Below are 288358 nucleotides of genomic sequence, written 5' to 3'. Positions count from 1 at the left end.
AGCCGAAGAAAACAAATGAACATTCGCCGAAGTTTCTGTTTCGGAAAGGATAACTATGTACTTATTTCCATGATCCAAATTCTCTAATAACTATAAAAAATTTTGAAATAGTATAGGTATTTTTGCTAACAAAAATATGTTAAAATAAATGATAAAAACGTAACTACAAAATATTTGAGACAATCAACATATGAACGCTGTAACACTTTTTGATCATATATACAAAGTAGTGTTTGTACCACCAAGTCTACATGTCGTAAACCATAAACACTTGCATCTTTAGATATGTTCGTTCCTTTTGTCCTCACCAACCATTTTGTTTAGCAAACTGGTAAACAAAATGATGATAAACTATGGAGATAAAAGTAAATAAAAATGAACTTTATTTTATCAAGATTCTATAAGGTTATTTCAAGTCATTCTTTGAATAATTGATTAGACAGGCTTTCGGATTTTCCTAAGGCGTTAACAATGTATATTTTTCATACTGATTTGCTTAGCATGGCAAGTCTACAGGTTGGTAAAATTGATGTCGTTCAAGGTCACTGATGTTTTAATTATTTGTAATTATATTATATGCCAAGCAATATCTAATACTTCAGTTAAGAAGTAAACATCTATTGTGAATTTTTGTCGTGGTGTAATACATATTCTGTTCTACTGAATGTGTGCTCTTTTTTCATTAACTGAGGATATTTTGTGATTTCAGTAAATAAAGTTAAATCTCTGTGGTCGACTGTGACCCGAAAACAAAGTGCTATGTAATAGTAGGCTTTAACTTAAAATAGTGTTTTCTAAACTTTTCTATGCTCTGCTGACAGAACTAAATTTGAATCTTACAAGACACAATAAACAGTTCCTTCATAGAAAAAGAATCATGACTTCAATGGAACCAGTATAATATAATGTATATCAGGGAGTAACTTATAATCAAATGAACTTAAATAAATGAAATTCCTTAAGATGCAAATGATTTAAGATTACTGGTTGCTGAAGTCTTTATTTTGAAATAATCCTTTGTACGGATTATTTGTGATTTCTGATGAAACATGGTTCACTACTTAATTGATTTGAGTGTTAATACACTGTATTTATTAGGTTTTCTTTAGAATTCCTATATTAAAATTAAACTAAAAACAGTTCAGTTGAAAATTTGTTTTTCTCATTCATTCCATTCAAATCTGAGTCTTTAAAAAAGTTTTTTACAGGCTAACAAACGTTTGTAATCACATCAGGTAACACTTTTTATTCAGTGATTTATGCAAATTATGGTGCATAGGATTCTTGATGTGAAACGACTTCTGTAGTTTAAGAAACTATTTATACACATCCTGATGAGTTACTTGAGTCGAATTATTAAAAAGCCAATTCAATAACCGTATAAAGTAGGTAGCTTTTATAAAGATAATAGGTTACAAGTTTTAAGTAAACAAATTGCGATTAATACTTTTGCAATAGCGAATCAGTAAAAGGAAAGTTTGTACAATAAAGTTTGATATGATCCGTATAATCTCAACTGTAAGTCTATTTATTTGGCTTAGTTGCAAGCGCTTGAAATTAGAATTCCCATCTTAAATATTGTGTTTTGAATACATACTATAAATTTATGTGATCAAGTTACTTGCTAGGAGACATCAAATATAATTAAAAGATCAAAAGCAACATAATTACATTACACTTTGAAGTCTTAAATGAAAACAACCAGTACTCAATTCATTCATAATAAATATGAACAAAGTGAACACCATGATGAAATAATCCTATTGATGTAATTTCACTTATTACGCATTTCATTTTGACAATCCTCCAATTTTTACTAAGTTCTTTATTTTCATCTCGATTATATGACTTGATTTTATAATCGCTCATTTACTTTTTTATTGTCTCTTAGTCGGTATTGATCGTAACACTCTCTCCTCCAAATGACTTCATTTTCAATATGTCGAGACTAATCAATCCTAACTGCTCCGTTTATTATAGTATTATGATTCTTCCTTTTTTTCACCTTAACTTTATAATCATATTATCAACTTTGATTTCGGACTATCCAAAGAGAGGCGTTAAAATGAAATGAATTCATTTTATGATAAGCATCTTGTTGTCCTTTCTTAGTTTAGATTTAAGAAGCGAAGCAACTGTATGAAAATCGCATCTACATTTACCTATTTGTATCTTTGTAAACTTTCGGAATATGAATTGAATACAACACCATCTAACAATTGATATTTAATTGCAGACCATCATCTCCGAATCAACCACGAAACAGTCAATCAGCTGAAGACCAAACACATAACCCGTTGCAAATTCATAATTTTATCTGTGGAAATCGAGAGTACAAATGCATGTTAAAAATAACGGGATCAAATGGAAGTCAAGTTACTAACTAATGCACGAATGAGGCATTGGAAATCCGTTAACTGAAAATTATAAAATAACCTTTTCACTTTGGTTGATTCTTGTCTGTTAAATTTTATTCTTTATAACGTCTTACCTTCATTCAGTAAAATATCAGTACAGTTCAGTTAATGAGTTTTGCTTAATTAGTAAAAGACAGTAAACTAAATACAACAGTAACTACCATAAATTGTGCTATTACAGGTGTATATGTGCTGAAAAAAAAGAAAATTATTACTACTCAAAACCTTTGTAATATGACTGAAAATATCTGGACATTATTCCTAAATTAAGGTGGGACTTTAAAACAATTTAATTTAACAAACAGTAATACAATGCAAATTTCCATTCAAACCTTTTGTAAAAAGATAAAGCGGAAAAATGTTTCTTCTCAATTAGCTTCTCATTACAACTCTACAATAATATATAACATATCAGACAATGGGTGATGTGTTAGATGTTAATAGAAAATCAAGTATTTATGAAAATACTTGTGAATGCTAAACAAATCCATTAGAATACGGGTTAGATAGGGAGATAACTGGTCATAAATTTTAATTAAAAACGGAAAAATTTGGAGCATGTAATTTCCTAACAAGAATAGATATCTAATGAAACTCATCAATAAATACATAAAAGAAACAAAAATATGTTCAGTGATAGTAACGGTTCTAATGAAGATGCTTTTCTAGAATCGCAAATCAAAAATGATTTGATTTCAACACGAAGATCAAGAAAAGCTATTCAAAAACATTTACCGCAACCAAATTGAATACCTTTTTTAACTGACGTCCCATGATGATTACCATCAACAGAAGCAGACTTCTCAAACCCGTCACGTTGATGTGCGTTTGTCATTTCAAATGCCCTAGCGGAGCCAGTTATGTAGGACGTACAACTCTACAGGTCCGTCAGCATATCGCAGGACATCATCCAGCCGGGCTAGGCAATAGAAAACCTAGGAGTGATAATGAATTATATTCTGGCTCGATTGATGAGCGCAAAGCATCAGGTACACTAACAAAAGCTCATAAGATTATCAGCTGCATTCCACCAAAGATACCACATGGTTCATCTCAGTCATCGCAAACCATATTCAGAAGTCTAACCTATGTAAAATAAAGTTCTTACACCTTCCTTATCCATTGACATAACCCTACATTCCCAAATCTAAGATTTTTGTCCACTTAAGATTTCTATATAGTTTAATATTTATATCTTGATTGTTACTTCATTGTCATCAATTAGTTGACTACTTATTCCAACTGTTATTATTAATACTGAAATTCTTACTAAATATTTTACCAATCCTACTATTAATGCTGTAGCTACGCATTCAAAATTCCTACTACGTAACTTATTTGTATTGAACTTTCTATCAAACTTTTTTTCAGTTCTACCGTTATTAATACTTAAACCATATATTACAATTGGTTCATTTGACAATTGACATATGCGCCATCTAATGGTTTTGCTTGGGATTCATAATTGTTTCACAAATATTTGAATTTGTGTCATTATCTAACACATCAATACTTGTCTGATGTTTTATTATCATTGTTATATATATAAAGAGAGAGGGAGAGAGTCGTGATGAAAAGTTACCTGAAAAGAAATATATTTCTGCTGTTTTCCCAATTTTACTAGTTGCCTGTACAGGTTTGCGCGTATTAAATAACATGTATTCGGTTACGACCACACAGTGGATTATTCTGATCAATTATCATCATTGCTTGGCCATCCCTCCTTTTATGCATACTTTTTGCCAGACAACTATGTTTTATGTAAGTTTCTACAATAAAAATATATAAATAGGACACAGTGGACTTCGGTTTAAAAACATATGTGAATTTCGTAACATGTGTTTTACAGGATTTTTTATTTCCTTAACCAGCAATGTTATGAATGACCCTAACATTCATTACTTGACAATGAACAGATAAGGTGAAATCTAATTTACAATTATTCGACAGATTCTTTTAGTTTTCATTGCCTACTACTTGCAGTGTGTGACTAGTGAGTAGTAGAACAGTAATATATTGATTTAATTTGAGTCCCCAGTAGAGGTGAAGAAGTTTAAATTCAAAAAAAATTTATAAATAAATAATCCATTCAACAAATGAATAAATTACCAACATAAAATCTACTTTTTTAAAGTTCTGTTTTTACAGTTTTTACTTCACATATCAAAAGTAATAAAAAAAGTCTTCCTGATAAAGCAACACTGACTGAACTAGACTGTAGAAAAATAGGTATTAAATCACACCTAGTGAGTTTAGAGAAACATTTATGTCATTTTATAGCAAACACTTGATACGTCATACATTACTCCTAGTTAATTTGTGAAGTGGCCATTTTTTTAAGGACTCAGAAATTAATGTAATAAATGGAACATCTTATGGTGATCATCAATTAGACACTATGAAAAACTCCTATTGTAAAATAAAATATTTTCGAGAGTTTAGGATGTTTTTCCAGTGCAGTTTTACTGTAATTATACTAACTTATATTCTGAACAAATTCTGCTGGTAAATTTGTACGGAACACAACGGAAGACATTTTTAAAAATACCACTTTAAATGAAACCTCTTATTTTTTGGACTGGTTACTTAAATTTTCAGTTCATGCTTTAGAGCACTAATTGTACACAAAAAGACTGAATTTGATGAAAACACAAGCAAGAAAAATTTTAGTTCAATAACATTCTTTTGGAAATTAATGTATTTCGTATATATCCCTATGACGTAAGATTGTCGATTACTTCACGGCGTCAGTTTTAGCTAAATAACCAGTGAAAACTAGAAAGCCTTGAACAGCTGTTTTACCTCATTATGGAGTTCCTCAACAGTGCATATCTACAATTAAGAATAGAACTCAGTCTAACGTTTAAACTACCGCTTTGTAACTGGTTAGTTTATCCAGTTTTTTCGAAGTTTAAACTTAAATAAACAGCCAACACTGTACGTGTTATTGATATCAGAACCGTGTTCCGTACCATAAAAAGACCATGAACATACGATTACATTTCTATGGATAGAAATTCACTACATGTTAAACTAAAATCACTTCTAATAAAATCGAATTATTTTTAAAACATATTTCATGGGGTTTTTGACCTGTAACATTTCCATTGAAGTATAAATCAAGTAAATCTCTGATTTGTATTCTGATTTTATAATAAGATCTGCTTATGTAGGCAGTATAGTAGTCAAGCTGGCTAAAATGCTATTTCATTGACACTGTTCGCTGACAAAGTTGGCACTAAATAGGGTTATGTTTAAGTATTTTATGAGATTCAAAGACTTGATAATAACAATGATGAATTATTAATATATAGTCCTTCATTATTTAAAATATATCAAATTAGCAAATATTCTTGTTTGTTTAGATATGCGATATCTAAGGACATTTAGCTACAGTTAATAACGTTCAAGGTCCCATGGTTTGTGGAAAAAACAGAAGTATATTGACATTTTCTAACATTTAAGCATAAATATTCAAGTTACATTTGATAGATCAAGTGAACTACTTATTTTTATTTACGAAATGCAATGCTATTAACAAAGGTATTGTGTATTCTTAGGATGTTAAGTTTTTAACTATCGTTAATAAGTTTACTTTAATGTTTCAGTAGAATTGGTAACTTATGAAATGTTCCGTCTATTATTTATCACTCTGTTCTTAAATAGATAACATTGCTATTCCTTATCAACAATAACATCTTGTTTTTCTATTATTTATTACAACTGTTTTTATGATAATTATAAAATAAAGACTAATTTTTATCTAAATTGCAGGCTAAAACTATTTCTGTTAGTTAAAATGTATGAACGAAAGCAAGAAATGTACTGAGGAAAAAGGTTGTGATGACATCTGGATAGTTATTATCTTATATGAAACATAAGTCTTTTCTAATATGTGTCATTAGATTATTATTACAATTTAATGGAGGTGAGCAAATTTAAACGTTGTGTCAACGTGTATAAACACAGGAGAAATATTCTGACAGCCGTAGGATATATTATGTTACATTCTTATTTATAGATTTAATTTATTCAAAACAATCTAAAAATGTCATTATTTTACATATCTATGCTAGTGGCTACTAGTGGGTTCTAAGATACCAGTTTTGTTCCATATGAAATTGGCAAACTGGATGTTTCTGAATCCCTACTCTAAATTTCAGATTACTTAACATATGATCAGCCTTTATATGAAGACAATGCCGGTGCATCTGTCTAAGGAAATGATTCGCTATGGGTGACCGATTGAGTTCGATATATCAACAAAGGTTAAATATACTCTTATGATGAAAAGCAAACATGTTTTCTTAAATTTTGACGCTTATAAGACATTTTATCAAAATTTATAACGAAATTTGGAAAATGGAATCATTTTTTGATGAATCTGACAAGTCCAGTTTTTAGTAAAACACTCCTCGGTAATATTAAGCGTCGAATGGGCTTTATATTACAGCGAAATTCTGCATCGATAAGCATTCGTTTTCGAAAACCATTGAAGACAGTAAAGAGAATGTGAGAACGTTCTAGATACATATTATTTTCTCGTGTTTGGCTCAAAAAGAAAATTGTACCTTTTGATGTTAAACTGTGTAATATAACCAAGTCAACACGCTAACCAATATTGTTGAATTTATCTCTTTACAAAACATTCAATAGTACGGATCAGATAATATTTGAATATTATTTGGGGGAAAGAAAAAGCGGTGGTTTCGGATTCGGATTCAAGTAAAAAGGTGAGGTTTGAACGGGATGGAATTGTATGTGCTGCGAAATATTATGTCCGTTAATAAATTCCTAGGTAAATTATTCACACGTCCATGGGGGGCACTAAAGTAATAGCCAATATAAAACATTTCAGGAAGAACAGCTATGGAAAAGTGTCATTGACGACTCACTTTTTATTCGAAACGTTCTACAGGCTTTCGGAGACTTTGACGATAACTTGCATTCTCTAGTCTTCATACTTCTTACTCAAACAGCTCATAAGATCCTAGACATCGTCATTAGGCATGGTAGATAAGACTTACTGGCTCATGTCTCTCAGCTATGCACATAGAATATGTCTGATTTATTTTCTAATTGGAGGGTATACAGAGGTTTAGATTATTAACAATGGTATTTGAGAAATCTATTATTAACTCTCTGACAAAACTACTCTGCTAAGATAGTTAACTACTAATAAAGCTAGAGAGTTCACAGGTGAATAAAATTAGTACAAAAGAAAGCCAAGCATAAGTATTTGAGCGACTGTTCTTTTAAGCAATCATTATCTTCATCAAAAATCAGTAAGATATATAGTAATATTTAAATGAAGCTCCGCTTAACTTATTTATTAATGAGCATTATTATCTTAATAACATGGTTTCTAAAATTATCATTGAATTTGACGAGCTTTCATGGAGGTTAAAATTTAGGAGTACAGTAGGGATAAATGTTAACCAGGGTCTAAATAAATATCAAACACAAACTATTAATCCATTCAAAAAATAAAATTACTATTACTAATCAGTTTTAAAGAATGGCATCACAAGATTTTCACAACTAGGGCCAGGCAACTTTAAGAAAAGATGATGGAAACGTTTATAGATATGATCCTCAGAATATGAAAACACTATTAGTCTTTCCTATTCAATAGTTCAAAATGCTTGACAAAATGTGATTACTATATCCTAAATTTAAATGCAGCTATATAAATTCAGTTAAAATAAACAAACGATATACAACTTATAGATTTCAGTAAACTGTTAACCAATGTAATTAGCCAATTTCAGTAGAAAAGAGTTTCGTTTCTTCGCAAATTATTATTCCAAACCAATGAATTTGTTAATAACGAGTGTATGATTGATAGGTCTAAAAATATACAATAGTATAGTCCATCCTAGAGATAATTTAATCTAGATAGATAAGGTGTTTTTTATGGATAGTGCACAATCCAATAAACTAAAAACAAGAATTATTGACTTATTTTGATTATCTAAGTTCACCTACCAAATCAGTGACATTTGGAATTATCAGTTTAGGGGTTGTGCAGATTGTTAAGTTTTTGATTTAGATCATGAACTGATTAATGTTGGACCACCATTGAAAACCTGAAAGCACTGGACGGCCGTTTCGCCCTAGTGTGGGGATCCTCAGCAGTGCGCATCCAGGATCCCGCTCGTGGGATTCGAACCCTGGGCCTTCAGTCTCGCGCGCGAACGCTTAACCTACTGAACCACTGGGCCGGCATCCAATGGTGTTAATGTCTAACCTCATCCAATCTACGAAACTACGCGACCATCTTACATTGTACTGAGGTAGACACCTGTTTCTACCCGACACGAATTAGCTCCACTGGTCACGGCTTCTCACCAGAACTCCGAGAATTTTCTCACGAAGCTATTCACTAGTGAGCAAATGGTAATTATCAGTTTAGGGGTTGTGGTGGTCTAACATCAATCGGTTCATGATCTCAATCAAAAACATTTGGAATTGTTAATTTTGTGAAATTTGATTTATTATATTATAGAAAAAACTTAAAGGAATAGTCAGCTTTAAAACTTAACTGAATAAGAAATTGCCTTCTTTTAATTTGGACATTAATGGTCCATTCAAAAATTTTAAAATTTACGAAAACAATAAAACTTTCTATGTTTATGAGGTTACTTTCTTTGATCTAGATGGATCAATTGTTATGGTTCCATTGTTCTTCTAGACAACAACATCAGCACAAACGTTGGATGAAAGTGAGCTATTAAAATTTCTCCATAAATGAGCAATAGCTTATTTTGTAAGTGTAGAATTTTGTGGAGATGATAAAATTTCCATGTTTTTCAGATCGCAAACCGAGCTTAGAATATCATTCAAATGTTATAGTTGATTTGTCGACTTTAAAAATTATCTATGAATTAGGAAGAAACAATCTTAAGCTATGATATTGTCTCTTTACACACTAGTATTTCACCTGATCCCGACTAGTACTAAAGAACACTTAAGTTAAACAGAAATAACTCCCAATAATCCTGTAGAGCTAAAAAATTTACGAATTAAATCGGTAATAGTAGTGCATACTATTTTCGATAACTACCAGATCGATATTGAAAATATCAAAATAACTGAAAAAAGTTATTCCAATTACAATGAAGCGCTGGTAGCCGAAGCTTTTCATATAGTACTAAATTCATTTGTCCTCAACAGGAGACAAGGCGTGATTATTCATCCAACTTGGGCTATTCTTCTAAACAACCACGTCTAACTGTATTCATTTTTCAAACAATCTACACACATAAACCCAGATTTTAGCTCCGTTACTTCATATTACAAATTACTCATTTTTCATACCACCCATAATACACACAAATCAACACCGTAATGTCTCATACAGAAACACTCATCAAAAATAACATAACATTGAACTTTTCAGAACTATTATGATTTTGATTATACTAGAAATATTCTTTATAGTTTCCTCTATACTATTTAAATTTGTGTTGATTTATTTCTGTTATTTATCTATTTACTTTGACGAAGTGACTTACGTTGAGTCGCGAAACGTTAGAAATACAAATTTCTACTCACTGGGATATCATAAAAAGTATTATTATTTTACTGTTAATTAAAAAAATGTTTAAGTATCAACTTCAGGTTGTTGAATTATAATCTGATATCATGAAGATCTAAATAAATCTATTTTCCATTCTTTTATTCATGATGATATGATATATTACTCAATGAAGCAAACTTATTATTCCGTTAAATAATCGGTATTAGCAGTAATATGGATTATAATATTGACTGTATGACTTTCTGAAGTATCCATCTTTATTCGAAGTATGAAACAGTGTTACATTAAAGCTGTAAGATTCAATTTGCAGTTGCTAAAAAATAAATCAACACATAAGGTCCAAGAATTCCTTGATTTTCGTTTATCTCTACTGATTTTTCTCTGAAATATAACTCATCTTCACATAAAAGATGACATTGTTGTCATTGATTATACATCTTTTAACGATTTGGTTTTGTGAGTGAATATCACTTGTTTTTATTGAATAACTGCTAATAACGAGTGCACGGCATTTTGTTCAATACCCTGTAACTCATTATGTGTTTTCTGTTGGGTTTTTTTTGTATTTTCATGTGATACTAAGTAGCTCAAAGAAAGAGACATGAAACATTTATAATTTGTGTTAGTTACAAAGAAATAATTGAGTCACGTTATTTTAAATAATACGTGATATTGTTCAAAGTGTAGTGTAGCTGTGTTCCATGTAAACTAATTTAGCTGAAACGTTATTAATAATTTTTATTTGAAATTTAAACTCAAGCACACTATTTACAAAACTCGGGGATATTTAAAATAAACATTTGATTTTTATTGTTGAGCAGAAATACTCTGTTAATATATATTGACTGATCTTCATTCCACATGCTGCATTAAGTAGCCTTATCACAACATCAGTAACAGAATTTTCTAAAGTATTTTAAAAAAGAAAGCGATGATAATTACAAATACCCTTACTTGAAATCAGATATTTTTAGTGGTATCACTTAAAAAGGTTTTTAGTGAGGATTTGAGTATCATCAGTATAAATTCTTGATAATGACACTGCTTATCAAAACACTGTACTTGATAGTTACATGGTCAGTTCCTCAGTAAAATAATGCTTCATCAACACTTTTTAAACGCAAAGATTTTTATAGATAGTTACTGTATAATTTTCAAAATCGTGAGGATATTGAAAACGTCCTTCATACTATAAAAATTCCCACTTTACTTCATCCATATTGGTTGTTACGACAATGAATACTAAGACAATGTAGAATAAACGATTTCTTAAAAAGATGAAACACGTAGGTTTAATTTACAGTTTAATCTTAGAAGAGAAAATGGGTGCCAAGAAAGTGAGAGGAAAGTTACCATGAATTTAGTGAGTAGAAAAATACCCGTCCAAATAAGTGTCACGGTTAAAAACGAAAATGAACTAAATTATGGGGCGTTTCATAATATTCAATGACTTAATTTATTTAAAATGGTGGAATGTGAAACAGTCTCATCAGACTACGCGACCACTAATTTAGGATCAGTTTGACCATAGAAGAACTGAAGTGTTACATTAACTTTTATTTTACACATATTTCCGACTCCATTGTAAACTAAAAAATTTCTGTAGAGGCGCCATATCTATTTAATGTATATTAATGGATGTTTTGAAGATTATGTAAACAATGGAGACTGATATATAAATAATGAAATTGCTGACATAAGTGACGTCACTCTTTTAAAAACACTTTTACAAGTTGGTAGATGAAATGGATAGTAACTACCCAAGTCTATAAAAAAGCTTTTCATATCTCTTTGTTTGGAAACACAGGGAACAATTTCCAACACAACTTTGTCACATGTTTACGCAAAAATAATATTTATTTAGGAAAGAATTATACGGTTTTATCATAATGTTTTGTTATATTAAACCAACTCATGTCAATGGAAAACTATATTTCATAATTTACATTACAATCTCTATCATGATTATATACCACAATAATTCAACAATTATCTAATTTACAAAAAAATCAAATAGTTGTTTATAAAACAAATACACCAATGTGAAAACGAAGGATAAAAATCATGATTAAATTTTGAAATGGTTACATTTAATGTATAAGAAAAGGTTGCTTAAATCAGACGAGCTAAATATGCCTTATACTATTTAGGCTATTGTCTACTAACTTGGGTACTTTTATATAATGATTTAAGTCCGAATATATGCTCATTATTTGACTAGATAAAATCCGTTAGAAAGATTTTATATTAATATCAATGAAAACATAACTTTATTAGGTATCGTCTGCAATGTGATTATTATTAGCGGTAGGAAGTCCATAGTTTCGAATAAGAAAGCCACGAACTATTCCTAATTTTTCATAATCGTCTATTTTGGAGACTGGAACATTTAAACCAAATATTCTGATGAGTGTAACACTGATTAGTATCAAGAATGCTTAACCTACTTTTTACTTACTTAGGACTGTTACCAGTCATGGAGGAGCATAGGCCGATCGCCAGCATTGTCAATCCAATTCTGTAATGGGCATTCATTTCTAGTTCTTTCCACTTTCTATCCACCCTTTTCATATATACTTTCGATTCCCGACGCAGTGTGTTCTTTGGCCTTCCACTTTAACGTTCCCCTTCAGGATTCCAAGTTAAGGCTGGCCTCGTGGTGCATTTTGGTGATTTCCAGAATGCATGTACTATTCAATTACATCATCCTTTCCTAATTTTCTCCTCAGCTGGGACCTGCTTTGTTCTCTCCCAAAGTAGGCTGTTGTTAATCATATCCGACCAACGGATATTGAGTATCTTGCGTAAACAGCTGTCTATAAATACTTGTACTTTTTGATTATGATTATGGTAGTTCTCCAAGTTTCAGTTCCGTACAATAGAACTGTCTTGGCGTCCGTATTGCAGATTGTGACTTTGATATTGGTTGACAGTTGTTTTGTGTCCCATATATTGTCCAACTATACGAAAGCTGTCCTTTCTTTAGCATTCCTTGCCTTTAAGTCTGCATCAGATCCTCCTTGTTCATCGATGATGCTTCTCAGGTACGTGAATGTTTTCACCTCTTCCGGAGTTTCTCCATCAAGTCTAATTCGATGGGTTTTCGCCGTGTTGTATTTGGAGATCTTACTTTTTACCTTGTGTATGTTGAGGACTACTGATGCAGTGGCTACTGCTACACTGGTTCTCTTGGTATGCATTCGCTCGTGTGTGTGTGGGATAGAAGAGCTAGGTCATCTGAAAAGACCATATCGTCTAGTTGCATGCAAGCTGTCCATTGTATTCCGTGCTTCCCTTCAGATGTAGAGGTCTTCATAATCCAGTCAACCACCAGAAGAAAGAGAAAGGGGGAGAGTAAGCAGCCTTGACTGACTCCGATCCTCACTTGGAATGCATCTGTCAGCTGTCCTTCAAGCACGATTTTTCAGTGTAACCCATCGTATGAATTCCGACTGATGGTAACGATTTTCTCTGGTACACCAGAATGTCGAAGAATGTTCTATAAGGTTCTCCTGTCCACACTGTCAAAATCCTATTCATAATTAGTGACCTTGGTGTATAGTGAAGAGTTCTATCCAGTCGATTGTTCAACGATGATCTGTAGTGTCGTGATTTGGTCTGTGGACAATTGATCCTTACAAAAACCGGTCTGTTGATCTCGAGGTTGAGCGTCTACCGAGTCTTGCATCCGGTTCAATAACGCTCCGTTGAACACCTCTTCCGGTAATGACAGTAGCGTGATGCCTTTGCAGCTTTCAAACTTTCCCAGATCTTTCTCTGGTATCGTGTTGAGGTGTCTTCCTTTGCAGTCTGTCGGTGGCACTTGATCTTCCTCCCAAATCTTCGTGAATAGAGTGTGGAGCATGTTTGCAGTTGCTTCTTTGTCTGACCTCAGTATTTCAGCTGGTATATTGTGAGGTTCTATTGCTTTTCCACTTTTGATTTGTCAGATGGTCATCCACTGCTAGGGCTAACACAGTCCACCGTGGCTCCCATCCTTACCATACAGGATCTAAGACTGAAGTAGCATACGTAAGTTAAACAAATTTCGTAATAACTTTTTATTGAGCAAAAGTGGAACATGGTTTTAGTTCTGAAATAATTCTTTTCTCCTCACTAAATAGAAGAATCCTGACACGTTAAAAACAAACTTTAAAATGACTTCCAGTAGATTTGTTCGGTTCCCAAATTTCTATATTCAATGTTTTATGATCATATTAATAAGTTGATCACTTATTTAGAAAATCAAAATATACTTATTTCTTTTCTCCTTTTCTTTTCCTGAATATAATCTTTATAAACTATAAAATCGCTTTATAAAATTATGTTCACTAACTGGCTAAGAATGTGAAGCGTGATTCACGGAGTTTGCAGGATAAGTTGTGAAATCCATGGGTCTTTAGGCTAGAAAGCTATGTTCGGTTTCCCAACTATCATCAACTGTGTAGAATTTAGCAACAAAACTATTTCTTGTCTATGAACATCACTGTATGCTAATGATATGTAAGTTACATTTAACAAAAAGACTATTACAGTAAAAAATTAACTTATTTTCTCAGCTCTCACATGGTCACTAACTTGATTTAGAACAAAATAACTTGGAAACAACATATCATCTCTGGATATCTTATTCTTCTTTCGGTTTAATAGGTACATAAAAGATTGTTCATGATTAATTTGTGGACAGAAAAACACTATCGTTTTTCAGAACTTTTACGCATGTATTTATAACAACAGTCATATTTATATATTCTAATGTGAGTATAAATGAATAAATAAAAAGCTCAAATATATTGATATAAAATTGAAAAACAACCAATTTTAGTATTAAGTTAAGGCAAAACTATGAAGATATCACATAAAAGATAACGTCAAAGGTAAAGTATAATTTCATAGTATGAAAGCTATAAGTATTATAACACGGTATTCGAGTAAATCCATTAAAAATGTGATTTCACGCATTCAGTTTCCTCAACGATAAGTACCCAGGCAGCCGATTCTGAAACACTGATAGCCACTATCCATCTTTGCGTGTAAAAGCTTATAAATTAAGGCAATATCGAGGCATACGCACAGTACGCACATATGCGAAAAACAGACTGATCAATTGCAGTTTTAAACCTCAATAGGAAGATACGAGCAAAACAATACCGAGTAACCATTATGGTGTAATCAGATGCCCTCAGAAAGCTGAAACAAAAACCGATTTTATCCATAGGTCTCCGTAAGTGTCTACTTACTTCAAATCTATAAACAGACCATAACAACCAATTGATATTAGTCACCACTTTATAACCAATAAACCATTTCATTTATGTATCATGTTTGTAATAACCTGTAAAATAATGCACGATATTGTCTACTATGTAAACTACTCCGTCAGCATCTATAAAGTAGTATTAGAAAAATAATTTTCACCTACATAAAAAACATGATGTTTTCTTTGCATAATCCTGTGCACAGCCAATGTTGATTTGAATAAATAAAATAAAATGTTATTGTATCTGATTTTGCCCATAAAAGTTCCTCTTTAATATTATTTATTCTACTACAAACGTATAACACCATTCAAGTTTTTTATAGCCAATAAATAAGCGTAAATTAATAGATGAATATAAATTTTCAAAATTTTCAGTGCAGCTCTATTTCCACAGATTACATCAAAAGAAGTTTCATTTTATGAAAGTGCATTTTACTGAGTCTCATATATATCATTTTGTGAAACTTGTGCGGTAAGAGGATAATATACTGACGGCCATTATTTAACCAATCAGAATCACGATAACGCCTTGTGTATTTTGTGCGAAATCTAAAGTGTAGTGATAGATAACGTTTATGTTATTATAAACCAAGTAAATATTGACAACCTTTAGTCTTTAAAATGCTCGAAATCAATAAAAATATGTATTACGCAACCAAAGAGTGAACTTAAGATGGTGCTTCAGCCAAAATGTAAAACATAACGCCTCTTAAGTTAGAATGTGTGTTAAAGTACTTGATGTAATTCAATACGTAGTCAAGAGCGCTTCGTGAGGTTAGCTTTTATTTTTCCTTTCTTTTAATTCCATTCTCAAACTTAATAAGTTTATAAGCAGAAGGGTCACAAAGAATGGCATTATAGCTTATGTCGGTTCGTGATGAAAGCCTTAACTTTAATTTTTAAACCTATCTCAGAATTCCAGCTTAACTCTTAATAATTAAACCTGATCTTTTAGCATTATCTCTGGTGTTAGTTGGCAATGAAAATTCTGCGGATGATAATCCTAATTCACAACACTAGCCCGACTTCTAATCCGCAAATGTTACCATTTTTCTTGTACTACAAAGAATAATTCGACTTGTGGGGGTTGATTGTTAAGATCAAGGTTATTATTTCGCTTCTTCAATATTACTTTCCGCTGTTAATTCTTCTGTAACTAGGCAGCGTTCCCTGATTGACCGTGTGGTCACTGAAGGTCGTCAGTATATCATACTTCCTTTTGTTCTTCACTTTTACATAAGTTTTCTTCTGATCAAACAAATGAGTTTTAATGAGTCAATCCGTAGATCTTCTAAATGTAAATCTGTGAATGTATTCTTCTACTGCCCATATTATTGCATTTTCATAGTAAATTTATTGTTTTCAATGGAACTACGGTTCCTTGAGTTTTGTTTCTGAAGCTTTTTTTATTGAACGTGAAAAATGAAATCTGATTATAAGGGATTCTGTGAATATAACGAAATTTAACTGTTTAGTTAAATCTCATGGAACTGAATTTCTTCTGATCAATGTACTCTAGGGATGTAAACTGTTGAACCAGTAACCAAATATATAATAAGAAAATAATTATTCATTTCAAATCACTCTTATTATCTGATACTTCAGTCTGAGATACATCATGGAAAAGGATTCGAAATTTTGTTTATGATGTTTATGCCAAATCTTTTGATATCCAACAATTAACAAGTGTTAGATACAATTTTAAGGACAAGTGAGACAAGAGTGGACTAACCAAATACTCTTGAAGCGACACAAATAAATAGCAACTATAGTTTTATTAGGAATGGTCATTAATTTAATTTAAAGCAAAGTGTAATAAGTTCATAAAAATCATCTTAGTCCATGGAAATGTTTTTCTGTCAGTAATCAATCTAATAAAGCTAATCTAGTTTTAAAAACATAGAGTAGGTAATACAACAACTTGAGATTAATGCTTATATATCTAGAATCCAATCTTATTTTGAACATGGTATATGTAATATCATCAACCTACAAATCAGTTGCTGTAAAATGTATTGCAAAATGAGTGAACTGCAAACCATTTTCATTACCATAATTGCAAGTTTATACCTTGATTGAAAATAACAACATCATAATTAGACAATATTTTAATGAGACTGGAAACATAACATCCACGTTCTTTAAATATTAAGTGAAGACTGAAGTTTTCTTTATTCCTTAAGTCATCTTTTGGAAAATATATATAATCTATGGATCTGAGTTTTATTAAAACAATATACGTTCATTATTAGAGAAGCTTGTAGGACTACCTACTATTTACAAAACAAATAAATGGTCTTATTTTCACTTTCTTGAAAAAATTACCTATAGAATCCATGTTGTATTCTTCCTCTTTAGCTGTAGTCAATGTAAAGAGAGCGTTTAGCTTATACATGAATTTCATTGATTCTGTTATAGATAATTTTTGGTATTTCTTATTTTTCAGTGACGTTTTATTAGTTTTTCAACATTTTACAAAGCTCAGGGTTTAATTCATTAAGATGGTCCTAATAAACTGAAAACAATGGAGCTGATACCCTGTAGTGCTAAATAAATCCCCAAAATAAATAGCTCTGTAAGTTTTCGACATTGGATGCTGACCACATTAGTTTTAGTGGACTCACCTAGCTGAAGGCGCTCGGTCATGCATCCGCTCCAGATCACGAGTGGGAACGCCGTGCTCAGCAACCCCTGCAATCGCTAGCCAGATTAGATCAGACGATCATCGATATATTGATAGCCTATCAAATATATATTCGAACGTCCTCGCTTTTGTCTTTTGATTTCGCTTGGTGGGTACGCTTCATATTAGAAGGTGTTACTGGTTAAAGCGTTGTCAAACTCCGAATACCTGTGGCATCTTCAACCCACATGTTTCCCAACCAAGTACTAAATTTTAACAACTTTGAGAAGCAAATGAACATTTCCACCTCGGGCTTGGTAGATATCTTTACTTTGTTATTTCTATTTAGACTATACACCTTAGATTGTTACATTTTTGATATAATTACAAAATAGATGTTTGATTCTCACAAGCAACCTGTTATTGTTTTACACCAGAGATGTGTTTTTCGCCAAAGCCTTCACTCATTTATTCTCCGATGCATCGAGACGAAGTACTAAAACTTCAGCTGTGTTTTATTAGACACAAATTCTATACGAACAGATGTTGCAGCCCCGTTTCTACTAAGTAATAATTACAATACATGACTATATGTAATAATACGTGGTGTAAGGAATTAATGATACAGTAATCCATGTTGAAGAATCCTCTCACAGATTTCATATATGACTGATTCTATTCCTAGTTCCATGGACTTGATGTTTATTATCTTTCTGGTGATATCGAGCTCTAATTTCCGAATATTTCTAATACAATTAGGATTCCAATGTGCTTGGACAAATGTATTCCAAAATATAATTAAATTTTCAAATAATTATTTAAAAATCAAAGTTCAATAATAAATCTTACGACTCCTTCCTCATGGGGATTGGTCCATATTATTTAGCATTCCAAACAACTATGTGTTTGTGACTTGGCTACCATGAGCAAAAAAGGAATCCCGGAAAAATAAACGACTGCATGTTTGTTATGTGTCAAACTAGAAGTTGTACAGTATAAAATAAACTGGCATAAAAAGCGAATCGCTTAAAAGCTCTTGTCTACTACATTTTAAATTGCCCCAACTGAACATCAGCATATCAAAATGCATAGATTTGGTAAAACTTAAGATTAAAAGACTATTATTCAAATGTAAAGATCATTTCAACAGTGTTTTATGATGCTACACACATATTTACATCAATGTTTTTATCAGCTACCGCATATTCAGATTTATAGGTAACTTCTTATCATTCAGGATGCAGCAAATATAAAATTGGCAATATCTTCAGATAAATACATGATAGTAAACTTCAATTGGATAGATTTCATTTTGTTTTTCTACTAATTACCAGACTATTATGAAAAGTAATGGTATTGAAAATCTAAGTAATGAAACTGAACAAATTGATATCATTGTTAAATCCTTACAATCGGCCTATTACCTAACATGCTACTTATTTCTCAGATGAAAATTTAAGCATTTCACTTAGATATTACCTAAGAACTAAGAACATAAATACATCCGATTATTTCCACCCGTGTTCTGTTCACTACATAGTAATTAAAAAAAATAATTTTGGCTTCTGAGCAGCCGCTCTAAACCTCAATTGTGTTTTATTTTATCATTTTAATATAGTCTATTAAAATATGAAACAATTGTTCTTGGATTTGATTCTCACTTGTCACCATAATTTCGCCCATAGATTTTGCTTACGAATAATGCACTAATCTCTGTGTTATTATGTCACCTCTTGAAAAATTTTCATAAGCTTCTATGGTCGGTAACCAAACGGGCTGGTTACATAAATCACGGTTCTGTTAGAATCTTTCAAGATGCATTTATGATACCTTGGTAAGCTCTTCACGTGGTTGATGCTATTATTACTGTGTTTTTTTATCCAAATATGTTTTCCGTATAAATTTCCTACTTCAATTGAATTATATTAGCAGCATATATGTAAAAACGTCAATCATATTTTGTTAGTTTACCATGACAACAGTAACTGCGAATAAAAACATGCAGAAAGCATACTTCATGCATTATTTACACAGTTGAATAAATAGGGAATACGTTTATTCGTGATTAACAAAAAAATGTTTATTCACAACAGGGATCGAATTTAATTTTAAATTAGTAGTCATTAAATTTAAATTGCTTAAGTCGTGTACAAATTAAACAAACATTAAACATTGAAAATCATAAGGACAGTTCGATAAATTCAAGTAGTTGTTATCTACTTTTCCATTATTGGCAAATTTCGTATTACATTCGTAACAAGAAAACCCGCTTTCTGGAAGCAATTAATCCGTTGAATAAAAGTTTGTGTTGATTTCATAAGTGCTTGTTTGACTTTTAAAAATAATAAATTAGTGGAAACAATTTAATAATTGCAGGAATAGATTGTTTTATTTTATTCCGTTATATTTGGTTCCAAAAAGTGGTGAAAATCATTTTCCCACTTAATATCAATCGATTGGAAGTTGACAATTTTGGCTTTAGAACAGTTGTCACATGTATCAAAACTTCCAAATTAGATCAATCATGCTCAGACTAATGATTCCAAAGTGAATAGATATTCGCAAAAGAAAACATTTTTGTTGCACTATCACCTATCTGTTATAACTGGTTTAGATCTATGCCAAGTGCCTTCAATTCACATCTAAGTGACTGTTTCTCTTCAGAAATATTAATTTTCGTGGGACAACATTTAAACTTAAGCTAATGACCGAAATCACACAGTTAATTAATTAGGTGAAGTATATTAATCTTAGAATGTGTTACTTGTGGACAGAGTACACAGTACCACAACTATTTATAAATCTGCAAGAAATTCGAGTAATAATACCATGGGTTTATTTTATAACCTATCAAAATAAAAATATTACAATCTAAACGAAACTGAAGTTTCGTTAATTGGTTAAACGTCAGTTTATAAATTAAACTTTTCAACGACAAACCAAATTCAGTAAAACAAAACGAAAAGATTGGAGAAATGTCTTTTCAATTCGTTTTCCATCATGGCTCTACACCAATATATATTTGATTTGTATCAATGAAATAATACTCATTGAGTACTTACGTTACGTAATAATTGCATGTCAATTTGATTATAAAGTAATATTGAGTAATTGAAAGAAAGAGGATCATAACAATCAAAACGGTTATTTGACAAACTAAATAGTTGCTAATTGCACAATTTATAGGAAGAACTAATAAAATATTTTGATGAAAAGTTAGTATTATAGTAGTTATGTAAAAATTAAGAGACGAATGTTGAGAACATACAGAAATACAAGAGTGGAAGAAACTAGAAAGTTGTCTAAATATTTTGAAGGAAAGAGCCTAATCAAAGTCCAAATAAAAACTTATTCCTATACCGATCGTCAAGGTAGCAAGAACGGTTGTACAAAATTTTTTTGCATGCAAAGGTTTGCTTTGTGAACATGGATTTCGATGGCTTCAGCAATGTGCAGAAGAAGAACTCGTAAACCATGTGGGAAATTTGATGAAATATGATGGATATCCTTAGGAGCTTTATTCAAGTCAACTTGATGACTTATGTTCACCACGGGGGCGGGGATGGAACTCTTAATCACTCTTACCTGTCCTTTACGCAACCAAAACGAATGTTGCGTTATGCGATGACGGACTTGTCGAATTGTGCGCCCTATATAATTGGCTCCTCAGGAACAGTTGGATTGGTAAATATACATGAATGTGGCAAATTCTGCCAGTCTGTCTTTATTTATGGTTTTTGTTATCGGGCAATTGTAGAAAACTACAATCTAATTGGTTGCACTAAATGTTTTCTGACCTCATTTCTTAACCGTTGGGTCATAATTTCCTCGGTGGCATCATTTAGAAGTTGTAATTTTAAAAACAATATTTTCTTCGGAACTGTAGATAGATTTGGTCTTCTTTTCATCTCATTCATGAGTTTCGTTAGATATCCATTCCTACTAACCAGGTTATGAATATTACTCGAACAATTTACAATGGTTTCATTAGAGTAAATCATTCTAGCATGATGAGTCAGGATCTTTACTAAGTTTGTTTGATATCTGATTGATACAGCACTATAGAAACAAGTGTATTGTCCAACTGCAAACTCCCTATTTATCCCTCCTTTTAATGTTCCATCTACTCTTGTTGTCAGTTGGATACCCAGAAAAGGTATGCTATTACTCTGTTCTTCCTTATGTGTAAAAGTAACAGATGGATGGATGTTATAAGGTATATTACGTAAACCATTCTTCACAAGCTTTTTTCTAATACTATGAACGTATCATCTATGTAACGACAGTAAGGTGTTAGATGATTGACTATGCCTTCAAGTGGTCCATTTTCTAATCCTGCAAGTAAAATGTCTGCCAGGAGAGAGCCCAATGGTAACCCCATGGCTATACCATCTAAGTTTCCATAGTATTCATTGTCGAATCGGCAGTGGACATTCATCGTGCATCTAAGAACTAACTGTTTTATTGTTGATACGGGGATTAAGGTTTCTATGTTAGTTAATTGCAAATAAAATCCACAGTTTCCAGTAGTGAAATGTTAGTGAGTATAGACGATACATTTAATGATGATGATGACATAATTTAGTAATATTTTTACAAACCGTTGTATATCGGTTTAGTTCCAACGGCTTTTGAGTTTCTCAAGTCTCAACCTTTTAAATATTGTGAAGAAAGAACATGTTTATTGCCAGACATTATCCAAGTCTCTTGACATGGTCGCTTTTTAGCAAGCTTTTTATCTACATTGAGCCAAGTTTTATTCCAACGGTTAAGAAATCTTATAACAAGTATATTTACCTATGCAAAAGACAGTTGACTTTTCAATTCATCCGAAATGCTAATTCGATTTCGCCAAATTACTTTTGCATGAAATCTTATTATTTTCTATTACTATTTATATGATCACAATATCAATCTTTCTGTTGCCTAGAAAAGCGACTACAGTGTGTTGTATCAAATCTCTATGTTAATGCTCTTTTAGACCTTTAATTGACTGTGAATACTATTTCCCATTGAACAAAATCGTTTCAAGTTTTTCAGTTTTTCAACCCACTTGGTCATCTTTTTTTAATACTTTAGTAAATAAAATCCCACGTTGGTAATCTTATGAAGTCAAAAACATTTTCCAATCCGTTTCGAGATAAATATTATATTCGTGTAAAAGTAAGTAATATTCAAGCAAAAAGCACGAAAAAAATCAACTTCTTAACATTTCCTCATTAATCCAAACAACTTAAGGATCCAATTATTATTGTTTTGTATCTCTTCAATTCAATAATAAGCACTCAGATACAATAGATAAGTCTAGTTCGTCATTAAACACGAATGTTTTTAACTCCTCTTAGCATAATGATGAATTAACTTTATAATTAATGGAACTTTGCTGGATCTTTGAAGTGAACTGAGAGAGTTTCAGTAATTTAACAAAAGAAAATTGAAAGTGTTAATATGTATAATCGAATGAAAAATTCTTTATTTATTTATGGTGACATTTTGGGGAGTACTTTTCTTCTTTATTTTATAGGAAGTCTATTAAATAACAAGTAATTTTAGTTCATCATACGCAACTGTATTAAAACTGGCTCATAGTCATTCTGTTTAAATGTTTGTTCTAATTGAGTATCGCATTCAATTCCAGGGGTGTTGACGAAGATCATGGTTATTTATTGCAAATATTTTATTATTGCTTTACTGACACACAGAAAGTATTACTCCGTAGTTTTTTAAGAGGAGATTACAGTTTACAAGCTTGATAAAAATTGCAATTGTAATACATTATATGCATTTCAAATGAAGCTGTGAGAGTCATTACAACTGGTGAATCTATTAATTATCTGGTTGTTGGCATTCAATGAGAATGGTTCAGTGTCATTTCCATCGTAAGTTTGGGGGGGTTGATTTTGACCAGCAAACTGTAAACTAGTTCAAACCTTATTATAAAATACCTGTTATGATGCACAAAGATAACTGAATAGTTCTATCTGACCACATAATGTGATTTTCTCGAAACTCTAATATGGCTCTAAATTTACTGAACATTAACCCAACGCTTTAGGAATGTTAAACAGTACGTTTCGCCATTTCTTAATACAATGTTAAAAATCATGAAGAGGATAAACGTTCAAAATAATTCGAACATATCTATTTACGAAAATCAACTGAAATGATTTCAGCACAAGATATGTAAGATGGAAGTCTTTGTTCAAGTTTATTTTATCCCTATCCCAAAGAAAGTGATTTTAATTGAACGCGGTTATCCTTTTAAAGTGCTTATAATCCTAAAATGTAATATATTTTATCACCAAGTGACTAGTTTCAATTTTCATAGATCAAAAGCCACTCATGCTGTCCCTAATCACTTTCAGGTGCTCAAATAAAACACAATTTTCAGATATACCAATTTATCGCCTTATATTAATGTAAATTATATGGTAATAACTTGAAAGTTTTAATAGAAAAAATGGTAATAAGCATACTTAATAGTCAGCAATATCATCAGTAAAATGGTTTACAGAAACACATCATGTTTTCATCCTCATTTGAAATGAAATTTTGGCAAATGCATTGGGATTCATTGTTTGGACCAACCTGTCTTAAATTAAATTGCATATATCAAGAAAGTTAAGGCGATGCTTAATTCCTTCGATTCCACTGAAACAAATGATACATTTTTCCCAAATAACGAGCTCATTGAGAATATGTTCAAGAATTTAGATTATGCGATTTCCAACAGGGGAATATGCACTTCAGTATTTGTTTGAAATCAGTCTGAAATTAAAAGGTTACATTTAAAACATGTAAATACCCTTTAATACGTTAGTTTGAAAGAACTCTAGAAGTCTTTTTAAAAAAATAGAATTACCAGTAAAAACTGTGTCTAGATTTTAAAAACGGTATACGAATAATCCTGTAAACCATACAAACCATTGATTGTATTCAAAACTCTTCAAACCAAATGAGTTCACATTGATCTTTGAAGTCATGTTTTCTGGAGGAAATCAAGTGTCATACATGTACTTACAGTTACCATTATTTCAGTAGTCTATTAAATAACTCTTGGATATTACAGCTCATGAAAAGTAGAAAAGCAGAACAAAACATCAGCTAATAAAATGCAAATTAGACTATTATTTATGAGCTATATAGATTCAAATCTCTAGTTCTATAAAGAAGCTCTAAGAAAGTCAATAAATTGAAAATAAAAGTATTTTACACTGACATATCTAAATTTAAACTACGTTTAGTCTATTTTATTCTTTCCATATACCTACAATAATGAAACAACATACCATTTTTAACTCCCTTTTGACGTATAATCTCTTAAACGTCGAATTCTTTTGGTTGACCACTTGTCAGGCAAAAGAATATTCAAATAAATCCATAGTAGTTATTTAATTTCTTGCGAATGTAATTAAACGTATATTTTACAAAAGTTCGTTTTTCTCATTGATCATTAAATATTAATGAGCTCTCTGAGTTCTGAATCAAATAAATAGTGATGACTCAATAGAGCGAAGGTGTGTAACATCGTATTATTAAGTAATAGCCATTTCTATCAGTACTTCATAGGTTTATTGATTTATTGTCAAACGAACAATGAAGTTCATCAAACGATTCTGAATGCTTATGCGCTGTATAAATAAAAGCGATAAATTTCATCTTTATCCTTTCAGTGAGGAACTGCAACAATTTTTCTTATGAAATTCGATCTTCAATGATACATAACGTAACTGCGTGGACATGTAGAGAGCAGTTACAATGGAATAAAAATGACGTTTAGATACGTCATCAAGGGAAATAGCACCTGACTAGGAAATACAAACAAGAACTTAATTTACGGAAACTAAATGTAAGCACAACTTGTTCTCTTTAACATAAGCATTTAGCCATAATTTATAAGTGAAAAACGATTGAGAACTGTGTAAGCCTACTAAAGTTCTTTCTAAACACTAATTCGTTAACTGAAATAACAGAACTTGTCATAGTAGCTAGTAACAGGTCAACTATATGCGAAACAAAAAACATCAATTTCGGTAGATCATCTCTGGTTTGAATCTGGGGAATTGTTTTTCTGTTTAAACACTAAGCACTTTATAAAGCATAAAACATTGGTATCAAACTTCAAATATCATAGGACACATACATTTTATCTTACCCGAAACGATTTACTCATGATTAGATAAATAATTGGATTGACAAAGCTGTTCGACATTGCTATCCAGTGGCACATACCATACACAAGTCTGGTTGTATTTTCAGGCATATTGCGAAATAATGGACTAAAATCTTGTAGAAGGAAGAATAAATGTGATGGAAGCCAACAAATACCAAACATCGCGACAATGAAAGCCAACATTTTAATGATCTGTATGAAGAAAATCCAAAAAGAGAATATTCATTCAAAAATTTTGTACAATGGTGTTTAGGGTATAAAACTCCCTTAAATATAATGCATGAATGTTTTTTACTAGAGAGCAAATATTACCATTTAAAAACATAGTTGATTGACTGCTGCGACATGATGTTTTGAACAAAGCGCCTACAACCGAATCCTGATAAAATACTTAATAAATGTAGTAAATCGAATGTTAAATACATTAAACTGATGTTCGATTAACGCCCATTTTCCGTTAAAAGAAAACAATTCCAAACTTTGACCATTTAATGTACACAATAAATTTAAACATCAAAATAACAAATGTCACTTGAATTCCAACACAGTGTTGTAAATTTATAATGCTTACTGTAAACATTTTAATCCCTAGATTCACTTCACATGACGTCAAATCATATTTTGACAAAAGATACCTAAACAGGCAAAAACTGTTGTATTCATGAAAATAACATAATTATGTAACAAAAATCATCTCAGTCAATAAATATATCAACAACAACAAACTATTGAAACAAGAACTTCGGAAAAGTATTTAGATGATACCACTGCACGTCAAGGATGATTAGCACTTTATGAAACCAATTTTAATACAATTCAAATTAACTCAGAAATCTAAACTTCTTATGATTGTTAAGTAATTTAGTGAGTGTTTAAAATGTTAACGTAATCACTCAATATTTCATACCTTATAATATCTGAGAAGTAATGTTAACAAGATCTCACTTATTTTCATCCGATCCTGAAGCCACAAAAATAAACAGTAATCAATTTTCTCGATTAAATAATAGTGTGCTGTTTGAAGATGCTAGTAATCCTGTAAACATAACGGAAGCTAAGGATAAATAAAACAAATTGTCACATCTCTCTGTAGATCCATTCTCCATGCTATATTTTTGGCCCTGTATCTGACTCCAGTAATATCACATGATTGATTGTTGAAAAATATATATAAGTGGATAGTGTTATGTCCCGATAAGCATAATGAATGGTAGCTTTTGGGATCCATTTATGCACCAATACTATACGTATATTTTTATCGTATAATTGTTAAATAACTAGACTATACATATTCGTGTCCCTCTTATTATGAGCTTTAATTTGACCTATGAACTATTATTCTACGATCTACTATACTCTGAATTATGCCCTGTCTATTAATTACTACCTCCCACACTCATAACCACTTTTGGTTAAATCTTGTACAAATGTTGTTCCCTATTTTATGGTACGATGTGGTCTTTCCAGTTGGTATATAAACCTAGTATGCTTGAAATAAATGATTGATATCACAGAGGTTGAGATTGGTGTTCTGAACTTAACTGGCTGGGCTAGACAGGAAGCAGGACCGATAGGTACTCTAGACTGCTTGTATGTGTTTTATGTGTCATTGGTCCGATCGATAATTCACTGCTCTCTATTTGGCGGTATCATTACGTTATACATTAACAGGGCACTCAGGCAACAAGTTATAACAGATAGTCAACAAGGTCAAAATGTAGCTTGAGAGGAATGGATAAATTAGACTGTCCAGAAGCTAGGATAAGTTGTGTGGGCTTGACATAGTAACCGACACTACACTCTGAATGTCGAAAATATAATTTATAAGCATCGCTATAGATTCTGAGGGTCCATTTGTTAAACGTCATCTCCTCTATAAATTTTATCAGAAAATTAACCCATATGTCTTGACAAAATCAAGAGCTACTTTTTTCAAAGTGATCTTGAAACAGGAGCCATAAGAAATATACTGTTTACAATAAAGCCAGTACCTTTCAAAATAACAAATGTCTAAAATAAATTCTTGAAGGAGTACTACTTCATATAGTTTGAAGCCACTTAAAATCAGAAGTGATGAAATCCAGTTCTGATGAGGGATGAAATCAGGTTTAAGTAATCAGTTTCCACAGAAAAAATGAGTAAAATATTAACCCATTTGTTTTAAATATAATAATGCATTATGTAGAAACAAAATCAAACCGTTCACTGTATTAACTTCAGAGAAATTACTATTGATTTTCAATTAAATTAATTAACAAAAAACTGGTTAAGTATAGTGTTATTTCGTTTGATTAGTTACCTGAGAATGGAAACTTTCGCCAATTAAGATGACAAAATATTTAGGGTATTAAAGATTCCCAATGTGAAAATTAGAACAATAGATGTAAGCGAACAATTGTTTTAAATTAGATCGTCATCAGGCTTCACTCTAATATATATGAATATTTATATGAAAATGTTAAACCAATCAAGGTAATTTAGGTCAATAATCACAATGAAATAGAATATGTTAATTCAATAGTAGGAAGACAGGTGTACTGATAGTAGTGAGAAAAATAAAATCTGATAACAAAAGATCACTCGAGTGATCTATCGTATGCCTCCATCATTTCCCAACGGAGTTCGTCTTCGTCTCCTACATATAAATGAAGCCATAGAAATTCGTACATTTAACCCGAATTTATGTGTACAGAAGAAATTCGTGACCCGCCTATCCCTTCCATGGCCAGTTATAAATTAACAAACGACTTTTTATTTTATTTTATTTTTGTTATCATTAACATCATTTTTACATCCGGTATTTGTTTGTAATTTTCCGCTCTTGCCGTTTGTATTCTTCACTATCTAATTATTTACACACTTCTTGTTAAGTAATGGTTTTAATGTTTTGCGATGATTATTTAAATCTATTTATCCACGTTCGACCTTCTATTTCCAATATTGAACTATTGATAAGACTTTTCTTATCGTATTTTATTATTCTGAATACTATAAGTACACCTGTCTTCCTACTATTGACTTGTACTTTTACTCAATATGTATGGTGACTTATTCCGTTTCATTGTGATTATTAACCTAAATGACCTTTATTGGTTTAAAATATTTTCGTATAAATATTCATGTATATTAGAGTAAAAGCACAATAAAAGCGCATGAATGGATACATTTTAACAAGAGCCAAAACACCATGGTTTGCACAATAAGATAAATTCATTTTATTTAACGCCTTCTCATCAATTGCATACAACTGAGAATTATAATGATTAATATAATTACTGACAAATGTTTAACACAGATTTTATTCCAGGCATTTGATTTTAGGCTGTTTGTTAGTGATGAAAAATTGTAAAATCGAATAAATCAGTTTTATTCTGTAAACCTTGTTATTCTCGCTCTTTTAACACTTATCATGAAACTAACTTGTACAAATTTTACATTGTGTTTGTTTTAGTTTAATTTGTTATCTTAGTGATTATTTCTTCTTCAGAATTAAATTCACCCAATACTATGCTTTTTACAGTTATCTACTAAAAACTGGTTCTTATTCATAAATGTATTAAAGAATTGTACATATTTTCAATCCCCCAGTTCATTCTTTCAAATCTAGTTATCGAATAAAATTGGTCTTTTTAATATTGTAAATCATGAATACAGATTTAACTTATTATAAATTTTGATTGTAGTTTGGTTTTTTGTGAGATTAATATTTAATGTATAGTCTTCGATCTAAACAATGATTGTTCAGGATTATGACGAAAGAATAAAAGATGATCGGAGTTTCAGTAAACACTAAGTAAGATTTAATGGATTTAAGAAAAGGATTACCTGTTTGCTAAGACTGTAAAATCTCGTAAATTAAATAGAATAAATAGTAAAAATGTCTCTTGTCAAGCACAGTAATATTCAGTATTCAGTATTCAGTATTTCTAAAACCTTTTAAAATGATCATCTGTGGTATCGAAATGAACATTTCAGTACACCTGATTTTGCGAATAGTTCCAGATGATCTTTGAAAATATTTGGTTGAATCATTCTGTTTTTTAGAGAATTTTCAACCTTAATCAATAAAGGTATTTGTATGAATCATATTGTGCCAACTAGCGGAATGCCTGTGAATACTTTTCAGTGTCCGAAATCACTATCTGATAAGAAATTTTATATAAATGCTGAGAACCATGTTTGATACAAAGAGCTGATTTACTGGGAAATTAATTTTCAGTGTTGGACTAATACAAATTAAGGAAGTTACTGATCTTGTTATGTAGTTACATTTAAAGATTTTACATTTAAATAAACATACATTTTAAACTTTCTTGAATTTCTTTATTTGATTCTTTCGTAGTAACAAGTTCACGTGTACCTTTAGGTATCTTAAGTGAGACAAAGAACGTCGACGAGATCTAGTACCACATTTTTCAACAATATTTATACTTTTTGGTTATATTATAATTATAACTTCAACTTGGTTCAATTGAATTTATTTTTATAATGCGTTCGTAATATTTTTGTTTGATTTTCGAATTGTTTACCACATTTATGGTGTAGTCTTTGTACTTAATACGTACACCAAGATTAACAAATTAATCAGCGGTTAGTACTGGATACAAAGAAAATAAACGAATTGAGAAATTTTTCACATCATTTGTAGATGGGTAAATTTGAAGGGCAATGATAAGAAGTAATGTTTCATGTTAAATTTCAATACAATGTGGATTTAATCAAACGTACCGTAACCGACGTGTATATTCTTTGGGTACTATCCAAGTGTCTCGTAGTTTACTCTCAAATATTTTAGAAATATAAGAGACGGTCCTGATAAGAATTTGTTACTATATTAGTTATTAGAAAATCGAACATGAGTCAGCTGAGTGAATTTTTGATGGCATAAAATATGAACACCAAATCATACGGAAAACTAATGCTCGATGAGAAATAATGGAGTCTGAATTAATAATATACAAAATTAATGTTACTTTTTATCCGATTGCTCACGTTTGTAAACCTCACTTATAATGAGAAATTTCGGTTTATTTCTTTAATTTATATCCACAACTATCTGTTGAAAAATATAAATATTTATTTTTATAAGATTTAGGACACTATTTCGACTGAGTCATTTACGCTTTACTAAACGATTTATGTTAACTTCGATGTTTTATTTTGGAGTTATGAGAAATTCACCATATTCTTTAATTAAATCATTTTGTTATTACTTTATCAACCCTCTTATCTGAGTTTCTATCTTGCTCTAGATATATGGAGATCTCAGCTCACTGTATCCAGTTATATAATAATACTCCCCCCGATCTTCACCTGAGTGTCTGATAACAAATCATATGAGTGTCAACTGAAATATCTAACTGTTAAACAGTACTAAATATATGCTTTAGATCTTTTATAATATATTTAAGCCTCCTGTTTCGATTTACCAAACTAAGGAAGTGAAGTACATACATGAGCTCAAATACGTACATCAATGATAGTTATTAAGATAATTCGTTCATCTTAACCTTAACATAGACCTTAATAAAAATAAGTGGTAACAGATTTCAAATCTGAAAGTAATCAAAAATCTCTAAAATATACCTTTCTGGTAATGAGAATTTAAGTATTTTTTTAATATTAATAGTTATGCTCCAGGGATTTATTGTAATTTACTGATTCTATCAATAGCTTCCTCGAGTAAAAGAAATTTTTCACGAATGACTATAGAACGTCAGGATTAAACTAATTAGTGAATCCAAACTATATTTTGCTAATCAGCTGATTGATATTAACTTTTTTCATTTACAAATAATGTTAACTGAAATTGATAATAAAATGTCTATCAATAGACACAGGTAAGCCCAAAAGACAAGTTACTTCTATGAAGTGTTAACACATGTTTTTAGGTGAATATTTTCACTATATGAATTGTAGAAAATGAGACAGATGGCATGTCAAACTATGTGTTTTGAAATGGCTCCTGTTCTTGGTAAACTTATGACTTTATTAAATTTTAACAAACCGATAATAAAATACACCATACAAGTAAGATTATTATGTTAAAATTAATTTCCAACAAATAAAATTGAACTTCATTTTTGCATTTCGCACAATCGTCCAAAGTCTATTTACTATTGCAATGAATAAATAGATAAATCAGTGCAAAACAAATAGATTATCAACACTTCATTTCAGATTACTGTCCATCAAACAGCGTTTTTGATTAATCGGGTCAAATACCTGTTTAAAAAACATAGTTTAAAATATGTGAATAGTTCATTCTTAATGTTTATTCATAAAATATTATTTTAAATGTCAGTTGAAAAACAGGAAAATTCAAAGCAAAGGATTGAATTGTAACAGGATGGTCTCATCGCATCCCTTTATGAACTGCTTTTTTTTCTGTAACTTACCTAATGTAGCTGTATTTAATCGATTATCAACTGAACAGTATGTAAAATGTCAATAGTATGATGGTTAGAACTTAGAAGGGATGACTATGAATGTCAATGAAATTGACACTGAGATTTCTGCTTCAAATAAATGCTAGAATATTTCAACAGTTCTTTTTATGACTTTCATTATAATAATGGTAAAGTTAAATTTTTGTAATCATATATAATGTAACACTGTCTAATGCAATCAAACAAGTGATGACCGATTTAAAAATGAAAATTTATGATCAACAAATAATCATTATCTACGAGCCCTATTTGACCAAATGTGGTATGGAGATTATAGTTTGAAACAAAGAAGTTTTTTAAAGCAGTCTAGCACAATAGAAAAAAGACAACGAATTCAAGTATACAGATATACCATATACAAAGTATACGGATCGTAGTAATATATTCACTTTAAAACAAAGAATTATAGGTCAATTTCTTCAAACAAACAAAAACTCATCTTTACTTTGTATAAATAAAATTTTAATGTTTTAGTCTTATTATGACAAGTACTACCTTAATCTTTTTATTGTTGTAACTAAGGTTCATGTATGGTCTAAATATTTGATTTTCTGATTGCAATCAACTTCTTTTTAAGTTTCTTGTCTATCTACTTAATGCCAACTTACCAAAATATAAAAATATGACTATCTGTATAAAAATATTTTGGTTGCGCACAATAAATAATTTAAATGTTAAATAATGAGAATTGACTTACTCGTTTCTTTTCTTTAATCCGCATATCTTCTACACCTTTAATTGACTCCCCAGGTGTTTTGCGGTTCCATAACCTAAAACTAATATATCCATAGGTTGATGTTTGTATTCCCAGTGGGATAATGTAGATTACTAAGAAAAGTACAACTGTATAAATTGATCGCTTATAGTCATCTCCATCCCATGATTCCTGACATAGTTTACGATCAGCTAAATATCCTTCTTGTTGCTCTAATGAATTTTTATCTTGTTCTTGTATTTGTGTTCTGGTTGCAAACAGTTGTACTGTACTACCGCTAAGTGAAATAGCCCAAATACTTATTATTATGCAGATAGTCAATGATTTTTGATGTCTACTAGGCCAATGATCAAATCTAAATGGACTTATTATACCAAATAATCGGTTTAGACTAATAACTGTATTTGTTAATGACGAGGCTGTAACCATAACCATTTGTACATAAACAACAATTGGGCACATTAAATCAGGAAATGGCCAGTGATGTAAATAAATTTGTGTAAATGTAAACGGAATACAAAAAAGGCCCATGAATAAATCAGATATTCCTAAACTGGCTAAATAATAATTAAATGCTCCATTCATATAAAATGTTTGCTTTTGGTATGTGTTTCTCATAACATGGTGTAAGTGATTCGGTGCTTTTTCTATTGAATTATCCAGGTTCTTTTTCAAAAAATTATTGCGATCATAATTACTCGCTGAAGTGTCATAATTTCCATCAACTTGACGATTCTTTAATGACTGTAGATAATTTTCTGAATTTGAATCTACCAGTTTTTTAGTCCTGGCAAATGGTTTTATTGTAGTATGATATTTTATGCCAAATTTTTTACGTTTTCGTAAAAATATACATATTGCTATTGTATTGCCAATGAAAGAAGATAACATAGTGATAATATACACAGAAAATACTAATATACTAAGGAAAATTGATGTTTCGTTTTTATGAATGATAATATAATTTCTATATTTATCACTATTCATGAAACTATCAGAAACATTATCAATATGATGAACAGAACTTGTGCCCCAGTTGTTAAGTTGACCACTTTCATAAACTGAAGTGAAATTATTCATGTTTTTCTTAAAAAGAAACCGTAATATATGAAATATGCTGAAACGCCCAAACTGTAAACTAACCTGTTAAACATTCATTTTTCAAGTGGTATAAATAAATAATCCGGTGAATTATTTTTACTGGTTAGTTTCTATGTTATTCACGATTGGCTGATCCTCATTATCTATAAATAAAGACTACAAAATTTTTACCAAACAGTATACTTTAAATAAAACATAAAGTGCATGTCTACAATAATAGTAATAAGAGCTGTAGGAACCATGAAATGACATTTCCATCAATTAATGACAATATCATACAAATTCTTTATCCAGTAACCTACTGTTCACTCTCATAACTGGTTAGTGAAACAAAAGATATCATAAAGACCAATATGAAAGCTTTCAAAATGTTAACTTAGTAATTATCTGCAAAAATAAGGGATATATTCTTTCTTTAACTTTTCACAATGTTTTAAAAAAAAGCAGAGACGTGATTGGTAAGATTACAAAATACTTAAATCTACTTCTCAATAGATTTTCTATTTCAACTGCCAAAATGCTGGGATCGGAGTGTTAAATGCCAAGATGGTAAACCAAAAGCATCTGTTCAAAGTTGCGCTTTCAAGTGTTCTGTGCTTTTAATTTACTTATCGTCTTCTTAAACATAAAAATGTTTATAAAAAAAAGATGGAAATAATTCCGATAATAGTAATCATTCTGAAATCAATGTCTTCGGTTTAAAATCTAAGGCGAAATTCCTCAACCTTTGTACCAACTAAGAACGCAAGATTTTTTCAAAGAAAGACTTCATATTGAATGGAAACTGTCTATGACTTAGTAAAATAGTTTACATAAGAAAATTTTCTAGAACTAAGTCTTAAAAATAAACCAGAACCAGGTAGTTTTCATTCTAAGTTAAAGATTGAATGTGGCTCTATTATTATCAAATCGAACTGAAAACATTTCCATATCAGCAAGTACTATACATGAACAAGATTTATCCATTGTTAAGCAATAGGAAATGTGAATATGGAAAACTTTTGTCTAATCCTAGTATTCATTTTTTCACTTATTATTTCCGAAACCTGCAAAATAAGGAATGAAAGCGGTATTCAATCATTCTAACCTTACTCGAAATTCTTTTCTTGTCTATGTGACTTGTGCTCACTAATTTTCTTTTATTTCTTGTTTCCATATGATTTTTTCTATCAATAATAACGTTTATAATTCATCGATATGAGGAAATGTGGATAATTATTGTAATTCTTTCTTGGTACTGTAGTGTTATAGTATTTATACCCTGCAATCTGCTTTGAAGCAGTTAGGTAATATGGAGGTAATTTACCGATAACTTCAATATACAGACGTACATTCTTTAGAATATACTTCCTAAATCATATTAGTAGTCTGTTTTAGTCATCTAATATACTTTCTTTAGGAAATTTTACAAACCAGAAAAGTACACTTCGAAAACACAATGTAATATGTTCAATTCAATTTACATGTGAATTATTAAATATAAAAATATCCAAGTAAGCAACATCAATTATTATGCATATTCAAACTGGAACTCTCACTGCTAATCCTTTAGTTAGTTGTTGAAAGTACTCAAACACATATTCATCTTCGATGCTGACCATATTTTTAGTGAGATTAAACACAGTAACGCACATTGACAAACGATGATTTCGTTTCCCTGTTGTTTTGAAAATACCTGGTTTGTTGCATGAAGTAATGTGCAGTTCTGTGGTAATTCATGGAATTTTTGAAACTGGGAAACTAATCTTTTGTCACTAGACGAAAATAATTAGAGGATCATAGATAACTTAAAAGTAGTAGAATGCTTAGCTGCTGCGATTTTGATTTTTCAAGAAGTACTCAAATAATACACTATACGGAATATATTTCCAGAATATTACATAGGTATTGCTTATCTACCGATTTACAACTTAGTTGTTTACATCCTCTCATCATTTAACATAATCACATGGGACCAAATCATTCAAGAAATGTATAATTTCTATTAAATTTAAGTGATTTTTATGTCTGTTATAGTCACCATTAAAAGTCAGTCTTGGGGTAAAATAGAAAACAGTTTACTAAAAACAGTTTAATGGATAAGAAAATACAAAGTGGTTTCACTGTAATAAATAATTAATCGGTTAGAAACGAAAAACAGTATTAGGTTAAGTAAACACTCAATAAATCTATTTATGAATGGAGAATTCTTTCAGAAAATGATAAACATCCTATTTCTAAAGTTAGTTAAGTTAATTTCTAAAACTGTTTTCAATAATTTTAAAAAAATGAACACATTTCTTTCTAAATAATTCCCCTAGTAGTTCAACCTTATCAGTAGTTAATCTTTAAAATACATAAAAATTAACTGAATAAATTAACCATATATAAATAATTGATAACAACATAAATGGGCCATGTTTTCAAAACATAAACTCATGTATAAAACATAGTTCACCACATATAGAGGAAATAAGTAAATACCACATCAGAGTTTTAAATGTCAAACAATGAATGACTGATGAAAGAAACTTAGGTTGAAATGGAAAAAGTACAGTTAGGAAATAACTTCAAATATAAAGGAAGAAAAATGTGTAAAAAATGAAGACAAATGAAGAGCAACAGTCAGTGTTCCAAACAAATTTCATTTGAATGTAGAAATGATTCTTCGTGTAGAACTTTTTTTTAAATTTTCGTTTATTTTACATTCAAACACAAGCATTTTAAAACTCAATACATTAATAGACCAAGATTGTATAGCCAAGCAAAATTTAGAAAACGTAAAACATACTGATGGCTAACTATAAAACCGAAAGTATAACTCACCATACATAGATTGATATAAAGAAGTGATTTACAGATGATGACAAACCGAGCCTTAATTTCTTAGTGGACTATCCTAATTTAAGGCCATCAAAATTACCAGTGTCACTTTGAAAATAAGCATAGAACCATTTCACAATCCTAAATAATTTTCCATTTTCCCTTAGTTTGTAAAATATACCGTAGTCCTACTATTCACTTATAACATTACGAAAAACAACAATTCGTTTCCCTTAAACAAAACAATTGAAATAACAGTACGCCTTTCTGTTGTAAAAAAAATATTCAGCTTGAAGCATGTGCATATCGACTAATTTAGAAATTCAGAGTTAATGGAAGTAATCAAGCTTTTTTTCATATTCAACTTGATTTTTGTTCCATTGAGACTATTTTCTGCTTATCTTTTTTTCATCATTCTTTATTAAATATGTAATGCTACATATTTTTTTTTAAATTATGTTGCTTTTCTTTCAGTATCATAATATGATTTATCTGTTTTCCATTTTCTCATGAATCACTAATTATTTAATACGTTGATTTATTAATAAGTTAACCTAATTTTTTTTTAGTTTTCAGATGTCACTAGCAAATTAGGCAGTACCATTTGGACTATGTTAGATGAAATCGTTATAATTCAAATACCACTAATGTATAGAATCCTATTAGACTTTAATTATATTTATTGGCATTTCTTGCTTCAAAACGAGAGATGGCAATTAAGGACAACTAATTACTGAATAGTCACTGAAGTAGTTTTTCTTCCAATTTAAGTCTTTATTCCTTGTATCACTCCAGCAATCGTTTTCCTTGATAGATGATGCATTTCATTTTGCAAGTATAACATTCCTTTGAACAACGTTATTAAAATGTATCTCGAAGAAGTAATATTTTATTTAAGCCTGAGAAAATAGCTGTAAAACGTTTGATAGTCACAAGTATACAGTTTACACCTACATTTAAAAACATTACTGGTTGATATGAAAGACTTTTCTAGACACTTAATCATGACTGTATAGGAATGAATTCACAGTCACATTTCGTAACAGCGTTTTGTTACTAACTCGACATCCGAGGGAAAACGCGGAATACAATGGACAGCTCAGAATCAATTAGACGATTTAGACTTCGCAGATGACCTAGCCCTCCTATCGCATACACACGAACAGATGCAGATAAAGACAGCCAGTGTAGCAGCAGTCTCTACATCAGTAGGCCTCAGCATATACAAGGGGAAAACCAAGGTCCTCAAATTCAACACGGAGAACAGCAATCCAATCACTCTCGATGGCGAAACTCTGGAAGATGTAGAATCCCTCACATACCTGGGGCATCATCGATGAACAAGGAGGCTCAGATGCAGATGTAAAGGCAAGGATTGGCAAAGCAAGGGTCGCATTCCTGCAATTGAAGAACACATGGAACTCAAAACAACTGTCGACCAATATCAAAATGAGAATCTTCAATACGAACATCAAGACAGTTCTACTGTATGGAGCTGAAACTTGGAGAACTACAACAACCATCGTCAAGAAGGTGCAAGTATTTATAAATAGCTGTCTACGCAAGATACTCAACATCCATTGGCCGGATACCATCAGCAATAGCCTTCTGTGGGAGAGAATACACCAGCTTCCAGCTGAAGAGGAAATTAAGAAAAGACGATGGAAATGGATAGGACATACACTACGCAAATCGTCAAACTGCATCACGAGACAAGCCCTAACTTGGAATCCTGAAGAGAAGCGGAAAAGAGGAAGGTCAAAGAACACATTACGTCGGATAATAGAAGCAGATATGAAAAGGATGAATAACAACTGGGAGGAGCTCGAAAGGATTGCCCAGGACAGGGTTGGATGGCGAATGCTGGTGAGCGGCCTATGTTCCTCCACGAGGAGTAACAGACGTAAGTAAGTAAGTAAGCTTTGTCACTAAACTATGATTTCGAAACAACCACATATATATATATATATATATATATATATATATATATATATATATAAAATCTATTATTGATTCCATATCTTGAAGTTAATCGCAATAAAACGTAGGAAAACTATTAAGATTCAAAGTCCATTACTTATTCCATCTACCATACTAGAAATATGTATCTCTAACGTTGTATTGTCGATCACGGTGTTAAAAGTTTTTTTTTAATGTTATCATGCAATTTCGTTTAGCTTGTAATCAGATTTCTGTTAAATAACAAATATCAAATATCTGTCATGAAATTTATTGGTAAAAGGCATTAAGATCTACATCAACAGAAATAAAAAGGTTTGTTTGAACTGTGTGACTTACATTCAAACATAGGAATAGCCATTGTCAAAATCAGCAAGAATCACCAGAAGATTAAAGCAAGGGCACACAAACAACATAAAATCTTAGATTAAATATCTATCGAAATTGGAATTATGAAACCTGATATTTTGTGCAAAAAAACCAACCATAATTAATTTTTTTTTTATCGTGTATAAACGTGAGTATTATCAGGCTAATAAACGATAAGCCTTTCAAATATTGGATCTCATACCAGGATAGAAAGAATCTTTACCGTTTTATGTAACAGCATATGCACACATGCAATTAAATGATGCATGACATAGGGGAGAAAAAGCGGGAAATAAAATTTCAGACATCGATGTACAACTGATAATTTCCTTACTTACTTACTTACTTACTTACTTGCTTACTTACTTACTTACTTACTTACTTACTTACTTACTTACTACTCACTTCACTCACTCACTCACTCACCACTCACTCACTCACTCACTCACTCACTCACTCACTCACTCACTCACTCACTCACTCACTCACTCACTCACTCACTCCTACTCACTCACTCACTCACTCACTCACTCACTCACTCACTCACTCACTCACTCACTCACTCACTCACTCACTCACTCACCACTCACTCACTCACTCACTCACTCACTCACTCACTCACTCACTCACTCACTCACCACTCACTCACTCACTCACTCACTCACTCACTCACTCACTCACTCACTCACTCACTCACTCACTCACTCACCTCACTCACTCACTCACTCACCACTCACTCACTCACCTCACTCACTCACCCACTCACTCACTCACTCACTCACTCACTCACTCACTCACTCACTCACCTCACTTACTCCACTTCACTCACTCACTCTCACTTACTCACTTCACCCACTCACTCACTCACTCACTCACTCACTTACCTACTCACTCACTTCACTTACTTACTTACTTACTTACTTACTTACTTACTTACTTACTTACTTACTTACTTACTTACTTACTTACTTACTTACTTACGCCTGTTATCCCTCATGGTAGAGTATAGGCTGCTCACCACTATTCTCCACCCAACTCTAAACTGGGCAATGGTTTTCAGTTCTTTCCAGTTTCTATTCACATCTGTTACCTTTTCTCGACTCTGTTTGGTGATTTCCAGAATGTGTGTCTTATCTACTTCCTTCATCCTTTCTTAATTTTCTCCTCAGCTGGGACCTGCTTTGTTCTCTCCCAAAGTAGGCTGTTGTTAATCATATCCGACCAACGGATATTGAGTATCTTGCGTAAACAGCTGTCTATAAATACTTGTACTTTTTGATTATGATTATGGTAGTTCTCCAAGTTTCAGTTCCGTACAATAGAACTGTCTTGGCGTCCGTATTGCAGATTGTGACTTTGATATTGGTTGACAGTTGTTTTGTGTCCCATATATTGTACAACTATACGAAAGCTGTCCTTTCTTTAGCATTCCTTGCCTTTAAGTCTGCATCAGATCCTCCTTGCTCATCGATGATGCTTCTCAGGTACGTGAATGTTTTCACCTCTTCCAGAGTTTCTCCATCAAGTCTAATTCGATGGGTTTTCGCCGTGTTGTATTTGGAGATCTTACTTTTTACCTTGTGTATGTTGAGGACTACTGATGCAGTGGCTACTGCTACACTGGTTCTCTTGGTATGCATTCGCTCGTGTGTGTGTGGGATAGAAGAGCTAGGTCATCTGAAAAGACCATATCGTCTAGTTGCATGCAAGCTGTCCATTGTATTCCGTGCTTCCCTTCAGATGTAGAGGTCTTCATAATCCAGTCAACCACCAGAAGAAAGAGAAAGGGGGAGAGTAAGCAGCCTTGACTGACTCCGATCCTCACTTGGAATGCATCTGTCAGCTGTCCTTCAAGCACGAGTTTTCAGTGTAGTCCATCGTATAAATCCTAGAGGTACAACCGATAGCCAGTAACTTATGGGTTACTGTCTCCGTACGGATATTCAGATGGTGGAAAAATAGGATGATATAGCAACAAAATAAGATGTATAGAATTCTTAAAAATGGAATTCATTGTTACAGAAAATAGACTTGCTTTTCAAAACCAACGAAAATTATACCTGTACAAAACGATACTGCCAAAATAATTACGGGAAGACTGTATTGGTTAAGTAATTCAGTGAATTGATTACTGTCTGGAAGAGTACTTTGTGACACGGCCTACAGCCGAAAGATGGATAACGGGATGTTAGAAAAGTTACACACGTGTTTATCGGATGTTTTGGGAAGTACGTTGTTCGATTCTGTTGCCCTTGGATTCTTCCTAAACTTCAAAGTTTTGTTTTCACAGAGTCTCGTCACAACGGTACCGATATATTTTTCGGACTTTCCCCATTCATCGTCATATATTTAATCCGCAGGTATTTTCGCCTAGTTGAAAATTTTGCTGCAGTAACAAACATTGGTAAAATTCACACAAAACACAGTTCTACGAATTTATCGAGCAAATATCTTATTTTAGAAATTCTTGAAAGAAATTTCAAATAACGCAAATCGACCGTTGCTGACTGCTACCACTGATGCATCCCATAAAATATACTAAGAAATGATTTTGATCAAAATAACACAAATTTCGATCAAACGACCTTTTAACAGATAACAATTCAGTGTTGATTAGTTTAGATAAGTGTACTGAGACCACCTTCATGGATAGAAAATTTTATATTAACAACTTATCCTCTTTCATAACAGAAACAAGCAAGTTTTCTGAATTAACTGCGAAGGATTATGCAGTTGATCGGATGGAACAGAAATTGACAAAAATCTAGGGAATGACAAGACAATTATCAGTAGTGACTTGTTTGGATACTTGAGACCGTCTGGTTCTACTTTATGAACTCGTAACAGTATAAAGAAAAACTTCTCTCATCACTCTATAATGGGCATAAACAACTTTCCAGACCATCTACTTTCCAAATGGTTGGTGGGAATTATTTAGCCATTTAAAAACAAGGTCAGTAAATATACTGTATTTGACTCCTTTACTTTTGTCTGAAGGATGAATAATTTCACTGAACTTTGACTCTCTTTTTACAAATGTGCCCCTAATAGTGACAGTTATTTTACAACCTGAAACTAGAACCCTAACTGAAATACCTCCTACTGTACCGAAAAAGATTTTGCTCATGAAAATTACGTTCGTATGAAAAATAAATGCAGAGACCTTCAGAAGCCGACCATCCAAAACCCCAGAGAAATCTTTTCATTTAACTCAGCTTCGAATCGTATTTTCCTGCAGATGCTTAATACAAGGATTTGTCAAGGATACACATTCCCTTGGGGGGCACCTCAACGTGTATCTACCAGTTTCCTTGCTCCTATAAATCGTATTATGCTTATACTTTGAAACACAATCCACTGCAATTCTCTCTATGCAAAGTAAGAACGCAAAATACTGGCGCAACGAAGATTTAACGGATCTTCAAAAATATGTCCACAAGAAGTCTCAAAATCATATCGTCATTAGACTAAAATACAATCATTTATATACTTATCTTTATACACACAATAATATCGCATATAGCGGGGAAATACATAGGGTTACTAAAAAGCACACAATGAATATAGTTCACCTGAATTGATACAGGGAATGTAATTATCAGACGGAACGAAGTTCACACACGTCACCCTGGCTGAAATTCATAATGAATTGATACAAAAAATATTGACCGAAATTATATCATCTTATCCTGTCATATCAGTTATTGAAAGGAGAATTCCAACCAGCCACCAGGTAGATTGTTGACTGCCTTATCAATTCTGGTTATCTACACCAGATTCTTCATTAGAAATTATTTGTAAAGTAAGACGAACTGGGTCTAACAGAGGCCATGTTTGAAAGCTGTCAATAGCAGAGGCTTGAGAAATTCATCAATTCAAGCCTAATATTCGTGTTCAGAAATAGTATATCTAGGCCCTCTTCTTATTTTTTGGATATTTTATTGTTATATGTTTGCTCATACGATTTCACAATCGTCAACTGCACAATTGTTTTTCATATTTTTACGTATTGTATTTCCATTCTTATTACGCTTTGAGTATCAGGTAACTTTAAATTCTGATTAACTTTTTGTACCTCTTTTAATGACTCATCAGGCCGCGATTTCATTCTAAGTCACTATGTAAATAATAACTACAAATACGACTATACAGCTTCAGTATATGGCATCGTCGTAAAGAAAATTTTGTTCATTGATACGTCTTCACTTTGTTTAGTGGCTTTATGGGTTTATTTCAATATTGTGAGTTTTAAAATGGTGTCCGATAATAAAATTAAAATAAAAGGAAGTAGCAAACAAAACGTATTTCTGTCAGCATGAAGATTCAAGGTGAACTCTAATAAATTTTGAAATAGACATTCCTATGTCAATCACACTAGAAAAGATTAACTCAAATAAAATTTTCGGGAAAATATAACTGTCTACTTATGTTTTGTGGTATGAAAACCATATTACAATCCTTATCTTGTCACCATTTAGAATCCAAATTAAATCTTAGAACACACAACGACATTCCCCATAGTATGATTTAAACACAAAAATGAATAAAGAAAATATGTTATTGAAAATAGAATTGATCACGGATAAAAACAGATAAGAAAGTAAAAGGTACATCATTTAAATTAACCAAAATAAGATTTGAGAAACCAAACTGTGGTGTTTGAATGAACTAATGATTCCTTTGTACTTGTTGAATGCTTGATTTTGAATTCCAAATACAGTACATTCGTTCCTGCTTATCTAGTACTTCTTGACCCAACTGCGTTATTTCTGGGATTCATAGTTCGTACTATAATTCAAATACTCCTAATTATCACACAAACATTTACTAACAAAATATAAATAAATAAGGGTTTATTATAAAATATTGAAGAAAACTAATATTCATGATATCTATAGCGGCATGGCAGAGACTCAAATAAATTTGCTTCACTCAGACAAATGTTTAACTCGTATCGAAATTTCCGCCGAAATATTTGTTCTATTGTTGACATCCAAAAACATTAAGTTTGACAAAGAATACATCATTAAAACTAGTGGATAGTATCAGCATACTGAAAACTTGAATTTGTAAATCTCTTGTAATCACAAGTTTAGATAAGCTGTACAGTGAGAACCGAAGAAGATAAATGTTTGCCATGGAAACTTGTTCAAAGATTATTCATCAGTTGTGGCGTGTAGTAATGAGATCATCGGTATATCGTAGGGCTTTGAGCACAATCCATTAGTTTTGACATTTTGTTTTCTTTTGCTTTATGAATGTTAGGATCTCTTTAGTTGTCAAAAGTAAGTACTGTATTAGAATCCAACATACAAGAGTTGTATTAGTGATTCATCCTTTCAACTATATAATTTAAGTTCATTAATTCCTACGTTTGATTGCTAAATTGATCTCATGACTCCTAACACACTTTCGTTACAGTATAATGTTGTAGAAGTTAATAATTTCTTTTAAGCTTTGTAGTTAAATTATTGATAGGTTAACGTTCTTATAGCTTAACGTCTGGATACATCTCAAAGCAAAAAGAGAATTTTCATAAACATATAATTCACCAAGTTTCCGACCTATAATTAGTTTGGAAATTCACATAAATTAAATGAATCATCATGCATGTCCAAAATAGGAATAAAGATGTTTAGATATATTAAAACTAATTACTAAGGTTTAATTTTCATAAGATTTAAATACATTTTTCATCTGATTCCAGCAGCTTAATTTCTCACCTTACTATTAAAGAATTCACAGTCCATCTACTTATGCTAATAATTTTGAACAAATAATACGCAACACGTTTCGCCAATTCTCGGTTAGCTAAATAATTATGAATAAGTTTTCGTACAATTGACAACTACTTCATTTGAGCGTGAATATAAGATGTACTTAAGTGTGATGGGTAACAAAGTTCAGGAAACATCCAACCACTTTAAAAATCCCATTGGAAGCAGCCATTTGAGAATAAAACAATCAGTTAATCAGTTTATGATTATTTGTTAATTATGTTCATCGGATTCAACGCAAATAAAATATTGCTTATTTATAGCGACAAATAAGAATATTCGATCCCATAGATTTTATTCCCAGTAAAAGAAGTTATATTTTAATAATTCAGCTAAACTGAATTGATCCTCAGGAACATTATTTAACATAACAGTGTAAATTTCTTGAAAGATTATCTAGAAATATATTTCTAGTTAACCCCAATAGTTGATAGTGTTAGACCGAAATAACAAATGCCACGAAGTACGCATCAGATACTTGGTATTCATTTAACTATGGCAATGGCGATGGTATACGTGAAATATGTATGTACAGGTTTATAAACTCTTCTTTGATTGCCACTTTTAATTCGTCACAATTAATGCTTCACAAATACATATTGCCTATTTGACACTCACTACCTTCTCGTGGTGGGGGTGTTGTCTACGAAAATGAGAGGATGAAAAGTGAATGTCCGGCGCTTTAACCGGATCCCAAACCACTGGTGCACATGGGCTCCAGTATCCTGCGGGAACAAATGACGTATGAACCAATCGTTGGTCACTGGCTACCATGGGACTGCATCTCCTCACGATGCTCCAGTGCCTTGTGGGTCAGACCCTTAGGTCAAAGGTTCCGGGTGTGGCCCCTTAAGAAAACCACCTGCTTCTGTCTGGGCACCCGGGCAGTATCACAGCCCACACACAAATATAATGAAAATGGTGATATTTACTGAAAACTCTATTCTCGCTTCGATTTACAGTCAAACAATTCACACTATTATTATTATTATTATTATTATTATTATTATTATTATTATTATTATTATTATTATTATTATTTACCACATCATTTATTCACTCTCTTTTATTCCCACTTTATGTATCCTTATTTTTCGACTTATACAGCAGCTCGCCTACGGTGGGAACTCGGTTCTATCTAAACGTTCTCGAGTCACTGCCTGGTTGAAAATTATATGCTACCACCAAATACGAATACTGAAGCAGTTTTTCTGAAACCGCGTGCACCATTCAAACTGGCTGCCTTCAATGTTCGCACACTTATGCAGGTCAGACAAAAGATAGAGTTGGCTATGTCTTTGGGAAGTCCTAATGCAGTGAAGGTGAACACAGATGAGTACAACCGAATTATATTTAACACACAATTACAGAGTTACTTGGTAAAATAGAAAAACCATACTATAATATATAATTTGCAAAATGTTCAATAATTGTCTCGAACTTCGTTGTTCTTGCATTTCCATACTGATTGTTTTATATTCCTGCTCTTCCTTTCTTGATCTTCCCCATCTTCTGCTGCCAGACATTACATTCCTGACACGCGGCATAGACTACTTATATCAATATATGTAGCACGCACCACACTAATATCGATATTTTTTGTCTATCCTAGACCCGTATTCAAGACTCTAGTGAAGATCTACAAATTCGCTCTCCATCTGTCGCTTCGAAAAGCTTGTTTTACGTGCGCTTATCCGGGGACCCTGTGGCATCTTCGTCTGGTGTTGCTGGCGTCGGTGTCGCACTAAGCGCTAGAGCTGAGGCAGCACTAATCGATTGGATCCCTATTAACAGCCGGTCATGTGCTGTTAGATTAGAAAGTTCCATCAAAGTGAGAAGAAATCAGCGTGAGAAACGATGTCTTTTCGTCATCTCATCCTATGCCCCGACAGATTGCAGCCTGGATGCAATCAAGGATGAATTCAACCGCCAGTTAACTGTTCTTCTCCAGAAAGTGCGTTCGACAGATATTGTAGTACTAGCCAGAGACTTGAATGCTCAGGTCGGGCGAATAGACACAGAAGAGAGTCGTTTAGGTGGCTGATGAGAACTTGTTGGTCACAGGTCAGATAACGGGGACCGTCTACTGCCACATAGTGCAGACTACAACCTGTTTGTGGCTGGCAGTAACTATCGGCACAGTCATCGCCGATGTGCCATCTGGCGTCCTCCCTCTGCATCTCAAGCCTGGACTCAGACTGATCACATCGCGATCAGCTATCGTTGGCGTGGTTGTGTACAAGACTGCCGCTTCTTTTGGAGTGCCTATCTGGACTCTGGTCTGCGCCAATCTTACCTTACTTTTCAGTTGCCAACGAAATGACCGCCACCAAAGGACTGATGTCAGTAAATTGGTTGCAGCCTCCGTTGCAACTAAGTATCGAACCGAGCTAGTTTCTAGGCTAGCTACCATTCCACCGAAAAGCATGGATGAGCATTGGTTGCAATTGCATGAAGCCACGAAAATTGCGAGCAAAGTCCGCTTGCGGCTTCGCGAAACGTCCCGCTCATAAGCACTGGGTTTCTTCAGGCTCCTTACAACTCATCGAAGTCCGTCGGTCTACTCCGGGTGACCGTGAGTTTGACCACAAACGAAGGATGTTACGTAATGAAACTGAGAAACGCTTGCGTAAGGACCGAGAAGCCTGGTGGTCGGAGCGTGACAATTAGTTGGGAGCAGCAGCTGCATCTGGTAACTACCGAAAGCTCTTCCAACTCATCCGAGCCACTGGCAGCAAAAAGTCTGGTGTGAGCGAAACAATCTGTGAAGATGACGGAATGCCAATCACTAGCATCCACCGACGTCCTGGACGATGGGCAGAGTTTTTCGAGAGACAGTTCAGCTGATCTGTTGCTGCGACAAAATCGATCAAACTGCCCTGCTCTCCATACCCTGTGACGACTGATCCACCTAACAAGGCGGGAGTCCTCAAAGAACCCCAAATCTTGAAGCGCTACAAACCACCAGGTTCAGATGACTAACCTCCTGCCCTATTTTACAGATGATAGTGACTTTCTGGTTAAGGAACTGCAACGTTGTTTAGAAAGGTCTGAGAGCTAGAGAGTGTACCAACATCATGGAACGAGTCGATAGTTATTTCTATCTTTAAGCAGGGTTCTGCAACAACTATCGGGGGATAATTCTACCTCCGATCGCATCCGAACTGTTGGCTTCTACCATACTTCGTAGGTTGTTCAAAAACCGAGAACGATTAGCTCGCAGGGAGCAGGCTGGTTTTCGTTCCGGTCGAGGATGTATTGATCATATCTTCACCCTCCGCCAAATGTTAGAACACCGTCATACTTATCACAGGCCAACAATCATAATGTTTCTTGACATTAGGGCTGCCTTCTATTCGTTGGACAGGACTGTTCTCTGGGATTGTCTATTGAAGAAGGGTGTGCTTAAGAAGTTTATCAACATCCTAAAGGCTCTATATGCAAACACCTCAGGCAGATTAAGGGCATACAACCACTTTTCTCCATTGTTCCACTCAAGCAGTGGGGTTAGGCAGAGTTGCTTAATCTCACCATCCCTCCTCAACATTGCTATGGATCACGTTCTAGAAACAGCCCTGATGGATGTAAGTAATGGCGGTGTGGATCTGTTATCTGGAGAAAGAATTTTAGATTATATTGTCTTACTGTGCGACGATACCCAAGTAATACAATCCGCACTTAATCAGTTGACAATCACTATCCGTACGTATATCGTGTGCTTTGCATCTTCTAAGCGCAAAGTACCCTCATATGACTTACAGCACGCTAAACCTGCACTCTCCCTTGGTAGTGGGCGGATAGAAGTAGTCGAGAAGTTCGTGTATCTAGGTAGCTGCATAAGGGCTGGTGGTGGCGTGAGTGATGAGATAAATGCACGTATAGTGAAAGCCAGAGCGGCTTATGCCAATCTGAGCCATCTTTGGCGCCTTCGTGATGTTAGTCTGGCTGTAAAAGGTCGGACCTACAACGCGTCGGTGAGAGCAGTTCTGCTCGATGCCTATGAAGCCTAGCGTCTCCGAGTTGAAGATGTTAGACAACTCTGTGTTCGATCATCGTTGTCTCCGAAGTATTGCTGATATCCAGTGGCAACACCATGTTAGAAATACAGAGGTTCGGCATCGTGTGTTCGGGCACAGAGATGATAATGCAATTGGTGTCACCATCTTGAAACACCGACTTCGGTGGCTTGGACATGTTCTACGAATGTCGTCCAGGAGAATTTCACGTCGCGCATTATTTGCCGACGCTGAGACTGGTTGGAAAAAGCGGAGAGGTTGTCAGTGTATGACATGGTGTCGTGGGATGAAAGAAAGCTGCAAAGGACTGGCTTCTGTTGGTCCTTCACGACTCCCTGGTTTTTGGGGTCCTAGAGATGGTGCTACACAGTGGTTAGAGACGTTATCAGATATGGCTCAGAATAGAAGCCAGTGGCGATCCTGCTGTAACCTTCTTTTACTTTCTTCATTAAAAGAAAGTGGTTGTGTCTTCCTTAACTGAAAGATTTCTTCTGATTGTACCTTTCCATTTCCCCCATTATTACTATTATTATTATTACACTACCTTACACTAATCTGTTCTTTATTGTTCTTTTTTTCTCTCCGAACTCTCATTGTTTTGTGTGGCACATATATATTTGGTGCCCTCTTGTACCAATATTTATGTGTTCAAATAAATAAATAAATAATCCATAGTTGTAAATAATGAATTAAGTACCATTCTTATTGCTCATGGGGAAATAAATAACACTATTTCGAGGCGGTTATTGCAGATGAGAATCTATGAAACGAAGTGTGAAAACTACCTTCTCGTGCTTATATAAGTATAGTCAGGTAATGAAATGATCAAGGATGATGTTCCTAAATTTAATGTTTTTCAATAAGTTTTTGTAATTCTAAAAACAATCTAAGTACTCTTAGTTATATAAGTGAGTGTTAATAAAGACAATTGAAACACAACATTACTAACACATTCTTTCAGCCAACAATCTACTTATTTAAAATGTTCTGCAAACATTCGCCATGTTTAATATTCGAAAACTGAGACTTTTCGTATAGCGATGGTATTTTTTAGGCTGATACCATACTATTAACATGCAGTTCACTTTCTCAGTAGAATTACACAACTAGGTCACTTGTTTCTTGATACTCGAATAAATTTCAGATTCAAAGATATGCAACAAAAAATCGGGAATTTGATCGATTTTAGTGGTCTACAGAAATTTGACTAGAAAACATTTTACCAGTAAATTGGATGAAGCATATGGCAAGGTCAATATTTCTTTAATCTGACTCTGCAAAATAGTCATCGGATATTAATGAATGGTCCCAAACTAAGATGAACAGTGCTCACTAACTACTAGTTCTCAAAAACTCTTTAGCCGGAGCATTCTTGAGATGGGATGTTAATTACAAAATAATACATCCCCTTATGTAGTCGAAAATTAAAATATGACGTCACCCAGTCTGCAAAACATTATTCCTTAATCAGATGTTTTATAATACACTATTCAAAAACATGGAAATCAGTAATACTGAGCGTACTCGATTGCTCAAAAATATGTACAAGGTTCACAAGCAAGCATTTTGGTGGCGGTAACATAACCGTCAACTACATCTTAGTTATGCTTTACTGAATAACAGAATTTCTTTATCGTCACAACTGTGATAGTAAATTAAAACTATGGATGTGTTATCCTGTAGTTAAGCATACAAATTTTAATTAGGTTCGACCATGCAGGTTGAATAAAGCAAATTAACTAACCTCTTGTATAACTCTATAGGCTGCTACTTCCAATCCCAGAGATTAAGTAACCACGAACTTAGAAATATTGTTGATTTATTCGAAATTTTCTTTTTACCTCAAAATGTAACTTCGCGTAAACTTTCTGTGGTTCGCAGGATTTCACTTACCATTAAAGTATGTATATTTGTTTTATTAATCCCTTCTAAACTTACAAACTAATATGTTCTTCATAAATGTTCTACTATTCGTTGATAAAGATAGCCTAACTCCTACATCTTTTAAGCAAACATTGAGATTACTATCTATTTATTCTACTATAGTCATTCTGCTACCCCAACGGTTAGACGCAATTCGTTTATGCTGTCTTCTATAACTCTGTAATGAATCATCGTAACACTTTCAATGTAAGCTTTATAAAATATCTGATCCAACCTTAAATCACACGACGGACTATGTGGGTGATGATAAACTACTTTCAAAAGCTCCGTATTTATTCTCTATAAACACATTTGTACAAAATAAGTTATAGTTGTCATCAATAACATATGTTCTACTTTGAAAAATCCCTCCTTATCTGTAAAAAATGAAGGCGATATCAGGACAATTTAGACTAAAACATCATTTCACTGAGCATCACATGTTATACTGATTTTCTTTCCTTTCCGTTTGTAGGCAATTTCCTTCCATTAATTTTTCGCGTTACTGATGTCACTATCCCCAAGTTGCATATAATTCGATGACAGACTAAGTTTATCAAAGACAGGGACTAAATCCACTGAGGAATCCAAGCCAAAGTAGATTAGCATGTTATGTTATTATCTCCCATAACAGTTTATACATGTGTTATTACTGTGGAAATTTTTCGACGAAAACATCCTTTCTAAACAGTTAAGAAACGCTTGTTATCAATAATTAGTCCCGTTTTGTTCGATTCACAGAGGTTCACTAATGAAAAAAAGCCAGCGCCACAAAATCCCATAATCATCAAATACAAGCTAATCACACTTTATTTTGTAATGTCTTCCAGTACAATGCTAACAAACTGTCCAGTGGCCTTCAATAATCCCAGTATACACATAAAGCTTTGCCATATGAAAATTATGAAACATGCTTGCTCCTATATAATAAATGATTGAGAAAGCAGAGTTCATCACCCTTGACGTTTACTCTTTTGATCTGATTTAAAAGGAGACAACACGTAAATGTAGAAAAAAATTGTATTAGATTTTTGGGGAGATGCTTCAAAACATACCATGATGAAGTAGAGTAAGACATAACACCTGAATACACGTGAGCGACTATTCTAGAAAATTAGGTATATCAGTACGTCTGACCTCGAATGATTTTAGGGGACCAATAGTTCATTAAGTGTAACTCGTTGTCTGATTGAGACGAACAAGTTGGTAGTAATGATCCTCTAGGGTTTAGATGAGTTCGGTGATAAATTCAATATGAGAATAATCTAGAAAGTAACACTAACGTATGTTACTTCAGATGCGCAACAAATGTGGCTGTCTCAAGCTATTTACTTTTGCTGTTATCATCTTCACTAGTTTTGTACCTGACATTCAAACCCAACTGAAACAAGTCTAATAATTCGACTTGTGAGTCTTTCGTGAAACTGAAATATTCTATTCACATCACCTGTTTCGATACCTTAAAATCTTGCTGTTGTTAATCAAGTGGAATATCGAAGTGTAAGTGACCTTGAAGAAAAATTCATACTAGGATTCCTTACTATTTCTGAGCTAGGCTGATGATGATAGTTTACTTCTTGCAAATAAATGGATTCCTCAAATTACTTAAATACCCATGAAAATAAACAAAATTGTTATCATCGATATGATTCCATAAGATTATGAATCGCATAACATTTGAAGACGAAATCATGACGTTACTTTTATTATAATGATATAACTATCTTAAATCTTATTCTTAAATCATAACGACTACGACAAAATCTAGATCGGTAGAATTCCCTAGTTTTTTTCGTGCAAATGTACGAAATAAAGGTATCGAGCCTTAACACGATGAGGATAATAATCTTTTATACATGGACTCATATATAGAGAGAAATAGACACTAGATACGAGAAACTTTTGGATTGATGTCCAGTTAATTGTATCTAAAATTAACGCCAAGCTTCTAACATGTAGTATATTCGGTTCCATATAAATCACAGTAATTCCATTATCAGACAGCAGAAGTTTCCTCACGAATATATTAATGGTAATACTCCTGACTTCGACATTGATGGGTTCAAAACTCATGGAGTATCAGTTCCCTCAAAACTGCCTATAGGCGCAGGGGATGGGTCCCAACTTGCACGAAAACTATATTCAGAGTTTCCTATCAATCGCTTATAAACACCGAACGTGACTTATCGGTGTCTTTTTAAGCTCCCAAACGATGAAACCCGTAAAAAACTTCTTGGATATGATAGAACAAATGATGCCAAGTAAAATCGTTTAAAATATGGCTAGTAAAGAATTTTATATTGGATTTTTTATGTACAAACAATATTTAATCAGAGACAGATCTGATTTATAATTCATTATTACACAAATATACCAAAACCACTGAGTAAAAACAAATTAACAATTTATAACACATGAACTCATACCTGATGATCGGTAGAAGTGATACGATACATGATTACTTTTCCTCAAATTCTTCTTACTTTTTTTAACCTCATATTTTTCACGAAAAGAAAGAGACATCAAACTCAGTAAGGAAGGCAGTATATAATGATAAGTTTATCAGCAGATAGCTGGAAGAGATAACGAATAATAAATATACAAGTCAAGAATACAATGTATATGGGTCTCTCTTGTTCAAAAATATCAAACATGGACGAATCAAAAGTACAGGAAGGTAAGGTATGATAAGACTGGATAGAAAATAATTGGATACATTTGAAAACAAAAAATTAATGTAAAAACACATACATGAGCTAAAACATATCTGATTATACATTATTAATAATAACAGTAGAAACAACAACCCATTTGCACTTTTTATGTTCACATTTTAACGGATTGAATAAAATTGTTAAACTAACGAGACCTGGTTGATGACAGTAGCATACTAATCAGTAGGATGATAATCACAGTAGTTTTTTAACAGTAATTCTTTCCCCAATTATACCAAGTTCCACAATCACATTTGTGATCTCATGATGAACGAACTTGAGATATACAAGCATCAAATAAAATTTTTAAAAATGAAAAGTAAACTAAGGTAACTAAGTATTGAAATGTGATTTAACTGAGTTTGAACAATTATAAACAACAATAATTATAATGATAAACATTCTATCGGAGATACATAGGAAATTTCAGTAGAAAAGTATAGTTAGGGTTACAAAGCGAAAGTTTACTATAAGAAAGTGACTAAAAGCAAAATAATCGTAATAACTTAGATTAATTAATAATGTAATACAATATATATAAAAGGATTTAAATGCAGTTTCAATATACATCGAGTTTTAATAAGTGGTCAGCTAACTAATCGGTGATAGCTAATACTATTTTAGATTACAAGAGCTACCACATAAAAAAAATTATTTAATAAAGCCAGAGGATAAAGAAACTAGGAAAGTATTTATCACATTGCTGAATAACACCAGAAACTAGTCAACATACAGATTTTTAGCCTGTGTGAAATAATTCATTTCTGTGCACATGATACCCAAGATATTTAGGAGAGTAAACAAGAGTATAGGCAGATGAGAACTAGAGTTGAAATAGAAACAACTAATCTGAATTACACATAAGTAATAATTAATCATTACGAAGAATCGCAGAAAGCAGTAGGTAAGTAAACAACTATAACAGTAATATCATCCCGATAATATCTAGCTAAAGAAGCTGGCATTGAAAAGTGTAAGGCTATTTGTTCGGAATTCATTTCTGTACCACCAAGTGCAGTTCGAATTAAACGACTAGCAGCAGTATCCCCAGAACCACAAGATGGATTCTGAAATAAAACAGATACGGTATAAATTAACATATGCTTAATTGAAGAGTAACAAAATAATAAAAAATCTAAAGCAAACAACAATTATGAAGTACTGGAACTTGTAGCCCGATTTATAGGAATAATGTCAGACATTAAAATCCAACTTTTGATACTGATCGTCAGGGAGTAACCTCGATTTTCAGAAAATTCGCGCTTCTTATGCTAACAAAAGCGTTGTAGTGACTTGAATTACTAATCGCCAGCAACTTTGGCTAAACGATGAGGTTGTTATTGATTTTAATGTTGTTTGTTGATGACTACACACACTGCCCAATTATCTAAATAGAAGAAAAATCTCCAACAGTAAAGGGATTGAATGTTGAACCCGTTAATCACTGGACCACAGCACTTTAACAAGTGTTTTAAATTCAAAAACAGTATGAACTTCTGATCCTTTATAAAACAACTTAATGTTATACCCCCCCTCACAGATGAACTCACAAATCTGTGAAACGCATGAGGGCAAATACTTTCTCTATATGAACGCAATATTGTTGTACAAAACACAAAATTATATACAAAAACTTACACCTTTATAATCATACCAATGACGAGCAACCACATGCACAGCCTCTGCTGGTGAAATCATATCCCACAAGCCATCTGTCCCCAAGATTAAGAAGTGATCACAAAGTGGAGAAAGAGGTTTCCACAAAACTTGAGGTGTAGCGACTAAATAGGGTGGACTGGCATAAAAACGTGGAGAAATAGGATAATTAGGGGGGAGATCCAATAAGCGTGCGATGTTCTTTAAATCATCTGTTGACCATTTGAAACGAATATCTCCAAATGCACGTAAAGGCATTAATTCACCTAAAAATGAAACAAAATGAAAGTTGTTAGAAACTACTTATACTACTTTAAGTAGGGTGGTACGTTTCTTTCAATTTTACGTCAACTAGATAAAATTGAAATTCATAGTGCGAAATTATTAGTGGCATCCGATCAACGGATATTGAGTATCTTGAGTAGATAGTTGCCTATAAATAACTTAATCTAACAATAGCTAAGTTGTTTTTGATTATTTATGCAACAACCAGGAATCATCCACAGTTTTGAGTTGCCAAATTATTGCCAACAGCTTTATAGAAGGTCCGCCAATTTATTCACATTTATTTTTGCCAACATTTACTTATTAGACTTTTCTCTCTCGTTACAAAATTTTCTTACTTCTTGAGGCGTACCGGCCAAAATTCTTATCTTGTCACAATATGTCCTGTTCAATTACCCATAATTACTTGATGTTGTTTAGTTAACGCGCCTCTCATTAAACTGCTACTATATGAGAATAAATGTTTGTACTGTCATACCACAGACATCTTTAATCCGTAATTTGTATACCCTTTGGTGTTTTCTATTTTGGAGTTTTATCATTCCACAATTCTGAAACTCTACTAAGATAATAGTCGTTTTGTTAACCTATTATGATAATGATAATTTATTCTCGAACAACAGTAATTTGTCCGAGGTATGCCAGATTACAACCAAAATCAAAATGTCGCACATGACACAATATTTTTTTACTACAACGAGTTCCTCACTTGTGTCAATGTGTTGAAAAATATGTCCATAAAACGAACAATTAAGTACGTTTCAATGCATTAGAAAGTGGTTATTAATAGCAAAACCATAGTGAACAATATGAGAGTTGGCGAGTTGTACGTTATACCATGTTAATCATATATTTACTGCGTAAGTGATCAGTCAGTCGAAATAGATTATCATATGAAAGAATGAGCTGCAGCAAAATATATGAGAATTGAGGCAGGTGTCATTTTTGTAGGTACTATCAAGGCTTTACGTAAGGTCTCTTGCCAATAATTTAGAATACAACCAGAAAGTCTTAAAATCCGTTAAATTGCTACAAATTAGATCATTTAATTTCTCGGTGTAGGGGAAAGCGGATGAGGGTGGGGGTTGATTTTTAGAAATCAAAATCTTTGACGAGTCGAGTTTAACAAACGGATGCACCATACCTACTTATGTACTCCAGTCACTCCTCGTGGAGCAGCATAGGCCACCCATCAGCATTCTCCACCCAACTTCAACTGAGCAAACATTTCCCAGTCTTCTCCTCAGTTGGGACCTGCTTTGTTCTCTCCCAAAGTAGGCTGTTGTTAATCATATCCGACCAACGGATATTGAGTATCTTGCGTAAACAGCTGTCTATAAATACTTGTACTTTTTGATTATGATTATGGTAGTTCTCCAAGTTTCAGTTCCGTACAATAGAACTGTCTTGGCGTCCGTATTGCAGATTGTGACTTTGATATTGGTTGACAGTTGTTTTGTGTCCCATATATTGTACAACTATACGAAAGCTGTCCTTTCTTTAGCATTCCTTGCCTTTAAGTCTGCATCAGATCCTCCTTGCTCATCGATGATGCTTCTCAGGTACGTGAATGTTTTCACCTCTTCCAGAGTTTCTCCATCAAGTCTAATTCGATGGGTTTTCGCCGTGTTGTATTTGGAGATCTTACTTTTTACCTTGTGTATGTTGAGGACTACTGATGCAGTGGCTACTGCTACACTGGTTCTCTTGGTATGCATTCGCTCGTGTGTGTGTGGGATAGAAGAGCTAGGTCATCTGAAAAGACCATATCGTCTAGTTGCATGCAAGCTGTCCATTGTATTCCGTGCTTCACTTCAGATGTAGAGGTCTTCATAATCCAGTCAACCACCAGAAGAAAGAGAAAGGGGAGAGTAAGCAGCCTTGACTGACTCCGATCCTCACTTGGAATGCATCTGTCAGCTGTCCTTCAAGCACGATTTTTCAGTGTAACCCATCGTATGAATTCCGACTGATGGTAACGATTTTCTCTGGTACACCAGAATGTCGAAGAATGTTCTATAAGGTTCTCCTATCCACACTTTCAAAAGCCTCCTCATAGTCAAGGGAGTTGATGTGTATTGATGAGTTCCACTCAATCGATTGTTCAACGATGATCCGTAGTGTTACGATTTGTTCTGTGAACAATCGGTCCCTAAGGAATCCAGTCTGTTGATCTCGAAGTTGGGTACCTACAGAATCTTTGATCCAGTTCAACAACATTCTGTAGAAATTTTTCCTGGTTCTGATAGCAGTGTGATTCTTCTGCTCAGTTCTCTTTTCTTTGGTATTTTGAGGTCTCCTTCTTTTCACTTTATCAGTGTCACTTGTTTCTTCGTGAATAGAGCGTGAAGCATGTTTACGGTTTGTGGAATGACATCTATGGGGAGGTCCTTGGGTGCTGCCTCGTTATCCGGTGGAGCTGATCTATTCAACAGTTACTCAAAGTACTCTACACATTTTCCCATCTGTTCTTGAATCTCAGTGATTGTCTTGCCTTCTTTGTTCTTGACTGGCTTCCCTGGCTTACTAGATTTCCTCACCAGTTTCATCGTCGTGTCATATAGCTGCCTCATATTTCCTTCTCTTTCAGCTTTTTCCGCTGTCGTTGCTAGCTCTTCCACATGTTTCTGCTTGTCAGCACTAATGCTCTTCTTCACTTGATTGCTTGCTTCTGTGTATTCAGCCTTTACTTTAATTTTTATCTTCTTACTCGGCAGTCGTTAATTGCCGTCTTCTTGTTCTTACTTTTGAATTTTTTACTAATGCAAATACGATCGATCTGGTTCTGTGTACTGTGATCCGGTGAGACCCATATAACTTAGTGAATGCGTTTGTGTTGTAAAATGAGGCCGCCTATAACGATTGTAAATCACCAGCGTAGATGATCTATATCGAATGAATGGAGGCCTAATCGAGTTAGACGGGAATGGTGTGACGAACCAGCTAACGTCGAAGTCACATCTCGCGGTCAGCACCTAACGTGGATTACCCCATTGACGTATCAAAGTACTATAGCTGCTTTGAAGACTGTACAACACAAAGGACGTTATTACAGAAATATATTAGTCAAAGTAGATACAAGCGAAAGTAAGTCTACCGCCGCATGAGCCAGTCCATGGAGTACGATTAACTAAGGCGCGCTGGACGTCCTTGACCTTGACAAGGATCGATGATCGGTTCGATATTCAAAGACCCTACTGCTGGATGATTTGGCTAGGGCTTAGTGACATTTCACTGGCTCTACACCATCTTGTTGAATGCATATGAATTTGCGAATCTCTCACCATTCTCGTTCCTTTCTCAAAGACAGTCAACGTCGTCCCATGATATCTTCATATCCGCTGTTGTCCATCGTGAATTTGGCGATTAGGTCTCGCATCAGGAAAATCCACGTTTATTGAATTTCCAAGTAGTCAGGTCTTGATAGCGAATGCTCGTAGTTTTTGAAGTAAATTCCATGAACTGAGAGTACTAGTGAGCGCATTAAAGTTACCCATCGTAGCGGAGACCTAAACTTGGTTAGTCCATGACTTTCGTGTTACTTCAGAATTATCGAGACACAAATCAGTCAGTCAGTCAATCAGCTACAACTTAGGACCAGGCTCTTTCACGTTTCAAATCAGCTATGGCTTTTAGAACTTCAATTAGAGTCGGGGGCCTGCTTCAGTATTCCATCAAAACTGTTTGGGAATAGTGGGTAGTTGTAGAGTAGCTGAAGGGTCCCGCCCATCGTTCCAGACGTCTGGGCTAAAAGCAGATAAGTGTCATCTTTTCCTGAGATCGTCTCACTTACACTTGACTTGTTAGCATCAGTTTCTTTTACTAGTCTGAAAAGCATGTCTAGTGTTACCTACAGCAGCTGCCTTTTCTATCGCTTTCGCTTTCGTCGCCCATCTCTGCTCACTGTCGTTCTTGTTCTGCCCTCGTACATAGTGCTATGCCTACACCAGCCAGTCCACGAGAACTAGTCATCAGGTCGCCAGATAAACGGAGGGTGTGTTTTGTCGGCTCCCCGCCTTGGTGAGGTGCGGTCGAGTGAATGATCACACTAGGATCTTGTATGCGTATTTCGGAGACACAGCAAACATCAACGGTACGAGATTCCAGGGTTTTAGCCAAGGAGGCCTGCTGGTCGATTTGGCATAGGGTGTGTATGTTGAAGGCTCCAATGTGTAGTGTTTCGCTCACTAGAATCGTTGGCCATGGTGACACTTGGGGAAGAAGCCAAAAAAGGAAGTTTATAGTTGAAAGTTGGGATGGGAAGAATAATAGGAATTGAAGAGGGAAATTCATTATGAATACAGTGGTCTTGAGTGCTGTTAGAGGTATGAGAGCGGCTTTCACTTGCCGGTTGCCCACACCGAGGAAGTGTTCTTATAGTGGTACCTGAAAAGGAAATTGGGTTAGAGTTGGTCTTATTGACCTGACAGCATGAACACAGTGCCCAAGGGGCAACTGCTTGAGGCAAGTCACACACGACCTTTTGGGTAATTTTCGTATTAGCTCAGTTGATACACTGGATAAGATTCAAGAAAGGAGAAACAAGAAGGCAGGATTCCGTAAGGATAGATCGTGTACAGACCAAATCTCAACTCTACGGATCATTGTGGAACAATCAACTGAATGGAATTCATCACTTTAAATCAACTTCATTGACTACGAAAAAGCATTTGATAGCGTGGACAGAACAACACTATGGAAGCTTCTTCGACACTACGGCGTGCCTCAGAACATAGTCAATATCATACAGAATTCCTACGATGGATTACACTGCAAAATGGTGCATGGAGGACAATTGACAAAGTCGTTCGAAGTGAAGACCGGTGTCAGGCAAGGTTTCTTACTCTCACTCTTTCTCCTGGTGATCGACTGGATCATGAAGACATCAACATCTGAAGGGAAACACGGGATACAGTGGACTTCTAGGATGCAGCTGGACGATCTAGACTTCGCAGATGATCTGGGCCTTCTACCCCAAACGCAACAACAAATGCAAGAGAAGACGACCTGTGCAGCAGCAGTAGGTCTCAATATACACAAAGGGAAGAGCAAGGTTCTCCGATACAACACAGCATGCACCAACCCAATCACAATTGACGGAGAAGATTTGGAAGATGTAAAAACCTTTACATATTTGGGCAGCATCATTAATGAACAAGGTGGATTTGATGCAGATGTGAAGGCGCGGATCGGCAAAGCAAGAGCAGCATATTTACAACTGGAGAACATCTGGAACTCAAAACAACTGTCAATCAACACCAAGGTCAGGATTTTCAATACAAATGTCAAGACAGTTCTAATGTATCGGGCGGAAACCTGGAGAACTACGAAAGCCATCATCCAGAAGATACAGGTTTTTATGAACAGTTGTCTACGCAAAATACTTCGGATCCGTTGGCCGGACACTATTAGCAATGACCAACTGTGGAAAAGAACGAACCAGATCCCAGTGGAGGAAGAAGCGCTGGAAGTGGATAGGACACACATTGAGGAAAGAACCCAACTGCGTCACAAGACAAGCCGTCACATGGAATCCTCAAGGCCAAAGGAAAAGAGGAAGACCAAAGAACACATTACGCCGGGAAATGGAGATAGACATGAGAAAAATGAACAAGAATTGGATGGAACTAGGAGAGAAGGCCCGGGACAGAGTGGGTTGCAGAATGCTGGTCGGCGGACTATGCTCCATTAGGAGTAACAGGTGTAAGTTAGTAAGTAAGTCTGTACTTGTTGGAACCTTACCACAGGAGACGGAAATCCGTGGGATAAAGCGAGGTGTGTATTTTTAGAATCGACCTTTTCTAACTCCACCTCTCCTTGTGGGAAGGCAGCATCGCTGTTATGCTGGCCGTCTGAAGCAAGCACCTTGCTGCCGTCACACCCCAGTACAGCCAGCAGTACGACTTCATCCTCAGACCTTGGGTTTACTGATTTTAGTCTTGCCACCCTTCAACCTACCCGTCTGGCATGGTGGGACCTTGAGGAACGATGGTTCTGGCCAGTATAGCGCGACTAGCTCATCACGATAGGCAAGCGCGACCACCACGTCAAGGTAGCAGCAGCGGTCAGGCTTTGTTCATTCAAGTTAATAAAATTATCAATAACCATACCATTAGTAGTTAAACATTATTTAACATACAATTGTTCATATTTTGATAATGGGTAGGAAACGTCTTGTTCAGCAGATCGATGTACTGTGTGGGAAACGTTCACTATTATGAAATCATGTATAATTATTAAGAAACAGAAATATAAATAGAATAATATCCTTACCAAGAAGTCGATCATCTCGGATTATAAATTCAGCTTCATGGACAGGATGACTAGATTTAATTCTCCGAACATCTGCTTCATTTTCAGATATATGAGGAGGAATCAATAGCTTGGCTTCCCAATGCTCTCTAGTATATTCCCCAGAGGTTTGAGTGTAGATGTCTATCGAAGATGGAATTGTAACTGGAACTTCACAAGGAGGTGAATAACTTCCAATTACAGCCCCACAGTCACCTACCTACATCAAAATGAATAAATGTTAATTCTTAATACTTGTTATAATTACCTGGTATGTCAAATTTAATTATTTAAAATAGCATATATAGTAGGTTTATTGAATATTTCTTTACTTAAAAATACCACGAATATTGAACATCCAATTATGAAAATAGCAATGTTGATAAAGTAGTGCAGTACCACCTAAATGATTTAACCACTTGGCTCCTAAATAACGGGTCTCAATTTTGAACATATAACGTAATTTTGCTTGGACAGTCCTGTAATATCAGTAACCCTAAGTAAACAGTATGACCTAGTATATAAGCCTGTACTTGGTAAGCTAGTTACATTTATTCACCAAGTAACCTAACAAAGATCGCTCAAAAGTTATTAAGTCGACATTTCAGTACTTATCTGCAATGAAGAAGTTTGTTAACAGTTTAGACAGAAACAGAAAAATTACTCGCAACATAAAATCATAAAACAAGTGATTTGGCTCAGAACCAAGCTCTTCTTTATTCCACACATCAGATTCTATGCAGATAAAAAAACGTAAGGGGGGTTCGATAAAGTTGGAGCCCCACACTATAAGGTAGGGAAGAGACTCTCAAAATCAAACTTCCACAAACCGCCTAAGTGTTTTTTACGATTAAATCCTTTTCTCGCTTCTCAAGAATTATCTTACACCTACTATCAACCCTTCTCCTATGGCATCATCTTTATTCCCCCATACACCACTATTATCAGCAGTTTGACTTTACGGGATGTTATCTCATATCTCCTGAGACCGTACTCTAAACTACATCTCGGAGCTTTTGATGTTTATACTTTGTGTCAAATAAGCTAACAAACATCCTTAGGTAGGACTACTCTAAAATCACGTGTTATCAATGTGTGCTGTGTCTCCGAAACTCCAAGTGCGGTCATTCACTTAACCTCACCTAGTCAATATAGAGAACGGGCGCGACTTACCTGTTTTTGTATCTGATGGTTTAATTTATTTTTGTGGCCTTTCTGGTGTGTGTATAATATTAGGTTTAAACGCAGAACAAGCTCTTGCAGACCGGGTTCAAATAGACAGTCACTTGTGAGCTATCAATAAGAACTCACAAATAAACAGGGACACAAGATGTATCCTCTTCGTTATCTCTGCTTACGGTCACACTGACTGCAGTTTCGATGAAGAAAAGTATGTTTTACAGAGTATTTCCCGCTCTCCTACGAAAGATGGGGCAAGGTTTCACTCCCAGCCCAGAATACTCGAATGATGGGTGGAACACTGAAGAAACATTTGATTGCACCTCAGATACCCTTCAGTTGCCTACCTTTACCAAGTAACCTGAATGAGTTGTCAAAATCAGCCCCCCAGCTGAGTCAAGTACAGAAAACCATAGTTAACCTAAGGAGAGGGATAGCAGTGAGGGCCCTTATTGATTAACTTCTGAGATCTTTAAGGATGTTGGTCCAGTTTTAACTATTGAATGCGATATTAGCCAGAGTTTAGGAACTGAACGTAATCCCAATCTCAATTGTTGATTGCATCAGTATATAAGAAAGAACAAAAATTCTCTCGTGATAACTAGAGGAGTCAGTTCAACTTGTTTACTGTTTAGCTTCAATAATCATCCAATATTTAAATAGTGTTCATGAGACTAGGTGCCGTTCTACTTTATGAATGTAAAACAGCCATTAAGAGTAGAGGATACTGATATGTTACTAGTATTCAATCATATCTTTTGCCTTAGCGGTGCGAGGTGATAAAGAGACGTGAGGAGAGTTAGTCATGGAGATGGTTAAGGGTGCCCAAACTAAGACATGGGATTGGTCTGTTAGGACGCCGAGTGTTGAACTGAGTCATGTAGGGAGGTGTATACTACCTGGTTGTTGTTCTCATGATGATTGTCTTAACTAATGGTTAAAGACTTAAGTGACATGGCTCAGCAACGTACACAATGGAACAGAAACATTTACTGTTTGTCTTATTTAGATCCTGATTTTCTAAATTATCTCATAATTTTTTTCTAGTCCACTAATTCACACTTTCTTCATGAATCTTATCTTTGATACCTAATCTTTCCTAAAACCATTAATGCTGTTACTGCCTCTAATACTTTAATGTTTGCACTGACAAACTCATCTCACCCTGCTAATGGGATATGATAACTTGAACAGACTTAAGCATACGCCGTGGAGTATCAGTGACTGACGAAATGCCATTAAGCACCTGACGACCAAAGAAATAAACACCACAAGCTACATTTTCAAAGTGGCTCAGTATTACCCGTATATGTAAACCGAATATTTCACCATACAACTAGTAGGTTGTAATGAACTATAAAAGATAGAAAATTCATGTTTCACAAACCTAAGGTTAGAGAGGTACATACCAACCACACAAATACTCTATGACATTGTAGTAGCATCTGTTCAATTTTGAAAGGATGGATGAGTAATAGGTGTCGTTCAGTTTAACGCCTATGATAAATGACTTCTGATAACAGAACACTAAACAAGTTTCTTTCAGAGCACCATAATTTACGTAGTGTAGATTACATTCTTAAGTAAAGTTCATTCAAAGATTACATTTATCTAATGGCATTCCCTTCAACAAACTGGAAGTACCATCATTTGAACAACTAGTATATCTAATACAGTTAGTTGGCGCTACAGTTGATTTAAAGGCAGTCACCAAATTAATCTTTTCCCAGGTTCCGTCGACTCAAAAGTAGCTAGCCTGATCTAGCGTTTATAGCTGAGCTGGAAATAAGTGGATGAAAACGAGATGTTAAGTCCATTTACTATAATCATGGACATATCAGAACGACTGGAAATTTCCCCAAATGTATCTCTATGTGACTTTGATAACATTTTTATTATTTGGTAACTACATTAAGGGCTCCAAAATGCACCGAATGAGCTATACATGACTAAAAATAAAAATAAAAACCAACGCTTTACTAAACCAGTAGGTAAACTAAATCAAAAATGGTACAATGAATATGCATAAACACACAAAACAATATGATTTTTATTGAAAAGGAAAGTGAGAAAAATTAATTAATCTTTTCTACTTCAAGGTGATTACTGCGCATGGATATACCCACTATTTTAATACTAATTAACAATATGTGACTAAAATTTGCTTCGCTAAAAAAACCTACCTCTATTTCTATGCTTAGCTATATGATAAAACAAAAACTTTTAACTACTTTTAAAATATGTGAAAGCTGATAAGCTATATTAACTCGCATATTACACCGTTCTCCCTACAGTAGAACATCAATCACTTAAGCTATGAGAAAAAAGAAGACAGTCATCATACCAATAGAATTGTTAAATAAAGATTTTAAAACTATATATATATATATATATATATATATATATATATATATATATATATATATATATATATCATCAAAGTTCATATTTTGAACATTTATTTTTTTTGACATGTTCAAGGTCATACATTTGAGATGACTAACAGCAAAGTAATAACGCTTCACAGGATAACAAACGGTTGTAGAAATAACACTAAAAATTATTAAGTGGTGTTTTCTGAGAATTACGTTATGTTCTGTGGAGAATTTGACAGAACCGCTAGACATTCTCTTCAAATTTGCATCAGACGCTAGATTTGGGCAATATGTTCATTACAATAACCAAAAATGATTAATCACATCAAATTAGGAATTTATAAATTGAACTGTAGATGTGAAACTTTTTGTATTGGGAGAGTAATGAAATCACCTGATCAGCACATCAAGTACCATTAGTTAGCGTGATGGTGTAAAAGTCCAAAATAAATTGGAGAACGAGGATTCAAGCAAACTTACGATAGTGAACAGATTACAGACATAGGATCCCACTTACGGTGAATACAAAGAAACCTATGGGAAAGTTGGTATAGGTCACTTGAATATCGTAAAAGTGGTTGAATGCAAAAATAAAACTAGAGTGGTTCGAATGGACCACTTTTGACTCATTTTTGAGTCATACCGCTCTCGTGAAGACTAGTGATATTACACAACTCTCAACCCTGAGTACCTTAACCACTAATCCACTGTGACGTATAGAAAAATTCAAGTTTTTAAACCCTTTTCTTATCTTAATTCGGCCTTATTTTTAATGGTCTGCTGACAATATTTTAGTAGATTAGTATTAAATTCTCTTGCGATGTTTATGTTTATTTCTACATTATCAACTGTCCGACTGTTACCTAATTCAACTTAATAAGAAAGCTTATTGGACCACTTTTGATCTTTATTATATTTTGGTTATTGTTCCATTTATTTGGTTTTCTAAACAGCTTGATAAATGCAGTAGATTTTCTCATTTCTGAATAATAAAAATGAGAAAAGAGGTAGAGAAATCTATCATAAGTTAACTTATAGGAAGCTTTTTGAAGTTGAGTTAGCAACCAAATGCAAATAGAATGTATAGATAACCAAACTCAATAGGACAGAAAAACGCAACAACTAGAAAAAGCTATGGTCAGGAGTGTCGCGCTGGTTTGGTAATAAACCCGTCCCCCTTTCAAATATTATATAGAAACTTTGGACCCCGATCCACGTCGGTTTGGGCAGCCGAGTAGTATCGCTAACCTTCAAAGCATACTTCATAGCCGAGTACACGAAACTACTTTGGTCAGAAAGACAAACCCTGGAAAATGTTGAACTAAATGGTCTAATTATAATCCGAGAATACACGACTTAACAATAAACTTCAGTCCATAATGATTGATAACGAATCGTAAATTGCTAACTATATTTGGCTAACATATTTCCATTAACCATAGAACCAATACATAAATGCATTCAGCAAAAAAACAGCAGACAATTATAACCGGTTCGCTGTAGATAAGTAGATATGACACAAACTTACAATGGCCTATTAGTGCAGTGAATGAAAGTTAGACGTATATTTTTGTCAGAAGAGTAAAAACTAAATATTTCTACATGAATCCCTGAGAGTATAATTTTACAATATTGTTTTTCTTCTAATTCTAAAATAAACACATCTAATAGTAAGCTGTCTTGATAGCAGGACTGCACAAAAATATCGGTGATCGATATTGTAACGTTTTGAAAAACAAGGTTCTTTTTTAGTGAGCAACGTTACTACCACGTCTCACAATGGGTAAATGCTGCAAAACAAATTTTAGTGTGGAATGTTATGTAGAACTAAACTTTCTGTAATCATATTTTTTAAGTCAGATCATAGAGGGATGTAGCAGATTTTGCATCCACTGTAAAAGAGGAACATATCATACAACTTTCTTGACTAAAGTTGTCTCTCTACTTACAAAATAAGATACTGAGTGCTACAAGATAACCTCTGTGCATCTAGTACGAATAAATATTCTATCCATAAATACGCTCTAATAAGGACCATTACTAATGATTTTAGCCAGAGTTATTTCCCGTACTGGAGTTTTCCATTAAAGCAAAAGAACAAAACATGCATATCCGGCACATAAATCAGATCAGTTGTTGAGGGGGCTTCATCCATGGAAATCGGAATTTCCTAAGTGTAATGCCTTCTCATGGAGGGAGTGTTTTTACGAAATTGAGAGGACGAAAAGCGAATGTCCGGCGCTTTAACCGGGTGGTGGATATGTAGGATCCACCTAGGGGAGTTGAAAAACCCTGATTCCAAACCAATGGTACACATGTGCTCCAGTATCCTGAAGGAATAAATGGCGTATGAACCAGTCGTTGGTCACCGGCTACCATGGAACTGCATCTCCTGACGTTGCTCCACTGCCTTGTGGATCAGACCTTTAGGTTAAAGGCTCCGGGTGTGGCCCCCTAAGAAAACCACCTGCTTCGGTCTGAACATCCTAGCAGTATCTCAGCCCTCACAAAAATCGAATGATCTATGTGGTGCATATCTATTTGGTGCCTCCTTGTACCAATGCTAATGTGTTTAAATAAATAAAGTGTAAATCAATGATGCAAACAGATTACTAAAAGACGAAAAACGATTGATATATTAATTTTTTCTGATTATCCACACATGTAAACTTGACGCCTACTATCATACTCATATTACCACAACAAAATGGAAAGGACTCATACATCCTACAAATTACATTTCTATGTTTATGTTATTAAAAAATAACTGTCTTCTATGTACATTTTTTTAAGAATAATAACTGAAATATTAACCGCCACAAAATGGTTAACTAGAAAAAGTTAGTAAAGCTTACTGTCATTAACACGTTTGTGGCGGTCAGAAGGCTAAATAATTTGTCATGTATTCATAGAGAATAAGACGTTAGTTTTTGTCTTCTAACCCAGCGATGAACAACTTCTAATCATCTGTCTCGATTTGATAGGTATATTATTTCTTTATGAAAAATTCGACAAAATAATTTAAAAATTTAGATGCTTTATTTGTTACCGTGAAGATTTCAGAAAATTTAATGAAGTCTGGCTATAGTACAGTTTGTAGTATAATTTTTCCAGACTCTTTCTGAATGGGTTACTACGTTCAGTTTTCAGTAGTTGGCAAACGGATATTATAGTGCGTGATATCACCGTAAAACTTATTAAAAAAAACAGACTACATTTTGTCTTATATATGCATAAAACCAGAGATTAATTACAGAACAATTAATGTACTGAGGGAAAAACCCGATCACTTATTTTGGTAAGACAAAGTCAAGATCTCTTTTGTTACCAAATGGATATACCCAAAATTCCTAACACCAGATTTGTCAAAATATATCTTCGGCAGCAAAAGTATGTCCTTAAATATAATTACAATGATTAAGACCCCCCTCCCAGTACCAAGGAAACGACTTTTATGGGTCAGAAAACTCTGCATACTTAAAAATTTAGTATAGCAACTTTTAACTCACCTGAGCAGCAAAAATTTCTTTTCGATGTCGAGGTATATAGACCGAGGTTGCTACACAACCAGCAAACACAACACGTAATAAAGCTTTATCTAACACAGGACCATGGAAAGTAGGGCATGCTGCCAAGGACATATCCAGATCCATTCGAAGAAGACCGTTCCTCAGGGCCCAAGCAGTAGCCGCTACATAGTTGCGCAAATCATCAACAGACTGATCGAAGTCTGAATCAAAAGAATGAAGATTAAACTTAGCTAACAAACCTGAGGACAAAGTGGGATCTTCTGATCGCCTTAACGAAGACGAAGGCTCGGAGTATTTCATGACAGTTTCCTTAATCGTATTTAATGGAGCAGTAATGAACCCATCTGGATCAATCATATCACCCTCACTATTATCACTGAAGAAAAACTCTGAAGTGAAAATTTTTAAAATATTACGAAAACCATAACGCTTCAAATATATAAAATTCCGCGAAGCTAATTATTCATTAATAAAATGTATCACGATTTGCTTTGAAAAACAGCTTATGAAAATAAACGCATAAAATACTGAATATGCCGCCTAAACGACGATGATAATTTGACTTGTCTACAGTCTAAGCTCAATTATATTTTAAACCCCTGATTACCGTCTGACTCTGAAGGTATTATCGACTTTGATAACTTATTCAACTCCCAGTTAACACAGTTGAGGAAGAAGGTTCGAATTGGCAATCTATAACTGACTAAACTACTTCACCCCTCATGTAAGAAAAAACTTTGATTTAGTCAACCATTCTGCTAATCGACTGCGAATCAATCAGTAAATCACTAAGCAAAAAGAGCTGTTAGAAAAAACAATCAACAAGAAGCTACTTAGAGGAACATGATGAGGATGGAACTAATTAACGCATTCGTTTCAAGGTCCTTAGACGGCCATGCACCTCTAAGCATACGGTCTAAAAGGCAATACATTCTCATGATACGTCTTTTGTACTACATCAGTGTACACAGAATATGACGATGAAGAGATGCAAATATACATACTCACTTTGGAATTAAAAAAGATCCAGTAATTGTACTAGTTAAATGGCCCAATGATTTCTTTCGTATTAACAAATGGATAATAGTATGTAGTATTAAAAAATAATTAGTCAAGCAAATGCATGCTACGATGAAAAGTTTACAAACATATGGATATGAATAAATGGATGGTCCGAGAATGAAAAATACAAGATGAAACTAAAGTTGAATCCTATGTTTTGATAGGAACTTCAGTGAACTAATGTAATTAATGCAAATAATTCAGATTTTATATACCCCTATGACCTAATGTTCGGCAATACAAAAACAAAACAATTACCCTCAAAGCCTAAGAAAAGCGGGAAGGGATGTTGATATATACCCCGTTTTCCGTAGTGTGAACACTGCTGCACTAATTCGACACCTTGTAAACGTTTTTAATCAGAGATTTAAACAGTGACAAAGCATAAACATAAAAATATACATGAAGCCTGGACTGTTAGAAATACTGTTAAGTTTTGTTAACAAACCTACTTTTGTGACCCTCAAACCTTACAACTATCATTTTGTTGAAAGGTCTATCCCGAAAATCTTCAGACAAATTAACATAAACAGCATAAAACCTGACACAAATGTTTTTTTTTGTTTTAAGATGCTACACAACTAACACCAACATATCGATAGGAAATTACCAATGTAAAACAACAGTACAAATGGATTGGATATTGAACCAGACTGAAAGGCTATCGGATATGATTAATAAAATTACATAAAAATATCAAAAACAATCACGGACTGCTTCTCTACCACCAAAAAGAGAATTGAAGGTGATGGAACTAATCAATTATATAAATTATTATTCAAATAATCCGCATGAAATCTAAATAAATCCAAAAAAATATAAAAGCTGAAAAAACTTAAATTGTGTAAGTTAAGCATCCAAACTGTGCGACCTACCCCTTTCATCACAGGTTGACAGTAATTCTTCAAGAAATTTACTGATATGTCCAGTATGTGCATCACGAACAGATAACGGTAGAGGGCCCCAGGGACCCCAAGGCCCCCAGCTAACACTAGGCTGACTATGCATAGAAGTCAGATTAGGATTGGGAAATCTGGAATTTATATCCGCTTTCAAACCGAACTCGATACGTTCAGATTCCCCGGTAACCACTGCACCAGAAGTCATCCACAATGTGACCGCCAACTCACAAATTGAACGCGGAGTACGTAACTCCTTAATTTGGTGGAGATTTCGTAAAGCAACTTCAGAAACTTTTGGAGGTAGAAGACCAGAAATTATGTAATCACTGTGTAGCAAATTGACTGCATGAGCACAAGCATGTCCACCATGCCCATCAACAACTGTAAATATTGTACCACCATAAACCGATTTCTCATCGTTCGATTGTTTGTGATCGCTGAGAGTAAGAGAACTAAAATCCCCTTCACCAAAATGAGAAGCCATCCACCTATCTTCGACCGGGCGATTGACACTAACCTAATTTCATTAACAAAAGCTGGTGATACAGCAAACACAAGTATGACACAAATAAATATGAAATCGAAAGCAATAAGAACATAAAAATCTTGCAGTTTATTTACTAGTACTGGGAATAAATGACAATATGGATTTGGCATTATGAATGAACACTGGCAAGATAAACTAGTAAACCTACGAATTTGAACATGATTAGGATTTTGATTTACTAAATAGATAAACACTGTAAAAAAATTGATGACGACAGCATACCATGAAAACACAACAATATTCCATAATGATTAAGTATGAGGTAGAACGTAGCTTATTATTAAGTGCCAACTAAACTTAAAAGTCAAATGCAGTTTTAGATCACCTGGTAATTGGACGGATTTATGACCACTACATTTTCAGCTGAGAAAAATGAACTCAACAACGCATACAACTGTTTGATAGCACATAACTTTGTATAAGCATATGCAATCATAAAAATGTTTTAAGAGCGACTATAGATATGAAGGCAAATGGTTTAGAAAACTAGCTATTCAAGTGATCTCATAACGACTAATAATAGTTTAAACCAACGTGAACATCCCAAAATCACTAATACTTAAAAACAATTAAGAAATAGATAATTATTTGAGCACTGTTGGAGGATAAATGATAAAATACAACCGTGTAAAGTAAGAATTACTTGATTGGCTGAAAATATGACACGCTCATTTTTCCCTTTGTACGTCAACTCTTGACCAGATATGCGTTTACTAACATCAGTTTCAGAAACTTTTGTTTCGATAATATTTTCAAGCCCATCAGTGAATCCATGAATCCGCCGTTTACAAGCAACTCGAAGTAGTTTTCCGTAAGTTGGTTGGTAAAAAGGCTTTTTCAAGAATAAATTCAAAGAAATGACAACCTGGGAGGAAACACGAATAAAATATACTCTGATAAATATGAAATCACAACCACCACAGTAGTCCAGAAGCAGTAACGCAACATAAATTATTATAAGCTTACACCGAATGAATAAAGCATTAAATTTTATTTCGCAATTTGTTTGAAAACAGTTTGTTGATTTTCAACACCAAAGATGGTAAGTAAATTAATGAAGCTAACGACATTGTATATACGCTTACAACTATACGTAAAAGTACCACACTTCCCAGAGTTTGGTTTACAACTAATTGGCCATCAGTTTAAATCTAATCTACCCAGTATTCTCCAGAACTGTAAGATATTGATTGCTATTAACTTATATGAACGTCATTTCCCCATAAATGATTACGAAATTATTCTAATGAATAAAAGTAAATCGGGTTGGGATTTTAACGTTATACCAGCGAACTCGGGTAGCTTATTTCCATCAGTATGTTACTAATAAATCCCAACTCCTTTACGGTATACATCAGTCGTAGGAAGAGTCAAGGATGTTTTGGATTTCATCTACAGCCTGGTAGACATGAATGTAAGTATAAAGTACATCATCTTACTAGATTTTGTATCTTTACTCACCAATGTACAGTTAGTCGAGACAATCGAGTTTATATGTACATAAATATAAAAAATAAGTCGACATTGGCTTTTGTGAGGATAGACTCAAGGAATTACTCTTAAGGTATACGATGAGCGTCCATTCTATCTTCAACGATAATTATTATGGACAAATTGACGGAATAGCTATTGGCTCATTTCTAAACCCGAACGAGCTTGACAATAGACTAAATTTCTTTGACATTTCACTAAGTAGACGGGTTGAGGGGCTCGTTAAGCAAAATCGTGCATACGAAGGGCTCCTTTCTTTGCCACTACACACACTTCTATAGTTTCACGCCGGTGCGCTACAAAAGGAATCTGGTCAGATATCTTACAAACAAAACAAAAACGATCTACCCAGAAAATACCATGAAGGAGTTGGAATTTATCAATAACATACTGATGGAAATAAGTTAACCAAGGCCTTTAAAGCACACGTATGCGGGGGAAAGTAATTTGGAGATGGTGACCGCTAGTAATAAATCTTTATCTTTAATAGTATATCGTACTTTTTATTTTACCACTCTATACTGTCTTATTTTTACCATTCTTGATATTCTTATCCCAAATGTTTTGTCAGTCACGTTAGTTTCCCTTCCCCATACTATGAAGGATGAAATCTTACGCTGTTTAAGACTGATATGGTCGAATAAGATAACCAAGACGCGTTATGCAGACAATGAATCTTAACCCCAAAAGCATAAAACCGCAATCTGAGGAGCGCCAGTTAATTAGCTAAAGCACCTGCCTTTCAATCATGTCTCATGTTTTACAAAACGGGCTTGGAAACAGAATGGTATCACTAGTCCTTACTATGTGGCCCAGCGCCGAGCACATAAACTTGTGCTCGGTAAGTTATATTATACTTACTAAATCTCGGTCGCTAATGGTTATTTTGAATCTCCCATTAATTCTACCCGTCAGTAAATTAAAGTTTTGGCTGAGAACGTACCCTATAAGTGAAGAGAATGAGATATACAGTAATTTGGTTTTGGGTAAGATTGATGAAAGCAGCTGCAATTTGGATCTGAGGTTTTTACATTAGCATAACGCTTAGTGTTAGACCATTATAGACTAACATATTCAGCCCTTACAATATTCGCCAAATCATTGAAAATAAACTGATTTTCAAACCTGTCGTAAGTGATAGTTAATCATCATCAACGTAGAGTCTAGCAAATATGTGCGCCGGCTCAAGTTTACATACTATGTTGCCAGGATGAGGTAAAATTAACAAGATGAATTGCAAAACATATTGAGATAGTGTAGCAGCTATGATATAGAGGACTCCTAAACATTTGAGATATAGTTCGAAATGATGGTAGGAAGGTATGTATAAAGGAATATTAGAATTCGAAATCGAAGTGAAGGTTGATTGTGAATGGATGAACCCACACCATTGGGACTGATCTCGAGCCATGGTACATAAAGTCCCTAACAACCGATCAAGGTTATCGGGCGAACAACCAAGTAATCTGCATCCGCCGATGGCCTAGGACATCAAACACTGACTTTAAGGACTAATACTATGTCTTGGTTTGGCCTTCCGTAGCTTTTATAACCAAACTCTACGCAAGTAGACTGCGACTACAGTACACACATTGACTGATAGATGGACATCTGTCTACGCCATAAGTGACAAAAGCCAACCAGTCTTTTTAAATATGTAACGAGATTTAGTAAATAAGTGACAACGTAGAACTCGGTACGTATTTACATTGGTATGAGTTGCCACCTCTAGACTTTTGGTGTTTGATGTGAACACATGATTAATTATCGACAAACTTCATTGTACCTCAACGGCATGGTTTCAAGAAGTCACTCCTGTATCACCAATCTGTTAACAGCAAGATATAACTGGATCAGTACTCATGTTGTAAGAGTTAGCCAAATGAAATATTTTCGTTTCTAAAAATCCTTTGAACGTGTCCACCACACCACAAAACTCAAAATTTTGGAACTTTCTATCATCTGAAGTGGTCCAAGCAACCTGTCCCCAACCACTTTAGGAATAAATTCCGACAACACAGCATAACACCATAAGTTGATTTTAGAAAGCCCTTCACATTTTTGGTTTTTACATATCAAGGTTCCTATCCGGAGGCATAGGTGGTTGATTGATACAAAGGAACAAGACACAACCCATGAAACGAAAAACTGCTTTATTCCATTCGCACCCATTTGAAGCATACTGGCACATACTTTATGTATAAGCCGGCTCAACAGAAACCTAGACTAAGCATACTAAACCCCTGATAATTAACCTTAACGAATTATCTAAATATGACGAACATCTAACTACCACACTTAGTATGTCTCAATATAGCTTAATGACCGCTTTTAAAATCTTTTAAACGAAAGTGTAAAAAAGAGTAAACCTAACCACTTACGTTTCTCATTAAATTACTTTCGGCTCCACGAGGACTAGATGCTGTCCAATGCACCTTACAAGTACACAAAATATGAGAATTGTACTGTGACCCTTAAGTGCTAGAATATTTACGCTTAACCTGTGAATACTTTGTGATTAGAAACAGTTAAGCACTGTGTATGTAGGTTTAAAGAAGCAAGGGTTAATTCAGCAAGATGATCTATAAAAACAGAAAGTGAGTAGAGAGCAGATAGGACACACTTACGTCAAGACCTAACAGTTTAAATGCGTAGACAGAAAACTCTGGAAATCAAGTTGGTAAATGCAATAAGCTTTCCAGCAAAGAAAAACGGGACGAAAAGTCAATTCCTTTACTAATTGGAGCGGTTTGCGTCTCACCAAAAGGTACTTTGTGTACTAGGGGAGAGCAGGCAGTGTGAGGACTGTAAAAGAGAACAAAAGAAAAAGTTGAGTCAACGACTCAGCATACGCAATGTACTTACATTTAATACGAAGAACAAAAGACAAAAATCAGCAATAGCACAAGCCTTATATTACGACAATCTGAGGACCGAAACTAGAAACAGATAGTTTAACCCGTTACAACTGTAGATTTAAAGCTCGCCCTTTTGACAAAGCACTGTCCCAATACTCGTGGTAGCCTAATTAGAACCACGTCTAAGTCCACATTACTTCATATTCTTGTCATCTTGGCAAGCTCGCCAAGTACGTAGCGATATGCATCCAGCCAAAAGGTACTTTGTGTACTAGGGGAGGAGGCACAGTAGCGTGAGTACTGTAAACGAAGAAATAGGCGAGTCGAATACCCAGCAACCACACACAACGTACTTACATCTACTACAAAAAGCAGTAGACAGCAACCAGAAATAAAACGTCTCAGATCAAGATAATCTTAGAACCGAAGCCAGAAGCAAGCAATTTGACCCGATATGAGAGTCATAAGTGGCTGACCCGCGTCAATCCCCCAAGGTCACGGTACAAACAAACGGATGTGTTAGATAAAAGCAGCTTATTCGTTGTTCCTCTAGACTTATGCGAAGTATCTCCCTCATCGTTTACTATATAAGGACATGCGAAAACACTAGCACGAAACGGGACTTGGTAGCACTTTGATTTCTAAAATTAATATCTTTTATTGGATTGTTAAGATTCAAGTGGTATTTTCCTGTTCAAGTTTCGACGTCAGTGAGCTGTTCTAGACCCATTCATAGAGGTTCAGCCATTTTTTGTCATAACCCTAATGATCTTGACGATTGTTTGAACGTTAGTAGATTCTGGAAGTCCGTTAAGCGAAAGCTTCTTCCATTCCGTCCACAACCATTTGACCCATTTGAATAACCTTACTAAAACAGGCAACAAATAAGTCACGTGGTAGTCATTTGTTTAATTGGAGTGAATATTGTATGACTAAAACTAGATGAATGAGGAAAAGTAGAAAGTAGCTGGCAGATCCACTAGTATTAAATAAACTAATGGATATAGCGCTAGGTAAAACAACATGGATGTCATGTGACAAGAGGAAAGTAAATCTAGTGTACTTAACGACTCCTGTTGGTGCGTAAAACCCTAATAACGTTGAAACCTGGATAACCATAAAATCGTCTAGTTTTATCTGTTATTCCTTTGAAGCCATTACCGAGGTCTTAGAAATTTTAAAGGTGAAAGCATACCAGACAAAGCGAGACCTGATATGAGTGGCCGAAATCTTTTTAGAGTCTAGTCCAGATTAGCGCGGTAGATTTAGGATAAAAGTAAAAAATATCAATAAAATTTTGCATCGCCAACCTGAAATCGTGTAAACGAAGCCTGTTAAGCTTAGGGTTGACAAGCATAACTAAAATACAAAAACAATGCAACTAGATTGACAGCCAAAGAAATATAAGTGAAATTGCTGAAACCTTCCATAGCAGAGGGAATTTAAAGTACAGCTAATGTGATACCTGTAAATGGGAGAAAAGAATCTTCAAACGTCACGAGGTCGACTCTCCTTCTGACAACCGGCGAAACAATTATTACAGATACAATTACTGAACGTACATGAAATGTTCGGACATTATAGAAGACCGGGAAGACCATTCGAATACCCAAAGAAACCATAAGATACAAGTCCACTTGTCTCACAACAAGTGGAACTCACTGGACACTTTCTGGACAGATAACATAAACTTCACGAGACCCATTTTATTCTGGTCATCAGGAGAAAAATACGCTTACTTACTTACGCCTGTTGCTCCCGACAGAACATAGGCCGCCGACCAGCATTCTGCAACCCACTCTGTCCCGGGCCTTCTCTCCTAGTTCCATCCAATTCTTGTTCATTTTTCTCATGTCTATCTCCATTTCCCGGCGTAATGTGTTCTTTGGTCTTCCTCTTTTCCTTTGGCCTTGAGGATTCCATGTGACGGCTTGTCTTGTGGCGCAGATGATTGCTTTCTCCAATGTATGGCCCATCCACTTTTAGCGCTTCTTCCTAAATCCTTCCGCCTGAAGCCCCTCTGGATCTAATGCCGGTCCCAAGCCCGGATAAAGGAGGAGGGTTGGTCATGGGGTTAGAGACCCTACCCCGTAGAAAATTAACTCGCTTTAAAGACGCCAACCAGAAAAAATGATTCAAACCATTTAAACTCTACCACGAAACTTAGGTCTCTATTTAGAAGAGTTATGACGCCTCGTGGTGAAAGACAAGTTTGTTCGGAAGTCACGATGTTGATGCCTCTTTTGACAACCAGGGCAACCATTAATTTAGGTACATGGAACGCAAGTACAATGTGAGAGGGGTGAAATACCCTACATGCACAAAAAACTCCACTGACCCTTCCCCCCCTCAATGACGCAATAAAGTGGTCTGAAGACGGGAAAACAACGTCTCCGCAACCATCACAGCTTATTTCAAGACAAACAAACAAAGGTGACATTACCAATGTTAGACTCGATAACTTCAAATAAACTGAGCACTAAGTGTATCGGTGCTAATAAAAATAATACACTTGTGATATCTTAATGAGTAGAACTGTTAACTTCTTTCCCCACAAGCCCATACACAGAAATAATTGGGATCTGACTGACAGCACTACAGAAAACAAAATTTATCAAACATACATCAGTAAAGAGTTCAGAAGCTCCTTCGAAGACGTAAGAACGAGAAGAGAAACCTATAGACCTACAGATCATAACTTGATGACGGCCAAACCAAATCTGAAACTGGAAAACTTACCTAATTACGCCTGTTACTCCTCGTGAAGGAGCATAGGCCGCCCACCAGCACACTGCATCCAATCCTGTCCACGACAATCCTTTCCAGCTCAATCCAGTTGTTATTCATCCTTTTTATAACTGCTTCGATATCCCGACGTAATGAGTTCTTTGACCTTCATCTTTTCCGCTTCTCTTCAGGATTCCAAGTTAGGGCTTGCCTCATGATGCAGTTTGAAAACTTGCGCAATCTATATGCTATCCATTTCCATCGTCTTTTCCTAATTTCCTCTTTATCTGGAAGCTGGTTTGTTCTCTCCCACAGAAGGGTGTTGCTGATGGTATCCGGTCAATGGATGTTGAGTATCTTGCGTAGACAACTGTTTATAAATACTTATAAAAACTTACAACACCATTGTCAGTAATCGACCGACTATTATCAAACAGAATTAAAGATTCGATAGATGCCAATCTTAGAGACAGACGATCTAACTTTCGTAAAAATTGATCATGTACCCAAATAATTTCTACAATGAAAACCACTTAAATTCGATCGCTTGCAACTCAACACCTTTTGACAAAGTGAATATTTAAATGATTTTGGGATATTTGATATCAAGAGATACCTGAAATCATTTTGATGTAGAATTTGTTGGAGTGACTGCACCGCAAAGATATGAATGGTGAGCAGCTCACAGATGGATTTCAGTTGGGGACCGGTGTCAACTAATGCTGCATGCTATCATTCCGCTTTTTTTGCTGTCGACTGCATGGTTAAGACCTCTACATTTTGGGGGACGTACGGGTTGAAGTAAACGCCATGGACAGTTGGATAGTTTGGACTTTTCTCATGACAGCCCAGCTGCTCATATACAGTATAAAATGCAGATGAAAATACACGGTACAACGGCAGCTTTCGCGGCAACAGACCTCCGCGTTTATGGAAGAATAACTGAAACCCTCAAACACGAATGAGTGAGTATGAACAAAATCACACTCCACGGTTAAGCTCTCGAAACGGTGGAAGCCTTTACGTACCTAGTTAGCAATACTGATAAACATGGAAGAAGTAATGCAAATCCAAAGCACAAATTGGTGAAGCAAGAACATCGTTCCTACAATTAAATAACGTCTGAAGCTCGAGACAACTTTCCAGAAGATTCGAAGTCTATGCATTTAAAATAATTCTAATTTAGAGGGATAAAACCTGCAGAGTTGCTACAGTTACCATCTTGAAGTTTGTGCCATCGGATTTTCTCCAGGTGCTTCCGAGATTATAAAGATTATAATTCTGAGAAGTGCAAGATTGTAACCTTTAATTTCTCTGGCTGTTTAAGCAACCCTCTCAGAATCTCATTGTGTCCGAATATGTCAATTGTTATTGCTCGGGTTGTTAATAAGGTGTTAACCCCGTGACTTTCAATCACGGATTTAGTTACGAAGCCTTTTCGCTATTCTTTTTGGATGTTCGATCTATTTGTAGTGAAGATGCCACAGATAATCGGAGTTTGACAACGCTTCAACCAGTGACACCTTCTAATATGAGGCGTACTTACCAAGTGAAATCAAAAGAGGAGGTTCAAAGATATATTTGATCTAACCTGGGTAGCGATTGCAAGGGTTGTTGAGCATGGCGTTCCCACTCGTGATCTGGTGCGGATGCATGACCGAGCGCCTTCAGCTACGTTAGTCCATTAAAACTAATGTGGTCAGCATCCAATGTCGGAAACTTACAGAGCTATTTATTTTGTTGATTTATTTACCGCTACAGTAGTATAGGGTCCATTGGTTTTGATTATTTCTTCCGGGCCTTATTCTGTTCTTCTATCTCTCACTTATTGAATCCTCATTGTTATCTTGAAATGATCGAGAACAACAAATTTTCATACACCGAGTTCCCTCTATTATCTTATAGTTCAGAAGTACAAAGATTGGTGCAGAATAATATGAATTCATTTTATTTCGTTGGGTTCTTATCAGCTGCTTACAACCTGAAATATTTGAAAATCAACCTTATTACATATATTGGCATACTTATACATGAGAGGGTGATTAAAGACGAATATATGTATCATGATATAGCAAAGATTCCGATAGAGGTAATGAGGTCATAAAACTTCGTTTCGAATAAAGCTTTATAGGGAAAGTTTTAGAACATTGGATTAGTGATTAGAACACATGTAGTTAACAAACATTAGGTGATTGTGTTGTAGCGGTAAATAAATCCCCAAAATAAATAGCTCTGTAAGTTTTCGACATTGGATGCTAACCATGTTTTAGTGGACTCATCTAGCTGAAGGCGCTCGGTCAGGCATCCGCACCAGATCACGTGTGGTAACGCCGTGCTCAACATCTACCGCAATCGCTAGCCAGATTAGATCAGAGAATTCCGATATATTGGTAATCGCCAAATACACTCTTCCGATCTCCTCGACTCTGTCTTTTGATTTCTCTGGGTGTTGACGAATTATATTAGGTGTTACTGGTAAAAGCGTTGTCAAACACTGAATACCTGTGACATCATCATTGGTGAGCCTGACGAAGGTCTATTCAAACAACTCTTCTTGTCAAAACTTCCCCAACAGGTGCAAGCAGTTCTGGTCTCGCTCTAGAACAACGCCTTAGACGAGCCAGCTGCATCTGCCGACCGCATTTTAGAAATTACGAAACCTACTACCGAGGTATTTTCAAAGAAAAACCTAAAACGACTCAAAATGATATAACCGAGTTATGTCATGCACTCACGCGTTATCTTAGTCTTCGTACCGACCGTAAGAGATCGCGCACTCCACGTAGAAGCATTTCACGTAAGCGATCTGTCTCTAGACCACGAGAGACAGATAACCCCGACTGGTGCTGGTATCATAACCAGTATGGAAAGCTTTCCAGAAATTGCAGAAAACCCTGCAATTTCCCCAACACGAAACCGACTGCCTCGAAAAACAACTCGGGAAACTTCCAAGCCGGCACGCGTTAACGGCAACCGTAGCCGGCGAACATTGCCGTCTGTTATTCGTCACAGATGTGACAACGAGAGTTCGCTACCTCGTCGACACTGGCGCGGAAGTTAGCGTTCTCCCAGCGAGTCCTAACGACCGGCTTCACGAATCGGTTTTAAACTTACAGGCGGCAGACGGAAAGCCTATAGCCACATATGGTAAAAGGTACGTTTATCTTAACATGGGTTTACGCAAACCCATACACTGGATCTTCGTTGTTGCAGATGTTTCTATGCCAATCATTGGTATAGACCTTCTACAACACCATAGCCTACTCATCGATACGCGCAAACGGAAGCTATTAGACAGGAACACTAATTTATCCGTTTGTGTAACTTCCTTTTCTGGTTGCAGATTATCCCCAGTCACAGTTAAGCATACGATAGACTCACTTTATCAACCACCACTCGATAAGTATTCTGGGATATACCAACTGCAACCGAACTTACCCTGTGTAACCAGCAATGTCACACATCACATCACGACTACAGGACCACCTGTATTCTCTAAAGCACGACGACTAGCCCCCGAAAACCTAAGGTTGGCGAAAAGCGAGTTCGACCACATGATGGACTTGGGAATCATACGACCGTCAAGTAGCCCATATTCATCTCCGCTGCACATGGTCCCTAAAAAGGGTAGCAACGATTGGCGTCCAACTGGTGACTATTGGCGATTGAACGCGAAAACCATTCTTGATCGTTACCCGTAGCCTCACATTCACGATTCGACAGCTACCTTGAAAGGTACAACTGTCCTTTCGAAAATCGACTTGGTTAAAGTGTATAACCAAATCCCTATGGCTACTGACGACATACCGAAAACAGCTATCATGACTCCCTTCGGACTATTTGAATTTTTGCGAATGCCTTTCGGTCTAAGAAATGCTGCTCAAACATTCCAAAGATTCATAGACGACGTTTTTTGAGGTCTCAACTTCGTACATGCGTATGTTGATGACTGTCTAATCGCAAGTCCGGACAGAGAAACACATCTCAAGCATCTGGATCTTGTTTTGCGAAGGACTACAAAAACATGACATTACTGTAAACGTTCAGAAATGCCAATTTGGAACCGACTCATTAGACTTTCTGGGACACACTATCGATGCTCAATGTATCCGACCCCTTAGAACCAAAGTGGCGGCCATTCTGGATTACCCAGAACCGACCACCGTTAAGCAATTACGCACGTTTAACAGCCTCGTAAGTTTCTATAGACGTTTCATACCAAAATGCGCATTACTTATGAAACCTCTTACCGACCAACTTCGTGGAAATGCGAAATCCATCAATTTGGACGACACCGCACGAAAAGCATTCTCCACAGTTAAGGAACTGGTCGCTAAAGCAACAATGCTCGCACATCAGGACACCAAAGCACCCATTAGTATCGCAGTAGACGCATCGGACTCGGCAATCGGAGGCGTCTTACAACAATGGGTTAACAACTCCTGGTAACCCTTGGCATTTTTCTCTAGAAGGTTGCTAGACACCGAATCGAGGTACAGCACATTCGGTAGGGAACTCCTAGCTATGTATTGTGCTGTACGGCATTTTCGACACTACATCGAAGGCCGTGAATTCACTCTTTTCACTGACCATAAACCACTCACCTTCTCTCTAAGCTTTACTTCAGACAAGTACTCTCTCCATGAGTCTCGACAACTGGACTACATTTCGCAGTTTACTTCAGATATTCAACACATCTCTGGAGCAAACAATGTAGTTGCAGACGCCTTATCTCGCATAACTTCCTTGAACAGTTTCCAAGGAATCGATCTTCTTAAACTCGCCGAGCTTCAAAAAGAAGACAGTGATCTTCAGCACGAGTTATCGTCCACAACACTTAAACTACGCATCAAACAGATGAGGACAGGTAAAGAAACCTTACTGTGTGACACATCTACAGGTAGGGATCGCCCAATCGTGCCGAAACATTTTCGACGCAATGTCTTCAATACATTGCACAAACTTTCTCATCCAGGTGTCCGTGCAACCATCAAGCTTATAGCAGAACGGTTTTGCTGGCCTGGTGTGAATAAAGACGTGAGGGAGTGGGCACGCTCCTGTGTAAGCTGCCAAAAATCTAAGGTTATCAGACACAATAAATGTCCTTTAGGCTCATTTAAAACTCCCGATGCTCGTTTCGACCATGTTCATTTGGATTTGGTAGGACCTTTACCGGATTCATATGGATACTCTTACCTCTTAACCTGCGTAGACCGTTTCACTCGATGGCCAGAAGCAGTACCTATCAAGGACATCACTGCTGAAACAGTAGCTCGCGCCTTCGTCGAACGATGGGTAGCAAACTTCGGTTGCCCTTCAACCATCACTACAGATCGCGGACGTCAGTTTGAATCTGATCTTTTCCGTCGTCTGACCACACTTTTAGGAATCACTCGCTTCCGAACGACCGCCTACCACCCACAAGCAAACGGGATGGTAGAACGTTTTCACCGACAACTAAAAGCTTCACTATCAGCTGCAAACGTTTCACAGTGGACCGATGCGCTTCCACTCGTCTTACTAGGTATCCGCAATGCAGTGAAAGCTGACATTGGATACACTGCGGCTCAACTCGTTTATGGAACGACACTTCGACTTGCAGGAGAATTCGTGGATCCTTCATCCTCTTCAATGAACATGAATCTAACCTCCTACACGAACAGGCTTACAAACGCAATGCGTTCAGTTAAACCTGCTTCCACTCGACCACAATCAACCGATGTTTTCGTTCAACCTGACTTACGATATAGTACACACGTTTTCGTTCGTCGAGACTCGCATCGACGACCGTTCGAATCAGCATACGAAGGACCCTTCAAAGTTCTTCAACGTGAATCTAAGTGCTATATAGTCGATAAGAACGGAACAAACGATAGCATCAGCATCGATCGCTTAAAAGCAGCGTATTTAGAAGGAAATCCTATTCGACTTTCCTTCGGTACAATCGCACAACACGACTCCTACACTCATAATTCCTCAACCGACAACCAACACTAGCGATGATACTCCGAATGTATCTGAAAATATACCTAAAACGACGCGTTCTGGAAGAAGAGTAAGATTTCCAGAACATTTAAGTGACTACTGCACGTAAGGCACTACTCGACATTTCATATTATCTCGATCTTTCTCTTTACGATATATAATTTTTTTTAAAAAAAGATAATTTTAATATGCTTATATATTTATTTTTATTTTTAAAAAAAAACATAAAAAACATTTTTTTAACGCTATTACGTGTGCTTGAGTATATTTTCCATTTTTTCGCCGACATTGTGTTTTTACGCACATACGAGTGTATTTCGATATGCACTTACACTTTCGTTTTTCTTTTCCAGGACGGCTGGAAAAGAACGATGCAGTTTACGAGGAGTCGAAATTTCCGTTGTAACTATGTTGTACCTCGGTCCCATATAGTAAGGAAAGACGACCAGACGCTGCTACACTTAGTTAGCTATCATAAGAGTGTTTACCAACGACAAACTCGTTGGGTTTACACTTCTGGCTGGCCAAGTCTTAGGGTCGTCACTGCCCTACAAGGGGGGAGCGATCTGTAGCGGTAAATAAATCCCCAAAATAAATAGCTCTGTAAGTTTTCGACATTGGATGCTAACCATGTTTTAGTGGACTCATCTAGCTGAAGGCGCTCGGTCAGGCATCCGCACCAGATCACGTGTGGTAACGCCGTGCTCAACATCTACCGCAATTGCTAGCCAGATTAGATCAGAGAATTCCGATATATTGGTAATCGCCAAATACACTCTTCCGATCTCCTCGACTCTGTCTTTTGATTTCTCTGGGTGTTGACGAATTATATTAGGTGTTACTGGTAAAAGCGTTGTCAAACACTGAATACCTGTGACATCATCAGTGTAATCAAGGAACTGGAAATAATTTAATGGTAATAAAGAAAGATATGAATTGCAATCAGTCAGTTACGAATGACGTGATTTGAACTCCAGAAAGAGTTGAAACAATGAATGATGTAATAAATAAATAAAAAGGGGGAGCTAACGTTTCCAGGGCTAAGAAAGGTTTGGTACTGTCTCTTTTTGTGGACATAGATCTGGTTTTAGACGTTTGATTGCTATGGTATAGAGTGATTTTCACCCGTTAGAATCTCATTACCTTTTTACATTCCATAATTTTTGAGAACAAAATCTGTTTTGAATTATGGCTTTGTCAATTATTACGAGATAAAATCGCCAATCAGCTTATAAAAATTTATGACCTTGCACCTGTGCTAAACGAATGGCACGTCAGGCAGCACTAATAGTCCTGAGTCAACTCTGAATCCTTATTGATATAGTAGCCTCTCTTCCGGCCCTGCCAGTTGATTCCAAGAGACAAAACCCTCCTTTACTATATGAATAATATATCTCAGGCTTATGTAGCTTATATAAAAGCAGGACAGACCAAACCTTACCATACAACAATAAATAACGTTTACTCAAGATCAGGCCAAAAGTGGCTGTATGAGAGGCAGCAACTCATAGATTGGGAATAGATTAAGAATGATAAAAAGTATTATAGTGGTTAACAGGTCAAATATAAGCTCATGATGCAAGGAATATAAACACGTGTAATCTAGATACTCAACAATTATACGATAAGAATATATATAATATTAGTCCATAAATAATTTCTGGAAGTTCTCATTCACTTAATATTTTTCGAGTACAACAAACTGGATCGTTAATTTGCATACCCATAGCGGTAAAACTGTATATGTACTACCATATAGGAATAGCGATGACCAATAACATACATAGAAACTAGGGTAATACGCGAGTGGCTAATATCAAACCTTGGATATGACTCTTCAGCTTAATATTTAATTTAAAAAACATCAAACAAACAAATGACCTAACAAAGGTTCAAACATTTTTAACAATAATAATTAACCACAACTGCCCATCAAATAAGTTGCGGGTCCAGAAACCATCGTTATTCATAAACAACATAGCTGCAAAAATACTAATTTTGACATGACCAACTAAAGATAGAGGGTTCCAAAGCTCCAGCTTCCACAGTAAATCAGGTATATTACTACCATTCTAATTGGCTGCACAAGTCAACATTTGTTTTTTTTATGACAAAAATGAGAGGATTCCTGCTTTATAGCTCATATATAGCAATAAACACACGCCAGACCATTTTGCAGCCTGTTTAATAACTTAATGTCGATGAAATGCACAGCTGGATCGCATCATTTTTGACAGACCAAATCCAGGTAGTACTAACAAAGCAAACTTATTCGAACCCTAGGAAAGTTGTTGGTGATGTGTCGCAAGGTTAGCTCCACAGGCTGCTACTCTTCACTATGTACGCTAATGATATCTCATTGCTTGCTATTTGAGTTAGCTTTCCTGTATTTGCTGTGTGTATCTCACCTCAATCCCAGTCGAAATATCAGCAATATAGTACAATAAGATCTTGGCAAACTTCGAGAAGCGCGGTACACAGTTCTGTAATCTAAGCAAGCATCTAAGCACGTGTATATTGGTTAACGTGATATACATATAGTTTAGTGGTCGGTACTATGTCATACCCACATAGGCTATGCTAGCCTCTGGACAGACCAATCTATTGGTTCTTCTCAAGTCACATTTTTATCCTGTCACTTATTCGTCTATTAATCCTGGATGTTTTTTGTATGATCGTATGTGTGTGAATTACTTACCTTACTCATCACATGTCTGTAACTTATCTTTAGTCTGATTATAAACATCGATTCACGCATGGCTTAATCGTGTTGTCCTACTCGCCTTATCAACTGCACGTCATTTCGTTTCTCTTCGCTTCGTCCCTCTGATAGCCTGTCTGGACCTACGATTGCATAAAATATGTGTGTTCGAAATCCATCCTTGTATTTGACTTATTTAACTCCGCTATTCACTAACGCGATTTGAGTCTATGAAAATATACAAGGGTAGTCGTGATGTATTTTTCAATGACAATCAGGATACGGTCTGACTGGAATCAAATACTGGGCCACAAAAAAGAACTCACATCTCAATAGATTAGAATTTAGGTAGCCATGTAGCATCCTCGATTTGGAGGTGAGATATTCAAGAAACCTTCCATTCTCTTGACGAGCTTTATCTCAAATCTCTAAGATTCACGGACTAACTTTACTTTTTCGTAATGACTTCTAACTAAAGGAATCTTAAACTCTTATCTATAAAATATGCACTTGAATTTTGCCAGAAAACTCCTCTGCTTTATTTGACTTCGTGGGTTTCCTATGTCAACAGAACACTAAGTAGGTAAGGTATATTAGTTTTTCACTCCTGAACTATCACATAAAATAGACTTTTCCAAGTTACTTGGTATTTCGAGATCTTTTGGGTGGATTTCCAGAACTTCGTGGTTTTACTCCACAAGGGACGTCTGTAACCTAAGCCAGCTGTGAGTACTTCCGATCTTTACCTTGTCTTCCAAACGAACTATATATTTTATTGGTCCGTAACTGTTTTATTTTGTTAATTGCCACCTCTCTTATGGGCGATTTATTCTTATCTTTGAAAACTGCTTGTCTCTACTTACGCTCTCCAAACAACTCAAAACACTTATTTTGAATTTTATAATTTATCCCACTGGTTCTTTCATACAAACGCACCGTAATACATAGTTGTCTAACTCTCAGTACAGTAACTTGTGGCCGTATAACCCGCTCGTAATGTGGTACTTGTAGAAAGCTTGTTTTCTAACAGAGCGTGCAACACAGAGTTGGGAATAAAGTACAACGTTTAATTTAACCAACTAAGATCATAAGATCAAAAAGAGAGGGGGAATGACGTTGCTAATCAGCAAAATATGAAGGATAGGACATAACTTAAAACTATCAATCTATGTGGAGAGGGAAACATTTTGTCTGTTTCAGGCTCTATATTATTACGTTCATAGTGAGGGAACGAATCAGTGATCGATACATGGTCCTCCAATGCTTCATGATTATTTGAATCATGTTTATTACCTCTGGTTGGTTTCACATTTCTAAAAGAGTATATTGTCGCATGAAAAATTGAAAGAAAACGCTAAAGTTAATGTATCGGGCACTAATACATGGTTAAGACTAAAAACGTTCTCATACAATAATATTTATTCTTCACATCACACCTCAAATTTTAAACGCAGTAATTCTGTCCATTTCTTTTGGCTTTCTCTCCATAAGTTAGGGCTGCTCACTACCTGTTACTTAATTTATCTGAATATTTTTAAATGATATCATCACAACCACCGTTTGATGGCTCTCAAAGTAAAATACAGCGCAATAAGTATATCTTTCCGCTGACAGTTCTATGTATAAATTATGCGCTTTTAGTCTTAACTCAATCTAACTATAGCTATGTATATTACTCGTACCGTTTTAAGTTGAGTTGCCAGATTATTGCTAACAGCTTTATAGAAGGTCCGCCAATTTATTCACATTTATTTTTGCCAACATTTACTTATTAGACTTTTCTCTCTCGTTACAAAATTTTCTTACTTCTTGAGGCGTACCGGCCAAAATTCTTATCTTGTCACAATATGTCCTGTTCAATTACCCATAATTACTTGATGTTGTTTAGTTAACGCGCCTCTCATTAAACTGCTACTATATGAGAATAAATGTTTGTACTGTCATACCACAGACATCTTTAATCCGTAATTTGTATACCCTTTGGTGTTTTCTATTTTGGAGTTTTATCATTCCACAATTCTGAAACTCTACTAAGATAATAGTCGTTTTGTTAACCTATTATGATAATGATAATTTATTCTCGAACAACAGTAATTTGTCCGAGGTATGCCAGATTACAACCAAAATCAAAATGTCGCACATGACACAATATTTTTTTACTACAACGAGTTCCTCACTTGTGTCAATGTGTTGAAAAATATGTCCATAAAACGAACAATTAAGTACGTTTCAATGCATTAGAAAGTGGTTATTAATAGCAAAACCATAGTGAACAATATGAGAGTTGGCGAGTTGTACGTTATACCATGTTAATCATATATTTACTGCGTAAGTGATCAGTCAGTCGAAATAGATTATCATATGAAAGAATGAGCTGCAGCAAAATATATGAGAATTGAGGCAGGTGTCATTTTTGTAGGTACTATCAAGGCTTTACGTAAGGTCTCTTGCCAATAATTTAGAATACAACCAGAAAGTCTTAAAATCCGTTAAATTGCTACAAATTAGATCATTTAATTTCTCGGTGTAGGGGAAAGCGGATGAGGGTGGGGGTTGATTTTTAGAAATCAAAATCTTTGACGAGTCGAGTTTAACAAACGGATGCACCATACCTACTTATGTACTCCAGTCACTCCTCGTGGAGCAGCATAGGCCACCCATCAGCATTCTCCACCCAACTTCAACTGAGCAAACATTTCCCAGTCTTCTCCTCAGTTGGGACCTGCTTTGTTCTCTCCCAAAGTAGGCTGTTGTTAATCATATCCGACCAACGGATATTGAGTATCTTGCGTAAACAGCTGTCTATAAATACTTGTACTTTTTGATTATGATTATGGTAGTTCTCCAAGTTTCAGTTCCGTACAATAGAACTGTCTTGGCGTCCGTATTGCAGATTGTGACTTTGATATTGGTTGACAGTTGTTTTGTGTCCCATATATTGTACAACTATACGAAAGCTGTCCTTTCTTTAGCATTCCTTGCCTTTAAGTCTGCATCAGATCCTCCTTGCTCATCGATGATGCTTCTCAGGTACGTGAATGTTTTCACCTCTTCCAGAGTTTCTCCATCAAGTCTAATTCGATGGGTTTTCGCCGTGTTGTATTTGGAGATCTTACTTTTTACCTTGTGTATGTTGAGGACTACTGATGCAGTGGCTACTGCTACACTGGTTCTCTTGGTATGCATTCGCTCGTGTGTGTGTGGGATAGAAGAGCTAGGTCATCTGAAAAGACCATATCGTCTAGTTGCATGCAAGCTGTCCATTGTATTCCGTGCTTCACTTCAGATGTAGAGGTCTTCATAATCCAGTCAACCACCAGAAGAAAGAGAAAGGGGGAGAGTAAGCAGCCTTGACTGACTCCGATCCTCACTTGGAATGCATCTGTCAGCTGTCCTTCAAGCACGATTTTTCAGTGTAACCCATCGTATGAATTCCGACTGATGGTAACGATTTTCTCTGGTACACCAGAATGTCGAAGAATGTTCTATAAGGTTCTCCTATCCACACTTTCAAAAGCCTCCTCATAGTCAAGGGAGTTGATGTGTATTGATGAGTTCCACTCAATCGATTGTTCAACGATGATCCGTAGTGTTACGATTTGTTCTGTGAACAATCGGTCCCTAAGGAATCCAGTCTGTTGATCTCGAAGTTGGGTACCTACAGAATCTTTGATCCAGTTCAACAACATTCTGTAGAAATTTTTCCTGGTTCTGATAGCAGTGTGATTCTTCTGCTCAGTTCTCTTTTCTTTGGTATTTTGAGGTCTCCTTCTTTTCACTTTATCAGTGTCACTTGTTTCTTCGTGAATAGAGCGTGGAGCATGTTTACGGTTTGTGGAATGACATCTATGGGGAGGTCCTTGGGTGCTGCCTCGTTATCCGGTGGAGCTGATCTATTCAACAGTTACTCAAAGTACTCTACACATTTTCCCATCTGTTCTTGAATCTCAGTGATTGTCTTGCCTTCTTTGTTCTTGACTGGCTTCCCTGGCTTACTAGATTTCCTCACCAGTTTCATCGTCGTGTCATATAGCTGCCTCATATTTCCTTCTCTTTCAGCTTTTTCCGCTGTCGTTGCTAGCTCTTCCACGTGTTTCTGCTTGTCAGCACTAATGCTCTTCTTCACTTGATTGCTTGCTTCTGTGTATTCAGCCTTTACTTTAATTTTTATCTTCTTACTCGGCAGTCGTTAATTGCCGTCTTCTTGTTCTTACTTTTGAATTTTTTACTAATGCAAATACGATCGATCTGGTTCTGTGTACTGTGATCCGGTGAGACCCATATAACTTAGTGAATGCGTTTGTGTTGTAAAATGAGGCCGCCTATAACGATTGTAAATCACCAGCGTAGATGATCTATATCGAATGAATGGAGGCCTAATCGAGTTAGACGGGAATGGTGTGACGAACCAGCTAACGTCGAAGTCACATCTCGCGGTCAGCACCTAACGTGGATTACCCCATTGACGTATCAAAGTACTATAGCTGCTTTGAAGACTGTACAACACAAAGGACGTTATTACAGAAATATATTAGTCAAAGTAGATACAAGCGAAAGTAAGTCTACCGCCGCATGAGCCAGTCCATGGAGTACGATTAACTAAGGCGCGCTGGACGTCCTTGACCTTGACAAGGATCGATGATCGGTTCGATATTCAAAGACCCTACTGCTGGATGATTTGGCTAGGGCTTAGTGACATTTCACTGGCTCTACACCATCTTGTTGAATGCATATGAATTTGCGAATCTCTCACCATTCTCGTTCCTTTCTCAAAGACAGTCAACGTCGTCCCATGATATCTTCATATCCGCTGTTGTCCATCGTGAATTTGGCGATTAGGTCTCGCATCAGGAAAATCCACGTTTATTGAATTTCCAAGTAGTCAGGTCTTGATAGCGAATGCTCGTAGTTTTTGAAGTAAATTCCATGAACTGAGAGTACTAGTGAGCGCATTAAAGTTACCCATCGTAGCGGAGACCTAAACTTGGTTAGTCCATGACTTTCGTGTTACTTCAGAATTATCGAGACACAAATCAGTCAGTCAGTCAATCAGCTACAACTTAGGACCAGGCTCTTTCACGTTTCAAATCAGCTATGGCTTTTAGAACTTCAATTAGAGTCGGGGGCCTGCTTCAGTATTCCATCAAAACTGTTTGGGAATAGTGGGTAGTTGTAGAGTAGCTGAAGGGTCCCGCCCATCGTTCCAGACGTCTGGGCTAAAAGCAGATAAGTGTCATCTTTTCCTGAGATCGTCTCACTTACACTTGACTTGTTAGCATCAGTTTCTTTTACTAGTCTGAAAAGCATGTCTAGTGTTACCTACAGCAGCTGCCTTTTCTATCGCTTTCGCTTTCGTCGCCCATCTCTGCTCACTGTCGTTCTTGTTCTGCCCTCGTACATAGTGCTATGCCTACACCAGCCAGTCCACGAGAACTAGTCATCAGGTCGCCAGATAAACGGAGGGTGTGTTTTGTCGGCTCCCCGCCTTGGTGAGGTGCGGTCGAGTGAATGATCACACTAGGATCTTGTATGCGTATTTCGGAGACACAGCAAACATCAACGGTACGAGATTCCAGGGTTTTAGCCAAGGAGGCCTGCTGGTCGATTTGGCATAGGGTGTGTATGTTGAAGGCTCCAATGTGTAGTGTTTCGCTCACTAGAATCGTTGGCCATGGTGACACTTGGGGAAGAAGCCAAAAAGGAAGTTTATAGTTGAAAGTTGGGATGGGAAGAATAATAGGAATTGAAGAGGGAAATTCATTATGAATACAGTGGTCTTGAGTGCTGTTAGAGGTATGAGAGCGGCTTTCACTTGCCGGTTGCCCACACCGAGGAAGTGTTCTTATAGTGGTACCTGAAAAGGAAATTGGGTTAGAGTTGGTCTTATTGACCTGACAGCATGAACACAGTGCCCAAGGGGCAACTGCTTGAGGCAAGTCACACACGACCTTTTGGGTAATTTTCGTATTAGCTCAGTTGATACACTGGATAAGATTCAAGAAAGGAGAAACAAGAAGGCAGGATTCCGTAAGGATAGATCGTGTACAGACCAAATCTCAACTCTACGGATCATTGTGGAACAATCAACTGAATGGAATTCATCACTCTAAATCAACTTCATTGACTACGAAAAAGCATTTGATAGCGTGGACAGAACAACACTATGGAAGCTTCTTCGACACTACGGCGTGCCTCAGAACATAGTCAATATCATACAGAATTCCTACGATGGATTACACTGCAAAATGGTGCATGGAGGACAATTGACAAAGTCGTTCGAAGTGAAGACCGGTGTCAGGCAAGGTTTCTTACTCTCACTCTTTCTCCTGGTGATCGACTGGATCATGAAGACATCAACATCTGAAGGGAAACACGGGATACAGTGGACTTCTAGGATGCAGCTGGACGATCTAGACTTCGCAGATGATCTGGGCCTTCTACCCCAAACGCAACAACAAATGCAAGAGAAGACGACCTGTGCAGCAGCAGTAGGTCTCAATATACACAAAGGGAAGAGCAAGGTTCTCCGATACAACACAGCATGCACCAACCCAATCACAATTGACGGAGAAGATTTGGAAGATGTAAAAACCTTTACATATTTGGGCAGCATCATTAATGAACAAGGTGGATTTGATGCAGATGTGAAGGCGCGGATCGGCAAAGCAAGAGCAGCATATTTACAACTGGAGAACATCTGGAACTCAAAACAACTGTCAATCAACACCAAGGTCAGGATTTTCAATACAAATGTCAAGACAGTTCTAATGTATCGGGCGGAAACCTGGAGAACTACGAAAGCCATCATCCAGAAGATACAGGTTTTTATGAACAGTTGTCTACGCAAAATACTTCGGATCCGTTGGCCGGACACTATTAGCAATGACCAACTGTGGAAAAGAACGAACCAGATCCCAGTGGAGGAAGAAGCGCTGGAAGTGGATAGGACACACATTGAGGAAAGAACCCAACTGCGTCACAAGACAAGCCGTCACATGGAATCCTCAAGGCCAAAGGAAAAGAGGAAGACCAAAGAACACATTACGCCGGGAAATGGAGATAGACATGAGAAAAATGAACAAGAATTGGATGGAACTAGGAGAGAAGGCCCGGGACAGAGTGGGTTGCAGAATGCTGGTCGGCGGACTATGCTCCATTAGGAGTAACAGGTGTAAGTTAGTAAGTAAGTCTGTACTTGTTGGAACCTTACCACAGGAGACGGAAATCCGTGGGATAAAGCGAGGTGTGTATTTTTAGAATCGACCTTTTCTAACTCCACCTCTCCTTGTGGGAAGGCAGCATCGCTGTTATGCTGGCCGTCTGAAGCAAGCACCTTGCTGCCGTCACACCCCAGTACAGCCAGCAGTACGACTTCATCCTCAGACCTTGGGTTTACTGATTTTAGTCTTGCCACCCTTCAACCTACCCGTCTGGCATGGTGGGACCTTGAGGAACGATGGTTCTGGCCAGTATAGCGCGACTAGCTCATCACGATAGGCAAGCGCGACCACCACGTCAAGGTAGCAGCAGCGGTCAGGCTTTGTTCATTCAAGTTAATAAAATTATCAATAACCATACCATTAGTAGTTAAACATTATTTAACATACAATTGTTCATATTTTGATAATGGGTAGGAAACGTCTTGTTCAGCAGATCGATGTACTGTGTGGGAAACGTTCACTATTATGAAATCATGTATAATTATTAAGAAACAGAAATATAAATAGAATAATATCCTTACCAAGAAGTCGATCATCTCGGATTATAAATTCAGCTTCATGGACAGGATGACTAGATTTAATTCTCCGAACATCTGCTTCATTTTCAGATATATGAGGAGGAATCAATAGCTTGGCTTCCCAATGCTCTCTAGTATATTCCCCAGAGGTTTGAGTGTAGATGTCTATCGAAGATGGAAATGTAACGAACTTCGGAAACATTTGCTGCGATTTATTTAATGCCACAAATATTTGGAGTTTAAGAACGCCTTTGTATGTAACACTCTTGTGAACAATGTATTGACATATCGACATATTCATAGCTTTCCAAATATATCTTCTAACACCTTCATTTCCAACTTTTGATTTGACTAGTTTGGTATACTTTATAAGAATGTTACATATAAAGGCGTTGTCGAACTTCGAATACCTGTGGCATCTTTAAACAAATCCTAACGAAGCTTTATGACGATGAAAAACAATACACTTGAAACAGATAAATACGGGTGGTATAAGAAGTTAGGCTACACTAAAACTAGCCTCGATGTGAAAAACAGTAAAACCGAATAGTAAACCTCGGCAACACATAGTTAACTATCAACTGGGATAAAACTCCAAACGAAAATTGATTTACTGGCCGTTAATCACGGGACAAATTCTTTGGATTGAAAATGACACTGTTGTTGCTTCAGGACGCAGTAGAAGTTTATAAATACAAATCACGTTAGGTCTAAACCTCCCGTTCGTAAAACACGCGCAGTTGGATTCGTTTGACAGTTTCCTGCCAACGTAAATAGGTAGTCTCTAGAATCCCATTTCGCTGTGTCTACTAATATCAAGTTATTTTTTAAACCGAACACAATCTTCAACGGAGCGGATACAACGGCGGCCGTCCAAGAGAAAATTACTCAACAACAACTACAATATTTGGACTAAATAAAGAAGATAATACACCTGAAATAACTTTAAACGGCTAGTTCTGGGTTTTTAGACGTCATCATACTACACAATTATACGGAAACCAAGATCTTATGCAAGCTAACCCATTCTCGACTACCCTTGAGCACTTCAAATATGAGATGCCTCCTTTGAATAGTGTCACTCAAGGTCGTGGTGAACTATTTGACCCGAACCACCCATCCCAGATAGACACAATCCATTTTCGATTGTGAAGCAGCGGTAACGTATTTGATAGGAAGGGACTTATTAGGAAAGACGTTCTATGCAATTTTTGTAAGGAATTAATACCATTGTAACGGTATAATATGTTAAGGTTAACGAGATTAAATTAATTTAGACACAATTGTGTCTATACCAACTCTAGTGTTTATTACTAAGGATAGGTCAATCGACCTGTGTTAATCCTTCCGATTTGTAGCACTGTGAAGACCCAATCTTGTCTACAATGTACCAGCCGGAGGTGCTGATATTACATTTCCTGGTTGAGAATTCCAGTAATTCACTACTTTGAGCAAGAAACGAAACTCCAGATGCTAACCATCTGAAACAATTGTAAGAAAAACCGTATCTCAATAACCAGAGGATCCATCGACAAGCCGCCATCTTAATTAGTTGTTAGTATTTCACTATCATCGATAGAAAACACTATTAAAATATTCTGATAAAGCTTCAGCGTTTCTTTCTAATCTAAGCGGATTTTTCACCAAAATTGGTGGAATTTCATCACTTCTCTAAGTTCGCATCTCCATGCTAGAGAAACATTGACTAACTGTTTTCACAGTTCTTAACAAATTGTGTATCATATGAATGTCGAGCCTTATCAACGCCTTGCAACCGTTCCTAGTCTTACAATAAGTGAATATGTACTGTTCAGAGTCTGTATAGATAAGCATACGTTAACGCCTTTTCCTACGTCTAAGCAGTTTCCTGACTTGTTTAGTTATGCATGGTGGTGAGTTAAAAGGTCCACGTGTAAGTAAACCAAGTGTACCCCTAAGTATAGACCATATCTCTCTAATTGATGAGCTGATATTTACTGATTAGTCCATTTTCCCAGCACTTTTCTGTTTGGCTGTTGTGTTTGCTCTCCACACATTTGAGGGGGGGGGACAACCTGACCGTGTATTATGTCGCAAGCTCTAAACACGAGTGACAAAACACCATGATCGGTGGGAGGATATTTAGACAGGCAATATCCTTAGTTATATGAGTGACTACTAAGTTCGAGTTTTGTTTGAACCAAAATGTGTGGGTCCGAATACGTGTTGTATAAAGCATGCTCCACTACAGTCATCAGGAGCCTACTATCAAGAGTCTACAGTAACTACGGTGGTCATCTCTATCCAGTTGATATCAGGTTCATTAAAACCTAATGTCAGTTATCTGTTATTTCTACTTCATAGCTGAATGTGTTGTAAAATTCATCAGCAGAGCGGATTGGCCTAAGATAGATGACATAGAGCATAGATCAACAACCTTCAAAAGGGAGTTCATAGCTAGTTACTTCACAAACACATCTTCGTGAGATCTGCAAACAAATAAACGGATATTTATATTGTTATTAATGTACATAAGGTCCCAGTCCAATTTCTTGCTTCTATTCCTATCAATTCGTGTTTATGTCTCGATAATTCTGAAGTAACTCCATAGTCATAGACTAACCAAGTTTAGGTCTCAGCTACGATGAGTAACTTTAATGCGCTCACTAGTACTCCCAGTTCATAGAATTTACTTCAAAAACTACGAGCATTCGCTATCAAGACCTGACTACTTAGAAATTCAATAAGCGTGGATTTTCCTCACTGTATCATCAACAAGTTTCTAGTTCAGCCAGTTCAACCTTCTTATTCTGTATCTTACAGAAATTTTAGATCCTTCTCGAATTTCGGTGTTATCTTGACTTCGAGCACTATTTAACACGGGATTTTGCCGTTCCTTCATCCTTAAGTTTATCATAGAGAATCTATGCATTTAGAGTTCAGAATTTCCGGTACTCTTATTTCTTCTTACCAATTATTTTAAGTTCTGTAGAGTTATCTGCTCAGATGCTACGAATATATACTTCGACCTTTTCCAAATCATGGGCGTGTTCAATTTTTGGATCAGAATCGTTTGATTCTGGCAAATTATTCACAATAATATTCGATGAGACCAAACCTTTTCAAGTCACGCTTGGGTTAATCCTGGTTTCACTCTGGAAATTTGGCGTAGTATTCTGTGAGTCAAAATGGAAGTATGCCGAAGATTTATCAATCAGACGGACGTTGTTTTTGTCTTTCTCCTGGTTTTTGTTTCAGCACTGTCGTCCATTTCCCATCACTCGGAACGGCCATATCGTGACTACTTGGAATGGTTATGGTTTTATCCGAGTCTTCATTTACCACTTTAGAATCGAGACCGCCAATACCCAGTGGTACTTCATTCCTTGTTTGTTTCAAGGGAGAACATTTAAAAGAAGTTTGCAACTAGATGAATGAGACATTTCTATAGATGGATGTGTTTCGATTTCAAACTCTGTCAGGACAACACGGAACTGCATTTCTACACTCCTAATTGTAAATTGGTCCACATGCTACACATAAAACTCAACTTATTGTTCATTACAGTTGTCATCACTCGAAAAAAGACACGTTTTTAATCCCTATGAGCAAAACTTGTACTGACAACTTAGAATTTAAAGTAATTAGTCCCTTTTATAAATTTCAATATAACAATGAGAAGACGGAGTTTGATATAAAATACCCTGACAAGTATATGTGTGGCCAGATTGTTCAAAATGTCTAGCGAAAATACATCACATTTTTCAGATCAACTCCTTCTTCTCATTGTTCTATCGAAACTTTGAATTCCATTCATATCCAGTTTGTCAGTAAGAACCATCACCCAACTTTTGCTTTTGTCATTGATGAGAGTTGTTAGCCAACGTATATTTGAAAGATTCGGGTGGAAGTTTCAATTTCCGTTGAGTTTATACGTCAAGTGTATGTAGTAGTTCGATGACATGCAGTTCATTCATAATCACACTATTCAGTTTGTGGTTACACTAATTTAACTCTGTATAGAAGCGTCTCTTCCGCATAAATGTTAAAGTAGTCACAGTCGTCTTCCATCAGCAACATTGTAAGATTTCCCCAATGCACTACTGGAATATGGCACTCCCTCTTTATCTTCTGGTTTATTTACGAAAACGCATTCCAAATATTTATTCTAGTCCTTAATAAGCTCTGCTTCACACTTGTACAAATATAGGGATGATGCCTATTAGCATGGAGGGTTTCAGTCGTTAACCATTCAGTGATATTCTAACTGTTGATTTGATTTCTTGTGATGGCCTGAGTTTATTAGTCCAAGAGATCAGAAAACGCTACCTTACTGCACCCAGGTCAATATTCAGAATATAGATCACATCTGAGTCTTCAAATAAAGAAACGTACCTGTTGTAACCGCTTCTCAACATAGGATTCAAAATCAATTTCAACAAGTTAGCACCTGGTATTTTGAAACATTGGAAGAAGTCGGCATCTCTAATGCATTATATATATTTGTGAATAGGATAAAATTATACTTTATGAGGATTGATAAATCTACTCAAACTTGAATCAGTAAGGCAGGTTGCATATTTACCACATATTTTTTGAAGGCCGAGTGTTTTAGCTGGTGAACCATTGTTCCTAATTCCCAGTGCACTCTTTCAATCTTGTTTTAAAAAACCTCTAAAGTTTTTATTGAATGTGGTTGGATACTATATAACTAGACAATTATCGGACAATTTCGACTGTCACAATACTTTATAATTGTCATATATCACTGGGCATTCTCATAAGGTCTATACAGCTCTGTACTGCCTCTGCTCAAACTCAACTCTCAGGATTTTCTACTACCCAAAGGTCGGATGAGCGCCGGAAATCCTACGAAATACTATTCTTGTACTGAAAATTTCTATCTTATCATCTATTTCAGATATTTTGTGTTCTACGCATCCTTAATTCCGGTAATATTCCATGAAGAAAAATTTCGGGTGTGAAACTTGTTGATGTAGTCCTCACGGAAAACTTCTACGTGAATTGATAGACATATTAAAAGATATAATTTTTTAGTGTACTGATCGATAATCTCTGTTAAATTCCGATTTCTTATTCCCAGATTTAGATAACTGTGCTTTTCACTGGAGATACTTGATTAAAATAAGCTTCCTGGTATATTCACCGATCAATCATATTAACAGTTACATCAGGCTTCTGTTTGTCATGAAAATATCCGTCTATCTTTGACTAATTAACCAGCTAAGTGGCATGTTAAGTACCTTGTACTAAATGTAAAATTTAACACTCTGAAATTGATGGATACGATTGTTGAAGTTTGTTCATAATTATCATCTGTAAATATTGATAAAATACTAATGAAATATAACTGCAGTGAGAAATTCATGCGCTATCTGCCTTCAGTAAACTCTTATGGTCAAAATCAAGATATCCTGTGTTTCAGTACAGCGAGTTTTCCCTTTTACAAAACTCATAATAGGTATGACTCAGTCGAGCAAGTAAGAATCCAGTCGGTTTTTGAGTTGCCTTAACTTTCCAATTAATTTTATACCTAGCGCGTATTCATCATACTACTACTAAACGTTTGTTAATCTTTTTGTCATTTACTATTTAATGTACTAGTTGATTTTTTTTCTACAGACACATTTAAAAGGACAATCTGGATTAATTTGTGCCTCATTTGAATGGGGGAGCTGGTGGCAAACAATTCAAGAAGTTTTTATCGAAATTCCATTCCGACAAATCGTAGACGTGAAGCAAATCGTATGTAAAATTACCAATAGTACAATCACTTGTGGTTTTGTTGGTCAGCAGCCATTGTTATCAGGTAACTTATTTAGCCTTATAAAGGCAAGTGAATCCACCTGGAGCCTTCATGAAAAAAAGCACGTAAGTTTCTGTAACACCAAACGAAATTTCAAACTCAATAAAGTAAACCCTAACTTATTAACCGTAATTATTTAGTACCGTTATTATTCTAAATCACTCTATTTGAACTATACACTGCAATACATAATCTTACGGTGTGGGGAAAATCGCCCGAACTACCCTCATAACACATGTTATCGTAAAAGTTGAACAAGTCTTGGAACAAGAGGTTGCGTAATATGGATTTATATTTAAGGAAAATGAAAAAGATTTCGGACCTACAAACTAACAGAAATCTATAAGGTTGACTGTCGTCCCACATCGTAAGTTAAATAAAATTTATTGATTTAGCATGAAGATCTCTTTTCGGCAATTTCATTCTTAGAGCTGTAAATTCTCAAATCTATATTTTTCTACAACGATAATTGGTTACATGCTACTCAATTATAGCAGTAATTTCTTGAGGGCATTCACATATTAAACAAAAGCACAGAGATGTTATCTTTACTAAGAGATTGAGAATGTAGTTGTTAAGAGCTTGAACAGGCATTAAGAATGGTGTAGAAATTAGACGAAGCCTCTTAATTACGTAAATCGGTTCTGAAACGTAGTTAATTAGTTCATGAGGATATTTGTTTTCTCCTTGTTGATATATGCATTAATATTCACCAATTTTCGTTAACACCGAAACTGGAATATTGTATGTCGAGTTATTTTGCAAAGTTTCCCTAAAGACATAGAAATATGGTAGTTCGAGTGTGCTAGTGAGCTGAAAGCTGCAGCTGTATTTACCAACTACTGAAAGCTGTTTTACCTTATCCTAGCCACCCACAGCGGGCAGTCAGGTTTCAGCGAAGCAAATTGTGTAGCTAATGATACACAATTTAGTAACATTTAAATGCGTCTTAAAAGATGGATTGAGTTTTTTGTCGAACAGTTCAGCATTTATGCTGTCCCATCAGTGTCGATCGAATTGTTTTGTCCTCCCTGACCGTCGATGACTGAGGCACTTAACGAGGGACTCCGAATTACGAAGTATCGTAAGTCATCAGGTTCAGATGGTCTTCCAGGATCTTTTAAAAATGGTAATTAAGTTCTGGTCAGAGAACTGACTGCGTTGTTTGGAAGAATTCAAGAAACAGAATGTCCTGACACTAAAATGAAACGAGCATCGTCTCCATCTTTGAAAAGAGGCTAGATAATCTGTGCGACAACTATCGGGGTATTAGTCTACTTTCATCGGCGTCCAAACTATTGGTTTCTGTCATACTTCACAAATAATACAAAACCCACAAACGGCTAACTCGTCAGGAGCTGGCTTGTTTTCGTTCTTGTCTTGGATGAACTAATCATAAAATAGCACTCCCCCAAATGTTAGAGCAGCACAATATTTATTTCAAACGAACAATCATTGTGTTGCTTAATGCTAGGGGCGCCTTCAATTCGTTGAACGAGACTGTGTTCTGTGATTATCCGTTGAAGTAGGCTGTGCCCGAGTTTATGCGTGTCTTAAATTCTTTGTATACAAATGCCTCAGCGAGGTGATATAATCATCTCTCTTCATTGTTCCATTCAACCAGTGGGGTTAGGCAGGGTTTCACAGTTTCACTACTCTTCAACTTCGCCATCGATTGCAGTACCGATGGAAGTAAGTAGTGATGATACTGATCTGTCTCCTGGAGAAAGACTTTATCCTGAATATACGGATTGTACCACATTGCTGTGGGATTATAATGAAGCTATGCCGACCGCAGTTACTCATTTGACAATGGTAGCGTACAGTAAAATGTAGAACGGCTTATATAAGTCTAAGCCATTTTCGTACCGTCATGATGTTATTCTGGGTGTTAGAGGATAAGTTTACAATGTGTTAGTGAGAGTACTTTTGGTTTATGTTTGTAAAACCTGGCATCTCAGTGGTAGAGATGTTAGACGACTCTCTGTTTTCAATCCTCATTGTATCCGAAGGACTGCTAACATTGAGTGGGAACATCATGTTAGTAAATTTGAGGTTCGGCAATGTGTCCAGGTACAGTGACAATAATTCGATTGGTATTACCACTTCGAAACACCGGTCTCAGTGTTTTTGTATGTGTGCTACGAACTTGATCCCAGTGGCTTCCACACTGGTTTATTTAATAACAACAAAAATGGATGGCGAGGTAGTGATTTTGATTTTATGTTTGGCGCCTTGGTATAGAATTCGTTATGTTTAGCATCTGCCTGTTTATCATGACTTTGGTTGGTGTCCTAGAAATGATGCGAATTAGTGGCTTGAAGCGTCCTTCTTGAGTGTCTTGTTATCTAAAATATATATTTTAGTCTACATTAATCTCGATCACTCATCTTTTTTTATTGTACTTCCCTTCCCTTTATTTCTTCACAATACTATTTCCTTATTTGTATGGGACATGCCTTTTTTGTTGCCTATTTGTACCAGAATTAACGCATATTAGATAAAGTAGGATTCTACGTATAAAACCGACAACTTGTAGAGAAATGTTGGATTACTGGTTGTGATCTGATTTTTCACCGCTTTATTTGAAGTATGATAAAGTAAATTAGTGTATTTTTCTAGTACTGTTGTATATTATTCACTATAGAACTGCATCAATTTTTCAGTACTTTTTTATATCATTGGAAGATTTATCAACTGAAAACAAAAGCCTATTAGAAATATCATGTATAAATTTTGATAAACAATGCAGACTTTAGTACTGAATGACCGTATTTGTATTTTACTTCCTTATGTTCCAAATTTTCTGGTTTCATTATCAATCGAACAGATGATAGAGATACGTAGAAGTAAACCTTGTTGAAGTTGACACATGATAGTTTTCACTTTGAAATACACTATTTGATGAAAGTTTTAAGTCTTATTCTTGTTGTGTTGGTATATGAAGTACATTTATTTTTTCGAGAGAAATATTTCACAACGGTTCATTGTAGTAGAATAAACTTATTTTAAACGCCCATTTTATCATTGTTTATTCTATCTTGTAGATGGTTATGTGTCTGATCAAAGCTAGTCCAGGTACCTGTTGGCATTCTTTAATGACCGATAACTGGAAGGCGGATCCACTAGTTCTTGATGAAATGGAACGAAACCTTACCATTCAGCGACTACAAATAGAAAACCCTGGTATGGACTTTAGCTCAGCCGACATATCTGGAAACTATCGTAACGGTGGACCAAAATTTCCTGCATGATTTCAACTCAACCTACTGTCATCTTTTAAATAAAGATAATTTCTGTCAATATCTCCACTTTTATTCAATGTATATGTGCACTAATTCATAGTAATTAACGTACATTGTCTTATATTTCAGAATGTGGATAAAACCTTGCTTAACCGGACTTTTGTTCGAAGTTCTGTGTCGGGAACACTGAGGTGCCCTGAAACTAGAACCGATGCGTCTCCAAAAGTTAAAGACCTTAATCTCTCTGGCCAAGAAGTAAAAAATTTCTATGAATCACTTACACAGTGCGTAACTCAAAAGTTGGAATACTCGTCACCCGATTCAAATTTATGTAAATGTTCCGTATGTGGTGGCTCTTTTAGTGATTTTAAGAAACACGTTTCATCTATTGGTCATCAAATGGCTGAGATATCAGAAAAAAGTTCGAAACCATCGCCGCTGTTAATTCCTCCTTCAAATAAAGGTTATCAACTTTTAACTAGAATAGGTTGGCGTGATGCTGCCCTCGATCCAGGATATGAAGAACTGAAGACTTCGAAAGTACAGTCTGGCATTTCAACTAACGAGTATAAATCACATTTCTGCATTAAAAACGGTGGTTTGGGTGCTTCCAGACCAGGTCGACGCTTTCCTGTAGCAACCGTTTTAAAACGCGATCGTCTCGGTTTTGGATGGCCAAATAAAACAAATACTGCAAGAATTACACATTTCAGCGCAGGTGATTCAAAAGCAGTTGAATATCCCAAAGACGTGAGACGACTTCGTCACTCATCCATTAAAATGGACTCGAAATATATGATAAGAAAAATGAATTTAGAAAAGAAGAAAGAACGTATTATAAGACAAGGGTTTAATTTGACTGATGAACAGTTAGCTTTGCTCTATGACAAATGAACTTTTGAATCATTTCATATTAAGTATAGTTATTTTCTTCAGTATATACTGTACATAATTATCGAATTTATTTAAATCTATGTTCCAATTTTTGTCAATTCTATGTTAAGTTGGTTACATTATTTGCTGTCATTTTGTTGAAATCTAAGTAAAGTGAGACAATAATCCTACGTGCTGATGTTTGTGGAAATAAAATCACAGCATGCCTCAATTTAAAAAAATATCTTAGTTAATAAAGTAGTCATTTATTTAAAACTTATGGGAAACATATACACGCAACAAGATTCGGGATATGCGTTCACGCCTATTGATGTTCTATACCTTGTGATGTGTTACAAATAGTTACCCTAAGGTGCTTTTTCGAATAAGACCAACAGTGTCTAAATGTGATGAACATAGGCCTTCATTTAGTCTACCCTATCACTTTATTCCGATTTTTGACTTTTCCAAGGTGTGTGAATGAATTTCATCCTTGTCGAGGGAGTTTTCCTGTGGCTGGTGCTGATTTCGTACTATATATCCATGTCGTCGAACCTCGTAACCTAAAATTTCAAGGGTCTTGAAGTATATATTATGCAGTTCTCGCAGCTCAGTTTTTTAGAGTATTAAACTAGAAACTATTATGACGAAGTTCATTTGATCATATTTTGTCTAACATTTTTTGTTATAAATCAAACAGCTTGAGATGTTATTAGAAATAGTTCACAGTCTAATTAATCAAAGGCTGTGTTGAAGTTCCCCATGATCTCCATACTAGGCAGTTAAGCGTACTTTTAGGCCATTGGTCAATATTTTGACTTGCAATCGTAAAATTCATACAGAAATCATTTGAAAAATATTCTCATGTTCTTTAGTCAAAACATTCGTCTGAGAAACCAAACGGTGACGTGTGTGTTAGAAATTAAGCCGTTTATTGCTAGTGTCTTTTTTTGAGGTCCAAACATGACTCAGATGTTATAGGCTAAATTCAAAACAATTATTGATAATTTCTGAATATACGGTTTAATCACCCATATAAATGCTGAATGAGTCATTCTCGTTTCGTAAAGTTAATTCCTAATCATTACCTCAAGTGGATTTCTAAAGTTGATAGAAATGATCCAACTGGCCGGTCCATCTACTGGCATAGTTAGCAATTTTTTCTCCTCTGTTAAAAGAGCATTCAAAGTTACCATATTTGATTTACCGAAAATGTGTCCTCTATGAGGTTCTACTTTTTGTTACATTACTATTAAGCAACCTCTTACATGTCCTGTAAAGTCATATGAGTGATAGTCGTACCATATTGTTCATTAACCGACAATCATGTGTTAATGGGTTGAAAACACAATCACACTAACTTAAGAAAGTCGTGTCGTCATTAAACTGTCTTTTCTTGTTTTATTACAGATCACTATATTACTTAATTTTCTTACGCCTGATACTCCTAATGGAGCATAGTCCGCCGACCAGCATTCTGCAACCCACTCTGTCCCGGGCCTTCTCTCCTAGTTCCATCCAATTCTTGTTCATTTTTCTCATGTCTATCTCCATTTCCCGGCGTAATGTGTTCTTTGGTCTTCCTCTTTTCCTTTGGCCTTGAGGATTCCATGTGACGGCTTGTCTTGTGACGCAGTTGGGTTCTTTCCTCAATGTGTGTCCTATCCACTTCCAGCGCTTCTTCCTCCACTGGGATCTGGTTCGTTCTTTTCCACAGTTGGTCATTGCTAATAGTGTCCGGCCAACGGATCCGAAGTATTTTGCGTAGACAACTGTTCATAAAAACCTGTATCTTCTGGATGATGGCTTTCGTAGTTCTCCAGGTTTCCGCCCGATACATTAGAACTGTCTTGACATTTGTATTGAAAATCCTGACCTTGGTGTTGATTGACAGTTGTTTTGAGTTCCAGATGTTCTCCAGTTGTAAATATGCTGCTCTTGCTTTGCCGATCCGCGCCTTCACATCTGCATCAAATCCACCTTGTTCATTAATGATGCTGCCCAAATATGTAAAGGTTTTTACATCTTCCAAATCTTCTCCGTCAATTGTGATTGGGTTGGTGCATGCTGTGTTGTATCGGAGAACCTTGCTCTTCCCTTTGTGTATATTGAGACCTACTGCTGCTGCACAGGTCGTCTTCTCTTGCATTTGTTGTTGCGTTTGGGGTAGAAGGCCCAGATCATCTGCGAAGTCTAGATCGTCCAGCTGCATCCTAGAAGTCCACTGTATCCCGTGTTTCCCTTCAGATGTTGATGTCTTCATGATCCAGTCGATCACCAGGAGAAAGAGTGAGAGTAAGAAACCTTGCCTGACACCGGTCTTCACTTCGAACGACTTTGTCAATTGTCCTCCATGCACCATTTTGCAGTGTAATCCATCGTAGGAATTCTGTATGATATTGACTATGTTCTGAGGCACGCCGTAGTGTCGAAGAAGCTTCCATAGTGTTGTTCTGTCCACGCTATCAAATGCTTTTTCGTAGTCAATGAAGTTGATTTAGAGTGATGAATTCCATTCAGTTGATTGTTCCACAATGATCCGTAGAGTTGAGATTTGGTCTGTACACGATCTATCCTTACGGAATCCTGCCTGTTGGTCTCGAAGTTGGGCGTCTACACAGTCCTTCATTCTGTTTAACAATACCCTGTTGAGGACTTTTCCCGGTATTGAGAGAAGAGTGATGCCTCTGTAGTTATCCCGTTGCTGAGATCGCCTTTCTTTGGTATTTTGACCAGAATTCCTTCTTTCCAGTCTGTTGGTACTCTTTCCTCATCCCAAATCTTGCTGAAGAGAATGTGGAGTATCCTTGCAGTTACCGCTACGTCTGCTTTTAGTGCCTCCGCTGGGATGTTGTCTGGTCCTGCTGCTTTGCCACTCTTGATTTGTCTGATGGCCATGCTGATTTCTTCAATTGTTGGTGGGCCAACATTGATTGGGAGGTCTGTGGGTGCTGCTTCGATGTTGGGTGGGTTCAGTGGAGATGGTCGATTCAAGAGTTGTTTGAAGTGTTCTACCTACCTGTCTTGTTGCTCTTCAATGTTGGTGATTACCTTGCCTTCCTTGCTTTTCACTGGTCGTTCTGGTTTGCGGCGATTTCCAGAGAGTTTCTTTGTTATGTCATACATTTGTCTCATGTTTCCTTCTCTTGAAGCCTTTTCCGCCGTCATTGCTAAATCTTCCACATATTTACGTTTGTCATTTCTGATGCTCCTCTTCACTTGCTTGTTTACTTCTGTGTATTCAGCTTGTGCCTTGGCTTTTTCTGCTCTTGTTCGACTGGTACTGATTGCTGCCTTCTTGTTCCTCCTTTCTTGAATCTTATCCAATGTATCAACAGTGATCCACTCCTTGTGATGGTGCTTCTTGTGACCCAGGACCTCATGACATGTTGAAGTGATTGCCTCTTTGATCCCCTTCCAGTTGCTCTCCATAGTAGTTCCTTCTCCATTTAGTAGATCATGAAAGGCCTGAAACTTATTGCTGAGGACTATCTTGAATTTCTTGAGTGTGTTAGTTTCCTGAAGAAAGGCCGTATTGAACATTTGTGATGTTGTTCGCCCCATTGTCCAGTGCTTCTTGAGTTTCAATTTCATCTTGGCCACCAGCAATTGATGATCTGAGACTATATCAGCTCCTCTCTTGGTTCTCACGTCCTCCTGAACTTTTTGTTGATGCAGATATGGTCGATTTGGTTCTGCGTAGTGTGATTCGGTGAAGTCCATGTGGTTTTGTGAATGCGTTTATGTGGGAATATGGTGCCGCCTATGACCAGTTTATTGAAGGCACATAGGTTTGCAAGTCTCTCACCACCTCTAGGTTGTATCTCCTTATTTCTGCAGCAATTTGGAAGACTTTTCCGGTCTCCCACTTTGAACGAGTATTCCATGTACCTAAATAAATGGTTTCTCTGGTTGTCAGAAGGGGCATCGGCCTCGTGACTACCGAAGGAACTCGGCTTTCGTCATGAGGCGTCATAACTCTTCTAAATGAAGACCTTCTGACTCCCAAGGCAGAGTTTAAAAGGTTTGAATAATTTTTCTGGTTAGCGTTTTTTTAGCGAGTTAGTTTTCTAAGGGATGGGGTCGCTAACCCCATACCCAACCCTCCTCCTTTATCCGGGCTTGGGACCGGCAGTAGCCCCCGGAGGGACTCCAGGTGGAGTTAGGTCACTATATATATATATATACTAGCGACCTGGTCAACTATTTAATAGTTAGCTACTAATCAATGGTAGACTCATATATTGTAATAATTGTGAATATACTTGTACAACTCTCGTATTGGGTGAAGGGTGTATATTTTATAATACTCATTTTGAAACTAAGATGAGAGTTTTTCATTGTCAGTGATTTTCAAGGTTGCAAACGATATCTTCATTCATTTCTACACATACCCTTACCTAATATATACTAATAAATATTATTGAATATACGTTAGCTACAATAACTTATTAGCACATTAGCGTGAAATGCCGACGAAATTAAGAAAAGAATAATGACAGGGTGTTCTATAACTTTTAGTAGAATTATTTGACGTCAGTGATGAGTGCAGGGTCGGAACTCCAAACAATCATAATGATACGCATGGAAGAAAAAGCCTTTCGCAATGGAATCATTCAATGTTACATTTCTCTAAAAAATGGCCGTGAATCCTTGCTAGAACCCTTGGATTTCATACTAGAAAGAAACAGATGTCCAGCGTTTCATGGTTCTCAGTAGTTGTCTCACTAAGGTCAGTCTTTGATGTAAACTAAATTCAGAAGTTTTAACGAATTTACAGGCTAACAATGATGTGCCGACTAGTGAAGAACTCTGACTGGTGCTAAGAATTCTATATTGTATCAAAATACAATATTGAATAAAGCCATTAATAATAATAATTACCGGAGTTCAGTCATGTTGAGAATAATGCAGTTACTGTCATTTCACATCAGTTGTGCTAATCACGAACTGATAGAAACAGGGAATGTTAGTCGTCAGATGCCAAATTCGTGGTCCAACGTTCAAGCGTCCATCCCGTGACTTGAATGCCCCGGATTCGATCCACGTCACGGTTGTGAATGCGCACTTTGTGATTTAATCGTTAAATGTGGTACATTAACCTTATAATTTCAGTTAGGGATTTAAAGTCACTTTATATCATTTGTTTGATAGGACTCGCTTGTTTCTATATCAAACATTGAAGGACACAAATTTCTTATCTGTGGATGCTGTAGTACGCATATTAGAGGTGCAAATTGCAGATATATGATTTCTCAGTTTCTGGAAAGCGAAACTATGTCACCAATATCTACAAATTCAAGAACTTCCTTTTTTAACTTCTAAAGAAATTTTGAGATTTAATCGCTGAACATTTTAAGTTCAGCAGGGTGATGGGAACTCAACTCGTACAATGTCAAATCCTGAATGATCCTAATTTCGTTAAAAGTTTTCGACTAAGAGAGTATCAAATGTACTGAATTTTCAAAAAGGTAGCGTCATGCATATTCAGTTTAGAATGCCTTGGATATATTTAATCAATGGTGGAGTTTTTAGAATGGACACAGAAACTTCAAGCTTTACTTGCAAATGTACCATCTCAGAAGACTACGTCTGTCAGTAGTTTCTGGCGTTGATGAACAAAAACTTACTATTACTGAAAAAGTTTATCCACAAATTCAGAGAAAGCGATTAACTACCTTTTGATAGTTAGGGGATTTCATAAATACTTATCTGAAGAGAACTTCACTATCATTACAGACCATAAAGCTCTAAAATTCATTTATCATCTAGGAAGTTGTTTAGCTGATTAAGAATCACATAACACTGTTGATGGAAATCGTATGCTGTAATCATATAATTAATAGATAAATGTGTTAAAAGCAAGGGATATTGCAGTTAGAATCTCGGTAAATGTTGCTTTCTTTTGCTGCATGACCTTCGTCCAAATGGAAGCTACTGGTATTTCCATCTTCGATGTTTTCTTGTGTAAACATAATACTCAAAGCAATTCACCACCACTCATTTTCTCTGTTTCAGGCGTAACAGTAAGCTTTTGATCATGTAATAAATAATGTCGCTCCTATTTTGGTAACCGGTCAAAGCACTTTGTGTACCTGCTGGCGGATAATACTATCGAAACTACAAATAGTTCCAGAATAAAAACACAACTCTTTAAGTTAACTACTTTTGCATAAATAATCGGTTAACAGTTTATTTTGCTGTAATACGTACAATTAACTTAAGTAAGTAATCTGTGCATTTATTTTGTTTCTCGAAAGATGTTGCTGAGTCATGAATAACAAACGTAACTGAGGAAATGTTCAGTTTCGTGTGTTTCCCTAAAGTTTCATTGAATGTTTTGCGATAAGCTTTAATAAAAATTTTTATTTGGGAATTAACGTGCGAAAACAAACATATACCTACTAATCGCCAGCAAAGAACAACAGACAACAAAAATGCAATAAGAAATAACGAATCAATAAATGTCTAACTACAATCGACTATGAACAATGATAAACTAAGCATGAGAACAAAAACTGACAGCAGACGAACATCAGGGAATAATTAATGATCAAACAATAACGACCATAATTGAATAAACACGCTCCTAAAAGTAATGAGGTCAACACAGGGCAACCACCACAGATCAAGATATGACGGACCAACAACGAAAGACAGCCATACAACAACAATTGACCAATAAATATCAATTATTTAATAACTAACTATCAACTGATAACTAAAAAAGAATAAATGTCAAAGAACAGCTTTGAAGGAAAGATCCTCTTCTAGTCAACACCAGACAACCAAAAAATATGAAATGTTCATCTACAGTAAACTTTGAACGACCAGAAACTAATAACGAAAAGATAACATGGAACAACAAATGAACTAAGGAAACTATATATTCAACTATCATCAACAGTTATCCATAATAATCATATAAAAATTAAGACACGATACTAATACGGAAAAACGGGCAATCACCGGAAATCAACAAATAACTAATAATGAACAAAGATAGAATAGACAATCAATAATAAACCACCAACTATATTCAACATCCGACAGCTAGAAACCACCAACCATGAAGCAACAACGAAAATAAGACCCCTACAATAGGTTTTGACCCAGTTAAATGACAAATTGAGTTCTGAAAGTATGTGATTTTTGTCTGTATTATCAGGCTTCGATTGAAGCTGGCTTCATTCTGTTTTCTACTTTGCAGACTGACCATCTCCAGTCACAAAATCACTTACAGTGGTTAGTCAGCGAAGTTTTCTTGTCAACTACTTCCAAGCACCGAACGTGTCAGTTCACTTAATCATGAAGGCAACCCTTAATGCTAATCATCGTCCATCCTAAGATTCATTTACGTGGTAAAACACTACACTCAGAAAACACATACATATCCACCGCGTTTTATTTTAGTAACAATGATTAAAAATAGCAAGTAATTACTGAATACTGGTTCGAGGTTAACTGAAGAACTAATTCTGAAACTGGTATAACAAAATCCTTGTTAATTAAGAGTAAGAACAAAACTGAAGAATAGTGAATTTGAAAAATCCACTTCTAAAAGTACTGATGTGGTTAGTAGATGAATTATTTTCAAAATGTGTCCAGTTAAGTGGAATTGACTTCAAATAATAGCATAACAGTTATCTCTATCTAAATCAATAGACGAAGAAAAGTAAAAAATATCAATATCTCTTTAATTGATCTATCCGATTAACCCTAAATTAGTGGGTTTCTTTATTGATGATATTAATGTAGTGATATTTTCTATAAAATATTTTAAAACAATCTGTCTGAAATTAATATCATTTGCTGGACTAATTACTGTTTGGGAACAAGAATTTCGCTACTTTATAATTCAAAGATTTTGTAAAGGCATATTGGTTTGTTGCTCATAATAATATTTTTTGTAGTAGTCTCTAGCCTGCATATAACTGTAAGAATTTACAGATTTACGATTAAGGAGGGGATGAGTTTGTGGTTGAAAGTTTAACGTATTAGTCACAGTGGATCGACAATTTCGAAGCATTTTTAGGTGAATGGCTACAAAGCAGCCTAAGAACAACCCAGATTTCTTAATCAATATTACGATAGTGCTGACAGTGATCAATATCACACACGTTGCTTTTGAATAAAGTTTAAAGGGATTAATTTCTCTTCATGCATCTTTTTTGTGTAAAACAGCGAGACGGTAAACCAACATTTTAAATGAAGTGGAAATTAACCTCAAACAGTAAACTAATATGAGTCACAGATTGCCAGAAAATTTTACTTCTATTCGATACATGTTACAGAGATCTTGTAACAGAAGAAAACAGAAACAAACAGCCAACTTCAAAATAATATTTTAAATCCCAGTACAAACACATAAACACAGGATGTTGAACAATAATGGATTTATCTTATAGGTAGACCAACAATATACATATGAACTTTAGGAAATGTTAGTAAAAATTAGATCAGATGTTGCTTTTGTTCGACCACTGACTGAAATCTGACCACATGGGATCATAAGTCATATGATATTTGGTTTTTATCATCCTTTTACTTCCGATAACACTGACACGACATCGCTTTGTTAGATGGACCTGTACAATAAAGTATTGGTTCATTCGACTAATTTCAGAAATGTTATCACGTGACTATATTAACCAATAGGGTTATGGCAATTATCGATTTAACCTTAATTTTCGATTTTCTGCCCTAGAATTACTAGTTAAATTATATTTTCCCTAGGAATATTATACATAGAGTTTTATCATCACAGATAATAAAATAGAATTACAACTGCCTCAAAACAATCTACTGATTTTTAGTGTAATAAATGATTACTCCACTCTGTCGCATGATAAATATTTATAATGTTTTGAATTATAGCACGAACTAAGAGTCCCAGAAATAACGCAATTGAATTAAGAAGTGAGACACAAGCACAAACGAATGTATTGTATTTGGAATTCGAAATCAAGCATTCAACAAGTACAAAGGTATCATTAGTTCATTCAAACACCACATCCGCCACAGCTTAAATAGGAGTAAAAGTATTTGTAATCGGTTTTACGTCTTCTTCTTAAGTTCATCCTGAGTCTGTCCGACATTGTATTGGATAGAAACTTTGTAGTATCTAGAATGTGCTCATTAGTATTGGAATTAACAAACGAAATCGGAACAGACTCACCTGGAATTGTATACAATCAGCATGTTGGTCTTGTACTGAAATCATTAATATCTAGGATTTGAACACTATCCTCCCCCACGAAATAATGTTGGATCTTTATATCCCCAAGTTATGAATAATATGGCTTCGTTTAGAACATATTTCTCACATTGATTGGAGTATACATTGGAAGTGAATTTGTGATAAGGATTAACAGCAATTGATGTGAAATAATCTGAATTGTAACCAGAATGGAGCTCATTTAATACTCGTGCTTCGCATTGAACAAGCTTCCCACAAGAAACAAATGAATTATGGGGACAAATAATATTTGGTATGACATCAAGACTTGACTCTTCTGGAATAGTTTCCTCGAATTCATTAAGAATGTCATTGCAGATTAAAGGATCATTAGAAAAATCAGCATCTATCAAAAATACATCAGGTTTTCGATCATAATTATGTTCACTCAACATATTTTCTTCAGATTTGTAAGAAATGTCATCAGAAATATATGAATCATTAGGAAAAGCCATATTTGGTACAATAACATGAGAAATCTGATAAATCGATTGGTTAGAAACTGTTGTTTTGCAACAATTCTGGATTTCATTTAACTCTGAACTACTTTGTGACTCTACATTGTCTATTGCAATCGTTGATAAAGATAAATCATCATTATAAATACTCGACTCAGTAGAATCAGAATTACAACTCTTAATATTAGTTGCAATAAGATGAACATTAGTATTACAGACTGACTGAATATGTCCAATATCAGCACATTTAAAGCACTTAGAATTACGAAATTTACATGAATTAAAAGAGTGGGACCTGACACAGGACAAACACTGACTAAACTTGTGCCCATTTTCGTGAAATGCATTGCAACTCCTCAATGAATTGTCTGCATAATCTTGAGTATGAACTAGGTTGGGATGACGTAATGTAGTGGAATTTTTGAAACCCTCATGAATCATTTTACGAAGTCTTCCTCCTTTACGACATTCGAAATTTGTATACTGAACATAGTCTAGCAGCAGTTACTTGAGAGCTGTATGAGGAAGCGAGATAGACTTTTCCGGCATAACCAGAGTTCTTAATAAGCTGTATGCTTCTTTTCCAATGAATGTGAGGAAGTGTGCCACAATATTAACATCTTCATCATCTTCCTTGGACATAGCCCAGATTTCGAACCTTTCAAAGTGATCTTCAAAAGCTTCCGAAGTTGAATGAATATCTAACTTTTCCATTACAGGCTCCATCGCGACGCCAGTATAATGTTTTGAATTATAGCACGAACTAAGAGTCTCAGAAATAACGTAACTGAATTAAGAAGTGAGACACATGCACAAGCGAATGTATTGTATTTGGAATTCGAAATCAAGCATTCAACAAGTACAAAGGTATCATTAGTTCATGCAAACACCACAATATTATCATCTGAAATGCGCTGTTTGATGCATAAATACATTCTCGCTTACCAACTCATGTGTGATTCAGTGTAAGATGGTACTTCTCGCTAGACATTATGAGACTAGTTGGGGTTTCACTTTCTATCATAAGGACTGTACACTGTTTTGACAGATTGATCACGCAGTTGTTTGTGTTTTCTTCCATGGGTGGTTTTGAGATCTTGATTAGTTTTTTCTTTAGGGTTTTTCTTCTCTGTTCTCTGTGTCGACACGGACTATACACTCGATTAACTGATATCTAATTCAAAAATACCATATTGAATTGACTGAGGCCCATTATTTGTGCCGTCAATTATCTTCAATTTAACCTGTTATTTGTAATGACTTCATAAGATGATGATACTGCTATCTGTTGTGATTGCGGCAAAACTGCTGCTTCAAACAGTGAAGCAAGAATGATATGCCTACGTAAGAAAGACAACAAGACTATAGATGAAGATTTATTTATTCACCAACCGTTAAATGCACCACTGATTATAACGACATCAAAAATAACAATGAAATATGTATCCTTCTAAAAGTCTGGTCAGCAAATGGATTTGAATGTATTGAGCCATCACTAGTTAGCGCTAATTAATCTGTAATTAAATATGTGCATGTAATTTACAAAATCCATAAATTAACTACCTTGGCTGTGAAGTGCAACTGATCACTGAATCACATATTTGTATTTTACCTATCAGCCATTGTCAAAAGGTTCTAAATGTATGATGACTAATTGTCAGGTTCAGTAGAAATCATCAGGATGATACTGATTTCTTTTCAGAGTGCAAATATTTCTAGTACTTAAAAATTAAGGAATTTATTGCCCAAGTACTTATAATTTGAATTAGTCATTTAATCAAAATATTATATGTATTCATCAACCAATAACTGGTATCATGATTCCCTCAGGAATACTAATTGCAGGCTAATACTTATGGTAGATATACGTTGTACAGTAGTTCAGATATGCAATGCATAAATAAAGAACTATGATATTCAATTCATCTTCACAAACTAAGTTGAGAATCTGTGACCTGAATATCTAATTATTTTAAATACATTCACTGCTTAAAATGTATGAGCTTCATTCACCTATTTCATTTTGGACAACACGTTAAATTCATACTTTGAAACCTAATATAAGAATCCGTAATCTTCTTATGAGTCGCGAACAGCTGCTTGTGCTGTAAACGACCATTATGTTTCGACTCTATTCAAAATTCTTGAACCTAGTAACTAAATATGAATATTGTTGCGCATTCGTAACCTTATTGTGTATTACTTTTGATATTAATTCATAAAATATATGCTTAATGAAAGCTACAAATAATATCTAACAAGTTTTCTCATCCTCGTGTGTACAAGTATTTAAGAAGTAATTTTTTTGGAAAGGAGTTACAGATCTAGTTCAAAAGGTTCTAATATTCTCACTACTTAGTCACCTAGCGAATATTTTGTTGAAAACTAACTGTTCAGTAAAATTTATTCAAATAACAACATTCCTTGAGGCGGGATACGTGTCTTTTAATTTTTAGCGCATTCATTTCCGAATGTTCAGGATCTGTGCTGTGTCGAGCATAATTAAGCATTTTGCCGTTGATTTAGTGAGCGAGCGCTACATATAAGGAGATTTTCACCTAGAATTTCATTTGAAGCCACAATTTTTCATTTATTTGCTTTTTTAGTCCAGTTGTAATGCACTACAGTGGTTAGTTCATAGGAGATATGTATACATATGACTTAAGATTATTGAAATGAAATCCCCAGTGAAAATCATGCTCTTAGACGCAGCACTCAATCATTAAATGAACAAGAAAATACTAGATATCATAGTTTTAATGAACATTGAAAAAGGATAGTTATTCGAATACGACTTTCTCTTTTGAAAAGCCGTTTACTGACAAAATAGTTTGGACAAAGATGTGTAAACAAAGGATAATATTCCCTATAAATACTTATCGGATCATACAATTATGTCTTTAAATGAATAATCAAAAGTTATGATCATTTTCAAAAGTAATACTGTCTTAATGTTTGAGTTTATGGTTTTTAAATTGCGTGTAAATGTTGAAATGGTTAGTATGCTGTGTACATTTGAAATTGTGAGGAAGAAACAAATGCTTTGGTGAACACTAACAGGAAAATTGACTACATCGAAAAGTTTGTAAATAAAATTACGAAGCCAAAACAGCATGGAGTCTAGAGAACGAACAAAAGATCACTGTTGATGTGCCCAGCATTTGCGAGTGACATACTTAGTACAAAAATCGTCCGATCTAAGAAAACTGCAACTAAAGTTCTCTACGCGTCTGATACTGATATGAAGATTGAAAAATGGTTCATTTAACCTAGCTATTTCTTTTATATCTGTCACTTCAACTGCCCCTGAGGAGCAAGTCACACTGACAGATGTATTCGAAACTTTCTTTTTCATTTTCGTGTGCAGTTAGTGGGGCTGGGCAAAGGTGTAGTGAAGGCTTCACAGTTCTGTCTTAGCTGAAGTGGTTCAGATTAATCATATGGGTAGTATTAACTAATCATTTAAAATTTATAAACTAAATTAATAAAAGTATTTCGTTTAAAATTGGTTAATGTTTTCATCCCTGGTTGTCTGTATTTCCCTACTGTGGACAACATAATCTCCACATATAAGAATTTCCATGAAGATCATTATCACGGTACTCATATCTATGCTTTTAAAAATAAAATGCAGCATTAGATCTCTAAAACAAGTTCCCAAAAAAAGCAAAACATGCCAACTATCACAAAATCGTGCAAATTAGAAGGCTAATTACCAGTATTACTTAAATAATGTGTGGTACTAGTTAGCGGGATGTAATCTAGCGGATAAATTTAACTTAATATTATCATATTGTCCTGACTGAGAGTTAGGCATGAAAGAAATTTGCGTTGGCTAGCGTTAGTATATACTGTTTCTATGTTTTAGGAATTTGTGTTATTGGATTAAAAGAGAGAATAAAACGGCAATAACACTAAACTACATTGGTGAAACACTTGGAACTGTACTTTTATGAGCTGTGACAGGAGGGGTAAATTGACTTGTGGGACTATAAAACATGTTAACCCCTTAACAAGAAAGCTAAATGATATCAAAGTTCCTTGGTTTTGTTCCCTAACGCAAAAATAGTTTGTAATAGTTGAGAAATTCCTCATTATTTTCATCTACGTTATGCACCACTGATGGCGAAATTTTCTCAGAATGGATTTCAATAAAGTACATTATTTCTAGAGGTTTAAAAAGTACTACGGTGGTGATGGCCAAAGACATCTGGAATCGTAGCCAATAAAAAAATACTTGTACTGAGAGCTGAAAGTGTTAATATTAATCTTCAGTGAGTGGTCAGTATCTTACGTTTGTTCAATAACAGATTGACGTTAAGTCAATCAGCCATAATGTATAACCTGATACGTACGTACATCGGTCCATGTTACCATACCGATTAACACAGAAAGACGAAATTATCCAACCTGATCGCAAAATAGTAGATGTAGTAACAGTGTTAGTGGTAATGGGAAAGACTAGGCATTGAATATACGATTCGAGGAAATATAAATTAGTGAAAGAAAAACGAAGAAAAGTAGAGTTGTATCAATCTATTTAGTTTCATGCATACCGAATCTTCTGCATATGGACAACCTTTAGAAAGAGGTTTTATAGATGTAGTTGTGTGAGAAAGATGTCTCAAATACTTCACCTCAATCATTTCTTTGGAAAACGACCAGCTATTTCAAAGCGTCATCAATTCTCTAGATCAATATGATAGGTTGAGAATCTTTTATGCCTGAGTACAGCGGTAAATACTCATGACCTTACTAGGTGTCGAATCTAGAACATCAAGAGTTAAGAACAAATCCATAACCTTTGGTCTAATAAATTAGATCCCAAGAAATCACATTTCAAACTCCGGTCAATTCATGATATTATGTGGCCACTACCCATTTCCATCTGGGATAAACCTGAAATCGTTGAGCTCTATCTGTTACCGTTCCTTTCTAAATATCCAGGAAATTTTCCCAAGGTTATGATTACTAATATCACGAAAATTTCGTGTAGACTATCCATTTTGAGGTTAGTCTACATAATTAACTGTATTTGACCAAGAAACCATTGCTAACTAAGAATCACTGGACAGCTAATTTATCCCTGTATGGGACTTTTAAGTAAAGTGAACTAATGACGTCTGCGGTGATTGAACCCAAAGCTATCAGATTACGCATTCTCTATAAACTCCATAAGGATGAGAGTAGAGGTGAAGTATTATCTAAAATTATTTCCAAACCGAATATCCTGAGTAGTAGAATTGCTACGATTTCAAGGATTGATTATATGAGTTGGTCCAAATGAAGGGTCAATCATAAGATAAGAGATATGCTACTGAGATTTATTCATCTAAAAGGTCAGCTGAATTTGTAGAAGTATATTGCCAACACGAATTAATGGAACTCTAAATGTCATTGAGTTTGACCAGAAAGTATATGATGAAAACGACTAATTATCAACTGATTAGAAGTTTTTACCACCTACCATACGTAAGTTATCCTTAGTTCACGAGAATATCAGAAACACAGTCAAATACAAGTCATATGGCTGAGAAATGCATAGTCACTGAGTATTTGTAGAGAAGGAACACAATTCTAAAGCATCTTTTATCTTCGTTAGCATTATTCCTTGGGTCGATTAAAATTCCCTTGTGTAATGTACTATTTTTATAGCAGCTCAGCATCAACTAGAGAACCATTGGAAACGAATGATTTGTGGAATGTTTTGATGGGTGTTAACAACAGTTCAGTCAATTGAAAATAACGAAGTCTGTATCCAGTGTTGAATATTTGTCACATTAAAGTGTTTTAGAGAGGTGTTTGAACCAGTATCTTCAACAGGTCCTTTCAGTCCGCAGTGGAAATTATCTTCAAACTAGATAAATCTATACAAACACAAAATTAAACAACCCTAAGTGGTCAATCTCCTAAAAAATATGTGCTTAATAGCGAATAATTTAGAAGTAGATTCTCCTAATTCTAGTGAGGAGACATGAAAGGTAGGATACGATCAAGTTGAAATTGAGACGCCTATCACCGATAGTATTGGATGACGGTTGTCAAGTAGCTTAAATTGTCTCAAATTATAAACATACACTTCTAGATGGAAACTTATTGATCTAGATATATCGTGATTCTCACGATATCTGAAGTCCCCGGTTTTCATCCTTGAAGATGTGGTGGACCAAAGAGCATATATATATATATATATATATATATATATATATATATATATATATATATATATATACGTATGGTTGTACAGTGTCAAAAAACCCCACTATTAAGAAACGACTTTCTATCAGGAGTTACTTTATAATGAATCTATTTTCAGACGGAACAATCCCCATGATCCAATCTTAATGATGGAATTGAAGCGAAGCATGAAATCCTGTGTATTTAAGTAGATAAAACACATTAATACTTATTGATTTAATTCTTTACAGATTGCTTAAACAATATGGTGATTCATAAACCGTACAGTATTGAAAATAAGTATCCTAATTAGAATGCGTCATATTTTTATTTAGCATTCGAAGTAACCAGTTTATCTATCGTACTCTCTGAATGTCTTGTTAGATTTACGAAAAACTGATATTACTCTTACTGCGCGGAAACACAGAAATTTGGTCAGCTGTAGTTCTTTAACCGCATTTATGTAATCCGACACTAAGAACTAAATGAAATATACTATAGTATATTTCATGACTATAGTCATTTGAGCAAATATTCCACTCTTACAATAACCTGTTCGCAAATTTTAGGTAATGTTTAAAACGAAGTCCCAGTAAATCTTATTTCGAATAAGATAATGATCTTAATGATCGAAAATACGTTAGTGAGACTGTTAATTGCATACGATTCCAGCCAAAAATTAAAACCAAACTGGCTGATTTACTTTCCCGTTTTCCTTATATTCCTTTCCATTTTCAGTTAATTGGTGTGTGTCTCTTGTCCACCTGTCTATATTACGAAAATTTTGACCTCTAAATTTTCTCAATTTAAGCATAGATTTCAAACCTTGACAGACTAACGCCTTAGATAATTTCACTCTGATTGGTTAAAATTTTTATCGATTTTCTACCACATATAAGGACAACATCAAAAATAGCCAGTCAGTTGATACAGCACCAAGCTAGCTGTTCGTATCGGTCGTGTTCTGATTTACGATAATAATGGGGATCCTAACAGCTTTGTGCTAATGCATAATATGCATTTGTATACACATTTTGGCTTACAGATTTATATTTTGTTTCCTGTTGTGTAATATGTTCTATACCTTAAAGTTACTGTGATGGATGTAGCTCAACAAATCACGTACAACTCAGATATAGCGCAAGCTCCTAACCGAGCTGGATCTATTGCCTCCGCAGTATATAATGAAGAAATATCAGAGGAAGAAAAGGCTTTGGATGCAGAAATACTGAATTTAAAAACTTCAATTACTGATGCACAGAAAGCTGTTGCAGATACAGACTTCTACAAAATGACTGAGAATGTACCTGAACTTGGTAGAATCAAGTTCAAAGTACGTAAACATTTACGAGGTCATCTAGCTAAGGTGACGTCTATTCAATGGGCCTCTGACAACCAGTTGTTGTTGTCCGCTTCTCAAGATGGAAAATTAATCGTTTGGGATACATTTTCTGGAAAGAAAATTCATATGATTGCTTTGAAAACAGCCTGGGTCATTGGATGTGCATTTTCTCCCTCTATGAACTTTGTGGCTAGTGGTGGATTAGATAATGTCATATCTTATTTCAATCTAAAGTCTCAGGACGGCACTGCAGAGTTTGTCCGCGAGTTTACTGGTCATAATGGTTACATCGCATGTGTTCGATTCATTGATGATAATCGATTACTGAGTTGTTCTGGTGATAAAACTTGTGCACTATGGGATATCGAGAAGTCTAAAATCATTACAAGTTTTCGCGGCCACTCAAATGATGTTAACGCCATTGCCGTGTCGAAGCAGATGCCGAATTTGTTTGTCTCCGCGTCTTCAGACCGCACTTGTCGGTTGTGGGATCTTCGGTGTGGCGAAGGTATGCAGTATTTCGAAGGGCACCAGCAAGATGTTAATGGCGTTGATTTTTTTCCCGTCAATTCTTATGCTTTCGCCTCCTCTTCCGACGATGGCTCGTGTCATTTGTGGGATCTACGAGCTGATCAGGCTATTGGCGTCTATATTGATGACTTCATTAACTGTGGTAGTAGTAGTGTGGCGATTTCAAAGTCGGGTCGTCTGTTACTTGCTGGATACGACGACTTCAACTGTCACGTCTGGGATCTATTACGAGAAGAACGTGTCGGAATCATGTCCGCCCATGAAAACCGGGTCTCTTGTGTAACAGTATCTGATAGTGGCATAGGTGTTGCAACTGGGTCATGGGATTCTAACTGTCTCATATGGACTGCGAAATAGGTATGTATCAACTATATTCTTGAAGTGATTACTCAAGTTTTTTGATACTTTTGGGATCGTTTCTTTTTATTTCGAATGATCTCTTAAATTAAACTTTATATGTAGAATCTGACCATTTTAACGCTGATAATCTCAGTTTTCCCTTCATAGATGTATGTTCATGAAATTTAGTATATGTTAATTATGTTTATGTGAATCTGGTTGCTAATTTATTCTAAATAAAACTCATTCCGTAGGAAAATCTATCACAATTGGAACGTATACGGAGTCACTTGTATTCGATTTTTCTCATTTATTGCATCCTGTATTGTCTTTCTTAGCCCTCAACTATGGTTTTCGATTTCTGCCTGTTTTTTTTCTGGTAACGCCTGCGCCATGCATTAAATTTTGCTTTAAATGCGCTTCCCAATTGACCCAATGAAGATGGATTACATTATACAAGCATGTAGACAAAGATAAATATTTTGCTAATATTCCTCGTGTGTTGTTTTTATTTTTCGTTTTGTATGCTATCATCGCTGATTTAGTGAAACGATTGTCTACAATTTTAGTCCATTCCAAGTTAAATTACAAATCCAATGAAGTGGGTTCTCAGTTGTGAATATTCTAGTCGCTGAAGTGCATCGAATCTAGGCTTCGAGAGTATATCCACAGTTGATTTTTGGTCCCGATGCACCATTTCGTTTCTTAGAAATTACACTGGAGAGTCACCCGTCAAGTCACGGCTTGTTTCCTCTAAATATGTGATCTAATTCGAATTCAGCCGAGTTACATTGCATAGAACACTTGCTCCCTGTGGTCGCATCATGCTAGCCAAGTCGTTCCCTGAACGATTTAGGCTTAAGGAGATATCTCAAGGACGAAGCTGTGTTGCTTACTGTGTGGAAATGTGGGGTTATTGTGGTGTTTTCTTTGTGTGAGCATTGTCAACAACGATTCTGCTTACCCATAAAGAGAAAACCAAACCCTAAATTTAGATCTTGTGCGGTTGTAAAGTCTGATAAGTATGTGATACCTCGAAAGCCACTTGCAGGAAGTTTGTGACCTACCTCTGGTAAATTTCCATTGTGCTCTGCGGACAAACTTCAAGTTCGGGGAGGATTTTTGTACAAATCCAGTTCCCTTAATCAGGTGTAGTAGTTATGACGATAGTTTTAGTCCCTAAGTAGGTAGTATAATTTAAAATGATACGCTAATCTTTCGCCGTGTTCGAGTACAAAGGTCATTCTCTGCATTTATCTAGGGAATTTCCCATTCTTAGCATGTGTTAACCTGAAGGATATAAAGAGATGAACCCTGTTCTAACTCAACTGTGGATACAAATTGACTATATTCCTATCAGTCAACGTCAAAGACTTACTCATTCTGGGACATAACCCTAGGAATTTCAGTCATTATGTAGTGTGATAGTTAATTGGTGGAAAGTCTTTAGTAGGAATCCCTTTCAGATCACCTATCTAATACGGAAACCCTAAGAATATATTTAAGGAACTAGTCAGACCCTTGAAGGTGAGTATGGTGTGTGAACATCTATAAGCATAACATTGACATCTGCCTATTTGAACCGATAGGTTACAAATAAGTGATGTATCTCGGAGTTTAATGCAATTAATAGATACTCAGAAACTCATCCTTATATCCTCCAACCATGATAACGAATGTAGAAATTTGCTTATCGATTGGTAAAAAATTTCCATTAGTCGTTATTAAAGACGGCAAAAGTCAAAATCATAAGGAAAAAAGCAGTGATCGATAACGCAGTGAGTTGTTAGATTAATTACATAGGCGACTTATAAAGTGAACGGTTATCGAAATTATTTCTGAAAATATTTAACCCGAAGTCTGCTTTCAAACCATGGTGATCATGAGAAAAACATGAGGAATAGTTCTGCTGGCCCCAAGCTACTACCTAGTGACTCATTATTTTTGTGTTTGAGTGGGTGGTGTACTCTCGCACTCATCAAGTTTGAGATCCTAACTCAAACATGACAGATCAGCTGCATAGATTTGTATAGGGATGGCCAGACGTTTTCATTTAAAGCAGCTGAGATATTAATTAGAGCCTGAAGTTGTATGTAGCCTCGTGTGGTTAGTCGAATTCTCTCACAATAACCTCCGAGAAATCAGTTTGATACAGTTCCTGTTGACATCTGACGCCAATATGTAACGCTTTAACAGCTAACTTAAAGCCTTTCCGTGAACACTAATCGAGAACGTACCTTTCGTTCGATTTCGACACACTGGTACGACACAGGTATTGTTTATTTGAAAGTCCTGTGGCGTTGTTTCTCATTAGAAGGGTTACCAGCAAGTACGTAAACGCATCGGTTCTCTTACCCAGACATTGTTGGTCGAGTTAGAGCTTATAGCGAACTCCAACACACACCTTCAGTATGGAGTACCAGCTTTAGGTTCCTAATGAAACAATTTCATTCACCAAATCAGACAATTTGTTAAACATGACTAGATCTTATTACTCATCATCTTTACTGAGAACCAGTAAAACACCATATCACTCATGTCCCAGTTTATCTCGACAACCTTTTGTTTTGTTTATAAAATATGCAGTTTTTCTCTTACCACTTGATCTCACTCTGAACAGTCATAATCCCTACATATCGGCCTCGAATATTTTGTCATCTATTCACCATTTCATAAATTACAGAATAAATGCCGGGGCAACAACTTACTCATGTTACTTGACCTTAAGTTAGTGAGGTATGGTGAAAACAAGTCTTTTCAAATAGCAGTGACTGCGCACGTTTATTATTGTTGTTAACGCGTGTATAATTGTGCATCATACAAAATTCCAGGTACAAATACCGTAGCACTTTTATCTTAATGTATTAGCTTGATATATGATGCAAAGGGTTTCACGTCCAGCATCCTGTTTCATTAAATGGTCTCTAGACGACAAAATGAAAGGTCTGTCTTTAGTTATTAGTTATTGTCTTTGAAATATTTGTCGTGCTATTTAAACGTCAGTTGATCACTCCTTGTTTAAGGTGCAGTATTTCATAGTGTTGTAAACAAGTAGGGACTGGAACTCCTGGAGGATGTATTTTTCAATCACAATTGAGGCTTCATGTGTATGGGTTAAGAGCTTTAATGGTGACAGAGTTAGATGTCACTAGTTTACGAATGTGTCAATACTATTCGCTTTTGAGAACCATATCCTTGTGACTGAAGCTAGTTTTGTAATTGAGATTATTAAACGATTTGACCCGAGGTCGATAGCAGTGGCGCTAGTAAATCTGTTATGCCACTCTAAGGTCTTAGCATAACTATTTGTAGATTTACTCATCACTACTGATTGCCTTTCTTTGGTTCATTCTACGTTTTCGTTTCTTTTATAAATTTTTTGTGTGTACAGAAAAACGGCACTTTAAATTGATGAAATATCCTCCGAAGATCTGCATTGTTCACACGATCAATCTGTCATCAGTATTGCTAATTGTCTTCCTATTTCAACGTTTTGATTGACGTTCATTCGAGGTAATTACCTTCGATCTTTCGGGGTTTTATCTGAATTCCTGAAATCCCCCGCAGACTTGTCGGTGTAACGCATTCTTCTAAACACCGTGCTTGGACTTCCAGTCGACCGACTTTCTCCAAGACGTCCTTACAACGTCTATTTTAGCAGTAGTGTGTGAAGTAGTTTGTCCAGTTTTCATTTTCAATAACTAGAGTTGCGTTAGTAAGTCAAGGAAGTATTGTATAATCATGGAAAAGTTAATTACATTCTTGATTATGGATTAGATAATATTATGACAATACAATACGCTGTAAGTAGATTAACATGCATCCATACTACTTGTAAATGATCACAATCGGGATTCTGCACGTCACCTTATTTGTCTAATCCGAAACCAACTTATTTTATCTGAATGTTGGCAAGGGCTAGGATCTCATATCATAGGAACAATGAAATTTGATTACAACAAGCCGTATTTTGTTAGTGATGTTCAGCTTGGCTACTGTATCTTTAATTTCATCATCTGTTAGCCAACGTTTCCAAGTTGTTTGAATGATGACTTTGCTGCGGGATTGGTAGGTAAACTTCATAGTTATCTTTAAATGGGTCATACCACTACTTTTCTAGGTTGGGTCTGCTTATCCCTATATGCATGTTTTTTTTTGTCTGTAATGGCTCAATTGTTTCTGACAGAAATAAGTGTATTATCTTATTTGGGTTGTAAACTATCTGTTCTTGTTGGTACTCCTAAAGATCGAGAACAAATATCCACAGTTAGTTTGTTACATCGTTTGGAGCCTATTGTAAGACAAAGCCTTTCAGTGGCTTTTATAATAAGTTCGTTTCAATCTCAAAGACTACCGCTGAAAATTATTCAGTTGTTCATGTTTACTTTCTCACTTTTACGGAACTAAGTCTCAAAAAATAGGCAAGGACAGTTTGATGTGAAAATATTAACAACAAATGTCGTATTATAGTGTAATTGGTGTCGAGGTTGTAAATTTGATTTTCCTGTGGCAGCTAGGTAGCAAGTAGTTGCCTAAGGATCTACGCATCTACTCATAACTTGATACATGTAAAGGAACATGATCAAAACTTTCTATGTAATTGCTGTTGCTTAAAAGTAAATTTTTTGTAATAATGATTAAGTCATTTAGTCATCACTTCTTTTTGCTATTCAGTGGGGATACAAATGTTATGGTTACGTTGCTTGACTAAGTCAACTGGTTTAGTTTCGTAAGTATCTTTCGATTTGTAATGCTATCACAACAATATCGTTATAGTCATAGGTAAAATAGCCTATCTAGTACTTACTAATGAATATTCATTTTTTGTGAATATCTAGAGTTTGCTGGTAGTTATAAAAATAAATATTCTTGTCTGAATAATACTGCATCTATGGAGTACATAATTCCCTACTCTACTTTTATTGTTTTTTGCGATTTGGACTTTATCACTAATCTTCGCTCTTTAGATATTGTCCGTAATTTAGTGCATTAACATTCAGTTCAGCTACTCAGTTGCATTACTTTTATTATTAATGTAGCTGTGTTCGTCAGGTGCTTAAGTCACAGGATCATAGAGATCAAGAAAGGAAATAGAGGGACCCAAATAACTTATTAGACTAAACTGCCACACAACATCAGCATATGGTGAGGAACTTAATGAAATTAAGTGAAAATAATGGAGCTAGTATTATTCAGTCAGTCAGCAATAACGTAGAACTTCATACATCAGTTCGAGTTGCCATACCACATTTGCCTAGAGATATAATTGTCGATTCAAGTCCCATAGTGGTAGAGGTAGTAAAAGTATAAGCAGTAATCGGAAAGATTAGGGTTTGAAGATGTTATTTAAGGAGTATATTCCAGTGAAGTAAATTTGGAAAGAGAAAAAAAGGGACACGAAGAATTCAGACAATTAGAATTTGGGAGAACATAAAGAGTCGATGTACCTGGGCCATTACAAACGATTTTGAGCCGTGTCATTCAGGATCTCTAACCATCGGTTGCTATCGTCTCACAGATCCCAACCAGGTAGTCTACACCTACTAACATGGCTCAGTCCACTTGTCAGTGACTTCATGGATTTGTGCCATGTTTTGGTCTGGCCACCCTTAGCTTTCTTCCAACCTACTCTTACACCACAAAACATTGCACATCGAGGCAGTCAGTGGTTGGGCATACGTAACACGTGTCCCAGCCATCTCAACTGATGGAATTTCTCTATTTCACCAATTGATTTGTCATCCTTACCCAGTATCCGTTTCCTAACAACTGCGTTACTTACTCGGTGGTCTCAGGATATACGGGCAATGTTTCGAGGACACCTATGATCGAATACCAGTAACCTACGGATATCCTCTACTCTTACCGGCCATGTTTCACAGCCATCAAGTAGGACGGAACGAACTGCTGCGCATTAAACACGTCCTTTGTTTGGTAGACGTATATCTCGCCTACACCATAAATGACGCAAGTTGGCAAGAGTTGGTCGAGCCTTCTGTATCCGTGCTAAGATCTCGTCACACACCAGACCACAAGGGCTGATGAGAATTCCAAGATAAGTGAAGCGGTAGACACGCTCAACTACTTCACTCCCTATCATTAGTTCGGGCGTCGATGCAACCCAATCCTGAAGCAACATTTTGCATTTCGAGGGGGAAAATCGCATCCCGAACATGCTTGCATTGTTGCTTATACTGGTCAGAAGACTGTAATTTGTAAGCGTCTTCACCAAATAGATCTATGTCATCGGCATATTCTAAGTGAAAGTGAACAATAAAAGTGATGCAAGATTCCGACGTATTTTTTCGACTGGTCAGTATGTACATCCTCCAGTGGCTGGTTTCAAGCCGTGTTACTTGACAGTTTTGATCAAAAATTACGTTTATCCCTCTAACTTGGGGGATTATATATATATATATATATATATATATATATATATATATATATATATATATCCGTATATTTGATGCTTTCGTGGACTGACTTCATGTCCTATTCTTGAGGCCTCTAATGTTTTCCAACCTACTTCTATGGTAGCTGTCATGATACATGAAGATAGGGGTTGGTGAAATGGACGACAGTTCTAACAAACTTTACATTTTAAGAATTAACCAAGGGTCTATCATTCCAACTAAAGCTGATATTCATTCTCAACCGATTTATATTTTCTGCCTAGTCTTCTATGCCTCACCTTAGGAATATTCATTCCATTTTTGATCAATGCTTGAAAGACATGTTATTTCAAGTGTTTTCATCTTGGGTGTACACAATCTTCTTAGGGTGTTCCACAACGTAAAAAAGTACGTATTTGTTCTCAAGTGTCCTATCCTTTTATGTTTCCATCAACATATTCTTCAGTTTCTTTTTGAAATAAAGTAGATAATGTCGTGTGAGTTGTCCTTGACAACATTATTATTTGTAGTTTTATTTTCTCTGTCGCACTACAGTTTAAGCCATTAAATCCTGTTTAAATTATTATAATTCTTTAATTAGGCCTGAATTTCAAGGTTGAAGGGCAAATTCGCTCTTACATCGATATCGAGAATTCCATATCTCAGACTTCGTCCAGACTCCAAATTGATTAAAAAACGATTAGGAAGCTAATTAAGTTTCCTAAGCATAATTGTCTAGTTTTGATTAATAAGTAGCTTTATTATCACACAGATTCTCCATAAGATTTCTAATTTTTGGACCCTAAACCTTTGTCAAACCATCGTGTTAGTTATTAATGGGTTTAAAGAGTTTCTGAATTGCACTATTCTGTTCCATTACATTCGTAATCTTATCCAGCTGAAAGTCGACTGTGTTTATCATCATTTTATGGAGACTTTAATTAGACTGCTGTGTAGTTTTGAATGGTCAACCTACATTCGATACAGAACTATCTCATTGAAGTGGTAGTGCCAGTCATTCTTCTTCCCTTTATCAATGGACTTAAAAATGTCTCTGGGCATGTAAATGAGAATAATACCTTAATTTACCAACTTAGCTCCGTGGATCAAAAGACAGTGCGATCAGACGCGCATACCACTAGACAGAGCCACAACCTGTTTTGGTGGTTATTACTTAGAAGAGTGCTACAAATCACGACCGAAAACTGGGATTCTAAGCAAAGACGGATAGTGGCTAGCAGTGGAATCCAGGATGCGCGTTTCACCCTATATGGTACTCATCAGTTGGGTGTGCCTGCATCTCAGGGTTGATGTTCACCCTGGGACTCATACGCAATACCGTTCGCTCAGTCGCGTTATCCACTTTGCTACTGAGTTCTGACAGCCACTTGATTGTGCAATGAGGTGAAGTTCTTATTCATTTTTGTGTGGTTTGTCGGAATCTGCCCATTGATGTTTAGGACTGCAATTGATCAGTCTCTTATTGGGATTTGTGTATACAGTGCGTATTGCCTATCAGGACTCAGTAGCAAAGTGGATAACGTTAAGGCGTTTGAAGCGATCGGCACTGGGTTAGAGTCCCAGAGTGAATATCAACTCTGAGATGCAGGTACATCCAGCCGACGTGTCCCAAATAGGACGGAACACACATCCTGAATTTCCACTGCCAGCCACTATCCATGTTTGCTTAGAATGCTTGTGATTTCACACAATATCGAGGCAATACGCAAAGTATGCACATACGACAATAAGAGACTGATTAATTGCAGTGCTAAACATCAATGGGAAGGTTCAAGTAGACAATATCAAGTGAAATTTACTACTTGGATGTTCAGAATCTTTTTAATCGAACCGTTTTCCGCTAACAGTCAGATTGCGTTTCGAAGTTATTGATGGGTTTTTTAATTCCAATTCTTATGTCCGTTATATTGAGTATATTCAGGTTCTCTGAGTTAATTGCAAATCGATTATCTGTATCAATCTGGTTATGCATTCTTTCGGATTAGATTGTAAGAAATTGCTGCTCAATGATGGATGGTTCTAATAATTTATTCAACGCTACACAACCACATAAACTTGGGTATGTATGTCAAATATCTACACAAATTTTAAATGTGTTAACCACCTTTTCACGGTGAAAAACATGTAATATTTGGAAGCTACTTGATTTAGGCGTCATACAATGTCACCATTTGAGGTCCTACGCTATCTATGTAACAATATCTAAAGCTTAGCCATAGCTCTTTGAACAGAGGTCGACCAAATGTATTTGTAAGCTCTTAGTTTCTATGTGGAAGTGTTTCAGCAACAGGCTGTGGAACAATTCGGAGAATTCACTATCGCCAACGAATTCCTTTAGCTTATCGGATATTACTGAGTTTAATGGTAAATATGTCAACGATACTCGCACACTTACTGTCCACTTTTTTATCTACACTGGATATCAAAAAACGTGTGAGTGATTGACACAACCGTTTTACATGAAGGTACTTCATGTAAACAAGTATTCATGAGTTTTCTCCGAGGTTTATGTTATAGTATATTTCAAAGTTTTCTCACTGAAACTCGGTTGATCAAGAGAGCGATGTTCACACTAAAAAGTGGATCTTATATGCTGAAATCATGTTCTATATCTTGTTAATTTAATCGGATGCTGCAAGTTTATTTTTTTAGCCTCACTTTTTGTAACTAGAATTTCAACGTTGTTTTCGGATAGTTAGTTTTATACATGGTCAGACAAATTTTAGTTTTTCCAAATTCTTAAGATCGTAAAATGGGTTATTTAAAAATGTAGTGATTTCCGGCTGAAACAGCTGCTTGGAGGGCAGCGTATACTAAACATTGCAAGTCACACGAAGTGGAAAACTGTCGTGTACCGACTTTTGGTTTCGTCTGGTCGCACTGTTCTCTATTGTAGACATGTTATAGAAGTCATTTCCTTACAAATAAATAGCATGCTTTAGTTCAGTAATGTTTGTTTATTGCAATGTTGCGCCTACTAATTTGAAATAATTCTTCGTTTTGTAATATTTCCAAATCAATTTGCTCGTTTTCGAAGCCCAATAAAATTTACTAGTTTGCACAATTTACAATACAATTAGATCGATAAAGTCATTCGTCAAATTACAACCATATTTACCAATGTTATAGTGTAATAGAGAATATAAATTCCAGAATGTCATATGTTTAAATTAACATGAAAGTCAAAATCCATCTTTTTAAATATGTAACTGTGGTATTTTTTATCTCTGATCGAATTACAGCGTAAAATGTTGAGGTGCTGTTTGAAAGATTGATGTGATGTCCAGCAGTAATCATTCCTTATTTTCTCTTCCCAAAAACTGCCAATTAAAGACCTCAAAAAGCCCAAAGTGAAATAATCATATTATTAATTTGCTTACTTTAAGCTAATCGGATTGTTAATAATAACACTATAATATCAGTTATATGAAATTTCTGTCAATGAAGACCTATCATGCTGTTACGTGAAGTAAAATCTTCAAATAGAGATAAGTTACACAACTAAATTAACATCAGTTTTAAGTAGACTAGAAACTAATTGACTACTTAGTTGCTCGTTCCTCATTAGAATTAACCCGATAACTTTGCTTGCGGCATCTCAATAAATCTGACTGCAAATCTTGTTCTATATTACCAACGCTCTTGTTGCTTTAAAACAGATAGCATAAAAGGAATAGTCATTTGCGGAAGTTTATGGGAACAGATTTTTCATTCAACTAGTAGAACTCGAGAGATCGGTCAGGTGAACATAACAATAGACTCTAAGCATGTTAGGAGTGTGGATATATTTATTTAGCGTGACAAACAAACCTAGCGTATATTATCATAGCTTTCAGTGAAATTTCCAAGCACATGAAATAAAGCTATGATAAAGTCAAGCCGAAAATAGTTTACGTCTCAATAGCTCTCAAGGCATCAACAAAATGTCTAAGCGTAGAAAATAAGGGTACTGCAAAACAGAAGACAACCAAACAAAAAGCAGCGGCAAAGGTATGATGTAAGAACAAGTTCAAAACAATCTCAACATAATTTCAACCAGCTCTCAGTCAACCAAAACAACTAACAAATGCTAGTTTATGTGGGAAAGGCTGCTGTTTGGCGTGAAAAATCTCACAATGGATCTATTAAAATGTTTTGCAGGTCGCTCTGGCCGTAAGTTATAAAACAGACCCAAATGTTGATCATTCATCTTCTCGAACCCTTTATAGGTACCTAAGTTGATTCTAAGTAGTCTACGCAGTCCTCGGTTCGGGTTGGGGTTATCAAGAATCGACAGCGGCTATCAGGTGAATGCGTTTCGTATAAAAATCCAGGAAGCGCTATTTTATTCGTCCATAAAATCTAATGCAAATATGTTAACCTTTGTGGATGTTTAAGGGTAGTGTTGGTTTGTTTGGTGTTGCACACCCATATGGCTCCCATTTTTATGGCGGTAAAAAAAATTTTTGGTTGGCTTTTTACAGGTTCTCGCACTAGACAAGAACAAATGTACTATCAGTGGCTGAGGGTAAACTGGGTATCGTTCAGAGTAATAACTAATATGTTTTCGTTTATTTAGTTACTCAAATTAAAATAATTTTGAAATAGCTTCCATATAATTAATTGGGTCCATGTCTCTTGCTATGTTGACACATCTGTAGCATGATGAAGTGGTATTTTCGACATGGAAAACATTACGTTTTTGATGAGCGCCAGCAAGAACGACAAGTAACGACACATACATTTCGTCATGGAGTATGGTTGTGTACATAATGTATTCCCCCTTTATTTAGGCTGGACGTCAAGTCCAAGGTCGAAAATGCAAAGGAGAGTGAAGTTTGTCCGAAACCCTGTCGGCTATACATGATATTTGAACTTTACTCTAAAACTTGAGATTCACGTTCTTGAGACCAATTGGCTAGACTCTGTAATATGCTTTACGGAAATAACAGTGTAGATTTCAAAACAGGGTGAACGTGTATCCCCCTTCAATTCTCCGAAATACAGACAACGTAAATTCTAGGAGGAATCATTAAAACGAGACTAATATTATATTGCGAAGTCGACTTTAATAATACTAGTCAGTTGGTCACACTGTGTTCGGTTAGAGATGGTTTGATTTTGAGGTCAGGAGATTAAGAGTCAACATAATATTTTATATTGACTGTTCATATGGAAACACAAGCTTAAACTGGTTCTAATCAAAATAAGTCTAGGATGCGGTTGTTTAGTATCACATTTTATTCATCGTTGTAAATGCTAGTGTTTATTCTCTTATAATCTAATTTACAACTTTTCAGTAATCCATTTAATCAATGGTATTGGTAATACAATTTTCCTTCAAGTAAATCAAAATAAATAAGTATTACTTAGGTCAAGAAGTATCATTGTCCTTAATATATTGTTAATATTCACTGACATTGTTATAGACTTTTTCAGTTTATAAAGATATGAAGTTGTTAATAGATATTTTTTACTAATTATTTTAGTTTGCATTCATATTTAAATGAACTATGAAACAACGTATTAAGTGCAACATACAAGCATGTGACAGGATTTAGTTTAATTGCTTGGCTTAATCAATAATTTCTCATGTGCAAAATCCATCTAATGCAATTTGAAAGTCATCCCAAATTGAGGAACTTCTGGTTAGTATTGTGACCCTAAACGGACATACACTCAGTCCCAGAGGCTTTTAAGTGGTACTAAACATATTCAAATACAAACGGATCAAGAACTTAATAATCCTGATACGGCTTTATTAATTACAGTGCAGAATGAGTTGCCAATATTTGTGAATTTCGTTACAAGTTGTTGAATTCACCAGGAACTAAACATTTTTCGGCGAGACTATAAATTATGGACGAACCAATTAAGTTCACGATAACAAGTCTACATTTTTGGCGCGAAATATATTCACTCGTTTGAAAGAATTAGTTTTGGCATTATATCTGGTGTCAGTTAGTCATAAAAACCCTAAATCTAATCCCCAACCCTTACCATCAACTGTAACTCATAGTCCTTATTCTTCAAGCTGCTTCATAACCCTCAGTTAACCCTAGTAAATAGGCAGACACTCTTAAGGTCACTATAGCTTCGCCCAGGGTCATCGAAACGAAAGAGGAGAATTCGAAGTGACCTTGTCTTCTCATCCCTCATTGGCGGTCAGTTCATAACTGATTAATATCTCACTGCTTATTGAGGCAGGAAAGATGAAGACTTAACGAAGAAATAAGTTGTGTGGACGCAGTAGCGAAATGAATAACGCACCAGGGTTTAAAGCGAAATGTATTGACTTCGGACCTCCGCGTGAGCATCAGTTTTACAGTTCATGTACATCGAGCTTACGTGTTCTAAACAGAGTGAAACGTGCGTCCTGCACTCCACTGCTAGTCACCATTCACCTTTACTTGGAATGCTCATGACTTAATGACAATATTGAGATAGTCCTTACTTGTTCTCGATATGTTTAAAGAGACTGGTTTATAACAGACCTTAATATCTATGGGAGGACTGATACAACCAATACAAATTAATTAAAGTAACAAAATATTTATTGCCAGATGGTAATCTCTTTAAAAACTCTCACTCGAAGTTAAAATTAGTCCCCGTTTATCAGCGACAAACTGATAACTATACTTTCTTGTTAATCTCATAAAATCATCGTTCGATTACCGTATCGTGTATTCATTCACGTGACAGTCATGCCCGATTGTGGAAGCCGATGATATTCTAGGTCGAGTTCATGGTTCTAAAGTGTTCTCGAGAGTTAAATTAAAAGATGTTTACCTTCAGATTCTTTTAGATCAATCTTCATCTATTTTGAACACAACTAACACTCTTTCGGCCTATTCAAATATAAATTACTTGGATTTCGTCAAAGTTGTCCTCTTGACACATTTAATCAGCTGATGAATAATGTAATCAGTAATCTTGAAGGTGTTGACTTTTCTGGGAATAGAAGCAAGAAATGGGACTGAGACCTTATGTACATTAATAACAATATAAATATCCGTTTATTTGTTTGCAGATCTCACGAAGATGTGTTTGTGAAGTAACTAGCTATGAACTCCCTTTTGAAGGTTGTTGATCTATGCTCTATGTCATCTATCTTAGGCCAATCCGCTCTGCTGATGAATTTTACAACACATTCAGCTATGAAGTAGAAATAACAGATAACTGACATTAGGTTTTAATGAACCTGATATCAACTGGATAGAGATGACCACCGTAGTTACTGTAGACTCTTGATAGTAGGCTCCTGATGACTGTAGTGGAGCATGCTTTATACAACACGTATTCGGACCCACACATTTTGGTTCAAACAAAACTCGAACTTAGTAGTCACTCATATAACTAAGGATATTGCCTGTCTAAATATCCTCCCACCGATCATGGTGTTTTGTCACTCGTGTTTAGAGCTTGCGACATAATACACGGTCAGGTTGTCCCCCCCCCTCAAATGTGTGGAGAGCAAACACAACAGCCAAACAGAAAAGTGCTGGGAAAATGGACTAATCAGTAAATATCAGCTCATCAATTAGAGAGATATGGTCTATACTTAGGGGTACACTTGGTTTACTTACACGTTGTAGGGCCAGTGAAATGTCACTGAGCCCTAGCCAAATCATCCGGCAGTTGGATCACTGAATGTCGAACAGATCATCGCTCCCTGCCAAGGTCATGTACAACAAACGCGCATTGGTTAATCATACGCCATGGACTGGCCCATGCGGCAGTGGTCTTACTTTCGCTTGTATCTACCTTAACTAATATATTTCTGTAATAACGTCCTTTGTGTTGTACAGTCTTCAAAGCATCTATAGTACCTTGTTACGTCAATGGGGGTAGTCCACGTAAGGTGCTGACCACGAGGTGTGACTTCGACGTTAGTTGGTTCGTCACATTATTCACGTCTAACTCGAGTCGGCCTCCAATCATTTCGACATAGATCATCCACGTTGGTGATTTACACTGGTGAGCAAGACTTCGAATAACGCAGTCTATCACTATGATCTTTATTTTTGCATTCTATACTTATTCTTTTTCATTTTTATCATCGTCTATGTTAATCTATCACTGTGAACTTTCGTTGCTTCATGTCAATGTTGATTAGTATTTAAACTTAAATACTTAGTTCAGTCGACAGAACTAACCAATCAACTACGATTATAATCGGCTATCGTGGTTCTTTAACAAGCATTAGCAGCATGTAAATGCTCCTGTGTAATATGTCAATATCAACCACTCGTGAGTATAGCCACAAGGCAACACGAACGCACACCTGTTTGTAACTTATCCACTGGTATAAATAAGACGATTAACTATCGACTATAAATTCATCTTTCTGCTTAACCACTATCCACTAGAATGTTCTGCTTTTTTTTACCACTGCCTGCCTAATTTCCAATTGCTGAGTTCCATGGCCAAACAGAGGATACGAATGCTAGAAATTCACGGTGAGTTTGAACTATAAATTTCCTGCGATCTTAGATCTCGTTTAGACTGTTCGTCAGTCTACAACGCTGTGTTAATCGAAAAATTTAATCAACAGTACCTCGTACATAATCCAGATTCAAACTACTGCCTACTTCATTACTTAAAGGCAAGAGTAACCCAGGCGAGTTTCATAATTTCATTAGATTATTTCGTACTATATTTATGATGCGTGATAACATTTCGTAGTTGCTTTCACGTAAACTAGTCATATATTCTGTCACTGCCGTCAAGTTTTAGTCGAAATCATGTACATTTATGATTCGTTAGTCGACATACTGTGGTAAAACATATTTCATGTACACGAGCACGCTTAGTCCATGTCCCAAGTACACATGTTGTCGTACTTAATATGTCACTTAACGCTAGGTAATAAGCTCTTTGTATCAGCCTTTTACGAAATGGCCACGTTACCTGGACCCTCTAAACCTTAGTTACATTGGTGGTTACCATTTTAATTAATGTTTATTATACCCCTTGTATTTGCTATTAATTCACACGGTAAATCATGGCTCGATTTCCTTATTACACGACAGTCATTTTAATTCTATTTTCGGTTTATTTACATGCGATACGGGTTTGGAAAATATCTAAACGTCCTCGAAAATTCTCCACGAACCCAACCATAGTTTTCGTATATGTTTTTATTCACACATCCAACTGTTACGCTAATCATACCTAAGCGAACGTTCAGTGCAACTGTCAGTATACGTAAGAACGATGTTATTTAGACTTGACATTGTAACACATCTGAACTATTGTAGTTGTTCTACTTCGATGTCGTACTTCATTTTATGAAGTATTGTTTCCTCGTGGCTGTTAATTAACAGATGATTCCGGTACATCAATCGGCTGTTCAACTACTCGACGATTTACAACCTGTCCAGTTCAATTGGTGGTCTGACGACAATATCATTCGCGCGAATCATCAGTTTATGCAGTCGAGCGAATCTCCTGCAAACTGAAAACGATATTGTCGCCTCTATCCCAACACTGACAGCGTTTTTCACGGGTATCATTGACATGAGTCCAGAGTGACACTCTTGGTTTCTTATGTTCTTTTCGATAGTTTTCTGTTCACTAACCGAACAAACACGCAGCATTCACCGTTTTTCATCTTTTAGGGACTTCATCGTGCCACCTTTTGCTGTCGATTTGTAGCCTTCAACCCTTACTGACTGTAACAGCAGTCATCGACTTTTCAAACTGTGACTACAAGTTGGTCAATAGCTTCGCACAACGAAATCACGACCACTCTTCACTGTTATACTTCTGTACTTACGGTTAGTCTGTTAGATATAGATATAACTAGAATTTGACACTAATTAATAGCTGTCAACGACACTGTCCGACTTACAACTTTGAACTAATGACAGTACAAATATGGATATCGATTGATAATACACTTATCCTACTATCGCTATAGCATCATTACTCTTGCGGCAGACTTAACGTTTGTCATCGGAGGAACTGAATTACTTTTCAAGGCTATATATTTCAGCGCGACTTGATAGAACAATAAAACGTTTTGTTCTTTTCATTATTTCTATGGTTAATCGCTTTACGTTTAACCAACGTCCTACTAACATATTATGACTCGCTGTTTCCCGACCAGTTTCTGCCGCCTCCTTTCCATTTCTTTTACAGATAAGCAATACCTGGAGGATTTATAATATTCGTTTGGCACTCTCTGGCGCGCGACTGCTCCCAACATGTTTGGTACAGATTCAAACGGCCGTTGAATCTGGTGGGGAGTATTGTAGGGCCAGTGAAATGTCACTGAGCCCTAGCCAAATCATCCGGCAGTTGGATCACTGAATGTCGAACAGATCATCGCTCCCTGCCAAGGTCATGTACAACAAACGCGCATTGGTTAATCATACGCCATGGACTGGCCCATGCGGCAGTGGTCTTACTTTCGCTTGTATCTACCTTAACTAATATATTTCTGTAATAACGTCCTTTGTGTTGTACAGTCTTCAAAGCATCTATAGTACCTTGTTACGTCAATGGGGGTAGTCCACGTAAGGTGCTGACCACGAGGTGTGACTTCGACGTTAGTTGGTTCGTCACATTATTCACGTCTAACTCGAGTCGGCCTCCAATCATTTCGACATAGATCATCTACGTTGATGATCTACAACGTGGACCTTTTAACTCACCACCATGCATAACTAAACAAGTCAGGAAACTGCTTAGACGTAGGAAAAGGCGTTAACGTATGCTTATCTATACAGACTCTGAACAGTACATATTCACTTATTGTAAGACTAGGAACGGTTGCAAGGCGTTGATAAGGCTCGACATTCATATGATACACAATTTGTTAAGAACTGTGAAAACAGTTAGTCAATGTTTCTCTAGCATGGAGATGCGAACTTAGAGAAGTGATGAAATTCCACCAATTTTGGTGAAAAATCCGCTTAGATTAGAAAGAAACGCTGAAGCTTTATCAGAATATTTTAATAGTGTTTTCTATCGATGATAGTGAAATACTAACAACTAATTAAGATGGCGGCTTGTCGATGGATCCTCTGGTTATTGAGATACGGTTTTTCTTACAATTGTTTCAGATGGTTAGCATCTGGAGTTTCGTTTCTTGCTCAAAGTAGTGAATTACTGGAATTCTCAACCAGGAAATGTAATATCAGCACCTCCGGCTGGTACATTGTAGACAAGATTGGGTCTTCACAGTGCTACAAATCGGAAGGATTAACACAGGTCGATTGACCTATCCTTAGTAATAAACACTAGAGTTGGTATAGACACAATTGTGTCTAAATTAATTTAATCTCGTTAACCTTAACATATTATACCGTTACAATGGTATTAATTCCTTACAAAAATTGCAAGTCGATATTGTTAAGGAATTGATCTAAACTTTGTCGATCGGTTAGATCGCGTTTAATGATAGGTCGTTTAAGTGTTTCGTAGGGTTCCGAAACAGCACTAGTAAACATACTATGTGTTGCGTTGCAACACGTGTAACCAGAAGTCACTAGAAGTCGGGAAGACCTAAAACCACGACACATACTATGTTAACAGAGCACTTTACACCACAGGGAGTACACGGAATGGAGACCGCCGGTCATTTATTCGAAAATTAAAACTCACTTGTTATGTACAGAAAGGAGAGCTGGTTTACAAAACGGTCTTATGAGTCATCCTGTAAGTTTAGTGCATGCAGGGGTTTAATTCTGGGTTGCCCTTCAATAGGAAGAAAACGAAATCTATTAACAACATCATACATGATGATTTTAACCCCGATACAACGTACCTGTTGAGTTTGCGCGGTAGTGCCTTGACTACTGTGAGGAATTCCGCATGTGTGTCGTTCACGCGGTGCTCGTAGAAGACGACTTCTGTGTAGCAGAACCAGGCTTCGATGTTGTCTGGCCAGAAGGGCATTAGTTGGAACGGACGTGGGGACATAGTCTTTAGCTTAAGTACCTTGCGCATCAATAGTGTGTCGTAGGAAGTCTAATGAGTCAGTTCCGATTTGGCATTTTTGAATGATTACAGTCGGTTGAAAACAAAATCCGGACGCTGGAGATGCGATTCTCTGTCCGGACTGGATATAAGGCAGTCACCATCATACTGATGTACGAGGTTGAGACCTCGAAAAACGTCATCTATGGGCCTTTGGAAGTTTTGGGCATCGTTTCTTTGACTGAAACGCATTCGCGAAAATTCGTAGTTTGAAGGGAGTATTGATAGTGGTTTTCGGTATATAGTCTGTAGCCATAGGGATTTGGTTATACACTTTAACCAAGTCGATTTTCGAAAGGACAGTTGTACCTTTCAAGGTAGCTGTCGAATCGTGAATGTGAGGCTACGGGTAACGATCAAGAATGGTTTTCGCGTTCAATCGCCAATAGTCACCAGTTGGACGCCAATCGTTGCTACCCTTTTTAGGGACCATGTGCAGCGGAGATGAATATGGGCTACTTGACGGTCGTATGATTCCCAAGTCCATCATGTGGTCGAACTCGCTTTTCGCCAACCTTAGGTTTTCGGGGGCTAGTCGTCGTGCTTTAGAGAATACAGGTGGTCCTGTAGTCGTGATGTGATGTGTGACATTGCTGGTTACACAGGGTAAGTTCGGTTGCAGTTGGTATATCCCAGAATACTTATCGAGTGGTGGTTGATAAAGTGAGTCTATCGTATGCTTAACTGTGACTGGGGATAATCTGCAACCAGAAAAGGAAGTTACACAAACGGATAAATTAGTGTTCCTGTCTAATAGCTTCCGTTTGCGCGTATCGATGAGTAGGCTATGGTGTTGTAGAAGGTCTATACCAATGATTGGCATAGAAACATCTGCAACAACGAAGATCCAGTGTATGGGTTTGCGTAAACCCATGTTAAGATAAACGTACCTTTTACCATATGTGGCTATAGGCTTTCCGTCTGCCGCCTGTAAGTTTAAAACCGATTCGTGAAGCCGGTCGTTAGGACTCGCTGGGAGAACGCTAACTTCCGCGCCAGTGTCGACGAGGTAGCGAACTCTCGTTGTCACATCTGTGACGAATAACAGACGGCAATGTTCGCCGGCTACGGTTGCCGTTAACGCGTGCCGGCTTGGAAGTTTCCCGAGTTGTTTTTCGAGGCAGTCGGTTTCGTGTTGGGAAATTGCAGGGTTTTCTGCAATTTCTGGAAAACTTTCCATACTGGTTATGATACCAGCACCAGTCGGGGTTATCTGTCTCTCGTGGTCTAGAGACAGATCGCTTACGTGAAGTGTTTCTTCTCAAGGTGTGTGACCGTTTACGTTCGTTACGAAATTCACGATAACGTGTAAGTGTATGACGTAACTCGGTTATTTTATTCTGGGTCGTTCGAGGCTTTTCTTTGACTGAAAAAACCTCGGTATTAGAAGACTTGGTGATTTCTAAAATATGGTCGGCAGATGCAGCCAGCTCGTCTGCGGCCTCGTTTTGAAACGATACCAGCACAGCTTGCGCCCGTGAGGAAGTTTGAATAAGAAAAGTTGTTTAAATAGGCCATCATCGAGAGTTCCTTGGCCGATAACCTCTCTCATCCGTTGCAACACGTCCGTCGCAGAACCGTGTTGCAGGTCGATGTGGTTACGGAGTTGGTCTAATCTTTGTCTATCGGTTAGGTCTCCGTGTTTAAGAATAGAACGTTTCAGTGTTTCGTAAGGTTCCGAAACATCACTAGGAAACATTCTAGGTGTTACTTCACTTGGTATTGTTCTACTTGAATCTTCCCATTGATGTCTTAGGAACGCGCGTCCTGAATTCCACTGCTAGCCACTATCCATCTTTGCTTATGATGTTTGTGAATTAAGGCAATATCGAGGCATACGCACAGAATGCACATATGCCAATAAGAGACTGATGAATTTCAGTCCTACAACATCGATGGAAAGATTCAAGTAGAACAATACCAAGTGAATTAAACTCCACCCCATTGCACAAGCAAGTGGCTATCAGGACTCAGTAGCTAAGTGGACAACGCGATGGTGTTTGAAGCGAACGGTACTTAGTTCGAGTCCCAGAGTGAACATCAACTCTGAGATGCAGATACATCCGGCTGACGAGTCACAAATAGAACGAAACGCGCGTCCTGGGTTCCACTGCTGGCCATTATCGTTCTAGGTGTTACGTACCTGTTAAATTTGCGCGGTAGTGCCTTGACTACTGTGAGGAATTCCGCATGTGTGTCGTTCACGCGGTGCTCGTAGAAGTCGACTTCTGCGTAGCAGAACCAGGCTTCGATGTTGTCTGGCCAGAAGGGCATTAGTTGGAACGGACGCGGGGATATAGTCTTTAGCTTAAGTACCTTGGGTGTCTGTTCCGCCATGGTGCAATATCTAATACGAGAATGAAGGAGTGAAAAATATCAAAAACACGGGGAAAATTATCACAATATTTGAAAAAATGGATCATGGTCGGCGGCCTATGCTTCATTAGGAGTAACAGATGTAAGTAAGTACGCAAGTAAATAAGTAAGTAATAATATTCGGAATTCCAAAAAAGAACAGACAGTTTAAAATTTGGTGTACTTGATCACGTCGAGCTCAACAATCAAGATGCCACAGGTATTCGGAGTTTGACAACTCTTTAACCAGTAACACCTTCTAATATGAAGCGCACCCACCAAGTGAAATCAAAAGACGGAAGCGAGGAGGTTTGAAGATATATTTGATAGGCTATCAATATATCGAGAATCGTCTGATCTAATCTGGCTAGCGATTGCAGGGGTTGTTGAGCACGTCGTTCCCACTCGTGATCTGGTGCGGATGCATGACCAAGTGCCTTCAGCTATGTGAGTCCATTAAAACTAATGTGGTCAGCACCCAATGTCGAAAACTTACAGAGCTATTTATTTTGTTGATTTATTTTCAGCTACAAGGTCATAGACCCAAATCAAAGGTTCACTATCTGTGGTTTTGTTATTAGTACAATGTAATAAGTTTTCTCAGTTCTGAAGCAAAACACACTATATAAGGACGTTCATTTGGTACATTCCAAGCAAGTTTGTGTCTTCACAGTCCTAGAAATAAGAGGAGTATAACGTGGGTTGATGGACCTATACTTACTACTGAAAACTGAAGATAATTGGTAAGCTGTGATGCTTTGAAGAATATCTGCTTGGGAGTGTCATTTGCACAGACAAAAAAATAAGAAAGACCACAATGGACTTTTTGTAGACACAACTGAGTCCTGCAGTATACTAAACAATGAATAGTTTGCTATGACCCAAGATAGTACATCATTTTTGTGGCCTAAGCCTGTCTGCATAAGAGATTGGATACTATTCTAATAAGAGAATGGAAAAAGGTTTAATGTTTTGAACAGCAAGCATTCACTGATCATTGAAATTGTTTCGAACAAGCTTCAATCGACTTACTGTAGTTTTACTTGTTGCACTTTTTTAAGTATTGACCTTGACATAAGTCTATAGTATGTGATGTCTCTTAGGTTGCTTTTTGGCTCAGTGAAACTAAGACATCTTTGGATGCTAGTTTTGGCATATGTTATCTCGTTCATTGTGGTGGATCATCATAGCTTTTCGCTGATACCAGTTTGGGCTTTACATTTAAAAACTAATAAACATGTTCCAGTTGAGTCAGATGGAAATTCTAGCAATTTGTTTAGCACAGTTGTCGAGTACTCATCACACAATTGGAGCATCTACTTGTCAGTTACTGTTCCTCAATCAAATAGTAGTTCTTCATACGATTTGGTCGTTTTCCAACTCCCTATGTCAAAGTCACTTGAGTTTTCTGTTATGGATCCTGATCGTAAAATAGCTAATTTTCTAAATTTCCGAAAAATACAGTCAAACAGTTTTAACCGAAAACCGGTCAGGTTGAAATCTTTGTTTTATAAAGGTAGTTTGGTAGGTTTAGTTTGTTGCTAGGCATGTACTTTTTGGGTTTAGATCCATGTGGTTGTAGAATGTCGCAAAATTAGCTCTCCAGTGAACTCTTATGTTTTACTTGAGATTGCTGTGTACAATAGTCAGCTCAGAGAGACATGGAGGAGAGCTCTTTACCAAATTCTACTGGATGAGAATGCGCTAGACTTCAAATCAGTTCCTATCTCCTTATCACTTGATTTAACATGCGGTTTGGTTTATCCTAGACTTTGTGGGGTGATCTTTGTCGGTTTCCTGACAAATAAGTAAGTTTGATCATCTAAATACTTCTTCTTGTAAGGATTGATATATGTCACCTAATGCCAGGGATTTCCCATTTTCTATTCTACTGAATTATGTTTAGAAATTTACAAAATGATCGTTTAAGTACGTCATGGCAAAACAAATGGTTTTGGCGTCCTAATCACTGATGGTATTAGGGTAGTTAGTGTCTAACTACGACAAATATTCCTTATCAATGCATTGGTGGTATAAACATTGTTATGTTATTCACAAACAAAACTACATTATTAAGGAAAAAATCTAGTTTTCGGAACCCCTGAAACTGATGTTAGTGTTATTTAGTGTAGCCACCTTATTGATGATATGAATCCTGCTCACGAAAGCCGATTGAAATTTGACTTGCTACTGTGGAAACATTCACTTTGTGACTGAGACTAGCAACATGGTGGAACAATTTCGACAACTTTCCTGTTTACATCAATAACATGACGGTTAAGGATGAACCATAACAGAAAGTTCAGTGTTTAATTTGATTGTTCCAAAAACGGCTGCGATTTGTTTTAAAACCATCATGTAAGTAATGTTAAGACGGAGCGTCAAGTTAGATTTCGGAATACTTAATTGCGCGAAATTACATAATAATAACCACTGAAGCCTAAGGTTAATACCACTATGCTAGCGTACATACAGTCCAGCACGAAGTCAGGTGCATGCTTCATTCAACCGCTGAAGCCTGGGGTAAATGCCACTAAGCCAGCGTGCATACTTCATTATATATTTTTAGGTCGTGATAATGATCCATCCGCAGGTTCACCTACGGAAACCTTGTTACAACTTTTACTTCCTCTAATTAGTCAGATTAAGTCATCTCAGCATCAGTCGAGTGGCGAAGCCACTACAACGACACTAATCCAATCGGTAGTAGCGATGGGCGGTGTGTACAAAGGGCAGGGACATAATCAGCGCAAGCTTATGAGTTACATTTACCAGGAATTCCTCATTCACGGGGATTAATTGCAAACCCCAGTCACGAACTTGATGAAACAGTTTGCCCAACCCTTTCGGCCAGGTGGTCAGACTCGTTGGCACCGTCATTGTAGCGCACGTGTGTCTCCAGACATCTAAGGGCATCACAGACGCGTTATTGCTCAATTTCGTGCCACTTAAATATGACGCTTGTCCCTCTAAGAAGTAAAAAGTGGTACCGCACCCGCTGGCTCACGACCACACCACTCCATAAAAAGCAATGGAAGCCACGCCCTAAACGAGCACAGAGGACCAGTCTACTATTTATCAGGTTAAAGTTCTTGTTTGTCATCGGAATTAACCAGACAAGTCGCTCCACCAACTAAAAACGGCCATACGCGTTTGGTGTGATCGTTAAGTACGTTCGCATCTATTCAACTGTAACAGGGTTGTTCATGACCAGGTTCAAGACAGAATCAATGCAGTTAAACCATGAGATAGGTTTTATCTGTTGGATTGTTTTGTTTTAAAATAGATTCATTGCAAATTTGGAAGTACGTTTGTTTCGAATTTATTTAGATCGTACAAATAAACTTTTAAACTTTTTAGTCTGTGTCACGAGTTTATCCCCCTTATCTTGGTTTCTGTGATACTCAGCAACCGTGCACATACACTATTATGCTAAACTGCAAGCTTCAGGTTTATGTCATACTTATGTACTGGATAGTGATACTACTGTTGCAGAGGTAGAATTCAAACATTAAGAGTCGCCAATCCACTGCTGTTTATGGAATTAATTCGCTACTGTAGTTAAAGCACTTGGTTGGTTTGACCCCACTGAACTAAGACATAGTTGTTACTTTCTTTTGGTCTTAGCATAATCATTTCCTGTATTATGAATCGTGTTTTGTGACTGTACGTATACTGTGTCAAATCAAAAACTGGTTTTAGAGGATAACGGTTGTTTAGTGTTGCAAAGCAATCTAGCGATTTTCCACTTTCAGATCTAAATGTCTGCTATATGCTGACTTGAGAGGCTTCTAATGGCCCTACAGCTTTGCAACACTTAGCATCAATTTTCAGTTCAAATCGGTCCCTTGAATTCTGTATACTGATCATCCATAGCTTTGCTTGATTAGTCATAAGGTGACCATCGAATCCCCAGTTTTGAATCTGTATTCCTTGGTCATGTCATTACAGTCTACGGAATTTTATAGATCCTAGGTTTAATCTAAAATGCTCGCGCATATCTATCATTTTGCTTCATATTTAAGTACTTCTTTATTAGAATTTCCAAATTTATAAAAACTGTATACTATGGATGTCAAAATGGGTTAATGTAGTTGAATTCCATGTAAATCAACACTTTCTAAGACTATTTGAACTTAAGGTCTTACCTTTAAATTTTCCCGAACGATTTCTGTCCTATTTAGCTACATACTGTTAAGATTTACGTGTTTTTATCAATGATAATCATTAGTACTAGATTAGATAACTTATATAGTCTCTGGTTATCTCATTTACAGAGATTATTTTTCATAGACTCAAATTAATGCTTTTTATACCTTATTCAAGAGCACATAGTACTTTCACAAAAAAACTAGTTATACAAAACCTCATCTTTGTTATATATCTTTAACTGTTCAAATATGTGTTGTACATTTATTTATACTAAGGAACTATGATTTTTTGACCATATTAGAGTATGTAAATCAAGCTCATAACAGTGTTATGAGGTTGATGGCTAGGTGTTGTAATGATCGTACTTCAATTATATCCTGGTCCACTTCGTCAGGTTCATATCGTCCGCAGCTGATATAAATACACAAGTACGACAATTATTCACTAACTTCCAATGAACACGAAAGCTCACAGTTCTTTCTCTTATGAAAACACTTTTCAGTCCCACGGTGCAGAGTGCATAACCATTGTATAAATACCAATCAACAGTAAACGAATAACAAACCACCATAGTTTTTTCCATGATCTACGTAAAAGTGTCTTAATGCGCTCATTAATTTAAAAATGACGAATATAACGTGCTTAACAAACAAATATGCTTATTTGTCTACTTAAGTGTACTAGTGTTTTTATTACTTCTTCTCACAGTTCTAACATATTTCTGAACATTCATTTATTCATCCTTAGTAGTCTGCATTATTCAAAGCAAAGGATCTTTTAAAGGCCGTAATTTTAGCAATATTTCATTTTATACAATTGTTTCTTCATCTTCCCTAGTATCAGCTTATCACATTACTCTACCATATCCCTTTCATTGGATGATGGGGAAATACTTTGGCACCATCTAGTTGGTGATTTTGAAGATTCGATAAAAGTAAGATAAGTTTGATTATAAAGTGCTATGTAAATAAACAGGTTAGTGTTCCTTTTTACACTGTCATTATTGGAAATGTGTAGATGTTTTTCAGCCTACTTTCACAACGTAGCGCATAGCTTTATGATTTAAAATAGACTAAATTATTTCCACTGATAACAAAAACTATCTCTTTCAGTATAGGAGATCGTGAAAATTGTTGAATTCCGTAGTTTTAGACCACATCCTGACTTTCTTGGATAACCATTGAAAAACAAGAAGCACTAGATAGACTATCTGTGAAACTCAAAATATTGCACAGTAAAAGTGTATACTTAATCCCTTGTTCACTACTGATCGTTTAGAATTTTACTTATAAAACTACTGATGTAGATTTTATTTATTGAGTTAAATTTTTAGTGGAAAATATGCATGTTAGGACGTTCCAAAATTAACGGAATTAATGACTTTGTTTACGCCTGTTACTCTTCATGGAGGAGCACAGGCCGCCCACAAGCATTATTATTATTATTATTATTATTATTACTATTATTATTATTATTATTGTCTGCTTTATTCAGTATTATATTTTTGGTACAATATAGAATTCTCAGCGCAAAGTATTTCAACAAGTTTCCGTTTCTTTCTTCTTGGTCGGTCCTGGCGATAAATATTGAGTGATCACCAGTTAGATGTTAGCACTTCAGTGAATGAACATCTGAATAATGTGCATTCTTTTCGTTGTATATTGCCAGCAACCACATTGTCTCTTATTGAGTTTTTTGTAACTTTGACAACGAAAGGTTGTACACTTTTCAGAAACGCAGCAGGATAGGTTATGCGATTAATAAACATAATGATATATTAAAACAAACAAAAATAGATAACTTGTTGAAATATCTAGATGGCAGGAACAGGTAGCCCAGATGCTCAAGCAGGCCGCCCTTTTCTCCACCCAACTCCAACTGGGCAATCCTTCTCGGTTGCTATTCATCATTTCGATGCCTGCTTCCAATATCCAACGCAATATGCTCTTTGGTCTTCCTCTTTTCCGTTTCCTTCCAGGATTCTAGTTAGCGCTTGCTTCGTGATGCAGTTTGGTGATTTCCAGAATGTATATCTTATCCACTTCCATCATCTTTTCTTAATTTTCTCCTTAGCTGGGACCTGCTTTGTTCTCTCCCAACCAACGGATATTGAGTATAATGCGTAGACAATTGATTATGGTTGTGGTAGTTCTCCAAGTTTCAGCTCCGTACAATAGAACTGTCTTGGCGTCCGTATTGCAGATTGTGACTTTGATATTGGTTGACAGTTGTTTTGTGTCCCATATGTTGTCCAACTATACGAAAGCTGTCCTTTCTTTAGCATTCCTTGCCTTTAAGTCTGCATCAGATCCTCCTTGTTCATCGATGATGCTTCTCAGGTACGTGAATGTTTTCACCTCTTCCGGAGTTTCTCCATCAAATCTAATCCGATTGGTTTTCGCCGTGTTGTATTTGGAGATCTTACTTTTTACCTTGTGTATGTTGAGGACTACTGATGCAGTGGCTACTGCTACACTGGTTCTCTTGGTATGCATTCGCTCGTGTGTGTGTGGGATAGAAGAGCTAGGTCATCTGAAAAGACCATATCGTCTAGTTGCATGCAAGCTGTCCATTGTATTCCGTGCTTCCCCTCAGGAGTAGCTTACTTACTTACGCCTGTTACTCCTCGTGAAAGAGCATAGGCCGTTCACCAGCATTCTCCATCCAACCCTGTCCTGGGCAGTCCTTTACAGCTCTTTCCAACTGTTATTCATCTTTTTCATGTCTGCTTCTATTTCCCGACGTAATGTGTTCTTTGGCCTTCCTCTTTACCACTCCCCTACAGGATCCCAAGTTACGGCTTGTCTCGTGATGCAGTTTGATGATTTGCGTAATGTTTGTCCTATCCATTTCCATCGTCTTTTCCTAATTTCCTCTTCAGCTGGAAGCTGGTGTATTCTCTCCCACAAAAGGCTGTTGCTGATGGTATCCGGCCAATGGATGTTGAGCATCCTGCGAAGACAGCTATTTATGATTACTTGTACCTTCTTGATGGTGGTTGTAGTAGTTCTCCAGGTTTCAGCTCCATGCAGTAGAACTGCCTTGACGTTGGTATTGAAGATTTTGGCTTTGATATTGGTTGACAGTTGTTTTGAGTTCCATATATTCTTCAGTTGTAGGGATGAGGCCCTTACTTTGCCAATCCTCGCCTTTATGTCTGCATCTGAACCTCCTTGTTCATCGATGATGCTTCCCAGGCATGTGAGGGATTCTACATCTTCCAGAGTTTCGCCATCAAGAGTGATTGGATTGGTGTTCTCCGCTTTGAATTTGAGGACCTTGGTTTTCCCTTTGTGTATGTTGAGGTCTACTGATGCAGAGACTGCTGCTACTGTCTGTCTTTATCTGCATTTGTTCATGTGTATGTGATAGGAGGGCTAGGTCATCTGCGAAGTCCAAATCGTCCAATTGGTTCTGAGCTGTCCATTGTATGCCGTGTTTTCCCTCAGATGTCGAGGTCTTCATAATCCAGTCGACCACCAGAAGAAAGAGGAAGGGAGAGAGTAGACAGCCTTGTCTGACTCCGGTCTTTACTTGGAATGCATCTGTCAGCTGTCCTCCATGCACGACCTTGCACTGTAGTCCGTCGTATGAGTTCCGGATAATGTTGACAGTCTTTTCAGGAACTACATAGGGTCGAAGAATTTTCCATAACGTTCTCCTATCTACACTGTCAAATACCTTTTTATAATCAATGAATTTGATGTACAGTGACGAGTTCCACTCAATTGATCGTTCGACGATGATGCGTAGTGTCTCCATCTGGTCGGTGCACGACCGATCCCTACGGAATCCAGCTTGTTGATCTCGAAGTTGAGCGTCTACTGCGTCTTTCATCCGGTTCAGCAACACTCTGTTAAAGACTTTCCCTGGTACTGACGGTAGTGTAATGCGCTTGTGGTTTTCATATTTGCTCATATCTCCTTTCTTCGGAATCTTGATGAGGTGTCCTTCTTTCCAGTCCATCGGCACTTGTTCCTCCTCCCAAATCCTTTTGAGTAAAAGGTGAAGCATGTTTGTAGTTACTTCGATGTCTAACTTCAGTGCTTCATGTGGTATATTGTCGGGTCCTGCTGCTTTCCCGCTCTTGATTTGTCTGATGGCCACTCTGATTTCTTTGGTCGTTGGTGGATTGGCATCTATAGGATGATCTGTGTGTGCTGCTTCGATGTTCGGTGGATTCATTGAAGCCGACCCATTCAGGATTTCCTCGAAGTATTCTACCCATCTGTTCCGCTGTTGTTGAATTTCAGTGATTGGCCTGTCTTCTTTGTCTTTGACCGGTCTCTCTGTTTACTATATCTCCCTACTAGTTTTTTCGTCGTATCGTAAAGCTGTTTCACATTTCCTTCACTTGCAGCTTTTTCCACTGTCGTTGCTAGTTCTTCCACTCGTTTCTTGTCGGCTTTAATGCTCTTCTTCACTTGCTTGTTTGCTTCTATGTATTCAGCTTGTGCTTGGACTTTCTCTGCTCGTGTTCGGCTGTTGTTAATTGCTGTCTTCTTGTTCTTCCTTTCTTTGATCCTGTCCAGTGTTTCTATAGAGATCCATTCCTTATGATGATGCTTCTTGAGGCCCAGAACCTCCTGACACGTTGAAGTTAATGCTTCTTTGATACCTTTCCAGTTGTCCTCCATAGTAGTTTCTTCTTCTTTCAGTAGATCCGGTAAGGCTTTGAACCCGTTGAGAGCTATCTTGAATTCATTGAGTGTGTCAGTATCTCGAAGGAAGGCTGTATTGAACCTTTGTAGTACTGTTTGTCCAGTTGTCCAGTTCTTTTTCAGCTTCAGTTTTAAATTGGCTACAACTAGGTGGTGATCCGAAGCTATGTCAGCACCTCTCCTGGTTCTCACATCTTCCATTGTCCTTCGGAATTTTTGTTGATGCAAATATGATCTATCTGGTTCTCTGTAGTGTGGTCCGGCGAGATCCATGTAGCCTTGTGTATACGCTTGTGTGGAAATATTGTGCCTCCTATGACCAATTTGTTGAATGCACATAGATGTGCAAATCTTTCTCCATTTTCGTTTCTCTCTCCCAGTCCATTTCTTCCCATAATATCTTCATATCCAGTGTTGTCTATTCCGACTTTGGCGTTTAGATCTCCCATCAGAATGGTGAGGTCCTTTCTTGGGCACTTCTCTATGATTGATTGCAGCCTCTCATAGAATTGATCTTTAATGTCGTCGTTGCTATGATTGGTGGGTGCATAACATTGAATGATATTCATTGTGATCCCCTCATTCTTTGTTTTGAATGATGCTTTGATAATTCCCATCCTACAAGTGCATTTCGTGCTACTTTGGATAGCATTAGAGCAACCCCCTGAGTGTGTGGAGCATTTTCCTCTTCGTGACCGGAGTACAGCAGTATCTCTCCCGTATTTAGCTTTTCTTGTCCAGCTTGGGTCCAATGGGTTTCGCTGATTCCCAGTACTGCCAAGTTGTATCTCCTCATTTCCATTGCTATTTGACTGGTCTTCCCGGTCTCCCACATTGTCCGTACGTTCCATGTACCTATAAAAATTTTGCTCTGGTTGTTAGAAGGGGCATCGGCCTCGTGGCTTCCGAAGGAGCTCGGTTTTCACCATGAGGCGTCATAACTCTTCTAAATGAAGACCTTCTAACTCCCAGGGCAGAATTTAAATGGTTTGAATTATTTGTTTCTGGTTAGCGTTTTTTAGCGAGTTAGTTTTCTACGGGATGGGGTCGCTAACCCAATGCCCAACCATCATCGTCTACCTGAGCTTGGGACCGGCAGTAACTCTAGAAGAGCTAGAGGTGAAGTTCCTCAGAAGTAGAAGTCTTCATAATCCAGTCAACCACCAGAAGAAAGAGAAAGGGGGAGAGTAAGCAGACTTGACTGACACCGATCCTCACTTGGAATGCGTCTGTCAGCTGTCCTTCAAGCGCGATTTTTCAGTGTAGTCCATCGTATGATTTGCGATTGATTCTGACGATTTCCACAAATACACTATAGATTCGAAGAACATCACATAATAATCTTCTATCCACGCTGTCAAATGCTTTCTCATAATCAAGTTAGTTGATGTGTGTTGACGAGTTCCACTCAATCGATTGTTCAACGGTGATCCGTAGTGTTAGGATTTGGTCTGTGCACGATCGATCCCTACGGAATCCAGTCTGTTGATCTCGAAGTTGGGTGTCTACTGAATCTTTCGTCTGGTTCAGCAACACTATCGAAAACTTCTAGTGATACCGATAGTACTGCGATGCCTCTTCAGTTCTCACATTTGCTTAGATCTCCTTTCTTTTGTATTTTGATGAGGTCTCCTTCCTTCCAGTTTATCAGCGTCACTTGTTTCTCATCGAAAATCTTCGTGAATAGAGTGTGGATCATGTTTGCAGTTGCTTCTATGTCTGACTTCAGTGCTTCGGCTGGTATATTGTCAGGTCCTACTGATTTCCCACTCTTGATTTGTCTGATGGCCATTCTGACTTTTGATCGTTGGTGGAGTGACCTCTGTTGGAGGTCTGTGTGTGCTGCTGCTATGTTTGGTGGGTTCAGTTGAGCTGGACTATTCAAGAGTTCAAATTGTTCTGACCATTTGTTCCTCAGCTCTTGAATCTCAATGTTCTAACCTGTTCGTTCGGGTTGAATATATTTCCCTGCTGGTCTTTTCGTCGGATCGTATCTTTGTTTCATATTCCTTTTTATGCTATCATTGTTATGTCTTACACATATTTGCATTTACCAGCTCTAACGCTCTTTTCACTCGTTTTTTGCCTCTATGTATTTAGTTTGTTTCTGACTTTCTCTGCTGTTAAACCACACGTATGACGCTTGAGTTTGTAAACCAGAGTAAGTAGAATAGATCTCGACTTGCAATCTATTTGACTGTCCAGGGATCTTGGTACCTGCGTCGTAGCCCCATAGAATTGAGCTATTCTGTTCAGTTCTTAGTGTAAAAGCTTGGATAGTGTCTGGTTCTCCTGAAAACCAACGTAAAATTATTCTCTTGCAGAGTGTATTTGTATAATTGTAATCCACTAGTTATGAATGAATATCTTGAAATATTAGATCATGGACTGAATACTACTTAGAATGAATACTAATCAGTAATAGCGTTTAAATCTATGACGTATCAAATAATTCTACGTAATATTGTTCTTCCCTGTGAATTATCGATTGAATAGGTGATTTTGATGAAAGTAAATTGCATCACTGTATAATACACGTCATTTTTTTCAACGTAGGCTTATGAAAGTGATTTAGTTTTGAAGAACTGGAAAATACGCATTTCGAAACAATATCTGTTTAGAACACATATTGATGAATCCCCGTGGACCGAATTTACTGAAAGTCTCTCCCATATTTTCGTAAGTTTTATTACTATAATTCTATTACTAAGCTTGTTATTCGACTTCATTTACTATGAATCTTGTTTATTAGTTTTTAAAGAAGGAAACCTTGTTATAGGATTTCTCAGAAGAGCCCAGATCTTTGAATATTGTGTTCACGTTTCAAAGTCTCATCAATCCAAGTCGTGGTATTTTTATAAAGAGGTTACCACAAGTTCACTAATGCAAGTGAATAACTTTGTCTCTTACAATGCCTTTTTAGACCTTTTAAGATTCGATTTCTTGAGTTTTACTCCTGTAACTTCCCTCCTGAACGAGTCAACCTGGTTGTGTTCATTCATTTGTCATTTTGAGATGAGACTATATGGCTGATTCTTTTGTGTAGGTTTCGCTGAATATATGTTACGTGTTGTATGGAGAGAGGTTTACTTGGGTGAGCGACATGGGTCGCCAACTGTTTAATGTACTTGTTGGTGACTTAAGCGAATTATTTTATTTATTAGCCCTCCTCACTAAACAATCTTTGTCTCTAATATAGCATATTTATTACTAAACGTAAGATATGCATAATATATTTTATTTTGTGCGTTGAGTATTTAACTAGCCTCAATTCCTTATTTATCATTTGTAGCCTGTTCGTTGGTATGGTGTGGGTAGTTGTGAAATTCGCCTTGTATATGCAAAGAAACACTCAGAATATCCTGTAGAAAAGTCTCTGCGTACCCCAAATGCAATTGCTGTGATCCATCAATCAGGTCTAGATCTTCTAGATTTAAAATCTGGTCATCCGCTTATGACTATTACTTTAAGATGGAGTGAGTAAAGAGCTTACTGGTTTTTTCTTGGAAGAATTGTTGCGATGTCAGAATATGACCATGTTTGGTTATTCCTTAGCATAGACCTCACGATATTGCTGAGAAACTGCATTCTAGGTTCGTTGAATCAAAGTTTGACAATGGTTACCTTTCAACTGAGATAAGAGATTAGATTTTACTTAACAAGCTATTAAAAACTACTAAAGGTTATCTTAATATTTTTTAACTGAACACTAGTATTGGTTTTTTTCAGTCATCCATTTGTCTACAAAATTAATGTTAAACTTCGCATTTGTAAATTTGAAGACGTTTAAGTTGTAAATAGTTAACAAAGTGGTAAGGAAAAAGTAGTTCTAAACATTATATACTTTGCAAGCCATTAGGCAGGCAGAAAACTACACATAACTGGAAAAACAGTGAGCCTCTAATAGTACCACACTTTCGAAGATCATTTTCTGCCAAAAATATATCTAATCGATGCTATACATTTCGTCTTTAAACAAATATCAAACGCGATATTGAAGACACTTATTTTGTGCTATTTAAATTTTATTAGTTTGAGAAAAATATAATAGAACGTCCTACTTATGTACGCTTTCCTATTTTAGAGATCGGATCAACTTATACCATTCTCTCTACTCCGGTATCTGGTGGTCTGATTAGTCGCCAGCTTGGATCGCCTACAATTTATGAACTACGAATTGCTTCGGAAATTACGGATTCCCCATCAAATGGTTTGAAGATAAAAGTGCATTCTAGTTCTGACCATGTTAATTCATCTCTGGAGAGTGACTTTTCACATACTGTCGACTGTCAGGGTATATTCATCCGTCACGAATCTGCACCTAACAGCTGGCAAGCAGTCAAATCGTTTTACTCAAACGAAATGATTGCAATTCATTCATCGACTTATCATGGTTTGTGTCGTCCTTTCAGAATGTGGGAGTATTCCAGACTAGGTAGATCTAATTGGCAAGAAGATTCAAGAAAATCTACTCCACCAGTTGTGGTGAAAAGGTAGTTTTAAAAGTCGTTTTTATGTGCTTTTATTTAAATAGTGACACGAATCAAATTAATGAATCAAGTTAATGGCTTATAAAACTTGCTGGTTCGGTTATGAATTAGTCATATCATTACTAGGTTTTCAACAACGTTTCATCTTTTGACTATAAATTCCAATGCTTTAGTCAGTCATAATCAAAATATAGCGCGGCATAAATATACGTTATCCCAAGTTGCCATACCATATCAGGATGATGAGATGAAATCAATAAGTAGCAAACAAACCAAAATAATGTAATAGTGATGACCATGAGAACGATCCAACATTGAGAATATGATTCAAGAAGACAGAATAAAAATGGTATACATAGAAGATTTAGAGGAGGATAAACGATAAATATGTGTCATTGTGACCAATTCTGAGTCGTCTCTCCTAAAGTCTCTAACCATTGATCTCAGTTGTGTGTCCACCTTCTAACATACTTCATAGGTTGTTTTGTTTGGCCACCTGTAGCGTTTTTCCAACCTACCTTTACTCCATCCAGCATTGCACATTGATTTAGTTTGTGCTTATGTGCGCATAACATATGTCTCAGCCATATCAATCTATGAAGATTCATAGCCTCATTAACTAATTTGGCGCCTTTAACACTACTTTTGGCTTTTGATAATCCTTTATAACCATGGTTCTAGAGCTTATGACTTCTTTTTGTGCTAGATATTTGTGGCATAGATTTCGAATATAATCAACACTAAGACAGAATTTGTTTAGTTCAATGAAGGTAGAAAGGTTCATTAGCTAAGAAATAGGTCGATGAAGTTGATTTTATCAGACAAATTTGTTTCATCTATTCCTGTCATATTGTTTCTGCTTAATGATTTCTCATCCTGTGAAAACACTTTATGTTGTTGGTTGATACCTGATTTATTCGGCACCATTTAGGTAAGAGACTGAGTAACGTTTTTTACTAATTTGCTGAAAAGACTTTATTAACCAACTAAATATAGACGTTAAGTGTTCGCGCGCGAGATCGAAGGTCCTGGGTTCAATTCTTGTGTGCAGGGTCGTAAATTCGCACTGATGAGAAGTCCCATACGAAGACAAAATGGCCGGTTAGTGCTCCCAAGTTTTCAGTGGTGGTCTAATTGAAACCTTGGTTCATAATTTAAATGAAATTCAATCATCTTCACGACCCCATTCTGATAAATATAAAAGTTATTATTAAGATGATGATTTGATTAAAACATACATTTTAACAGTCCTACATATTTATTTCTTAATGGTTTTCAAAAATGCATACTACCAGTGAATTCTGTTGTAAAACATAGTGGTCTTATATTTTATAACTGACATCAATCATGAATCAGGCTAAATGTTAAGGCTTGTTTAAAATATAATGTTTATTTTTTGATGACTTGAATAAATTCTGATGACTTAGTGAATACTTCACTCAACATACGGTTTGGATTATCTCACATCTTTAATTGCATTCGTGAATGGATAGAGGTTTAAAGTAAAATAAATTTTCTAGTGTTCTATTAGACAATACAATATACAGCTCGACATTCTTTTATTTTTGTCAGTTCAAGACTAATCATAGCAACTCAGTCGGGTTGTGTACTCACTTTATTTACCATGATCTAATAATAAGATCGATTTTATTTGGGAAAATGCCCTTAAGAATAAGGTAATGAGTAGATGGAGACTATCATCGTTTTCGCTCAATGAATCTTCATTTCGTTTGGGCGCCTACTAAGCCTCATCGTTCCACACACAACTGAGTTAATGCAGCCGAACTTAAGTGATAACTATTATTAAGCGAAGTGAGTTGTCTCTATTTTCATTTATCGGTATTAAAATGGTCATAAACCTATGTAACGATTAGTGTACGCCACTTGATCTCTTATTTTTCCTCTATTTTTGATGTACAGACATATTCCATTATCAGGCTTAGCTAGATTATGGTATTCGTTGATGCATGATAAATCTGATGAATTCAATCATTACGGTATGAATCAAGATTTAAGCCATACAAGTGATCATGAACATCATGACATTTACTTTTTAACTTCGGATGGAATTATTACTTCTGTATCGAACTATGGGTATGAAAACTGGCGCGTAAGTTAGTATATTGTTTGGTGCTAGGTTCTAATGTGTCACTTCCCAAATTGATCTTCACCACAGTATGAATAGAGATGAAATTAAGATATTTGAGCAGAGACCATATATATTAATATTGTTTAAACAATTGATCAGTGTTCGTTTTGAAAATGATAGTTCATTGTTCTTGTTCCACCGGATGTACCTGCATCCCAGAGTTGATGTTCACTCAAAGACTCGAATCCAGTTCTGCACATCAATAGGAAGATCCAAGCAACCAATACAAAATGAATTAATCCTCACTTCATTGCACAAGCTAGTGGTTATCTAGACTCAGTAGCTAAATGGATAATGTGATGGTGTTTGAAGCGAACAGTGCTGGGTTCGAGTCTCGGAGTGGACATCAACTCTGGGATTCAGGTACATAAAGCTGATGAGTCCGAAATAGGGCGGGACGCGCATCCTGGATTTCGCTGCTAGCCACTACGATCTTAGCTTATAATGCTTGTGACTGAAAGCAATATCGAGACAATCCGTACAAGATGCACATATGCCCAATAAGAGACTGATCAATCGCAGTCCTAAATATCAATGGGAGGATTTATGCAATCAATACAAAAATGAACTAAGTGCTTTATATGTTTTGTATTCTGTCATTAATCATAAGCATTTCTGGCGATATTACGGTTAGTTTCTTCCACAAAAGGGATAGGCTAGTTTTATTTGACAACCCATTATTTCTAGTGATTTATAATTGAAATTGTAATGAGTTGAACAGATTGTAGCATGCTGTTAGTATAATAAATAAATAGTGATTTCGATCAGGAATCATTTTGAAATCTTTGTAACTTCATTAATAAATTTCAGCGGACTTTTCAATTTACCTAATAAGTGCTGTTAATAACGATAAGAATGATCATTTTCAGTGCTGTTTTCACTTATCCTTTGTAAGAAAGAACAAAACCTAAAATTTTCTTGCTATTGTTGAGTTGCTTTGTTGCTTATTTTTACCGAGGATTTTTGTTTTATTCATTTACCAGTTGCTGTCATCTTACTTAAACATCATATTCTCGAAATAAAGTGTTTCTTTAGTTTGGTAGTATTGTGGTTATACTACTTATGTTGACAAATGTAAGTAGTATGTAACTGATCAGAAGTGAAATGCCTGGCATCCGAAGGTTGAGAAGATCGAATTGAAGAAAACAGGAATGTAAACAAGGATTAACTGTAGTGAAAACGAGAATGAAGGAAAGATGAAGCATTATGAATCTTTTCCCCCAAATTGACCATTTGTTCTTGTTGCATTCAAATCATTGTCTTGAAAATTGTTTGTAGGTAAATTCTGAAGTCTCCTGGTTACAAGTTTCACGAACCTTAGGAACACTTACGTCTCATGGAGAGGAAAGATCTGTTGATAAGCATTTAGATGATCTGTACATAGAACACTTTCATCCCTCGTTAACTACAATCAATCTTGCATCTTTAGGACAAGGATTTGTTCGTGATCTTAGCGTATTTTCCAAGATAAAGGTAGGTTCATATGATTTAAAAAATACCAAAAGCTTGTTGTTGAAAAACCTCTCATTTTCTATTATAACTGCCCACCAGCGTAACGAGGTCAAATCACTTTGACTGTGTTTGTATTTATGTCATCTAAACACTGACTTACAATAAAGGTAATATCCAATCACAATGAAGTCTATTCAGATTCTGGATAGTGTTGCCTGCTGACTGTATATATCAGTAGATGTATTTCTATTTACTCACTTTTTGATTTAATTTCTTTGTTAATCAGTGGGTTAGTTTGCTTTTTTAAAATTCTACCTCCGACATCTGCTTAAGTAGTTATGATTATTTGATATTTATCCGCTCTGTTGTTTGATTTAGCTCCATGTGCTTGTAGTTCAGAGTATAGGTGTTCAAATTGAATCGGCATTTACGATTAAATTTTAATTGCTAATATTTTCATTGTCGAGCTAAAAATCATCATCGGTGATACCGTTTTAGTGAATAAAGTTTACTCAATTGGATGAAAATCCAAGTGTATAACTTATTCAATCTATACTTTTTTCTTCATGGAGGGGTAATAATTCTTTTCTACTGTACTGTAATTGTTAACCAGTCTTCCAGTTATGTGAAGCCTTTAAAAGTGGGGATTTGTAGCTCAGGTTGATGATTTTGGTGGGGTTTGTTCTATGAGCTGGATGGTTCGGCCGTCGAGCTGTCATCGTTCTTCTGAACAGCGCCATCAGTAACAACTTCACGTAGATGTGCTCGGATTTTTCCACATATGACTCACAGCTTGTCCTGTAGACCTAGATTTGGACCTTTAATCTCTCATTGTTTACTTTATTTTGATTGTATATCCTATTGATTTGATTATTTTTCATATATTTGTCCATGATTTTTCTGATCTGTTGATAGATTGGATTGATTTCAATGTGTTTGTTGATTACTGATTGATATGAGTTCCAAGCTTCTAAAAATTCTTTGGTGTTTTTAGGATTCTTTCTATTCAAGATCTCGACATTCAGATTGTGCTGATGATGTTCAGAAGAACGATGACAGCTCCACGAATAAACCATCCTGCTCAGAGAACGAAACTCCACCATGAGCCTTTAAAAGTAGATTTCCAGAAAAGGTTTGAGGATCGCGTTGAGAATTCGCCTATTGGTTTTGAGTTTTAGCTTGAAATTACTAATTCAATTTCTATTATTAAAGTGTAACTTCCAAGTAAAAAACGTATATATTTTTATTGTTGTGACTTGAGACACTAATTGATATCACATGCTAAATTTACCAGCTACAATCCTGACTAGAGTTTTTTGTTAGTGCGTCTACTATTCAGTTTATATCCTAGCGTCCTTCGTTTAACTAACTATACGTTCTGACCCGCACAGTTAACTCTGTGCCGACGAAAGCTACGCTTCTATTGGTCCGCTATCCAGAAACCTTTCACTATCCCCTGCCTTAAGTCTGGAGAGCAGTTAGCAGTCAGCTTCTAGCATACCCACATTTTAATCATCCAGCCCTGCCAGCCAACACAATCAAGAACTTTCTCAAACACCCACTGGCCTATGTACACGAGTTGTCAAACTGCACAACATACCAAATAAAAAAATCACACTAAATACAATTATACTATAAGCAGTAAAGAGCGAGACACAGTACATAGTTAGCAATAATTGAGGAATGGTAAAACGTTTAACGAAAATTAGTAGGTCCATTGGAAGCTTATAATGAAGAAAACGTAGAAATACAATAATATAGTTATTCACTGATCATACAGTAAAAGCGTGTATAATAATTCGAAAAATTGTTTCACAAGTTCCAACTTTTCCAGTATTCGTTTCATTTACAGTGAAAATGATTTTTGTATCCAATTAATGATGGAACATCATATATATTACCTGGTCTAATCTGTATGCGAAATTGTGAGGATGTATATCGGTACCTAGGATTTAGTTATATCATGTTTTAGACAACTCATTAAATACAGGTGCATTTGTTCTGCCTCGAGCTATACCTTTTTTCGTTCAGTTTAGTAATATTGGTATCCAATCAAAACGGTGGGAGCGAAGAAAGCGAGCTGACATTAAACCGGCTGTGTCTGATTTTCCCTGTCTTTTTGCCTCTACGACTGATCAATACGTAGTTTTTTAAACGTATAGTTTGATGATGAGTCTACCTTCGAAATGTATTGTAATTTTTCGAATTCGGTAACAACTTGTTATTTCTATTTCTCCAGTGCGCCATTTTTCACTCGCTCTTGCTCTTGTGAACCAGCAATACTAGCTGCTTATTTAGATTGATCTTTCATCTGCAGCTTTATAGTTGATAGCTGAGTATGCTAAACACCAAGCAATGCTTTATCATACCATCTCAATCGATATCAACCAATAATAGATACCTTCATTGATGTCGAGCTTATGATTTTACTAATATTCCTTAATTGTTGTATTTCCAGCCTACAATACCTACTATGCCATTATTGGTTTCTACTGGATGGGATTCTGTTGGTGTTGTTGATCGAACTAATGGTAAATTATTGGCTGCTCATCGACTCCCAACTCAACCAACTGGTCAACCAATTGTTATTTCACTTGCACTATCCAATACAACTAAATTTTCAGAAGTTGTAAATGTTCCTACTATATTGTTGGTTCCATGTAATGATATGTACGTGTTGTTCTGTAATTAAATGTCTTTTAATGCAAAAAACATAACATCATTAGATGCTTTACTATCGAATTTCATCGAATATTTTTGTTTGCATAACTCTACCTGTAGTTCATCTGAGGTTACCACCGGTCCCATGCCCACACAAAGGGGGAGGGTTGGGAATGGGGTCAGCAACCACATCCCATAGAAAACAATCTTGCTAATAAACACTAACCAGAATAAACAAATTAAATCACTTAAACTCTACCCTCCGAGTTGAAGGGTCTTCGTTCAGAAGAATTATAACACCTTATGGCAAAAGCCGAGATACTTCAGAAGTCACGAGACAGAATCCCTTCCTAACAACCACAGCAACAATTAATATAGGTACATGGAATGTTCGGACAATGTGGGAGACTGGGAGTACCAATGAAATAGCTGCGGAAATGCGGAGATATAACTTGACGGTTCTCGGAATCAGTGAAACCTATTGAACCTAGTGTGGACAGGAAAAGATAGATTCGGTAGGGATGTTGCTGTACTCTGGTGACGAAGAAGAAAATGCTGCACACACTGAGGGAGTTGCTCTGATGCTTTCAGGAGAAGCTCGTAAAGCACTTATAGGATGGGGATCTCTTGGATCCAGGATCAACAAAGCATCTTTGAAAACAAAGAGGGAGGGAATCACAATGAAGACGGCAATCAGCAACAGTCGAACAATAACGGAGAAGGTCAAGGTACAGACCGAATACACAGAAGCAAATGAGCAAGTGGATTGGAGTATTAGAGCTGATAAGAAGAAATAGATGGAAGAGTTAGTAGTGGCAGCGGAGAAAGCTGGAAGAGCGGGAAATATGAAACAACTATATGATACAACGAAGAAACTGGTAGCGGAAAAAATAGTAAGCCAGGTAAGTCAGTCCAGAACAGAGAAGGTTAAACCAATCACTGAGAATCAAGAGCTGAGGAACAAATGGGTAGGTCAACTTGAAGAACTCTTGAATAAACAGCTCAACTGAACCCACCAAACATAGCAGCGGTACACACAGACCTCCAACAGAGGTCACTCCACCAACGATCAAAAGTCAGAATGGCCATCAGACAAATCAAGAGTGGGAAATCAGTAGGACCTGACAATATACCAGCTGAATCACTGAAATCCGAACATGCTACACGTTCGATGACGAACACTGGTGGGTGGCCTATACTCTCCCTCGAGGGGTAACATACGTATGTAAGTTTGCTTGCATACATTTTTAATCATTATTTCTGACCGTTACTGGATGCAGCTCTACTTTTTGAGATAATGGGCATATTACCAAACATCAATTGCGCTAAAGTAGTAATAACGTCTCACAAATATAATAATGTTTGTGGTGAATTAATCATCTTAAAGGCGTATCACTTACGAAGAATATGCTTCAACATAAGACGGGGTACCCCAGTTCATTTTCAATGCAATTTCAGCTAATATATATAGCTAAAATAAAGGTACACCCACAGGTGTTTACTATAAGAACCGAGGCCACATTCTTGAAGGTAAAATGAAGCACTAAATTTACAAACTAGGTTAATCTTTTATATTTAGCAAGAGATTATTGAAGTATAAAATTTGATAAAGCCAAGAGAGAAACAATGACTGATATTTCGCTCATATTTGATCGTCTGATTAGCTACTAGGAGTAAAATAACCATAAGTTAGTGATTGAATAAGTAACAGAATCCTATGTCTTCATTATTTTATGTTGTTGAGTTATTAAAATTTCCAATTGCACACTTATTTTGCGATTTCGTGTCGTATAAAATTAATTAAACTGGAATTTTCTTTTCTTTTTGCTTTATTTCCGTTTTTAGACTTGTTGGTTTTGTTTTAGTACAAAGTCTACGCATATGGCTTTTGATACCTTTGATAATTAGTTTGACTGTATCATTCTTTGTGCTTACATGGTGTTGTGATTTGGATGCATAAACTGTTGAAAACTTAAAATTAATATTATTCTGTTTTTGAATAGGTTTAGCTAATTTTTTGTATTTATGATTATTGATTCTCGGATTTTATGTGTCGATAAATTTTAATTAGTACTATTTGCCTCAACCATCATTACTTTAAGTTAGTGGGTCAACGCTGATATGGATCTGTTATTGTTATAGTCTGTTGTATTTCCTTCTAATGTTCTCCTCATTTGACTTCTCATATACTTGTGTATTTTCTTAATCGTGATAAGATCATTTGTCACATGGGATGACAGATAAAAAATTTGATAAGATTTTCATTTTTCATTACTTATATCTTTAGTTTCCTTAAATCATAATGAATTGCGATATAAACAATAATGAACGTAAAAACGAGCAGCAGTAAGGTAATTTGAAATACTTTTTGAGAAATACATCATTCTTCATTAAAGTTTTGAAAAGAGCGTTTGAAATCAAACACCCTCTATTATATATGTAAATTGAAGAACTCAACTAATTTTATTTCCCAGCATAAGGCACACAATAGTTCTCATGGGAATCCTCTCAGGAATATGATCATTACATTTTAACGCCGTAGTGAGCTGTTACGACGACTTGGAAGTCTCGACGCTTTTAAACCAACGTTTAGTTTGTTGACCACTTCATTTCTTTTTGGAATTGAAGCAGTCAATCCTGGTCTTCAGATGAGATATGAAAGCTGAAAACAGCCTAAATGAATTGTTTAAACATCTAAGGGTAGCTAAATTCTATTCGTCATTGGTAAAAAAAACCTCACAATTTAAAAGATTCAACTCTCAACATATTCTTTATTTTGGCGCCAACTTTTATTTGCGAATAAGCTTCTTATGTACCCATCCAACTAGTTGAAATTCGGATCTCAGCTCATAGATTTAAATCTGAAGTTAGTATTGGACATTACGATAAGGCAAACAAATTTTGATCATAATGAACTAATAAAAAACTGCATAGTAGGAGTGGCACATTTACATACATTTACACTTCCCTACTTCGCAATGAACAAGAGTCAGCCGCTTAGTGGTTCGACCACTATTCACTTTTCTTGAAATCTTACCCTAACTCATCATTACTTATTCAATAATATGTCATTTTTAAGATAACCCAGTCATCTTAGTCAGTGAAGGCTCATAGCATCTCTGTTTAGAACTTTGAGCTTAACACTACGGTTCCTCATTCTACACTTAATGAAACAAATTAGCAGATATGATTAACTGGGAATCTAACGAATTCGAATACATTGCACAGAAACAGCTAGTTCTTTCTCCAATAGATTTCCTACATTGTTTGTTTCATTTTCATAAATGTCCAAGGAAATAATTGTGAACAAGAGAAAAAAAGCGAAAAACGCTAATAGCATGTCGAAAAGAATTGAGACATAAATTACCCATGTTCATTAGCGTTAGCGTAATGTTTATCTCATCAGAGATTTATCGATGTGCTTATGACTAATTTATTGTTCATATGGACAACAGATAGTGATTTATCATGTTTTATTAAATTATACAATGGGAAACATGATTAATATGAGAAAAGTAAAAGGGGTGAATAAAATTTGTGGGAAGAACAGGATATGAAAAGGTATTGTTATCTATAAGTACAAAATAAACAAACAGTGGGCATAGAAAGAAGAAAGAATGTAGAAGCACCTGAAAAAGTTCGATTTTATCGTTTTACAGGAAGAAGAAATGTCACCAACCAACAGAATTAGGATTTGTGGGGTTACTTCTCGGTTATTATGAGGTATTGGGATAACAACCTTGTCGCTTATAATGTCTCATGGTCAGTATTTTAATACTGGTCTGTGTATTGGGCTTTTGGCTGAACTTAATCACCGACAGTAAGTCATCCACTGATATGAACACTCGGGTACGTTTATTTCGAAATCGCAGTTTTATGGTTGGATCATATAAATGTCATATTAAACAGGATTTCTCCCAGTTTATTAGCTTTTTATGCATGGGTAAATAATATAAATAAATTAATTTCATATATCTTACGAATCTCCACTTGTACTGGTTGAACAATATCAAATGTAACTACTACTTTTTGTGGGAATCAGTTCGAAAACTGTTTAAGACGCGTCAGGAAATTGATACTACTTTTATAGTAATTCAGTAGTATGAAGTGTAAATGTGAACTTGAGTGGTTTCTAGTGTTAGCACGTCTAGGTGGTAGGATGGATGAGAAGCCTTGTATAATCATCCATGTAATACCCAATTTTGTCAGTTGGAAAAGTCCGTGCAATTTATTGGGATTGAGTTTATCATAAATATATATAACTGCCTAGTATTCTTTGTAGTCGTATTTAGTTACGATAAGCTTGTCAGCAGTGAAAACAAGCATGGAAATTTTAATGGTTGAATAATGTTACTGTTTATATTTATTGTCACTCAACTTAAAGAAAAATGTTGGAAGCTGGCTCCTGTTTAATTTAGATTTTCCAATGTAACAGTTGTAGATAATTTTAAGCAGATAGTCATCTTAAAATTATTAATGAAGAAATTAAGGTAGGATACCTTCTACATTTTTTAAAGTTACTATTTAATGATAGTTGTCTCTAGGAATCTACTCATTGCTTCTATCATAACGATCTACTTTATTTCTTATAACATAAGTAATTAGTTTTCTAATTGGGGATATTTTTATTACTTTTATGGATCTTGTGTTTGTAGTAAGTTGATAGAATCTATTCTATGTAGGATGTTGAAAAACTGAATTTTCTTTATAATCCGGATAATAACTGCATTGCTTCATATATTAGTTGAACAGTAAGTTATAATAACATCGTACATTTTATGTGTTTATCAGTCTCAGAGAATTAGCACGGCCTACCAAGGATACATTACCGATGTACTCATTGAATACTGACGCTTATTTTACTAGAGAGAAATACCATTACGAACTGTACTGTTTAAGAACCACTTGAATATGTTTATCCATTTCTAAGTGTTACTGAAGTCAGTGAATCGTTCTCAAATAACAGGATACAGACGTGTGCAAAATCAAACTCAAAATACATATGTTTCCTTGATAAATAGATGAGGTAGATACATAAGTAATTCACGAAAGAATAATTCTTTAGTTACTGTGCAATGTAGTTAGTCATGATATTTGTCAGAATTATCATGAAGCTACTGCTAGAAAAGTACTAACCAGATTAATAATTGGATGGTTACCAATCTGAGATGATCAAAGTATGTTTTATTTATGTACTAGTTCCAAATCCCTATCGAATAGATATAAGAAAGCTCTATATCTGCCTAAGCAAGGTTTGCTTTGTAAAAAAAGTGATTGATGAAAGATAAAAATAAACATTACTGATTCGAAAAACTTACTGGTTCTAAAATGGAAGTTCGAATATGATGTCACCTGTGGAATTTCTATAGATTGTGAAAGAAATGCACTGCTGAAAATGATCACTGCAACAAAGCCATACACTTAGACTACTACTCTATTGTGACAGCTACAAATAAATAAGGTTTGAGTGAATTGACCTTTGATAAGTCCATTTAGCACTTCTTGGTCCTCTGAAGCTATTTAAATCTAGTAAAAGTCAGATAATTTCATCGTCACATTTCTGAAATTAAACCCTCATTATTGGATAAACGACAAATAAACATGATTAGTAGCTCTGTACACGTCCACTAAATTTGGACAAATTAAACTTATGTAAATGTTTCGAGTGGTCTGTTACATACTTCCCTGTATCCGTACGATTTTCATGTTTTAAACTATAAAGATCTGCACATCAATAAGTCTGTACAATCAGTGTCAGTATTTTAACAATTTATCATTGTTCTCTAACGGCGATTTAATTTTGACGTTGAAAACACCTGGATAGGTGTTGCTTCTCAGCATGGCACTGCCGAGTAGTGCGAATCCGCAACTCAAATTTTGACCTAACCAAGCAACTGGCACTAGATAACTGAACCGGTATCTAGTGGTTTTCTATTCAACAATTCACAGTTATTTACATATAATATCTTTCCAACTCTTCCAGAGTTTCTCCATCAAGTGTAATTGGACTGGTGTTCTCCGTGTTGTATTTGGAGATCTTACTTTTTACCTTGTGTATGTTGAGGACTACTGATGCAGTGGCTACTGCTACACTGGTTCTCTTGGTATGCATTCGCTCGTGTGTGTGTGGGATAGAAGAGCTAGGTCATCTGAAAAGACCATATCGTCTAGTTGCATGCAAGCTGTCCATTGTATTCCGTGCTTCCCTTCAGATGTAGAAATCTTCATAATCCAGTCAACTACCAAAAGAAAGAGAAAAGGGGAGAGTAAGCGGACTTGACTGACACCGATCCTCACTTGGAATGCGTCTGTCAGCTGTCCTTCAAGCACGATTTTTCAGTGTAGTCCATCGTATGATTTGCGATTGATTCTGACGACTTCCACAAATACACTATAGTTTCGAAGAAAATCACATAATAATAAATAAGAATAATATATTTGTAATATCCCAATGAGTAGAAAATTAGATTTCCTGACGTTTCGTGATTTAGTGTAAGTCACTTCTTCAGAGAATAAGAATCACATAATAGTCTTCTATCCACGCTGTCAAATGCTTTCTCATAATCAAGTTAGTTGATGTGTGTTGACGAGTTCCACTCAATCGATTGTTCAACGGTGATCCGTAGTGTTAGGATTTGGTCTGTGCACGATCGATCCCTACGGAATCCAGTCTGTTGATCTCGAAGTTGGGTGTCTACTGAATCTTTCGTCTGGTTCAGCAACACTATCGAAAACTTCTAGTGATACCGATAGTACTGCGATGCCTCTTCAGTTCTCACATTTGCTTAGATCTCCTTTCTTTTGTATTTTGATGAGGTCTCCTTCCTTCCAGTTTATCAGCGTCACTTGTTTCTCATCGAAAATCTTCGTGAATAGAGTGTGGATCATGTTTGCAGTTGCTTCTATGTCTGACTTCAGTGCTTCGGCTGGTATATTGTCAGGTCCTACTGATTTCCCACTCTTGATTTGTCTGATGGCCATTCTGACTTTTGATCGTTGGTGGAGTGACCTCTGTTGGAGGTCTGTGTGTGCTGCTGCTATGTTTGGTGGGTTCAGTTGAGCTGGACTATTCAAGAGTTCAAATTGTTCTGACCATTTGTTCCTCAGCTCTTGAATCTCAATGTTCTAACCTGTTCGTTCGGGTTGAATATATTTCCCTGCTGGTCTTTTCGTCGGATCGTATCTTTGTTTCATATTCCTTTTTATGCTATCATTGTTATGTCTTACACATATTTGCATTTACCAGCTCTAACGCTCTTTTCACTCGTTTTTTGCCTCTATGTATTTAGTTTGTTCCTGAATTTCTCCACTGTCGTTCGAGGGTTGTTTATCGCTGTTTTCTTGTTCCTCTCCTGAATCTTGCTCAAGGCATCTATAAACACCCATTCTGTATGCTAATAGTTCTTGAGGCCTAGCTTCTCCTGGCATTTTGAAGTTTGGACTTTTCAACCCCTTTTTAGTTGTTCTCCATATTATTTCCTTCTTCGCTGAGGTGAAAGTAAAATATGATTGGTCACTGAGTTGTGACAAACAGGTATTTAGCCTACTGACTATTAAGCATGTGATTTCCTTTCTTGTTATTAATTTTTACTGCGGAATCACTGAGAGTGATTGCTTGTAATTGTGTAGAATAAAGTATTTTCTTGTGTCAATCTAGTTCTCTATTCTGGGTCATGGATCCTGGACCTGATATGATTTGACTGGTCTCATAATCGTATTAACATATTATCGTAATATATCTGAGAGAGAGAGGGAGAGAGAAATATTTTAAATCATCGGTAATATCAGATGGGAACCCGTTGCTTTTAGTTTATTTCAATTCGCTGAGTTTGTTAGTATTCCGAAGGAATGCTGTATTAAGATTTTGTAATGCTGCTTGCCCAGCTGTCCTGTGCTTCCTTAGCTTCAGTTTCATCTTGGCCACCACCAGTGATCTGAAGCTGTCAGCTCTTCTCTTTGTTTTTGTTTTCCATTAACCTTCTGAGTTTTTTACTGATGCAAATATGATCGATCTGATTTTCTGTAGTGTGATCTGGTGAGAATCATTAAAATTGGCTCGAAAATGCACGAAGGTATAAATGTGGGGGTATGTTTATAAGGTTAGCAACAATTTGTAAGAAATCACACTACATGGTTGCGAATATCATAGTGTACAATTAGGTATGTCTGTATGCTCTAACTGATAGCAGAAAGTTATATTTAATAAAGGTAACTCAATGAAGAAAATTTCTTTTTCAACAATATCACTTAAGGTGTACAGTGGTATATACAGTGTTTTAATAAATATGTCAGTCTTTTGAGAAGTAGAAACTGATTATATCATAAAGCGTTCTTAGGTTTCAAGTATCAATAGCAGATTACATAATGATCCAGAGGAGGACAATAGCTCACTTATCAAAAGTATAGGAAATGATTGTCCACTTGACAGAAGTAATACAGAAATGAAAAACGTAGAAGGGATAATAACAAGTAAGCAATAATCGTGAAGAATTGTAAAAGGGTAATATTAACTCGCTACCAATCAAAGAAGTAAAATATTATGGTAGATGATTAAAAAACAAACTGGAAGAGTAAGATGTTCTATGTGTTGCTTTTGCACCCAGTGTTCAAACTTGATCTGGTGCATTATCGTAAAACCTCAATAGTGCACATTTTTTCAATTTTATCTTCTTCTAATCCCATCTATTCGTTGGTGTTATTTATCGTGAAGGATGATTGTGGTTGAACACCGTGGGCAAGCGGACAATGATCTTTCATATTTCTGATCCGTAAATTGTTTTCACCTTCTTTACTCTTTTTTGATCTTTAGGTCACTACGCAACCTTATATCAATACTTGAAATCTCAGAACACTTCAGGACATAATCTCTTTTCATTTTTTCTGTGGACTCATGTATTTATTATATTACTATAAGTATAATTGTGCAGCTTTAGTACACTATATTTAGTAATAAATTTGTTTCAGACAGACTGTAGTATGGATACTTTTAATATTAGATACTCAATAATTGGCAATTCGTCGTATCCTTAGGTCTATTGTCGTTTCATCTCCACAAACTTTATCATTGTTCTTAAAAAAAGTCACATTCGTTTTCTTTATTTTTTTAAACATATCTGAAAAACATAAAATATTGACTTTCTAGGAAGGTCATTTACTCGATCAACAGGATAAATTGATGTATATAACATTGAAGAAAAATTGTTCCGAAATAAAATTCCAAAGTTTTCTTCTATTTATGTTACTACGTTTCTTTTTTTTCATCTCTTTCATCAAAGATGTGGTTACTGTTCAAACAACTGATGACCTTGTCTTCTTTATGATACTTAATTCTTTGTGTTTTTCTTCATGCATGAATTTATCAGGTCAATAAACAAAAAGTAGCCAGGTATTGTGAATTTTCTTAAAATTGATTATCATGTTTGTGAAAAAAGATTAGATGGAAGAATTAAATCATTTTCCTGACGGTTCTCACCATGCTGTTAGTTAATCTTAGCTGTTTATTAATGAACAGATGGAAGATGGATGACTCAGGTTTCATAGTTTAAACTACTAGTAAGAAGCACAAATCTATTTGATCTTCCTCATGACAGTTTACTGTTACTAATGTCATGCTTTTGCAATCGCAAATCTTCCAACTTAAAATTTTGATTTAATCGTTTGGTGCTCCACAGGAATAGAGTATGATGTGTATGAGTTTAAGATCTTGTTAACCAATCGGACGGCATGCTTAATTCGTTTGTGAACTGTATTTAAAGGTTTGATTAAGGGTATATAAGAAATAAGTGGTGTCCTTGACTGATACCACTTATTAGATTTCTGCTTAAAAATCGTATTAATCCCTAACCGATACAAACTAATGAATCACAGGAAATTTTATGAACTACTGAGAAGTACGTCGTTCTGGTTTCTGATCTAAAAGGAATACATAATCTAGAATGACTGTTAAATAGAAGATATTCCCAGTTAAGTATTTATTAGTTACATCACATAGTCGTAGGTGAATCCTACCGCTGCAGATTGAGTTGTATCATTGTTTTGAAAATGTCACTTGAGTTTTAGTTGGTAACCCATGTCAACGAAATAGTTACATCAGTTTGTCTAATCCGTAAAGTAACCATGAATAGAATAAACTCTAAAAACCTTGTCTTTGTTTCAGTACTTGATAAAAGTTGAGCTTATTTATTTTGAGTACTTATACATGATAACTTATGCGATAGTTCATTGAAACTCACCAAGTGATCGATTGAATTAGGAATTATATGAGTTTCGAGAAAACCTTAGTCATAACAAAAAGCATCGAACAACAGAAATATGGTCTGTTTAAAGAAATAAAACCTATTTTATGCTATTAATTTTTTCTCAGTTTAACAACAACTATTCATATCGCGTGCATCATAGATTATCTGGAATAGCTTAGATTATGAGGACTATCAGCAATGAAATCGTAACCATTACGAGAATGGCTTATTAAAAAATCATATCTCAAATGAATGAAGAAGAAAACTCATCATCTGTGACAAGATTTTCTGTAACGCTTGAGCACCTAACAATCATCAACTTTCATTTCTTATAATGGGTAAAAATAATCCATTCATGAGCGACAGTTACGTGTAGCGATTTCATGCATCATAATACTAAATAATCAAAACAATGCATGATATGCAAAGTGAACTAAAATCCAAGCTAGATAAAGATCATTTTTCCAGTATGCGTGGACTTATTTTTTCTGGGTAGTTTGTTTTTGTTATATCAGTGAAGATAATCTATAGATCACTTGAATGTTTGTCCTCGTTTACAGAGATAACAAGATAAGGAAGGATAATAGCTAATGATCGTTTTCAGTTGTTATCTTAGTGCTACTTGTAGGTACCAGAAATATTATCAAGACTAATGTCTACGCATGAAGTTCATCATAGACATGTGAAGTGCCATAATGAAAAAAAATAGTCATAAAGTTATTGAACCTATTTATATCTAATATCTGAAATTTCAGAAACATAGATATATTTTCAGTAGCAAGGTTTAGTGTTGAGGAATAATCCAACCCGAATCGGCATGTTTAGTTGGGCTGCTTCATGTAAACATAAAACAGTCATCATCCGCATATTTATGGAAACACTCAAGTTATCAATAAATCTTGCGTTATAAGGTAAAAGGTTAACTTTAGAGAGGTAAGAATTGGTTTAAATATATAACCTGAGTATTCGTCAATGGATCTTTGATAAAAAGGTTTGTCTAAAATAATAGTCAAGTCAACTTGGATTGTGGATGTTTATGTATCACCTTGTAAAAACCTGATATTTCCAAAAGAATACGAGAGACGATTCTCATGTGCGTACCAACACGGGTTATAACCAGAATATTAAAAATGTGGATTTGATTTTGTTACGCTCTTAGATTCATTTCATTATACAATTATATTTCTGTTCACTTTTATTTCTTATTTCAATCTGAAGGAACAACCGAGTAATTACTATGCTATTAAGTTAAATATGCTTAATTCTTCTCAAACAAACGATCATCATTACCTCGAGTTGGTTTATCTCCCATTCCATGAAGAAGGGAAGGAATGAGGAAAAGATTTAAAACAAAGCATGAAAGACAGTACTTGCATAATACTTCGTTACTTTTTCTTCAGATAAATACAAGGTAATAGGTTTAGTTACTCCCAATTATTAGAAACCCGAAAAGATACAGGTCTTTGTTCTGTTGCTATTCAGTGGTGACTAAGTAATAAATGAAATTAATAAGAGACTAAAAACAGCTTTAAATAACATATACACCATTGCGAAACTGGCTTAACTATACACAAGCATTATACCCAGTTATATTAATCAGAGTTCATAAATATTCATCATATTTTACTTCTAACTGTATTTATCATTTTACATGTACATGCAAAGCATGTACATTTAAAGTACCGAAAATTGGGTTTCTCGTTTTATTGAACATAATCCCGACAACCTACGCCTTTGAGAATAAATCAGACTTCATAGTTTGATATCACAACGCATATTAGACACAAGGGATAACGTTGATGCAATGAATATATTCAGAGAGATAAATGAATGGTCCAGCTCTATCCTATTCAGATTCTCGAAATCCATAGCAAATGGAAGAATTAGGCTTGACCTTTGTATTCAAAGGATTCAATGATTAACCTTCAAATGCATTAATAACAGAAGCAAATCAAACTTTTTGATCTCTTCTTGTTCTTCTCCATTTCTTCACAAACTTCTTAGATATTTGTTACATTGAGTAACAATATTATATTGAATATTTTCAAAGTATGAACCTAGGAAACTACAATAAACCTGTCAAAAAGTATGATTCTTAACTTCTTTCATATTTCAAACAACTTAGTCATCATTTGATGAAAATTTATTTTAGAAAATCCGGCATTATTTTATAAACTGGAAATAATAATAATAATAATAATAATAATAATAATAATAATAATTGAAAACAGTTAAAATCACTAGCTAGTATGCATTTGAAAAGAAAACAATGAATTAACCGTATTCTGCAAGTATCAAGTTTATTATTTTGTTTAAATTTGCTGAAAGGACGAATTGTATGTTAAAGGTAATTATTAAAATCTTTCGTTCGTCATAACAAACATCAAGTAAATTCTTCATCCTAAAGTTCTCTCTTTATATTACTGTTGAAAGAGTTATACTTGTACTCTAGTTTGTAGTTCATCTATTCTCCAATTAATTTTTAAATTCATCTGGTATTGTTTGTTTGAATTTTGCCATTGGTGTTTAGAGGTTTATCAATAGTAGACCTAAACATCAATGGAAAGATTTAAACAAACATCTTACAAGCTAGTGGCTATCAGGACTCAGTAGCTAAGTAGATAACGCGATGGTATTTGAAACGAACGGTACTGGGTTCGAGTCTCGGAGTGGACATGAACTCTGGGATTCAGGTACATACAGGTGACGTGTCCAAAATAGGACAAAACGCGAGTCCTGGATTTCACTGCTAGCCACCAACCATCTTTGCTTATAATACCTTTTAAATGTTTTTATTTAAATAAAATCTGGAAGAACATAGTTCATATTATCTTGAATTCCGATTACTAAGGACAGTTATCTTTTAGTAAACAAATAATAGACAATTTTTAGTATATGAGTTTTACAATTAGTCAGATGAAATCTGAACATTCTAAGAACAAAAAATTCAGAATTCTCATAAGGGTGATCTGTAGTATTTATTATTGTCATAGTAGTGTAATTAATTTCAACGGACATTAATTCCGTTCCCTTGATTGGAACAGATAGAATATGAATTCATTTTACTGATGATATTTTGCTAAATGAGTAGTCACTGGATATATTTATACAAAAACCAACTTCACTGAACTGCTTGCAAAGCTCTCATTTCATTGTTTCTCAAGCTGGTCTGAAGACTAATGTAAAGGTAAGGTATTTATTCTTAGCTTTAGATTTTTCTGGTTGTACTCAGTAGGTAATTTACTGAAGTTTATCCATTTATTATATGCAAAGAAAGTTATGTGGTGTTTAAATTCTATGATTGACCAGACAACAGTTCAAAATTTCAAGAAAATGGTACTCACTTATCCAAGATTTTTAGTTTGATAGAGAGTGTAGCGTGGCGTCGAGCTGAGATTAACTATGAACACCGCTACCAAGAAACACGTGCCAGGTAAATCAGAAGGCGGAGGTTGAACGTAACCAGATTTATTTGGTTGGCGATCTCGTGGTATTGAACGAATACCGAGATCGTGCCAAGGAATGGTACAAGTGGAAGCAGAAGACAGGAGTACGTGCGAACAGTACCAAAAACCGCGGAACAATGATGGAAGGTAATGGAAGCACAAAATGGCTATAATTAGCACAGTTAAACATAAGCACATTAAAACAAACACTGGTACAGTTGGTTATAATAATAATTGTTTCTATTAAACCAGTCGTGTTCTCGCGATAAATGGCGAGTCACTACAAGAGTTTAAGTCAGAATGAAAATGGCGTTTTTCCTGACCTGGTTTAGAAATAATAATTTCTTTATGGCATGTTGAAAAAGGTTTGGAATTTACTAGTTGCTTTAATGATTCGAGCATACATTATAAATTAAATGTTAAAACTTTTATCCTGGGGATAAGTGGTGGGAAATACCTAAACTAAGTGTTTTTTGCACAAGGTTATGTAGTCTTTAACTTATTTTATCCTCATATGAAATAGGTAAGAAAAGTATCTTGATCTTCCATTTCGTTTATCTACAGTCCCATTTTTGTTATGACAACAATTGCATGACCTTAGAAGGATTGGGTGGTTGTTATGTGACAATTTTATTTGTATTGAATAGATATAAATGGGGAATTTCGAATCAGCGAATCTTATTTCTAGAGCTATACATTGCTAACAAATCTACTAACCGTTTGGTTTTGCCCTTCTTAGACGGTTGACAAATATGTTTACTTAGTAAAAGAAAAACAAATTTCAATAACAATTTGTACACTTTATTTGTGTAATCACCTGCCTTGTTTGTACTTATTGAACATAAGTTACATTTTGCAACATGTTGCTCAGATCAACTATTAATTTAGTTATAAGATTTACTTACTTAGTTACTTACTTTCGCCTGTTACTCCTAATGGAGCATAGGCCGCCGACCAGCATTCTGCAACCCACTCTGTCCTGGGCCTTCTTTCCTAGTTCCATCCAATTCTTGTTCATTTTTCTCGTGTCTATTTCCATTTCTCGGCGTAATGTGTTCTTTGGTCTTCCTCTTTTCCTTTGGCCTTGAGGATTACATGTGAGTGCTTGCCTTGTGACGCAGTTGGGTTCTTTCCTCAATATGTGTTCTATCCACTTCCAGAGCCTCTTCCTGATTTCTTCCTCCACTGGGATCCGGTTTGTTCTTTAACACAGTTGGTTGTTGCTAATAGTGTCCGGCCAACGGATCCGAAGTATTTTGTGTAGACTACTGTTAATAAACACCTGTATTTTCTGGATGATGGCTTTCGTAGTTCTTCAGGTTTCTACCCCATACAGTAGAACTGTCTTGACATTTGTGTTGAAAATCCTGACCTTGGTGTTGGTTGACAGTTGTTTTGAGTTCCAGATGTTCTTCAGTTGTAAATATGCTGCTCTTGCTTTGCCGATCTGCGCTTTCACATCTGCACCAAATCCACCATGTTCATCAATGATGCTGCCCAAATATGTAAAGGTTTTTACATCTTCCAAATCTTCTCCGTCAATTGTGATTGGGTTGGTGCATGCTGTGTTGTATCGGAGAATCCTGCTCTTCCCTTTGTGTATATTGAGACCTACTGCTGCTGAGGCTGCTGCTGCACAGGTCGTCTTCTCCTGCATTTGTTGTTGCGTTTGGGATAGAAGGGCCAGATCATCTGCGAAGTATAGATCGTCCAACTGCATCCTAGATGTCTAATGTATCCCGTGTTTCCCTTCAGATGTTGATGTCTTCATGATCCAGTCGATCACCAGGAGAAAGAGTGAGAGTAAGAAACCTTGCCTGACACCGGTCTTCACTTCGAACGACTTTGTCAATTGTCCTCCATGCACCATTTTGCAGTGTAATCCATCGTAGGAATTCTGTATGATATTGACTATGTTCTGAGGCACGCCGTAGTGTCGAAGAAGCTTCCATAGTGTTGTTCTGTCCACGCTATCAAATGCTTTTTCGTAGTCAATGAAGTTGATTTAGAGTGATGAATTCCATTCAGTTGATTGTTCCACAATGATCCGTAGAGTTGCGATTTGGTCTGTACACGATCTATCCTTACGGAATCCTGCCTGTTGGTCTCGAAGTTGGGCGTCTACACAGTCCTTCATTCTGTTTAACAATACCCTGTTGAGGACTTTTCCCGGTATTGAGAGAAGAGTGATGCCTCTGTAGTTATCCCGTTGCTGAGATCGCCTTTCTTTGGTATTTTGACCAGAATTCCTTCTTTCCAGTCTGTTGGTACTCTTTCCTCATCCCAAATCTTGCTGAAGAGAATGTGGAGTATCCTTGCTTTTGCCGCTACGTCTGCTTTTAGTGCCTCTGCTGGAATGTTGTCCGGTCCTGCTGCTTTGCCATTCTTGATTTGTCTGATAGCCATGCCTATCTCTTCAATTGTTGGTGGGCCAACATTGATCGGGAGGTCCGTGGGTGCTGCTTCGATGTTGGGTGGGTTCAGTGGGGCTAGTCGATTCAAGAGTTCTTTGAAGTGTTCTACCCACCTGTTTCGTTGTTCTTCAATGTTGGTGATTACCTCACCTTCCTTGCTTTTCACTGGTCATTCTGGTTTGCGGCGATTTCCAGAGAGTTTCTTTGTTATGTCATACATTTGTCTCATGTTTCCTTCTCTTGCAGCCTTTTCCGCCGTCATTGCTAAATCTTCCACATATTTACGTTTGTCGGTTCTAATGCTCCTCTTCACTTGTTTGTTTATTTCTGCGTATTCAGCTTGTGCCTTGGCTTTTTCTGCTCTTGTTCGACTGGTATTGATTTCTGCTTTTTTGTTCCTCCTTTCTTGAATTTTATCCAATGTATCAACAGTGATCCACTCCTTGTGATGGTGCTTCTTGTGACCCAGGACCTCATGACATGTTGAAGTGATTGCCTCTTTGATCCCCTTCCAGTTGCTCTCCATAGTAGTTCCTTCTCCATTTAGTAGATCATGAAAGGCCTGAAACTTATTGCTGAGGTCTATCTTGAATTTCTTGAGTTTGTCAGTGTCCTGAAGAAAGGCTGTATTGAACATTTGTGATGTTGTTCGCCCCATTGTCCAGTGCTTCTTGAGTTTCAATTTCATCTTGGCCACCAGCAATTGATGATCTGAGACTATATCAGCTCCTCTCTTGGTTCTCACGTCCTCCTGAACTTTTTGTTGATGCAGATATGGTCGATTTGGTTCTGCGTAGTGTGATTCGGTGAAGTCCATGTGGTTTTGTGAATGCGTTTATGTGGGAATATGGCGCCGCCTATGACCAGTTTATTGAAGGCACATAGGTTTGCAAATCTCTCACCATTTTCGTTCCTTTCTCCAGGTCCGTGTCGTCCCATATCCGGTGTTGTCCCTCCCAACCTTGGCATTTAAATCTCCCATCAGAATGGTCAGGTCCTTTGTTGGGCACTTCTCGACGATTGACTGCAGCCTATTGTAGAATTGATCTTTAGCGTCTTCATTGTAGTCGTTGGTAGGCGCATAGCATTGGATGATGTTCATTGAAATGCCCTCTCTCTATGTTTTGTAGGAGGATTTGATGATCCCTGGACCATGAGATTCCCATCCTATAAGTGCATTTTGTGCTTGTTTGTACAGAATCAATGCGACTCCTTGTGTATGTGGCGCATTTTCTTCATCATGGCCGGAGTATAACAGAAGTTCCCCTGAAGCTAGTCGTTGTTGTCCAACTTGTGTCCAATGTGTTTCACTGATCCCAAGCACCTCTAGGTTGTATCTCCTTATTTCTGCAGCAATTTGGAAGACTTTTCCGGTCTCCCACTTTGAACGAGTATTCCATGTACCTAAATAAATGGTTTCTCTGGTTGTCAGAAGGGGCATCGGCCTCGTGACTACCGAAGGAACTCGGCTTTCATCATGAGGCGTCATAACTCTTCTAAATGAAGAAGGTTTGAATAATTTTTCTGGTTTGCGTTTTTTAGCGAGTTAGTTTTCTACGGGATGGGGTCGCTAACCCCATACCCAACCCTCCTCCTTTATCCGGGCTTGGGACCGGCAGTAGCCCCCGGAGGGACTCCAGGCGGAGTTAGTTATAAGATTTACTGATCAACAATCCATTAAACCTTGTAATGAACGTTTTTTATATGCCTCAATATAATATTAAGTTGGCATATTTAATAAGTTTATATTTCAAGACTGATACAATTCTATTTAAGTAATAAATTTTTCTTCAGTCTGCACAGAAATTCAATCCTGTATTTATAAAAAAAACCTCATTCAAATAGATGCCAATATAATATATTGTTATGAACGGGGAATTAAGAAGCCCAGACAATTACGAAAGCTATTTTCTTGGGACGTTATTGCATTTCATTCAAAACCTGTAAAACACTTATATTTATTTTTGTCCCTATCTTATTCTACATAACACGAGCTTTCGTTCTATGTATCATTCACTAGCATACCCTTTTTTGTTCCAAAAATATTGTAATTTAAACATTATATTTTGCACTATAATTTCTACCCTAATTCCCTGTTTCGGGCATAACTGTATTTTTCCAAATTATCCTACGTCGTGGTCAAGATATGCACTTATTTATTCATGTACATTTTTGTAGTAATCCGAATTCAGAGAATCCAGAGTTTAGTGTTCCAACTGTCTTGTCTTCTTTCACGTGTGTGCTTGCCAACCAATCAGGATTTAGAATAGTTCTCTCTACCCCAATCGAACTCACGCGTATTAGACTCAAGGTTAAGCCACTCAGCCTAACGCGTCAAGGTCATAATTTAGACTACACAGACCAAGGTCAAGTCATAACAAGTATCACGGGGTAAAAGCGATCCAAGGTCATAACAACTGGCGACGGAGAATTTTTTTTCTTTCCTATATTGATTGATCCAGTACAAAATGCCTGTTTCATTGGATGACCTTAAAACTATTCTTCAAATGCAGCAAGCACAAAATGAGGCAAATCAGACGAAGCTTTTGGATGCATTCGCACGAATGTTCTCATTACAGTCGTCCTCAGCTTGTCAATCAGATAAGCATGAAAGCATCATAAATTCTATTTCTGAATTCCAGTATGATCCTGAAGCTAATGTCATTTTCAGTTCGTGGTTTCACCGCTGTGAAGATATTTTCCGCGTTGAATGCTCGCATCTTGATGACGCAGCAAAAGTCCGCTTACTCTTAAGAAGACTGGGAACACAGGAATATAATAAATATGTGAATTTTATCTTGCCGCAAAATCCACGAGATGTATCATTCAAAGATACAGTCCAGATTTTATCTGATATTTTCGATGAACAGTCCTCATTATTTAATACTCGCTATAAATGCTTCCAAATAACGAAATCTCCAGAGGACGATTATCTCACGTATGCCGGGAAGGTAAATCGACAGTGCGAACGCTTCAAAATAAACGAAATCACAGCGGACCAATTTAAATGCTTGATTTTCATATGTGGTCTAAAGAATGAAGAAGATGCAGATGTCCGTACCAGAATGTTGGTACGCATTGAACAAGAACCAAATATGACATTACAAATGGTCACAACCGAATGTCAGCGGTTACTTAATCTCAAGCATGACACTGCGATGGTGCAACAGAAGGGTAAACCTTCCGGTTCTGATTCAATTAATGCGCTCCGATCCATAAAATCATCGAAACAAAACTGTACAAGCATGAAAAAACCTGCCAACCCCCCATCACCATGCTGGTTCTGCGGAGCATGGCATTTTGCAAAATTCTGTCCGTTTAAGAATCATAAATGCCGCAAATGTCATCGCATTGGCCACAAAGAAGGTCATTGTTCGTTAAATAAACGCAAGACTAAACATCGTAGTGAAAATTCAAAGCAACAATCAAATAGTCAGATTAAAACCACGTTTGCAACCTTTAAAGTTGGATTTAAAAATAGGCGGAAATTTGTAAATTTATTAGTAAATGGAAAACTTATACGACTTCAGTTAGACACTGCTTCTGATGTCACGTTGATTTCAAAGAACACATGGCACAAGTTAGGATGCCCATCCATCCGACCGACAGAACATGTCGCCCGAAATGCGTCAGGAGACATAGTAAAGTTGACAGGAGAGGTCCTATGCAATGTTCAACTTATGGGAAGTAAATTTACAGATGTTTGTTATCTAACAAATCGACACGATTTAGATCTATTGGGATTAGATTGGATTGCACATGTTGATACTTTGAATAAATTATTAGATGAGGTATGTTCTCAAAATGTTTCCTATGATTCTATCCAAATCCCTAATGATATTTCTAAATCAAATGTCTCCGACGAATCATCCTCTCTGGATATTAACGAATTAAATGCTTCTGATGAAACATGTTCTTATGATCTTTCTGAATCAAACAATTCAAATGTTATGTGTTCTCACCATGTCAAATCTAATACCGCCGATTTAGTACCTTCTCATAAAATTTCCAAATCGAATACTTCAGACAAAGTATGCGCTAGTGAAACTGCGGAATCTCATATACTTCGTTCTGATGTTATGTCTACATCAAAGTCTTCTGTTTCCTCTCAATTGTCGTCCGTATCTTACATAAATCATCTTCGACAAAAACATGCATGTGTATTTCAAAACAAACTGGGGTGTTATAAATTCACCAAAGTATCCTTATCACTAAAGGAAAATGCAAAGCCCATTTTCAGACCGAAACGACCAGTGCCTTATGCTGCTCTGTCAGTCGTTGACCAAGAATTGGACAGGTTAGAAGCACTAGGTGTTATTGAGCCAGTAAATTATTCATCGTGGGCTGCACCCATAGTGGTCGTGAGAAAAGCAAATGGAACTGTTCGCATATGTGCTGATTTTTCCACTGGCCTAAATAATGCTCTAGAAGATCACACGTATCCACTTCCCATACAGGAAGATTTATTCATCAAACTAAATGGAGGAAAGTGTTTTGCTAAAATTGACCTGGCTGACGCATATCTCCAGATAGAAGTTGATCCAGCCTCCCAACCATTACTGACGATTAACACCCACAGAGGTCTTTACCAATATAAGCGTTTACCTTTTGGTGTGAAACCAGCACCAGCTATCTTTCAACAAATAATGGACACTATGTTGGCTAATTTGCCAGGAGTCGCTGTCTATTTGGATGATGTAATCGTTACAGGTTCCAGTAAGTCCGAGTTATTCAATCGACTCGATACTGTTTTAACCAAAATATCTGAGTGTGGATTCTATCTAAAAGAAGAGAAGTGTACATTCTTCATGAACTCGGTGAAATATCTTGGTTTTGTTTTCGACAAAAATGGACGACGCCCGGATCCGGAAAATGTACGAGCTATCCAAAATATGCCTCCCCATCGAATGTAGCAACTCTGCGTTCCTTCCTTGGTCTTATCAGTTATTACAGTAATTTCTTGCCACAATTGCATCGCCTCCGGGCACCCATGAACCAATTATTATCCAGTAATGTAAAATGGAATTGGTCCACTAAGTGTCAAAAATGTTTTGACGAAGTGAAGTCATTATTAACGTCGGATCTACTCCTTACATATTTTGATCCCTCGCTGGAAATCGTTGTTGCTGCAGATGCTTCTGACTATGGTATCGGTGCCGTCATATCCCATAAGTTTCCAGATGGAAAAGAAAAGGCTATCGCACATGCTTCCAGAACATTGACTTCAGCAGAACGCAAGTACAGCCAAATTGAGAAAGAAGGATTGGCATTAATTTTCGCAGTAAAAAAGTTTCACAAGATGCTGCATGGCAGAAAATTTACCTTAATCACTGATCATAAACCCCTATTATCAATTTTCGGATCTAAGAAAGGTATACCAGTTTATACCGCAAACCGCCTCCAACGATGGGCTACAATGCTATTGGGTTATGATTTCGTTATCAAATACAAATCTACCTCTGATTTTGGCCATGCTGATGCATTATCGCGCTTAATAAGCAATCATAAGCTTGAAAACGAAGATACTGTTATCGCTTCTATATCAGTGGAAGAAGATGTAAGCAGAATGTTGTTTAATTCAACACAAATTCTTCCAGTGACAGCTGCTCGAATCGCTGAACACACTCGCCGCGATCCTATCTTAAGACGATTATCTACATTTATCCAGCGTGGTTGGCCCCCACGTATAACATCTCATGAACTGAAACAGTATTATCAACGACGCCAATCTTTATCCATCGTCAATGACTGTATAATGGTTGCTGATCGCGTAGTGGTTCCGTATAACTTACGCTCACTCGTCCTGAAACAACTGCATACAGCCCATCCAGGTACTGGAAGAATGAAAGCTATTGCTCGAAGTTATGTATATTGGCCTAATATCGATGAACACATCGAAGATTTCGTGCGTGCGTGCAGAAAATGTGCTGAGGTTTCTAAGTGTCCACGAAAAGCTGAACTACATTCCTGGCCATCTCCAGAAGAACCTTGGTCGCGTATACATGTTGATTTTGCTGGCCCATTCCAGGGTACGTACTTCCTCGTTTGTGTTGATGCTTATTCAAAATGGCCGGAGATTTTTCCTATAAATCAAATCACTTCGCAACAGACTATCATGAAGCTACGGCAGTTATTCTCCCGTTTTGGAGTTCCAGATGTTCTCGTGACAGATAACGGCACTCAGTTTATTTCTTCCATCTTCTCAGATTTCTGCAAGAGGTTTGGAGTCAAACATGTCCGTTCACCTCCGTACCATCCACAATCGAATGGTCAGGCCGAAAGGTTTGTAGATACCTTCAAAAGAGCGCTACTGAAGGCAAAAGGGGAGGGAAAGATAGAGGAGATTCTTGATGACTTTCTCTTGGTCTATAGAACAACTCCAAACCCATCAACACCAAATCAAATGTCCCCAGCAGAAATTATGTTTGGTAGAAAAGTAAGAACTGCCCTCGATGCCATGAAACCACAGCAAAGAGACATCGGAAAAAGAAACAGAAAGATGGAAAACCAATTTGATCGCCATCATGGGGCGAAACGCAGAATTTTCCAGAAAAATCAAAAAGTATACGTCCGCGATTTCCGATATTCACCTCCACAATGGACCAGTGGACGCATACTTAAGAGACAAGGGAACGTAATGTATGTGGTGGAAGTTGAAGGACAGAAGTGGACACGCCATGTCAACCACATACTGGAAAATGCTGGCACTTCACAGAAAACCGAGAAATTAGACTCAATGTGGAGAATCATTCTGGACAGTTTTGACATAAAATGCTCAGCGACTCAGAAGACCACGCAACCTGAACAAAGTCCTATTAGGAAAGCATCACGGAAACGCAGAAGACCAGATATTCTACAGGTAGACCCAAAGAGGAGAACATACGTTTCCGAAGGAAGATATCAATGATGATATCTCAGCACTTACCTGTATATAGTAACTAACCATTTTTTTTTCTTTTTTTTAAAGGGGAAGGTGTTATGAACGGGGAATTAAGAAGCCCAGACAATTACGAAAGCTATTTTCTTGGGACGTTATTGCATTTCATTCAAAACCTGTAAAACACTTATATTTATTTTTGTCCCTATCTTATTCTACATAACACGAGCTTTCGTTCTATGTATCATTCACTAGCATACCCTTTTTTGTTCCAAAAATATTGTAATTTAAACATTATATTTTGCACTATAATTTCTACCCTAATTCCCTGTTTCGGGCATAACTGTATTTTTCCAAATTATCCTACGTCGTGGTCAAGATATGCACTTATTTATTCATGTACATTTTTGTAGTAATCCGAATTCAGAGAATCCAGAGTTTAGTGTTCCAACTGTCTTGTCTTCTTTCACGTGTGTGCTTGCCAACCAATCAGGATTTAGAATAGTTCTCTCTACCCCAATCGAACTCACGCGTATTAGACTCAAGGTTAAGCCACTCAGCCTAACGCGTCAAGGTCATAATTTAGACTACACAGACCAAGGTCAAGTCATAACAAGTATCACGGGGTAAAAGCGATCCAAGGTCATAACAACTGGCGACGGAGAATTTTTTTTCTTTCCTATATTGATTGATCCAGTACAAAATGCCTGTTTCATTGGATGACCTTAAAACTATTCTTCAAATGCAGCAAGCACAAAATGAGGCAAATCAGACGAAGCTTTTGGATGCATTCGCACGAATGTTCTCATTACAGTCGTCCTCAGCTTGTCAATCAGATAAGCATGAAAGCATCATAAATTCTATTTCTGAATTCCAGTATGATCCTGAAGCTAATGTCATTTTCAGTTCGTGGTTTCACCGCTGTGAAGATATTTTCCGCGTTGAATGCTCGCATCTTGATGACGCAGCAAAAGTCCGCTTACTCTTAAGAAGACTGGGAACACAGGAATATAATAAATATGTGAATTTTATCTTGCCGCAAAATCCACGAGATGTATCATTCAAAGATACAGTCCAGATTTTATCTGATATTTTCGATGAACAGTCCTCATTATTTAATACTCGCTATAAATGCTTCCAAATAACGAAATCTCCAGAGGACGATTATCTCACGTATGCCGGGAAGGTAAATCGACAGTGCGAACGCTTCAAAATAAACGAAATCACAGCGGACCAATTTAAATGCTTGATTTTCATATGTGGTCTAAAGAATGAAGAAGATGCAGATGTCCGTACCAGAATGTTGGTACGCATTGAACAAGAACCAAATATGACATTACAAATGGTCACAACCGAATGTCAGCGGTTACTTAATCTCAAGCATGACACTGCGATGGTGCAACAGAAGGGTAAACCTTCCGGTTCTGATTCAATTAATGCGCTCCGATCCATAAAATCATCGAAACAAAACTGTACAAGCATGAAAAAACCTGCCAACCCCCCATCACCATGCTGGTTCTGCGGAGCATGGCATTTTGCAAAATTCTGTCCGTTTAAGAATCATAAATGCCGCAAATGTCATCGCATTGGCCACAAAGAAGGTCATTGTTCGTTAAATAAACGCAAGACTAAACATCGTAGTGAAAATTCAAAGCAACAATCAAATAGTCAGATTAAAACCACGTTTGCAACCTTTAAAGTTGGATTTAAAAATAGGCGGAAATTTGTAAATTTATTAGTAAATGGAAAACTTATACGACTTCAGTTAGACACTGCTTCTGATGTCACGTTGATTTCAAAGAACACATGGCACAAGTTAGGATGCCCATCCATCCGACCGACAGAACATGTCGCCCGAAATGCGTCAGGAGACATAGTAAAGTTGACAGGAGAGGTCCTATGCAATGTTCAACTTATGGGAAGTAAATTTACAGATGTTTGTTATCTAACAAATCGACACGATTTAGATCTATTGGGATTAGATTGGATTGCACATGTTGATACTTTGAATAAATTATTAGATGAGGTATGTTCTCAAAATGTTTCCTATGATTCTATCCAAATCCCTAATGATATTTCTAAATCAAATGTCTCCGACGAATCATCCTCTCTGGATATTAACGAATTAAATGCTTCTGATGAAACATGTTCTTATGATCTTTCTGAATCAAACAATTCAAATGTTATGTGTTCTCACCATGTCAAATCTAATACCGCCGATTTAGTACCTTCTCATAAAATTTCCAAATCGAATACTTCAGACAAAGTATGCGCTAGTGAAACTGCGGAATCTCATATACTTCGTTCTGATGTTATGTCTACATCAAAGTCTTCTGTTTCCTCTCAATTGTCGTCCGTATCTTACATAAATCATCTTCGACAAAAACATGCATGTGTATTTCAAAACAAACTGGGGTGTTATAAATTCACCAAAGTATCCTTATCACTAAAGGAAAATGCAAAGCCCATTTTCAGACCGAAACGACCAGTGCCTTATGCTGCTCTGTCAGTCGTTGACCAAGAATTGGACAGGTTAGAAGCACTAGGTGTTATTGAGCCAGTAAATTATTCATCGTGGGCTGCACCCATAGTGGTCGTGAGAAAAGCAAATGGAACTGTTCGCATATGTGCTGATTTTTCCACTGGCCTAAATAATGCTCTAGAAGATCACACGTATCCACTTCCCATACAGGAAGATTTATTCATCAAACTAAATGGAGGAAAGTGTTTTGCTAAAATTGACCTGGCTGACGCATATCTCCAGATAGAAGTTGATCCAGCCTCCCAACCATTACTGACGATTAACACCCACAGAGGTCTTTACCAATATAAGCGTTTACCTTTTGGTGTGAAACCAGCACCAGCTATCTTTCAACAAATAATGGACACTATGTTGGCTAATTTGCCAGGAGTCGCTGTCTATTTGGATGATGTAATCGTTACAGGTTCCAGTAAGTCCGAGTTATTCAATCGACTCGATACTGTTTTAACCAAAATATCTGAGTGTGGATTCTATCTAAAAGAAGAGAAGTGTACATTCTTCATGAACTCGGTGAAATATCTTGGTTTTGTTTTCGACAAAAATGGACGACGCCCGGATCCGGAAAATGTACGAGCTATCCAAAATATGCCTCCCCCATCGAATGTAGCAACTCTGCGTTCCTTCCTTGGTCTTATCAGTTATTACAGTAATTTCTTGCCACAATTGCATCGCCTCCGGGCACCCATGAACCAATTATTATCCAGTAATGTAAAATGGAATTGGTCCACTAAGTGTCAAAAATGTTTTGACGAAGTGAAGTCATTATTAACGTCGGATCTACTCCTTACATATTTTGATCCCTCGCTGGAAATCGTTGTTGCTGCAGATGCTTCTGACTATGGTATCGGTGCCGTCATATCCCATAAGTTTCCAGATGGAAAAGAAAAGGCTATCGCACATGCTTCCAGAACATTGACTTCAGCAGAACGCAAGTACAGCCAAATTGAGAAAGAAGGATTGGCATTAATTTTCGCAGTAAAAAGTTTCACAAGATGCTGCATGGCAGAAAATTTACCTTAATCACTGATCATAAACCCCTATTATCAATTTTCGGATCTAAGAAAGGTATACCAGTTTATACCGCAAACCGCCTCCAACGATGGGCTACAATGCTATTGGGTTATGATTTCGTTATCAAATACAAATCTACCTCTGATTTTGGCCATGCTGATGCATTATCGCGCTTAATAAGCAATCATAAGCTTGAAAACGAAGATACTGTTATCGCTTCTATATCAGTGGAAGAAGATGTAAGCAGAATGTTGTTTAATTCAACACAAATTCTTCCAGTGACAGCTGCTCGAATCGCTGAACACACTCGCCGCGATCCTATCTTAAGACGATTATCTACATTTATCCAGCGTGGTTGGCCCCCACGTATAACATCTCATGAACTGAAACAGTATTATCAACGACGCCAATCTTTATCCATCGTCAATGACTGTATAATGGTTGCTGATCGCGTAGTGGTTCCGTATAACTTACGCTCACTCGTCCTGAAACAACTGCATACAGCCCATCCAGGTACTGGAAGAATGAAAGCTATTGCTCGAAGTTATGTATATTGGCCTAATATCGATGAACACATCGAAGATTTCGTGCGTGCGTGCAGAAAATGTGCTGAGGTTTCTAAGTGTCCACGAAAAGCTGAACTACATTCCTGGCCATCTCCAGAAGAACCTTGGTCGCGTATACATGTTGATTTTGCTGGCCCATTCCAGGGTACGTACTTCCTCGTTTGTGTTGATGCTTATTCAAAATGGCCGGAGATTTTTCCTATAAATCAAATCACTTCGCAACAGACTATCATGAAGCTACGGCAGTTATTCTCCCGTTTTGGAGTTCCAGATGTTCTCGTGACAGATAACGGCACTCAGTTTATTTCTTCCATCTTCTCAGATTTCTGCAAGAGGTTTGGAGTCAAACATGTCCGTTCACCTCCGTACCATCCACAATCGAATGGTCAGGCCGAAAGGTTTGTAGATACCTTCAAAAGAGCGCTACTGAAGGCAAAAGGGGAGGGAAAGATAGAGGAGATTCTTGATGACTTTCTCTTGGTCTATAGAACAACTCCAAACCCATCAACACCAAATCAAATGTCCCCAGCAGAAATTATGTTTGGTAGAAAAGTAAGAACTGCCCTCGATGCCATGAAACCACAGCAAAGAGACATCGGAAAAAGAAACAGAAAGATGGAAAACCAATTTGATCGCCATCATGGGGCGAAACGCAGAATTTTCCAGAAAAATCAAAAAGTATACGTCCGCGATTTCCGATATTCACCTCCACAATGGACCAGTGGACGCATACTTAAGAGACAAGGGAACGTAATGTATGTGGTGGAAGTTGAAGGACAGAAGTGGACACGCCATGTCAACCACATACTGGAAAATGCTGGCACTTCACAGAAAACCGAGAAATTAGACTCAATGTGGAGAATCATTCTGGACAGTTTTGACATAAAATGCTCAGCGACTCAGAAGACCACGCAACCTGAACAAAGTCCTATTAGGAAAGCATCACGGAAACGCAGAAGACCAGATATTCTACAGGTAGACCCAAAGAGGAGAACATACGTTTCCGAAGGAAGATATCAATGATGATATCTCAGCACTTACCTGTATATAGTAACTAACCATTTTTTTTCTTTTTTTTTAAGGGGGAAGGTGTTATGAACGGGGAATTAAGAAGCCCAGACAATTACGAAAGCTATTTTCTTGGGACGTTATTGCATTTCATTCAAAACCTGTAAAACACTTATATTTATTTTTGTCCCTATCTTATTCTACATAACACGAGCTTTCGTTCTATGTATCATTCACTAGCATACCCTTTTTGTTCCAAAAATATTGTAATTTAAACATTATATTTTGCACTATAATTTCTACCCTAATTCCCTGTTTCGGGCATAACTGTATTTTTCCAAATTATCCTACGTCGTGGTCAAGATATGCACTTATTTATTCATGTACATTTTTGTAGTAATCCGAATTCAGAGAATCCAGAGTTTAGTGTTCCAACTGTCTTGTCTTCTTTCACGTGTGTGCTTGCCAACCAATCAGGATTTAGAATAGTTCTCTCTACCCCAATCGAACTCACGCGTATTAGACTCAAGGTTAAGCCACTCAGCCTAACGCGTCAAGGTCATAATTTAGACTACACAGACCAAGGTCAAGTCATAACAAGTATCACGGGGTAAAAGCGATCCAAGGTCATAACAACTGGCGACGGAGAATTTTTTTTCTTTCCTATATTGATTGATCCAGTACAAAATGCCTGTTTCATTGGATGACCTTAAAACTATTCTTCAAATGCAGCAAGCACAAAATGAGGCAAATCAGACGAAGCTTTTGGATGCATTCGCACGAATGTTCTCATTACAGTCGTCCTCAGCTTGTCAATCAGATAAGCATGAAAGCATCATAAATTCTATTTCTGAATTCCAGTATGATCCTGAAGCTAATGTCATTTTCAGTTCGTGGTTTCACCGCTGTGAAGATATTTTCCGCGTTGAATGCTCGCATCTTGATGACGCAGCAAAAGTCCGCTTACTCTTAAGAAGACTGGGAACACAGGAATATAATAAATATGTGAATTTTATCTTGCCGCAAAATCCACGAGATGTATCATTCAAAGATACAGTCCAGATTTTATCTGATATTTTCGATGAACAGTCCTCATTATTTAATACTCGCTATAAATGCTTCCAAATAACGAAATCTCCAGAGGACGATTATCTCACGTATGCCGGGAAGGTAAATCGACAGTGCGAACGCTTCAAAATAAACGAAATCACAGCGGACCAATTTAAATGCTTGATTTTCATATGTGGTCTAAAGAATGAAGAAGATGCAGATGTCCGTACCAGAATGTTGGTACGCATTGAACAAGAACCAAATATGACATTACAAATGGTCACAACCGAATGTCAGCGGTTACTTAATCTCAAGCATGACACTGCGATGGTGCAACAGAAGGGTAAACCTTCCGGTTCTGATTCAATTAATGCGCTCCGATCCATAAAATCATCGAAACAAAACTGTACAAGCATGAAAAAACCTGCCAACCCCCCATCACCATGCTGGTTCTGCGGAGCATGGCATTTTGCAAAATTCTGTCCGTTTAAGAATCATAAATGCCGCAAATGTCATCGCATTGGCCACAAAGAAGGTCATTGTTCGTTAAATAAACGCAAGACTAAACATCGTAGTGAAAATTCAAAGCAACAATCAAATAGTCAGATTAAAACCACGTTTGCAACCTTTAAAGTTGGATTTAAAAATAGGCGGAAATTTGTAAATTTATTAGTAAATGGAAAACTTATACGACTTCAGTTAGACACTGCTTCTGGTGTCACGTTGATTTCAAAGAACACATGGCACAAGTTAGGATGCCCATCCATCCGACCGACAGAACATGTCGCCCGAAATGCGTCAGGAGACATAGTAAAGTTGACAGGAGAGGTCCTATGCAATGTTCAACTTATGGGAAGTAAATTTACAGATGTTTGTTATCTAACAAATCGACACGATTTAGATCTATTGGGATTAGATTGGATTGCACATGTTGATACTTTGAATAAATTATTAGATGAGGTATGTTCTCAAAATGTTTCCTATGATTCTATCCAAATCCCTAATGATATTTCTAAATCAAATGTCTCCGACGAATCATCCTCTCTGGATATTAACGAATTAAATGCTTCTGATGAAACATGTTCTTATGATCTTTCTGAATCAAACAATTCAAATGTTATGTGTTCTCACCATGTCAAATCTAATACCGCCGATTTAGTACCTTCTCATAAAATTTCCAAATCGAATACTTCAGACAAAGTATGCGCTAGTGAAACTGCGGAATCTCATATACTTCGTTCTGATGTTATGTCTACATCAAAGTCTTCTGTTTCCTCTCAATTGTCGTCCGTATCTTACATAAATCATCTTCGACAAAAACATGCATGTGTATTTCAAAACAAACTGGGGTGTTATAAATTCACCAAAGTATCCTTATCACTAAAGGAAAATGCAAAGCCCATTTTCAGACCGAAACGACCAGTGCCTTATGCTGCTCTGTCAGTCGTTGACCAAGAATTGGACAGGTTAGAAGCACTAGGTGTTATTGAGCCAGTAAATTATTCATCGTGGGCTGCACCCATAGTGGTCGTGAGAAAAGCAAATGGAACTGTTCGCATATGTGCTGATTTTTCCACTGGCCTAAATAATGCTCTAGAAGATCACACGTATCCACTTCCCATACAGGAAGATTTATTCATCAAACTAAATGGAGGAAAGTGTTTTGCTAAAATTGACCTGGCTGACGCATATCTCCAGATAGAAGTTGATCCAGCCTCCCAACCATTACTGACGATTAACACCCACAGAGGTCTTTACCAATATAAGCGTTTACCTTTTGGTGTGAAACCAGCACCAGCTATCTTTCAACAAATAATGGACACTATGTTGGCTAATTTGCCAGGAGTCGCTGTCTATTTGGATGATGTAATCGTTACAGGTTCCAGTAAGTCCGAGTTATTCAATCGACTCGATACTGTTTTAACCAAAATATCTGAGTGTGGATTCTATCTAAAAGAAGAGAAGTGTACATTCTTCATGAACTCGGTGAAATATCTTGGTTTTGTTTTCGACAAAAATGGACGACGCCCGGATCCGGAAAATGTACGAGCTATCCAAAATATGCCTCCCCCATCGAATGTAGCAACTCTGCGTTCCTTCCTTGGTCTTATCAGTTATTACAGTAATTTCTTGCCACAATTGCATCGCCTCCGGGCACCCATGAACCAATTATTATCCAGTAATGTAAAATGGAATTGGTCCACTAAGTGTCAAAAATGTTTTGACGAAGTGAAGTCATTATTAACGTCGGATCTACTCCTTACATATTTTGATCCCTCGCTGGAAATCGTTGTTGCTGCAGATGCTTCTGACTATGGTATCGGTGCCGTCATATCCCATAAGTTTCCAGATGGAAAAGAAAAGGCTATCGCACATGCTTCCAGAACATTGACTTCAGCAGAACGCAAGTACAGCCAAATTGAGAAAGAAGGATTGGCATTAATTTTCGCAGTAAAAAAGTTTCACAAGATGCTGCATGGCAGAAAATTTACCTTAATCACTGATCATAAACCCCTATTATCAATTTTCGGATCTAAGAAAGGTATACCAGTTTATACCGCAAACCGCCTCCAACGATGGGCTACAATGCTATTGGGTTATGATTTCGTTATCAAATACAAATCTACCTCTGATTTTGGCCATGCTGATGCATTATCGCGCTTAATAAGCAATCATAAGCTTGAAAACGAAGATACTGTTATCGCTTCTATATCAGTGGAAGAAGATGTAAGCAGAATGTTGTTTAATTCAACACAAATTCTTCCAGTGACAGCTGCTCGAATCGCTGAACACACTCGCCGCGATCCTATCTTAAGACGATTATCTACATTTATCCAGCGTGGTTGGCCCCCACGTATAACATCTCATGAACTGAAACAGTATTATCAACGACGCCAATCTTTATCCATCGTCAATGACTGTATAATGGTTGCTGATCGCGTAGTGGTTCCGTATAACTTACGCTCACTCGTCCTGAAACAACTGCATACAGCCCATCCAGGTACTGGAAGAATGAAAGCTATTGCTCGAAGTTATGTATATTGGCCTAATATCGATGAACACATCGAAGATTTCGTGCGTGCGTGCAGAAAATGTGCTGAGGTTTCTAAGTGTCCACGAAAAGCTGAACTACATTCCTGGCCATCTCCAGAAGAACCTTGGTCGCGTATACATGTTGATTTTGCTGGCCCATTCCAGGGTACGTACTTCCTCGTTTGTGTTGATGCTTATTCAAAATGGCCGGAGATTTTTCCTATAAATCAAATCACTTCGCAACAGACTATCATGAAGCTACGGCAGTTATTCTCCCGTTTTGGAGTTCCAGATGTTCTCGTGACAGATAACGGCACTCAGTTTATTTCTTCCATCTTCTCAGATTTCTGCAAGAGGTTTGGAGTCAAACATGTCCGTTCACCTCCGTACCATCCACAATCGAATGGTCAGGCCGAAAGGTTTGTAGATACCTTCAAAAGAGCGCTACTGAAGGCAAAAGGGGAGGGAAAGATAGAGGAGATTCTTGATGACTTTCTCTTGGTCTATAGAACAACTCCAAACCCATCAACACCAAATCAAATGTCCCCAGCAGAAATTATGTTTGGTAGAAAAGTAAGAACTGCCCTCGATGCCATGAAACCACAGCAAAGAGACATCGGAAAAAGAAACAGAAAGATGGAAAACCAATTTGATCGCCATCATGGGGCGAAACGCAGAATTTTCCAGAAAAATCAAAAAGTATACGTCCGCGATTTCCGATATTCACCTCCACAATGGACCAGTGGACGCATACTTAAGAGACAAGGGAACGTAATGTATGTGGTGGAAGTTGAAGGACAGAAGTGGACACGCCATGTCAACCACATACTGGAAAATGCTGGCACTTCACAGAAAACCGAGAAATTAGACTCAATGTGGAGAATCATTCTGGACAGTTTTGACATAAAATGCTCAGCGACTCAGAAGACCACGCAACCTGAACAAAGTCCTATTAGGAAAGCATCACGGAAACGCAGAAGACCAGATATTCTACAGGTAGACCCAAAGAGGAGAACATACGTTTCCGAAGGAAGATATCAATGATGATATCTCAGCACTTACCTGTATATAGTAACTAACCATTTTTTTTTCTTTTTTTTTAAAGGGGGAAGGTGTTATGAACGGGGAATTAAGAAGCCCAGACAATTACGAAAGCTATTTTCTTGGGACGTTATTGCATTTCATTCAAAACCTGTAAAACACTTATATTTATTTTTGTCCCTATCTTATTCTACATAACACGAGCTTTCGTTCTATGTATCATTCACTAGCATACCCTTTTTTGTTCCAAAAATATTGTAATTTAAACATTATATTTTGCACTATAATTTCTACCCTAATTCCCTGTTTCGGGCATAACTGTATTTTTCCAAATTATCCTACGTCGTGGTCAAGATATGCACTTATTTATTCATGTACATTTTTGTAGTAATCCGAATTCAGAGAATCCAGAGTTTAGTGTTCCAACTGTCTTGTCTTCTTTCACGTGTGTGCTTGCCAACCAATCAGGATTTAGAATAGTTCTCTCTACCCCAATCGAACTCACGCGTATTAGACTCAAGGTTAAGCCACTCAGCCTAACGCGTCAAGGTCATAATTTAGACTACACAGACCAAGGTCAAGTCATAACAAGTATCACGGGGTAAAAGCGATCCAAGGTCATAACATATATAATTCCATGAAAATGTTAGAAATACTGGCGAAGGCAAGTTAATTAAAGTTATAATGAAGAGAAGAATGATAAGGGTGTGCTTAAAAATGATTGTGAACGTAGTATAGTGATCAAAGGGTAGCTGAAAATTATTGTTTACGAGGCTTCTTTGTGGGATAGCTAATAATAGTGTTTATTTGAATATGAAGTTTATATCTTATTTGCAATTTTTATTCTGTAGAATCCTCTCAAAATAACAATTAATGACTCATTGTTATAATTTGTGACCTGTGTGCCCTATTAATGTATGCGTAATGATACCGCCGATTAGAGAGCAGAGAATTATCGATCGGACTAATGACGCATAGACCACATACGAGCAGTCTAGAGTACCTATCGGTCCTGCTTCCTGTCTAGCCCAGCCAGTTAAGTCCAGAACACCAATCTCAGCCTCTGTGATATCAACCATTTGTTTCAAGCATACTAGGTTTATATACCAACCAGACAGACCACATCGTACCACAAAATAGGAAATAACATTTGTACAATGTTTAGCTAAAGGGGCTGTGAATGTGGGAGGTAGTAATTAATAGACAGGGCATAATTCAAGAATGGTAGATTGTAGAATAATAGTTCATAGGTTAAATTAAAGCTCATAATAAGAGGGACATGAATATGAATAGTTTAGTTATTTAACAATCACACGATAAAAATATACGTATAGTATTGATGCATAAATGCATCGCAAAAGCTACCATTCATTATGCTTATCGGAACATAACACTTATCACCACGAGTTATCTTTTAAATCTAGAGTTTGACCCATGAGGCCTTAGCTAGAATTAGGTTTACAAGGATTAGACAGATATCTAGTTTTCCATTATTTCCAGCAGTTTAACAATAGTAGTCAATCATTGGTAAAAAAATTAACTTCAAAATAAACAAGCAAAAAAATATATTGGCATAATTGATAATTAAATGGTTTACCATAGAGAATAGAGTTATAAATTTATACAGAGCTGGCAAAATCTGAAAAATCGATATTTACACCGAATAATGCCTAGTTTAAATAAATCACTAAGCAGAAAAAAAGGACAAGATCTCATTTTCTGTCTCCAACTTCAACTAAAAATTAGTTAGGCAAAAAGTTGAAGCATCCTATTTCTTTTACTTATAACGACAATGAATTTTATAGATAATTTCTATTTAATTTTTATAAAGGTTACAATTTATTATAACTGTTATTATTGTTGCTTCTGCCTACAATGGTGTGTATGTTTTTGCTAAAGGTAATTAAAATAGTAGCATATGTGTGATAAGAGTAATAAATATAACGAGTTTAAGAGTGGCTGAAAAAAGAAAACTAGAAAGAAAAAAAATTGTATAATTTCTAATTGCTATTTTATCGAGTAACAAAATTAGATAATGCAAAATAATAATTGTTACTGACTGAAAAAGTGATTGTATGTATGCATGTATGTCTGTTTGTTTGTTTGTTTTTTTTTCCACTGAAATAAACGTTACTTTTTAATGTGTTTCCATTAAGCTTTGTGTCTAATTTTTATCCCATGGAAACAATTATTCAATAATAAAAGATTTACTTGTGGAAGATATTGTTTAAACGAAATCTCCAGGTTATTTGTACTTTGTATGTTAAATGAATACATGTAATTTCAATATTTACAATAAAAGCATTTATATATGTAAATATTTAAAATGCCTAATTCGTTTTATAAATATTAATAGTTTAATGAGTTAACATTGTAACCTATTCCTAATTGTGTTACAAAGACGGCTTCAAATCACGCTACCATCTAGAGGAGAACCAGAAGGCGTAATTTTGAAAAGAAGGATGTAGAAAACAATCGAATAAACGAAAAATTCTGAAGACAACTAAGTCTGTGGTTTTACGGAGGCCTGAACATCGCATGAATAATTACATAAATAATTGGATTATATTCTACTGTAATTCACATGTGTGTGTGAACACAAATACAATGAGAGCAGTGATCAAACAATCCAATCATCATTCAAATACACAGCTTCGGAATAAATGAGTGCCAAATGTCTCGTTAAGTGTAGGGAGTAGAAAACCCTACTCCAAGACTAAAAAATACCATTGAAACTGACTATAGAATTGACTTTTAAATGGCTTTTAGAAATTTATATGGAGATTATCGAGAATGGGCTTGTAGGGGCTGGTACTATGTCATAACCACATAGGTTATTCTAGTCTATGGACAGACCAATCTCATAGGTTGAAATCATGAGTCGATTGAAGCTAGACCACCATGGAAAACCTGGAAGCACTGGACGACCGTTTCGTCCTAGTATGGGACTCCTCAGTAGTGCGCATCCACGATCCCGCACCACGAGGGGCTCGAACCCAGGACCTACTGGCTTCGCGCGCGAGCACTTAACCACTAGACCACTGAGCCGGCATCCACAAAACCCATTCTGATAATAATCAACTGCTCACTAGTGACTGACTTCAGGAAAAACTCCTGGAGTTCTAGTGAGAAGCCGTTACCAGTGGAGTTCAACCAGGTCTGTTGTGAGATAGTAACTCACTGAAGACAATGGTGTACGGTGGCGCAACTTCGTGGATTGGTTGAAGTTAGACATTAACACATTAACACTCCACAAAACCCATTCTGATAACAGACCAATCTATTGGTTCTTCTCAAGCCATATTTTTACCTTGTCACTTATTCGCTTATTAATCCTGATTTCTTTTTATATGATCGTATATGTGCGAACTATTTACCTTACTCGTCACATGTCTGTGAAGTATTTTTGGTCTGACTATAAACATCGATTGGCTAAATCGAATTGGCTCACTCTCCATCCCCACTGAACCTTATTTCGTTTCTCTTCACTATCTTCGCTTAGAGTATTCTCTCATTTGATTTCCTTAGTAATGTATGAAATGTGTCAGTGACAGTGCTTTTTCGGAGGTTCAGAAAGTTAAGTTAGATTTTACCATTTATACATTTCTACTTTTAACTTAGGATGTTTGAATTTCACCGATTATTTGCTTTTCTAACTAATAAGTTTTTCACAACAATGGATTCGAGAATAAATAACAAATGAGGTTAACGTACTAATCAAGGGGTAAGGGAGAACAAAATTTATGGGTCGTTTTTTCCTCATATCTGTCAACTGGACTATTATCTGACCCATAAATTTTGTTCTCCCTTACCCCTTGATTAGTACGTTAACCTCATTTGTTATTTATTCACGAGTCCATTTTTGTGATACAATCCTTTCTATAGACATAAGTTTTTCATTTAAAAATGAATAGTCGTCACAATAGACAAACGAGGCAAGCTGAGCTAAAGGTGAAAATGTATAATGAACTGGTTTTATTTTATAATACGTCGTAAAAAGTATTTCTATGAATTTTGTTATTTTGTGCAACTTTACTGTTACTTTTATTTGCTTTATAATTTTTCTATACGATAAACTTACCTTCAAACGTGGCTGAATGAATGCAAGGACAAATAAAGTCCAGTGACCCAATTAGAGTAGATAATAAGCACACATCTTCCTGTATTCCATAACACATTGTTGAGACGTATCAAAAAATTGATCTTAGTTGAATACTCGTGGTGTTAAGTAAAACTGTTCTACAATAAATATTTAGATTTCGTAAAATCCTAGCCAAATCAATATTAACCGTTCTTGTGTATCCAAGACAATTTGTACTAACATCACATCAACCCTGGGGTAATATTGATTTAATTTTGATAGCCAGAGTAGAGTGATGCATCTTGTCTTTCCTTGTTATCTTTATTGTTACTTTTGCTCATTCCAGGCTAGTTTGTTCTTTATTTCTTATATAAAGATCTTCAAAAACTAATATGTGATCAAGTTGCATTGTAATAAATTGCAATACTTTTAATATATAAATATTGACTTTTTCACATATGGATAAATAACATTTCCCATAAGCAAGATACTGAATCATTTAAAAAAAAATTCATCTGTCATTTAATACATGGTAAGATGGTAATTTTAAGCGAGATTTCTGTTATTGGTTAAATATTTTTTTTATGATAGTTATATGGTTACATAGTTAATTTAATCTAACTACAAATGATCATTTATTTCTGTATGCCAAACAACTATGACAATAATATGAAGCAAATTTATTGTGAATGAATTATATCTAGTCTATACTAACTAAACTCATTAATATATATATATGTGATTGTACCTAGGGTTAATATTATGAAAGTAATAATTTAACTAAAAGGTGTGTAGTTGTATTATGAGTGTATGTCAAGAAAATATCAGATGAATGTCATGAACACAGTGCATTTAGCATATTTGATTATATGGTATGATAGAAATAAATGGAAATCACAGTACAGTAGGTGATATAACAAAATATGAACTAAGAACTAAGGTTTATTGTTCAAAAGACATTTTTTTCTTTTAGGGAGACAAACACATTAATATTGGCCATTAAGAATTACATCTAACAATATTTTAAAAAGCCTTCAATTTTTATAATAAATCATTTGTAAGAAAGTGAATAATTAAGGCATTGTACTTTAGTCATTTATTATAAACCCAACTGCTCACATCATCATTTTCAACGTTGGTTTAGATTTGTTAAGAGCAACAATTGTAGACCATAAAAGTCATAAACTAGAAAAGAAAATACATTCATGAAACGGATCGACAATAATTGTTTGTCTGCAAGTCTATTTACTTTTATTTGGAAGTTAAGTTTGATTCATAGCTTTTGTAAAAACACAACAGTATAATTTAGATCACCATAGCTTAAAGGGATAGAAACATGTTATTTAAAAAAAGCCTTTGATGCGATGTTCAGTTCATGAATGAAAATACAGGATAGCTCTATAGAAGTACAAAGAAATCATCTAGAAGAAATAAGTTCGATCAGAATAACTTACTAGCACGTTTCGCTTGGACATTCAGGAGTAGTAATGTGTGTCGTATCTGCCGTCTGGGACTGAACAACTATTATTGAATAAGTGAGGAATTTATGACAGTAAGATACTTTTAAGTACGTTACAATATTTGTTATCGCCTTACTATTGTCATGTTAATAGTCTGTTAGTTATTTGATAATGAAAACTACCAGCTGTGATACAATTTGTATAAACTGTATATTCAGAAGTAATTTGAAATATAGCTAATGTGCAATTTAGAGTACTTGAAGTTTTGTAAGGAAACTTGGAAACCCTTGACAATTCATCTAGAAACTTAAATTAATTTCCACACAAACACGGAATCAAGCGAATTTGTTATTCGGTATCGTCTTTAAACTATATCTCATGACTTGAAATATGGAAAATTGCAAAGATTCATCCCATAGATTTTCACTCCATATTTTTTTTTACATTAAAGTTATTCCTGAAAAAGGAAGACCCTTAATAAATAAAATAATTCCGTTTTGAAGCTGAATAAAGAAAAGTGTATTAGATTGGATTTTATTATCTATTACATAAATAAAAATCCAGATGAGGAGCATATTGACATTACCGTAATTGATCCGAAATTAAGCAATTCTGCTAATTATAATATAATACTCATCGAGTGGATACGTTACGTAATAATTACATAATGACATTTAAATTAACATTGATTATTGGAAGAAAGAGGATTATTAATATTCAAAGTGATCAAGAAGTTGCTAAGTTGCGTAATGTACGAAACAAAGAAGGAACAGAATTTTAACGGATGGTCAATAGGATGGTAGTTACGTAAGAATCAAGAGATGAATGTTGAGAAGTTATTAAGTTCAAAAGCAACAGAAATAATAAAAAAAAATGGAAGAAGTATGAAAAATAGTTCTTTTGAAGGAAATCTTAAACTGATGGCCAGGGCAGGGAAAGTGGTTGTACGAATCTCTTTTGAATGCAAAGGTCAGGTTTGTGAACATGGATTGCGATGGCTTCCGCAATGTGCAAGAGGCGCACTCGTAAACCATGTGGCAAATTAGACGGGATATTGTAGATAACCTTAAAAGCTTTATTCAATTCGACTTGATGACCTGTGTCAACCAAGTGAGAGAGAATAGAACTTTTAATCACTTTTACCTGTCCTTTGTTTAACCACGACGGATGATGTTCAGTAATGCGATGACGGACTTGCCGAATTGTACGCCCAATATAACTGGCTCCACAGGAGCAGTTGAAACGATAGATACACATAGATTTGGCGAATTCAGGCAGTCTGTCTTTGTTGGCTGTTCTTATCTTGGGATAGTTGTAGAAGGTTGCATTTAATCTGGCAGCATTAAATGCTTTTTGTACGGCTCTTCTTAGTTTCTGAGTCAAGATTTCTTCTATCAGCCAAGAATAATTTCATGTTATCACTTGATGTATCATCTTTATTCACTAACATTCCACTACAAGAAACAGTTGATTTTATTTGCAATGAACTTTGAACTTAATAACTTCTCAACATTCATCTCTTGATTCTTACGTAACTACCATCCTATTGACCATCCGTTAAAATTCTGTTCCTTCTTTGTTTCGTACATTACGCAACTTAGCAACTTCTTGATCACTTTGAATATTAATAATCCTCTTTCTTCCAATAATCAATGTTAATTTAAATGTCATTATGTAATTCTGCTAATTATTTTTTAATTATCCACACATGCATTAAGTATAACCGAACTAAGGTTCTAAATTGACTAAATTTCAAAAAAAATTTATTAGGAAAACAGAATCGCGTTAAGAAATTATCTGGACATTGTATAATCAACAGCAGGCACTGTTCTTTTATGATAATAAGATTACTTTTCTTTCAAGGTTGGAGAAATAATTAATGTTTAGGGACTGTGAGAGGTCATATTATAGGATTCATTATATCTATTTACAAAGTGAATTTATTAAACACTTGGTGATTGGCATATTACTCTAAATGTAAGGTTTTAGTTAACTAATTAATCGTGACAATATATTTTGACGTTCGTGAAACACAATTCCTTAATAATAAATTTGTTGTTCGCTTTTATACTATAAACGTTTTACATTTTGTAGTTTGAGACTAACTAATTATGATGAGTTGAAGTCTGATAGTTTATATATAAGACTCCAGCTGTAGCTCATCTGAGGTTACTATCGGTCCCACGCCCACACAAAGGAGGAGAGTTGGGAATGGGGTCAGCAACCACATCCCATAGAAAACAATCTTGCTAATAAACACTAACCAGAATAAACAAATTAAATCACTTAAACTCTACCCTCCGAGTTGAAGGGTCTTCGTTCAGAAGAATTATAACACCTTATGGCAAAAGCCGAGATACTTCAGAAGTCACGAGACAGAATCCCTTCCTAACAACCACAGCAACAATTAATATAGGTACATGGAATGTTCGGACAATGTGGGAGACTGGGAGTACCAATGAAATAGCTGCGGAAATGCGGAGATATAACTTGACGGTTCTCGGAATCAGTGAAACCTATTGAACCTAGTGTGGACAGGAAAAGATAGATTCGGTAGGGATGTTGCTGTACTCTGGTGACGAAGAAGAAAATGCTGCACACACTGAGGGAGTTGCTCTGATGCTTTCAGGAGAAGCTCGTAAAGCACTTATAGGATGGGGATCTCTTGGATCCAGGATCAACAAAGCATCTTTGAAAACAAAGAGGAGGGAATCACAATGAAGACGGCAATCAGCAACAGTCGAACAATAACGGAGAAGGTCAAGGTACAGACCGAATACACAGAAGCAAATGAGCAAGTGGATTGGAGTATTAGAGCTGATAAGAAGAAATAGATGGAAGAGTTAGTAGTGGCAGCGGAGAAAGCTGGAAGAGCGGGAAATATGAAACAACTATATGATACAACGAAGAAACTGGTAGCGGAAAAAATAGTAAGCCAGGTAAGTCAGTCCAGAACAGAGAAGGTTAAACCAATCACTGAGAATCAAGAGCTGAGGAACAAATGGGTAGGTCAACTTGAAGAACTCTTGAATAAACAGCTCAACTGAACCCACCAAACATAGCAGCGGTACACACAGACCTCCGATAGGAGATCTGAGCCAATGTGAGAACTACAGACGAGTCAAACTACTATCATCACTAGGAAACATTTTCAACAGTATGTTTGTGGACTGGATGATAGATTCTGTAGACACCCAACTTCGAGATCAACAGACTGGATTCCGTAGGGATCGATCGTGCACAGACCAAATCCTAACACTACGGATCACCGTTGAACAATCGATTGAGTGGAACTCGTCAACACACATCAACTAACTTGATTATGAGAAAGCATTTGACAGCGTGGATAGAAGATTATTATGTGATGTTCTTCGAATCTATAGTGTATTTGTGGAAGTCGTCAGAATCAATCGCAAATCATACGATGGACTACACTGAAAAATCGTGCTTGAAGGACAGCTGACAGACGCATTCCAAGTGAGGATCGGTGTCAGTCAAGTCCGCTTACTCTCCCCTTTTCTCTTTCTTTTGGTAGTTGACTGGATTATGAAGATTTCTACATCTGAAGGGAAGCACGGAATACAATGGACAGCTTGCATGCAACTAGACGATATGGTCTTTTCAGATGACCTAGCTCTTCTATCCCACACACACACGAGCGAATGCATACCAAGAGAACCAGTGTAGCAGTAGCCACTGCATCAGTAGTCCTCAACATACACAAGGTAAAAAGTAAGATCTCCAAATACAACACGGCGAAAACCAATCGGATTAGATTTGATGGAGAAACTCCGGAAGAGGTGAAAACATTCACGTACCTGAGAAGCATCATCGATGAACAAGGAGGATCTGATGCAGACTTAAAGGCAAGGAATGCTAAAGAAAGGACAGCTTTCGTATAGTTGGACGACATATGGGACACAAAACAACTGTCAACCAATATCAAAGTCACAATCTGCAATACGGACGCCAAGACAGTTCTATTGTACGGAGCTGAAACTTGGAGAACTACCACAACCATAATCAATTGTCTACGCATTATACTCAATATCCGTTGGTTGGGAGAGAACAAAGCAGGTCCCAGCTAAGGAGAAAATTAAGAAAAGATGATGGAAGTGGATAAGATATACATTCTGGAAATCACCAAACTGCATCACGAAGCAAGCGCTAACTAGAATCCTGGAAGGAAACGGAAAAGAGGAAGACCAAAGAGCATATTGCGTTGGATATTGGAAGCAGGCATCGAAATGATGAATAGCAACCGAGAAGGATTGCCCAGTTGGAGTTGGGTGGAGAATGCTTGTGGGCGGCCTGTGCTCCTCCACAAGTGGTAACAGGCGTGAATAATAATAATAATAATAATAATAATAATAATAATAATAATTATAATAATAATAATAATATGATCATTTTAGTTTTTAGATTTCAATAATACAAAGAAATAGAGGTATTTCTATGGTCTTATCAGCATTCAGATTAGTAGGCACGGGAATAGTGGGAATATTGCATGAACTGTCGGCAGACTGTAGCTGTTAACAAACTCATCGTTGGTGGAATAAAGGCTCAAGGCAATCATATTTCCTTTGAGAGAACTAATAAAGTACATCAAGTCTGTACTTTTGTATGTTCAAGTCTCTAAATTGTAAACTATACTTTTGAATGAAAGTTTCAAAATAAAGCAAATGTCTGTTAATAATTTCCACAAAATGCTAGAGATTAGTCACCTATGGTAAAAAAAGAATAATGATACAATATTTGCCCATACTTTTGAAATGCGTATCCTCTAACTCGCTTGAATGTATAAACAAATTTCACTTTACATTACCGTATCAATTTTCTGGAAGCTTTTGAGGTGGTATTGATCGTTTTATTTCTCTAAACTTTAGTGAATACAAAAATCTGTTTTATCTATCATCAGAACATAGAAGTTAGAAAGGAGATTGAAAGTAAACATTAAGGCCAAATCGGTAACATTAGTACACATGATATCAAGTCACTTAAACTAGTGAGCACTCTGCATTTTGATCATTAGTATTCGATTGGAACTGAAAGACAAGATGCACATAACAATGGTCATCATCTGGTGATCAATCGATAATAAATACTAGATGTATAACTCATGGTAACTAAGATCGGAAAATTACTAGTTTTCACGGCTCTTGTAGATACATATAAAACCCTTGCGTATACTTTGTTTCTCCACCCATGACTGAAAATCCTCACTAAGGGTTATTGTGACGAATCTTCCTAAGTCAATTTAAAGATGGATGAAATACTAGTAATACATCTGTTTAATTATATAGGAACTGCCAAAACTATCCAAAACGAACTTTAGTAGCTACGAATGGACCAGTGCGAGATAACTTGAACACATGTGAATGTATTGCACTGAAAAATATATGTACGAAGCGAGTTTTCACACATAAAGTACTTATCACTTTATACAAACTCCATAGTATGCTGTATCGTTTTCATTGAATAACTTTTGATAGATTATCATGAAACTGTTTGAAATTGTCTCACTATTGTATACAGGCGAACTGCAAATGATAAATTAATATATGACCAATGAACAGCATATTTATTAATAGTATGCTTAATTAAAGTTTAGCGTGATGAATACAGAAGCAATTTATCATGATTTCTCCACCCGTTTCCAGAAAATCTGACAGTTATCATGATTTTTACAGTTCACATCTTCATATATCACTTATTGGTTAGTGTTCTCCATCTGCCTAAAATACTAATAAATAGGTAACACAAAGGAATAGATTTTCAGTATTTGCACCATTCACACCTCAATTGACCTTCAGATTTGTTGTTTTTTATCTACTTACTATAAGTGGTTTGGACGAACATTCCTTATAGACAGTATTCCATAATGTGCTATATTAAACTTTCAGGTTATTTTTTATAGAAGTAGGACCTAGATACTTAACTTATTGATCTTACAAATTTTCACACTGCTCTGTAGTGGCTTTGCTTGGTTAATCAATCACCCTTGTAACCGTTGTTATATAAATTTCAACGGCGTTTGAAATCAGAAAGCAAAGAGAAGCGGCAACTACAGTTTATTAGCGGATAGCGCAGATCACAATGCTATAAGCACATCAAGCGGATTTGAACTAGAATGGCGAATACGTGTATACAATCAAATACATAAGAGAATTTATAGTCAAATTGCATAAGGGCGTAGCAAGGCAAAGCAAAGCCTAATAGTAGGATTTGAAAACATAGATACATGAAGAGGAGAATGAATAATCGAGCAACAGTTATTAACATTTTAGCTCGAGTCTGTCATGTGATCTAGTGATCATAACAGTACAAAGAAATAGGCGAATTGTCACTATTCTAATAACATTGTCTGTTAAATTAATAAAAGGTCTTAACCAAAATTAACGATAATGGAAATTGGTTGTAGGATAGTGGCTATAATTTAAATAATTTATTTAGATGACAAGATTTTTAAGAAATCACGTGACATCATTTGAAAAAGCAAACAGATTCATGGTACTGATTTAGAATGTTTGAATAAAACCAACTTAATCAAGTACGCGAAGATAAACAACCATAATTTGTAATTGTTAGTGTTTATTTCACAAAAATACATCTTATCGCCTTGATATAGTCTCTATCTCGTAACAATTAGGCTTCTTATCGATGGAGTTTTTGAGAAAAATTAAATTTAATCTCTAGGTAGGTTCATAATACATGCAGACCAAAAATTTGAATTAATTGACGAGACATTCATAAAAGTTATGAATGAACCCTTCAACTAGATAAGATATATTAAGTTTATCGAATCACTTAATAAAACAAAGCAGATGAATCAATATGTCAGAGTAAAAACTTTATGTGATTGACTAGACTATTTTCATTTATGGAAACGGTCACAATTATAATTTTTAACCTAGTAATGTATCTTTTTGTAGCTAAGATTAAGTAAGTAGTTTACTTTTCTAGGGATCATCTTCATAACTGAGTAACGTGTTTTTATTACTATCTAATGCAGTGGCAGGGGAGAGTAATATATATATATATATATATATATATATATATATATATATAGCTATGTTGTAGCTAAGTTAATATACAGTAAATCTTTTCAAATATACCACTGAATGAAGTAGATATTACTGAATGGTTATGCCTAAAATATATGCACATGCTTACGTAATGAACAAGCTAAATCGTCACATACTAAGAGGAAGATGAGCTAACAGATGGAGCGATGAACTGACATTTTGCACAAACATAAAACTGTTACGGTGGAACTCACGCGGTCCATCTCTTCTTGCATAAGTGTATTTATTTTACGCCTATTTGAAGGAAGTGTACACAGTTCCTTCACTCAAGTCTTAGTTACATTTGTCAAAAAGGAGGAAAACTAGTTGTTTTCCTCTCCATATAGAAGGATAGTGGGACAGAAAGTGAATTGTTTAAGTAGCTTTGATAGTTAGGCAAAGGGATGGAAAATTCATTACATCTAAATCAATAATAACTTTCTATAGTTTGTAGTAAGTTTCGGAAAATTGGATATCAAAATATTTGTATGATAATAACTCTAGTCGAAAATTCTACACACAGTGTCTTTGTTAATGAAATGCACAGCAGTTAAAACTACTTTTATTTGAACTGAAACTTGAGTTTACCAAAGTTTTTTATTATTAGAACTGAAAATTATTTGCTTAAACCCTGTTTTCTAGGTATAATATTTCTAAATGTTATAGGTGAATGACGGTTCCAGTCACAGGTTGATGTGGGAGACCCAATCAAAACCATCTGTCGTGCACTTTGAGTTAACTTTTCCCAATGGAAGAAACTGCTTGTGACCTTATTTTCAAATGTCGTCTACAATGCTAGTCAAGATATGATATCTATTCATCCGTTTATTCTTTTGTTCATAGCTATTTAAATGCGTTATTATAATTAATCAAGCAACACGGCATTTGTTAAGCTAATTAACAACTTTACATCTCATCATCCTCAAGATAATAAAAAGTCATTCCAAAAGTTATAGTTTAAAGTCCTTAGGGGGGGGGAATTCAAAACTACTTACTTAGTGTTTCAGTTTAGAAATACACTGCCTCCAATTTTTTATTAACAATCCATTTTTTTACTGTGGTAAGAGTTTATTTTTTTGAATTTCCTAAATTTACAGAATAATAATATGCCACCCCTAAATTTTTCCTTATTTCAAGCTTCCTCAACAAATGTAGTCTTTAATTTTAATTCATATATATATATTGATGTTTAGGACTGGAATCGATCAATTCCTTTTGAAATACATGCATTCTCTGCAAATTGCTTCGATATTGTCAGTAAGTCACAATATGCTTAAAATGTGATCTTTGTCATTTTATATTACTAGTGTGGAAATATTCTATTGTTCATTGTTGAATATATCTTCTGTCATCTTCATGACTTATCAGCATAAAGGGAGATGTTGAATTTTGGTATAAAGATTTCACCAAAGTGTAACCATTATGATTTTCGTTTCTGTAATAAAGTCGTAATGTTATATTATAATTTTTAAATTGTTTTTTCTGAACATATTATCGAAGTTATCATCATACTCCTTTAGTAAATATGTCACTTGTTGGCCTATTTTGAAACATAATTTTTAAAATGTTCTAGTAGAAAATAACAACTTCCGACGTTATTTCTTTACGAAAACATGAAACAGCTTAGATCTATATAAATAAGACATCCAAAAATCATCGAACATTGGTACTGATTTATAAGAGCTTCTTGAAAGACTAACCGAGTGTATACTGATTATGATGAAAGTAAACTATAGAATACTATAGCTAAGGTCGTCGTGTTTTATGTGTAGATGATAAGTAGTGGATGGAATCAAGATTCAAATATATATATATATATATATATATATATATATATATATATGGCTTCTTTGCAGAATAACAGTCAGTTAAATTGCATCTAAAATTTACGACGACGTTGAACAAGTTTATATATTGTGATAAAGGTTATGTATAACAAACTATTCACTGCGTGTTGACAGGTTTTTTCATATTTGCAGCAACACTGAAAGAAAGAGCAGTAATACTGATGGGTGTAAATGTAAGTGTTACATCCGACACGGGTTAGCAGTTACCCACTGAAGACAATATATGATCGGGCAATGTCGTAGATTGGTTGAAGTTAGACATTACGATCGTTGGATCCCGTCTCAGTGGTCTAGAGGTTAGGCATTCACGCACGGGACCGTGGATGCGCACTTCTGAGGAGTCCCATACTAGGACGAAACGGCCGCGTAGTGCTTCTAGATTTTCAATGGTGGTATAAGATTGATCGATTCATTATTTCAATAAAAACTCAATAATCTCTCCAACCCTCTACTGATAATCCCGTTTAACTTGAAAAACTTCAAATTAAATCGGCAATATCAGTTCATGCTATCTTCAATAACCGTCAAGTAGAAATTAGAAATATTAAAATAATGCAAAAGGGCTTTTCCAACTACAAAGAAAGGTGAGTAGCTGAAGCTTCCCATATATTGCTAAATCCTAATACCCTCAATTAGAAAGAAAGACTTAACATCCACCCGACTTTGATCATATGTTCGAGGTACCATGTATGATTCCGTTCACAACTCACACCATTGGGACATAAAAATTCAACTCTATCCTGTGATATCACATATGTTACATTTTTCACCCATTAACACACACATACGCAAATACGCAACCATGTTTCTTATAGATCACCTTGATCAGAGTGACATGATATTGACTTGATCAAACTTATTTTTTTGATTGATCGTACTATTTATTTTTGCTTTGCTCCTTTGTACTATTTAAACTTGGGTCAATTTAACTTGTTTATTTATTCTCTGAAGACGTGGCTTATACTGAGCCATGAAGCGCCAGAAAATTCGATTTTTCTACTCACTTGGGTATCACATGTTAGTCGAAAATGTGTATGAAAACATTTCGTACCATCTAATTATTTGAACTAGTTATTCGGTAGTCTCAACTGAACTAGAAATTTTGTGATTCAACTAGAATGTGTTCTGTTAAATCTAATTTAAGAGTCAAATAAAAAGCAGATACTAAAATAATACACTCTAATGACGCCAACAGCTATCAATATAAATTTGATTATTAAACTGATTGTTTTTGGGAAAGCAAATATTGATGATTCAGCTGTAAGAAATATCCAGAACTTCAAATACTGAATTTCTTGAGTTTAAAATAGAAGCCAGAAATAAGCTTATAGAATAAACAATGTTGATACATTTCTGGCCCTATACCAATGAATGTCAAGGAAAGACTTCTATACATATATAACAGTTTGCATTATGAAATAAACATGGAAAAATTGCAGCTACTATCAAGAGCTTTACTTTTTACCCCATTACTATGAATGATGAAACAGTAATAAGAGAAGATTAATGAATGACTGATGGCTATTTTATTCAAATAAATAATGTCACAATTCCAGTGATAGATAAATTAATAATTAGTTGAACAGCATAATTGTTCTATTTTACTCAATACAATTATTGTGAATGTTCATTATAAGGAAACGAAATAAAGTTCAGATAAACCATCATTATTTCCATCTGGGATATGATTATACAATTGTGTTCTCTTGTATGATAGAATAAAGAAGAAATAATAAATTGTTTTCAATATGAATAAGAAATTTATAAATAATTAAATAAAAACAAGAATCTTTCACATATATTCACTTTCATAACATTTTGTTCAACATCTTTCTGTTAATTAATCAAATCTATTTAATACGAGTTGAATAGTGCTGATTTCGATCTAGTGATTAGAATAAACGAAAACAAGAGGTAGTTTGTTTATTTTGTAGTTGATATCTACTTTTTCGTTGTTGTTGCAAACAATAGCATCATTATCTCCTCTGTGGAACTTTATAAATTTTAGGTAAACTATTAAGCGATAAATAGGAGAATGAGTGTACCAAAAAAAATATATATATAAAGTATAAATGGTGGTGGAAGTGAATTCTTTTTTTTACGTACAACAAACATAATTGAAAGCATAAACGACTGCTTGTTTACATGGAGAAAACAATTACATTTACATTGACAATCTTTAATCAACATTACAAATGATTAACAATGAACGATAAAAACAGAGAGTAAGTTAAATGAAATAAGATAAGAAACAGCAAAAAAAGATTTCTGCCCTTCTTCTGCTAAGCTTGAGATGAAATATGAATCAAAAATTTTCAAGATTCGCTTGTTTGTTGCTCATGATATGGATTTGTATTTTCTGCCTTTTTTGTTTAAAATCAAAAAAATGTTCATTTCTATGAAGCATTACTCGAATATGATTGTATAATAATCAATTATTTTGTCCTATTTTATATACATATATATTCAATTTGATCACAATAACTGCTGAATACCTGAAATCGAATAGACCAGTATACTTAGTGGTTAAATGTATCGAAAAATATAAGAACTACAAAATACCATATTATTGAGTAGATAAACTATCATTCTTCTTGATGAACGATAGTCAACAGTCGACCATATGTTCTCATCTGGAAAGTTCACAAATAATAAGCTTATAAAGTTCGAAGGTGCTGAGTAAAGTATCCATATTTAATGGTTTGTACATCTATCGTAAAACGAAATGATTGCTATATTTTATTTATTCAGGCGTGTATATCTATGAGCGACAAGATATTAATGACGGTATAGTTGTTGAATATTATCACATTTATTATTGACAAGAACATTATGTATCTATTATTTTTTATTAGATGAGCCTTTATATTTTAAATTTATGTACATGATTTTTTTACGCTGTCATCGAGATTGTTTTCACCGCTAGGAGCTTTAAGAATAAAGCTAAATATTTGTACTTGGTTTCTTCGTATATCATTACTATTTGCAATAGCTCATTCCGACTAATGATGAAACGTATTTTTAAATGTATAGAATATCTGTGATTTTCGATCTTAAAATGGAATAGAATTTAAAGACTGTCTATCGAAATAGATAGTCTTTTTATTTGTATAGAACTTTAAACAATCTTACCAGTTTCAAAAAGTGCTTTAAGTCTCAGTCTAATGCAAATTAGTGAAGCAGTTGAGAAATTTTAAATACATTATCATAGTACATGTACAAGGAATGAAAACTCTTCGTTTAGATAATTTGAAAATAGTTGCCATGTTGTTTAACTTAAACGAATAGAGCTCATGATTAAAAAAAACTGCTAGATGAGAAACGATAACTATTTAATCAGTCAACACTTCAGTGTTTAGGTTCTTAGGGTTTGGTTCAGGAAACTTCATGGCTCACAACGTAGAAAATGTGAAAATATCTATGTTGATTCATCGAAATAGTACTTCATTGAGTACGAAAGTATATACATAGATATATGTTGATAATCGCATGATATCGTAAGCTGGCCAAAGTTAAAAATCCAAATATGTGGTCATAAATTTTATTTGATACGTTAACTGGTTTATACAAATAGCCGCATTGTAAGTAAATACACGAAATTAAACTAATCATTGAAAGTAACTTTATTACACATGATCTTTCAATAACAGTTTTGATTAACGTATTCCAAGCAAATTAAAATTAAAATCAGCTGTCTTCAAATCATTCTTATATCTTATAAATGCATTTTATGTTAGCTACTTTAGTAAAGCGGAACATATAATTGTCAAATCGTTTTTCATTAGACTATGTTTCGTTCAATTTGCTGTTGTTTCATTTCCATTGAATGATAATATGCAACAGACATAAACGTTTAGAGACACGCATAATTACGACTTATTTCGACAAAAAATTTAGTCAAAACCGTTGATAGAAAGTCATATTTCACAAGTGCAGCACTCTTAACCCGATGTAGTGGGGTTTATGTAAATATTACTTGTGTAGTTCTATTGTATAATTTCATTAAACCAATAAATATCTGAAGGGTTTTGTGGATATTATAGTAATTTCGATGGTTGAGATCATGAGTCAATTGAAGCTAGACCACCATGGAAAACCTAGCTTCAATTGACTCATGATCTCAGCCATTGAAATTACTATAATATCCACAAAACCCTTCAGATATGAATCAACATATGCTCACTAGTGACTGGCTTTAAGGGGTATTTCCTGGAATTCTAGTGAGAAGCAGTGATCAGTGGAGTTCAACTAGGTTCTGTTGTGAGATAGTAACTCACTGAAACCATTGTTGGATGTATCGCTCAATTTCGTGGGTTGGTTGAAGTTAACATTAATACCGTTGGATGTCGGCTCATTAGTCTAGTGATTAAGTGCTCATGCGCGAGACTGATAGGTCCTGGGTTTGAATCTCGTGAGGCGAGGTCGTGGATGCGCACTGCTGAGGAGTCCCACGGAACGGCCGTCCAGTGCTCCCAGGTTTTCAATGATGGTCTAGCTTCAATTGACTCATGATCTCAACCATTGAAAATCAATAAATATCTGTTTGAAAATTCCTATCATGTTTTGATAAATAACTGCCTAATTTAATTATATTTCTACAAGTGTATGATAACAGGTTCCGATCAAGCAATGGAATTCTTGAAAATGTTATCTCACTGTAATTTGTAGATATATTGTGTTGTGCGCTATTGATGTCGATAGTATGTATCATCAATCGAAAGTGAAATGCCTGGAGGCAGAAGGTTAAGAAGACCGAAGAAATAAGGACGAGAACAGTGAATGATTGATGTGGAAACGAAAAAACAATGAAGTCTGAGACAATTGTCTGATATTTCGCAAATGAAGTATTTACTGTATGGTTCTCAGATTTTACTAAGATATTCTGTAATTTTGTGTTTAAATACATTCGATTGTACCTACTTTTGTTCTCGTTCACTACAATATTAGCTATAATCCAGCAATTTTTAGGAAATGACAAAACGTAGGTGTATAACACCAATCAATCATATATCTTGAAGTTATCAGTGATTTAAATATAGCAATACATGACGGTCTGTTAGAATATCGTATCATTCAATGAAAACTAAGAATTTAAAACTAATATCCAAGAAAACCAGCCAACTATAAAATTAGGAGTTAAATAACCCTAAATAGAATTATTCAGCTTGAATATTTAAACTGTGGTATGTATTTGGTTAGGCAGGCAATAAGTATATATAATTGTTTAAAGAACGTGGATAAAAATTGATTGAAATTGAATAATTACTTACTGTTTCGCTAACTAAGGATTAGTTGTAGCTGGAATGTTTGAAGTAACGTTAGTTCTGAAATGTTTAGTGTGTTCATTTGACGAATATGATAATGGTGAGATCGATGATGACTGTAAACCAGCGTATTCATAATTATCTACAATTGTAGTTGTTGTTATAATTTTATCGTTTAAAAGGTCTAGAAAATCTTTGGATTTATTTGAAGTTTTAGCAGCTGATGGAGTCATAGAATGGAATTGTGGTAATTGTAATGTTCTTTGTGGTACTGAAGTGCTAGGTTGTGATGAACCGCAGGTAGATGTGATGACTGTAAAGCATAATTCAGGATCTGAGTATAAATATGCATCCGATCCGCTGTCCGAGTGATTTGTATGTTGTGATGAATGATTTGATGACAATCTGTTCACATTTACTGAATTATGACCAAAAAACTCAGTTTTATCATCAGCTGATAAGGTCTGCTATAAAAATTAAAAGTGAAAACGGGGAAAACCTGACTAGCTCACTGAAAAGTTTTGAAATCAACTACGAATCCATTAATTGAATTGATAAAAAAAAGATCAAAAAGTAATGTATACCTTAATTACTGTTCAAATTTCATTCACTGTAACATTCATGACTGTTCAATAGGTACTCATTGAACGACTACATTAAACAATCAAACATATATCCATTGAAATGATTTGGTTAAGTAAAACGCCCAAGAAGTTTAACAATACAATGATACTGACTAACAGATTATGAATACGCTTCGTGTTAATAAATCTTAGAGCTCTTTAACTTTTGTACTAAATAATATTATGAGAAGTGAATAAGGATATTGTGAGCATCATTCTCTAAATCTGATGTGATTATCTCCTATAAATTAGGTTTGGGGTAGATTATTTTTATGATAGTTAAAGTGATACTTTTATAATACCTTAAAGAGTAGAAAAGCCGAATTTTTTTTTCGTAGATCGTTTATAGCAAAAAAGTAAGTAGCTTTTCCAATTTAACACCACCTTAAATAGTGCAAGAAATAAATCAGGTCAAGTACTTACTACACATTTAACCAGTTTAGTCAGATTAAATTTAAATAGTTTTATTTCGAAGGCTTTCAATGAATAAAGTCATGAGAAATCTTTATGATCATCAAAATGAAACTTATAATATTTTAGGATTACTTTATCATTCAGAGAATTGTGTTGGGAGCATATATTCAACTAGAACTTTTCTTTTAAATTGTTGGACAAAGAGATAAAGTATCTACTGATCTTGTATTTCTTTTTTCCCAAGGAAAGATCTTTGTTAATTTCAAAGAATTCTCATGTAACTTTGTATTAACTGCATTATTAGACCAATAATCATTAGATATATCCACGGGTTATACCTTATTTATGAATTATTCAGATTTAGAACAACACATTTGAGAGAACAGTATTTCTCATGAGGCTTTAATTTAATATCTAGTAATATTGTGATGAGTATCTGAAAAATATTAAATCAATCAGGGTAATTTATGAGTCAATTAGAATAACGAAGTAGATTATATAGTTAAACGTAATAAGTAAAAATTACAAATTCATAGTGATATGACAGGTATATTGATTCTGATAGAAATAATAAAATCAATCAATTTTATTAGGAATTTTAGAGCAGCTAATATTACTTTATCTTTTCTTAGTCTACCGGTAATCTTTACTGAAACCAAGGACAAGTAACTTGATTTTGACTTATCAATATGTATCTACAAATTCAGCTGCTCCTGCGGAGACAGCTATAATATGCGTACCGTCAGATAATTTAACCATCGAGTGAATGAATATCTTCCTGATTCGCTTCGAAATAGTCGGACGAATATTTTACAGTTCCATTTTATCACACATGGGCGACAAAGTTCATATGGTTCATAAAATGAAGCTGTATACTTTCGCAGTTTCACAATGGGCTTCGATCTTATCTTTTAAAAAGAACAGAAGCTATTGGAATCAACCAAGAGCCCTAGCAATGTGCTCTGAGGAAATTTGTAGTTCCTTTGTCCGATTCTTGACCGAATATGTCTTTACAAATAGGTTTACTTAAAACCAATGTTATTTTCCATCTCCTTTACTCGTTTGTTTTTCTTCAACCACTTATAAATATTCTCAACTATTAAATTATTTGCACACATTATATAATTTTAACAATTTTTATTGAATGTCATTTGAATAACTAATTTTTCCGAGTTTTCTGAGTTGATGCATGTACTAAAATATTAATTCAGGCTTTCATTATTTCTATGAGAACTAGTATACCTGTCATATCACTATGAATTTGTAATTTTTACTTATTACGTTTAACTATATAATCTACTTCGTTATTCTAATTGACTCATAAATTACCCTGATTGATTTAATATCTTTCAGATACTCATCGCAATATTACTAGATATTAGAGCAAAGCCTCATGAGAATCTAACTGAAAACAATATTATTTTTTTATACGTAATATTCTAATTTTCACAGAGGGACTTTTCCATAAGTTGCGATAATAGTGTTATGGAGTTTCTTAGTAATTTTTTTAGAACATTATCAGAAAATTATCATATAACTTACTCCTATATCGGGTCTTCGCCCACCGAAATGCACTCTTAATGATTTTGATGCTCCAATTTGTGGATTTGTCCCTTTATATAATAAATCTTTGTACTTTTCAATCACAGTATCTGATGGTCGTTGTTGACCAAGTTCAGGCGAATGTCTATAAAATTAAGTATGAAACGATAAAGTACAGAATACAATGGTTGAATAGGGGAAGTTTACTATGCTATTTGTTGAAATACATTCATCTGTGATTTTCAGGTGCTCAAGTCTCCCTAATATGTTAAAGATCGGAAAATAATCATTAAATTATTAAGTGAAACTTATAAGACATCAAAATACCTAATATTACTCTTTTGTCTATAAGTCGTCCTAATGGTGTCTGAAAAATATGTTGGTGGGATGACTCAAGATGAGAAGTAAGGGAAGATCATATCTAAAAGGCGACCTTGTTGGAAACAGATATTTTGATATGGAATTTCGTTAGCGTTTAAAGTTATAAATATAATCCTAATGAAAATTACATGTGCAACTTCTAATCAAGCAGGGCATCATGTGAAGAAGAATTTAAAATAGACTTCACGTTTTAACAGTTTATGATCTTATCTTTCAACAATTTTCCTCTTTTTCAGGTGGATATAGAAACAGCAAGATGTTTTTGATCTTTTGACAGCTGGCTTAATTAATTATTTATTATTACAACACCTGTTTCACGATTTCAATGTTGACTAGGTATTCAATAAACTTTTCATTCACAAACGAAAAACATCCCAAGTCTTAGTCGACATAAAATTAGCACTTACAGAAAAAATATTTCAGTGTGATAAAGTATATATAGGACACGCTATCTGTGTATGAAGTCATCAGTGTTTAACTTCACGCTGTATATACTTCAAATAATGTGATATACGCTTCCGAGGAGTGGTAGGAATGAAACCAGCACTAACTGGTCACCCAGTTGGTGCTACTGAAAATTAGAGCAAACCAATCAGTTTTAACAATGTATTCATTAAGTGCTTCAAAATAATAATCTGAAAACACTGCTGAAGGGTAGTTACTTCAAATGTTGATTACTTATAAATGTAATAATCCGAATGATATAAATCCTACTTCTCAGGTTGCAGTCCTTAATGGTAGGTCAGTTAGAGGTTATTATGCAAAATAAAATTCTAAGATATCTAAAATTCACTGTCAGAAGAGTAAGGTCGACTGAAATAAATTGTATATGAGAGTATTTTGGCGAAAAAATTAAGGTTGCAGCACAGTACTTAGGATATATGATTAACAAGTTTCTTTCATGATACATATCATAATGTCCTCGTAACTTTTATGTAAGTCTAATTACCAATTGCGAGAGAATGATAAAAATATTTAAATAAATTTTTTTGGGATATTTCATTACGAATTGTTGTGTGATGTAAAACAATCACCTACTACCTAAAAACATCAAAACATTTTCAGTACCTGTACGGAATAGATGAAGGTGAGTGTAATTCATGCTTTTTATCATCAGGAAATTTAAAATTCCATTGTCCGCCTTTTTCTTCAATCGTAATTGTTTTTAAAGGGGAAAATATTTTACTCATATTATCCGAGGAACCGGGTTTCGGATGAACACCATTCGTTCTATCATGCCTACTTTCCTGAAATGAAAATTTTGTAATATTTATCTAGAGAAAATGACAAATTATTTTTTAATAGTTCGCATAAACAAAGTGATCTCAAACTGCTTACATTCATTTATATATGATTTAAATGACCACTGAACAATGAGGATAGGTTTTAACTCTTCCAATTTATATTGGTGCATGTTGATAAAGTAATTTTTGTTGGTACAAGTGGATGAAAAAATTTCTTGTATACAAGTAAATGTAGTCTTCATGTACAGTGAATTAATCTGATGATTAGTAACAAGTTCAAGTTCGCTAATGAAATAAACATCTTATTTCATCCAGTTAGCTTCCATTACAGATCTGAACAAAGCGAGAGCAACAATATTTGCAGAATACAGTGAACAGATTGTATTTAAATTGAAGCGATTTACACATTACTAGAGGCTATAATCGCACACCAAATACCTATTTAGAATATTGGTGTTTAGTTAGAAGTGTAATTATACTTCAGAAGACTGCCTTTTGATCACTCAGAATAAACCGTTTACCGAGGCTGATGATACCATCTTTGGGTTAGAAAAATTTTTGAACTAAAAAGTAGAACTTCCACATAATAAATATGGGAATAACTTGGGTGATTAGAATTTTGTATTATGATTACTGATTACAAATGTGTTTCGAAGACTGGCAGTAACGCTGAGTTTTAGACTTTCTGAAAATTAGTGTGCCACATACCTTAGAAAATAGTATACTAGTAATTTCAAATTTTCTATGCACTTTTTCTCTTTTGGACCTGGAGCTTAAATTAACAAACCTTGGTAATGTACTGAAAAATTACTAATAAGAGGAAATATTATGTAGGCAACACACCTTACTGCTGTCTTTCAAACAAAATTATTAATTTTGGCATCCTAACACTTCCATGTGAGATAAAAACTTCCACCTTCATAATAGTTTTCATACATTGTTTCAATACATGAAACAAAATTTGACACGACCTACTTTTAAAAATGGCTGGTTTGTCTTGGAATTACAAGAGACACGTTTTTTTCTAGTGTTGATTATTAATAAACATTAATAAAAAATGGGTATCATTTTCTAAAAAATACAACTGTTGTTTGAAAACCCTTCAATTTAGTGTAAATTCCATTCAACAACTATTACATGTAAGCCAAGGAGTTAGGACACAGCAATAGCAAATATCAACTCACTGCAGAGAAATTGTCTTGATAACTTCTTCCAACTGATGGGTCACATAAACTTGTACTTCGTCTTGGTGGATAATCTGGAACTTTTTGATTTAGTCGGGAATTGTGGCCTGCTCGGCGAATATCATTTAGATCAAGTAACGCTGAAGGATTATTGTCACGTGCATTAGTAGCTCCTGTACTGACAGATAAAAGTCTTACTAATGCTTCCAACTGTAACATCAAATCTGTTCGACTACGCTAAATGTACAATGAGAAGAAAAATTTATTCTGTATAAAATAGGTTAACTTTACCTTTAAAATTATCATTCACATCTACTGTGGTGTATGCTATTTAGGCTAACAGATATCAGTAGTATGTAGCAGCAATCGGGAATGAAATGCCTACCAGCATAAGACTGATTTGAATAAAACAGGAAGGGAAACAGAGAGCAAGCGTAGTAACAACAGAATCGGAAGAACCATAAAGTGTGTAAAGGACAGCTGAAGGAAGATGTGGAAATATTGTATTTGGTGTATGGTTTTGATAGTTTACTTGGGCACTGTTTTAGTTTACAGCACCTGAGTTTTCGAGCACAACACTACTAGTGTTCATGGATACATCAAAACAAACTTGAAGAATTTTAAAAGTGAACAACATTTGCATGATACAATTTATCAGATTCACTGTAATGGTTTACACTAACAACTTACACACAATATGATAAAATCCCACTCGCAACTTACATATGTGGGACAATTTCGATAGAATTATATAAAACAGATATGTTTTTGCTGTCATGTAAAGGTAATGAGACAAGCTGCCATATAATGATCGGTGAATTGTATACTGATGGGCATCCTAGTTAAGCGTTTGGATGTTACTGTTGTTTTCAGATTTTTGGTGAAAGTTCATTGAAAATCAGTTATAAATATACTTTTGCGTTTCAGAGAGGTAAATTTTATCAACCACTGAACTAGTGGGCTATTTCGTCCTGGTTTGGTGTTTTCCAATAACCACGATCCTACCAGGGGAAGGATTTAGGTCTCTTATTCTTCATGGTATCAGGACTTATTTTTCATGAGTTAAAATGATTTTAAAAATTTCTATAATATAAAACGGACCACAAATTCGTAATATTCTTATGCATTTCCGTTTAGAAGCACTTTTTAAATGTGAGTTTCGAATCTTTAGCTCTGAGGAAATTAATTACCTGAAGATTACTCATTCTCAACTCCAGTTCATCTTTTCTTTGGCGAAGCGCCTGTAGATCAGCAACCAAACGAGGATTTTCTGAATTCACTGAATTGCCAACTCCGGAGGCCAATAAATTATCTGTTTTTAAGTACTGTTTTAAATTTGTCGGACTAAGTGTACCAGCAACTTCGTCACAAACATCTTGTAGCTCAGAAGAATCATGTTTGAGGGAACCAGCAGCAGCAATAAATGCTGCTTGTTTTTGTTGTTCAACTCGTAATCGTTCAATCTCTTTTAGTATTTTTCTAATTTAATGGAAGGAAACACAAATGTCACCATGAAACATTTTCCCGAATAAAATTATTGTCAAGGACTAAAGTTTTATATATATATATATATATATATATATATATATATCATTTGTCTACGTTGCAAAAAATATATTGTTTATTTGACTGACAGGTCATAAACTTAACAACTGGCTTCTGCTCTGTTGGTAAAGGTTTAGGCAACTAGGAACAATGTCTTACTTATTCCAAAAACTGTACAAAAATTCTTATCTATCAATCTCTTTACAATTTGATTAACACCAACTGGAGTTCAACCTAAACCACATAGTAATTTTCAACAAATAAATAGAATTTAAAAAGAAATAATAACCGTGGTTGTAATGTGAAATCTTTATAATATAATAGGTTCTGTTATTCATACAAGAATTCCATACATTTTAAAATCAAATATCATATACTAAGTTTATCTATATCTTTTTAATATGCGACATCACTACAATGATAGAATTTAACATAATGTCGTCATGCTTGGGTAATTTATTAAGTGAAAACCAAGTTTAGCACCTTGTAAACCACAGATTATCGAGAAGTGTACTAAATAAAAGTAGTGATGGAATCAATCTGATGTTTAGAAAATCAAATAGATGAAAGTATGTAACGGACCCAAAGTCGTCATTGAAGCGAATAGTGTTAAACACTTCAGTCATTTTTTGACGAAATTACAAGTTGAAGTGTCTGGATAGTCAACGATGAGTCCTTTTGTGCTTGATCATAAATTTCTTGTTTGTTATCCCTTCAAGAACAAATGAACAAATGTTGTAGTTCAAGGTTGAGCCGATAAACATATTTTAAATCAATGAGTCGCTGAGTTCCATTTCTTGTAAAAGTTATATTCAAATGGATGAATGGATGAGTAAATATCGTAATATATTAAAGCTAATTGCATAATAATTGTTATTAGTTTTATACGTAGACACGTCTTGTATCGTTATTCACTCTATAGCTCACCTGTTTTTTTCTTGTAGTTGAGCGATTAATTGTTTTTGAGTTTGTGTTGACTCAACAAAATCACCGAATTTCTGGAACAAAATGAAAACAAAAACAGCCAGCTAATAAATACTTTTTATTGTATGAATCTTATTTATCACTGAGATAAGTCCCTGTATTAAAATATCCAATAAAAATATTTGATATCGATTACACTTTATTTGATCACTTAATTTTCCTAAGCACAATTCAGTTAATGGAGAATTTCTTATTGTCACGTTGAACTAACCCATCCTTGTCATCTTTATAAACATATTTATTGAAAATATAATCTCAAAACTAGATAAGCTTAACGGTAGATGGGCAGTTATGATTACTGATATTTTAAGTAGTTCATTTCAAAGTATCCAAAGTTCATGGTTAGAAAAATTTCTATTGATTTTAACCTATGAACCTTTTATCTAAATTTAATCCTCAACAAAATATCAAAATATTCATGTTAGTTCCCTAAAGTTAATGTCTTCGTATTCTCAGTGTTCGACTGAAGGAGATTATCCGTATTTTTTATCTATTAAAAAATACATGAGTTTCTTGTTTTTCGAACACACCTTTCAATTAGAATAATCTTTTATTCTCAGGATCTACAGTTATAATTCCATAATTATTAAATTACATTAAACAAAACATTAACGTAGGCATATAGGCAAAACAAATACTGATGCAGCTAGTGATGAGCTAGTATATGTGCATTTAGAAAATTAAATACTCCTTTGGGGGGGATATTGACCGTACTCATAATTCCTCATCCTTGAGCTCTCGTCAACACGTACTAAGATGGTTAGGGAAAGAAGTCATGAAATATTTTGAAAATACACTAGTTCCCCATCTGATTGACTATGAAGAGTTTTATACTTTCTCACGTGACAATTCTTTTTATTTATAATTATACATGCTTTATTGTTATTTTATACGATATACTTATTAATAATTTTTGTTATTGTCGTTACGCCACAATAATTCCAATTTCGTATTAATAGTCTTGATCTGTTAATTCAAACTGATCATCAACTTAAAGGCATCGCAATGTTTCTGCATAAATGGAGACTCGAACTTAGTATCTACTTCTAATGTCGACTCCTTATGCATTCAACTACTTAGCCGAAATAGTCACTAATCTATTTAAAATACTTGAAAGTGTTTGTAAGGATTTTTATAATCCTATTTATGAACACTCAGAATTGAATTATGATCAGTCAGTGTAGGTATGTTAGTCGTAAGTGGATGTCTCAATACAACCTACATTTGCCTCCCAAAATACAAATACACTTGTAACAAACATATCATGTTTGGGGATGTACTCTGGACGCATATATGACAAAGGAGATTCACCAAAATTGGGTCCTGAATATTGTTAACGGGTTATTACAAACTTTTATGAATAGACTTTTAATCATAATTATTTTTGTGCTAATTTTTCATTTATCTGCATGTGATTGTGCTAACTTATTCCCAATTGTATTTCCATTTAGTAACAGCTCACTCACAGTCTTATGTCAATAATTCAGTTACGTGAATAGCTTTTGGTCAGTCACGAAAAATCATATGTCTATCGACCTTCTGTCCATCATTTAATCCACCCGTAAAAGTACTCATCGTAATGAAACCTTAAAACTGACTTCTATAACAACGACAACCAATCATTTTTACACATAAAATCACGACTTGGTCTTAATTAAAAATTCAAAGAAGGTTATTTTTATGCCCCATTTTTAAAAGCTTACAAATATAAACAGGGATTTAATTTTATTTCTTTAAAGTGTTTGCTTACATCGAATTCTTGGTTTAACGCTGAAGCAGCAGCTAACTGAGCAGCATATCTAGCAATTAAATTATGTTCTTCATTAGATTTTTGATCAAGATTGCGCGTTTTCAACGAGAAACTAGCTCCCATGCTTGAATTATTCAAATTATCGCTATTAATCACAGATACTATGGGAGTAGATTGTATAGCTGGCTGTCCAGTTGTTGTAGTAGCTAACTGATATTTTTGATTACCACCAATTGAATAAATGTCTGTGGTAGGTTGAGAATAACATGATCTATACAAAAGATAGTTATGCAGAAGAATTTATTTCATTAATATAAAGAATGTAAGTGGATTGTTTATGATCACCAACTAGTCATGATGGAAGTATAACTGCATAAAGTTTATTTTCAGCATTACAATTGAACATAGATTATTGTTCATAGGGGATTCGGTGTCTTAGGTTAACTAATATAGTTAGCTTTTAAGAAATTTATACTGTTTGAATATAGTTTTGTCACAATTTGGTAGGAGCAAAACACAAGTTCATATAAGACTTTGAAAAGTTAAAGTTAAAGATGAATCTTGAAATTCTAACTATCGCAATTACTTCACACAATTACGGAGAATAAAATGATCAGAACTTAGAAGAGAAGGCCGTTAGCGAGTTGACTCACTTAATGAAACCAAATATCGAGGAGTATCGAAACGGGAAAGGAAGTTAACTAGGTTTTGGTGAACTAGAGATGAAAGAAAGGTGTAGTAGCATAAGTTGAAATTATCATTTCTAACTAAAATAGAACCCCTCATAGCAGTCTCAGCAAATTCAATGAATTCATCAACGAAAACAGATAGTACGGAACGAATGCAGCCCAAGATCACAAAAATGTTGGTGATATCAATGTATTTATTCATTTGTTTTGCATATCACTTAACGTTGCACGATGTACAAAGGTATTTTGAAAACCAAAAACATGTACAGTTAAATTGACACTAGCACATATTTGCAAACATAGCTGCATTTCCACGTACTTCTGTTATTGAAATGAATCCGACAATAACTTAAGAATATGTAGTGATACTAAATTATCATCGTAAAATTATTTGACAAGGATTCTAGAATTGCAATTACAATAAAGCTAATATACAAGTTTGGGGGTAAGAGAAGTCGGGAAATAATTTATTTGACTTATGATGCGTGCGCGACTAGAACTAGGTACTTCAGGAATGGATTTCTGGCCAACTGTCATTGTTTTTATGAATGTTCCCAATTGAATTTCATTTTATAGAATGATAGGTTCTAATCTATTGATATAAATGCATGGATAGATAGTACGGTTATCTGACAGAATTCCTTGGATAAATTGAACACAAAAATAGGTATCTCATTGAAATATTCTAATGGTTAGAAAAACAGACAACCCAGGTTTCCAAGTATGTCACCAATATTGAGGTCAAATAGTTCCTTTAAACTGACCTTAATATAGCTTACATAATAGTTTCAGTTGTCATATTCCGTTCAAATTTATGTATAATGTTTTCGTAGAAACTGGGTAAAAATAAAGTATAGAGTCACAACTGTGATAGGAAATATTATAGTAACATCTCGTACTTACATAGGTAATGGTTGATGATTTGCTCCTGACAGATTGGGCATGTGTGAACCAGGAGGTACATCAGAATATAAAATACTGTGTCCTGAAATAAATTAAAGGAAACTGAGACGTTATATTAGCACTTATAATGTTTGATTGTGAGTATTCCTTATTTTTATACTTTATCGTTTTGGTCATCGAAATCCCAATAAGACTGAGTAATCATGGTGCTGTAAATGAGTCGAAAATGTTATCTAAAAGAGTGATTTGACTTAAAAGTAGTTAGGTCTGTGAAATTTCACTGCCTAAACCAAAGTAGGTGGAGTGTGTTTCGAACCTGACAATCACTGAATGAACGTCAAGTATTTTAATTAATAAGTAAAATATTCATGACTGGAAATAATCTTAGCCAATATCCTTGAAATAACATCCATATAATTTATTTTAATGAAAGTCTATAGAGCGAAATTTTGGTCAGGAAAACGAAAGTACAATTACATTTTACATACCATTGTGTTCATCAGTTTCATCTAACTGTGGTAATATGTACATAAGTCATAGCAAAAAATATTACATTTTCATTTCACATATATCTCCTTTGGTTATTTTTAGTTAATTTATAATTTATTCTGCAATTAATAGACTCGAAAGCAGATAAAGATTAACATATAGTTTGTCATCTCAAGTAGTAATAATTTTACAGAGCGTAAATTAAGTAAAAGTGTAGCTTACCGGCTCTTGTATAGTCTGCAGTAATCATGTCTTGTTGTTGCATTACATTTGTATAGCAGGTAACGGCCACTAAATTTCGTGCAACACCACTCGATCCTTGATTCGATTCGTTCAAACTGTTAGGGGAAGGTTGAACTTGTACAGGTTGGGGAGGTACATATGTGAGATTAGGTAAGTTAGTATTCGGTCGAGTTGCTAAAAATAAAGGATTGAGCTGTTGCAAGCGCCGATTTGGCAATGGACTACAAATAGTATTCACTGGTGCCATGAATCTCTGATTTGAAACAGGTTGGCTTGGATGACATACAGCAGAAATACCCGTTGCAATGTCGTTCGATACAGAAGATGGTTGTACAGCTGAAGCAATGCCGTTTACGCAAGAAATAATGCCGGTTGGTACAGAAGGGTCTGAATTCCATTCGAATATAGATCCTACATGAGGACGACGAGCAACATTCATGCCATAAAATTTCTGACGTTCACTGAAGCTACTTGTGAAAGATGTAGTAACAACATTTGATGTTGTGGAGTTATTAATGGCCCGTCCAAATTGAAACGATTTTCTCAAAGAATGTCCAAACTGACGGGAATGAGATTTCTGAAATAGAATTAGTTGCAAAGTTACAGAATAATGTTGCTAAATCTTCAATGAACTACTACAGTGTTCCATAAATTCCACTTGGTTAGTACATGCGATGGGTGAGGATGAACTCCACTCTTGTTGGCAGTTTTGACCTTGGACCTGACAACCGATTAAAACGAAGCGGGAATTCTCATTTACACTATCTAAATGAATGATGGAGGGCATGTTTTGTTGTCTGTCATCTTTGCTGACTTATGTGTGAAATGTAAAGTATCCTACGACGAAAATACCGCATGTTAAGTGTAGTTAAGTCAGTCATGATGGGAAAAATTATAACCTAGCAACGGTCATACCTCGAACTAATTCTATAATAGAAGTTATTCCAAAATATGTACAGCTCAGTGACTGAATAAACGAAAACATAACCATAATTACTAACTACGATACCTTAGATGACTTGAAAAAATGGAGTTTATCCCCAGCCCAAGCGATAAATAAAATACAAGCTAAGCAATCCTTGCATGTATGGAAAATAACTGGGCGTAGTCGTCAGGAGATCTATCTACCTTGAAATGATTTTTATCTATTGATGGGGGTTGATTGAAGAGCATTAACTAGCGCTTGATTAAAAGAAGTTGGCTCATATGCTTTCTCCATTGCGCATCATTTTGCGTCGCTCTCTTTTCGCTCCGTTCGCTCCGTTCGCTCTGTTTCTCTGGTTGTCTCTTCTGAGCAACGATTGTACAAAACATACGAGTTCAAAACTTCATTCTCGCGTTTGACTTATTTAATTCCGTTATTCACCAACGCGATTCAAGTCGATGATTATATACGAGAATAGCCAGAATGTATATTTCGTCAGCAATCATTCGATAACGATCATTTGTCCGATCTAACTTGAGTCAGACATACGGTCACAAAAAGATCACGACCCTATCTAAGCTGGAAAAGCGTTGAAAACGGAAGTACTTGATAGCCGTTTTGTTCCTGTAACGAGGAATCGAACCCCAAACATTTTATTTCGTGCGCCAGCGCTTAAAGTCTAGACCAGTGAGTCGAAACTCAGTGGTGCGCAAGTCTTACTTCAATCAGTTGACGATATGCTTGTGGTTATACGTATCTTACCATACACATTTCAGTAAATCAAAGAAAAAAATAACAGTAATTGTTCTACTATGTTATTTTCACTTGTTAATGAGATTTGTGTTCCTTATCTGTAGGTACACAAATATGATAAACCAGAACGATCCGAATTGTCTGTTGATTCGTTCAAACTCGATAAGTACCAATGTTTATTATTTGAGGTTAAAAGGTGCTGTTAATTAGCAAACATTATATAGATGAGTGGATTGCAAGAAACATTCATGATTATTGTTTGTATTGCACGATTTAAAAGTTCTTACTCAGAAGTTATTACATCTCGTATACCATGGTTTTCATTTTCAGATTGACCAATTAAATATAGTTCATTCTGCATACATTGGAAACTCAGGTACAAATTCCTCTTTTAGTTAACTTATTGTTGTAGTTTTAAAACAGAATATTCTACTATATTAGCATCCATAATATACCGATAACATACACCAAACGTTCCAATTTCCTAAATTACCTTATAAAGATCTGTATTAGAATATTTTAAGTTTGTTTTTTATTTCTATTCATTCAGAACAATATCTTTCCAGTAAACATGAGAGTAAAGTGTTGCATATAATAATGATCTGTAATGAACTATATATATTGGAAATTGCTTACTGAAGCAGCACTATATTCTTTCACATCATGTGCATTTGTATGCTGATCTGTGGTTACGCCAATCCAAAAACAATCTTGACACAAATTATAGTGAGGACATCGAGTACATTTGTAGCGTAGACCGCAAATCGGTTCACGTTTGCAACCCTCACATCGTACGTTATGTCGGACTATAATGAAATAGCATTAAAAAAGCTAGTTAAATAAATTTTAGCATTTCCTAATTAGTCAAGTTTTTATAACTAAAATAAGTCATTGTGTCACTGAATAAAAATAAAGAGAATTCAGAGAAAACTGTCCTTTTCGACGAAAGCATTTACTTAAGCTGTGCATTTGTGTCTATATCTTTATGGTATGTATATGTTTTTAATTGTCTGAGATCCAAGTTTGAATTTATTCAGTGAAATATCACTCACATTTAAAGAATACTGAAATCACAGTTTATTGGAGTATTAGGTTGAAAACAAAGATGTATATACCAATAAATACACATTTCATGATATCAAATAACGTATTTGATCAAATGTACTAAAAGAAAATGTTGAATATGTTTGATATTGATAAATAACTTTCACCTTCTGATCGAATAACGGTTGGTACATTTGAATGGATACATTAAGCGGTGAATTTTTAAAAAATGTATACTATTTTCGTAGTAAATTTGAAACATTGTAAATCACTAAAAACTGGATAGATGTTTCTCTTTATTTAGCGAAAGTTTGTATTAAATGACATTTGTGAATAAAGTAGATCTCAGCAAACATTAAGTTAATTAGTAACTAACAGCTCATTTCTTGTATACCTTGGTTTATAACCACTAGTCATATGGCACACTTTGTATTGTACCTACTATACGGTTCATGAGAAAAACCAAATTATTTTTAATCGGTATGATATCAATTCCTAGACAGACAGTTATGTAATCATTTTTTCTGTTTCGATGGTTTATTATATATATATGTTAAATTACTCTAAATACTATTGTACAACTTTAAAAAATGATATTGCCAACAAGAACCTTGTGTTCATTGATTTATCCTAATTTTTTCGAATGACACAACAGGTTTATTTCGTTAATTTTCCGGAAAATATTCAATACACCACTTACCACTCGCCACACTGATTAACCGGTGAAAAATCGTAAGCCATACTAATATTTGTGGTCCTTGATCCGATAGCATACGATCCAGAAATTCTTCAAGGACTACGTTTTTAGAACGCTTTTAAAATAAAAATCAAACAGTACACAATCGAATCAACAGGACAAAAACATTTTTAAAATTCATTTTTGTGTGATCCTTAACTAGAGAAACATTTTACTGAATCTAAAATATATATAATATATATATATAATAAAAAATATTTTTGGAAGCAAAGAAACTTTAAAGATTTCGGGGAAGAAGCGACCTGTAGTGTCGGCCATTATGCCTACCTTATCCTAGCTTTCGGACGGGCCAATCTATTCATTCTACTTGAGTCACATTTTGACTTTGTTAATTATTCTTTTATCAACCTTGACTGTTTTTATGTAAGCGTATGTGTGTACACTTCTTACCCTACTCACCACATGTCTGTAGATTATTCTTGTGTGACTATAAATATTGATTGTCGCGTGATTAAATTGAGTTGGTTTACGAGCCTCCTCCACCGCACGTTGTTTCGCTCTCTCCTCTTCGCTCCCTTCGTTACGTCTCTGACTATCTGTTCCGATCAATGATTATACAAAATATATTTATTGGAAAATCCATTCTCGTATTTGACTTATTTAATTTCGTTATTCACTAACGCGATCTAAGTCGATAATCATACACGAGGATTGACGATATGTATATCTCAATAGCAATCAGAAACAATCTCACTGGAGTCAGATCCCGGGTCATTAAAGACCACACTTTTCCCAGCAAATCAATATTTGACATCTAATCACGTTATTGGCAGGTCACTTCTGATGCATTTAAAGAAATACATATAATTACGCCTAATAATTAACTGCTTGTGATAAAACTGAAAGTTTGGACATTCTAGTTGGTTGTTTCATTTCAGTCGTGAGATTTTGTGGATGATTACTATTAAGATTCAGTAATAAAAATGAATATTTGACCACGAAATCTTCTGACATGATTTAAAGGGAAAATATATTGTTTTCCACCTTTTCTAGGCATGTAATGTGTCTACAAGTAAAAAACAATAGGAAAAATACAATTTTTAAAGCTTTGTGTTGTATATAAGAAATATTTACTAAACTCTCTTTACCTCAACTGTCTACTTCTCTTATTTGGCTTTTGTTTCACACAACTTTAGTCATTATCATTACTGTTAATCTATTTAAATAATACATGATAAATGTCCCCTTCAGTTTTCATAAATAACTCTGAAATAAGCGTGATCAGCGAACGCATCGCTTATCAACTAACTGACTTGCAGGATAACGTACATAATATTTCTTTGTTTTCTTTTTTCTAAAGAACGTGCGTCGCTGAACATTATTTATTATCAGTATGGGATTGTGGGGAATTCTGAATTTCACTGAAATCCTGAACCGATCATTGTTAGACCACTATCGAAGACCTGGAAGCACTGAACAGCTATTTCATCCTGTATTTGACTCCTCAGCAGTTTTCATCCACAATCCGAAACGCGGGATTCGAACACAGGATCATCGGTCTCGCGCGAACGCTTAACCTCTAAACTACTAACAGTGTTTCATTTAGGGATGTTCTTTGTGGGTGTTATTATCAATTCTGATCTACATTATACCATTTATTTTGTCATGTAAATGACATCGATACAATTTACACTCAGTCTAAAACATTGTTAACTTAAACACTAGATTATTTCAGTGATTTCGTAAAGAAACTACCACTTCTTATTTTTAGTAACTTAATGGAAGGTTATTTATGATGTATTCAGAAAAATAATTTATGTTATATAAAATAAACGAAAATGTGATAAGACGACTGCTTGTATGTTGAAATGTATTTGATGACTTTGCTCAACAGTACATTCTCACAAATTTAAAACACTTTCAGAAGTTATATAGATGTCTTTTTGAAAGCACTTTTGACCGGCTCTGTTGGGAATAAACTTATTATCATGATGTGTAACATAGTGTTTTAAAAATAATCTACCTTAGTAAAGGCTTTTAATATGAGAAACTTTTAAAATTGATCTTAAAGAGGAAAGGATTGGGGAGCCAATCTTCGATTTCTCGAGAAAACGCACTGTGAAGAAAAAATGAATTACCCTCTCAGGTAAGCCGAGAGTAATTCTTGTTGCTGCAACTACCATATATATATCAATGACCAATCTGAAGTTTGAAAATTCAGAATGAGATAAATGACAGTCAAAATCTAAAAAAATGGTCATCCATAAATCACTTGGTGTAAACAGAATGTTTATTAATCTTGAACTTTCATACCCATTATTCCATGAAGTAAAACTTGGCTTACTAAAGTATCTATTCAATACATTTAAGCGTATTTGGACTCTATATGGAATATTTATCAAACTCATGACTGACAAGTAATTACTATACAAAAGCCTACTGAAGTTTCTCAAAGTAGAACTCATGTGACATACATACTCTTTAACTTTTAGCATTCAGAGAAAAAGTGACTAAATCCCGACAACATACAGAGAAAAAAAGATGTTTTATTCCTAAATGGAGACAAAACACAAATACACGACCGAACGCATTGCCACCGCAAGGACGAATACATAATTTTATATAGACTTTTCAAACATATTGTAATGCATCTATTAATTAACTTGTTATAACAAATATACAAAGGAGTAATTGAAATATATAGCAGAAATGCCTTCAATCAAGTTAAAATCACTACATCAGATAACTTCGGTGGATAAAAGCCGGTGATTGTATTACCAAACACAAATTCAATACAGGTGGTAGTAGAAACTCCGAAACGGATCTAGAATATTGACACAGAAACTGTCAAGGAACAATTCAAGATATATCGAAGCCTTAATCATTTGAAAAGTTTCTGGTTGCTTATTTATTTAGATTTTTTTCTATTGCAACAGTGTAGTGAAAAGTTTTTATTCTTCCACACTAAAATGTCTAGATATTTTTTCCAACAATCACAGTTTATTTACTAAAGCTACATCGGCTTGTTGAGAATTTGACGATGCTAATTGTTCATCCATTCACGATGAGAATTTTCCTTAAGCATTATCATTTTAACGATTAGATTGAACTAGATTTTGCTATCATATATATGACGAAAAATCTTTGAATGACATTAAGCACTAAGGTAAATATAAATTCAAAAGCTACTCCTACAGCTATTCAAATATCATAAAGAACAATGAATCACTTCATATTTGAATATCCAAGAACGTTACTACAAATTCGACTGAAACATACCCCAGTAAACATTGTTTGTGAAGCTTGTGGCGTGTAGTAGAAATTTGTGCCTTCGAAAACACTTATAGGTAATTTGAGTAAATCTTGAAGATAAGCCTCGAATTTCGAGAAAATTAATGCACCAGAGGGATCGGACAAAAGAGTGAAGTGATCTGAAAAAGAAAGTGAATAACTTAAAATTTCATGTTAAACAGTAACATTTATAGTAATCGGTCAAAACCTTTGACGTAACGATTAATAATTGTAGAAGTTGTAGGTTTTATGGAAGAAATATCCGCAAAAAGATGATAACAACACGTCTCTAATAATTGAATAACATCTGACATTTACTGTTTCATCACCACATGATTCATATGAGATTACAACATAATATGGCGATAATCTATCCTGATATTTTTAATCATTTGATAAATGGCAATGAAACACAGCTCTAAAGGCTTAAAAATTTAAAGTGTGGCGATGACTGTATTGATAATAACAAACAATATGTCGAATAGCAGATACGACCACCACGTAAAGTCAATTGGTTTTATGTTCAAAATTTTATGGAGTCACAAATTAGTCCAACTTTCACAACTTTGATAATATATATATATATATCAGCACAGTGCAGAAACCGGATGGATCATTCAAACAGTTACGGAAATGAAGAGATACAATTTGACTACCATCAGATTAAGCAAAACGCATTCCATCCAGTCTCAATAGAAAATATACTGTTGTACTCTGACCATGAAGAACAAAACGCCTTGCACATACAGGGAGTTGGGTCGACGTTTTCAAACAAGCATGAAAAGCACTTATAAGATGAGAATCATCAAAGCATTCCTCAAAACAAAGGAGGAGGGGATTACAATGAATGTCGGCGAACGCTACTCTCCCATCAATGACAGCAGTGAAGATGACAAGGATCAGTTTTATGAGAGGCTGCAGTCAATCTTAGAGAACTGCCAATGCAAAGACCTGGCAATTCTGATGATGGTGAACCTGAACATCAATGTCGGTATGGATAACACTGTGTCTGAAGATATCATGGAGCGACATGAACTGGGAGAAAGAGGAGGAGAATGGTGAGGGACTGGCAAAGCTATGTGCTATCAACGACATTGTTGTAAGTGGCACTATTTTAACTAAATGACACATATACAAGTTAGATGAGTTTCACTGGACCACAATACGTAGAAGCACGTTCACAAAAGACAAGCGAAAATACGTGGAAGATCTAGCAATAACAGCAAAAAAAGCTGCATGGGACAACTGTGAGATACAACGAAGAAACTAGTAGGGAAATATGTTTATCACTAAACATCAACTTCCTTGACTATGAGAAATCATTTGACAATGTGGATAGGTGGACCTCATGGAATCTTCCTCGACATTAGGGTGCACATGAGAACATCGTTAACATCAAAGGGAATTCATAAGACGGATTACACTGTAAAGCCGTCTATGAAGGGCAGCTCACAGATGCATTTCAAGTGAAGATCGGTGTCACACAAGGCTGCTTACTCTTGCCCTTTCGCTTCATTGTGGTGGTTGACTGGATTATGAAGACCATCGTATCTTAGAGGAAGCACAGAATACAATCGACAGCCTGCATGCAATTAGACGATCTGGACTTCGCAGATGACCCGATCCTTCTATCCTATATACAATAACAAGTGTAGGTGAAGACAGCCAGTTTGGCAGAAGCCTCTGAAACAATAGGCCTGTATAAACACGATAGCAATACAGAGAGGACCAACGGAATCACACTTAGTGGAGTTGCTCTGGAAGAGGTGGAAGGTTTTACATACCTGGGGAGAATCATTTAAGAACAAGGAGGATCTGATGCAGATGAGGAGGCACGGATCGGTAAAGCAAGAACAGTATTCCTATAACTGAAAAACATATACAATACAAACCTATTGTTAGCCAGCACCAAAGTCAGAATGTTCAATATAAGCGTCAAAACAGTTCTGTTGTACAGAGCTGAAACTTTGAGAACTACTACAACGATCATTAAAAAAGGTTCAGGTATTTATAAACAGCTATATATGCAAGATACTTCATATCCGTTGATCAGGAACCGTCAACAACAGTCTACTGTGTCAGCGAAAAAACCAGCTTCCATCTGAACAAGAAATAAAGAAAAAAAGCTGCAGGTAGAAATAATCAAACTAACTCACAAAGCTCTATCATGGGATTCTCAATGCAAAAGGAAAAGAGGTAGACCAAAGTACATAGTGCGGCGGGAATTGGAAGCAGAAATCAAAAGAATTAACAGCACTTGACAACACCTGGGAAGGAGGGTCCAAGAGAGATTTTGTTGGAGAATCCTGGACGTCACCCTATGCATCATGATGATTGACAGACATAAGTGCTTAAAAAGACATGTGGATTCTTACATATAACTTTCGTTGCTCTAACATATATGGATAATGAATAGTATAGTAAAAGAGGCAACCAACCAATGACCTTCCAAATGGGAAATACAGTCTGAAGGTAAGAGTAGGCGCCTTTGGCGCAAAAGCGAGAAACTCAAATCTCCAAAATAAAATTACAAAAATAAGTCGGTTATCAAGTGAGTTCTGGGGATCTAGCATCCCCAACACAAGTTGGTGCCAAAAATATCAATGTAATACGAACATGTTTTCCAAACTACAAAGAAAGTTGAGTAGCTGAAGTTTTCCGTATATTGCTAAACGCTACTACTTATTATTTTCCAAACATGATTTCAAATTGTCACTTTATATCTATTGAACTTTTATGTAGTTGTCCTTTACTGGTTTTGATATATATATATATATGCCTTGATAAGTATGTGTGACGAGAATGTTAGAAATATATAATATAAAGCTTATTTTTCAGATTACCCTCGTCTTCTCAATACTGTCGAAATTTCTGAAACGGTCTGAGTGTTTTGAATAATTATTCAGTGAACAAAATTTACCGTGAAATATTATTAAAATATTTTCAAAATGGCATTCAAAAGCACTCACATCGAAATTTATCAGCTGGCCTCGCATTAGTTAATGTTGATAAGGTTATTTTTAGTCCAGTTACGCTAAGTCGGCCAGTTGCACATAAGTCCAAAGCATATCCAAGCCAACCAAGTAGGATTTCTGCTGCAATAATTATTGCAGGTCGATTGATTGCGTTACTTGGTGTAGTTTCATCAGTTGTGGTATTCACATTCATATTTGTTGTAGGTATATGTGAATAAATACGTGATAGTAAACGGAATGTACTACCATAATCTAAACTTGCTTGTGGATCATTCAGTTGGTGTAAACCGAATTCTCTGAATGTCTCTACCACGCGCCATAAATCCATTATGTTGACTTTTATAATATAAAATGATAAAAAAAGTAAATATAAAATGACTGGTTATTTCTTGAAAATAAGATATATCGCTGAAAAATTTCCATCATATTAAAACACAGATATATGTACGAAAAATACTATTTTCAATAAATGCTCTTTAGGTTCTACAATTATTTATTTGAATTAATAATCCAATAGCTAGAAACGTACATGTGAATTTACGGCTGGTTGTAATATAAAGTAAAATTAAAGATGGATAGTGACTAGCAGTACAATCAAGGACGCGCGTTTTGTCCTATTTGGAACTCGTCAGTTGGATGTAACTGCATCCCACAGTTTATGTGCATTACAAGACTCTAACTCAGTACCGTTCGCTTCAAACGCCATCACGTTATCCACTTCGCTACGGAGTTCAGACAATCACTAATCTGTGCAATCGGGTGAAGTTCTTATTCATTTTTGTATGGTTTGTTGGGATGTGCCCATTGATGTTTAGGACTGCAATTGATCAGTCTTTTATTGGTATATGTGCATCTTGTGCAGATTGACTCGATATTGCCTTCAATCACAAGCATTATAGGCAAATATGGAATGGTTCGAGTCCCAGACTGATCAACTGTAGGATGCAGGTGCATCGGGCTGACGAGTCCCAAATAGGACAAATCGCGCGTCCTGGATTTCACTGCTAGCCACCATTCTTGTTTGCTTACAATAATGGTTCTTAGGCTCAAACTCTACCCCACCTACTTTGATATATGTAATCTGGAGTGTCTCTGACATTCACCTACAGTGTAACTAAAAAGCAAGTAGGAATACCTGTATCTAGTAGATGAGTTACAAATACATGAATCACCAATGTCCATTATACGAAAACAATAATAGATGGAGAAATGCTAAAGACAGCTTTTAAACATAAACTACTTATAGTTGCAAGTTGCCTTGTATAATTATTAAGTTACTGGCGGATTATAATGCGGATGAAGTGAAATGATTAAAATGCTTTTGGACCGAAAGTCAAGTTGAGAATTTTCACCATATTAAAATACTGTGAAACTATTCGATCAGATTTAGACGAAAGTTCTTATCCATCATTCTGCAATCGGGTTAAAATATTTTTGTCACAATAATCAAAAGTAGTAGAGGGGTAAAATGAAATAAGGTGATATGAGAAAAATTACGCAGTTCAGTATAATCCTTCTGCTACATCATGTCTATTTTTCGTTCACATGTCCCCAAGGTACTAATACTTTAGTAAAATCGTTAATGTTGGGATGACTTCAATAAGTTTATACGTTAAATGAAATTGTGATATAAACGACTAAAATAAATATGGTTAAAATCATGAGAGAAATAATAGTGTAATTATAAACTGGAAATCACGTAATGTGAATTAGGTATGAATTAGTAAATAGGGATGGATGCTGAACAAAATTTTCAATGCTCTTGCTAGTGTTGTAATACTAATAATAATAATCCTATGTGACTAAGATAAGTTCAAGCTGCGAAAATGCACTGAAGGTTGTATGAACATTAATCGGATTACGTCGCTATATCACCACATGATCATTAACTAATTAGGTCAGAAGTTGATCAAAGTAAAGGAGCGGTTAAACATATTTTTCACAGACGTAAAGCTATTGCTTCAGCCATCTGATGGATTCTTGTCTGACGGATTTCGGCATATAGTTGTTGATACGACATATTACTGTAAATGATTGCACTATGTTGATTTGTACTAAATGAACTAAAATCGAGCTGTTAACAGTTTTAACTGTACCTTCGCTTAACAATACTGGGAGGTGCTCGCGACCGCGAATATACGAATTCCTAAAACACCTGTCAATATAAATTGCTCCGCAAGAGCAGTTGAGTTGATAGATACAGAAAGAGATGTCTAGTCTAGGTAATTTATCACTCAATCTCGGAGTTGCCATCGAACGTATCGAAAACATTAATTGTAATTCACCTGTACTTTATTTTATATTAGAAATAATCATAAGTTCGTACGTTATAATTTTAAACGATGTACTTTGGCATTAACCCGACCACCTTTAAGATTATTAATTTGGATAAATACTTGTTAAACCCGAAGAGAATTTATTGAGAATTCTCGTTTATATATGCTTTAATAAGATGTACATATTTTTTGTTTCTATGTACATGTACATGAATACATAAGTGGTTCAGTTTCATTTAACTATTAAACAGAGTAACATTACCATTCGTTATTACTTCATTAATGGGACATATTCAGTGTTATCATGACCATTTTTAGAAATTATTTACTACATAAAAAATAAATTAGTCTATGATATTAAACCTAAGTTAAAAATTACGAAATAAAAACCAAACATAAATTTGAAACTGAAACTAATTCAGTTAGAAGACGAAGATTATCAGAACTATGTGATATATTAGCGCAAAACATTTCGAACAATCTGATCGCACATACACTTGTTAAGAACATTTGTATATTAAAATAAAAGGTCAACTAAACTAGAAATGGGGGTAAAAGACGAGGATAATGAAGAAATAATGTGAAAACAATTTGAAACCTCATCCCTCTGGGTAATAAGTTAATATTACCAGGGTTGGTTTAAGGTGAGAACAGTTTTTTAATATTAGTATAGGGGTTGTGGAGATTGTTAAGTTTTGTTTGAGATCATGAACCGATTGATGTTAGACCACCATTGAAAACCTGGAAGCACTGGACGGCCGTTTCGTCCTATTGTGGGACAAGGGTTGTGATGGAGGTGGGATTCGAACCCACACCCTTTCGGACTAATGGGGTTTGAATTTTCGTAGGGCTAAGGCTTCAATAAGCCTTAGTATACACCTTTTTACACTTTGTACAACACCACAAAAGGCGAGTTAAGATCAACCTTATGACCCGTTTCGAATAAATGTTTAGCAATAGAGGATGATGGATGTTTATCCTCTACTCTTATTGAGTCATTTCATTTTATTTGTTTCTGCAACCATATAGGTAGATGCTCACATACCGTAATTTTGAGATCACAATTACTCCTCCCAATATGTGTGTGACCACATGCACATTTAAATTGGTAAACACAGTAGGATGTTACGCAATCGTTTTCTTGTCTTTTAGGTTTTCGATGAAGCATGAACCTTGTTGTTTCTTTGATAACGACCTTCGCTGCACAATATGCCTTGTTAATGACTGATTCAAGCCATTGTTTCAAATAAAAGGCTATTTGAATCACCTCTAAATGGTAAGGTGATGTAGACAGGCTTTTTCTCCGCCAAAGCTATAGTAGGTCCCACTGTACAATGAACTTTCCATCTATTTATGAATTTAAGGGGATAGCCATTTTCCATTAATGTTTTATTTAGCAACCTAACATCGAAATTTATCAAAGGGACTAATTGCTTTATAATTCAATTAGACCTAAGGTCTCTATAAGAAACTTGTGTAAAATCATTTAATCATTTCCATAGTCAGTTAGGTGTTTCAATATTATTCGTTCACGTGTCAACAGACTTTTTAAAAAACTCAATTCTGTTTAGGATGAATACATCTATTTCAATTTCGCGAAGTTCTTAAATTGTCTTTGAATTCATGTTTTGTCAGAGATCTAAGGAAAGAAGTGTTTAACAAATAGCTTGTTTTAAAAACCAATCAGTAGGCAAGTCATAAGAAACATAACCAACTCAGTTTACATTTATACAGAGAGATGAAATTAATAAAATTCAAAGCACAAGAATTCAAACAATAGTTAGTATCAATGGTAATGAAAACCAAATATACAGAATAGATTTTTTTAACAGAGTTGGGTGGTGACTAGCAGTAGTGTCCAGGACGCGTATTTCATCCTATTTGAGACTTGTCAGCTGGATATACATCAACTCTCAGATGCAGGCATATCCAACCGACAAGCCCCAAATATGATGAAACATACTTTCTGGGTAACACTACTGGCCACCATCCAACTTTGGTTAGTGAAAGCTTCGAGACAGCCCGTATAAGATCCACATAAGTCGAAAAAGATTTATCGATTGTGGTCTAAAATTTTAGTGGGAAGATTCAAACAATCATAACTACTAGTGGGGATATATATCTACCTGAACACCATAGTGGATAAATTTGAAAACCATTTCAATTGTGACAATTGTAACTTAAACAGAAATAGGAGAAGTGGGGTTCGAATAGTAGACCTACTCTTTGAAAGTTGGAGGTTATAGCCATCCAGCCTTCACTATGTCTTATGAAACTCAAAATAATTTGAAATGGAGCGGAAAATTTAAGTGTAATTCTATTTTAGTAGGATTACAACACTACTAGAGAGTACTATTTCGAATATTTATAACCTCTAGTCTTCTCTGAATCCTATTATGAAGTTTGAAGTCTTTCTGTTGATTATACAGGTCCATTTTATATGTTGAAGATCATAATCTAGGATTTCCAATGTAGCACAGATGTATAGTTGTGAACAGAATTTTCAGTGAGTCAGTCAGTGGTCTTGAGTGCTGTTAGAGGTATGAGGGCGGTTATCACTTCCCGGTTGCCAACACCGTGGAAGGGTTCTTCTGGAGGTTCCTGAAAAGGAAATTGGATTAGAGGTGGTCTCAGTGACCTGAGAGCGTGACCGCAGTGCCCAAGGGACAACTGCTTGAGGTCGGTCACACACGACGTTTTTATGGGTAATTTTTGTGTTAGCTCTGTACTTGTTGAGACCTTACCGCCGGAGACGGATATCCGTGGGATAGGGCGAGGTGTGCATTTTTGGGGTCGACCTTTTCTAACCCCACCCCTTCTTGTGGGAAGGCAGCATCGCTGTCATGCTGGTTGTCTGAAGGAAACACCTTACTGCTGTCACACCTCTGTACAGTCAACAGTAGGACTTCGCCCTCAGACCTTGAGTTTGCTGCTTTTAGTCTTACCACTCTTCAACCGACCTGTCTGACATGGTAGGACCTTGAGGAACGATTGTTCTAGTCAGTATAGCTCGGTTGCTTCATCACGATAGGCAAGCCCGACCACCACGTCAAGGTAGCAACAACGGTCGGGGAACAGAATTTTAGTGGTGATTAGAATCATTAGAATGTAAAACTAACCAAATGATCACCCAAATTCAAAATGATGACTAGACATCATGTATTTGAACAAGTTATCCAGTTTACAGCACTTCGGTGATCAAATATTACACATTATTATTAAACGAATCTCCTCAACTGATTTTTGTCAACTACATACTTCTCGTATTATAGTGTTTTTCTTCCGGTTTTTTATAACCGTATTTGTCATTTTATTCAATCTACTTAAATTGCACATTCTTAGTTAGACAAACGTTATTTACGGGTTCATGCGATTTATTTACGATATGTTTCTGACTAGAATAATTAATGTTGTTTGCTTACTTTCAAAATGAAATATAATCACTGAAATACAATTTTTTATCAATAACAAACAAGCAGGTTATTTGTTTTTTTGAGTAGTTGTTAAGTAAGATGAAAGCTTATGTTAAATACAGGTCACTAAACATTATGGTAGGATATTCATAAAGTATTCATGTAAATAAACATATTCTTATAATTTATGCAAATGTGGTTCCGAAAATATCTGTATCATTCGTCAATAAAATGTTTTTGCCTGTCGAAATTATAGGTTCGATTTCAGTTAACAAATTTGGTAGTTTTTTTCGTTAAAGTACTAATTCTGTGAAGAAATATGAACAGGAAGAAACAAGATGACGTAATAGAAAGATTATAATACTAGATTACGTAGTACAAATAATAACAATAGATTTAGTTAATGTAGTAAGATAATTAAAATGTTTTTGTTACAATAATTAAAGGTCATAGAAGTACATTGGCCGTATCCAGCGCTCGCTTTCATCTAGGATACGGGAACATCCCAGTTTGGTTGTACAAGGATGAGAAGAAAGCAGTTAGGAGTTCCATACTTGAATACGTAATCGACCATAATCATTCTACGGATCCAGTTTGATTTTAAAGTTGTACATATGATCCGTTCAAATCTACTGAGATTTCTTCGTATCCAATTCCTAAAAATAGCCGAAACTCTTACCATCTATGAGCTCAAACCAGAACTATGAGTACAAAAGAAGTACGTCCTATCGTTATCGTTACCTTGGCCTTGATTAATAATAATAATAATAATAATAATAATAATAATACATTTCCCCATTACTTATGTCTTATATTCTCATTATTTTATTCATAAATGCTCATCATATCACCTGATTTATTTATACACCTCTATGACCTTTAATTATTGTAACAAAAACATTTCAATCATTTTAATCATCTTAATACATTCACTAAATGTATTGTTACTAGTTGTATTACGTAATCTAGTATTATAATCTTTCTATTACGTCATCTTCGTTATTCGTGTCATATTTCTTCACGGAATTAGTACTTTAACAAAAACATTCATATTTATATACGATTACACAGCTTGATAATAAATTCGTTGAAAAGAGATCCCTTCGCCGAACATCGTGTTTTTTATTTTTAATGTGTAGAGGGGAATTATTTGTCAAATCTGGTAGTCTATTAAAGTTCTTGAAAAGTCAAGTGTGATTTATTTCAACAATAGATAAGTGTCAAAGAGAGTAAAATACTTTGAGCACTGTCCGTCATCAGAATACTTCTATCCAACAGTTAGCTACATGAAGATTTATGGTTAAGGAACTTTTTATCACGAATCTTTGAAGGAGAATAAAAAGGTGGTTTTTTCAAATTATTTTGAGTCAATGTTGGTTACCTCTTAACTATGTTTTACTATTTGTTATATTTTATTTTTCGTATGTGGGATTTGGGCTCACATAGTCTTCCGCTGAACGAGCTCAACTGTTCATTGGATTTTTCAAACTTTTTCGCTTGAATTTCCGAGAGAAATGTTTATCATTTTCTAGTCAATCGAATTGTTTCCGTACATATTTAATTATCAAATTAGGGAGGTAGCTTATAAAAGTATATTGTTTCTAGAAGTAGGAGGATGAAAGTAGAATTTTTCTAATCCGTGTATGATGTTTCACTTAGAAGCTTTCGTACCTTTCAATTGACAGAACTGATACTTACCATGTTTTTTAATTAATGAAAAACATATTTTTGTCTAAATTGTTTAAATGGATTATTACTTTTAAAATGTGAATTTAGTGTGATTAAGAACGAATGGTATCAACAGACTATTCAGAAATAATTGTAGAAGATGAAGACTTTATGACCACTTATGAAGCATGAATCAAGCGACATGAACAGTTTGTAAACTTCTAAAACAGGGAACAGGTAAGATGTTGATCAAGAACGAGTTCATAATTTCTCTATTGAATATTTCAAAAGAATCTAAGTTTTAATAAAACTTTCAAATGATATTTACAGGTAACCAAAGTGTTAATATCTGGATGTAAATTGATTTTACAGAAACATAACTTAGTACTTAATACAAAGGCTAAATCACAACATTATTGTTCTGCATTATATTTTGTGCTACTTTCACAATGCTTTTATGAATGTTAAATAAACAGCTTTTGTTTGTTTTATCTAAGTTATCCTCACATTTCAACGATTCAAGGTCACGCTGCGGTAATCAGCCTAGTTCTTCTGGAACTAAAAGGTAGTTTAAAAAGTAAGATGTACACTTCTTAAGATCATTTCCTTCATTTTGTTGATGCTCTCCGTTCTACAAAGACAATTTAAACCCACCAAAATACTTTCAAATAAGAAAACGAGCAAGGCATTTCATTTATCTACAAAACAAAATTAGCTTATTATTCTATAATTCATAAACACATATATTGCACTACCCAAAACAAAGTCAAAACATATATAATATTTCTTGGCAGGAAGTCTATTTTAGATGTACGATATAGATAAATTCTTTGGTTTGTCTGGAATTAACGGCTATGATACTTAGAATTAGTAAATGTGATTTTAATGCTCTGTAAACGTTCTGTTTATTACATTTTGCACTACGAAAGTTATAACCACCTACCAGTTAAAATAAATATTTTGTAGCACTTACAACGGTGGTAAATTATATTATCATACGGAATGGAACACATTTTAGGAATCATTTGACTCTTAAAAATATTCGGTTTTATGGGTCATTTTTAGTTAGTCAACAAACTTTCATAATAAAATACCACGAAGTGAAATAAATTATTAACGGATTTGAAATCTTATTGTATTCCTTAATCGAAATGGCGTCTAAAGACGAGTGAATACATTATACCATTTGTAAAGGAAATGGATCAACAGAATTACTGGAAGTAGACCAGAAAAGATTACTTTCACTAATTTGTGAAAACGTTCATTTACTTCAAAACGTTCAAAACTTATGGATGGGAGTATTGGTTCATAATCAGACGACTATTAACTAACAATGTAAGAAACGTATATAGAGAACCTAACATTAAACTAAAAAAAACCCTAAAAGTATGAAGATTATATCATTTATCCCAAAACCAATGCAGTCCTCCCCCCCGCCAACGTATTTTTTTTAGTTGCTAACAGTTGTGAACTGAATTCCTAAAACTTTCTAAACAATGGATAAGCAGAAAAAAAAGACCACCTATTTTGAGTTTCGTTATCCTCGAAAGATTAAATAGATTATGTGAGGGTAAAATGTTTGGAATTAAAAATGAGTTGTGTTAGAATTAATATTAAGAATCATTACATTTTTGAAAAAAAAGAAGATTCTTGGTCATAGATATCTTTCTGAGATGATTTATTTCCACTTAAAAGAAAGTGATTACATTGATAAAGTCAATATTATGAAAATTATTTTATAAATAAGAAAAAAATTAGTAGTTTGCCTGATTGTTTATGATGAAATCATAGTAGTCGTACGCCAATTGGAAAAACAAATGTCTAGATAGTCAGGTTTTCACTTTAAATTTTTATTTAATTTCTAGATTCTTATCATAAGCTCAACTAGATTTGAACTTTCATTTGTTCCAACTGTTTCGTGATTACGTTGGAAAGACGTATCAGAAGATAATTATCAGTCTTATATAATAAAGATTTATGTACTTCTTAATATTGAAAGTGTTTTGTTTAGTACTGAATAAGCTCATATAGAAAGTCAGTCTTTTTGCATGAAAACATTTTTAGAATATTGTTAATTCATAGTTTCAAGAAAAAATATTATATTATCTTCTTTTCATCAAAATTCTAAGTGTTCACTCCATAGATAAGTAGGGTGACTGTTAATCTAGAAAGAGCTATCACCCTACATTCAATATGAAAGTAGTTAATGTAATAAATTTAACTGTGTAAAACAGTCTATCATAAAGTATATTCATCTTACTTACCAAAGTTTCTAACCTAAAAAATTCTAACATATTTGACTTCAGACATATGAATGAATCTAATCATCAGAATAAAAGAAATATTAAAACTATTTCTAATTACAAATAATTTAGAGCTTAACATGACAACCATTATCAATAAGTTAATCATTGATAAAAAAAGACATTCACTCGAAGACAGGATAGTAACAAAGATTATTGTGAATGACGTCCGAAAGTATAATACAAATGTTATTCAAAATATATTCCAGACAACTTTAAATTAGATGACAACAACAAACGACAATAAATGAGCTGAAAATAATTTGAAGTGAAAAAATAAATTGTAAATCTGAAACACTTTTTACTGTAAATTAAATTCAATGCACGAATTCACATGTAATAAGTAATTCACAATATTATCGTAATTTTGCAAGCATTTTAATACACCTAAAACATACTATTTTACCTGTTGCTTCTGAAGTTAGTTAAGCTTTAAGACATTTGTCTCAAGTGTTATTTGTTTCAACTTCCCCTCAGACTATTTTAAACATCCTGCATTAAGAAACATACTTAAAAAATGCGGAGCTTTACAGTAACGATAAACATCAATTAAGTGCTCTAATGTTTTCAAACATTGAAGTATAATCGATTTTCTGTAGATGACGAGTAATTATTCACTTGGTTGGTTCATCTGAATATATGGCGAACAATCAGCTTAGTCAACATAACAACACAAACTTTTATTTGTGTACTGATTTTCATAGTATGCTTGCTGTAACAATCGAAAAATGCTAATCAGGAGATATATAGTTAATGAAATTTTTATTACATCAGATGCACTTATACATACACTTGTTATCGTAGCCCACTTTTCACATCAAATGTGTCACACTCATTGCAGCATATCTTACTTTCAACATTGTTAAGAAGATTCGATGACTTTTTTTAGTATACAGTTAACCGGTGAACCATATATTTATAGTCGATATTTTGGATGTTTGATTAAATTTCATTGAAAAAGCTTCCACCAGGCTGCCAAGCAAAATGTTGGATTTACTTAAATTTCAATCGCTGAAAGTTTCACAAATATGATTCCCTTCTTAATGTCTAGCATTGACTCTGCGGCCAACCACTGTGAAAATATTCGTTCAAATTTAGACAAAAGTTCTTATAAAAAATACCAGAACTTTAAAGGTATCAAAGGTCAGTCCCACCAGTCGAAGAAAAAAAGCATTTAAACAACACCATAAAACTGTGTGTTGAAGATGTATATTGAAAAGCGATCTTTTGACAATCGTATACTAAAGTGTTATTTTGATAAAAGTGACTTCTCTCGACAACCCTAAACACATATCCAAATTCTTTGGAGAGGCTTTCTTGATATTATGAACAACTTGTATTTCAGACAGCATATTCCACTGACTTTATAAATAAAGCCAATATAATTAAGCAACCTTGATATTCCTTTTAGCAAAATATATTTTTACATTATAAATTCTCTTAAGTAAGCCTACTTTAGGTTTATTGTCTTTCTCGAATATCCTCGTTAGGAAATATGTGTTGGTAATTTAGGATCACAATTGGATTTTGTCATACAGTTCAACATATGCCAATAAACATTAACCATGCAGGTTAAACAGACCAATAAAACGTATTTAATATTAAGAGTATTTAGTGACATATAACTTAAAGGGCACATTATAGAGCAGATAAATCCTCAGTTGATACAAACGGATATATTAATGTAAAAAGTAAGTTGTGATGGTGATCAACGTTTGTCTAATTTTTGTATAAATGCTAATAAAAAATCAGATTACACCGAGTGCAGTATGTATTTGTCAATAATGTGTCTAATTCTTATCTTCCAGTCACTCTATAAATAACTTGAATGATACTTTTCAGGTTTGTACGTTCACTTAGCTTAACGAACATTTAGTATACTATTTGTTTTTGTTTTTTTAACATTTCCTATTTTTATATAAACAGCAATTGCGTAAGCAGTGAAAAGAGTAATTTTCATCGGTCATCATCTACCACAAATTTTGATTTCGTGATAACATTTACCACTCATGCCTGTCACATGAAAAAACTTCAAGATATTCTGCGAATATCACCTTCCACTGATAGATAAAAGTAGATACCTGTTAGTCAAGTCAATATACAGGGGTATCATCTTTGAGTTAGCTATTGAATCATCATTTACCATTCATGGAATTGTATCAGCAGCAATCACTGACTATTCAAAATGATCAGTGTGTATAACTACTGTTTTATTACAGATCCATAACTATTTATCTTATGATAAAATACATTTTTCATGAATATTTAGAACTTCATAAACAACCATAATGCTTGAAATTATTACATAATACAGTTGAATGATAATCGGTTGTACAGTAGAAATCGATTTCGGTTTCTTTATCAAATCAAATTGTAGTAAATACTTTAGATTGGATTACGTAAAAAACTAACGTTCCTCATAAAAGTTACTTGATGTTCACTACATTACATTTACAATACTTCAGACTGAGATTAATAGTAAGTTATAGAACAAAAAACTTTCAAGTTCAACATAGCAAACGTGTCTAGGTGAAACGTAAGCTATACAAAATATATGTTATTAAATCAAAAATGAAGCTCCTTGTTTATTTTCATCAGACAAGCAGGTCTTTTAGTCTGTTGAAAAAATTCCAAATGGATAAACAAATTATTTCTTTTTAGCATTCAGTGTCATTTTCTTCACCTAAAGTTTATTATCAACATTTATAATCGGTCAGTCAGCTACAACGTAGGACCAGGCACATAGATGCATCGGTCCAAGTTGCCACAACTCATTAGCACAACAAGATGAACACCAAATTCATAGTAGTTGCTTCAATAGTAGTAATGTGTAAACGAAAGATTGTGCATAAGAATATAGTACAGGAAGAAAGAATTGGTTGGAAAAAGAAATATATAAAGCGATTTTAGCTTCACCGTTTAAGGGAAGACAAACAGTGTATACACTGACACTATTGGGACCGATTCTGAGCCATGTCACCAAGAGTCTCCAACCATTGGTTACGATAGTCACGCGGACCCCAACCAAGTAGTCTGGATCTACCAACATGGCTCAGACTAGAAGTTAGTGACTTCAAGCACTGATGCCACGTTTTGGTTTGGCTGCCCCTAACTTTCTTCCAACCATCCCCAACACCAGTTAGCATTGCGCGTCGTGGTAATCGGTATTTAGGCATACGTAACACGAGTCCCAACCATCTCAGTCGATGAAGATTCACAACCTCATCAACTGATTTACCATCATTCCCGAATACCCTGCGTCTAACCTCACTATTACTTACTCGATGATCCCAGAAGACGCCAACAATATTTCTAAGGCATCTGTGGTCAAATACTAGTAGTTTACGAGTTTCTTCTACTTTTAATGGCCATGTTTCGCTGCCGTAAATTAAAACAGAACAGACTGCCGCGCAGTATACTCGTCCCTTAGTTGGTAGACGGATATCTCGCCTTCGCCATAGGTGACGTAAGTTGGCAAAGGCCAAACGAGCTTTTCGAATCCGTGATGAGATTTCGTCAGACACCAACCCATTAGGGCTGATCGGACTTCCAAAATAGGTGAAGTTGTCGACGCGTTCGACTACTTCACTCCCTATCATTCGTTCACATGTTGACGCAGGCCAGTCCTAAAGCAACAACTTGCATTTAGAGAGGGAGAAACGCATCTCAAACATCCAGGCATTGTTGCTCAGTTCTACCATAAGACTCTGAACTTTATCAGTCTTCACCAAACAGAACTATGTCATCTGAGTATTCTAAGTCGATAAGTGGACCTCCTGGAAGGAGATCAATTTTTGAAAGTTTAGAAGACGAGAACGTTATTTCCAACAGTAGGTCTATGATGAAGTTGGACAAAAATGGAGATAGTGGACAGCCTTGACGGACGCCACTTGAGATTACGAAATCAGATGACAGTTCGCCATAAGCTCTGACTCGACTGGTAATGTTCGAGTTAAGAGCCTTCACTAAGTTTATGTACTTCTGAGGTACGCCTTTCAATGACAGACACTGCCACAGAACCTCTCGGTCTAAAGAGTCAAATGCTGCTTTTAAGTCAAGAAAGACCACCATTGTCGGACGTCGATAAGCATGCCTGTGTTCTAGAACCTGACTTATGGTGAATATGTGGTTGATGAATCCACGACCAGGTCTGAAGCCAGCTTGATTCTCTCGTGTTTGCAGTTCATGTGTCTTTGTTAGGCGTCCGATAATTATTGAGGATAGTATTTTAGATGCCATATTAATCAGACTAATCTCTCTATGGTTATCGCAGGATGGCTTTGACCCCTTCTTATATATTGGGACAATTAGTGACTGCGACCGGTTGGAGGGAATTACATCCAACTCCCAGATTTTAGCTAAAATATTAGTCAACCCAATCGATAAATCTAGACCACCAATTTTAAAGACATCTGGAGCCAATCCATCTGGACTAGCTTATATTGCTCGTTTCAGATTAGCTACAGCTTTCTGAAATTCAATTAGAGTCGGGGGACCTACGTCAATGTTCCATTCAGGCTGTTAGAGAATGGTGGTTAGTTGTAGAATAGCTGAAGACCAGCTGAACTGTTCCTTAAAATGTTCCGTTCTAGACGTCTGGGCTTAGAGCAGATAAGAGTGTCTTTTCCCGAGATCGTCTCACACTTGACTTCTTAGTTCCAGTTTCTTTTACTAGTCTGAAAATTTGTTTTGTGTTGCCTACAGCCGCTGTCTTTTCCATCTCTCTTGCTTTTGTTGCCCACCACTTCACAGCTGTTTCTCAGACTTTTGGTTAACCCACATCTGACTTGTTTTCGCTCTTCATTGTGTTCAGAGCCTGATGGGATGAGTTTACGAGAATCCATCAGTGCAATAGACTTAGTAGAAATCCAATGGTTTTTCGCAACCCTTTGGTTTAAATCACTAATAGATGTCGCTGTTGTTTCCACAGCTGTTCGTATATCTTCCCAAGCAATATATGGGTCTGCCTCGTTTTCAGAACTACCTAAATGTAACCTCAGTTGTTCCTGGAATCTGTTTTTGGCAATTAACATTTCTAGTATGTGGAATGGTATCCCAGTTATTTTGAAATATTTCTCGAGTTTCAGATGAGTCTAATTGGCTTCTAGTGATCAGTGCGTGGCCAGAATTGTTTTATAGTTTCTCAAAGTGGTGACGTAACAGCTTAGACTACAGTTAAAAGGACACAAGTCTGTGCACCCAGGATTTAAATAAATCTGTTAAGAATGAATTACCTTAGTCGTCAAGCACAGATACTTGATTTGATACTGAATGGTTGAAGACAATCAGGATGAAGAGCTGAATCTATAATTGATCCGTGTTGTCGTTTGTCATTAAGACAAGTTTCATAACCCGTGGAAGTGAAGAAAAAGACAAGGGTATCATGGTGATCAGTCCAAGGCATTCAGAAGAAAGGGTAGTGCACTTTGGTGTTAAAGCACTCCTATAAAGTAGCCATACTGCAAGCTTGTTCGATCACCAGTGAAAACTAGATAATTTAATTCTGATCGCTCTGCTGTGAACTATCGGTCTATTTTAATAGTTTATAATGCTTACCAGTGGTTTCAAAGATTATGAAACAGATAAAGACTCACGCACTTAGTTGGCTCGGAATATCACAGTTGCGTAGTTACAACATTTTGCTCATAGTCAGACAGAAATCACTACTAAGTAGACGAACAACCTGATACAAAACAGAACAAAATATCATACAACATATTACTGTGGCTAGTTGTGAAATATACATATGCTAATTAAGAAACACCGTAAGATCAAAGACAGAAACACTTAGAGTAACGTTATTTGTCACATCGCTCTGCCTTCAAGATAAATGCATTATATCAGTGGCATAGATGAAGATAAAATTTATCTTATAAACAGCTTTTTTTTTAAAAATGTATGAAACTAACATTCAGTAGATATGGATTCGTGGAACTTGCGATTGTCCTATTTTCTTCCTGCTGTTTAGTCACACGGTAAATAATAGTTCTTAATGAGAATCCCATCTGTAATTTAAATGTTTATGAATCTTCAGAATCTGAATACACCTGGGTGTGATTTCAATTCCTTGATTGAAGTTGATATATTTTGATTCAGCATTCCATACCCGCTTACTTAATTTTATCATCGAGCGTATTTCCATATCTGATATGTAGAATCTACATCTTTACATAAATTTGTTCTTTATTCTGAACTGCATAAGTAATCTTATGTTCATCTATTTTTCAAACTATTCTAGTTTTCAAAATCATAAATATATTCACTTATTAATCGAGAGTTATTGAAACATGTTTCTTCATACAATGTTACAAATACTCTCTCCCTAAAAGTCATTAGTATGATTACGATTCGTAGAGGTATAGTTCCCTTAATTCTAGTCCTTACGTTTAGTTCTTTAGGGAAACCAGTTCAAAGTTGAAATCAGTGTTCTCAATTTAATATATTCACCACTTTGCTTACAATCATAATTTTTGGTAACATACGTCTGATTTTCTTGTATCATCCAGCTTTGGATAATTTGTAACACGAATATGATTTTATAACATACTAAAAACACACGTTTGAGCATAAAATTTATTGGACAGACCGAGGATTATTGATAATATTGATTGAGACAAGCAAATATAAGACAAACAATCTTATCTACATGCATTCCACAGGCTATGAGCATGGGGAATTCCAATCAGAACGACAAACAAAGAGTGTTGGACTGACACTTAAGCCATAGACATAAGCCATACTAACAATGAAAATATAGCAAGTGAGAATTCGTCTTTCGCATCAGCCACCGCCTCTTATATAGGCGTGTGTGTGTGTGTTCTATCAAAAAGCCTACATTTCTATTCTTCCACTTACTACTCAGGTTTTTATCTATTGTTTGCCAAAAGAGAAAAACTATTTGATTTGCCCTCCTAAATAGAAAGAAATATTGTGATGAAAAGAAATTTTTCCTATAAAGGTAAGTTAGGGGTTAAAGATTCAAAAGTTAGTTATTTTGAAATCGATAATTATGTCAACTTCTTATAACTCCTGGAAATTTTTAGCTACATCGAACTTGAAATTAATTCGTATACCCGATTAACAAAATGATTAAATATACAAATGATATAAATAAATTTTATTTAATGGAACCTCAATTATTAGGAAAAAACTGTTTGCTACTTCGTTTCTCAGTACATATGATATTCTATAAATCAAGAATAGATTCTAGCCAATGGGTAAAATGACATTGACTCTGAATTAGGTGTTAGGTAATAATATTGAAAATAAATAAATTGACAAAATTTCAGAAGGCTTAAAAACTGGAAAAATACTACAAACGATATTGTGTCAATTTTAGCCTAAAACAACAAATTTGTAAAGTCTAAGATTGACCATATGGTTGATAAGATCCTAAAATATTAGGAAAACATCAATATTCCATGGAATAAAGATACTTCCATCTGATGAGCACTGTGGAATTATGACACTTGTTTATAGCTTCTACTCAACGGGCTTTAATTTAGTGTTTAAAAAGTGATACATTTATTTTATATTCAGCTGGTAGAAGGTTTCATCATTCTGGAAAAATGGAAATAAGAATCGATTGGTTGTGGATAGCAGTGTAATTCAAGATCTGAGTTTCGTCCCACTTAGTACTCGTCAGATGAATGTACCTGCAACCCAGTATTGTTGTTTGGCATTGAGAAGTAGTTGATGTGATTCTGATAACTTTGCTATGAACGATCAGTTTATTTTAATAATTTATGCTGCTTATCGGTAGTTTCAAAGACTATGAAGCCGATCAAGACTCACGCAATTAGTTGGTTCGGAATATCACAGTTGTGTAATTTCAACATTTTACTTCTGGATTTCCTTGCTAACTACAGACTAGATATTCTATATAACTTATGACAAAATAGTAATTCATGCAGGATGCTCAACAAGGGCTAGTCAAAATGCAGTCAACAACATAAATAACAAAATAATCTAAAGTTTTTCTACCAATGATATGGAAGCAAGAGTATGATCCCGTTAGAATCTAACTTCTAGCACAAAACAGAATGAATCATTGGTTCTACGTAGTTTTTGGATTTCGTTTGCTCAATTTTAAAATGATATGCAGAATCCTCGGTAAACTTGATGTCTGTTTCTTAATTGATAAAAGCCTCGATCTGTGAGGTAATCAGTCAATACAAAGGCCCATGATCTTGTGTTAACATGTTTCAAAAGTAAGAAATTCAAAATGAATGGTCAGTAATAGTTACAGAGTGTAAACATGGAAAATCACTGTCACTATTATTGAACGACTAGATTAATCAGTACCATATGAGCGATTGTTTGAAGACACCATGACATATTGACATACACTGAATACAAAATATTCGTAAATTAGAAAGATCACAATAAAAGCAAACAAACTGAACAGTAACTAATTTGAATCACAGTCATTCACATCAGAAGTAATTTATGTTAAAATTGGAGGAAATAACGAATGAACTGCATTATACAAAGTATATCCATTAAATGCTGCGGTCACATCATATTACTAGTGTCATTTAATTGAATACTTGGAAGCATAAGTATTTTTAAGCATCATTTTCACTTACTTAGAAACACAGTTACACGACAACATTTTTTAAACACAAATTGTGTTCAGAATTCAAAAATTAGGCTGGTCAAAATGTGTCACTATACAAACTGTCAGTATTTGATCTGTCAGATAAATAATACTTTTAAGTAAATGATTTTATGTTCTCAGTTTAAATAGATCTTTTAATTAAAAGTAAATGTTAAGTAAATTAAGTGTTAAAACTCAGATGCTGCATCCTTGGATAAATTATATTTCAGAAAGCAAATTCAAAATACTTGTGTTAATTCAGCATTCAAATTCGTATTTACTAGCCTCAAAGACGTTAAGAGGGTGAAAACAGAATCAATAGTTATCTACCTTAGTAACATTAGTAAACACCACAGTTTCTTTCTCTTCATTTTTCAAAAACAATAATAAATTCAGTATAGAATGAATTTCTTCTTTCTTAATTAGTTATTTCTTTGCAAGACAAACTTATCTTTGACAATATCCCTGCACATAACTCAACATTAAGAAATCTTTCAAGTATTTTTATCCTAACTGAAGTCTTAAACAATTTCTTGTTTATTGATGGATACCTTATTTTCATATCAGTTATTAACTGTTTAAATTATTTAAACTTATCAAATCGAGTTCAATCTTATGCCAAAGAATCATTGTTTACTGTAAAATTGTCTTGTTAATGCTGTGTTTAGATGCATCAATAACAGCGAAAAATCTCCGTTTGATTAAAAATTTTCAGATTTAAACACAACATTCAGGAATGAAATCGTTATTATTTGAAAATCAGACGAATATTTTATGACGTATGTTCTGATCATGAAAAGCAAATAATACACCAATGCAAACATTCGATATGTGTAGGCATTAACGTTCATTTTAAAATTAGTTGTCAACGTAAGTCTGAAGGCTAATGAATAGGTTTTCATTTCAATACCTTAAAATGAATTTACTAGTTTTTGTCTCGCTATAAGCACTGATGAAACGTTTCAAGTGACAAGAGAAATGTGTTATATACTCACTAGATTTAGTTAATCTTCCAAACCATATTCACTATTTATGGTGAAAACGTTTTTGAAATGAATAATCATCATCGAATTCGTCTTCTGAATTAACTAGTGAAGGGTGATGAACCAATATGAATACTAAACTACAATAGGATGTTTGTTTGAAAATTGAAAAAAAATGATAATCTGTGCATAAGGGAGACATGAACAGCGAAGCATGTAAAAGCGAGGATTTTCCTGATTTAATTTACAACAAACTAAGTTTAGTATAAGTGGGCAAATGTAATGTTTAGGTTTATATTATAAGGTGATGGCTACAATTCTTCGGGTTTACTTCACTTTTAAATGCATAGATTTGATATTCCTAATTTACTCTCTTTGATGACTCAAGTTTCTTGAAACTTTAATCTTAGTTGGGTAGATTGACAAATTATAAAATAATTATTTAAAAAATTAACCGAAAAAATGAATGAGAATCTTAAGTTACTAGTGAAAAGTTTAGGTGATTTATAATTCACAGGCAAGTGAATCATAATTACACAACAATCATAAATGTTTAGCATTTTTACGATAAATCATAGGGGTTTTATGCAACTGAATAGCCTGTAATAATTTATTTTGATCCGGAACATATTTAACCTTATAAATTGCATTTGTATATATGGATGTTATTCATTCAAGGATCTTACAGTTTCGACAACAGTTAGTAATCATAGGCAATTAAAAATTCACTAACACTTGTCTATAGGATAGATGTAGGGGGATTAAAAGGTATAACTAACAAGTGGAATATCTTTAAACCACAGCTTACTAGAAATTATTCAATTAACTACTGCGCACTCTCAGCAAGTCTATTTCTTTCACAACAACAGTAAGATAATGTAATGCCTCTAGTTTATTTCCTGTGCAGTCGAAAATTGTTCCCGAAAATCCTAATTAATGAAATAAACGCTGCTGAATTTCTGTTTCAATGAATTTTTCATAAATGTGTAACTCATAATTTTATTTTCTGGCTTCACTAGAATTTAAACAGTGTCAACATCGAAATTTCAAGTCATTAACAAACTGTTGCTACTGCTATCATTTGTGGTTGGCGGAAATCATTATTATGTGTATATTCATTTTGTATAAGGAACTGTTACGTCAAGAAATCATTTTGAAATAACGCAAATATTATTAAAGTAAACTACATGTTTACCAACTACTTTCATAAACCATTTAAAACCCGCTTTATAGAGTATGCATTCGGTCATGGTTGTGTGTCATTAATTTTTGCGATCGTGAATATTTAGGTTTCTTCATATTCATTTTCCAAACTAACCCACATTTTCCCAGGAAATCCCAAATAATTTTTTTCCATCAAACTGTGAAATACAGTGTTCTTTTGAGGTTTTTTACATAATTAAATCCTTAATTATTTTATTCTTTGATTGGAAATACCAGATTAGCCTAAACATTTGGTGGTATTGAGATAAAAGACAGGTAGAAAAGTAATACTGGAAGCCTTTTCATCATCATAGTAACAAAACACATGATTAATACATACATCTCGACTGACTATAATTAAACTCAGAAAATCATTGTCTTTTTATAATAGCACGACAAAAACAGCAAAACTAGCAATTGTCACAGGTTCCTTTAACACCATTCAGTGAGATTTAAAAATTCAGTCAAAGTTTATATTCCTTCCGTTATATTTTAGAAATGTCACTAACTTTCTAGTTCTAACGACAATTGGATAGAAAAGATTGGTATTTTAGTTAAGTAAATAATTCTGACACGATATTCAACTTACATAATGTTCTCTGCTGAATAAATCTAAGCTTGCTCGCAGTACGATAAGCTGCAAAGCGGATGGAATCAAACTGCTTGGTACCTAAAAGTCAAAATGAAAACAGTACATTGGGAAAGGATTAGTCAAGCATTTAGTAAACAAATATTTTTGATAAACAGACAGACAACTTAAATTCACCGGATAAATTAACTCTTAGATGAAATCTAATCGATTAATACAAGTACTTGTTTAGTTTTTGTAAATTACATTCTATCTAGAAACCGTATACGTCAGCGTATTTTAAACCTATATTATATTAAAGACAGCTTATGACAAAAGCGTGTTGACAACAATTTATGCATCCGAGCTTTTGACCTGACTGTAATGAAGTAATAAAGCATAGGCAACTTCATCCTGAGTTAGTATAGAGTTAGTAATCAATGTGTGAACGTTATTCCCTCAATCCTTGACCAAACAACAAAACTTTTTTACACACATTTCCTTTAAAACAACGTTAACAACAGGGATAAAATGACCAAGTAGGAAACTTTTAATTTCAGTAGATATGAATAAAACTGTTGAAGAATCTGGCACTAAATAATACGTATCGACATAAGAAATGCAAAAGATGACGTTTCTATACACTTTTTTATACTTTCGTAAAGCTGTCTTGTTTTCATGAGCATAAAAATTTCAAACAGCATGGAAAGAGGTGGGTTAATTTATAACTGGATTAAAAAATGAGTCACTAATGATAAACTGAAACAAGATTTGAAAAAAAAAAGGTAAATGAGGCATAGATTCCAGCAGTAGGATAGAATTTGCATTGATCAACGAAACAAATTCAATTTTTCTGAAATATTACTAGTGTTTATAATGAACCCAATTAAGGAGACTAAAAAAAGCTGGAAGCCTAATAAAAGTCCGTATTTCCTCTACACTTTTATTTTTCTCTTCTTTGTTTCAAGAAGGACCTAATAGTTCTCATAAAGTATTTGAATTAAGTTTATTGAGTGTATTATTAACTCACATTTGTTAACAGACACATTTTTTGGAACACAAAAAATTAGTCGAAATGATTATGTAAGCAGCTACTTAATTTGTGGTCTTTGTATGTTGAGAAGCACCAACTTTGTTCAACTCAAAAGAACGTAGTGTTGTTCATTCTATTCATACTGCTAAACATTAAGATCTATCTTTCTGGGATACAGATGTTCAGTGAGAAGCAAATTAACAACCAGAAGTATGCCAAGCATTCTTAGTAGTAAAACTTCTGGGATATCAGTCGGTTGTGAGATATTTCAAAGCGACTATCACAAAACTTTAAGATAAGACAGGATATATTTTATCATGAATTGATGACGACAGCTAAGTGCAATGTTTCAAAACATTCCGAAATTTATATCCTTTCCCACTCTGAATATAAGTTAGCTGTAAGTTAAAAACTTTTCAACTAAAATGCATTACTTTTAACCCTTCCTCGTGTATCCAGAACATTATATTATATCTCGAAAAGATTTTTCACCGCGTTTTATTTTATTTAGCCCTCCTTCTTACTATGTAACAAACATTAATCAGAATTTATTCCAAATATTTGGGATATCATATGGTCTGTATTGTTGAATATTGGCTACTGGGTTTATGGTTTACTGATAAATGGATCTTTGTAAATGTCTACAAAATCTGCTTACATTGAAACTCACGACTTAAAGCTTTATTAATCTATGTGGATTACATTTAGGTTCACTAACACAAATGAGATTAAATTAAAAACAAAGTCATGCATGAGAATTTGATAGTTTCTGTATATTACACCGTATCACTTATTAAGCAGTTTACTTGTCCAGCTGATTCAGTGTCTATATAAATGGATTGGACGTTATGTTATCACTGGTGACCGTAGGAAGACGTCATATATTCTGGGCTACTTTTATTCAGTGGCGTGCATTAGTAAAATATATCACATCAACTTAAAATTGTAAGTAAACTAAAGATTTGATTCGCCAGAGATTTGTTGGAATGCCAGCTGTGCCAAACACCTATTGAATACTGTAAACTTCAAATGTAACAAGATGTCCCACAAAATGACTACGTTTTATATGATAGAATACTATTTTAAAGTTTGGCTAAAACTGACTGATCCTCTTTTACGGTGCTAAGTGACCTTTCATATTTAATATACAAAGTCTAAAATCAATTGCTTTGAGCAGCTGGCGAATTTGCACCAAAAAAGTTTTTAATGATAAATGGTGCGTTTCGCAAGTAACTTCATCGGGAAAATTTAGTTGGGAAGATAAATTTTATTACAAACTGGTATTAAAGTGAACGAGATCCGAAGTAGGGAAAATCGAAATATTATCTAACTCAAAATTACAGAGTTATTTGGTACAATTTGAAAACCATACATTAAATACTTTACTTGGAAATCTCCTATCAATTGTCCTAAACTCCATCATTCTTTCATTGCTATTACAAATACTCTCTGTTTACATTCCCACTCCCTTCAATTTGATCTTTTCAACTTTCTGCTACCAAGCATTCCACTTCTGATTGGTGTTACATATTACTTATGTCTGTCGACATAAGTAGCACACACTACATTACTAAGAACCACTAAATATCAGAAAGCGTAAGATAGTCGTTTTTACTATTTCTACACTACTAACAAGAGGACACCTACGAACCAATGGGGGCTCGAACACACTACCTTTAGGTTCTGTGATGAGTACATTTTCAAAACCGAACGCTTGATGTCGTCCTTTATACATATGATGGAAACAACAACAAACTCTTAACCATCCAGGAATACTACAACTTATAAGAGTAAGATTGACTGTTTTGCTGTTTTATCTGTGTAGTCTAAATTCAAATCAACACACCATATAGTGGTTCTCATAGTGAAACAGACATGACCTTCGGGAAGGATAATATAGAAATACCAAAATCTATTGATTATATCTTATTCAGTTGTAACAAGCACTTATAGTGATACATTCAAACACATAGAGAGGGAATACTGTCTACTATATGAAGTATTTATATACAACATATTCCCTGTGCCACGTGCAAAATCACGCTCAATAGCATATGTAATTAAATACGTTAGATGGATAACATCACAAATCAATCTGGATAGTTGAAAGATACATCAGATAAGTGGAAACTAAAAGTTACACAAAGTTTACGAAACTTTTCTAAAATAGTGGCTAGATTCTGTGTAAAGTTTTGTCTACTGATTAAGCAAAATATTTGAATCAGACTTAGTGTCGACTGGAATTTAGTACTTCATTTCAATTGATTCTCCGCATACAATATATTGGATACTGTTTATTGTAATACTATCGCATTAAAAACTGAAATTTGTCATTGAACAGTGAGGACATTTATTTCAAACCTATTAGTCATGATCTTTAATGGATAGTGTTCGCATATGTAATAACCATTTGGTCGTAATCAGGATCTATATATCAAGGACACATACTACTGAGTAGGTCATGTACAGAAAGACTTGCATTCAATACATTTACTGGTAGTCTGAACTTTAGTGAAAATAACTCTCAGACTGCTGAATTTTACTCATTACTTACTGAACGACGTTTCACAAAGGAAGTCAGTGCAAATCATTTGGAAATATCAAATGTAAAAGGACATACTACTTTACTTGGAAATAATAAGTTGGCTAGCAAGATCAGAGAAGCAAGCCCCAAGTTTGAAAGGACACTTGGAGGAGGCAGTTCTAATAATTGGGAATTAATTTCTTCACACTGATGTTGAACTTGACTTTGGATAAAAAACCTCTCAAGTGGTAATTAGGTGAATTTCCCCTCGTTGATTGATGATGCTGGCTTGTTTATGAGATAACAAAAACGATATGTAATTTTGGCTTAAATTAACAGTAGTCTTATGTCATTTGTCGTTTGTTATTTTACAGTAAATATTTCATCTTAACAACACGTAACTTCATGAGCACTAATCTGACTATAATCGTCCACGATTTCACATTGAAACCCAACAAATGTTAACGTTTGTGGATGTAGTCTATTGTCTAATAGTGTTAGCCGCCAACAGAATGTGTTTTGAAAACTTTATTGTAAATAATGATGACATCTTAGCTAAGTTGGAAATTTTTTTAGATTAATTATTATTTCTTCTTTAGGAGTTTTAACCAAATTGTGACTGTACTCAGTTTACTGACAACTTGAGAATGAGACAGTTTAATGTGGATCACCAAATGAGAACTGAAAACTTATGTTAGTTGATATACCAGATAATCTAGTAGAGCTTAAAATACATTTATGAGACAGCTTGGATTATTCTAGCCTAATTTTAACGTTTATGATTCTGTGCGAAACCCATTCCTTCCAGTCTCGATAGAAAATATACTGTTGTACTCTGACCATGAAGAACAAAACGCCTTGCACACACAGGGAGTTGGGTCGACGTTTTCAAACAAGCATGAAAAGCACTTATAAGATGAGAATCATCAAAGCATTCCTCAAAACAAAGGAGGAGGGGATTACAATGAATGTCGGCGAACGCTACTCTCCCATCAATGACAGCAGTGAAGATGATAAGGATCAGTTTTATGAGAGGCTGCAGTCAATCTTAGAGAACTGCCAATGCAAAGACCTGGCAATTCTGATGATGGTGAACCTGAACATCAATGTCGGTATGGATAACACTGTGTCTGAAGATATCATGGAGCGACATGAACTGGGAGAAAGAGGAGGAGAATGGTGAGGGACTGGCAAAGCTATGTGCTATCAACGACATTGTTGTAAGTGGCACTATTTCAACTAAATGACATATATACAAGTTAGATGAGTTTCACTGGACCACAATACGTAGAAGCAAACTGGTCACATTTGTATCACTGAAGAATTCAGAAGGTCTATGGAAAACTCTAGAACAAAGAGTGGAGCTGACATAACTTCAGGTCGCCACCTGGTTGTAGCCAGGGTGAAACTGAAGCTTAAGATGCACTGGACAACTGGAAAAATAGCATTACAAATGTTTAATATAGTCTTTCTTCGAGATACTAACAAACTCAACGAAATCAAGATTGTTTTCAGTAACACCTTACCATCCTTCAAGATCTACTCAAAGAAGACGAGATTATCATGGAGAACAATCGGAAAGGGATCAAAAAACTTCAACGTGTCAGGAGGTAGTAAGCCTCAAGAAGCAATGGATCTCCATCGAGACCCTATCAAAACAGGATTCAAGAAGATAAAAACAAGAAATCGGCAATCAGTAGCAGTCGGACAATAGGAGAGAAGACCGAGACACAGACCGAACACACAAGCGAAGACGAAAGTGAAGATGAGCATTAGAACCGAAAAGCGAGAATACATGGAAGACCTAGCAGTGACAGAGAAAAATCAGCAAGAGGAGAAAATAGGAGACAACTGTGAGATACAACGAAGAAACTAGTAGGGAAATATAGTTTATCACTATACATCAACTTTCTTGACTATGATAAATCATTTGACAATGTGGACAGGTTAACCTCATGGAATTTTCCTCGACACTAGGGTGCACCAGTAAACATCATCAACATCAAACGGAATTCATACGACGAGCTAAAGTGCAAAGTCGTCCACGGAGAACAGCTCACAGATGCATTTCAAGTGAAGATCGGTGTCACACAAGGCTGCTTACTCGCCCTTTCGCTTCATTGTGGTGGTTGACTGGATTATGACGACCACCGCATCTCAGGGGGAGTACTGGATATAACGGACGTCTTGGATGTGGCTATAGTTTGAACTTCTCAGATGACTTAATTCTTATATCTCATACACACTAACAAATGCAGGTGAAAACAGCCAGTGTAGTAGGAGTGTCTACACCAGTGGTCCTCAACATGCACGACGGGAAAAGGAAGGTCTTAAAATACAATGCAGAGAGGACCAACATTCCTATAACTGGAAAATATATGGGACTCAGACCCAGCGCCAAACAACGCCAGTCAGAATGTTCAATACAAACGTCAAGACAGTCCAATTGTACGGAGTCGAAACTTGGAGAACTATTAAAGCCATCATCAAAGTGGTACAGGTATTCATAAAACATTGTTTACGCAAGATATCCCAAATCTGTTGGCCGAATATCATCAGCAACAGTCTACTTCTGGGTAAAATAAAAAACTTTCAGACGAAGAGGAAATAAGGAAAAGGCTCTGAAGTTGGAAAGGACATGGGAAAAAACCGAAAGGGAGATCCAAGAACGGAGGTGGTTGTAGAATCGTGGTAAGCAGTCTATGCTACTCCAAGAGAGGTAGCAAGTGTAAGTAAGAATCAACTTTGGCACTGAACGTACTTGACATATATCAGCATACATCACCAAATTATGAACCTCATGAATGATCTACAGGTGCTACTTTATCAAAAACCATGTGTATTTAATGCATTTGATTACGTTTATGTTGAAATATCAAACCGTTGGGATTCAATCCCCTTCTCTTCATCATATTTCTTTTTCAAATTTCTCAATGTACATTAAGTACTCTCAAATGGTTTCCCATTACTTTTCTTGTTCAAAATTGTTTAGTCTTTTCAGCAGTTGCTTAAATATGATTCTTTATGGCAAAATGGCAAATAACTAGAGGTCTTTGAAATCGGTTTTGTTTAGTAAGATTACAGCACTTCTAAAGTTTATTCCAAAATTCCAGATAATATTTGTGACAACACTTACTATTCATGTTTCTCCATAAAAGGCCGTTAAGCTCGAAGTTTCTTGTTTATAATATTCATGTGTTAAGCAGTTATTACAATAAACCAAATATATAGTGACTTACGCATCTCCGCTAATAGTCGTCTAAATCCCAAGGAGGCTGGATTTGGTGAAATAAGGCTGGGGTTTTGCAAGCCTGATCTGACTGGTCCGGCTTGTATAACGTTTAAGGGGCTTTGGAAAACAGGATTAGAACCTCTTTGTTGTTGGTGCTGTAGCATAACTTGCTGCGAATGACCTGAGTTTGTTAAATGTGAAGGAACAACTTGAGAAGTATTTTGATCCATAAGCACTGGCGGTCCGCATAGATTAGGCCTAATCCACGTTGTTGATTGGCTGTCAATCTGTTGTGCTCTCATTGAGAAGGGATGAAGGCTAAAACATCTACTCCTAAATATTATACTGTTTTACGAAACTGTTCTTTATGATAAAGAAAAGAAAAAAAGTTTAAACCTTTTAAGACAGGAACAGCATATATCTAGGTACTTACCAGTATAACACTGCAAAAGGAGTATAATAAGTTCAAAATAAATCTTAATTTTAGTAATCGTCTGCTATTTGTCAGTATCATGTTACCAACAAACAAAAGAAACACTGCACGGTAAAGAATCTTTCAATATATTATTGTGCTTTTTCATTACCTTTTATATCAAACTGTCAAAATTCTATCATTACAAACCTTTAGTATACAATTAGCTCATTTTATGATAAACATGGAGAAATATAAAAGGCACATTAAAGGTTGGTCGCTTTGAATTACTCGTTTTTGATATATCTGATGTCAATAGAAGTGTCTTAGATATGTGCTTAAGTAGAAACATTTCACATGAATTGACGTTATTCGTACTTTGATTATTGAGTGATAAAACGTTTCAGTATCTTTCTCCACTACTTGTAAGAGAAAGAGATCTATCTATAAATAACCACTTTTCACGTTTAGTAACCAGATTTTAAATTATTTGGTTATTTGTGGACATATAGATTAGACTGCTTTCCCGGTGAATAAAAAGAGGGAATGTGTGTTTACCTATGTAATCTGTAGGTTTATAAATGCAATTATCAAGAAAGACAGTATTTCTGAGTTGATTCGAAAAAATTTTTATTTCCGCTAAAACAGTCGTATTAAGAGTGTGAAACTACAAAAACAGTTTATTCAGGGTTATGAAAATTAAGTAACAACAACAATAAACGTAGGAACTTTGATTACTCTTCTTAGATGATGCGACTGAATTAATACTTAGGGTCTAAGATACCTAAGATATATTTTACGGCATGAAATTCCCTAAACTGATGATATATAAAGAGCATCATAGACTCAGTATTTTTAGAACAACATATATAAGCGAACAATATTGTTTTCGATTAGATCCTCATCAGGCTTTACTCTAATATACAGTAATATTTATATGCATTTACGAACATTTAAGACTAAATAATCCAAGAAGCGTAGTAAAAATAAACTGACAGGTACATTACCGATCGGTCAGTCATAAACAATTTAGGACCTTGTACAAATAAGTTCTTGCTCAAAAAGTTAAGTTTTATATTAAGATAGAAACGGGTGAATCGTAATATCATAAATTAGATTAACAGGTTAAAAATTCCAATGTATTTTAAAACAAATAAAGGATTATGGAACGAAATATATCGGGCTGTATCAGGATAAAGATATTGAGAAAAGTATAAGTAAACACAGGCAAACCGTTGCGACTGTCCAAAAACCAGTCCACAAAAAGTCTTGGTTTAAAAATAAAAAAACAATTGCTTATATACGTCCGGAGACATTTATTTACATAGCCAGTGTTACGATTAAAAAAATATACTTCTACGCTAGCTGACAGCAACTCAGTCAATCAGGGGTCTAAAATAAATATATGCGTAAGGTATTCAAAATCGGAGGCTGATTCAAATAACATTGACTTATAACCAATACCATGAACTCAAAAGTAACTAATATTTCAAGTGTTTACAATATATTAAGCTTAAAAAATTACTTGATTACACTTTCAGATGCCCCACCAAACTAAATCGACTGAATGATGTATAAATGCTTATACTTACTTTTTTGACTAATTAAGATTTACGAGCAACTTCAAAAAATGTATTGGATCAATAGCATTAATTAAACGGTAGAGAGAAGTTGGTCATCTAGACTGTAAAGTGTAGTACACATGAAGAAGTCTTGAGTATTATCATTTTTGCAGTTTCTACAGTATGATCAGAACAAATGACTTTGCTGCAAAATACAGTGTCAATTCCGAGCTATTAGTGAGATAAATTAGTATTTTTGGCTAGCCTTTTGACATACGGTTATCAAAGTACCACGAACGTTGGTTCAATAGTTTTGTCATTTACCAACACCACTTTATACTGGGATATTTCCAATGTGAATATTATTCACTCATGTGATCAGATCGTCACTAAGCCTGCAAAACACTACCATTTACAAAAGACGGATAACCTAAGATATGACGAAGTCATAATGTACACTAAACTAAGTAATCATCGACTCAATATAAATTCCTTCTCTTTTATCGACATCAAAACGATTTGGGAAGTACAACAAGTGTTGAACCGAAAAGTAAAAGTAACTCACAATTATTTGGAGTGCAGTTTTTCTGTCGTACAACAAAATACTCAGACATCCTTTTTGTTTTTAGTAATCTTGTTATTGCTACAAATGTTTTACTAGAATAAACCTCAAAGTATAGCAGGCAAAACATACTAGTTATGTCAAAACTTATCATTACACGACGCGTCATAAACAAATAAAATGCTGTATCTTAGTCAGAATGACATAACAGTACGGCACAGGCTTATGAAATTCAATGATCTGAAATACTGAGCTGAGCTTGGAAATGTTTAGTGGGTAGCAACATCAAAAACTTAGACTACAGTCATATAAGGAAGTTCTTCAGACACTGGATTTTTAAATAGTCGGAACCATGAAGAAATAATGTGAACTAGATGTTTTTGTGAACTATAAACAAAGAAAACAAGGCAACTCCCTGTTGATATGATGTAGATAACATGGAATTATACATAAATAAAAGTTAATATTATGAAATCGCAGTTTTAAAGTCAAACTACTGCAAAATGGGAGAAGCACAAAACGTTTACATAGCTGAAAAAACTAAATGATCATGACTTGCGACAGAAAACAGTCTCACCAAATATGAAAAGGCGACTGTTACATCAAGTACATACGATGAACAAAAAGTGGTGCAAACAAACAAAAAACGTAATGCACATTTCATAATGTAGTTTCACTTGCTTTTCATCATCAAGCACTATGATGCTATTTCAGTTATGTTTATGCCCACTTTAAAAGCAAATTTTTTATGAGGAGGAATACTCTTTACGCATGAAATAGGAATTATTGTAGCGGTAAATTGATCCCCAGAATAAATAGTTCTGAAAGTCTTCGACATTGACGCTGACACCAATAGTTTTATTAGACACACCTAGCTGAAGGTGCTCAGCCATTCATCCACACCAGATCACGAGAAGGTAAGCCTAGCAACGCATCCCATGTAATTGTCAAACAGCTTGTAGCGGTAAATAAGTCCCCAAAATAAATAGCTCTGTAAGTTTTCGACGTTGGATGCTGACCAGATTAGTTTTAGTAGACTCACCTAGCTGAAGGCGCTCGGTCATGCATCCGCACCAGATGACGTGTGGTAACGCTGTACTCAACATCTACCGCAATCGCTAGCCAGATTAGATCAGAGGATCCCGATATATTGGCAATCGCCAAATACACTCTTCCGACCTCCTCGACTCTGTCTTTTGATTTTTCTTGGTGGGAACGAATTATATTAGAAGGTGTTGCTGGTAAAAGCGTTGTCAAACACTGAATGCCTGTGCCATCTTCAAGCTTAGACTAGACGCTTCAGGATACATTGATAACCTTCCAAAAATATCTTTGAACTGCTTCGTTTCTGACTTCTGATTTCAATGGGTCGGCTTGCTTCAGTCATAACGGTGTTACGAGTAAAACACTTGTAAAACTCCGAATACATGTGGCATCTTTACTACTCAGTAACTAAAGAAAATTTCAAATCGATGGCTCAGTGAATACTCAAGAATCACTTTGTTTAGTTACCACTGAATAACGTCACGAAGAAACAACCAAAACTTTAAAGTAATGTGGGATTTGAAAGAATAAATGTGCAAGTGGAATTTCTCAGTTGTGTCTGGAGAAAATGCCTCATAATCACAGGCAGACATATAACTTTGCCCAGTGTGGTTAATACATTTAGCATACATTCAGCTGATAAACTTCGTCTTCTCACTGCATTATCGAAAAATACATTTAACAGAAAAATAAATGTTTTATGGACTGTTTCGGTCTGTCTTCATGATGCAATAAAATTTGACTTCTTGCCTGCGTCCTTAGTTCCAGACCACTTAGGGAAACTAGCAAATCGTTAGACCACTTGAAATTAAAGAAAATATTTCTAGTTTTACGATATTCTGTGTTCCCAGTGTGTCGAACCATGGTTGATACATGTTAAGGTGAATCATTACAACGTAGGCGGAAAATTGTGGTTCTGAAATGTGTCTTTCAGCAATTCCTCTCAGAAACACAAATTAAAGTTAGAAGCAATGTATATTTCAGTGTAGGTGAGGTTACAAAAGTCTCAGAATTATCCGTTGGGTATTTACGAGTGCATGAACCCTTCATGTGGGTTTGTGTCGTTATTTTATGGCCAACATTCAGTTATTGATCCACACCATTTCAGCCTTCTATTTTCAACCCTAATTGTAGTAGGGAGTTGCTTGCAGCTACGGTTCTCTCCTTACTTTGTGGAACTATGAAGAGTCCCGAATTATTTCACCTACGAGTTGAAGCTCAGTATGCTTACTGTTAGCGGAATTTGTTCAGATAACTCACTACTTCAAGACGTGTACTGGGGAGTTGCATAACAAACATAGATATGCATATCACCGACGTAGATGATGTGTCGAATGACTAGGAGCTTACTTGAGTTAGACGAGAATGGTGTGACCAACCTGCAAACGTCGTACTCACATCTCACGGTTAGTACCTAAAGTGGATCACCCTTTCCTTGTATCCAGGCACTAATTCTGCTTCAATGAACCTGCAACACAAACAACGTTTTTACAGAAATATTTTAATATGGTTATATACAAGGTACAGAGTACTATCACTGATGCATGGGCGAGTCTATGGCGTGCAATAAATCGATGGGCCTTAGTTGTCCTCGACCTTGATAAGAATCAGCGAACCGGTTATACCAATAAATCAAATAAAACATTTCGACTGTAGAGCACGGATTGTGAGAAGTAATGAAAAGAGTTAGAAAACCGCACAGTTTTCCCAGAGACTTTCGGTCTTGTTAGTTTGTTAGGGTTTGATAAAGTGTTCTAGCTAACTCCGGATGAAGAAACTGACCAATGTTTATTAAAGCAATGAGACAAAATGACAAGAAAGTTGAGGATTTACATATGAAATATAGAAACAAGCCAAGAAGTGCAATCTACTCACTACTTAGTCGCGGCGGGAGTGTTGTTTACGAAATAAAGAGAACGAAAAACGAATGTCAAGGGCTTTAACCGGGTTGATGGGTACGGAGATCCACTTGGGAGAGATGGCAAACGCTGATTCCAAACCAGTGGTGCACATGGGCTTCACGATCCTGAGGGAACAAATGGCGCATGGACCTATTGTTGGTCACCGACCACCATGGGACTGTATCTCCTAACGTTTCTCCACTACCTAGTGGATTAGACCTTCAGGTCAAATGTCCGAATGCGGCCCCCTAATAAGACCATCTGTTTCGGTTTGGGCACCCAGGTAGTATCACAGCCCTCACACAAATCAATGGTAACTACACCTGGGAAGTTTCCTCTTGCTTCAAAGCTCATGCAAATCTTATAAACAATCATATGATAACATTTGTTTTTATTTCTTCTATACCACGTCACTTATGTATTTTATTTTTCACTTTACACAGCAGCTCGCCTATGATGAAAACCCTATCCTATTTAAACGATCTCGAGTCACTGATAGTTCGAAAGTTGAATGCTACCACCGACTACAATCTTACCATTCCCCCTCGACATTGCTATGGATCACGTTCTAGAAACAGCTCTGATGGATGTAGGCAATGATGGTGTGGATCTAATGTCTATAGGAAGAATTTTAGATTATATTATCTTGCTGTGTGATGATACCCAAGCAATGCAATCCGCACTTGATCAGTTGACAATCACTATCCGTACGTATATCGTGTGCTCTGTATCTTCTAAGCGCAAAGTACCCTCATAAGACTTACAGCACGCTAAACCTGCACTCTCCCTTGGTAGTGGGCGGATAGAAGTAGTCGAGAAGTTCGTGTATCTAGGTAGCTGTATAAGGGCTGGTGGTGGCGTGAGTGATGAGATAAATGCACGTATAGTGAAAGCCAGAGCGGCTTATGTCAATCTGGGCCATCTTTGGCGCCTTCGTGATGTTAGTCTGGCTGTAAAAGGTCGGACCTACAACGCGTCGGTGAGAGCAGTTCTGCTCGATGCCTATGAAGCCTAGCGTCTCCGAGTTGAAGATGTTAGACAACTCTGTGTCCGATCATCGTTGTCTCCGAAGGATTGCTGACATCCAGTGGCAACACCATGTTAGTAATGCAGAGGTTCGGCATCGTGCATCCGGGCACAGAGATGATAATTCGATTGATGTCATCATCTTGAAACATCGACTTCCATGGCTTGAACACGTCTTACGAATGTTGTCCTGGCGAATTCCACAACGTGCATTACTTGCCGACACTTGAACCGCTTGGAAAACCGGAAAGGTGGTCAGTGTATGACACAACGTCCTGGTGTGAAAGATAACTGTACAGGACTGGCTGTGAGACTTGATTTATGAATTAATCCTTAATGACCTTGAGAAATATTAGTCAATCAGAATACAGTTAAATATATTTAACAAAGCCAAATAGTTAGAGTGGATGCTCTTCTTACACAGGTTTTAAAAATTTTCAAGGTTAGAAAGAGGCTCAGATGTTCTGCAATAGTAGTGCATACGATGTAAGAACTCATCCATATTACTCCATAGTTGTAGACCTCTGGAGCCATGATGAGGTCGCTAAAACTCCTTCAGGCTCGACCACATAGCTTCAATATTATTTGTGTGCACGTGGGTTGTTAGGTCTACAAAATACCGCTTGTGGACAGCCACACGATGCATATAATCAAATCTATGTAGGCATCGGTCACAAAACTCAACGATTTTCCCGAATCTCCCAAGCGACTCGTGTAGGCTTGTCCTTTTAACTGGGCATATATCTCTACAATACTCATATCAGTGAACAGCCGAAGCTTCGGTAACGTCTGCAAATGTTGTAGCCAGTGATATTGATGCTTTTATTATCCAGTTCTCAACAATCATCATAATTTGCCTTAGTCTCATTCTAGGTCGAGCAAAAATAGTTCATCTACTAGCAGACTTTCTCTTCCAACAAATATTATATCGAAAAACAGCATCATGACGGTAGTCTGCACAAGGTCCATACGTCATTCATTCATCACGATCACAAATAAAGGAAATTCCTAGTAGTCGTTTTTGTTGTACCCGCCTAATTATAATGTATTCTCTAAAATCTGATGTGAACCGACAGTGCGTGAACATCAGGCACTGAAATCGGTGCAGAAATTTTGAAGTCTTTCTAATGTTTTGAATTGGCTCGTGAATAAACTTGTAGCGTGGCGTCGAGTTGAGATTAACTGTGAACACCGCTACCAAGAAACACGTGCCAGATAAATCAGAAGGCGAGGATCGAACGTAACCAGATTTATTTCGTTGGCGATCTCGTGGTATTGAACGAATACCGAGATCGTGCCAAGGAATGGTACAAGCGAAAGCAGAAGAAAGGAGTACGTGCGAACAGTACCAAAAACCGCGGAACAATGATGGAAGGTAATGGAAGCACAAAATGGCTATAATTAGCACAGTTAAACAAAAGCACATTAAAACACACACCGGTACAGTTGGTTATAATAATAATTGTTTTTATTAAACCAGTCGTGTTCTCGTGATAAACGTGAGTCACTACAGGAGCCCCCCGCTAGAAAGGGTTTACACTTTCGATAAATAGCGGTTTGAATCGTGGGACTGATCGGCTGACGAGCGATTGTAGGACGGAAGAATTGGCGAACAGGAAAGCGATCGTTGATCGTCGAGTTGCCAACGAAGGTTGTTTTCGGAGAACAGTACCAGGAGCGATGTGTTGTATTTATTGCTCGAATTGGCATGCTACACCAGAGTGGTTTGTATCCAGAATCTGAAGAGGGCGTTCGTAGAGGTGCGCACCAGAAACGCTGCAGACGTAGGACGAAACCACGTTGAGCCAAAAGACCAGAAGCGACCATAACGACCAAGTTCGAGACCAAGCGTGTGCCAAGCATTCGAAACCAATATATCGACTGAGTGCGTTGACAAGAGCATGGGTGATCAGGCCAGCTTTCGCCAAAGTTGACTGAAGTCGACGGAACCAAGCGGAGATGGTCGAAGGCGTGGGCTCAGGAAACAAAAAGAAAATCAAAAAAAAGAAGAGTGTAGCATACGTGTAGTATAGGAATAATCCTACACCGTATCGGTTGTTGACTGTGCGACTATTCACGGAAGCGTACGGGTGACCGTACTCGGCGACCGGAACGTGAGACAGCAGTCTCGTTCGCGTCGTGTGAGCCTGCAATCTCATCCGAAGTCAAGGGCGGCGTGGTCTGCTGATCTGGACGTGAGACTGTCGTCTCGTCCGTAGACGGTGCAGATGACGCGTGCTGTTGACTGGGACGTGAGAATGAGGTCTCAGATGTATCTAGCGTGGGACCTGAAGGAGATTTAAGGATCCCGCTAGGTTTGCTAGGTCTAGCATTGAATCTCAGGTTGTCAGATAGGGCACTGTCATCGACGTGTGCTGGTTTGAGACGATCAATGCTGACGATCTCGACGCGGCCATGTCGATCAACCTTGAAGGTCTTTTCGTGACGAGCGATCACGCGAAAAGGGCCTTCATAAGGTTGTTGCAAAGGTTTGCGTACCGAATCTACTCGTACAAAAACATGTGAACAGGTAGATAACTCTCGAGGGAGAGCGACCTGTCGATGTTGTATTCGAGTTGACACCGGAGGCAGCGTTCGCATAAATGCAGACAGTCGTTGGACGTAGTCTGATTTAGCGAAATTAGGTCTGCTCCGTGGTGTGAAGAATTCCCCAGGCAGACGCAATGTCGTGCCGTATACAAGTTCAGCGGCGGAACATTGGATATCTGCCTTTAAACTCGTTCTGATACCTAAAAGAACGAGCGGTAAGGTTTCGTACCAGTCGTCGTTTTCGTGTGCTCGAAGAGCACTTTTAAGTTGTCGGTGAAACCTTTCAACTAAACCGTTTGAAGCTGGATGGTAGGCGGTAGTGCGTATTCGTTCCGTACCAAGCAGCCGAGTAAGTGAGGAGAATAGTGCGGACTCAAATTGTTGTCCTCGATCAGTCGTGACGGTCGAGGGACAACCATATAGAGCTATCCATCGTTCTACGAAGCGGTGAGCAACTGTCTCCGCCGTGATAGACGTGATGGGTATAGCTTCGGGCCATCTGGTGAAGCGGTCAATGCACGTGAGTATGTGATCATACCCGTGCGATGGTGGCAGTGGTCCTACGATGTCTAAGTGAACATGATCGAAGCGAGCATCAGGCGTAGCGAATGTACCGAGGGGGGCGGCTACGTGCCTGTGCACTTTTGATCGTTGACATTGTAAGCATTGCTTAGCCCACATACGAACATCTTTATTCATGGCCGGCCAGACGTATCGTGCAGCGATGAGGCGTAATGTAGCTGCGATACCTGGGTGAGATAATCCATGCAGGGCATCGAATACGAGACGGCGATAAGCAGAGGGTACGATGGGTCGAGGAAGACCGGTAGAAGTATCACATAGAATGGTGCCAGAAGTCGTGGCTAGAGGTACTTCCTGATACTGAAGGGACGTAGAGTGTGGTGCTTCTGTACAGCTGGGATCGTTTGCTTGGGCAGCGGCCATAGCAGGAAGATCGAGCACCGGCAGGGTAACTGCATTCATTTGGATTCGTGATAGAGCATCGGCAACACAGTTCGACTTGCCTTGGATGTGACGAAGGTCTGTCGTGAACTGGGAGATATAGTCCAAATGTCTGCACTCTCGTGGTGAGTAGCGGTCAGACTTGGTATGCAAAGCATACGTTAAGGGCTTATGGTCGGTGAATAAAATGAATCGACGTCCTTCTACTGCGTGCCGAAAATGTTTGATGGCGCAGTAGGCTGCTAGCAGCTCGCGACCAAAAGCGCTATATCTCGTCTCCGTGGCAGTAAGGCGTCGTGAGAAAAACTCGAGAGGTTGCCAACTACCGGAGATGTTTTGTTGCATGACTGCTCCTGTAGCAACATCGGATGCATCAACCGCTATACTAAGCGTGGCTGATGGATCGGGATGGGCGAGAAGAGTGGCTTGCGCAAGAGCCGTTTTGATTTCAGTGAATGCAGTACGTGCAGAATCGTTCATTTCCAATCTGCGTGGGTTGCCGCGTAGTAAGTCGGTTAGTGGTCGTAACCGTTCTGCCGCGTGTGGGATGAAACGACGGTAGAAGTTAACCAAACCGAGAAAAGCCTTCAGTTCCTTGAGTGAGGACGGCACGTTGTACTCCTTTATTGCTTGCACTTTGTCCTCACAAGGTAGAATACCCTCTTGCTTGATAACATGACCCAGAAATATTATTTCTCGTTTACCTAACTCGCATTTGTCTGGGTTAACTACTATTCCGTTATCCGAAAGGCGTTGGAATAATAGCGTAAGATGTTGATAATGTTCATCTACGTTTGATGATGCGATTAGCAGGTCATCAATATAGACGTGAACAAAATCGAGGTCTCGTACAATGCTATCGATAAACCTTTGAAAAGTTTGAGCAGCATTCCGTAATCCAAATGGCATTCGTAGGAACTCAAACAAACCGAAAGGAGTCGTGATAGCGGTCTTTTCGATATCTTCAAGAGCGACTGGGATCTGATGATATGCTCGTACCAGATCGATCTTAGAAAAGATAGTCGTGCCCTTGAGCGATGCCGTGATGTCGTGTATGTGGGGGATGGGGTAGCTATCAAAGCGCGTAACTACGTTTAGAGCTCGGTAGTCGCCGCATGGTCTCCAACTAACCCCATCTTTTTTGCGCACCATGTGTAGAGGAGAGGCCCATGGACTGTGAGTAGGACGAATAATACCAGTAGCTAGTAAATTGTCAAACTCACGCTTAGCAAAAGCTAATTTGTCCGGTGCCAGTCGGCGAGGTCGTGCCGTGACTGGCGGTCCGCGGGTGACTATGTGGTGTACCACACGATTGGTCACCGATGGAAGCTCCTCGAGTGGTTTAGTGAGTACGGGGAATTTCTCGAATAAAGCGTGGAATTTATCGTCACGCGAGTAAAAAGTGCCGAGGATTCGGTACGCGTTCATGTGGGCTTTACAGCCCATGAATTTGCTGTTCGACGAAGTATCGATTAGCTGCAGCCTACGTGAATCGACAAGCAATTCATAGTGCTGTAGAAAATCGATACCTAGTATGGCTGTGGGAACATCAGCAATGATGAACGTCCACAGATACCGTCGTCGGTTGCCCAGGTTGACCGTGAGTTGTCGTGTACCGAAGGTAGGAATGACTGAGCCATTCGCAGCGCGTAGTCTAAGCACTGTGGCTTGTGACTTGCTGCTACCTCGTGGTACGACAGAAACTTGGGCCTCAGTGTCTACTAGGAACCTAGCGTTTGTGCGATAATCGTGCACATAGAATAGGCGACCAACCTGGGGAGAAGGGCCGGCGAGTACGGCCGCTTTTACTCGCCGGCGCTGGCGTTTCCCGCCTTGTATGAGCATGGTGCTCGACAACGGCGGGCGCCAGACCCGAAGGACCTATGGAACCAGCACCATCTGTCACTCGCTTCCGTAGCCGCCTTTCGGCGTGGCCTGGAAGATGCCCTTTTTGGGCGAGTGGTGACGGGTTTGCGAGAACTTGAGCGAGCTCGGGGGACGTAGGGTTGGGGTACGTTACAACGGTCTCGAAAACTAAGACGTGTGTGAATACACCCGGCCCTGTCACCATGAGCTGAGGAATGACCGGCGTCAATGTCTACTTTAGGACGTGCCGTCGAAGCAACTACATAGGTGTCTCTATTACTAGTCCTCGCCAAAATTTTGTCTGCTATGAGGGCTACCTGGTTAAGCGGTGAGTCCTCGAGCAGTGCCGTCACAGTAGGTTGGATATGGGCTGGTAGTGACTCGAGCCATAATTCCTTAACTATCTCCGAGTCAGATGCTGTTGGTCCTGCAAGAGATTGCAGGCGCGTGAGGTGATGGCTTGGTTTAGCATCACCCAGGGGGTGACGTGCTAACAGGGTCCTCAATCGTTCCTCCCTCGATGGGAGGAAATGTCGGAGAATTGCCTCCTTGAGGCGGTCATAAACATTAGGCACGTTAGAATTGAGGACGACCTCACGAACAGCTACTAAATGGTCCCCGGGTAACGATTCGAGAGCGTAGGCGTATTTTTGCCTTTGGCTCGTGATACGACGAGTCTCGAACTGAGACTCTATTGCAGCAAACCAGACCTCAGGGTCGTGGGGGATAAATGATACAGGTCGAAAATGAATGGCCTGTACGTCTGAGTCTATAACATTAATAGTATTCTTCTCGCTATCCGTCATGTCGTGTATATTATATATTAAAAATTAATATGAAAATATACGACAGACGTGGATAGATAAATAATAGACTCACCAAATTGACTTCTTTGGAAGATTTGACCCGAGGTTGCGGCGTGTTCCAAACTTTAGGATCACCAATTGTAGCGTGGCGTCGAGTTGAGATTAACTGTGAACACCGCTACCAAGAAACACGTGCCAGATAAATCAGAAGGCGAGGATCGAACGTAACCAGATTTATTTCGTTGGCGATCTCGTGGTATTGAACGAATACCGAGATCGTGCCAAGGAATGGTACAAGCGAAAGCAGAAGAAAGGAGTACGTGCAAACAGTACCAAAAACCGCGGAACAATGATGGAAGGTAATGGAAGCACAAAATGGCTATAATTAGCACAGTTAAACAAAAGCACATTAAAACACACACCGGTACAGTTGGTTATAATAATAATTGTTTTTATTAAACCAGTCGTGTTCTCGTGATAAACGTGAGTCACTACAAACTCTAGTGTCGCCCACTCTGGTTATATTTTTGTTAACTCAACTGTTTCTCCCCTTATTATTATTCCACTTTTATACACTAATTTCTGTTCGTCGTAGTTCTTCTTTTATTAAACACACTTTACATTCTCTATCTTTTTACAACCTCACTGTTATTATGTGGCAGATATGTATTTGCTGCCCCCCTGTACCAATGTTTATGTGTTAAAAGAAATAAAAGTTTCTTCTAAGCAGTGTTGTTCTTTGAACTTACTCCCCTAGTGCATACTATGTACTTATTACTGATGTATCATCTCTGGGTGTTGATGCCGTGTTGGAGTAGGAAGGTAGACCAGTAATCTGTGTTTCACGCAAATTTATTGTTGCTGAACATGGTTATTCGCAAACTTAACAAGAAGCATTATATGGGCTTCGGGCTGTTAAAAGACTTCAGGAAGATTTATTTGGAAATAAATCCACCATTGTTGTATACCATGAAGCTTTAAAGTTCATTTATCATCCTGAAAAATCTTTAGCCCGTTCCTCAGCTGCTATAGTTCTACGATGGAGTATTGCCTTCGCTGTCTATGACTATATATTTCAGCGCAGAAGTGCCAAACAAATTCAACATGCTGACTACATTTCTCGGCAATCATTACGTGATAAACCTGTTATTACTGCAGACTTTGTTAGTGATACACCTACCGGTGAGTAGTCCATATTTTAATCTAGAAACTCGTCGATACTTTGGACATACCAATCTGAGAAGTAGATTTCTTGTGTATTTGTCAAAACGGGATGAGTCATCCACTACTCCTGATGGTATTTTGCAATTAAATGATCGTGTTGTTATTCCTCTTGCATTACGTAAATATGTCCTTGAACATCTTCATAGTGGACATTTAGGTGATGAGAAAATGAAATCCTTGGTAAGGCTCACATGTTGGTGGCTGGAGGTAAATGCAGATATATTCCGTACAGCAAACAATTGTGGTAGATTTCGTAAGTCGAGAAATCATCCTTCGAAGTGGACTCCGTGACCAGTATCGTCTGAGGCCCCGCAGAGAATCTGGTGCGGACTATTATGGCCCATTTCTTGGTAAATAATATGCATTTGTTTTCATTGATTCCTCCTCTAAGTGGCCTGAAGCTTTTCATTCAACTTCACTAAATTCTTGCATCACACTCCAAGCGTTAAGAAAAGGTTTTAGTTGGAAGGGGGTTCCAGTGGTACTAGTAACTTATAATAGCTCTCAGTTTGCTGCTGATGTATTCAGTACCTGGTTGAATGGTGTAGGGTGCAGACATCCGTTCACTGCTCAAAGGCAACCTTGTTCTAATATTCAGGCAGAAAATTTCATCAGGACATTAAAACTATTACTAGTCCCGTTGCTACTTCAACATGTGATGAACTGGAGAGAGGAGAAGACACATTTCTACTGTAATGTAGAAATATTAGATATTCTGCAACGGAAGAGACTCCATCAAAGCTACTGAAAGGAAGGATTCTTCGTTCTAATATAGGGTGTCTAGAGTCTGAAGAAGTTACATATTATCGTAAAAATGATCTCCAACTGGCCATGGGGATTGTGGCGAAGAATGTTGAAAAATCTATGGTTCGAATTCTATATAATAATGATTTTAGTACGCACTACCGAAATGCTGGTCAAATACAATTCCAAGAACCAGATGAGTCTGTTCTAATTTCGGTTGTTAATTCTAACGTTAATAAATACATTCTAGATTATACAAAGTCCAATACGCATTTCGACAGGCGCACAATGAGCCCAAGAAGAAGTACAATCTACTACAGAAATTTGGATTCCCATTTAAGATGTGGCAGTTGTGGCATTTGTACAAACTAATGATTCTCTTGTACTGGATTGCCCGCTGATTACGAATTCCAAATATAATGCATTCATTTGTACTCGTTTGGTCCTACTTGCCGTAAACTTCACTACATTAATTCGAATACTTCTAATTATCATAACCAGACAAGATATACTCTAAAATACCGTATTTAAATCTTCATAAGTACATTTACAAACCATTTATGAAATAATAAACTCTCGATTATGCTTACGGTGCATAGATAATTTTATCTTACCTCAACGTTGCTACTTTTGTCTTCTATAGATTTAAAGACCGTGCAGCTACTCTATGTGCTCTTAGAACATAATAAAAGCCTAATCAAATTAACCATCAAATCATGAAGTGGCATGACAGGTTGATACAAGCGGAATACTCATGTGACTTTTGGATGAGTCATTGTTATATTATCAATTATGTTGCATGTACGCAGATACGGTTTATTGTAGCCTTTCATCTGTGTTCTTTTTCAAATATTTGTCTTTCTATTTAATGTGACAAGAAAACAAATGTTCTACGTTGTATCGCGTACGACGTAGTCGAACCGTAATGCAGGAGAACTGTCATCTTGGTCTATTTTGAGTATATATCCATGTGCTGAGATTATCTATCTACTATCAACAGCCTTCTGCTTACCAATAGTATTGTGGTGTGAGATACTTATATATATATAACGATAGTCAATAATAGAATGTATTTCAGTGGAAGATCGAGAAGGAAAGAATGGGGACGGAAAGCAATTTGTATGAAAATGTAGGAGTAATTAAATCTGAGACGATGGACTGATATTTGCAAATGAAACAGTCAAGTTTGAGACAATGGATTGACATTTTTCAAATGAAGTATTCGCTGTATTGTTCTCAGATTTTAGTATGGCGTTCTGTAATTTTATGCTCAAGTACATTCGATTACCCCCACTCCTGGTCTTGTTCACTACAGTATGACGATGGTGAGAAAAGTCAAAATCAAAGCTGAACAACTGTTTATACAGAACGGAGTTCACTCACCCGACTAACAGAATATAAAATAGCACAGCAGGCAAAGAAACTCAAGTTCAAGTTTGTGAGTTATACATTTGATATTATACGGTGGAATTCTGATCAAGTTAAAAAAGGTACATTATAGAACAACAGTTTATGTATCATGAAATAACTTGTAAGCAGGAGAATACAAAGCTATAATAAATTAAGTATTTAAAGTAGCCCATTGTGTCATCAAATAGAAATAAAGATAAAGCAGCAACGGAAATTATTTTTCGACGAGATTATTTACTTAAGCTACACATTCGTGTCTTAGGTGTTTGGTAAACATATAAGTCCATAGAAAGATAGGAAAGAATGTATCATAAAGTGATTCAGAATTTAAACTAACAAAAGGGGTTGCGTAATGATCAGGGGCTTAGAGAAGAATAGGAGGATGAGAGTAATTTACGAGTATGAAGGGAAACGAAAAACGAAAAGGTCGTAATAACAATCGGACAATAATCACGACCAATTGTTAAATGTTAACGTGGGAAGTAATTTCTTGCAGGAGCAATTCTAAACTAATCCCTAGACTATCAAACACTGTGCTAGCTAAGCCAAGTCAAGACAAGCTATTTGACTTGATAAACTTTGTCTGTTTCTTAGACATGAATCAACACCGTTGATATACAAATACAATTAATGGTCTACTAAACAATAAAAAAGGAGGATATAATGATAACTAGAGGGTAGGAAAAATGAGTTAACAAAACCTAACATGAAAGTTGGTGATTGGTGAATAAACAAGGTATAGCCCTACAAGGTCGAAGAGAGTCAATAAGGCGGTGGGCACTTAGTGACATTATTGGTGGGCTGGTTGATAGGTCACGCCCTACAGGTAATAATAAATGATGATGGTTTAAATTACAAACAACTGTAAAAACGAATGTACATCTTGAGTACATGATTTCGTCTAAAAGAAAATTTTCTTAGCTAAATTCTATTTATTGGTTATATAATAAGATTACGAGCAATAATTTCAGATAGGATAGTCAGAAAATTCACCTTCGGCCCGTATTTATCCCATTATAGCACTGTGTTTGTTTGTTTATATAAAACTTCGTCTGTTTGACCTATATATAGACTGAGTCAGCAGTTAACAAGGTCAATTGATTCATTTAATCAAATCAAATCCATACAACTTAGCTCACTGATTGTCTGGTCACTAAATACGCTTATATGAAATATGGTATTCTCATTGCTTTCTATATTTAGTTTTTTAATATCACCATTATCTAGATAGGATTACCTGAATTGTTATGTACAATATTAAGTAAGAAAAGTTTATCTTGTTCCACCTGCCTTAAATTGTACTAATCCGAGAATTTTTAGTTAGCACATTAATTTGAATACGTCCAATTATCATACAATTTGAGTGTTAAAACCACCAATGAAGACCCTTTTTATTTATTTTTGTGAGTAAATGTATTAACTTTTTATAGGGTTAGAGTCTTTTTGTCCAACTACATAGATTTTATTTAGATGTGATTAAAGCGTAGGTTGAGAAATCATGTTTTTCTTGAGAAACAGAAACTATACAAGTAATTATGAATTTATGTCCATTGTTACTAGCAATCAAGATATCTGAGGAATTTATACTTTTGTGCTATGTAGTTCGAAGGGAGGAAGTTTGACAGAAATCATACGTATCTACTTAACCTGACGACGTTTTTGATAAAGTCGACCGTTATACAGAAATGAGCCAACGAGAAGTAAATTATTTTTACTGAAAATGACCAGAATTTATTTATACTTTTTTAGAGGCACTTTTTAGAATAAATATGACGTCAGTTTGACAATCTATCAACTTATATGACTGTTATTTGTTTGCATTTCTGACTTATTCTAAAAAAAGTGGTAATTCTATCAAAGCGTCCGACTGCATGATTCAGATACATGTGAAACTGATGTTAAAAAAAAACAAAGATTTGTCTAAAGAATGGTTTTATTTAATGAGGAATAAACGTATATTGATTAAAAATCTCGCGATTCATCTGCGGTGATTAACGCGTTTTCAAGTCTGTAAAGAAGAAGGCTTCCTGTAATAATAGCATAAAGACTAATTACAACGTACGACAGCGTATAGCTCTGTCTAATCAACAACCAAACACGGAACTAAGTGCAGACAAATATGGAAACTGTTTGGTTTAGACAAAGGTACAAGGAATGTACAAAACTGGAAATAACTGTTACAACGGTTACGAGAAGGTAATTATTATAATAAATACGGTAAATTAATAGTTGAATTCATGAGTCGATTAAAGTCAGACCACCATGGAAAGCCTGGAAGCACTGGACGGCCATTTCGTCCTAGTATGGGACTCCTCAGCAGTGCGCATCCACGATCCCGCACCACGCGGGGCTCGGACCCAGGACCTACTGGCTTCACGCGCGAGCACTTAACCACTAGACCACTGAGCCGGCATCCAACGGTGTTAATGTCTAACTTCAACCAATCCACGAAGTTGTGCCACCGTACACCATTGTCTTCAGTGAGTGGCTGCCTCACAACAGACACGGTTGAACTTCACTGGTCCAGAGGTTACAAATTCGCGCGCGAGACTGTTAGGTCCTGGGTTCGACTCCCACGAGCGGGATCGTGGGTGTGTACTGCTGAGGAGTCTCATACTAGAACAAAATGGCCGTCGAGTGCTTCCAGATTTTCCGTGGTGGTCTAGCTTTAATCGACTCATGAATTTGACTATTAAATTACTACAATCTCCACAAAACCTCCTTTCTTATAATACGGTAAATGTTGTAAGTGTATGTGAATGTTTTATGATATTACACAACAAATAAACTTGCGGCACACCATACACCTAGATGTTATGAATAGCAGAGCAGGTTACTGAATAGCTTAATAGCTTCTAATAAATTGAGCATTGGGCAGAATGTTAATAATAAATTTATGTACTATTTTGTTGTATCTTATTGAGTAGAAAATTGTATTTTTGACGTCTTGCGACTTAATGTAAGCCACTTGTTTCCTTTTCACTATTGAAACTTGTGTCAATTTTATTTCTGTTATTGATTTGCTCTGAAGAAGTGGCTTGCGTTAAGTCACAAAACGTCAGAAATCTAATTTTCTACTGTTTGGGATATGGCAAAAATATTTTTATTTATCATTAGTTTACTCAACAATAATAAGTACTATAAAGCCATACACGAAAAATAAGTTGATTGGGGAGAGAATAAGGACCGAAAATCCAAACGAAACTAACATAAAGTATGAATAATTTTTTGGTTATTAACCCCCTACTTGTTTATTTGTTGCTAAATCATAATTTAATATCACCTTTGATGGTGGGAATAACAGGTCATGATAGGTCTCTTTGCTATAGTTTCGTGAGTTATGTTCCTCATCAGTAACCGGTATTAAATTAGTGTATTCATTTTCTCCTCATGAGCTGAACATTATGCAAAATTGCATCGGCATGGAGCTTAGCAAGGCAGCGTAGTGGTGCTCAAAATGGTAGCTGTAGCCTAATACAGCTAAATATGGATGGATATCCTTCGGTGATACATCACTCAACTTAGATCTAACCACCAATGGGGAGGTGTTATCTAAGTTACATACAATAGTAGACTTAGGACGATTTGTCATTTACAGAACAGGTATTGAAACAGACCTCCAGGTCTCAACGTCTTGTGAGTTGCATAACTCTAAACCTTTATCAAAATGAGTTATGTATTTTGACTTGCAAAGTTTGTGTTCGAACACTCTTAGAATACTACACGTTTATTCTTAGCAATGGGCGCGGAAGGGATAAATTAAGGTTGGAATCAGTACAGAGACGATTTACACTTCGTATTCTTGGAACTGATTGTACCTTGAACTGCAATTCCAGATGTAATAAACTTGGGCTTGATCCTTTATGGAAGAGGAAACTCAAATTAAATTTTATCTTTTTCTTAAAAATACTTCATAAACTATCCTTTACATCCAGTCAAGCAATTCAGTATTCAGAAACTTCTAATTACGACATCCGTAACTCCTTGCCACTAGTAAAACAAACTCATCTAAATAATCTCTCTATGTGAATTACTTTACCTGTAAATTTTCCAGACTCCAAACTAATCTACAACAACCTATCCGTAAGATAAAACCACTCCCATCCTTTGTTCACTGCATTGATGCATACTGCTCCTCTGAAAATACATTGAATTGTCTAGCACCTGTAAATTTATTTTATTCCACAAGTGAGGTTATAGAAACTTTAAATGTTTAGCCATTCTTGTCACTAAATTCATTAAGTAAAACCGTCCACCCGTCTTTACTTTACGTTAACAACGAACCTGACAACCCTAACTAATTTGAATAATATCTAACATGAACAGTATATCACTGAGTCATATGACATGCATTATGGTTGACCTGGCTGACATACTGCAGTAATTATTGCTTCGTTGTTCCGTGCTCTCTGTATCCATTATTATAATTATTTCGTTATGGCACAGGAAATGACCTTAAATGCACCGTTCATAAATCAATAGAATGTCCACTTAAGAAGAATTGAAAGTTCCCAGCCGATGCATTGCATTGCTGTAATACATGTCATAAATGTACTACCTAAACAATTTTTGAAATATCAAACTTTAAACAATCTTATATCACATGTTTGTTCCCTACATTTAATGCCACTATTTATATCGAGCTGACCATGCCTATAAATTGGCGTGAATTGGTATAACTGTTATTTTGAGAAAATATATTATTATTATCATATATAGCATTCTATAAACACATGTTGCCAACTCAATTCCCCAATGAGGGAAGATGATATATTTATGAAAGATAGTTCACATAATAATGTAAAAGTACGAAGCCTACTTATCTGCACTACATCATTAAAATATCAGGAAAAGACAATATCTCAATAGTTATTATACTGTTATTGTTCATTGTATACAAATTTACAAAGTCTATATTGATAATCTATTCCTTTACACTCACTATTCGATACACTGATTTTAATAACCAATGTCAACTGATATATATTTTTCTCCATATAATGTCTGTTGAATGGACAATTATAAACTATTGACAGTGAAACACATTTTCGCTACAGATAAATAGTTTTCAGTGCACTTACTAACATCCAATGAACTAATTGTGTCAAAACGTCGGTAAATTATGGCATAAAATGAGATGACTATTAAACACGAATACATTAATTTTGTGCAAGACATTTTCCATAACAGATTATTGTTTAATTACACCGATAACTGATTTTCATACTAAGCTTCATTATTTCACACTTTTTACTTGTGGGGGGTGCGAATATAAAATAACTAGTAATAACTTAATCCAAAACTCATTTACTCTAAGGATTATGGAACTTGATTTAACAGCTGATCGTGATGTAATCGATGTTTTTCATCATTCTCAGAGCTGTGGTGGTATCAGCAAACGGAGAAAATCATTTGCAATAACGAAAGGAAGAACGTTGAATCTTGGAAGTTTGAAGGCTGCTTATCCTTTTTCTCGAAGTAAATAACATACAGAGAAAATATTTAGAGAAAGTTAGTACAAATATCGTTGACAGTAATTTTCAAGTCGAGAGCGCGCGCTAATAATCGATTGTGAAGACAATTTAGCAGGTTATTTCATTTTGAAACTTTTCTGGATAACATGGTCCAGAAAAACAGTAAAATGCTCATGGAAAAACTGTCAAACACGGAGAATATAACACTACCAAAAATCTTTAAACATATCTTTTTGAAAAAATAAATCCCAGTAAGCTAATTGAGAGCTTGAAACATTTTATACAACAATCTAATCTCAGTATGATTCATAACACATGTAAATTGGTTTGGTTTGTTTCCTAATGTTATGTTTCGTCAATCTAAGGATTTAGAAATAAACACCAAACATTGTTACGATTTGTACAGGTGTTGAACAGTTGTTTACGTCCCTTGACTAGATCATATGAAATTTTATGGGAAAAAAGAAATAAGCTTAACGCGCTGAAAATTCGTCCTTTTTCAATGTGGTATTTATTGAAATTACGTTACTATTATTGTATTTTCACATTAATTATTTAACTTCAAACAATAGTTCAAAACTTATGTAAATTATTGAACAATTTGTAATTGTTAAATAAAACTCAACAGATATAGAGCTTTGGTTATTGTTAAAATAAAATGTTGCATCCTAGCAACCTCGTAAATTGCACAGTTGTATTTTCTGGTTCTGTAATATATATATATATATATATATATATATATATATATATAATTTATTAAGGATGTAGGTATTTTATGGTATTGGTAAGCAATCGGAGTACACTCATATGTTGCTTATCGTTTTTTATTATCAGTAGAGGGTACACAACTAGAACAACAATTAACCAATCACTTTAATGTTGAGTAAAAGAATAGCAACTTGAAATGACCTTGGATATCA

The 288358-nt window shown here is 35.7% G+C and overlaps 10 protein-coding genes across 14 annotated transcripts in view; 6 read left to right on the top strand and 4 right to left on the bottom strand.

Moving 5' to 3' along the window:
* Positions 1-24227: 24227 nt before the first annotated feature.
* On the bottom strand, positions 24228-34260 carry MS3_00003562 (uncharacterized protein; the record flags this gene model as incomplete). The annotated part of the gene is made up of 3 exons (XM_012939955.3): positions 24228-24611; positions 25999-26208; positions 33163-34260. 3 exons carry the CDS (start codon positions 34258-34260, stop codon positions 24546-24548), a joined length of 1374 nt encoding a protein of 457 aa, XP_012795409.2. The 3' UTR covers positions 24228-24545.
* A 19020-nt stretch (positions 34261-53280) lies between these two features.
* Positions 53281-80398, bottom strand: PDP1_1 ([Pyruvate dehydrogenase [acetyl-transferring]]-phosphatase 1, mitochondrial). 3 transcript variants are annotated; one of them, XM_051211387.1, is made up of 10 exons: positions 80336-80389; positions 75787-75964; positions 75541-75741; positions 72312-72533; positions 71095-71638; positions 69397-69546; positions 69137-69357; positions 62056-62293; positions 55480-55763; positions 53281-54908 (listed from the first exon to the last, which is right to left on the bottom strand). In XM_051211387.1, exons 3-10 carry the CDS (start codon positions 75547-75549, stop codon positions 54720-54722), a joined length of 1857 nt encoding a protein of 618 aa, XP_051071442.1. In that variant the 5' UTR covers positions 75550-75741; positions 75787-75964; positions 80336-80389; the 3' UTR covers positions 53281-54719. The 3 variants fall into 3 exon arrangements, with proteins under 3 accessions (XP_051071442.1, XP_051071443.1, XP_051071441.1); XM_051211388.1 differs by lacking the exon at positions 75541-75741 and having other exon boundaries at positions 80336-80378; XM_051211386.1 differs by lacking the exons at positions 53281-54908; positions 55480-55763; positions 62056-62293 and having other exon boundaries at positions 65694-75741; positions 75787-79114; positions 79143-80398.
* An 8435-nt stretch (positions 80399-88833) lies between these two features.
* Positions 88834-95347, top strand: LAMC1_20 (Laminin subunit gamma-1). Its single transcript, XM_051208656.1, has one exon. It carries the CDS (start codon positions 93676-93678, stop codon positions 94588-94590), a length of 915 nt encoding a protein of 304 aa, XP_051071440.1. The 5' UTR covers positions 88834-93675; the 3' UTR covers positions 94591-95347.
* A 904-nt stretch (positions 95348-96251) lies between these two features.
* On the top strand, positions 96252-106278 carry NUDCD2 (NudC domain-containing protein 2; the record flags this gene model as incomplete). Of its 2 annotated transcripts, XM_012945053.2 has the most annotated exons (3): positions 98788-100099; positions 100791-101039; positions 104349-105113. In XM_012945053.2, exons 1-3 carry the CDS (start codon positions 100001-100003, stop codon positions 105111-105113), a joined length of 1113 nt encoding a protein of 370 aa, XP_012800507.1. In that variant the 5' UTR covers positions 98788-100000. The 2 variants fall into 2 exon arrangements, with proteins under 2 accessions (XP_051071439.1, XP_012800507.1); XM_051211383.1 differs by adding an exon at positions 96252-96327 and having other exon boundaries at positions 98132-106278.
* Positions 106279-113834: 7556 nt separating this feature from the next.
* On the bottom strand, positions 113835-117026 carry MS3_00001159 (uncharacterized protein). The gene is made up of 2 exons (XM_051208655.1): positions 115978-117026; positions 113835-115939 (listed from the first exon to the last, which is right to left on the bottom strand). Exon 2 carries the CDS (start codon positions 115227-115229, stop codon positions 114336-114338), a length of 894 nt encoding a protein of 297 aa, XP_051071438.1. The 5' UTR covers positions 115230-115939; positions 115978-117026; the 3' UTR covers positions 113835-114335.
* Positions 117027-121887: 4861 nt separating this feature from the next.
* Positions 121888-127829, top strand: GPB1 (guanine nucleotide-binding protein subunit beta 1). The gene is made up of 2 exons (XM_051211382.1): positions 121888-123195; positions 126569-127829. The coding sequence occupies exon 1, from the start codon at positions 122065-122067 to the stop codon at positions 123193-123195; it is 1131 nt and encodes a 376-aa protein (XP_051071437.1). The 5' UTR covers positions 121888-122064; the 3' UTR covers positions 126569-127829.
* Positions 127830-144951: 17122 nt separating this feature from the next.
* TCF25_1 (Transcription factor 25) lies at positions 144952-167880 on the top strand. 2 transcript variants are annotated; one of them, XM_051211381.1, is made up of 10 exons: positions 144952-145433; positions 145476-145717; positions 148899-148995; positions 155279-155401; positions 156015-156198; positions 156807-157215; positions 159133-159322; positions 160640-160834; positions 163272-163483; positions 165320-167880. In XM_051211381.1, exons 1-10 carry the CDS (start codon positions 145002-145004, stop codon positions 165432-165434), a joined length of 2199 nt encoding a protein of 732 aa, XP_051071436.1. In that variant the 5' UTR covers positions 144952-145001; the 3' UTR covers positions 165435-167880. The 2 variants fall into 2 exon arrangements, with proteins under 2 accessions (XP_051071436.1, XP_051071435.1); XM_051211380.1 differs by lacking the exon at positions 156015-156198 and having other exon boundaries at positions 156807-167880.
* Positions 167881-186881: 19001 nt separating this feature from the next.
* Positions 186882-191998, top strand: MS3_00003554 (uncharacterized protein). Its single transcript, XM_051211379.1, has one exon. The coding sequence runs from the start codon at positions 187153-187155 to the stop codon at positions 190009-190011; it is 2859 nt and encodes a 952-aa protein (XP_051071434.1). The 5' UTR covers positions 186882-187152; the 3' UTR covers positions 190012-191998.
* Positions 191999-212509: 20511 nt separating this feature from the next.
* Positions 212510-268856, bottom strand: MS3_00003553 (uncharacterized protein). Its single transcript, XM_051211378.1, has 16 exons — positions 265902-268856; positions 259127-259207; positions 238087-238428; positions 235106-235257; positions 231830-231941; positions 230722-230891; positions 228387-228984; positions 227676-227757; positions 226084-226354; positions 224277-224347; positions 222995-223283; positions 221805-222041; positions 220445-220623; positions 218996-219140; positions 216423-216883; positions 212510-213647 (listed from the first exon to the last, which is right to left on the bottom strand). The coding sequence occupies exons 1-15, from the start codon at positions 266194-266196 to the stop codon at positions 216434-216436; spliced, it is 3474 nt and encodes a 1157-aa protein (XP_051071433.1). The 5' UTR covers positions 266197-268856; the 3' UTR covers positions 212510-213647; positions 216423-216433.
* Positions 268857-287285: 18429 nt separating this feature from the next.
* The window catches only part of MS3_00003552 (uncharacterized protein), a gene marked incomplete at both ends in the record, with an annotated part of 1870 nt that continues 797 nt past the window's right edge, over positions 287286-288358 (top strand). The window contains one exon of the mRNA XM_012943810.2: positions 287286-287442. Within this exon, the coding sequence (XP_012799264.2) occupies positions 287286-287442 (157 nt within the window). The remainder of the gene's footprint in view (positions 287443-288358) is intronic.

This window comes from Schistosoma haematobium, chromosome ZW (assembly GCF_000699445.3).
Source record: "Schistosoma haematobium chromosome ZW, whole genome shotgun sequence".
Lineage (NCBI taxonomy): Eukaryota > Metazoa > Platyhelminthes > Trematoda > Strigeidida > Schistosomatidae > Schistosoma > Schistosoma haematobium.
This window is presented reverse-complemented; position numbering and strand designations above follow the sequence as displayed.

Coding starts and splice junctions, on each gene's coding strand:
- MS3_00003554 (XM_051211379.1), top strand. CDS start 187,153: ATGCCTGTTTCATTGGATGACCTTAAAACTATTCTTCAAATGCAGCAA.
- PDP1_1 (XM_051211387.1), bottom strand. Junction 69,358..69,396: donor AGATCCCACTTTGTCCTCAG/GTTTGTTAGCTA, acceptor CTTTTGATTCAG/ACTTCGATCAGTCTGTTGAT. Junction 55,764..62,055: donor CCGAGATGATCGACTTCTTG/GTAAGGATATTA, acceptor TTTCATTTTTAG/GTGAATTAATGCCTTTACGT.
- MS3_00001159 (XM_051208655.1), bottom strand. CDS start 115,229: ATGATTCATGAGGGTTTCAAAAATTCCACTACATTACGTCATCCCAAC.
- GPB1 (XM_051211382.1), top strand. CDS start 122,065: ATGGATGTAGCTCAACAAATCACGTACAACTCAGATATAGCGCAAGCT.
- TCF25_1 (XM_051211381.1), top strand. CDS start 145,002: ATGTCTCTTAGGTTGCTTTTTGGCTCAGTGAAACTAAGACATCTTTGG. Junction 156,199..156,806: donor GACTATTACTTTAAGATGGA/GTGAGTAAAGAG, acceptor TTCCTATTTTAG/AGATCGGATCAACTTATACC. Junction 157,216..159,132: donor CCACCAGTTGTGGTGAAAAG/GTAGTTTTAAAA, acceptor TTTGATGTACAG/ACATATTCCATTATCAGGCT.
- LAMC1_20 (XM_051208656.1), top strand. CDS start 93,676: ATGGTGCATGGAGGACAATTGACAAAGTCGTTCGAAGTGAAGACCGGT.
- MS3_00003553 (XM_051211378.1), bottom strand. CDS start 266,196: ATGAGAGCACAACAGATTGACAGCCAATCAACAACGTGGATTAGGCCT. Junction 238,429..259,126: donor TATTCAGCAGAGAACATTAT/GTAAGTTGAATA, acceptor ATATTATAAAAG/TCAACATAATGGATTTATGG. Junction 235,258..238,086: donor GCCAGCTGATAAATTTCGAT/GTGAGTGCTTTT, acceptor TTTCTTTTTCAG/ATCACTTCACTCTTTTGTCC.